The sequence below is a fragment of the Daphnia pulex genome, chromosome 4, assembly GCF_021134715.1.
Source record: "Daphnia pulex isolate KAP4 chromosome 4, ASM2113471v1".
NCBI classification, from domain to species: Eukaryota; Metazoa; Arthropoda; class Branchiopoda; order Diplostraca; family Daphniidae; genus Daphnia; species Daphnia pulex.
This window is the reverse complement of record NC_060020.1, coordinates 5,303,427-5,539,426: the sequence shown is the minus strand read 5'-3', so window position 1 is coordinate 5,539,426 and position 236,000 is coordinate 5,303,427. Positions and strand designations below refer to the sequence as shown.

General features: G+C 42.4%; 22 protein-coding genes and 5 long non-coding RNA genes across 99 annotated transcripts; 12 read left to right on the top strand and 15 right to left on the bottom strand.

Annotated features, from left to right (window-relative positions):
• Positions 1-525: 525 nt before the first annotated feature.
• Positions 526-6,585, bottom strand: LOC124192676 (eukaryotic translation initiation factor 4 gamma 2-like). The gene is made up of 7 exons (XM_046586115.1): positions 6,449-6,585; positions 4,732-4,835; positions 4,651-4,675; positions 4,353-4,464; positions 3,189-4,166; positions 1,439-3,103; positions 526-1,370 (listed from the first exon to the last, which is right to left on the bottom strand). Exons 5-7 carry the CDS (start codon positions 4,014-4,016, stop codon positions 1,305-1,307), a joined length of 2,559 nt encoding a protein of 852 aa, XP_046442071.1. The 5' UTR covers positions 4,017-4,166; positions 4,353-4,464; positions 4,651-4,675; positions 4,732-4,835; positions 6,449-6,585; the 3' UTR covers positions 526-1,304.
• Positions 6,586-9,009: 2,424 nt separating this feature from the next.
• Positions 9,010-13,359, top strand: LOC124192677 (proton channel OtopLc-like). 4 transcript variants are annotated; one of them, XM_046586119.1, is made up of 12 exons: positions 9,010-9,426; positions 10,077-10,340; positions 10,417-10,692; positions 10,763-10,877; positions 10,959-11,055; positions 11,148-11,345; positions 11,419-11,579; positions 11,653-11,860; positions 11,925-12,079; positions 12,155-12,574; positions 12,639-12,935; positions 13,003-13,359. In XM_046586119.1, exons 1-12 carry the CDS (start codon positions 9,410-9,412, stop codon positions 13,225-13,227), a joined length of 2,433 nt encoding a protein of 810 aa, XP_046442075.1. In that variant the 5' UTR covers positions 9,010-9,409; the 3' UTR covers positions 13,228-13,359. The 4 variants fall into 4 exon arrangements, with proteins under 4 accessions (XP_046442075.1, XP_046442074.1, XP_046442073.1 ...); XM_046586118.1 differs by having other exon boundaries at positions 9,099-9,426; positions 11,922-12,079; XM_046586117.1 differs by having other exon boundaries at positions 9,116-9,426; positions 10,748-10,877.
• A 1,328-nt stretch (positions 13,360-14,687) lies between these two features.
• LOC124192678 (proton channel OtopLc-like) lies at positions 14,688-19,614 on the top strand. Of its 2 annotated transcripts, none has more exons than XM_046586121.1 (13): positions 14,688-14,805; positions 15,569-15,672; positions 15,752-16,201; positions 16,286-16,396; positions 16,501-16,615; positions 16,719-16,815; positions 17,268-17,414; positions 17,476-17,636; positions 17,723-17,864; positions 17,936-18,471; positions 18,540-18,719; positions 18,794-18,898; positions 18,976-19,614. In XM_046586121.1, the coding sequence occupies exons 2-13, from the start codon at positions 15,653-15,655 to the stop codon at positions 19,183-19,185; spliced, it is 2,274 nt and encodes a 757-aa protein (XP_046442077.1). In that variant the 5' UTR covers positions 14,688-14,805; positions 15,569-15,652; the 3' UTR covers positions 19,186-19,614. The 2 variants fall into 2 exon arrangements, with proteins under 2 accessions (XP_046442077.1, XP_046442076.1); XM_046586120.1 differs by having other exon boundaries at positions 14,717-14,933.
• LOC124192675 (H(+)/Cl(-) exchange transporter 4-like) lies at positions 19,473-24,992 on the bottom strand. 2 transcript variants are annotated; one of them, XM_046586112.1, is made up of 17 exons: positions 24,761-24,983; positions 24,308-24,480; positions 23,944-24,081; positions 23,634-23,877; positions 23,410-23,567; positions 23,184-23,345; positions 22,972-23,119; positions 22,762-22,901; positions 22,512-22,694; positions 22,232-22,446; positions 21,933-22,160; positions 21,716-21,840; positions 21,526-21,645; positions 21,374-21,464; positions 21,144-21,307; positions 20,828-21,041; positions 19,473-20,468 (listed from the first exon to the last, which is right to left on the bottom strand). In XM_046586112.1, the coding sequence occupies exons 2-17, from the start codon at positions 24,446-24,448 to the stop codon at positions 20,378-20,380; spliced, it is 2,562 nt and encodes an 853-aa protein (XP_046442068.1). In that variant the 5' UTR covers positions 24,449-24,480; positions 24,761-24,983; the 3' UTR covers positions 19,473-20,377. The 2 variants fall into 2 exon arrangements, with proteins under 2 accessions (XP_046442068.1, XP_046442069.1); XM_046586113.1 differs by lacking the exon at positions 24,308-24,480 and having other exon boundaries at positions 24,761-24,992.
• Positions 24,993-25,085: 93 nt separating this feature from the next.
• On the bottom strand, positions 25,086-43,881 carry LOC124192673. 4 transcript variants are annotated; one of them, XM_046586111.1, is made up of 7 exons: positions 35,956-36,170; positions 32,728-33,081; positions 32,072-32,657; positions 30,243-31,977; positions 25,867-26,765; positions 25,607-25,800; positions 25,086-25,528 (listed from the first exon to the last, which is right to left on the bottom strand). In XM_046586111.1, the coding sequence occupies exons 4-7, from the start codon at positions 31,808-31,810 to the stop codon at positions 25,463-25,465; spliced, it is 2,727 nt and encodes a 908-aa protein (XP_046442067.1). In that variant the 5' UTR covers positions 31,811-31,977; positions 32,072-32,657; positions 32,728-33,081; positions 35,956-36,170; the 3' UTR covers positions 25,086-25,462. The 4 variants fall into 4 exon arrangements, with proteins under 4 accessions (XP_046442067.1, XP_046442065.1, XP_046442064.1 ...); XM_046586109.1 differs by lacking the exon at positions 35,956-36,170 and adding an exon at positions 43,789-43,881 and having other exon boundaries at positions 30,243-32,657; XM_046586108.1 differs by having other exon boundaries at positions 32,072-33,081; positions 35,956-36,055.
• A 52-nt stretch (positions 43,882-43,933) lies between these two features.
• LOC124192679 (beta-1,4-glucuronyltransferase 1-like) lies at positions 43,934-50,051 on the bottom strand. The gene is made up of 5 exons (XM_046586122.1): positions 49,579-50,051; positions 46,909-48,119; positions 46,489-46,614; positions 45,983-46,007; positions 43,934-45,348 (listed from the first exon to the last, which is right to left on the bottom strand). Exons 1-5 carry the CDS (start codon positions 49,585-49,587, stop codon positions 45,013-45,015), a joined length of 1,707 nt encoding a protein of 568 aa, XP_046442078.1. The 5' UTR covers positions 49,588-50,051; the 3' UTR covers positions 43,934-45,012.
• Positions 50,052-51,709: 1,658 nt separating this feature from the next.
• On the bottom strand, positions 51,710-95,241 carry LOC124192672 (uncharacterized transmembrane protein DDB_G0289901-like). Of its 3 annotated transcripts, none has more exons than XM_046586107.1 (6): positions 95,016-95,241; positions 71,518-71,992; positions 69,141-70,804; positions 61,745-61,973; positions 55,342-55,635; positions 51,710-53,612 (listed from the first exon to the last, which is right to left on the bottom strand). In XM_046586107.1, the coding sequence occupies exons 3-6, from the start codon at positions 70,572-70,574 to the stop codon at positions 53,398-53,400; spliced, it is 2,172 nt and encodes a 723-aa protein (XP_046442063.1). In that variant the 5' UTR covers positions 70,575-70,804; positions 71,518-71,992; positions 95,016-95,241; the 3' UTR covers positions 51,710-53,397. The 3 variants fall into 3 exon arrangements, with proteins under 3 accessions (XP_046442063.1, XP_046442061.1, XP_046442062.1); XM_046586105.1 differs by lacking the exon at positions 95,016-95,241 and adding an exon at positions 88,318-89,507; XM_046586106.1 differs by lacking the exon at positions 95,016-95,241 and adding an exon at positions 74,337-74,440.
• Positions 95,242-97,845: 2,604 nt separating this feature from the next.
• Positions 97,846-101,893, bottom strand: LOC124192670 (NF-X1-type zinc finger protein NFXL1-like). The gene is made up of 14 exons (XM_046586098.1): positions 101,188-101,893; positions 100,943-101,121; positions 100,617-100,879; positions 100,458-100,547; positions 100,236-100,376; positions 100,031-100,162; positions 99,755-99,966; positions 99,444-99,684; positions 99,216-99,371; positions 99,044-99,139; positions 98,938-98,972; positions 98,710-98,824; positions 98,329-98,520; positions 97,846-98,169 (listed from the first exon to the last, which is right to left on the bottom strand). The coding sequence occupies exons 1-14, from the start codon at positions 101,739-101,741 to the stop codon at positions 97,948-97,950; spliced, it is 2,628 nt and encodes an 875-aa protein (XP_046442054.1). The 5' UTR covers positions 101,742-101,893; the 3' UTR covers positions 97,846-97,947.
• Positions 100,511-104,727, top strand: LOC124192671 (acyl-CoA Delta-9 desaturase-like). Of its 5 annotated transcripts, none has more exons than XM_046586103.1 (7): positions 100,511-100,603; positions 103,044-103,333; positions 103,404-103,534; positions 103,619-103,824; positions 103,903-104,040; positions 104,102-104,149; positions 104,209-104,727. In XM_046586103.1, exons 2-7 carry the CDS (start codon positions 103,057-103,059, stop codon positions 104,552-104,554), a joined length of 1,146 nt encoding a protein of 381 aa, XP_046442059.1. In that variant the 5' UTR covers positions 100,511-100,603; positions 103,044-103,056; the 3' UTR covers positions 104,555-104,727. The 5 variants fall into 5 exon arrangements, with proteins under 5 accessions (XP_046442059.1, XP_046442055.1, XP_046442058.1 ...); XM_046586099.1 differs by lacking the exon at positions 100,511-100,603 and adding an exon at positions 102,268-102,445; XM_046586102.1 differs by lacking the exon at positions 100,511-100,603 and adding an exon at positions 102,312-102,542.
• Positions 104,728-111,004: 6,277 nt separating this feature from the next.
• LOC124192669 (doublesex- and mab-3-related transcription factor A2-like) lies at positions 111,005-117,102 on the bottom strand. The gene is made up of 4 exons (XM_046586097.1): positions 116,679-117,102; positions 116,055-116,533; positions 114,517-115,018; positions 111,005-113,196 (listed from the first exon to the last, which is right to left on the bottom strand). Exons 2-4 carry the CDS (start codon positions 116,511-116,513, stop codon positions 112,289-112,291), a joined length of 1,869 nt encoding a protein of 622 aa, XP_046442053.1. The 5' UTR covers positions 116,514-116,533; positions 116,679-117,102; the 3' UTR covers positions 111,005-112,288.
• Positions 117,103-123,799: 6,697 nt separating this feature from the next.
• Positions 123,800-126,194, top strand: LOC124192663 (fumarate hydratase, mitochondrial-like). Its single transcript, XM_046586096.1, has 9 exons — positions 123,800-124,120; positions 124,194-124,325; positions 124,402-124,512; positions 124,582-124,761; positions 124,824-124,979; positions 125,052-125,244; positions 125,310-125,513; positions 125,603-125,895; positions 125,975-126,194. The coding sequence occupies exons 1-9, from the start codon at positions 123,986-123,988 to the stop codon at positions 126,104-126,106; spliced, it is 1,536 nt and encodes a 511-aa protein (XP_046442052.1). The 5' UTR covers positions 123,800-123,985; the 3' UTR covers positions 126,107-126,194.
• Positions 126,195-126,320: 126 nt separating this feature from the next.
• On the top strand, positions 126,321-137,224 carry LOC124192660 (calpain-A-like). Of its 12 annotated transcripts, XM_046586085.1 has the most exons (19): positions 126,321-126,769; positions 126,905-127,049; positions 132,133-132,309; positions 132,400-132,469; positions 132,541-132,658; positions 132,726-132,860; positions 132,940-133,108; positions 133,179-133,360; positions 133,418-133,671; positions 133,752-133,802; positions 133,881-133,993; positions 134,057-134,274; positions 134,431-134,473; positions 134,747-134,791; positions 135,251-135,377; positions 135,692-135,703; positions 136,285-136,412; positions 136,489-136,684; positions 136,769-137,224. In XM_046586085.1, exons 1-19 carry the CDS (start codon positions 126,675-126,677, stop codon positions 136,852-136,854), a joined length of 2,364 nt encoding a protein of 787 aa, XP_046442041.1. In that variant the 5' UTR covers positions 126,321-126,674; the 3' UTR covers positions 136,855-137,224. The 12 variants fall into 12 exon arrangements, 10 of the variants coding, with proteins under 10 accessions (XP_046442041.1, XP_046442043.1, XP_046442042.1 ...); XM_046586087.1 differs by lacking the exon at positions 134,747-134,791; XM_046586086.1 differs by lacking the exon at positions 135,692-135,703.
• LOC124192667 lies at positions 127,232-128,308 on the bottom strand. The gene is made up of 2 exons (XR_006873803.1): positions 128,188-128,308; positions 127,232-127,951 (listed from the first exon to the last, which is right to left on the bottom strand). It is a non-coding gene; the product is annotated as an uncharacterized LOC124192667 (long non-coding RNA).
• Positions 137,225-137,720: 496 nt separating the features above from the next.
• LOC124192664 lies at positions 137,721-140,454 on the top strand. Of its 6 annotated transcripts, none has more exons than XR_006873797.1 (6): positions 137,721-138,706; positions 138,884-139,049; positions 139,121-139,272; positions 139,341-139,572; positions 139,647-139,880; positions 139,953-140,454. It is a non-coding gene; the product is annotated as an uncharacterized LOC124192664 (long non-coding RNA). The 6 variants fall into 6 exon arrangements; XR_006873796.1 differs by having other exon boundaries at positions 137,722-138,706; positions 139,341-139,714; positions 139,803-139,880; XR_006873799.1 differs by lacking the exon at positions 139,953-140,454 and having other exon boundaries at positions 137,724-138,706; positions 139,647-139,714; positions 139,803-139,844.
• A 42-nt stretch (positions 140,455-140,496) lies between these two features.
• LOC124192666 lies at positions 140,497-141,160 on the bottom strand. The gene is made up of 2 exons (XR_006873802.1): positions 140,927-141,160; positions 140,497-140,771 (listed from the first exon to the last, which is right to left on the bottom strand). It is a non-coding gene; the product is annotated as an uncharacterized LOC124192666 (long non-coding RNA).
• Positions 141,161-141,333: 173 nt separating this feature from the next.
• LOC124192665 lies at positions 141,334-143,561 on the top strand. Of its 2 annotated transcripts, none has more exons than XR_006873801.1 (5): positions 141,334-141,445; positions 142,384-142,486; positions 142,566-142,692; positions 142,917-143,094; positions 143,167-143,561. It is a non-coding gene; the product is annotated as an uncharacterized LOC124192665 (long non-coding RNA). The 2 variants fall into 2 exon arrangements; XR_006873800.1 differs by lacking the exon at positions 141,334-141,445 and adding an exon at positions 142,033-142,290.
• Positions 143,562-143,736: 175 nt separating this feature from the next.
• LOC124192658 lies at positions 143,737-149,594 on the bottom strand. 21 transcript variants are annotated; one of them, XR_006873772.1, is made up of 17 exons: positions 149,383-149,592; positions 148,623-149,117; positions 148,483-148,560; positions 147,992-148,118; positions 147,800-147,902; positions 147,550-147,738; positions 147,298-147,484; positions 146,954-147,105; positions 146,579-146,717; positions 146,314-146,508; positions 145,664-146,241; positions 145,362-145,441; positions 145,049-145,259; positions 144,822-144,964; positions 144,617-144,719; positions 144,174-144,455; positions 143,737-144,112 (listed from the first exon to the last, which is right to left on the bottom strand). It is a non-coding gene; the product is annotated as an uncharacterized LOC124192658 (long non-coding RNA). The 21 variants fall into 21 exon arrangements; XR_006873784.1 differs by lacking the exon at positions 147,992-148,118 and having other exon boundaries at positions 145,664-145,835; positions 145,935-145,987; positions 146,110-146,241; positions 148,483-149,117; positions 149,383-149,590; XR_006873780.1 differs by lacking the exon at positions 147,992-148,118 and having other exon boundaries at positions 145,664-145,987; positions 146,110-146,241; positions 148,483-149,117; positions 149,383-149,591.
• A 4,714-nt stretch (positions 149,595-154,308) lies between these two features.
• On the bottom strand, positions 154,309-156,200 carry LOC124192657 (homeobox protein unplugged-like). Its single transcript, XM_046586083.1, has 2 exons — positions 155,469-156,200; positions 154,309-155,405 (listed from the first exon to the last, which is right to left on the bottom strand). The coding sequence occupies exons 1-2, from the start codon at positions 155,983-155,985 to the stop codon at positions 154,525-154,527; spliced, it is 1,398 nt and encodes a 465-aa protein (XP_046442039.1). The 5' UTR covers positions 155,986-156,200; the 3' UTR covers positions 154,309-154,524.
• A 2,617-nt stretch (positions 156,201-158,817) lies between these two features.
• Positions 158,818-177,531, top strand: LOC124192655 (macro domain-containing protein CT2219-like). Of its 3 annotated transcripts, XM_046586081.1 has the most exons (6): positions 158,818-158,857; positions 159,778-159,780; positions 176,547-176,786; positions 176,854-176,973; positions 177,038-177,141; positions 177,211-177,531. In XM_046586081.1, the coding sequence occupies exons 1-6, from the start codon at positions 158,833-158,835 to the stop codon at positions 177,409-177,411; spliced, it is 693 nt and encodes a 230-aa protein (XP_046442037.1). In that variant the 5' UTR covers positions 158,818-158,832; the 3' UTR covers positions 177,412-177,531. The 3 variants fall into 3 exon arrangements, with proteins under 3 accessions (XP_046442037.1, XP_046442036.1, XP_046442035.1); XM_046586080.1 differs by lacking the exons at positions 158,818-158,857; positions 159,778-159,780 and adding an exon at positions 176,286-176,486; XM_046586079.1 differs by lacking the exons at positions 158,818-158,857; positions 159,778-159,780 and adding an exon at positions 176,344-176,489.
• LOC124192654 (TRAF-type zinc finger domain-containing protein 1-like) lies at positions 161,856-165,128 on the bottom strand. 2 transcript variants are annotated; one of them, XM_046586078.1, is made up of 11 exons: positions 164,906-165,127; positions 164,781-164,828; positions 164,527-164,719; positions 164,103-164,454; positions 163,829-164,041; positions 163,625-163,764; positions 163,325-163,561; positions 163,080-163,259; positions 162,718-163,018; positions 162,237-162,660; positions 161,856-162,170 (listed from the first exon to the last, which is right to left on the bottom strand). In XM_046586078.1, exons 2-11 carry the CDS (start codon positions 164,810-164,812, stop codon positions 162,116-162,118), a joined length of 2,127 nt encoding a protein of 708 aa, XP_046442034.1. In that variant the 5' UTR covers positions 164,813-164,828; positions 164,906-165,127; the 3' UTR covers positions 161,856-162,115. The 2 variants fall into 2 exon arrangements, with proteins under 2 accessions (XP_046442034.1, XP_046442033.1); XM_046586077.1 differs by having other exon boundaries at positions 162,237-163,018; positions 164,906-165,128.
• Positions 165,209-175,377, top strand: LOC124192652 (AMP deaminase 2-like). Of its 14 annotated transcripts, none has more exons than XR_006873769.1 (18): positions 165,209-165,421; positions 167,241-167,466; positions 168,454-168,613; positions 169,181-169,364; positions 170,358-170,580; positions 170,654-170,783; positions 170,857-171,054; positions 171,134-171,265; positions 171,336-171,499; positions 171,853-171,979; positions 172,094-172,257; positions 172,326-172,446; positions 172,521-172,694; positions 172,840-172,950; positions 173,014-174,248; positions 174,424-174,682; positions 174,805-175,158; positions 175,216-175,377. XR_006873769.1 is itself a non-coding variant. In XM_046586064.1 (17 exons), exons 1-17 carry the CDS (start codon positions 165,340-165,342, stop codon positions 173,194-173,196), a joined length of 2,496 nt encoding a protein of 831 aa, XP_046442020.1. In that variant the 5' UTR covers positions 165,245-165,339; the 3' UTR covers positions 173,197-173,304. The 14 variants fall into 14 exon arrangements, 12 of the variants coding, with proteins under 12 accessions (XP_046442025.1, XP_046442023.1, XP_046442028.1 ...); XR_006873770.1 differs by lacking the exon at positions 165,209-165,421 and adding an exon at positions 166,456-166,610; XM_046586064.1 differs by lacking the exons at positions 174,424-174,682; positions 174,805-175,158; positions 175,216-175,377 and adding exons at positions 168,869-168,904; positions 169,631-169,711 and having other exon boundaries at positions 165,245-165,421; positions 173,014-173,304.
• Positions 175,392-176,103, bottom strand: LOC124192656 (ATP synthase-coupling factor 6, mitochondrial-like). Its single transcript, XM_046586082.1, has 3 exons — positions 175,997-176,103; positions 175,714-175,871; positions 175,392-175,656 (listed from the first exon to the last, which is right to left on the bottom strand). Exons 2-3 carry the CDS (start codon positions 175,860-175,862, stop codon positions 175,491-175,493), a joined length of 315 nt encoding a protein of 104 aa, XP_046442038.1. The 5' UTR covers positions 175,863-175,871; positions 175,997-176,103; the 3' UTR covers positions 175,392-175,490.
• A 449-nt stretch (positions 177,532-177,980) lies between the features above and the next one.
• Positions 177,981-180,415, top strand: LOC124192651 (actin-related protein 2). Its single transcript, XM_046586063.1, has 8 exons — positions 177,981-178,173; positions 178,265-178,375; positions 178,864-178,943; positions 179,010-179,145; positions 179,233-179,442; positions 179,505-179,654; positions 179,735-180,013; positions 180,079-180,415. Exons 1-8 carry the CDS (start codon positions 178,126-178,128, stop codon positions 180,244-180,246), a joined length of 1,182 nt encoding a protein of 393 aa, XP_046442019.1. The 5' UTR covers positions 177,981-178,125; the 3' UTR covers positions 180,247-180,415.
• Positions 180,416-180,442: 27 nt separating this feature from the next.
• LOC124192650 (activating transcription factor 3-like) lies at positions 180,443-183,584 on the bottom strand. Of its 4 annotated transcripts, none has more exons than XM_046586060.1 (6): positions 183,398-183,584; positions 182,018-183,000; positions 181,690-181,927; positions 181,490-181,572; positions 181,362-181,423; positions 180,443-181,283 (listed from the first exon to the last, which is right to left on the bottom strand). In XM_046586060.1, the coding sequence occupies exons 2-6, from the start codon at positions 182,546-182,548 to the stop codon at positions 181,073-181,075; spliced, it is 1,125 nt and encodes a 374-aa protein (XP_046442016.1). In that variant the 5' UTR covers positions 182,549-183,000; positions 183,398-183,584; the 3' UTR covers positions 180,443-181,072. The 4 variants fall into 4 exon arrangements, with proteins under 4 accessions (XP_046442016.1, XP_046442017.1, XP_046442015.1 ...); XM_046586061.1 differs by having other exon boundaries at positions 181,690-181,918; XM_046586059.1 differs by having other exon boundaries at positions 181,362-181,572; positions 181,690-181,918.
• Positions 183,585-185,833: 2,249 nt separating this feature from the next.
• On the bottom strand, positions 185,834-192,000 carry LOC124192648 (hypoxia-inducible factor 1-alpha-like). 2 transcript variants are annotated; one of them, XM_046586057.1, is made up of 12 exons: positions 191,675-192,000; positions 190,653-190,840; positions 190,389-190,546; positions 190,093-190,272; positions 189,733-190,001; positions 189,554-189,660; positions 189,262-189,409; positions 188,973-189,187; positions 188,525-188,871; positions 188,207-188,445; positions 187,738-188,134; positions 185,834-187,356 (listed from the first exon to the last, which is right to left on the bottom strand). In XM_046586057.1, exons 1-12 carry the CDS (start codon positions 191,704-191,706, stop codon positions 187,096-187,098), a joined length of 2,541 nt encoding a protein of 846 aa, XP_046442013.1. In that variant the 5' UTR covers positions 191,707-192,000; the 3' UTR covers positions 185,834-187,095. The 2 variants fall into 2 exon arrangements, with proteins under 2 accessions (XP_046442013.1, XP_046442012.1); XM_046586056.1 differs by having other exon boundaries at positions 187,615-188,134; positions 191,675-191,990.
• A 2,032-nt stretch (positions 192,001-194,032) lies between these two features.
• Positions 194,033-198,877, top strand: LOC124192093 (centrosomal and chromosomal factor-like). 2 transcript variants are annotated; one of them, XM_046585252.1, is made up of 2 exons: positions 194,033-195,672; positions 198,005-198,877. In XM_046585252.1, the coding sequence occupies exons 1-2, from the start codon at positions 194,604-194,606 to the stop codon at positions 198,322-198,324; spliced, it is 1,389 nt and encodes a 462-aa protein (XP_046441208.1). In that variant the 5' UTR covers positions 194,033-194,603; the 3' UTR covers positions 198,325-198,877. The 2 variants fall into 2 exon arrangements, with proteins under 2 accessions (XP_046441208.1, XP_046441209.1); XM_046585253.1 differs by having other exon boundaries at positions 194,042-195,672; positions 198,008-198,877.
• A 13,308-nt stretch (positions 198,878-212,185) lies between these two features.
• LOC124192853 (centrosomal and chromosomal factor-like) lies at positions 212,186-219,330 on the top strand. Its single transcript, XM_046586350.1, has 2 exons — positions 212,186-213,924; positions 216,460-219,330. Exons 1-2 carry the CDS (start codon positions 212,748-212,750, stop codon positions 217,041-217,043), a joined length of 1,761 nt encoding a protein of 586 aa, XP_046442306.1. The 5' UTR covers positions 212,186-212,747; the 3' UTR covers positions 217,044-219,330.
• The last annotated feature ends 16,670 nt before the right edge of the window (positions 219,331-236,000 follow it).

Below are 236,000 nucleotides of genomic sequence, written 5' to 3'. Positions count from 1 at the left end.
CTGGTCGGGTTCGATAGGTAGCTGGAGCAGGCTCAACTCTCCCATGCCTCGGAGCGACGAAAGGACGGCATGCAAGTGAGCAGTATTGCTCACTAGTAGAAGGCAGGGATGACAGTAGGAAGTCGATTGGGAATGTACTCCCCTTATCTCCTATGCTTCCGGGCGACGAGAGGACTGCACGCCAGTGAGAAGTGCCGTGCGGTCGAAGGAGATAAAAGGGCCGAGAAAATTTTAAGGTTTCTAAACAGACTGGAAGATTGCGTTTGGAATTACCATCCTCCACAACCTCAAGCCAGGAAAGTAGCAGTCCACAAGCAAAGTTATGGACATTAAGTTGATTACTCTCTTTTATTCAAACTCATTTATTTCAGAATAATTCGTTCAAGTACTGTAATTTTCCCTAAATGTGTTTTTTTTTGGCAGACAAGCTCTGCAAATTAATGCAAGCAACAAATTATTTTTACTGGAATTTGATATTAAGTCCATTGAATTCCAAAATAATAATAAAAAAGAAACGTGCGCGCGTTAAATTTGAAATCATTTCATTTGTTTTCTGAAGTGCAAGTCGATCAGAGAAAAAATCAGCGAAGAGGGAGCAGTACAATCACACACTTCATGGAAATCATCTAATCCCCAGTTGCAACGAATTTAAAGGTGTGTTGAAATAGTATTTGTTTAAAAATCTTTCCCTTAAAAAGATGTTGACGAAAAAGCCTCAGAAAGGCATTTCCTTTAAAAATTAGTGGGGTCCATGAGGAAAGAGGAAACTCAAAGAATTTAGATATTTAGTGTTAGACCTTCAGCTGTTGACGTCGGCCAAAAAAAAAAACATCTCCTGGAGTGAGATGAAAGAAAATGTTTCTAGCTTTTTGCCTGTTCAAATTTGATTAGAACTAAAGTTAGGGACGAGCCCGTAAAGCATCAAAAAAGACTCTGAACATATTGCCAAAGAGCGCATTCGGCGCAAAAAACCAACAGAGATGGGAGGACAAGATAAGGAAAAGAAAAACAAAGCGCAACAAAAGAACACAGCACGAAACGAAAGATTTTGAGTCGACAGCAAAAGAAATTGTTATTTTTTTTCATTCTCTCCCTCTTCATTCCCGTTCAATCAACCCAAGGATATTTGCAACGGCAACGGAGCGTGGACCAAAAGTGAGGCCACCATCATATGGACTGAGGAAAAAAAAGTCACTTCTTCAAAGGCCGTTCTTTTAGTCTCTTGGTAGGAGGATGCGTAAAGCGCGCTGTGCTTTCTCCTGGTTTTGTGCCGTGTTTTAATAAATTCCTATAGCTGTCCTTCGTTAAGCATCGCCGTCTTCGTCCTCATCAGACTCGGCTTGTTCTAGCCACATTAGCCAGTTATTTACCTGTAGACAAATCCATTTTAATGTAAAATTTGAACTTAAAAATCTGCAATTGTTATTCAATTAATTACCTGAAAGAGAGCTTTGCCTTTGCCTGGGGTATCGTCGGTAAGATCTTCCTTCCACTTGAGGAAAGCATCTTCTTCGATTATTTCCAGGTCGTAAAGAAGGACAAACCAGCGAAGAAGCATGCCTTTGGGAAAGTTAAGTCCGTGACAGAAGGCCTGCAGGGCATGCAGGACAGTGACTTGGAGTGAGACATGGTCGTGAAGGAAAGCCTGCAACACGGGTCGATAACGTTCCACAAGCTCCTTTTCCTTTTCCTGTGTCACCTTGTCCGTAGCAGTTGCAATAGACCCGTTTTCTGTTGATCCGTTGGTAGTAGGTGCGTCATTCGGGGCCGATTCTTGAGCGATATACTTGAGAAGAACGGCAAACAGGGCTGAGATAAAGCCCGGCATAGTGTAGCAAGAAGGATCAACATTTTCTTTAATCCACTTGTAGAACTGAGCAGGAGTGGGGTCGGCTTGAATCTGTTTCCACAGATCAGATTGGATGCGCAACAGAGGAAACAGGAAGCTGAGACCACGATCATCTAAGATCTCACCAAGTCTATCCTTGTTACGATCGAGTTCTGGAAGCATGTTCATAAGTTGAACTTTGGACTCGTTGAACAACTTGATCAGGACAGACCTTTCGGTGGCCTGAATCTTGTGCAGTTGTTGCAGCGTCAAGAGGAAAAGAGGATATTGGTAACCGCCTTCCAGTGGTCGTGCCAAATCGGCAAGTGTAGAAAGTTCGTCCATAACGGCGCGTGCAGCCAATCCAGCCACAAAAGATTTGGCTCGAGGCACATCGTTCTCTATGTCGGGCAGTTGAGAGACCAACTCTTTATAGCCGTCGAAAAAATTAGACGGTGTAATGAGAGACTCTTTCTTCAGATGGACCATCAACTGACTAACCAGCTCCCGCTCAGAGTCCGATTTGTCCAGGACTTTGGCCATGAGACGAGCCAGAACAGGAGTCCAAAATCGATCGATCATTTTAATCTCCTTCAGAGCATTGACACTATCCTCCACTATTTGACGATTGAGGAGATCTTCCAGTACAGTTTCCGCTTGCTTGACAATGTCTTCTTTCGTGGGGCCTTGGTCTTTTCGTGGAGATCTCTGTTTATCGGTTGCGGTCGGGACTACAGATTTTACCCCAATGGGCATTATCTCTTGCAGATTTAGACCCATACCAGGAATCTTGGATGGATTAGATACAGCCGATGAATTCATAGGCAGGGCAGCGTCTAGAAGGGGTCCAAGCGGACCGGTAATGTGGTTGTTTCCGGCTGCAGCATTGCTTGTGACTGACTTGGGTAATAGTACAGTCGATGGCTTTGGTTTGTTAACCATCGAATTGGCCGGCGGACGGAGACTGACTTCTTCCGTGCTGCTTTGACTTCTTTGCTGCGTCATCATCATCTTTTTGAAGCGTGGTGGAAGGTCATTTTTGGCATTGTTGGCTTGGTTTATGTTCTGTTGGTGGTGATTTTGAGCCGAGAACTGCTTGTTGTTGCCACCGCCATGGTAGTTGCCGACGCCATTGCTTGGCGATCGGCTTGACGAATAACCACCACTTCCACTGCCACCGCTACCCGTACTTCCATAAGACGGGCGCCCACGGTACATGTTTGGGTTGTGTCCGTGACCATTGTGAGTCGAATCACTATCGTAACCATAACCATCCTAAAATGTAACAACCAGATTATAATTGATGTACACGCAATATATCGATCGCAACGACTAAAATAATAATGAAGATTATTCTAACCTGCATGGATGGAATGACTCCAGGTCCGGTACCAATACTAACGGCTCCCAAAGGAAGGGAACCAAAGACATCCTCAAGTCCGATGCCAATTGGTCCTTTGAGACCCGAACGTGAAACGGGGAAGAGTCCTGATGGTGGATTGATTCCCATACCGCCAGGACCGCCACCACGATGCATACCTTGCATCAAGTGGGAACCGGGTGGCGGAAGGTAGACACCACTGTCTCGGGCAGCTTCTTCCCGAATCTGTTGAATGGTTCGTGGCCCGTCGGTCGAGGCGATTTTGCGTGGCTGCCAATGATTTGTACGCAGGTCGATGGAGTCCTGCATCATGAAACGAATCCGCGAGGGCAGCTCTTGGTTGACGGCATATGCAGCCATCCGGTCAAAATATTGATCCATCAAGGATTTAGCCTTGTCGATGTCGAGAATCCTACCACAGGTTCTCATGATCTGGCATAGACATTCCAAATCTTCTGCCATCTCACGGATGCCCCCCCTGCGCTTCCTCTCCAAGAGCTGCTGGATACACATATGGAGGATGGCACCCTGCAGCATACCCAACTTGCCCAATTCACCAATAAACTTAATGTTGCCAAGCATCTTACGCTTGGCCGTCTGACGTTGCTCTTCCTCGTCGGCTGTGAGAGAGCCATCGCGACTTTCGAAGACCTCTTGAGCGGCCGAACGATTTTCAAACTCGACACGGCACTTGGCAAGCAACAGCTGCCGGAAGGTAGAGATACTGGGAGTACTGCCGTTGGCGTTAGTTGGCGGTTCAAAGTTGGGGGCTTCTTCAGATAAACGCCTGCACAGCTGTGCGTACATAGAACTGTACTTGGGTTCATCTAAAGCCTTCTCAAAGATGAGTAGAATCACTCCCTTCAAGATGGTCGGAGAGTCCAACCCTATGCACAGCAAATCATCGCTCAACTTCTCAAACTTTTCCGGAGTTAGTTTGTTTAGGATACCGCGAACCTAAAAAAGTGGAAACAGGATATTGAAAATGTTGTTCATTTTGAAAATTATTCTATAGTTAAGAATAATCAATCAAGCAAGATTAAGTATAATATTACAAGTTACGATCAAATAATAGTGATTATGTTTCCTATTCTACCAAAGAAACCTATAAAAAAGCATTATGATGAAACACCATTGTAATACCTTTCGAAAGACAATGTCATTCTTGTTTTCATTAGAAGGTGCATCTCGTTTGTAAGTACTGGGAGGAATCCATCTGCGATTGCCTGTGGACACTTGGGATCGTGGATCGTCCCTGAAGAAAGAGAGAATACCAAATTAGAACAAGACAGGAGTAAACTTTGGTGAGATACAAGAAAAGCAGGACACGGGGAAATAGTTTGACACCATTCCAATCTTCCATACATGGCCACGGAGGATAACAAGTTATGGACAACAACGGACTGAAAAGGGAATAGGATGAAATGTGTGATTCTGTTACCTTCCTCCTAGGCTACGAGAAGCACCTAAAATAAAAGATGAATTAGACCAAGAAATATGAATAAATTAGACAGATTAATACCTCCGTGTCCTCGCTGCCCGTCCGTTTTGCTTTGAATTGGGCCCGCCAAGGTGAAAAATTACGGAGACACGTCCCAACTGCGTTCTTTTCACGAGTAAGTGAAGCTGAAAGAAAGAAAATGAGAGCACAAATGAGTTCGATTGATGTAGCACTGTCGAATGTCACAATAAACTGCGTAACGGTTGTAAGAGAGAGACGATGTGTTTGACGCAGACAGAAGTTTCGCAACTAAACACACAGATTCGAGCTACGAGCCCTCTACTGTCGAACTTGGAACGTGTGACTAATGGGGAGTGGATCATGTAGGAGGAGAATTCTTAGTAGTGACCTCAATTTTTTCTTTTTGAGTTCGCAATCTGCAACACGCCCAAGGCCGAGTCTTTCTCCCTTTCTCAAGGGCCCCGTGAGTCCGTGGCCTTAAATATAATCCAACCTTACCTTAGTTACAATGACGTGGGCAGTAAATTCTGGAAAAGAAAATAAGTTTCCCTCTTGCAAAGTTAAAATAACGACCTACACGATTGTATTACGTCACTAGTGTGTACTCGCTTCTACGAGAAAAGGCAACGCAGGCGCAATGGAAAAGCCCTCGAAATAGAGGGTAGATTCCCGAACTCTTGTTCTGTGGGTGACGCAAGGGGTGGAAACAAGACGACGACACAAGTACAGTGCGGGCTAAAAGCACTAAATAGAAGGAACGAGGGGCGCACGCAATCAAAATCAATATTACGCACCGGATGAGGGTGCTAGCAGCAGTCTTGCTACAGCCCTCTTTTTCTCTTTCGTCGCCCCAACGTGTGTGCTATATGCTTGCTGCTGCTGCACAACTCGCATCCCAAGCCTAAATATTGATCGAGATCTCGGGGGGCTTGCACCTACGGCAACTATACTATAAGCTACGGCTCGTTCACCGCATACACACACACACAATCCCCGCCAACAACATAATTCTTCAGAGGCGACGGACGCCCATTTCCGAAATAAGTTCAATGGCACCTACACACCGACATCAAGGTCTCCACATTTCCCTGCGTACATACACTTGGACCGAGACACATTCCAAAAAGCCCTAGCTGCCCTCGGGGGCCCTAAGGGACGCACCAAAACGAGTCTCTCCCCGTAAAAAAAAAAAAAGATGGCTTCCCTAAAAGAATGTCTCGTTTTTATTCGAAAGCGGAAATGTACAATTCCCGAACGGAGAAGAACAGAACTTTTGAGCTCAAGATCAGGTTGCTTCGTAAATTTTCGTTCCTTTTCTACAAAAAATAATTAAATATGGACCGGATAGTAGGGTAAACGACCTTAAGCGTCTCAAGAGGGCGCTGTACGAAGGCTTGTGGGATGTTGCATTTATACGTATCATTTCGTAACAAACATAATGTCTCGCCAACCTTCAATTGCTTTTTAATGATGAAATAAAGCTTTGTTGTACAATATTACTCAATACACTCGAGTTCATCACATTCAATTTGCATTCCCCTTACGATTAGCACATTACTAATTGAATGCAAAGCAAATAGACACATGGAAGAGCTCCCCTTTGTTCTAGTGAATTCTCTGAGTAATTCATCACTTATTTCACGGTTCACATTCATGTCGGCCAGCGTCCAACAAGACCTTTCTTCGCTCAACCCAGGACAAAGGAAACATGGCGGAAAGACGTGTAAATGCCACAAATTCTAATAAAAAAGGACGAGTTGGAAAAATGTGTACTTACAACGCTCGAATCTTTCTGAGTGATGGGAGCCTATGCTTTTTTTCTATGGAGGCAAGGCTGTTGACTTCCGCCCTCCTGAAACAGTCTCGGCAACTGAGAGACTTACACTAGACGTACTATCGTCCTACCCTTCCCTCTGGTGTAGCAACACCTTATTGACGTTTTGGAAACGTTTTCATAGATGGCGTCAAGTGGTACTTTCCTAGCGGCACCTAGCGGTCAATTTATTAATCTTATGAACTGATCAAACGATTCACGGTCGTTGTGCTCAGCCGGGCATTGACGTGAAAAAGCAATTTTTGGCGTGAATCCAACAACAACAGTGAAAAATGTTGGAAAATATATAATGTTTTTACTTCAAAAGGAGGATTAGAAATACTAGCTTCCATTGCCGTCCGTGAAGGATTAAAAAATTACAAAAATAACGTGAAGGTCTTGTAAGAATTCAACCGGGAAAAAAAAAGAGGAATTTTTTTTTTATTATTATTTTATTATTATTTTTTTTTATCCATTACAAACTTGATAAATGAACAAAAGGATTAGGCTACATGAGCGGTGAATATACTTTTCAAGGTTTCTGTTGGCTACGCTATCTCGCCAGTGCGGCAGCGGCGGGACGAGTAGCATTAATAAGAGTCAAGTACACGTTGCAAAGGATGCGTGATTCACAGCAGGTCTTGGGATCTTAGAACAACCTTGAATAGAATAAAGCATTAAGTATCGATCGACAATGTCTTTCTAAATTGGGGGCCCAGTCGACGGCCTCATTTTAGAATCGAGGACTCGTAATAAATTGAATGCCTACCTGGATGAGGGTTTTTCTTTATCTATCATTTAAACGGACCCCATTCTTTTTCATCGGTAATCTCCCAGCAAGTTGAAATCAAACTCACTTTTTTCCGTAGCTTCTACGTAGAATGGCCGATCTTGAAATATAAGCAGCCGGATCGCCACCATTAAATTTATAAGAGACCATCATTCAAAGTGAAGTGAAAGCGATATTTTATAGAGTATCGCTTTCCAAGTAAAAGGAGAAAAACAAAACTCTTAATCTGGCATACGTGATTGAAACCTTGAGTCTAGACGGGGAGTATCGATCCACCTTACAGTAATCGATGTGTAAGCTACTGCATGTATTGCATATAATTTGCCAAATAGTTCCACATAGTCTGTAATGTAACGCAGAAATATTCTCTAGAGGAAAGTCACCGTTAGAGGCCGCAATTTGTGAGTCTTCTTTTTTTTTCTCTCGAACTTATTTCTGTTACTTTGCAAAACTTGTTATGTTGAAATATGTTGACAAGTGAAGACGGGCGGAGAAATTCGGAGAAACGAGACGGGGATTACGAGGCGACGAAACCGGCCAAGAACAAGATCAATAAACGTGATAAAAAAAGGAAGGAGCGGTCATACATGGAAAATTCTTCTATCAATCATCGAAAGGGAGCAACCTAGCATATGTTTATTGTTGTTATGTGATTGCTAAATCATGCCGAACTCGCAAAATTGAATCTAGGAATTGATCAAATAAAAAAATAAAATAAAAAAAATGAGCCCTAGATACAGATATTAATAAGTTACATTCCAAAATCCCGTTCGATATTACACATTTCAAGCGGACGAGAATGGAAAATGTTCACAAAATCACGCGCCCGAAGATCTGTCGAATTAGCTAAATTATTGACGTATCTAATTTAAACTGAAGTTGATGAAAGAATCGACGGCTTCTTTGAACTTGCCCTATGCACTCCAAAAATCTCGGGATTTTTGAAGACAGGAAATTGACTTCAAAAGATACTTTTGCCCAGTCCACAATAAGACCAAGTTCTCAGAGTTAATAGGGCTCTGGTATTCACGAGACCATGCATTCCCTCATCGCGATTACAAAAATCATCAAATATTCACAACTGCTGCAGGATCCCAGTCTTGTATTCCTGCATCTGGCACTCGCCCCCGCCACCAGTGACAAGGCAGCGCAACTGGAAATCAATCAATAAATATATCACCATTCACCCGGATGCGGGTGCCGCAGTTGGATCGATCTTCAACGTGAAAAGAGTCTTATCATTTTAAACATGGCGTAAAGCAGTACCATCAATGTTTGTTGGTTCAAAACCGACTGGCAGATGGATGCGCCTTTTTTTCACCATGCATGTACTCGTTGACATCGATGGATTGCAATTCAGTCATCACGTTCGGACTGCATCGACCTCCTTCAATCACTAGCCAATGCGAACGAGATTATTATGGGAGCATCGTAAAAGTAATACACGGTTCTAGTTAAATAAGCAAGTCACATGATGACAGCCACTTCTACTTGATTTTTTTAGGTCGGTCCATCATCCATTCCGATGAAGTGACGACCGTGAACCGAATTTACCCAAAGCCGCATGACTCTTGCATGGCGAATGGCGACTCATGAATAACAACACAACAAGCTTTCTTTTTCCCTTTAATGACTTACTTCTCTTCCCTTGTCACCTGATTGAATTCGTTCTCGTTCGCGACTCATCTGGAAATCCTCTCATTCTCGCATGTCATCAAGTACACCGATCCGTCCGAGATGTGCGGTCAGAGCACGCGGGCTGTGGAAAGCACATGATCCCTGAGCGTAATATCCCGAACTGATTTTTTCTCTCTTAATCACTCTCTGCCTCGCTCATTCTTCGCAATTTAGGAAGACAACCGAACTCGGTTCTGCGGGGGCTAGTTACTTGCGAGCTTAGTGTGGCGCGGTGATCTTGGCCGTTGGGGGATCTTCGTTTCTTTCCAGTCATGGATTTGTCCAGTTGTGATTGCTGAAAGATAACAAACAAAAATATTAGTGGGGTTTTTATATTCACTTCTACTTTGAAAAAGTTCCATTTTTCATTTCGTGGACAAAAGCGAGTGACATTCGTAATCAAACTTGGCTAAACAGTTTTAGTGACAAGCGGTTTATCTCATCAGACAAAAAAAAGGATGACTGCTCGAGTCCGGTATGATTATATAACCATTTGATTATTGACAATAAAAGTCGATAATGTAATTGTTATTTTAATGTTATTTTAATAACGGCGACATTACCGACTTCTCTATTAAATTCATCTTGTTATTTTTCTTTTCGTTGTTCGATGTTTCTGTCTGATCTGAATTTAACGGTAAAGTTTGAACGCCAAAAAAAGGCGGCTGTAAGTGGTCGCCCTTGAAATACATACAAACTATTCCGTTAAAAGAAAAAACATTACAGACATAAGGCAGAACGCAGAAGTAAAAAATTTCGCCATTGTTATTTGAAACGAAGGGACGCTATGCGGATATCGAACAATAGTCACAAGTTTTCACACAAAGGACAGTCAAATAAAAACTTGTAAAAACTTGTATACACAGTTAAATTCAAGGCTAAATGGTCGCAACTATAAAATAAGAGTCCTATCATATTTAAGATTCGTTTGGCTTTCTGACTTTCTGTATTATAGCGACCTACTTCGAAAATCTCTTACAACCTATCCCTGAACCTGAAGTGTTATTTAGAACTTGATTTTACGAAAGATTATTTTTTTCCTAGATTATTTTTTGTCTTATTTCATAAGAAATAATCAAGTGTACGATTTTAAAATATCTTTTCTTTTTTTCGATTTTTGTGAAGCTGGGAAGGAGTGGACGAAGTTGGTCATTCGAAGAACGGCGTAGCGGATGGAGCTACCGCTATCAGAAATACTAGGAAGAGATCTTCCATTGAGTTTATTTGCACAGCCGTCAGAAATTTGTCCCACCACACAACATCGCGACCGTCCAGTCCCAAGCCGATTGAGGTCAAGTCTCATACGAAGGAAATATGCCCAACATGCGATGGGAATACGAATGAATCAAAAGCAGAGAAAGTTCCGGCGACGACCGAGTCGCAGGAAAGGTATGATAATATAGAAATACGACACTTTTCTTTGGCGCAAGACGACACGGTTTAACAATATTGATTACGGCCAAAGTGGAACCTTGGTGGGAAGCGTCAGATCGACGGCTGCGGAAGAAGCGAAAAGCGAGCAGGAATCTCTCTTGAAACCCGTCAAAGAAAAACCTATCCTAGGCGGAGCAATAATCAAGCAGAATTTTCGAAGCGAAAATCAGATTACTTTGGCCAATACCCAGCCACTGCCCACAATCAATGACCGGATGTCTTTGCCGCCATTTAGCGGCCAAAACACTCCAACACATCAGCGGAACCACCCAGAGAAAGTCATCAAATTATGGAAACAACACGGCAAGTAAGTTGACCCGAGTCCAAATTTTGATTGAAAAGAGTAAATAAAAGAACCGCAGTCGTCACAATATCAGGCAGGCTACTGTCGACATGCTTAGCGCTCTATACGGAATCATGCTGGTAGTTATGGGCGTGGCCTTTCCTACTTCACAAGTCATTTCCATCAAGATCCCATCTCACTACTACGAGGTAAACAACCGCCGGATAAAATGATAGATCATCGCAGAGAGAATGATCCAGATTGCATGATTTTTCAATGTCGTCGGACAGGGATTCTACGCTTACCTCTACTTTGTGGCCATTGGATTCTTTGGCTACATTTACGTCCTCTTGAAAACCCAATTCAACTCGCTAACGTGGAAAAGACGTAAAGATGACCTACTTCCCGCTCGACCGGCAGCACCGACAAACGACTGGCTTTTCGTAAACCATATGTGCTTAATATTCTATCCCATTCAGGTTGGTATCAAATGACGCAGCGTCTCAAGGATAAAAAGATAGCCAAAACAACGGCTGATGGCGACGGTGCCTCTCAAGACAATGGATTGTCCCTGGAGGACATAATGACCAGTCGATTACGGATTACTCTTGGCAAAGAACTCGATCCTAGACACAGTCCCAACCACGGATCCTTCTACCTTCGCATGGGAGCCGTCGGTATATGACCATTTCAGACCCCACATGTACAAAATCATAAATGTTTCTAAAAGCATATACGATACCTCTTCAGTGTTTGGAGTTGGCTCAATGATTTATTCCGGGCTGGAATTCGCTCAATACTTTGAAATGTCATCCAATCCTTTGTGCGATGACATAATGATGGCAGTTCAGCCAGCGTCGCGTATGCTCTTCACATTTTTCCAAATGTATTTCGTTTTCCTAAATGCAAAGGTAGGATTTTATTAATGAATAATCATTTAACAAAAAAGAGCTTGAATTGATTACGACCTGTGGCATATTGCAGATTCAGATTGTCAAGAACAGCAACGTCATTGTGGCTCGTTTTGGAATGATGCACATCGTAGCCACGAACCTCTGCGTCTGGCTCAACGTTATCATCCAGGAAACAAAACACGAGATCCTCAATTTCGAGCAGCATGGAGGTGGCGACACAACCGAGCACGACCGGCATCAGGTGTCTGGACACGGTGAAGAGCTCGTCCAAATAGCAGGTTTTTGACAGATTGGATTTTAGGCAAAAGACCTGATATAATTGACTAGGACGTCCACTAGCAGATGCCGTCGACCCTGACGCTTCAGCCGTGATTGGACACTGGTTGAACAAGACAGTTTTGGACCACGTCCAGGATGAAGGTGAATATCATTCTCCATCATACCATCGGCTGGGCAAGAGGACGCTGTCGGACGAATGCCATCGCTCAGATTTGATGGTATAGACTTATTTGCTTTCGTATTTCCTACTTACACAGTTACTAAATCAATTACAATCATTTGAAAAAAAAAAGGGAACACTGACGCAGAATGCCAGTCCTTTCCTGTTTCCATGCGCCATCGAATATTCTCTGATATGCGCCGCTATAATGTACGAAATATGGAAACATACTGGAAAAAATCGCCACCAAAAGTTGGCCCGTTCGGTAAACGATTCACCGGCCGGCGTCCGTACGCCCAGAACGCCCCGCGGAAGCTTTTATCCGTATTCGCAACGTCGTTCCCCGCACCACTATTCCGTCGACTGTACCAACGCCAACAAAGGCCTCTTCTTTGGAATTTTTGTCTTGGTGCTAAGCATTTTGGCCATGATACTGTTTTTCGTCTTGATCCATCGCGAGGAATACAAAAGTACAGCCATCACTATCGTCCATTTGGCCGAACTGATTCTTTACATGTTGACGTTGATCGCCGTCTTAATTGGAATCATACAAGTAAGTGTAAATAATGACCAATAAAAACCAAACGCTTCTCATTTGTTTGATGAACTTCTCCCAGGTGAGCCAGTTGCAATTTGATGCTTCCCATCCGCTCGATCTCGACAACATCCTGCTTATCGTCGCTCTTACGGGCGTCATTTCCTACAACGTCTTTACCATAATCGGAACCCAGTTCAGCGACCATCCGGACAGGATGCTGGTGCTAATCAATGCCTTGACGGCCGTCGTGCAGGCTGTAGCTCAAACCGTGTTTGTCCTCGGTTCTTCCAAGCGACACCTCTACACTAGACGCCAGGAGCAGCGCAAACCTGGCCGTGAAGTCGTCACTTTCTTAATGGTCACCAACTTTGCGATGGTACTATGAGAACCGATGCATCACGATCAATTGTCTCATTCATTCAATATTTTCTCGCATTCAACAGTGGGCCATTATAACGTTGGAGAAGAGCCGATTCGACGCCCACCCCGTCCAATCGCAATTTTTTGGTCAGTGGCCATGGACTATCATCACTAACATCAGCTCTCCACTGGCCATTTTCTATCGCTACCATTCGACAGTTTGTCTCTGCGAGATATGGAAACGTTGCTACAAAATCACAGAGAGATCATCTAACCATACTCCGCTTCAGCAGCTCGCAAGCGTCTAGTGCCCAGTCTTTCTCGTCCATTTCCTCGCATTTCCCCCTTATAGAATAACAGACGACACGCAGAAGATGGGCCATATAATACTGTAAAAGATCCACCAACCATTATTTCTGAGCTCAATCCTATAAGCAACTTCCATTTAACAAAAATATCCGCATAGGTACGTATACGTCGGCAATCGCGATTTGACAAAAGAGCTTTGCCAACCATTTCGTTGAAATCAATTGCGCTAACGTGCAATCCGAATGTTATATAACATGTTATGTAGCTCAATATATCGATTGACAGCACACTACATAAAAAAAGAAAAATATTTTTGTTTTCCATCTTCAGTTGTAACCGGTCAGAACAGGTTATAGGTTAGTGTGTCATCACGGGAAAAACGCCAATGCTTCAAGATAGACGCATGAGCCACTGCATGGAAAGGTGCAATAGCTCGTGGTCGAAATTGTAAGAACAATTGCATTGATTAGCCAAAGTGACGTGACTAGAAAGCTAATTCAGCAACGAATTCTTAGCCTGATGTCGTACAGCTTTCCCTCTTGCGTATTTTTATTTCAAGGTAAAACAGCACCAATCCCAAATTACTGCATAGTCTGGATAAATAAATCCGCTTGAATTTTAAAAAGCTTTTTTTTTCCATATCGCCGTGAAATCTTAACGCGCTACAAAAACCAAATTTCCAAAAGCAGACTTTCAAATATTATTTCAGTCTGCTCGGCTGCAATTATTAAGTAAGTTCATTCAAATGCTAACAATAATAATTAAAAAATCTTGACAAAACCATGTCACCATTTGATCAAGTCTAGCGAAGTCTAGTCCTGCTGAAATCGTTAGCTTGACACAAACAACCGTACAAGCATCCCAAGTTATTCTCAAGGAAAACAGTCGACTAGGAAAAAAATAATGCAAGCCACATAGCACGGAATAATAAAGCTATTGCACTAGATACGAAGTGAAAGACATTGGGAAATGCTCTAGCTATCAGTTTACTCATTCTAAAAGAGTGTGATTTTAAAAAGAAAATGAGTAGGCACCCCGCATCCTATTCTCTTTGTTGTCAAACCAAATAACAACATTTGACTTATCGTGCATGCAAGATAAAACCGTCCATGTTTTGGATTTCGTCTCCATTTTTAGTAACACGACCCGAATTCTAGAAAAATGCACGTAAATATCGATTTCAAGACAGGAGCCCTTTCGTTTCAATCAATCTCATATACTGATGACAAATCCAAGAAACATTATTATTAATGAAATTCACATATGGCGAGAGTAAATCCGATAAATGAATGCCGGACAAGTCTGGAGTGGTACTGGAACAAGGAAGAATACCGGCTAAATGATGGATGACGTTGTGTAAAATGTTTTCAAAGATGTGGCATTCGTATTCCTGACCACGGAGCAAAGTTCGCTGACGGCATACAAGAACAGACCAACATCGATTCTTTCGGTGTCAAATATTCGAAGTAAAAAGCTACTCCCAGTCTTAAATTGAAGCTAGTGATCGTCCGTTCGTTGAAAGGTCTATAACTTCAAGTTTCAACCAGCCGTAACTAACAACTGAAAGGATTAGATCGGTAAAAGAGATTGATCAGCTAGACATAGCGAACAAATAAAAAAATTTCAAAAAATTCGTCAACTTTCAACTTCTTTCTTGATGGTGAATTGCACATGATGGTGATGGTTCGTACACAAATCGCATTTTGTAAGTGTGCAGTTTTTTCGTGATATTTTACCGCGCATTGAATCGCCTTTAAAATTACTGCGATAGCAAGGGTTGAGAAAAAAGAGAGTGGGAGCTAGATGACGATTGAAACTTCCCACATACAACGACCGTGACGTACAATTATAAAAGAGGCAGACACAATTACACAAAAAAATTTCATCCAGTTGAAGAGAAATTTTCTTATTGTTTAGTTGGTAACAGATTTACGTCCTACCGTGTGCGATGCTATAAAAGAGATACAACAAAGCAATGAACAATCAATTCAAGTCAAGTTATTAGTATTATAGCAATTTTTCTTTTGGTATCATGTTCCCAGTTTTCTAAATCATGTGTCAACTGTAGTCGAAATAGAGCTGCTCTCATCGATTGCTTTCTACCACGTATCATACCACCCGAAATGCAATTTGCGCTGGGTCGATACGCCAAGAGAGTGCTTGTGTGTTGTTGCCTAGCAATAGCTTGACTAGGTCGTTTCTGAGTTGATCCTACAACTGGCACGTGTGTCAACAAACATTTCCCCTCCAAAATAAGAGAACTTTTAGAGACTTCAACTAAACTGACTCTAGAAAATTTTGACTGAAAATACGACTCTTTATTTTATATGCTTCAACAAGAAACGAAACAAAACAACCCGGCGGAATTATCCACTCGGCCACCCATAAATAGTGAAAAACAGGCGAGCAACGGCTCTAATCAACATGTCGCAGCCTTGTGTATCGTAAGTAGCAATCCAGCCTCCATTTAGATACTGCCGAATACTGGCTGAATTTGTTTTTTAAAACTCCAAAATCCAAAAGTCCACCCTCGTGGCAAACACGGGATCGTTTCGTGGAAGAGGATGAAACAGTCAAAAGCGTTGCACAGTCAGAAAAAGAACCGCTCACCGCCAACGAAATCGTCAAAACTAGCGGCTACGAAACGTTGTGCCGGAAGGATTCCGGCATCGGAGGAGCAAACGTACTGAATCAGCAGACGATGCCGACTACGCCGACTGACGACTACTCTTCGCCCGATTGCGATTTGGGTTTCCGCAACGCCAACTGGATGCCAGGAGACATGACGCCGTCGTCCGCACCGAATTCTCCAAAAGTGACTCTGGTCTCGAAAAAAAATCTTCCGTCGTCCGGCTGGATGGCTCAAATCGACGCAAGCGACGAGATCAAGCAGAAAAGAGAAGAAGCCAACAAAACTCGCATTTCGTCTGCCTTTAAGACCACATTCCTTCGCATACCTAGTCAATACGAAAGGTAGGCCTACGGACTGTCTAACAGTTTCTTATAAAAATCCAAAGCCCAACACTTTTTTTTTTGAAATTCCCACGATGTGTAAAGGCGTTCCATGACGAGAGAAGGTACTCCATCTGCAATGTCCACATGCACAACCAAAATGAACGTGGCCGTCGTGCCAGACGTGTTGTCCAAACGGTGGAGGAAACGCGGCAAGTATGTACAATTATTTGTCGATTTGTGGTTACGAAACCGAGAGAAAAAAAAAATAACGCTCACTTATTCACATCCTCAACTTTTTCAAAAATTTGATCCCACAGCGACAGTTTTCTGGCCGTAATTAGTGCGCTCTATGCAAAGTTTTTGATTGTTATGGGGCTGGCTTTCCCGATGACGGAAGTCATTTCCAACCACGTGACTTCGTCTTCATACTTGGTAACAAAAAAGATGTTACAGTAAAAAATGAGTTCCCCATTTAATCCCCACCCACCCAAAATGCGACCGTTGGCGTTTGCCCTTTTTGTTTCGATTTCTATAGGGTTTCTACTTGTATCTCTACTTTGGTTGCATCGCTTATTTCCTCTACGTATTTATCACGATGCTCCGGAACAAAGCTGCCATTAATCGGAACATATGTAAGAATTGGTGAAGTATGTAAATGTATAGATGTCTTTTTTAAGTCAAATCTACGTTTGAAATTAAGATTAGATTAAGTCGAGGTTTCCGGTTTTAACTGGATACACCAAGTGTCTCTTACCTTACGTATAAGCTACTGGTGCTCTAGGCATCGAATAAACTACCAAGGTATCACGAAATGGCCATTTTACCTAACCGGAATGCGCTGCTTCCTACTTAACATGCCAACAACAGTTCTTTTTACCCAACATCTGACGAGAATGGGAAATTCAATGGACGTAAAAGGCGGAAATATCGCAGAAAGAGCTTACCCATTTTTTTGTTTTCAATGGTGACCGAATATTTCAAAAAATTCTACTCACGGCATTTTCGGGTTACATTAATTTAAAAAGTGTTCCAGATCCGGTTTCAAAACTACGCAATTTTTTGAAAGGCTCTTCTGATTAATTAGGTTGCGGGCCGAAGCAGTCTATGGTGGATTTCAAACAGACTGACGACTTTCTGGATGAGGTGGCTAGCCAATCACGAGCCTACAGCGACCCTGCCGGGAATAAGCCAACTCATCACGGTTCGTTCTACCTAAGAATTGGAGCCGTCTGTAAGGAAAGAAAGATCAATAATATCGACATATAAACTGTAATTGATGACATTATCTGCAGCATTTGGCGTGGGTTCAATGATCTATTCCGGTCTCGAATTCGCTCAGTACTTTGAGATCGATGCCGGCAGCTACTGTTACAACATTCTGATGGCCGTCACGCCAGCCACTCGGATGGTATTCACCTTCATACAAATGTACTTCATCTTTCTAAACGCAAAGGCACGTATATATACTACCTCAAAGCAATACCGGAATGGAATGGACAATGAACTGTGACGCATAACGGAATTAATTCATTTTGATAGATGGCATTTTGTAAACCCAAAGCCATTGCTTACTTTGGCTTGATGCACATGGTGGCTACGAATCTCTGTGTTTGGCTTAACGTCATCATCGAAGAGACCAAGCACGAAATCCTACAGTTCCACCACCACAATGTATCCGGTCGTAAGTCACATTCAAGATATTACAAATATGAAACAGTCAAACTCCCGACGATATATCATACGTCCGATTAGATGGTGGCGGTGGGCACGGACCAAGCGTTCCGCGAACTACGACTGCCACATCGATTGAGGAAGCGCACGCCGAAGCTTTGGTCGATCCCCAAGATATATTGCATAGCAACCAAGCGATTTTCAGTCGTTCTTTACTGGACGAATGCAAGAGGAGTGAAGTCATGGGACATCTTGTCCAAGACGCCAGCCCGCTACTTTTTCCCTGCGCCATCGAGTACTCGCTCATCTGTGCGGCTATTCTCTACGTCATGTGGAAGAACGTGGCGGCAGGTAGATATGATGACGATCGACGCTCGTCTAATTCACCGACTATCGCCCGTCGATCGCGCCATCACTATTCAGTCGATTGCGCCAAGGCTAATAAAGGTCTTTTCGCCGGAATCTTCGTCCTAGTTCTCACCATTATTAGTTTGATTCTTTTCTTCGCCCTCATCAATAACCCCGAATACCGAGCGATGGCAATTATGGAAGTGGGAGCGGCCCGTTTCGTCCTCTTCTGTATGGCGTTCTTGGCCACAATCATCGGGATCGTCCAGGTGCGTAGCTTTCTAGGTCTGTAGCTACGCGTACATCATCACTAATGAGATCATTAACACGGGAACAGGTCCGCGAATTGCGCTACGATTCGTCTCGCCATTTTGACCTCGACGATGTCCTCCTCATTTTCGGTCAAATCGGTCTGATGGCGTACAACATATTCACCGTTATCGCAGGCTATTATACAATTAACGAGGACGAGGATAGTGCTCTAGTGCTTCTCAGTGCTCTAGCCGCTCTTTTCCAGGTAAGCGATCGCTTAAACGAAGACAATTAACGGTTACCCCTATAAGATTACATATAACAATGACATTTGTCCAGGCTGTAACTCAAACCATTTTCATCCTGGATGCGTCCCGCCGTAACACTTACTCGGCAGATCAACAGACTCGTAAACCTGGTCGCGAAGTCGTGACATTCCTCTTGGTGAGCGAGCGCATTGCAATCGCGCAATCATTTGTACCCATTGACTGACCGACTTTGATGCCAACTTTTGAAAACAGGTGTGCAATTTCGCCATGTGGACCGTCAACACCTTAGAGAAATCGCGTGCAGATGTCAACCCCGTTCAACTCCAATTCTACGGTTTATGGCCGTGGATCATCATCATGAACGTGTGCATGCCATTGGCCATTTTCTATCGATTCCATTCAACCGTCGTCCTTTGCGAGATTTGGAAACGATGCTACAAAGCCAAGCCAGATTACATGTGAAACCGCTTTTAATTGGATTGGAGCTTGTCGAAGATTCAGCCTATCAAGTTCCAATGACGCACGATAACGAACCGTCAATAGTTTTGTGCACTTTTGTTTTAATTTAACAGCCTTGGATCTTTCTATTGACGTGGGTGACCTTTAGATTTTAAAAGAAATCTTTGGTCACGTTCACGTTCCATTTATTTAAAAAAATAAAAAAATAAACTACTATTTTTGTGCGTCATTCAAAAGTGGTTTAGGCATATTCTTCCTTGTATTCGTGTTTATATTTGTAATTCTCCGTATGCGTGTTGTTGTTTCTTTTTATTTGTTCGATCGCAAGTTCGTTCAAAAGGTCAAAGTGTAGGTTTACTTTTTGTTTTCTCTCCGTCTGTCTCTCTTCCGTTCCCACAAGATTTTGGCAATCAATACACACGTTAGTTCGTTTCGGGAGTTCAAGCAAAGAGCAAATAAGGGAATGTGTCCTATTTTCTTTCGTTCAGTCAAAATAGATAAATGAGAAGAAGGCGCATAGCCTTTGGGAGTGAGAGGAAGAAACAGGAGACGATCACGATATTGATTATATAAGAGGGAATTGAAGGGCCAATGGGGTCCCATGGACAAAGAAAGAAAGAAAGAAAGGGGAGGGGGAGGGCACGATCAATACACACAAGAGCGGAACAGAAGCATCGTAGTTACATCTCGTACGTGTACACACTGCACATGCAACGATGGTAAACCGAGAGGCGTTTTTACATTCACTTCCCTCCGTCAGTTCAGATCGAAAAACACATCCGACCTCAAAATTAAAGAAATTGGGTTGTTGGTTTTTTGTTAAAAGCGGTCGGTGGAACGGTAAAAAAAAAACTACCAGTCAATAAAAGAATTAAACCTATTTTCAATCGCATGTAAAGAATGCGACTGAAAAGAATACGTCAGTTAAACGATGAAAAGGTAGTATAGTTATAAAATGTCTAAGATTCGAGTCGGGAAAAAAAAAAACATTCAACAGTCGCGCGAAGTCAAGGAGAGAGTGCGAACACCACAACAACTTGCACCCTTCAAAACAAAACCTTCACTTTCTTAACAAGCGGGTGGATTTGACTCACCCACGATGGTGTTGCTACTAACGAACAATTTTACTAAACAGAGAAAAATGATCACCCCGAGACGAGTTTTCGATCGGCTTTGGCTTTTTTTTTTTTTTTTTTTAGTTTGCGTTGACTGCATCTGGATCTTCGCTATCCATTTGCTTCATGTGCCGTAGAACGTCCTTCTTGGTTATTATGCCGAGTAATCGCCTGAAGACGAAAATAAAAGAACAAAAGAAAACACGCGTGAGCGGATTATCCCCCTTTGCTGCATTAACCATATTTGGTAAACAAATTTGACATCCTAGGATGACCCACTTTCTTACTACACGCTTTAAGAGATCAAGAGTGGGTCAACCTTGGCCAAATAATCACTCAGTCAGCGTACGCCACATTTCATCTCGAAACCGGATACGCCCGCTACGACGGTCAACGAAAGGAACCAAAAATGGCACAATCTCAAATAGACATGTAAACTAGTTTCATGTCCTTCAATCTAATTTTAACCTTAATTTATAGCTTTGTGAATATCAAAGTTAAGTGCAATAGGTAAAATGATCGTGTCCTACCCGTTATGTGTGACGAGGACTTGACGTAAGCCGAGTTTCCGGAACATGTCGATGACGGTTTCCATCGGCGTGTGATCCGTCACTGTGATCGGTGCTAGATCCAAAATGCGTCTCAACTTCAATGGTGGTGATCCGTGCCAAGGTGAAGGGATATTAGGTGTGAATAAGACTAGTGAATCGTCCCTCAGTCCTTCCGTTAGTCGTTTAGCATTGGCTGTAAAAGAAAAGAAAAGAGACGATCAAAAATAAATATTTACAAAACCAACAAAAGAATAACAATTTGAGTCGGACGAGTAGCGTTACGAACATAACTTACCGACGGCAAGGGACAGATCACGCCGAAGAACAAAGCCGACAAGGAACTGTGACTCTCTCGACACAACGACTGGAAATCCGTTGTGATCCGTTTCTTTGAGCAACATTTCGACTCCTTCTAAGCTTGTTGTGTCTTGCGTCAATACAGTCAGAGGCTTACTAGCCCTGAAAAGAGAAGGATAGAGGAGCGTTAAACCAATTTGAATATGTTACATCTTTCATAATTCGTACTTGGGTTGCATGACGTCCGCCGCTAATGTGGTGTGACCGAATTCTTCCTTGTTGTCCAAAAACGGGTACCCATTTAGAACGATATGGGCATCTGTGTGCAATGATTTATGGATGAGAAATAAGATAATTGAATGCCAAATGAAGCCAATTACCATAAATGCCGTCTTTGCCAAAGGCATCTCCCACCCATTTGCTTGCCATTACGGCAGCCATGAGCGGCACAATGTATCGTACACCTCCCGTAAGCTCAAACATAATGACCACCAAAGCAACTGTCATAAAAAAAAAGTAATTTTGTTTTTATCGACGGAAATTGGATTGGAAAGAATGTTGATTTGTTACCTGTCATCCGCGTGATGCCCCCAAGGACAGCTGCCGCTCCCACCATGGCATACAGTCCGGGTGTAATGCAATCTTCGCCTCCAGCGGAGCATTCGCCGTGAAATATCCAACTATGGGGATTATGACTGTGAGAAAGTGAGAGAGAGGGGGAGACAGACAGCAATCAGAATTCGTCCGAACGTGTTGGACCAGAAAAAAACGGTTGTGGATTACGTACTAGGCCAGTTGTTCCATGCCGATCCCTACAATGCGTCCCATAATGGCTCCCATACAAAGAGAAGGGATGTACAGACCAGCTGGTACTTTGATGCCGATCGTGAAAACGGTGATCACACACTTGAAGATGAGGGCCAAGGCCAGCATCCAAAGTGCACGATAGACTCCAGGACCAGATTCTATAAATTCAACGGCTGAGCTGGAATCGGTGACGTTTCGGTGGTAATCGCTGGAGCAAATGTTAATTTTGAGAGTCAAATTCCGATAAATGCGTTGTAAATTATTGAAGTCTTTGCTCACCACAGGTCGTCGGTGTTGGCCACACCACATTGACTAAACAGTAAATAGATCAAGCGCGTCGAGCTCATTCGAGTGTAGGGATTTGGATATGCCAAGATTCCGTTGATAAGGGTGATGCCCAAAACTTCCATAACTGGATATTGACCAAGACGAGATCCTTTGCGGTAACGAGACCACCAAACATTCGCTCGAATAAACAGAGTACCAATCAGTCCCTGAAATCAAGCAATCAAGAGGTGATGGATCGGAAAAAATGGAAATAACCAACCAATAAGCTTACCCCTAGAATACCGAGCACTGTGAACGGAATTAGTTCATAGAAGATCCAAGGCTTGTTATATTCGACGTAAAAAAGTACCGAATGCTCGTTTCCGTACGGGTTGATAGTACGAACGATGAAAGCGGCAATCAAGGCGCAGAAAAAAGAACGCCACAGAGTTTTCATCGGGAAATAGTAACTGACCTATTTCCAACAACTCCCGAATCAGTTTCCATGACGAATTAAGATCTGACTACTAGGCTAGACTAACCTCTTCCAAACTGAAAAGAACTCCACCGATGGGTGCGCCGAATGCTACGGAGACTCCGGCAGCTGCTGCAGCTGACAAAATTTCACGTTTTTTTGCCTCATTCCGGCCATATTTTGGAAACAGATAAGAAAATATGTTGCCTGTTGATATTAAGAAGAGAGAAATTTGGATAAAATCAAATACAACAGGCATAACAAGTAGAAAACTTACCAAGACAAATAGCAATATGAACCATGGGTCCCTCCTTACCCAAGCTCAATCCGGCAGCTACGGCTAGCATAATACCTATTGATTTAATCAAAAGGGTCCATTTGCCAAGGAAGCCTCGAATGATAAAACCACTCAAAATAGTCTTGATCTGAAAGATATTCGTTTAAATCAGGATAAAAGAAAAATGTCTCAATAACCACAAGGCGAATTACCTCTGGAATACCCCCACCGGAAGCGTAAGGGGCAAACATTCTCACAAGGATAGCGGCAAGAGCACCGAACGAAACGGCCCACAAAACGTAAAATAGGTAGGAAAGGATATATCCGCCGGCCGAGTCGTCTGATGCTCCAAACAGCTGTGGCCAAGTCAACCACTAAAAGAAAGAAAAAGGGTATTTAAAAGTGAGTTACACCTTAATGTACGTGTGACGCTCTTACCTGAGAACAATTATCACTAAATGATGTTTGATTTGACGACCAACAACACTGCTCTCTGTCGAACCAAAACGCATCAGGACAAATTCCATATTTCAGATCAGTCATCCAGGTTGTTCCAATGTCGATGAACGAGGCTACGGCACCCACGGCTACACCAACTGTAAATTTCATCAAAATACAATATAATTCGGTTGAAAACTTTGTGAGTTGTAATACGTTCATACCAGAAAGAACACAAACCCAGCCAGACCAAGCATCATGAGCAGCTTTAACAGCCGATAGAATCGATTCATCTTTGTGTTTCTTGATGTAACGGTGGTGCATTCTATCACGAGCTAGATCGCGCTGCCAGTCAATAGTCTGAAAATCATCGTACTGACCAATTCCGGGTATATCTTCGGCTGTTATTTCCCCTAACCCGGCAGGTGATGCAATGCTACGAGATTCGTTATCAAACGAAGTACGCTCCTATAGGAAATGGAAGAAATACTAAAGTCCGTTTTGCAGATGTAAATTTAAAAAGAGAGCCTATACCTGAGTTGTTCCTGTTGTTGTGATGTCTAGCATGTCTTCATCGGAACTGATAGATGAGGTCATCATTGCAACTGAATGTGATGGACCGGGATAAGGAGAACTAATACTCGCCACTCGCTGCCCGCCTTCTCGGTTTTCCTGTGAAAAGAAGTAGAACAGCAAGTAATAAATTATTTGGGTAAAAGAACCACAATGTATCTGCAAAACAGATGTATGTGGAATAAACAGAGCTTGCATTTATTCACCGAGGAGGTTTCCTTAAACATAAGGGTTAACTCGCTTTAAAGTTAATGCCTCTTGTGACTTGTGAGTAATGGTTGTGACATTGTCTCTATCTACAACAAAAATATTTACAACAAAAAACCTTTTCAATGACTGATTGATAGCCAGGTGCAGCAGGAAAAGATCCAAATGTTGCAGCAGGTGTCTTAAAAGGTGCCCGTTCCATCATAGGGATTTGGTGCGAGTCAACCTCAGCAGCAGTTAGTCGAAATGAATGGGACATAAGCAATCTAATACCCCACCACCTACAATGGGCTATAAGCAGAGGAAAATCAGACATAAACTTTGATAAAATGTAAAGTAGTATTCCAGCATGGAACTTTTAAAACTCAGGTTATTGTGTTGCAACTTGTTAAACAAGGGCTTGGACTTAATCTTTCACCATACTTACAAGACAACACTGCTCTTTGCTATTTTATCACATAAATCTAGAAATACTTTCATGTAATCAGGGAACATATAAACGAATCATTGCGTAAACATGCAAGTGCTCTGAAACCTGTATAATTAGGGGGCGGTTCGTAACTGATCTTACCATAGCGTTAGGTGAATTCTGTGTTGTTGGACAGGCAAGACGAGTCTGGAGTTTGGCAGTTACGTTGATACCTTCTTCTTTGGATTATGCTGTTCACGGTTAATTTAACGAAGAATAATAAACAGGAGGCGAACGCCTTAATCAAGTATTCCAAACTCGGCTATCCACAACAACGTAAAACTAACCGAACTAACAATGAAGACTGAACTGACAGCCGTAACGCCGGTCGCTCCATCTGGGGCTCACACAGTAAAACAACTGACTAGTAACTTCCGTGTTACATTTTTTGAGTTCAGGACTTCAGGTATTTTAATTTTCATTTAAATTTAAGCATTTTTATAGACGTTTATTAATAAAAACTCACACAAACACACAAACATAGTAAACAATAATCAAATAGTCAACAATTTAAATAAACAACAGCAAACACGACTTCAATTGTTAATCTTGAAACAATAACAATTAGATTGTGAACGTGAAATGGAATCTAGAACAAGAAACTCAAGGAAATGGGGAGAACAGAATCAACAGATGCAAGTATGGTACGTAACTCAAAGGTTGAAAAAAAAAAGTGCAGTCCCTTCACCACTTCCGCATTACAGATATTACCATAAACTCAAAAACCCATGATAAAAATGTCACATTTTTTCTATCCTCCAAATAAATACGCATGATGATTCTTGATGACAAACACGGTGACCTTTACGCCGATCGATCTCGTAGATATTGCATCGCAAAATCAAATAATCTGACGTCTTTTACGGCATCCTGTAATTTTATTCAAAAGGAAAAGAACGAAAATTGAAGTGAAGTCATCGGCATTTTCGTAAATTTATGAAGTATTACCTCGTGACCAAATGATACTCTGTCGCGATGTCGATCGCCGGAGTCTTCATTTTCCTCATCCGATCGGAGGCGATTACCATCAGTCTTGGTCGGCCAAGTGTTTTCCGGTACCCAAACTGGTTCCGACAGCCACGGATGAACTAGGCTTCTATTTGGAACCATTTCAAGTCGATGCGTTTTTTTCTTTTGAATTTCTATTTAAAATACAAATAATGAGTCGTCATTTGTCTACCAAAATTCGATTTAATTTCAGCGCAAACCTTCGTAGGTGTCCTTGATTTTGGCAGGATTTTCCGACACTGGTTTCTCAACGAAATGATTCCTATTCAAATCGTGAAGGATGCTATCCTCTTGGTAATGCGCTGCCGGTTTCTTGGTGGATGGATTTGGATCCTCTTCGTTTTCTTCAATGTCCTCTTCTTCTCCTTCTTCCTCTTCTTCTTCCTCCTCTTCGCCGTCATATTCTTCGTCTTCCTCTTCGTCCAGCTGGTGATCCTTTTCTGTCGTTGTCGAGTACACGCCTCGCACAATATCACTAAGCTCGATGTCGTCCACGCCTGAGAACCGGCTCGGTTTGCCCCACGGTTTCACGCTGTCCGCCGGTCCGTTGCTGACCGAGACACCTGCTTCTCCGTTCCTGTCGACTTGCAGCGAAGTGCTAAGCAGAGCGGAAGTCGTTTGCTCCTCTTCTCCCAGTTCGATCGAATGCTTGTCCCAGACTCCGTTCGTATCACTTTGGACACTCTCGCGGACCCAGTCAGTGGTCGAGGATGTTTTCTTATTGGCCGTCGATGACGATGTCGTTGTCCGCAAGTCGCTCGATTCTGACGGATGAGGAACCTTTGGTTTGACTGAAGGAATCGCCCTCACCGAAGAGGAAGGTGGCCGCAATGTGCTGTCCAAGAGGGTCGTCGAAGGCGTGGGAGTGAAAGCGAAGAAATCAAGAGGCGGTCGAACTTTGACGGGCGGTTGACCGATGCTGGGCAAGTTCAGGGAGTCATCGTGCAACGGGGCCACAGTCCACTGAGGGCGTCCGGGATTAGAGCAACGAGGATAAAGAGAAGCGCATTGCTTGCCTATCCAACCGGCCCGAACGGCCATCAGAATGTGAGAAAGATTCGGAGTGGTGGATCTGTCCATCAACCATCCCATCGCGATACTGAAAAGCACCAAAAAAGAAAATAAATCAAAATAAATCAAAATAAATCAAAATAAATCAAAATGAATCAAATGAATAGTCGAGACTGATTGTAGCTTGCTTCCAGCCATGACCCAAAAGAGGCGGATCGGTAGGTGTGTGTTAATTGTCAGCGACGACTTCCAAGAAAAAGTTGTCGATGCGCCAATAACAGATGGTGAGATGGATGTCACTGAAGCCTCTAACTGTTGGGTCGTGAAAGACTGTTATCAGTTATACAGGTATTTCTGTTGGCGTGTTGCATCATTTATTTCTTCTTGCTCTTCCTATGCGGGTAGCATCAGGTAACCCACAACGCTCCCTGTAATTACACACCACACTCGTCTGCTTACTTTTGCCCAGAGTGAGGACATGAGCAAGACAAAACTAGCGCGCAACTCCATCCATTATGACTTGTCAGTTGTAGTGGTGATTTGCATATTTAACAGATATTACATAGCCGGAATATTAGACACGCGGTATATCTTGATTCAGCAGGTATCAAAAAACCTTCCTATCCACTTTTCTTTTTGGCTCTTGGCCGACTGGAAAAAATTTTCACTTCTGTTACCCCGTGTTAACCCCCGTTGGTTTTCTTTCACGGCATTCCTCCGCTCTACAAGGAAGCAAATTAACATTTTCTTACGTAAATAGTGATGTGCCTTACGGCAATGACGCCGTGTTTTTTTTCTTCCCTCCATCCCCCCTCCATCCATTGACTGCTGCTGTTTGGCCCATTTATCTGTGCCCGCACACGGTGATGCTGGCACATGAAAAGTGGAGCGACTCATCTTTCATACGTATAAAAATGCTCGTTGAAAAATGGTATCTACCCCATTTGGCTTTGATTTGACGACCGCTGATTTGACAGCCGAACAGTTCTCCGCGACCTCGTTACTCGGCCACTCGTTCCAGAAGAATTATGTACTTAATAAATAATATCAATCTTGCTGTGCAGTTGTTGTTTTTCTGTTTTTGCCTGGGCATCTTACACAATCACTTAAAGAGAAAGAGAGAGAGAAAATAAAATTAGAGACAAAGTTCCGTTAGAAAATTGATGGTGGCGGTCGTCAGTAGTGGTGGTGGTATAGCGGGGAGACTGGGGAATTACTCACAGGATAACATCGTGCGTGACGCCCTCCCGCCAAGAATCCTTCGATCCGTTCAAGCGTTGGCCGGTAAAGATTGCCAACACGTGTGGGATTAGTTAGACGTGATTAATCAAAAGGTCTCTCGCGGGATTACAACAGCGCCCCATAGCAGGCGAGCGTGAAATGAGCAAAAAAAAAAAAAAAAAGGAGGAGGAAAACGTGCAAACTTTGTCGAGTCGAGTCCGCCATTTAAGTGAAATGCGGTTAAATGTTTAGCTGATGAGTCGGGCGATGATCAAGCTGTTTATGCACCGTTAACGGTCATGGCGATGACCAACTTTGCGACTAGTTTACTTTTCCATAAAAAAAAAAAGAAGAAGAAGAAGGAGACCGGATGGCCGAGTCATCCTTCAATCTGTTCCGCACGACCGGAGCGTCAAGATGAAGAAGAACGTCGAGGCGTCATTCGTATGTACTGTTGTTTCGCCGGAATCCCAAAACGAATCACAAAACGGTTGCTTCACACGCGAAATCACACAGGTGCTACTTTTTAGAAATACCTGTTGCCGCTGTTGGCATGGGCGAATATTATAACAGCAGGCGGGGGGAAAAATATCGGCCAGGACGGGCAGAATAAATCGGTCAGGTATCGTCAAGGGCGAGAGGAAGATGGCCAGTCAAAAAATAAAAATATATAAAAACGACAAGAAAGAAAAAGGGAACGAGATCGAGTTAACGGTTGTTGGAAAACTCGACTAGAGCGAATCGGTCATGATGACATGCTCCAAAGTCGACATAAGTTGATGATAAGTAGCACCAAAGGAAAAGATGATTATTTTATTTTTTTTTCCTTTTTCCTCTGTCGTGATTCTATTCTCCCACTTTTTTCTACAATTTTATTTTTAGGCGAAGACGCTGCTGCTGACTTGTTCCTCGTTAGAATCGCTTGGATTTATCGCACCGGGGAGAAGTCGTGAATGAAAAGCGAACGGAAGGCGATGGCAATAATAACGTGTGTGTCGTCGTGTTTGTTCCCGCGCCTTTATTCGAGCAAACGGCTTTATAGATTACGACGAAAGTTTTCTTCTTCTTCTTTTTCTTTCGCTAACAGGCTGTTCTATTTTCATTTCAACGGGGGCCCGTTAGACACTATATTTCCAAGATGCGATTGGTGATAAAAAAAGACCAGATGAGAACTGCTCGTCGCCGCGTCATTGTGGAAGAAAACGAAAAGAAAAACAAACCTCAAACAGCGAAGGGGAGAGCTTCACATCAAAATTAATCACTTCCTGATAGTTGGAGAAATTACGGGAGCGTCCTTCCCGCCCGTTTCCCAATACGGGAAAGTTATAACCTAACTGGAAACTGTGGAAAACAACAGAGAGGGAAAATGATTACGCAAGTAGCGGACGTTGGTGGCATATACGCTACGGAAAGAAAAAGTGGCAAACGGAATCTAAGCAGATGGCTCGTGTGGTTTGCTGTGAAAAACACACACACACACACACGCAGAAATCCTTTCGTCTAAAAAAAAAAGTTCCGACAGACAGAACTAGAAGAAATAATAAAAAGAAAAAGGACAATTCCTGGCATTTTTGGGGAGGAAGCGATTGAGAAGCAGTGGCGAAGAGAGTTTCGGTCCGTTATGTTCACCCTGGTAGAAATTCCCTTGCACACCCCATCTATGCCAATCTCATTCCCGTGATGTCAACGTTCAGCCGTTAAAGACCATCTGTTGTTGTTTGGCTGCCGCGTCCACTTGTTTTTCTTTCTTATTTCACGCGAGGGATGTGGACAGCCAGTGAAAACAAGACGACGGGAACAATAGACGCGGACTATATGACTTCTACTTGTAAAAAAAAAGCTAGTGCTACTTGGTCGGTTATATGCCAACTTATACGTCTAGCGCTTTCTTTTCTTATTTTCGGCAGTCGTTGGTTGCCTTAGACTGCATCCGTTGTTTTCGTAACGATGTGATTTCATTCCCTTGTTCGTTCTTTTTTTCTATAACAACGAGAACGGCCAAATAAAAGCAAAAGAAGAGAAGAGAGAGAGAGCCCAAAAGAAGTTAAAGAACTAAAGTCATAAAAGAGAAGAAACGGTACAACCGCGCACAAGGGATGAAGCGCGTTTGCTCTCGTGAATTCTTCTTGCCAAGGCTTTGATGTTTTAACCTTGCCTAGTTTGTCGGCGGCGCAGACCCGAATCGGCCAAGTGAATATCGGGGGCATTTTATCTACACTATAAACACGATGATGAGACGGAGGTTTTTTTTGTTTTTAAAATAATAATTTTGTTTGTTCTTTTGTGGGGCGAGATTTCCACGGCTAGTATAAAAAGAAAAAAAAATGCGTGATTATTTATTTACCTGAAGAACGGGGCCATGGCTGCTGGAACGGAACCTCTGCCCTTCCAGTCTTGATTGAGCTGACACAAGAGCCGTTCCAGGCATTTAGGCTCAGATGATTGAGGCGAATTTTTGGCGTTGCTCCTTGACTTGTAAACGTCCAAAACGTCCATGGCCAATGGTGTGGTCTGCTGAATGAGGCGCATAAATCGAACGATTAGCCCGTCCTCTTCGATCGGGTGAACGTCCGAAGCCGAGTCTTCCAGGTCATAGGGCGAATCTGATTCCATCATGGCATTTCGGTTGTACATCTGCTGGCGGAATTCGGAAGGAATGTGTCTCGGTTCCGATTGTGATTTCATTTCCTCTGTGGTTGTTGTCGTCTTTGCAGTTGTTGTTGTTGTCGTCGTTGTTGTCGTCGTCGGCTGGGTGGTTGATTTGTCTTCCGGCTTCTCCGGCGATCCATTCTTGAGCCTGAGTCCGCTCCGGCTGCTAGTGGCCCGTCCGCTTTTGAATTGGCCGCTGCTGGCGCCTCTTGCACTAACGGTGCTGTGTGGGAAAAGCGCCAGGACAGGCAGAACGGGAACGTCTTCTTGGTGGGTTGGATGAGACACGTCCGGTCCACCAGAGGTGGGCCTTGCAGCAGCAACAACAGCAGCTTGCGCAGCCGCCAGGAGTCGGCCATCTGCTTCCGCACCAGTTGCAGCCGCAACGAGCCGTTTCATCTGCGGTCGGCGGAGCTGAGACATTGCCTCGTGATTCAATGTCCATTCCGGTTGCGGTTCGGCAGTCGACGTCGTTGGCGACGATTTTGACAGAGCGCGACTCGGCGGCTTCCATGTGGATATGGGCGCCATCGTTGACATTGTCGTCCCGATTCGCTTCTTGATTGAGGAAGACGGCGACCACGGGCGACGTCGACCAGTGGCGTTGCGCCGGAACGCGTTCGGGAACGGAATCATCGTGTGGCGCTTTGTCCGGCTGTTGAAAGGATTTGTGGTCGACTGGACCAAAAAGGACAGCCACTCTTGGATCATCTTCTTGGCCTCTCGTTGCAGATAATTTTCATAGTCATCCGACGATCGCTTGGATTCAAATTGCTCAATCGACGGCGGCTCTTTCTCGCCGTAGGCGACCGATTCCGGCCAATCGAAAATGGTGAAAAGACTCCGGATGGATGAGGAATCGGACGAGGATCGGGGTCGGACGCTGGTCTCTCGTTTCGAGGTGAATTCTTTGCCCAGCTCTTGGTTCCTCTCCAAAGAGCTGCGGTAGTAGGTGGTGGTGTGGACGTGGAGGACGAGCTCGTCGAGGATCGTCTGAATCTTTTTCATGACAAAGTGGTTCTCGTCCATGGTCGAGGAGCCGCGGCGGGTCGGCTTGAAGATTTGCGAGTAGATGGCGTAGCATAGGACGGTGCCGAGGTTGAGGAGACCCAGGACGAAGACGAGCGAGTCTTCGCGAGTTGTGCCCATGGAGCGGAAGCTGGACGTGGCTACTTCGGCCACATCTTCCAGCGAGACACTTTTGGTGACATCTCTGATGTGCCCCATCTGAATCGGGCTGAACAAACTGGCCAGCAATTCCATTTTGTGCAACCAGTTGAGTCGCTTCTTCAATTCAATCGACTCCCGACGTTAAGGCACTGCTGGGTTTTGTTCAGGTTCACAAGTCAAACGATTCACTCGCCGTCAATGAATGAATGGAACACGAACGAAGGCCAGCAAGGACTAAAAATGTCACAGAAAGAGAAACACTGCGGACAACAACAAAAAAACAGAGAAAACAATTGGAAAAACAAAGTTAGATTGGAGTGTGTTTTCTTTGGGCTGGAAGCAGTGTTGTTGTACCTTGGAGGAGTCGAACGGGCCGGCATCTGATGTGTAACTGACGTCCACCAGCAGGTTGTAGTGATATTTGAAAGCGGGGCCCCCGACGAAAAAAGAGAGAAACACAGCCGGGTACAACCAACCAAGCGAACCCGAGAGAAGGCCCGTCCCCCTAACCGCTATCCGTGGCTCTAACCTACACATAAAGCCGTAAGACGCACTCTGTGCCGCACCTCCCGCCTCTTGCCAAGAAGAGGAACGACGGTCTTCCTCAACAACATCAACAACAGCAGCAGCACCAACATGCTGCGTTTTTTATTCCTTTTCTTTCTTTTTTTCGACTGAAAAACCCCCGCAGCCAACTGGTGGTGCTTTGCAAACTCGTTTAAGGGACAACAGAACTAGGCAAAAACGTGAATAAGTCGAAAGCAAATTCAGTCAAAGTAGCACTTCCTATCTCGTCCGGCCGAATTTCCCGACACCTATACTCTTCTTTCTTTAATAAACCGGCGAAAGATGAAAAAAGATTAAAGGGCAGAAATTCATTGGTTAGAAATGAAAGAGTGACATTGGAGTTTGCAAGGTCCGCCAGCTATTCAGGAATGATCTTAATCAAAAAAGACAATTAGTAATTGTCCTTTTTATTATTTGACGCATGACGTTCATTCTGGTCATACTTGCAGGTTGACGTTGGGTATGTGTATCTATTTCCTTGGTTATTGGGTCCCGCATTGTTGGCGGCTGTGGAATCCCGTTGATCGTCCGGCATCTCTTTCTTAATTTTGTTGTCTTTTTTCCCCAGCATTTTCGAGAGCCATGCCAGATTTCATGAATCACGCTATCTAGGTAGAAATGAGGAGAGGAGATTCTCATGAGTATCTTCTTCTTCTTCTTCTTAATGCGCAGGGGATGAATATAAAAGGCGGCGCGGCTGTATAATTGGTAGCGTCCTCGAATCCACCGCTATACAGTTAGACGAATAGACACGATCACATCTCTTCGGATCCAACGGAGTGCGTGTGTTTTATACGCTGTGAAATCAGATGAATAAAAACAAAGATGCGGTAATTTGAGAGAGCGATAAGAAAAAAAAAATAAGGGAAGAAGAAGAAGACAAAATAACAAAAAGACTAACATTATACCAAGACAAATTCAGGGAAATGATATTAAAAGATTGTGGACCCGGCTGCTGCTGCTGGGCAAACCGTTTCTCGAGTTTTGGGTGACTGCGGCATTCGACATGACCAAAACGGCCTCCAGGGTTCCCAGTCGTTTGGGAGAAAGGGGAAAAAAATATTTTTGGGGGCGTCTGGTCTTTGAACTGCCGATTAAATAGAAATAAAAATAAACCTAAAAAAAGGAGAATGTCTTAAGCGATTCTTTTCATTTTTGAGTTGTTTCGTTTTTCTGCCTCATTGCCTGACGGGAATGACGGATTCATCAAATTTCAATCAGCACTCTACAGCGCGCCGTGTACAACAACGTAAACGCATTCGTGTAGCATTGTTGGAAACTGCCCAATTCAAATTGCCTGATGAAGGCTATAAGGGAATGAAAATCACGACACCCTGCATGCTGTTGCCTCGGGTCAATCTCGATTTAACGATGCTTTTGAACATGTATAAACTCGGTTAATAAGGAGCCCATCTCGCCAATTTCCTACTTTACCTTCTCTCTCTCTCTCTATCTCTCGCTTATTTATGCAGCCAGCGCATTCGTTATGGGAAACCAGCAAGCACGACAATGATGAGACTAGTAACATCTGCCAGCGCAGGTGAGTCTACGGTCCCAAAAAGGAGTACGGAGGGCGGGCACTGGGCCAGGGATTTCCATAAAAAAGGTGGATTACTGTTTTTCCTCTCTTCTGGCTAAAAAAGAAGAAGAAGAAGAACGAGCCAGATTGATGAGGACGAAAAAGACTAGTACGACGACCGGTGGGTACGCGATCTAAAAAAGACGTTCGTTCTCCCTCTCTCTCCATGCAAGGCGTGTTGTACTATAAGAAATCTAAAACCGAAAAGAAATAATAAGAAGAAACGATGCGCAGGGCGACAGATGGTCGGGACAGATGTCGACGACGTGCATATGTATGTACAGTATAGAGGGAGAGAGAGAGAGAGAGAGGAGATGAAACGCTTCACATGCTAAGGCGAAGATTACGTGGAGATTGTGAGCCACTCATACGTTGCGATGGGTGTGCTGTGATGCCGGTAGTGAAGGAGAAGAAACTGTGCTTGTGGATCAGCCCGTTAGGTCGTCGTTCCACAAGACGGGCCATGACTAAAGCCCAGCACGTTGTTCTCCCTCTCTCTCTCTCTTTCCGGCTCTTTTCTCATCTTATATTACAGATTATTATTGCGCTTACAGTATAGACTATAGGCTGTACAGCGTGTATGTATTTGTGTTCGGCAACTATTAATACGGAAAGTAGACTCTCATGCGGAAGGGTCCCTCTTTGACAATACTACCAGCAGCAGCAGCACGGTATATATTCCCTGTTTTGTTTTCTTTGGTTTATCTTCTTCTTTAACATGAACTGAATGGCCGGTTGTCCCGTCAAATGAACAGCCGGGCCTCGCCTGCTGTTACTTTGGAAAGTACTACTTAGATACAACTATAGCTAATAAGCAACATAAATATGCTATACTGGTATGGCGAAAGAGACAAAAATAAACGTAAAAGAAATAAAATAAAAGAAATAAAAAAACAGCCAGTTGTGAATAAAGCAGGAAACGACGACTTCTAAGAAAAGAATGGCTATCGAAATGACGCCACGTGTTTGACGGACATGTTCGGCCGCCGGCCTTGGCGGAGGTCGTATAAGATCGATGTTTCTCTCTCTACCACGAATGTAGAGACGGATTGTGTGTCTTTTTTTTTCTCTTGTGTGTTTCATTGGGCTCGAGTGACGAATTAGGTTGGAGAACCAGATAGACAAGCGGGGGTAATATAGATATGGACTGGGCTAAAACTAGTTATGGATTGAGATGCGCACCTGCTGTCTGACCACGTATGAAACAGATGACGCCGTACTGCCGTCAAAATATTTCCCAATATTTTCGTTCTCGTTTCTCTTCTTCTTCTTCTTTTTTTCGAATTCTAACTGGGATTTGCGGTATGCGCATGTGATTTTCGATCGAATTTCAGCCGTCGATATGTACAGTTCTCCTTCATTTTTTTTTTACGGACGGAAAAAGGACGGAACAGAAACGGATTCTCATCTGCGATTCAAGCGAATAAAAAAAAGCGACAAATGAAACGAAGAGAAAGCTGCGAAACTTAAAACCTCGAGCAGTTGTTTTTCTTGCGGTTGTTTGTCATATCCTCAAAAATAACATGCTCATCCCATAAGTTACGAGGAGGTGCCGGTATGTCGGCAGGCCCCTCTTCGTCATTACATTTTCTAGTTGCACTTTTAGGCTTTCAGTAATTAGAGTTACAACATTTTTTATACGATGAAAATCATTCCATTGTTGTTCCACCAAGAAAATTCTTAATATTAAATGCAAGCTAGAATCCTACGATTCAAAGTAAAACTGTTACTACACAGAACAGAAGATTAATACTGAAGATTGCAACAGTCCAAGACAACTTGCATAAAAAAGATGACAATTTTTCTGTTTACCATGATTTCTAACATCAACGTAATTGTTTTTCATGTGTGAATTTTTTGCAGAAACAATACTAGAATGATTTGCCCACAAACAAGAGATGTTTGTTTCACAATTAAGATCATTATTAATATTGTAGCTTTTATCTCTAAAAGCAAAGAGCAAATAGAAAATGTTGTGTGTTTACCATGGTTTTGCATGTCAACACAATTGCTTTCGTGCATAGATTGTAAACATGTAAATACTTTTGACTAAACTAGCAATTACATTTAATAATTTTAAACTGTATTTTACCTTTAGCTGAATTTGGAATGTCATCATTCCCCTTTTGCTTCTAAGTTCTAATCTTAAACTTCATCTCATTTTAACAAAACCGATGATAGCAGACGACACTTCTTTAAGAGTGTTGGAAATGGAACTCTTGTTGGCGGTGTCGACCGTTCAACTTCCAAGATTGAGATAAGAGATGACACCTTTGTTGTTGCTAGTTCGTCCTTATATTTCACACTGCCGTATAATACAGCATTTTGGTATTTCAATAGTTGGTTTAGGGTTGAGTAGGGTAGGGAACAATAGATTGAATGGGAAGAGAGGGTAAAATTGGGGCCCTCTGTTGAGGTCCCTACAAATTACACAGAATTAACAATAGCAATAATGTCGATCACTGTTGGGATGCAATAAATTCCCAACACACTCCCCAGTAGAGCCCGTTCAATTGGCTCGACATCCTGATCGACTTGATATCCGTTGGATTGGAGATCTGAAAATGCGGTTGAAGATGGATGGCCTGGATTAAGAGGAGCTGTTTCGTTGACTGGCTACGGATTCAGTTAATTGTCCATTCCATTTGATTCCGATTGAGAGTTGGCTGACTCTTTGGAAGTTTGCCACCAGGATCCCATACCGATTGGTGTGTGTTGGAATCTTCTTCAATGTCCTTTAACACAAGAATATTTTTTAGTAGATGTGAAACGATTTTGTTTGGTACCTGGGTTAACGAATAAGAGAACAGCAACTGGTTGATGAGATGTTCTTCTATACTTGGTAACCTTGAGATGCGTTTAGGAGCTGGTTTTACTGGCTCCAAGCGCTTCCGTTTCATTGAGTTTTGTTGATTGGCCAATTCCGGAAGAATTGCTGCTTGACTGCACGGCGATCTGAACTTCGGAATGATTTCTTGGTTGCTTTCTACGTTTGTTGAATTGACAAATGCAGCGGCTTCTTGAGGATTTTCTTTCGAAGCTTCCTGGATTTCTGGCGACGATGATAAATTTCCAGAAGAAGAGAAGTTGGTTTGTTTAAGTTGACTCGGAAAAGAGTTAAGTGTTTCCAGCGATGCAGCTGGCCTTCCCGAGGGGAAAAAAAGAAAGGTAGGAATATCCTTTTCTTTGGAGCCGGCTGGCGGAATCCTAATAATTGAATCTTTAGTTTTTAGACAATTGAATGTGTCAGGAACTTCTGCTTGATAAGTAGGAGTTTCTTGATGACTAAGAGAGTGAGGAGCTTCTGCCGGATTGGCTGGAGCTTTTTGAAGATTGAGAGTACCAGGAGCTTCTGCCGGAGTAGCTGGAGCTTCTAGAATAATGAGAGGACGAGGAGCTTCTGCCGGAGTAGCTGGAGCTTCTTGAATAATGAGTGTGCAAGCAGTTTTTTCGTTGCTAGAGGAGCTCAAGAGATTTTTGGACTCCACTGCATCTACACCATCTAAGTTTGCAAATTTGAGGTTAGTTGCTTTCAGCTCGTCTTCAAACCTTTTTTCGTCTTTGTTTCCACTGGATTTGACCGGAATATCTGAGATTGATAGCCCTTTTTTTGGTCGTTGTTGGAGACTGGCTGTTCCAGGCTCCTTTTCCATCGGGACTTCTTTTGACTGGGCTGATTTGACGTTTTGGTCGCTGTAGCAACTTTTCGCGTTCGATGATGGGATTTTTTCTGCTCCTTCCAGATTTGCTGAGTTTTCTAACTTTGAAACAAAGGAATTATTTTCTTTTATTTCGTTCCTTTCAAACCTTTTTTTGTCGGGATATCCGTCTGGCCCATCCGGAGAATCCGAGAGTGAGTCTCCTTTTTTCGGTGGGTGAGGGAGACTGGCCGTTCCAGTCTCTTTTTCTTCCGTCTGGATATTTTCTTTTGACTGGTATGAAGGGGTGTTTTGAAAACTACAGCTTGTTGTCGTAAGCGACGACACTTCTAGTGGAGTTGGGTTTGGCACTAATACTGCTGCAAATTGAGATGTTGAGAGGGTTTTGAGAATTGACTCTATTACTGGATTTGTTTGAGAAGCTGGCTCCTGAGAAGCTGTTGGTGATAAGTTGACATCTCCTGGAGCGACGGGCACTGAAAAGGCTGTTGAGATGGCTGCGATCACCTGACTGATTATGTCCCGATTGAGTTGTGCTTGGGTTGCTGCCTGGTTTGCTGCCTGGGTTGCTGCCTGATGTTGGAGAATTTGGAGCATTCTTTCTCTGTCCTTCTCCCATTCTTCGTCATCTGCTTCCTTTTCGAGTTTGTCTAACCATTCTCTTCGTTTTTTCTTTAAGATGTGAATTTTGGCGACAATAACATCGTCCATTGTTTGGTACATGGTGTCGATGTCTGCATTGATCTCTTCTTGGTCTTCGCCTTCTTTGTACATTTCAGCCTGGACCCTTTTTGAGAATATCTCATAAGTTTTGTAGAATCCATCTAGCTTTTTTTCTAATTTTTCGACTTCGATAAACGCTTCCAACGTCATTTCTGTTGATTTGTACGTTTCGACGAGGTTAATGATACGGGTGATATGCTTTTTAATTAAAGTTCTTGCGTAATTTGGAGCCATTGTGAGTTGGAGGTGGCTCCTAAGGAGCTGCTGAGAGTACGAAAAGAAGATAATTAGTTTAAATTAATGTTTTGATTAAGTTGATTAGCCTTTTTGTTTGTTGTTCTGCTCGGTCTTCGGAGATTCGTGGTGCCGAATTAAATTCTGCTGTCTTTTCCACTTTCTTTGAATTCCTTTATGTGAAGATATCTGCAAAAATTAACACTGGTTGGAGAAAACTCCGGTTCGAAGGACCATGTTGGAAATGGAACTCTTGTTGGCGGTGTCGACCGTTCAACTTCCAAGATTGAGATAAGAGATGACACCTTTGTTGTTGCTAGTTCGTCCTTATATTTCACACTGCCGTATAATACAGCATTTTGGTATTTCAATAGTTGGTTTAGGGTTGAGTAGGGTAGGGAACAATAGATTGAATGGGAAGAGAGGGTAAAATTGGGGCCCTCTGTTGAGGTCCCTACAAATTACACAGAATTAACAATAGCAATAATGTCGATCACTGTTGGGATGCAATAAATTCCCAACAAAGAGATCGATAGAAAACCACAAAAAATCGACCTCTGCCCTAAATTCAAACCGCTCAAAAACGATAAATGCGGTTTTCTCACCTGCGCTCGACATCCGCTGAACGGATCGGGATTACTTAAGGATCAAATAGTTCGTCTCAACAAGTAACACTAAGCCCTCCCCTACACAGCCAAGATAAAAATAAAAATCTGCACGAAACCCGTAGATAATTACTTATAAGACCAAAACCACCACAATAAGACCCTCCAGGAATACAAGCCTAATGAGCCATTGTGGAATGAACAACAACAAAAAAAAAAGAAAGAAACTCCCGGATGTCGATTGCTCTATGCAAATGGGCGGATGCATGCGGAAATGTTAGAATGTATACTATTGTTTTAAATCATAGACAAGCGTTTCGTTGCTGTTGATGGTGGTCTTAAAAGGAATCATTAAGACTAGAAAAATGCCTATTCTTTTCTCGAAAAAGACTCGGCTATATACCTTGTAATTGCAGCAAGCCATCCGGCAGTGTGGATATGTACAGCGGCAACATATTTGCCGCCGTCTTGAGCGTGGAAGCGTGATGGCCTAAAAATTCGTTGTGTCTATTGAAGTGTATCTCTATTAACTCATCACGATGGGGTGTCTCAGCATTCCCTTATGTGGTTGCTGCACCGAAAGGTGAGAAAAACGGTAACGAATTTTTCGAGAGACTCGGAGATTTTGTTCAGAACTCTAAGGTGGCGCCCAGTGTTGAGATTGCGCACGTCTTGGATGTTTGCTGGCGACTTGGCGAGCTGCATTCTCGGCCGTGTAATAATAGTAATAACAGGGGTCCGATAATGATGTTGACGCCATTCAGTCAGTCACCTTATATGCAAATAGCCTATGGACGTAATTAGGTGGCGGCAGCACACGCCATCAGTGCATTTTCTTATCCGAATGAATTGCTGCTGGTCGGGGTCAACCTGGGGGAATTTCAAATACAAAACAGAACTTTTAACATTTATCTTTTGTGATTTGTTTATGTTTAATGCAGAAATAGCCGCAGGGGAGTTATTTTTAAACTAAAAATTGGCTGTCGTCATTTTATTTTTAAAAAAATTCCATTTTCTGCTATGCGGGTAATCGCTTCTCGCGCAAGAAAAGTTGCGGCTTAATTCCTTTTGTCAATCCATTTCCTGCTGAAAAGAAGAAAAAAAATGTTGATGTTGGTTCAGCCGCCACTGGTGAATCCAATTATGTGAAACCATATAGTCACAAGACAAATTTCTCTGTCGAGACCAAAGTCAATTAGGTTTTTCTTTTTTTCGGGGGGGCCGTTGAACGTCGCTGTAAATGAACTGTCCACAAGAAAGAACGGAAAAAAGAGATTTGTTTGTTCCTTTTTGACCAGCAGACGGCGGAAGGACAACTGAGATTTATTGACGAGTCCCATGCGCTACCAACATTCTAGGCTGGCGACGTAAAAAAAAAAAGCGGAAGAAGAAGAAGCAACGTGTACACGTAATAATATACAAAAGTCCCGAAACGACTACCGCTTTAGTCTCAGCGCAATGCAACCGGCTGACGAGGGAAAAAATCACTCATCCACAAAAAACTCATTAGCACATGATGAGTAAAAAAATAGAAAAGAAAATGTCCGCTATTCCGAGTGTACATATATATATATATAACTCCCAGTTGGATCTAAGTGCCGTTTTCTTTTTTGCAATAATAAAAAAAAAAGAAGCGGAGAATGTACAGCAACAATGCGCTGAATCGCTGGAATTCAACTCCAATAGAAAATGAGCTCCGGGGTCGTAAAAAAAAAGAAACAAATAAGATGGGGGGGACTTTATTGTTTCCGGACGACAGGTTCCGATTACACGGCCGCTGGACGAGTTTTGGAGTAGATTGTTTAGATCCGTAATGGATGCACTCTCTCTCTCTCTACTTGCTATCCTTTTCACGCCTTTCCATTGTGAGCGTGGATAACGTCCATTAACGGATGAAAGAGACCAAGCGGCCCGGGAAAATTGTAATAGTAAAGCAACTCTCTCTAATACTATTTTTTTTGCGTAAATATTGTATAATAGCGCTTCCGCATCGAGCAGCGGTCAACGACAATTCTGTGGTCTTCTTCTTATAAATTCGAACAACTTTCTTAATAATAATACTCATCACCCAGCGCGGCGTTGGGCTTTTTCTGCACATCATCCAGCCTATACAACCGTTTTTCTATTTTCTTTTGGTTTTCTATCAAGCTAGTAAGTAAATACAGCACAGGAAACAAAAGAGCAAAGAGCTGATGTACTAGTGAGAGAGCAGCACGGCTGTTTTCTTTGTGAGGTACGCAGCCGAGTAATGTCTAAGCGTTGGAATATTATCGTCCGTTCAACTTATTCCGAGACCCGGGAAGTAGAAAGTGAATAATTGCATTCGGATGTGCAGGACTTGCTCGTGCTATTATGCACTCTCTCTCTCTCGCTACAAAACTTGCTGCACACGTTGACTGCCTCCACTTTGCGTAATTTTTGTTGACTCCCCACGCCATCACAGCTAGACATATATGTACCAAATTGTCTAGGGGCCACAAAGCAAGTCGACCCGACCGAGGCCTATATGCGTGCAGATTCAAATCTTTTCTCAGTCGCCAAAGGGCGGGGCTGTTTTGAAATGCAAAACAAGAGTATAGGGGTGTACAGAAAAAAGGGGGTGAAAGCAGTGTACAAAATTACGGCTGCGTGATTTGGAATTCTTTTTTTTTTTCTCACCCCCTACCCTTAAAATCGAATCGTGATGCTTTATGATGAAAGAAGAAGAACATAAGAGGAAATCGAAATAAAGAAAGCGCTGATGCAATAAGCCGGCAGTGAGCAATAGTTTTTTTTTGTCCGACTCGACACGCCTATTTTTCGTGAGTACCATTCCGCCCCTCTTTTCTTCCTTATGTATTTTAGATTCAATACAGCGATGATGACTCTCTTCTGCTTTGCTTTTTATTACCTTTTTCTTCTTTCTCCATCTCTCTCTCTCTCGCTATGCAACGGAATAATTGAATACACTTGCAACACTTTTAGTCTGATGCCGGCGCGGAGTGGCGCGCGTGCCGCTCTCAACCTGCAAAGTTTCTTCTTCTCCCTTTCTTCTTTTTCTTCCACTTTTGTTGTGTAGCGATACAATCGTCTACTGTACAACAGCAAGCCACTATGAAAGTGTACTAACTGGTTCATTGATTTTCGTCTTCGGCGCCAGCCAGCACCAGCACCTTTAACAATCCAACCTTTTTAATAACCCGTCGGCAGAGCGCTGATGTTTCCTTGATGATTTCAACAATTTCATCTATTCTCTTTACAAACAAAAAAAACAGGAAGAATTTAAAAATGAAAGAATGCTGTCTAGACAAGAGTTTAAAGGGAAAAAATATGGTCGCTTTATTTCTGATCCTAGACTGCAGAGAGCGCGTTCAAGTGCATAATATAGGATATAGTGTACGAGCTATATAGCCATGCCGCAGCTCAGCAGTTTAACTAACTCGCATCTCATCTTTTTTTCTTTCTTTCAGGACTTTCAACCGCGTGATGCATTCGACTCGGGTGTGCATTAGCATTTTGCGACGCGACGACGCAATGACTCAGATTAGGTTCCTTCTGCTACATCCAGCCGACTGACGTGTTAGGATGGCGGTCACATCACGCACTCAAGGAGGAGAGAGAGAGATCGGAGCGTAACCAATCGAGAAAATCGTTTGAAAATATAAAATAAAATAAAATAAAACAAAATAAAATAAAAAAGTATTGGCTAATAGCGGAGCGGAGTTAAAAACAGTCCCCTCTCTCGGTGTTATCTTTATGTGTAAATACTTCTTTTAAAAAACTATTACGACTCGTAACATTTTTTTGTTTTTGTTTTATCTGGGCATTTGCACGGCAAAATGAAAGAGAGTCTCCTGTGTAAGGGATCTAGAGCTCAGTCGAGCTGAAAATCTAATCAGCCAGTAATCACATCAAGTGCTCTCCCTTGATTACTTCTCCGCCGTCTTCTCGTTTCGTATAGATGGCTACATCTCTCCTTTCTCTCTTCGTTCTTGTGTCGGCAAACGTATACGTTTCGACAAACTGTTTCGATTGAACTCGGTTCAATGTTAATAGAGAGACGAGAAGTCATTTCCTTATTTATAACCCGCCCCCAAAGTTGTCGCTAGGGGAATGTTCACCAGCAGTTCCCCCCAAAACTCAAAATGAATCGCCTTTTTTCCCGGTTTCTTCTGTACCAGGAGGTGCCGGTGCAGCAGCAGGGTCCTCTTATTAGTCATAACATTTTCTATTTCCACTTTGCTTTTAGAGAGAAAATGTTATTGAATATGAAAAGCATTCAGCTATTTAAATTGTGCAACACAGGTCGACAAATTATTCCAGTTTTGTTCCTCTTTAAAGAAAATCAACATTAGAAATAAAAAATGATGCTACATTTGCAAATTTACACTGTTGAAATAAACAAATCAAGAAAACCTGTAAGAAAATATGAAAATATCACATTTTCTAAAATCAACATGTGATTGTTGTCCACGTAAACTGGAATGATGATGTAAACTGGAACAACACTGGAATGATTTGTTGACAAACAACTTGTGTAGGTTTCACAACTTAGATTATTAAATGATTTCAATTCAAAGATTTTTTAATTGTAGGCCTACTAACTTTTGTTGCTTTTGTGTCTATCAAGATGTTTTCACAATTCAACATGATGATGACTTAACAGAATTACTTTAAACATTCTAAACATACTTGTACAATAAGTGATTTAAAATTGAATTTTACCTTAAGCTGAATCGAATTCGAACCGTCAATCATTCCGTTTGGCTTCTTATCTTTCGTCTCACTTTTGAAATAAAAACAAACAACAGCAGACGCCACTTTTTCTTCTACTAGCTGTCAAAGAGAAAAATAAGTTGCGTAGAATACCCTGGGATATAGGACGATATTTACATCATTTGTATTCAATAGTATACATTTCTCGTCGTTTCTTTTAATCCTTTTTTTTTTCAAGTTTTCACGGTATACAATCTGAAAGTTTTTTCGGGAGTCATTCATCCAGTACAACAAGGAGAGAAAATCACATGCAAATTTTAGCCATGAGGGACCGAGGTTGCCAGGGAGCTTAGAAATAACGATTAGTAGTCTCCTGCAATTTATCTGTTTTTAACCATACTTATGAATTATAGAACAGTTCAACGGTCAGTTCTTATTTTTTTGGAAGAGGCCGACTAGAGCGCGAGTTATCTGTATAATATCGGGGCAGCAGCCTCGCTGCGTGTGTTATTAGTCTATAAAGTAAGAACAGCTGAAGGAAATGCAAATTTTTTTTCTTTTTTCAGAGAACCTTCATTTTGTTAGTTGAGAGGAGCAAGAGAGAGATAGAGGGGTTTCGTTTTTAGATGGTAGAGTCGACTCACTGACGCATCTTGCTCTTGAAGCAATAGAAAATAATTGGATGAGCTTCTTTCTTTCTTTCCTCTTTTTTTTTTATTGTTTAAGAGCATGCAGCAGCAGCTGGAGCCAAAGGGACATGACTTTTGACTAGATTTTTTTCTTCTTCTTCAGGAGGATCACAACTCGACGAAGGAAAGGCTCTCCCCGCCGGTGGAAAACTCGTTGAAACGGAGAGAGACGAGGTCGCTGGCTCATCTCAACCCCGAAAAAAAGTTCCTTTTGATCAGCGCAGAGAGACTCTGACTGTGTACAATAAGGGGGGAAACGATACGCCCACCAACGCTTTGCGTCTGATGTAATATAGTATAATACACGATAGGACGTGAATCCGGAAAAAAATGAGCTCGGCGCATGTCATTCCACCGAGCGAGGGTCACCGGTTTGAATGAGCGAGGGACGAGAAAGAGCAAGAAATTGGATGGATGATGGTCACGTTATTTGTCGAAATGAAAAGGAGAATCAAAGAAGTAGAGATAAGAAGATAAACGTATGAGATGGGCAGATATACTAAATATAAACGAGATGCTTTTGGGGCTGTTGGGAAATATCAGATCAGATCGAAGTTCTGGCTGCTGACTTGGCGGCAGCGAATAGCGGATGCTGCTGCTGCTGCTGCTGTTTGGCGGCGGCGTCGCCGTTGACTCGAGCGTTGCCACTGGAGGCGGCGGCCTGCTGGTTAGGTTTCGGATGCCAGCGAACGGGGCTCTTGTTGAGCAAGCCGTACTTGGCTTTCAGCTCGTGATGAATGACGTCGAACAGGCGCCGATTGCGATCCATCTGAGTCTTTCTCCAAGCCGGACGCCGCTGTTTCATCTGCATCCCCCAGTGAATGGTGAAGATGGGACTCAGGACGTGGAAACTCCAGCCGGACAACGCCATTTCGTAGACCTGCACATCCCAATAATAACAGCCGGGCAAAAGCACCGGGGCAAAAGCAAACAAGAGTGGTCTACTATAGTATTCAAACAGCGGCGCTATAGTAATATGTACACAAGGAGGAGGAGCAGCAGCAGTACACACACAACGGAAAATGTGTTGAAATTTGATTTTGATTTAGCGTGCGGCGGTGGCGGCGGGACTTTGGATGGCAACTTTGGGTTGACCAGCAGCATTATATATCTAGAGTGGGCGGGGGAGATGAGGGACGGAAATGAGTTCCGTTCTCTCTAGCTGCTGTCTGATGGCATCACTTCAGCCACGAAACGCGGTCGGGGCTAATGGACAGCACACGCGACTCCTATCATCGTACCCCATTAAATGCACGTAGACACGTCGAGGAGTTTGCAAGTTGCTGGACCCGCATCAGTGCGCATCTTTAACGAGGTGTGTGTGTACTGTGCACATATATATATAGTTGGACCCTCATCGCCAGCCATCATATTACTCCTCCCACAACCACTTTATGTACTTACTTGGGGTCGGACAATTGAAAAAATCGTCAAAACTACTGTAAACCGCAGAGTGTTTATATACTACCGCGTGATGAGATGACAGTACGTATCCGAGAGAAATGAAGCGTTACCTGAGTGTTTCTGGTGAAGCCGTACCTGGGTAAAAAAAAAAAAAATTAAATTATAAGTAACTGTATAATATAACTTCCAGGAAATGCATGTTCTTTAAATATAAGCAATGCACGTAATTTGGTTTAAAAGAGAAATCTGAGTGTGAAACAAAGGAGGAGCAAAGTTGATGTGTGTGTATGAATCGGTGAAATATACTGGATGTCGGAGCGGCGTCTTGACGGCCGTATTTCATACACACACAACGCTCTAGGTAAGTTAGATGCTGGTGCACTCGGCAGCAGGATCTCTTGGGTGGAGATTGCGGATCGTACATCATCAGACACTCTCAGCACCGAGCATTAGTATTCTATAGCTTTTAAAGCTTTTTGGGGTGGTGGTGGGGGAGGATATAATGTGATAAGTAACGTGAGCTGCCAAAGCCTTAACTTTTGTTTCGTTAACTGCTGCTGTATCAGTCTGGATCTCAAGCCGAGTCCAATTCATTTCATCTAATTGCGTCATTTACCCCAGGAATCGTTCGTCGTGAGGCGGCGCTTCGTCGCGGGCGATGTAGAACGGCTCGTAAAAGAACTCGTAGTTGGTCACGTTGTGGCTGATGACCACTTGGTCCGTTTCAGAAGTCTGGCGCCATCTGCCAATCCGAACAAAGTTACGGAGAAAACGGGCGAGAGAAAGGAAATAATAATAAACGGGGGTTCGTTACACACACACACACAGGACAACGGGAATATAAGAAACAGACGACGCCAAGAAAAAGAAAAGAAAAGAAGATGCCAGCACAATTTTTCCCAATCTGTCTGAGACTGGCTCTATTCACATTCAAATGGGCTGAATAGCAACAAAGCTTTAATAGGATTCTGGATAATTGGACTTTTGGGGCGAATTAAACACTCTACGTGGGGGTATATATGTATATAGTAACTACCTGGTCAAATTGCTGGCGAATTGATTGTAGCGGAAGGCTTTGTGATGAAACGGCTGGGCCCGCCCCTGGTTTTCCAGCGTTAGTAATTGCGTTTTGTTCTGCGGGAAATCAGCAGAATAGTCCAGTTCATAAGTGGGCACGACGAAAGCGCACTTAGTGCAATGCGCTACCACCGAGGGCCGGTCAAGGAATTCTGCCAGCGACTCGGCCATGTTGTAGGAAGGAATGACGTCAACGTCCAGCAAAAGGACGTAATGACTCGGGCAGCCTTTGCGGGCAACGTTGCGCATCAAATTCTGCGGATAAGGTCGCCCGGATTCCCATTTGGCGCTGAGAGACGGACGTTCTTTCAAGAGCCAGGTGAGGGCCTCGGAAGGGCCCGTACAATTGAACGGAGTCGACTGGTGGCCAGCTGAAGCGGAAGTGCCTTCGTCGCCATCATCCGTTTCCGTCTTGCTACTGTCGCCGCCCGAGGAGGAGGAGGAGGAGGAGGAAGCGGAAGAAGCAAAGGTAGCGGAAAAGGCGGCCGGAAGGGTCAGAGATTGGCCAGCGGCCGACACGACGTGGAAGGCGATGTTGGCCAGCAGGTCAGAGTGACACCGGCGCATGTGTGTCAAGACTTTGTAGAAAAGGCCGACCTCTTCGTCGTCCAAGTAAATGGCCAGAGAAATCGCCCCCCGCCAGTGGTCCGATGACTCGCCCAGCCAATGAAGCCGGTCAAGAGATGATTGCGTCGCCAAGCACACGTTGTGGCTAACGGCCGTGCTGTGGAACTGCTTGCCGGTAACGGCAAAGTCTCGAACGACGAAACTGCGGCTGTCGTCCCAACGGCCGAGTGGCATCAACAAATCAAAAGTGGAACTATCGACTATCGCTGCTTCCGTTTCGGCCGCTTTATCCTCTTCACGGCCGCTCCTGGCTGGGCTCCTGGCTCCGCCGGATGACCCCTGTTCGGTCCGGTGCTGTTCCGGCAATTGCAGGCCCTTCCAGAGTCCCCTGACTTGGACGTCCAGCTGCGGATGTCGCTGCTGTCCGGCGTACTGCCATGCGAAGAGGCTGGAAGAGGCGGGCGATCCTTCCGTGCTGGAGCTGGTCCGGTTGTGGTCGCTGGTCTTCTCGGCGCAATGGAGCAGTTTGACCAGCAAGTAGAAATTGATGCCGGTAAGGAAAACTACCGTCATGCAGTGAATTTTCCACATGGGACGCCTCATCTGTTGGAGGAGATATGGGGGGAGGTGGGAAAAACCAACGGGTATTATATAATGTAATGTAATGTCTGTAGTCCTTTTCTTCTTCTTTTCAATCTCAGCAGACAAAGGCAGATAAATGAGAGAAGATCCTGCAGCGCCAGGATGTGACACACACAAGTACGTACTCTCTCCACTTTCCCATAGTCTTCTTATACCAGCAACTGTAGTAGTGCCGCTGGGGCTGGGCCGGCGTTGTGCAAATAAATCATCACACCCCACTCACGATCAGAGCAAAAGCCTGGCCGATTCGCATTCCTCCAGGACACAATAAAAACACAACAGTAGCGGCCGGGACCAATTGCCAAGGCAACAAAAAAGGGGGAATATCCAGAAAGAAAGGAATGAGTGATAAAAAGAAGTCAAACAAAGAGAAGAAGAAGAAGCGATGGAATTGGCCCTCTCCATTTTTCCCCTTTTTTTTCATAGAGCTCTCTCTCTCAACTTGTAATGGTCCAATGGCGTGGAAGAGTGTGTGTGTGTGCATACTGAAACACAACAGAGCGAAACCAGAGCAGAAAAAAAACCAAAGCCCCGAAAAGAACTAGGGGGGAGATGAACGGTTTGAACAACAACCAACAGTTTAACCGCTCACCGCCGCCGTTCTTATTTCTATTTTAATCTGAAAACCTGTAAGCAGTTCTTAAGCTGGTTACTTCTCGTGTGTACCTATACTGCGTGCACATTTCGGGGAAAACGTTTTGAAACAATGATTATATAGGGCAGAGGAAAATGAGAGAAGAACGAGACTTGGTTTAATTGAATTCACGAAACACGACTCGCCCTGTGTAATGAAACACAACAGCTTGAAACACCACAGTTCACTGAGCGCAGGGAAATCTATAAGAAACTAACCGATCAATTGTGGCGATGAATCTTAATGAAAACTTTGATCTCATACAAGAAGAGTGGATGGGGTTTGTTGCGTATAGCGCCATCAAAGAGAATCCGAAATGGGGGGATGGAGTCAAACAAGCGCGAAAGAGAGTGATCTAATCTTATGTAATCCATCGGATCCGGCGCGCACGGCCTATCTACGGCAATGGCGTCAAACTGGCGGAATCACAGAGACAGGCAGCTGTTTGCTCCAGTCCAATAAAAAAAAAAAACTCTGCCAATATTGGTCCGGCTCCCCCAAAAAATACAGAAAAATATATCTAGACACACATTTTGGGCGAAATGGAAAAGTCTATCGTCGCTGCTCTAGAAATGTGTGCCGCGTATACACACATCAAACACGATTTCACTTCTTGCCTCTACATAGAGAGTGCTACTGTGAACGGTATTGTTTGACTTCCTCCTCTGTGTCTTTCTTCTGTCTAAATATCAGAACGAGAAAAAAGAAGCCAGACGAGTTGACAGCGAGAGAGAGTGTCAAGAGAGATACAGATAGAGTCTTATAGAGAGAGTGTAATACACTTACCGTTGACATCCGGGTAGAGAAGAGAAGAGACAGAAGAAGAGATCTTCCAGTTGGTTCTTCACAGTCAATCAAATCAATCGCGTTCTAAGCCAGCGCCTCCCATGCCATACACGCAAGGCAAACTGCCTGTTGGATCTTTTTTTTTTTCGTTTCCTTGCTTCTCCAATCAGTGATCCCCCCACTCCGTGAGTGAGATTACCTTAGAAACCCCCCACCCCACCCACCCCCACAAAAAAAAATGAAAAAAAAATTTTCTTTCAGGGTCCGATTGACCGTCAAAAGAAAATGTTTTTATAGTCGATGAATTAGCGACCACATCTAACCTAAAACATGTGCGCGTGTATATCGACGACGACGACCACTCCGTCTGTGTTGGCCGAGCCGAGTTCGGTTGGCGACTGTGTTGTAGGTAGCGAAACTAGTTGATGTAGTATACGCCCTCTTTTTTATTTTTCTCTCCCTCTCTCTTTCATTTCTTCCTTCTCCCTTTTGCCCCCCTATCTGTCTGCGTGGTGGTGTGTCTACTACTACTACTGCTCTTCTCTGCTGCTGCTGTGTGTGTGTATAGGAAAGTTAAAAGGGGGGAGGAGGACGAAGCCGCGCCACTCCGGAGAGAGAGAGAGCGCCGCCAACGAGATGAGAGAACCTCCTCCAAAGTATTGATTGTTGCGCCCCAGCAGCAGCAGATTCTCTCGGCGAGATCCAACTTTCACAGCCGGCCGGAATGGACGGATGACGACGACAACCCAAGAGCGCAGAACGGGAAGAATGGGGGAGAACCAAAGAATGTGGGCTGACACTATATGCTCCTTTTATATTCTTCTTCTTCTCCCATTTCTTTGCCTCTCTCTCTGTAGACATGGACGCAGATCATATCGTCACAAAAATGTTTTTCTTTTTTTAAAAAAAGGATCACAAAAGAAAGTTGTACGCTGTACGTAAATCTATATAGCCCCAAACCTTCACGGTTTGTGTGTGTATTTATTTTTATATACTCGCGGTTGAATTTTTCATATTTTTTTCTTTTTTATCCGGGTGGTGGGACTTTTTTTTATCCAATATGCAGAGTTGATACTAGGGAACTGTCGGATGAGCTTGCCGGACACACAGACTCTCCTGGAGGAGCTGGCTCGCCCACTCGAACGCCCCATTTCCACCACCCACCACCTGCGACTCTCTCCTGGATGCTGGAAACTGGCGCTCGGGTGGGTGTGTGTACAGCAGCTTACTGTCTATTTCCCTTTTCGGTAACGAACGGCGACGGGGGGAGAGAGAGAGAGAGGTGGAAAAGAGCCCAGCCAAAGATGTGATGTGTAGCAGCTCGACTATACTACATGTATAGCAACAAAAGCATCCGCCCAGGATATATGGCTATATATGTAATGGCAGTTGCTCCGCTGCTCCCGGCGTATCCATTCGCCCTACTCAACGACGACAAACATTACAAACATGTATAGAGAGAGAGAGAGTGCCTTACCGTGCGTGTCGTACAATCTCCTGGGTATTCAAAGAGTCTCTATGCACTCTACCTTGCTTTCTTCCCTCCTCTCTCTCTCTCTGTGTATATACATGTAGAGAGCAGAGCTGTGCTGCTGCCTGGCTTTGATCAATAAAACCAACGGATATATATATACTACACCGAATGCGAGCGGGTGTTTGGCGCCCTGTGTCCACTTAAAATGGACGGACCTTCTTCTTCTGCCCTACATATACACGTTAGGCTGGGGCGACTGCAATGTGTGTTGCCTTTGATGCAAGTTAGTGCATAGCTTATCTGGGCCTATCTGTATATATCCTGGCAGGCCGTACCGAGTATCAACGAGCTTGGCTATATGTGCGCAAGAGAAATGGACGAGGCTCGTGTGTTGGCTGTCAACTTGTGATTGGATGGAGATGCTCCCATGTATTGGCTGGAAAAAAAAAGAGGAAAGTATCCAGTAGCTATAACACTTTGCCTTATTGGAATTTGAAGTCTATCGATTTTCTATCTGTTGCCGGATTTGCTTTTGGCTTATTTTTTGTGTACGGCGACTATCCGGTGCATCGTCGAAGAATGGCCTGGAATTTGTTGTACAGATATAAATAGAGCGAGCCTAGCAAAAAATAAATGGGAAAAGATAATCCGTTATTCGACTTGTCGTTTTGTATAATTATTCTTCTTTTTTCAAATTGACGTCACATTATATGTATAAGTTATTCATAACAGTAAATCGTCCCGTGCATGAACAATTGCGCACGGCGTTGTAGGTATTTTTTTACACGACAACCAAAATCGGTAGTCACCATAAGAAAAAGTCGGCAGCAAATGAAACAAATGACTCAAGCTGGGCGGGATAGAGAAGAGATAGCGACCCAAACCAAAAAATAAAAGACGAGACATCATTCAATTCCGAAAATTGAATGATAACAAAAACGAATAACAAAAACAAAACAAAAAGAAATTGATTTCGATAATCAACCACTATGGGTCTTTGTGTTGTTGTGTGTCTGTGTGTTTGTCTTTTGAGTGCCGAGTAGAATAACATTGGAATAAATACACAACAGCGTTATAGAGCGAAAGGGGAGAGAGAGAGAGAGAGAAGAAGGAGGAGGGACAACAACAACAACAACAACGACCACTCTCGGGAGCTATATCGATTTGAATATCACGCTCGCAAACAGACCTCACGCAAGACAGACAAAAAAAAAATCTAAAATAAATTACACGCACAGCAGACATACACTCGCAAAGTTGCACGAAGAGGAAATTGATGAAATGATGAAGGTGGGGTAGGGGGGGAATTAATCAAATGAAAGAAATACGAAAGATGAAGGAAATGGAAAAGTCGTCGTTTTTTGACGTTCTGACGCTGATGAATGTTTTGCCCAGTGTTTCCAGTTTGTTTGTTTGTTGTTGTTGCTTGCACATTTGTGTGTGTGTATGTGTGTGGGTGTGAAAGACGCTAAACTTGATAGAAGAACTTTTTTTTTTTTTCATTTTGAAAAGATGCGCGCTAAAAATGTTTTTGTTTGAGGTTTCCATTTCAAAACGTCGACGCGCGTTTTTATTTTTCCTTCAGCGGTGATTTTTGTTTTTTGGCTGGAATGACACAAGTTGTGCGGCGATGGCAGAGAGAGAGAGAGAGAGAGACTTTAGCTCTTCAATCCATTTGAGATTTTCCATGATGAGTGTGGGGTACAACAACAAGTTGGCCGAACGAGACAGAAACGACAATCAAAGTTGAGTCGTCTTCCCCCAAATTAGGCGAAATTACTTTTCTCTCTTTCGGACGGTCGTCGTTGTCGAATTCGGTTCGTCGTTTTCCTTTCCGCCGCGCTGCTCGATAACATTCACGTTAAAAGAAAGAAGAAATTGGAGAGAAAGAAAAGGAGAGAGACAAATGACGGGGAAAATTGACAGATCGATCGGAGAGAAAGAGACAGAGAGAGAGAAAGAGAGAATTATGAACAGAAAAAAAGAGAGTAAAAAGGTATAGATTGACAGACAGATTGATTGTAAGAAAGTTTAGAGCGAGAGAGAACGGGTATGGGGGGGGAGAAAAAGGGGAATGAAATCGATGGAGCAAAATGTGACGGCCGTGACAAGGACAAGAAGATAAAAGACAGATGGATTCACGAGAGAAATTTTATTGTTTTTACTTGACTAGTTTTTTTTTATTTTAGTTTTTTTGGGGGGGATTTCGTTTTTTCGTGTTTTTATTTTAGTTTTTTTTTTGTGGAAGGGGGGATTTCATTTTATTTCTTTCCATTGGTGATTTATTTGGTCGTCGTCGTCGTTGAGGAGAGTGAGGAGGGGGGGAGGGAGGAGGACATCTAAGTCTAGTACACGTCCGCCACTCGGTAAATTGACCAGTAGCCGCAGAGACGGGCGCGTAGCGCAGGTGCGATGTAGGCCGCCTCTTGCAAATGGTCCATGAAGCTCGAACACTCGCACATGAGCGTGTAGAGTTTGTCGCCGGCAGAGACGGACTTGTGCAAAGTGATCCGCCGGAGTCCGACGCAACGCGGCACGCATTGGTACAAAATCCGGGCTCCTGTATTGTTTAAAATTAAAAAAAAACCGCCAAAATTCAAATTCATTAATTTTTTATTTTTTATTTTTAAATCAATTTGGAATTAGTGCTAAAGAAGTTTAAAAGAAACTTTTTCATCAACAAATGCGAGTTGACTGTCCGCCCCCCCTACGGTTGTTTTCAGGTTCGCCAAACACGCCATAGATGGCCAACGGTCCCGCGTTCACTCCCGAAAAAAAGAAAAATAACTTGGCTGACGTGCTGTCGGTTCTCTCCGTGAGAGGGAACTATTGCATGATAGGGTTGACGAGTTCCATCCTTTTTTAATCACTTTCGCCCTCACAACGTCCTCTCCGTCCTTGACTTGGTCCCGTCAGTCATCTTCTCCATACAACCCAACAGTTCCTCTCCAACAAATAACGAATTGAGAAATTCGGTCCCTTTTCATTTTTGTCAGGGTAGTCGTGTAGACTGTCTGCTGTTAACTTGTTACGCAACAGCACGAATCGAAACGAGATAGCGATAATTCCTGGGATTCCTTTCCCCTTTCCGGCCGACCCTATAATGTTATTTTTGCAAGGCTTGTACTCGTTATGACTGGGGGAATGTTAGACTGTTAGAGAATAAGCAGATGCCGTTCTCCGGTGCCTCATTTTGACGAAGCCGTAGTTTTCAATCAACATGGTCGACGACACCGATAGTTTCTCCTCGTCGTTGCGCATTGAATGTCGGCCAAAATAGGGGGCGCAAAGTATATAGGGAACAAAACAACAAAAATTGAGAAGAAATAAAATAAGACGCCTACGTCGGCGATGAAATAAATTGGATTCCAATTCAATGGCCCTCCATTTGGCTCCTTTCTGCAAAACTGAAACGAGCCGAGACAAACTATTTCCGAGAGTTGTGTGCTGTGTCTCTTTCGTCTACTTCTCCACGCTATATTAAACTATTGATCTCTCTTCTTTCTCCCCATTGTCTTAAGCTTCATCCTCACTTCAATCGCAGAAAAACCCCCTCCAGTCTATATAGGTAATGCCATCAAATCTTTTATGACGTTGGGTAGGCTGGAAGAGGGTTATAAAGTTAATAATAATAATAATAATACGGACAAAGTCTCTTTCTCTCTCCCGGCCGCACCGGAGTAACATTTTTTGGTCTCGGCCCTCGAGCGTTTCCCTTTTTTCCCAGCGTCCGCAATCACTGGCCGAGTGATGGCGGCCGTTACTGGCGATCTACGTAAGCCAACAAAGAAGAAAATCCCTGCCAAACAATGTCATCATCAAGTATAGAGTCAAAAGTCCTATATTTACAAGGATCCTGCGTGAGCCAACTTTAGTCGCCCATGCCAAGCCGCCCTCCACTAAAAACATAACGACGCAACGCGAGTTATGATTGGCAACGTTGCTATATAAGACTAGAGAGAGAGAGAGGAGACCTTCTTCCCTCCGATTGCTCTTCAGTACCGCTGCCGCGCGCGGTCGTCATTACCGTGACGTTGGCCATCGCCAGAACTTTCTCTCTTTTTTTCATTAAGCGCCAGAATCTCTTGGCCGTTTCCCGCCTCGTCATCGTCGCCCAGCGCCCCCAATGAGGGGGAGAAGGCCGCCAGCTCCATAAATCACCGACCCCGCCTTTCGTCATTTGTTTTCGTTGTACAGGCGAATAATGAACCCGCCATCCATCTCTCTGGCATTCACGCCACAAATAAAAAGGAGGAAAAGCAGAAGATGGTCAAATGAAAATTCCTGACCTGTCCAGTAGAGCCAGTTGCGCTCGAATTTCTCGCCGTCGTCGCCGTCAAACACCTTGTAGACGCAGACGATGTAGCCCGTCTTGTTGGAGAGTGGGCGTCGGCAGGCGGGCTGGAGCGGCGGCCGAGCGATGGTGGCCGCTTCCTCGTAAACGTCGACCAAGTGGTCGCTGAAGTAGCGCAAGTTTTGCGGCTCGAACCGCTCGAGTGAGGCCAATCTGGCCGTCTGCTGCCACTCTTCTCCATTGGTCTGCTGCCGGTTGGCCACTCCGTAATTGATGTACGGGTAGTCCACTGCGTTCAGGGAAATCAAAGTCAAAGAGAAAAAGAGAAGAAAAAATAAAATAAAACGATCAAACACTGTGACGGGACGAACAACAACAACAACAACAACAAAAAAAGGAAAAATGGTAATTTGTCTCGCCCGCAGTGTACGGATGATGACGCCGCGACCATGTCGTCTCATTCCCCTAAGAGCCCCGGATCGTGCATCATCATCATCATCACATACACACACACATACACACAGCAAGAAAGAGAGAGAGAGAGAGAGAGCACCATGGCACCAAAGCTCTCAACCGAAGATTTACTTTGACAGAGAACGACGTTATTGCCACTCGAGTTGGCCCCAGATGAGATTGTATTGTGTGTAAGGGGACGACGCAATCCGCCAGAGAAGAGAAAGAAGAAAAAGGGCGATACCATACACACACACACACACGCACACATCCGTGTGTGTGCCATATGCTATGAGGTTTTTGTGTCAGATTTCCAGTGCAGCTAGGATCGAGGACCATTTATTTCATCGAGTCCAGCACCAGACGGAACAGAAAAGCCTTCCAATATTGAGTTGGCCCTCTCCTTTCACAAAAGTTTCCAATTTTCGAAAAGGCCATTGTCAGGATATCGGTCGCGGCCGATATAGCCTCGCCAGCATAAATAACAGACAATGCAACGTGCAAGCAAGCCCCCGGGATGGAACTCCTACTAGTTCTGTATTATAACGTGTGATTGACCGAGGAGTTCGAGAGTCAATACGCCCAGCTGACTGCTTGCCATATTCTGCTCACATTCATTATATAACAGACATGAAGCTGCTGCTGTTGCTGCTGCTGGCGTGCAAGGAACGTTCGGCAACGTGAGCCCCCCATCCCTTGGGGGAGATTTAGAAGCGACTATAAACACACTATAAACAACTTTGGGTGTGTGTATACACACAACGACATCAGACGGTTGGTAAATAAAAAATAATGGCAGAAAAGAAAGAAGAAGAAAAAGAAGTCTGGCCGATGATGAACATGGACAGCAGTGTCAATATAACGGATCCAGGGCTGGGCTACGTTGGGCGAGGATATACCTGTCAGACGTGCCGAGGATAAGGGCCAGGTATCGATTGCCCGTTCCCTTTCGACGTTGCCACCAGTTGTCGTGGAGACGGTATCAAGAAAACATGACGGAAGAAACCAACAACACAGCCCCCCGTGTTTTCGATCCCTTAACTCACGGACCGAGACTTCAATTTGCAATGCACAAGGACGTCAATTTATCGACAGACCTATCTCTCCCGCGTTCTTTTTGGGGCGTTTTCTACTTCTTTATAACCGGCACCGGGAAACCTGATGGAGATATACTATAACAAATCGTTCGTTCAAAAAGATCTCTCTCTATCTCTTTCTGGACTAGGTTGTCTTTTGTCGATATTACGCCACATCCATCGAGCGGTGGAAATGCCACAAAGAGCGAAAACGTCAAGGCAAATCAATAATAGGACGTTCAAATTGACGCAGTGGAAATTTCATGCGACACGTCGGGCGTCAGATCAAAAAGTTTCACCCTGTTATCCACTTAAAAAAGAGTGTAGGGAGGAATAAAAAAAAAGAGGTCCCACATCAATACATAAAGACGTTTGCGCTCTCCGCCAGTCGATATATGTACAAAAAGGAAGAAGCTGCCGAATAAAACGGCGGAGAGAGAAAGAAGAAACATCAGACAAAAGTATAAATGCGCAGAGAAGAAGAAGAAAAAAGTGAGTATTAGTACGTATACTACTACTACTACTTTGTAACTACATATAAGAGAATGGGTCAAGAAATTGGCTACTACTGCTGGATGGATAAATGGAGTCTGCCTTTTTATAGTGCCGGCGCATCGTCTCAACATCACTCTATAGTATTACATGTCTGATTACCGTTTCCTAGCAGCGCGGCGGCTGCTGCTGCATTGGCGGGGCGTCTCGCCAGGGCGCCAGGGGTTTCGGTGCACCGGGCGAAAAATTGTCCCTGTCATCATATCCTGCGTCTGCATATAGCTGGATACATACTATCGTAGATGCGTAGTATATACTGTATGGGCTGTAGTGATTCGGAAGGAGGCAAATAGACTTATCCTTCCATCCCGACACACTGTGTGTCGTGTGCGTGTTCGATCCATTTGACGGGCTACAAAAAGAGGGGGCTCCTATATGTTGTTGTTGTACATGCTTGGGCACCTCCTACACACACACACACACACACAATCTTTATTCCTGGCTGGCGACACTGCAACGCCGTCGAGAGAAACAAACAGCCAAAATGACTTTTTATCACGAGCAGCAATCTTTTTTCATAACTTTTCAGTTGGTTGGCGAGTGCTGGCGCCCGGGTGATTTGCTTGACGGAGTCCGTCCAACCATCCGAGCGTGAAGGCAAAAACATAATCAACTCTACAGACGCGGGCATCCACTTCTCCCGCGCTTCTGAATGACGTCATCCGTTTCAAGAGAGAGAGAGAGAGAGAGACGCAGAATCAACGTCAAAGTGCGATGTAGTGGAGGACCCCTAGTTCTTTCTCATAACCTCCCAGCGCTTTTGACTTGGTAAAAATATAAAAATAGGAAAACGAAAAGAAAAGAAAAAAGTTGGGTAAAAATGATGGGGGACGTATATAAGAATAAGAAAACAACCGGGTAAAACATTTCACGAAAATAAATATCAAACCCGAAAGTCCCCAAAGATGAAAGGGCAAAAGAATAAAAGAAATCAAATAAGACGAGAGAGAGAGAGAGAGAGATAGAAAATGGTCTGAAAGCGCATCAATCTGTTGAATAAAACATTGCTCCTCGTATAATATGTATATGTAGGCTACAAGAGTATTTTGGTTGGGGAGGATGAACGCATCGGGGGGAGGGGGGAAAAAGAACTCCGGGACTGGAGCGTGACCGGAATGGGTAGATGACGACTAGTGAAAAGCAATCATAAATTCATGCAAGAACATAACATCGCGATATGTATAAGAACATTTAGTAGATCCCTCCGCTGCTGCTGGACGCGGCTCAAGAGCATCACAAGTGACCGTTTCTATTTTTTCCGTCTAGCTTTTTTTTTATTCTATATAGTTCTCTGCTAAGTCTATATCAGTATACAGTATAGGCCTATAAAGGCCAAACGACATCACAGCAGAGAGTATCTCTTAATAATGTCGACAAAAAGGAGAAGGGGGGGGGGCACGACTGGAAGTAGAGTGAGAGAGAGAGACAGAAATTGAAAGAAAAGAGACTACTGGCTATGATGCCACCCCCGGAATATAGTCAGAAGAAGTAATAACGTCGGCTCATATAATATATAAATATATGAGGGAATAGCCTTTATTTCTTTCTTTTTTTCTTTTAAGAGTAGTAATAGGCCGGCCGTTTGAGCGTCGTGCAAAAGGGAAATCATGAATAATGGCAGCTATTTTCTCAACCGTTTTTGTTTCAAAGTATAGGCCTAAACGCTTTTGACGATTATACTTGGGGGGTGTGTGTCTTCATTATCTAAACTTTTCTGCTTATATGGCGGGGGTATAATAAAAAGAAGCTAGAGGAAATGAAAGAGAAAACGACCGTCAAGTCTTTCATCTCCCGCGTGTATCTTCTTCAATTTTCCCCACCGTTTCCCACTTCATCCTGTGATGGTAATGAGGTCATTGTGCGAGTCAACGTGATGATCGTCGTCATCAAAGCAAGTAATGATCCCTCGGCTAAACACAAACACACACACACACACACGCACGCACAATACAAACGTAAGGGGGAGTATACCGGCGGCCGGGTCTACACATCGATCAATCAAATCGTACATAATCAAACAAAGGCGACTCGTTCATCTCCAACAGTGTACACATTCAATTCTTCTGCGTTTAAATTCACGTCACAGCTGGTAAATGTAGCCCCCTCCCCCCCCCCCTCCCTCGTCGGCGTTCAAATATACACGCGGTCAAAGGTTCGTACTATCCAGTAGACGTCAATATTGAGCGAAATTTCGACATTAGCATCGTTGCAGCCCGCAAGGGGTATCACAGCAACTAATAACGACCAGCGAGATATGACGATGCTGTCACGCATGAGAGCTCATGATCCCCTTTTCGACTGTTTCTCCCGCGGGAAAAGCTGTGGCGTTCAGTGGAGTGACGGGAGGGGGGGAGGCATTGTTGACGTCTACACCGTACGTTTACATGTGCTGCTGCAGTATGTGTATCTGCTACACGCTGCTGCTGCCGCAACAATGCCGTCTGCACTATTTGCAAAGTGAAGAACTAGGGGGGAGCAGCACAGTCAAAGGCGAAGTAAAAGAATGAGCGGCGCTCCTATATTGATCTAGCCCGCCACCTTCTTCTTTTTCTTCTTCTTTTCTCTTTATTTTTTGGGTGGGAGGTCCGTCCTACGTGGTAGACCTTCAGCTTCTGTACACATCTCTCTCTCCCTCACCGGTCGTCCAGCTTTTACTCCGCCCTGGCCGTTGAGAGATGTGCGTGCATGCATGGCTTGAGTGCCCAGCAGAGCCGGGCGTCGTCTAGTATACATGGCTAAGGCTATATGACCTAACTGCGGCACTAGATAGAGAGTGGCTTAGATAGACATACTACTCCCACTACCACCACCGCCACTCCTATGGGCTGCACACGCAACAGAGAGAGGAGCAGTGTAATATCGCACGTCGTAAAATGCATGCGTCACAGGAGCTGCACAGGACGACGACAAAGAAAACAAGCGGAGCCACCCAACCAAGAGAACAGCAAAGGACGACGAGAGTTGCAGAGTGACAGGATGACAAGCTTTTCGCTTAATCAATAACGGCCATCGACTCTCTCTAAGCAAGGAGCAAGGCTACGCTACACCCAAAACAAAATAGGAGAGAAAATCCAGGAGCGAGGAGCAAGACTTTCATCATTTCATTTCTTTTTTTTTTCGGTTGTTTTACCTACGCCCTGGCCGTGTGTTTATAGTTTGGATGTCTACAGTCTAATCCCCCAACCCTTGATCTGTCTGGTTATGCGCATAAACAGATTTTTTTGTCTCCTGAAGGCAGGTCAGGGATTGAAAGTTACTTGAAGTCAAGAGAACAACATGCGCATCCACTGTTGAAAAGTTTGAAGCTCCACCCGACGATCCTTCCTCGAGTTTTTAGAAGGGCTCGTTATTTCATTCCATCCGCAAGAGACTGACTCTCTCCATTAATTGAGATGGTAGACAGTTGCGATATTCTAATAAGGGACTTGGCTCTGGCCAAAAGTCTTTTTAGAGGCTGAATATACACACACAGACGACGATAAACAGGGGACTCCATCCACTTAAGCCAATCATAGATTCCGTCGAGAGGAGGCAACTAAATGCCGGGGCTGTCGTCATGCTGAGCTCTAATGAATTCCGGCAGCTGGTGGACGCACAGACGCAGAGGATTTTCAATGGAATGGACTAGGGGCTACGGGGTCTGATTGTTTATTGTGAGAAGGATATGATGGGTGTGTGTGTGTGTGTGAGAGTGCATTATTGACGTGCTGGCGACAATTGCGTGTCTTTATGCTGTATGTACGTATGTGTATACTGTAGAGAAAGACGCCCGGCTAACACTAAAACCCATTGAATAGGATGGGGGGAATCATTTCGGTTCAGAGGAGTGCCCTCCATTTGCTTTGAAGTGCTGGCTGGCTGGCCGACCGGCCGGCCCCGTCTTCTTGCGGTCAATAAGCTGCCGCAAACGTGGGAGGTTCAAGTTGAACGAAGAGAAACGGCCAGTCCGAGACAGACAGACTAATGGTAGCCGGACCATGACGACCGTCGACTATTATGCATAATACACGACGGCCGTTTTCAAAACTCGCCCGCCACAACGCCATAGATTCCCAGCCAAAATATTTTTGTGTTTCATAAAAGAAAAAAAGGGGGGAAAGCGAAAGAAATGTGGGACGACTTTAGACGATAATACAACATGCACGGATGGATGATGGACCGCCATCAAATTCATGGAAGAAATACTTCAGGGAGAAACATAGAGCCGAGCCGAGCCGCCCAACTGCAACCGGAAGAGACGGCCGTCCAGCAGCCAAAACGATAAGAGCGAAGGGAGGCAACCCGATATCTATTAAAAACGTGAATTGATGGACTCACCGTCCTGCTCGATGCTGACTAGGAGCATGCCGTGGGCACCGGGTCGATCTCGGAGCAAGTCGATGAGCAGCTGGGATGCCATGCTCCCTTGTAGGGAAGCCGGGCGGGCCAGCGGCGATTCGAAGATTGGCTGGATGGCCATGAAAGGCGTCATGAAATGCAGCAAAATAATGAGTTGCGGATCATCCACCTCGACGACGCTCATTGACGCCCGACCCGTTTGAGGCAGCTGATGTGTCGGGTTGCATTGGCAGGTTGCAGCAAGCAGCATTCCGTCCGCGCATCCGGCCAAAGAAGAAAAAAAGGGGCCAAACGACAGTCCGACAGCGAAGACCGAACCGCGTAGAAATTGGAAATGCGTATAAACAAGAGAAAAAAAGAAAAGCATGTGATTAGATAACCAGCACGTGATGTTCACGCCGTGTGAACTTCTCTCGCATGGCAATTCCGATACTAAACGTCATAATTAAATTCCAGCTCTCTGCTCATGAAGACAACATGACGTATTATTATTATTATTATTATCTTTTACTCATTAAAGAAGCAGGAGAACAAGAAAGAAGCCGAGCCAACAGGAATGAAAGAGATGAACCATATCTCAAATGATTTCTGTCGGGTAACGTTGCAAGGGGGCAAACAGTTTTGCGGGTTTCAACCGTGAAAAGTTAGGAGGTCTCGTAGGAGGAGCAGGGAGGAGCAGGGCGACTATAAAAGAATTAAACACCGTTGTTTCGAGGTTGGGAAATAGCTACACAGTCTTTCACGACCGAAAGTAAAGAAACTGGACTTTCTCTATCTTAGAACTCGCCATAGTCGTTTTTCTTCCGTTTTTCTTTACGGCCACAAAATGAAATTCTGTAAAAAATTTTTTTTTTCTGTTTAGAATTTTAAATATTAAAAGAGGGAAAATATCATTTGGGGCTTTATCGTTTCCTGCAATAATATGCTTTTTGTTATATCTAAAGGAAAACTTTATTCGTTTTATTTTTCCCTTTTACTTTCTCCCCTTATTATTCCTAAACGATATCAATTATCCTTTGGAAAATTGACCCGAAGCGATCCTTATTTTCTGCGCTCTTTTACCTTCCGGCCGTTTTCTTTTATGTTTCTGTAAAATATAGATGTGGGTGGAAAGTGGCGAGAGAAAAGCAAAAAAAGGAATAAGGTCTTCTTTCAGCAGGATCGATAATCCAACAAGATCTACGGCAGTCCACTTGTTTCTTCTCTTTTCTCCGCGACTGAAAGTGGTGGTGGAGGGTACTGCGACAACTTACGTATACAATTGCCCTAGTGTTGCGTCTACACAAAACCACTCAACACTAAAAATAAATCACTCAATTCGTCAGCATTGTTCAATAGGAAACGAGGTTACAGTCACACAAGACCGGGCGTGGCCTCTTCAATTTCGCGGCTAATTTTTTTTCGAGAGAGCTAATAATAAAGTTGTTGTTATTCATTCCACCGAAATCATTTGAGAAGATTTTTTTTTTTTTTTTTAAAGACTGGCAATGTGTGGTTCTATTTACATGTGAGCCCTTTTTTGTCTGTTCCCCAATTTTTTTTTTCTTCTTTTCGGGATTTTTTTTTGTTTTGTCCTTTCGTTTCTTGACGTTGAAATATTTATTTTCGTATTCAAGGGTTCTCTTCGTACCCCCTTTTCTCTAGATCTGTATCGCAGGGACTAGTTTTCTACTGTTGGCCGGAATCAAAACAAGGAGAACATGGAAAAGCCAAAAGCGTCTCTGTGTGTTCCAAAAGAGACAGGAGAGAGAGAGAGAGAGAGAATAGGACGGCGAGGAGACACGAGACAAGGGTTTATTTATACGCCGACCAAACGACAAGGCGTACACACAGTGGCACCGACCTATACATCTACTTACCCGGACGGCCGAGTAGTTGTAGTAGGTCACTATAGACTCTTTCCTAAAGGTATATACACAGCAGTAGGTACTACCACTACTACTAGACAGTCTCTTCTGTCTTGTTAGCCGTGAGGAATAAAGCCAAATGCACAATGTGTCTGAACAAACAAAGGCCAGACGGCCCAAATAAAAAAAATAGAGGATCGACAATGTCAGTAAGCCTGAATAGCGCCTCTTTTACATCTGTCTGGATGATTTCACTAAGAAAGAAAAAAATATAATAAAAACCCCGGCAGCGTTCAGCTGAAATCAATTGAATTTGGGAGCAAAGATTCCGGTTTGCCAAGAAATCAGTTGATGGTTGAGGAAGGCAATTGATACGGCAGCAGAGCTGAAACGACGGGAAGGAAAGACTTATTTTATTTTCCCTTCACCCTATTGGAAAATTGCCCTGACTACTAAGTCCTATCTATTCCATCGGGATGCCATTGTGTGTTGCAATCAAACCGACCCGTTCTTAATATGTCCTATACGCAGAAGGACTGCCAACAACCCCCCCAAAAAAATCCTGTCCAAATAGGAAAGGAGAGAGCGATATTATACAATATACCAAGTTCCGAAGAGAATTGACTTAATTCTCTTTCTAGCTGAGAGGAGAGAGAGAGAGAGGGGAAAAAAAAGTTAAAGGCCATCACGTGTCATCACTGGAACGTCTCGAACATATATATTACGGATGAATTCCATATTATATAGACTCGTTCGTCGTCTCTTTTCTCTGCTAGTCAGTCTCGGTCCTATTTATTCTTTTCATCGCGCCCCTCTTGGAAATTGAAAAAGGTTCCACTCCACTGCCAGGGATACACACAGGCACACAACGATGAAAGCAGTCCAGGAGAGAGAGAGACAGGAACAACTCCATGCCTGCCTTCCTTGCCCTGACCAGAGATATTCATTCGTTTTGGCCGGAATCCATATTATCCGAGCGGATCGCAATGCGATCTTCGCGATATCGCCGTGTGTCCCCGTCGCTTTATATAGCTAGATAACAAATATATATTCATTCTATATTTAATACCTACACGTACCAGGGCATTACTACACTGATGCCATGAGTCTCCTACGCTGCACACAGTGCTGTGACATTGCATTCTTTTGCCCATTTCTATTGGCCGAGGAATCGATCGAATCAAACGTCATCAATTGGCTCATCCAACGACAACAAATAACCAAAAGGTGGAAACAAAAGGAGAAAGAGAGAGAAAAAGGCCGGGCAAATTGGATTTACCCACGGGGAGGAGAAAACAAAAGATGCGACACAAGTTGCAACGTGATGTGAAACACGAAAAATGTGTGAGTGGTTGAAAGAAGAGCCGCAAATAAATAAGAAAAAAGACGAGAGAAATACGAAAGAAAGGTTGAATATTCCAAAAAGGGTGATGTCAAACGGGGAAAACGGAGACATCCGCAATACTTTGAAATCGCTCTGCATCCGGCCCTTTTCCTCCGGGCGGAATAAGCGTGAAAAGAAAATGGTGCGAAATAACAAAAGTACGTAGGAAAAAAAACACGAATTCTATCCGCAAAACACTCCATCTCTCTCGGTCTGATCTGGCGGTGGGACTGATACTTTTCTGTCGTTTTTATTTTTTCCCGGAGCTGATATTTTCTCACCGCGTAATCCCGCAACACGTTTCTCTCCACGGCCATTCCGCCGGATGACGGAGGAATAACTCAAGAGATTGTGGGTCTCTCCCTGTATATCTTATCTTGTTCGATCGTCTCTATATGCCAAAAGCCGAGAGAATAAGGAGGCGATAAGAAGAAGAAAGGCCGACATTGTCCCGAAAATCCAGACCGACCCTGTCTGTTGAATCTTTTTTTTTTTTTTGTCTAGCTGTCGTCCAATGACAAACACGCGGAATAAATCGAGTCAGACCGGCAAAGAGGAGTGTGCAGACAGAGTCAAATAATCGATGGTAATCAAGTAAACAGAGAAAGTAGCAGCACTAACATCTGAGTGGGCGAATCACTTTAAAGTTAACAGTTACACAGACATGGAAAAAAGGCATCACGTGCCGCTGTTTTCAAACTTGTGCGCAAGGGGGGTGTCAACCGGAAAATCAATATTGCGCACGTGTGGAATGGATCGGCGTCGTCGCGTGAGCCGATGGATCTTACTCTCGGCTACGAAGTTGCCGGACAACAAACAACAACAACAACAACAACGTAAAACGAGTTATAGAGGATTCAAACTGTCGGCAAATATTGCGGTGAGAAAACAAAAAGTTGCTTTTCCTATTCTTTTCTTGGCTGTTTCTTTTACTTGGCTACAACTCTATATACCCAACAGGGTCGGCCGAGCGTCAATAAAGCATCATTTCGGCTGGCCGCCCATTCCTATTCGACGAAAAGTTCTTAAAGATGAAGGGAAACCCACAAAACAAAACAAAAAAAAAAAACTCCCGACCCAAACGAACCGAAACGGCGAAATGTTCCTGGCGTGGAGAAATATCGTAATCATAATATTATAACGCGCTCGTGTGTATACTATATATAGCCGGACCTATTGTCCTGTTACAATGTATCCACATATAGTGTGGAACGGTTATATAAGGAAGACATCGGGGATGAAGTGAGAAAGTTTTGAGAAAACATGTCGAGAGCGGCGGGAAATGGTTCCACATTTGCCACAAAGCGTCGAGAGTTTTGAAGGCCGACGACGTGATCAATATCACGTCTGCTCCATCACATCCCCCCCGGAACGGATAGGATCATCGTGCATTTGACGACACAAAAGACTAATAGGAATTGCATACAACGGGAGAAAGTACCGCCAATGTTTCCAACACGGTAACAACAGCAGCAGCAGCCCCCCCCCCCCGTTCAAAAGGAGATGATAAAATGGAAAATGGATTTTCCAAGCTTTCAGGGCGGAGGAGGCGAAGGTTTTGTTTGTTTTTTTAAAAGAAGAAACAAAGACCGGAGTGAAGCCGCTCAAAGTGCATCAAAGGCTGCGGGCGGAAGAGAAACAACCGCCTCGCATTTATCCAAAAGCCTTGGCTATACATCTATTCTCTTCAATATCCTTAGACATACTCGTTCGACTACGAGTCCTTTGGCCCCGGCAATCCACCACCTAGACTCCGCCACACAAGGAAAAGTGCCGGAGCATGTAACAGTTGGGGCAGGCATATAGCGTCAATGTTTCTGACACACTGCGGTGCACAGCCGGCGATGACTGGGCAAGATCGCAACAGAGCTGGGCCGGAATAAAAAGAAAGAAAAAGAATAAAAAAAAAAGGGGCGGCGGACGCAGACCCTTGGTACCCCGACAACAATCACGAAAGCGAAAAATGATCACACTCGTCATCGAGACAGGATCGTTATTATTTGATCAGGAAGAATCATTCACGCACTGGTGGAGCTCAAGATGTAATATGTTTTTACTAATACTTGCATCGCACAGCGTGGCGGATATACATCTAATACTAACATTACTTTTTTCTTTTTCTGGTGTAACGTGTCACGCGGGATATAAAAGGAAACGTTCAACGTTCACCGGCAGTGAGGGAAATGCACGAATTTTCGACCAAAAAAAATAAAATCAAATAAAATAGAAAAAGGCTTTCACACGGCCGACTAGAATCGCGGCGTGAGTGTGTGTGAGGCTGGCGTGGTGTATAATTGACAATGCTCCCGTTCAATCTCTTTGACATTCCCCTGGGTGTTACCAGAGGGGCAAAAGAGTGGCATCATCAATCATTCTTGTGTGTGTGTGTGTAACATGGGTTTTGTCACAGCTGCTGTTATATACGCTGTGAGGTATATATACGGGGCTGGATGGATATCGTGTTCGGTATTCTCTAACGCCAGTCCACGAATAGGTTAGCAGTTCGTGTGAAGAGGCCCTATAAAAGCGAGTTGAGTTATTAGCTCCGGACGATTCCCGGCACGTCGGGATTTCTTCACGAAAGAGAAAATCTGCGAGAAGAATATGTGGGCGGTGTGAGGGGGAAAAAAAAGGAGCCTGGGAGAATTATTAAGAAGAAATATATAACCTAACGAAGTAGAAGGAAACAAAAAAGAAACGTTGTTTCTTTGTAGCCGTTCGTTATTATATTTGTCCAGTAAATTTTTCTGTTGTTTTTAGACGAAATAAAAATAATAAAAAAAGGGACTTTTAAAGGAGGAGCTGCTGTGGAGAATTTGTTCCAGGACGTGGGGTGCGCAGTAGACGACCCCTCGAGGCCGTAAAACAAACAGAAGAAAAAAAAACAACAACATAACAAAGCGAAGGAGGAGCGATGTAGACTCCTTGTTAAGACGCAAAGGCCGTAGATTGTAGTGGCGGGATATGGGAAGCAGTAGTACGCTTCTATAGCGTCGAGTGTACGGCGCGGCCATATAGATCCATCCCAAATATAGTGGGTAGAAGATGAAGAAAATATATAAGAAGCCAACAACAAATAAGATAGTTGCGTATACGATTTATACGTGGTACAAGAAAGGAGGGAAAAAGACCCGACCCCCCTATCATAGAGCGAAAGCTGCTGCTGGGAGGGATATCGCGCACAAGAAATCCACTCGGCTAATTTACTGATTCAGAGTGTTCCATCTAGCTCGGATCAGAAACAACCCAAGAAACAAGCGCTGCTGCTGCTGCGTAGACTTGTGGTGGTGGTGCAACGCTGTGTATAGGGCGGATGACGAGGGATCGTTATCCGGGCCAAGTCCCAGCGCGGCTTGAATCCGCTTGGCGTCTATAGTTGCTCCGACTTGATCCCTCCGCAAAACGGACTACAAAGTGGCCTTGCTTATGCAGAAGCTGCAAAGCTAGGGTTCACCATAACAAGTTCCTACAGACTGCTGTTAAGTTTCGTAACAAGGAGGGGAGGGGGATGACCGCGGCGCTAATATCTCGATGGAAAATTTCGCGAAAAAAGGAAAAAAAGCAAAAGATAAAAACTAGGCCAAGAATGAGGAAGGCAAGAATGAGGAACTGAAATACCACCGGGGAGAGTAGTAGTACGGGCGCACCTAAAGGAGGGGAAGGCATTGTGTGGTCTCCTTGTGAGTTGGCACATGAACACTGGCCGGCCAACTTTTTACATCGAGTAGAATTGACAAACAACAAAAGAGAACCATCACAGATAAAAAAGGGATGTATAACGAATCGATACGGATTGTCATGCAGATATGATAACTAGCCAGACTGTACACTACTGTCTGTGTGTGTGTGTGAGAGTTCCACCATTGGATTTCTTTCATTCCCGGGTTATTTCCTTTCTTTTTTTTCTTCTTTTTATAGACGGAACAAATGAAACTGGGGCGCCCAGCAATAAAAAATGGTATGCGTGTAACAACGGTAACTATGCGACGCCAGTCCGATAGCACTGCCGGACCGGTCTGGCACTGGCAAAACTGGAGAAGGCGCACAACACAACACGCACTCACGTCACGACACATAACGACGACGACGACCAGGACGGAGGTAGTACAAAAGAAAAGAGGATCGAATGGGAATCGAAACTTACCGTGACGCCGAGAGGTAGGAAACGATTGACCAAATGGACGGGGATGATGAAACAGTCGCGCGCAATCTCGTTCAAATTGAGATCCTTGGGATCGATGAGCTCGTCGAAGGTCGGCTCGTTGTTGGAGCAAATGCGGTTGCTGACATCGCGGCCGTCGACACCTCGCCGGCCCGACCCGCTGCCTCCTCGACTGTGCTGGCTAATGCTGCGGCTGTCCGGCAATGATAAACTGGTTTCGGCCGTCATTAGACCGGAATTGGGCCGCCGTCTGCGACCGTCTGCCGAGTCGTCACGAGAGGAAGGCCGCCCTCTGTCGGTGGCCAGGATTCGTTCGGGACTGGAGCGTTTGCTGGCCACGATGGAGGAGCGCGGAAAAGTCGATCGACTGCTGTTCTCGCTGTTCTCCTTATTGGATGAAACTCCGCCGCCGCCAATGACTGGTCCCGCACCACCAGCGCCTCCTGAACTTCGTAATCGTTTGTCTGACTCACGCGATCGCTCTCGCTCCATGGTTCCAGCACTGTTGCCACTGCCACTGACGTCGGGACTATGACGGCCGAAACTAACTTGCTTGCCCGTCCTACCGCTGACTTGCACAGTTCCTCTCGCCTGGTTGCCGCTTCCGCTCAATCCCGACACACTCAAACACACCTCGCCGGTGAACTGGTGCTCGCCGGCGTAGAGTCCACTGCGGACCGAGCGTGAGCCGCCAGTCACGCCACTCGTATCGACGGCACTGTCCACCATTCTCTGTCGATCGACGCGAGTGTAGCGGTAGTCGGGCCGACTATTGCTCCCGCCACCACCACCGCCACCGCCGCCGCCGCCACCGCTTCCGCCGCCGATGATGGGGTCCAGTCGGTCCAATCCGCCGTGGCTCCAGCGGTTGTTGGCCGAAGAGGCGGCCGCCGACGTGCCGGTGGATGCCAGGGCCGAATTTCGCGAAACGCCCGATCCTCCCCGGTCAGGATCGTCGAAACCTCCGCCTCCGTTGCCGTCGGCAGCGTGTCGAGGAAGGTCGAAGAGACCGAGCGGGTGAGTGCGTAAGTGATGCATCTCTGTGCCGGTGCTGGTGAGGCCACTGCCGCCAGACGCTCCCGCCGAACCACCGCCAGTGCTTGCTCCCGCACCTGTGGCTGAAGCACCACAAGCAGCTGTGCCGAGAGAAGACGCTAGTCCGCTGCCTGGACCCGGAGCTCGAACCAGAGATGACACGCCCCCTACCCCGCCGCTTCCCCCAGTCACTCCGGCGTTGAACCAGGAGCGCGAGTTGGCACCGCCCCCTGCGCTGAGACCTCTGACGCCGCCGTAACTGGGCCCTCCGCTGCTGGCACCGCCACCGTCTATGCCGGCCGTCCTTCTCGTGTTGCTCAGCAGCCCCGTCGTCCCTCCGTCCCTGTCGCCCCGCAAATTCTTAAAGTACATCAAATTCATGATGAGGCCGTTTAGTTGCTTCCGCAGCCGAGTCGCTTCAATTCGACACGCACTACACCAGGGAGCGATCGCATGTGCAGATGGTGACGCTCCTTGATCTCACGCGATCACAAACAAATCCAATCGCAAAATTTCACTAATGCAATCGCCCCACTTGAAACGCGGGCGATAGCGCAGGATTGGCTACGGTAGAACCGGGAAGAATGTGTATCCTGAGACCAGGGAGCCACCTAAAAAAAAAAAACGAAACAAACAGAAGAAGAAGAAGTAGAGATCAATCAATTAGTGCGAGCAACAAGTTTGAGACAAAAAAAGATCAAAGACAACCGCCCCGCTGAGAAACAAAAGGAAACGGCAGAGGGGAAGAAAAAAAAGGGACTCGGAGACATGGAAAAGGAGGCCAGGGTTATGTACATGGGTTGGGGACGACGACTGGATAAAAGGCAGCGTCACTGAGAACGAATGAATGACGACGAAAGAAGGTGCCAGATACCTGTCAACGAAAACCAACGAAAAAACAAACGAAACCCAAATGAAAAAATGACAAAAAAAGGGAAAAAGAAAGTAGAAGAATGACAAACGTGTCTATAGAGACAGCTGACGGGCTTCTCAATCAAAAGTGTGTGTGTGTATCTATACACACTTCCTGTGAATCCGCTTAAATTGTACAATCGAATGAAAACAACAAAAGCTAAATCAAATAAGCACATTTCTGTCGAATCGATAAATAGAAAAAAGAAGACCCTAAAGAACAACAGTCACACTCACAGCCAAAGGCCACTGCTATTTTCAGATATTATATAATTCCCGGGGTTCTATTCATTATTGGCTTTTCCAAGCGACTTTCATCAAAAGTCGAGCTTATTCCACTACAAATAAATATGTAGCAGAGACTAGAATATAAACGAATATATATATATATCTAACACAGACAGACACACACCTTTTGTGTAACTTGTAGTATTTGTGGTGTGCTGTGCGTGAGTGAAATGAGTGGCCTCTTTATCGGGCACCCACAGTTGCGTAAAACGGGTCCTCGGGATATGTTTGAAGCCAGCTTATATTGCTTCTCTGCTGCTGCTTTCTGGCTAAAGTGGACGTCGATTTTCACTCTCTTTTTCGTTCTCTTTTTTCGGATCGACCAAAGGGAGACGCGAGGATCATCCGGTGCCTCCGCTTCCGCCGTCTCCAGCAATACTGCTCCTGTGGGTCTGCTCGTGATGGCCGAACTGATCTGATTCAACTGTCCAAACAATCCCGTACTGTCCCATCGAGCTGGAAGGTCGGTTTATCTGGCGGTGCTGCAGCTTCCTTCTTTGCTGGACTCACTTTCAACGTCTCTCCAACAGCTCCTCCTCGCAACGCTCTACGACTAAGATTCAATTCTTCTTGATTGTCTGGGCGAGTTTCAGCGACACCTACAATACAATCAGCAAGAAACAAAAGCCTCGAATGAATAATGAGGGAACAATGGAAAGGGTAAATACACAATCAAACACAAAGAAAGAACAAGAAGAAAAAAAAACTGTTTGGTACATTACGTCTAGCTCTGCGTATGTACAAGTTCAATCGTTAGAGCTAATGTACGGCGAGTTCAATCGATTCGCGGGAGGGAGCCACTCGTATAATCAGGAATCACGCAACCAAGTCTTGACACGATTCCGGTAAATTCAGTCACGCACACACACACACACGCTGATAATACAAACCGCCTCCCTTCGTGGGGCCCCCCGGAATTCCTTTCGCTCTCCTCTACCCATTTCCTTGACTTCCTTCCCCTACAAACAGAACCGAAAAAAGAGAAACGGCAATCTATTTTTCTCCATTCATTCGACCGAGAAAGCAGCACGACCGGGGAGGCAACACCATCGATCGTTAACAGCAATCAAAGATTTACCCGTTTGATTGTTTGCTTGTCATTTCCCCCCTCTTTGTTTTAAATGAGAGAATCATTCAGAACTACAAGGCAAAGCGCATTAGATCGACAACCCCCAAAGGAAATATAGATATTATATTATTTTCATCTCTCCTGTCATTGATTTTCTAAGAATTGTCACGCAGAGTGGAGCAAACAGCCGGCAATCGGTAAATTTGGATATTCTGTTTAGGAGCTTTTGCGATGATCAAAGGCAAAATAGGAGCCAAGATGGGATCTAGGGACATTTCCAGTTCGACAAACGGGCCTGATTATTTGAATAGTCAAGTTAAAGGTCGTGTGTGTGTGTGTGTCTCTCTTCCGCCAACTTGTACCGAGAAGAAAAAAATTCAGTTGAAAGACACGAGCAACTGCGCAAATAAGAAACTTTTACTTCGTGTCGTTGAAACTCGAGATCCAGCCAATTCGTCCAACTTCCTCCACCTTCTTATTTTTTTCTTATTTGTCCATAAAGTAAGGCCGTGTGTCTAACGTGTAGGCTACAAAGAAGACGACTACGCCCAAATGTATCCAAGGCCTTCCGCCCAAAAGTGCTTTGGAAATCTTTCTGCTGGTCGTGGGCGATCAACTTGGCTCTTGGTTGATGGTCGCCGACTGTATCTCCACAAAACTTTCCTTCTTGGCGGCCGTTCTTTTACTTCCGTCTTCTTGGCAGACTGGCTATGAAAACAACTTGGCCTATTCACCACTTTTGAATAGTCCCACAAAAATCGAACAGACTTTATCGCCCTTTTCATTGAACATCATCAAGAAGAAACGAAACGGTCATCTTCCGGAGTTTCCAGAGTTTTCTGGCTGAAACGGTTTGTCATCCGTGAATTGACGGCGTGACAGCCTGCATCAATGCTCCCTGCTCCTATCTCAAGTTTTATTTTAGTTTGATCTCTTTTTTTTCTGAAGGGTCGGTTTGTTTGTTTGATTCTGGCGAATGTTCTTCTTACCCCTTATCTCAAGTTGTCAAAAGAACCACTAGATGTCCTCAGCGTACGTGGGATAGAATTCAATTCTTCCGGGATTTTGCTGGCCGCGTTCTGCGCATGATCAGACTCTGCTCTTCCATTTCCGAGAACCCGCAACTAGATTTATCGTGTGCCCGAAACAGTTCCGACTCATCATGCTATCTGTTGGCACGATTTGAAACAGGAAGCACAAAGGCGAAATAATCGTACGGTCAATTAAAAGTGGGGGGAAAGAAAATCCCGCTTGAGCACACCCAGCGGAGCACACGCTGTTTAAAATTGGATCGGCGAAAAGAGATATTTCAAATTCAATAAATCCCACCACCACCAGGCAATCTCAGAAAAGTGTAGCAAACGATAAGAAAAGATTATTGGATGGGTTATTGCCTTATTGGTTACAAAATGCACGTCGTTACTTTGAAAAAAAAAAAGATAAATTGAAGGGATTTTTCAATTTGTACGCGGCCTGCAATAAAATAGGCGGATCAGAGTCATAATTCACCCTCGACCGACAAGCAAAGCCGGTCGAGTATTTTACATACAAAGAAAAGATCTTTCGGTTTGATATTCTGTGGGCTAGAAACGACAAACGAAAGAAGAAGAAGAATGACGCATTGACGCAAATACCGCAATATACCGTCGAGAGCGGGCATTTCAAAGTGGCAATGAAAGAATATATACGACATCAGAGAATGCAGGGTAAAATTGTACGATGGCTATCCAATTAACTTTAACTGCACTCTATTACATCTTGCACTTATTTTCCTCTACTTAAATTTGACTATTCTTTCACAATTGTTTGCAATAAAATACAGTTACATAAGCTTAGTTTTTTAAATACAATATACTAGAATTGGGAGAACTTACTCAGAAATATCCAATGATCCATCACCACGTGGATAGAAAAAGCGCGAAAATGAAGGACAAGAATAAAAACAACCTGTTCCATCGAGGAATCGACGAACAATACTGACCATGAGGAAGGAAGAGGCCTCTGATTAACCGGGGCTGTGTTGCAATTTTAGCATTGATTAATTTTGTATGTCAAAGATGTACAAATATTTTTTAATAAAATGCTTAAATCTACTGACCATAATTTAAAATGTGATTAAATTATAAATACTTAATTCATCGTGATCTGATCATGAAAAATTATTTAATCATTGCTGTAAATTGCAACGCAGCTCTAGTTGAATCCCCATCCAATTGTTTAGTGTTTATCGTCGACGGAGCAGGTTGTTTCGCGCCCTTTTGTCCACGAGTCACGACCGTTTTGGATTCTGAATCATTGGATATTTTCTCATAACTTGAAGTTAGTAAGTTCTCCAATTCTAGTATACTGTATTTGAAGGTTTATCGTAGGTAAATATTACGTGCTTTTATCCAATTGAAGTTAAGCTAATATGAGAGCATGTGATGTTGCACGTTTACCAAATGCGGAAACGATTTCCATTTTCGTGACGGGCGTTATACGTAAAAAAACCAACAAAAGGAAGGGGTGGGTGGGAATTCATTGCATTTTCATACGAATTGTCTGTGAGGGACTTGACGATAAGTTATAGGAGCCTCAATTGTAAACCTCTTGGCGTCCGCCGGTCTTGTGAATCTTGTGTGAAGGCAGTGACGGCATCAAATTGAAGGCAGCCATCAAGTGCACACGCGTCTGCCGGTTCTCTCTCCGACGATAGCCTATACACTACTTGATCGCTGCATGCCCCTCTCTCTCTTTTGCTCCGCAAGGCTTGCAAAGCACGTAGCGGGAATGAACGAACCAAGGCGCTGGTAATGAAAGAATAGCCAAAGAAAAGGGGACCTATACCATCCGGATCCCGTAGAACTGCTCCAATTTATATTTTTCTTTGCTGATGGGGGAGAAAAAGAAAAAGGAAAAAAATCCATGTGTGCTGTCATGAACTCTTTTGATAGTATTCAATGACGTTGTCATTTCCATCAACTTTTCATAAGACGCCTTCGACTAAATACGTCGACTCTCTTTCGTCAGATACTTTGTGTCGTGATTTATGTATATGCGAGAAAAGTCTTTTCGTTCGAGGGTTCTGGTTGGAAAGGGGAAGAAAAAATCGTTGATGTGTACAATAGTCGCTCGGGACGTCCCGGCTAATGTTACTGGGTCCGTGTCAATGCTGCCTCGATCGATCGACTTCATCAATGCGTCAATCCCGTGTACGGTCTATATTCAGAGACGACTCTTCTCTGCTGAAACTCATCGACGAAAAAACATATAAGAAAACGGGGGTGTGTGTGTGTCTTATACAACCATCTATCGGAATCGGCCGCAAAGTAAAAACAGTCCACGTGACGTTGAATCAAACGGCGTCATCCTATAAAAGATTGGCCGGAGGCGTGACGAATGACGATGGAAGGCGTCGATAAGAGCCGGCAGGACGAAATAATAGAGCTTTTATATATGTATTATATAAGGACAAAAGATAAAAGGTTGCCGCCAAATGAGTCATGAGCTGTGCATTGAGCGATTATTGGATATGTTCCGGCGGCCAGTTTGAATCGTCCCGCGTCCGAACCAGATGGTTATTTACTGGAAATGGAAGATGGGGGTAAAGAAAAAAGTCGGATCTGAAAGTGAGTGTATGTGCTCGTGTCACTCTGTCAGATGAAAGAAGAAGAAGAAGAAAATAAAAAAATAAGAGAGAAACGGGCAGATGCCAAGACGCTGGGGCGAAGGAAGGGCTTTGTGCAACTGGCGAGCGACAATTCCGCTTTCGCACGGATGAACTCTCTCAGGGACTATATGGCACATGCCGACTGGACCCGGGACGGACCCCCCTTTTTGACCGGCTGGAAATTTTGGTGGACGCGCGTACCCCAACTCTAATGGAACCACTGGGATCCATTAATTGAATTTCCCGTGGGACTCGGACAAATGGATGGATGGATGGCAGGAAGGAACGTGAGAGAGATAGATGGCTCACTCACTTAGACTGATAAAATCCTTATAGGCCCACTCTCCTTGTAGACATACTCCTCACGAGCCGTTTTCACAACACTGAATGTAACACCATCAGGGCACCGAAGTACCGAACCTTCTCAGACCTATAACGCCAACAATCAGTTGCACAACAAAAGGCATACGCATATCCAGCAGCCCCCAGGTTGTAATAGCTCAGGAGCCGAATGTCAACGGCGGTAAAAAAGGAACACTGTTTGATCGAAATAGTGGCTCCTGTTCGATGACCTATATGGAGATTGGTCGGCCGACCGTTCGACGGTCGGAGAAACCCGGCAAGAGAAATAGTATAAATCTATCGTACATATGCATAGCACAACACGCTACCCTATTACAGCCGACCCCGAAAAGAAAAGAAAAGAATCTTGTGCTTACGTACACACAAACAAATATGAAAGATAGAGACTTGTATGTGCACAGCAGACGAGGGACTCCTCCCATTTGCGTGAGCTTCGAGTCTTATAGAAGCCGCACACGCCAAACGAGATGCACATCAGCATATACGCGGAAGTTGCAAGGCAGCGCACAGCACGTTCCTTATTTCTCCCCCTTCTTTTTTTTAAACTCTTGTGTATTAGCGACGACCCTCGGCAACGTATTGACGAAATGGAGATAAATGAACGTGGAAACTTTTCAAGTTTGCTGCCGGCCAGTGAGCGGAGAACACTGCAACTTGAGCGATACAAGGATCGCCCATTTGTCACTGTTTCCCTCGGCTGGTCTTCTCTTTGTTGGACAACAGCAGCAGCGCGTCCGGCGATTTGGGATGCTTATTGCTATTATTCTCCGGCTCCTATGTAATATGTTATACTCATTATTCCGCTGTGGTCTGTACGATACCGATTCCGATCTGTCCCTTTTCTTTGTTTTGCTACACATCACGTCGCCTGCGCAATAACGTCCCGATATAAGAGTAACATGCGAACAGGAGGCCTTTGTTCCGTCTGCTCTGCGCTCCTACATGACTCAAAAGGGGGGAGCCATTCGTAGCTCACTAATATCGATCGAATTGTTATTAGTCAGAGCATTAAAGAGAGTCAATATCCGGCTAGGATATTGAACGGGCCAGCGCAGTCTAGAGCGGGTAGGACAAAAAAGTTGACGTATATATAGGGGTTGGAGAGAGACCGTTTCTTTTGACCCGCAAAAGAACATTGTCCTAGTCGCAAGCGCTGACCGGCAGCCCAGCTGAACAACGGACGGGACGGAAGGGCCAATAGTGGGCCGCACAGTCCGTGTGTTGTATCGACCACGGAGACGGTCGGGACTATATACGTTGGGTGTGTACAAAGGCAGGTAGTTAAGTAGCCTAGCAAGTATAAGGGCGTGTAGGCATGAGGGATATACATAGAAGAAGAAGAGAGAGAAAAGAGAAAAGCTTATCTACTTGCATGTTCGCGTTGAAGGGGGGTAAAAGAACTTCTTTTATTTTTCCTTTTTTTCCCCGTTGCTCCTCGTCGTTCTCATTCCGTCAGAAGCTTTGCTCAAGGTAGCGTGTCTAGTCTCTTTACGCTGTACTTTCTCATCGCGACAAAAGCGAAAAGACGAGAAAGAAAGAGGATAGATTTTTGAAAGAATAAGAGAGAAAATGATCTTTCCCCTAAGCTTTTCAATCCGCGGTGCTCTTATACAATCAACCATGAAAGACGTTCTCTCGGTTTTGCCAGAGAGAGAGAGATAGTAGATAGACGAACTTGCTTTTCTCTTATTGTCAATTGTTTCCCGTCGGAAAGGCAAATGTTGGAATAGTAAAACAAAAAAAAAAGGATCTTGCACGTCTATAGATTTCCTCTATTTCAAACCCGAACGATCTGCGTTATGGATATAAAAGATTCCAACCGAAATTGACTGTTTTCCTTCCCGATTTGAAGCTTTTTTTTTGTTTTCCCTTTTTTAGACAAATACCGTGAGAAATCGATTTCGTTGTTATTGTTCGTCGTCCTCCTACACACTCTACCGGATATCTGCCGTATTTTCTCTCTTCATTTCCTCATTATTCCGCTTCTCGGTATTCGGAAAAGAAACAAGAAATACAAGACAGAGAGAAACGAAAAGAAAACGACAAGCTCACTTTTATCTAAAGTATTTCACTTTTTTTTTTTTCTTTTCTTACGGACTATTCTTTTTTTTAGATTTACGATTTCAACATTTGTAGGCGCCGTGTTCGTCTTTCACGAGTCTCTTTGATATTCCAGTGTTCACAGTTCACACGTCATCGCCGCCCGACCTTTCGCTATATAATACCAGGGCTCTCTCTCTCTCTGAGCTGCAGTACGAACGAAAAAATAGACGACGCGAGATACACATACACACACACATTTCAATATCAAAAGAAGTTCCCGTGGTACCTTATCCACTATATAAGGAACCACGCACTAGTTGGTTCCCGAAAAGATCTCTCTCAAATCGAATTGAAGGGAAAAAAAAGGGGAATAAATAAAACGCGGGGGTCCGTGCTGTGCGCTAGCTGCTCTCCAGTATAATACAGCCGATGCGAAGAAACTGAGCTCTCAAGTGACAATTGCTGCCGCTCGATGATTTGTTGACTCTTTCCGGGAAAGCTTTTATATATATATTTTCATTTTATTCGCTGCTTTTATTTTGTTTCCATCAGCCGAGCCGGTTGCTTCCCTTTATTTCTTCTCCGGTTGGTTGGCCGTCGATTCAGAGCTGAGCCCAGTGTCAGCAGCAGCAGCAGCATCAACTGTACACTTGCATCACAAGAACAAAGAGGCAGGCTTTCACGTCCGTCCGTCCCGTTGCATCATGCAGCCAGCAGCCAGCCAGCAGCTCTCGTGTCAATATACTGAAGACAAGCAGCCGACAATGTGATAAAGCGTCTTGCAATGTCAACAAATTGTAGCTAAAAGGCCAATTCTTTCGGCGATAAGAGTATAGAGAGGGAGGATTGTTAGACGGTAGTCGCTTTCCTATACACAGACAGAGCCCTGAATTCCGCATATCTCTGCCCGCTGCTGTGTATATGTGTGCTCTCATAGACGCAGCGTGTCTTTATCAAAGAGCCTGTGTCGAGCGCGCTGAACCTTTCGGGTGAGAGAGAGAGAGAGACATAGCACTTTCCTTCTAGTCCCTCGCGACAGCATTTGGAATCAAGACGAATGAACTGGTTCTTCTATAGCCAATGTCTATTCTGCGCTGCCCTCCTTTTGGTCCAGTAAACGCTTTTGGCAGATGTCTAATGCTCACCAGTCTTTGAGAGAAGAAACTCGACAAAACAAGAAAAGCAAAAGTTTATTGGGTTGGGCCCCCCTCCCTGCAAAAGTAGCCGGGGCTTCACCATCGATTCATCAAAAGTTTCACTCCGGAGCGCCATCTATCTCTCCACCCCCCCCTCCGTGTCTTTTCACCCGAACGACGTCTACGATGCCACCCACCTTCGTGCTGACTAAGACCCCCCCCCCCCTCCCGCTGCTGGTAAAAAGCCTAGTCATCTGGAAAAAAGTTTCAAACCAGTCATCAGCCATCTATTATGAAAAAGAGTAGTATAGCTCGAGTAGTAACTTTTCACCTCGTGACCTCATATCTTTTGCGCCTTCCTGTCTTTCGGCAAAGTCTGACCGGAAATCGCTCGGGTAATAATAATAATCAGTCACGACACACACACTGTGTGTATAGGAGCAGCCAAAAGTTTCGATGGGGGGAGCTCTCCTGCATCAAGGAGGTCGATGACAAAAGAAAACGGAAAAGCAATCGATTTCAGATGAGAAACTCCTTCGTCAGCGAGAGGTGCTAGAAAGAAGAAGAAGGGGGGAAAAAAGGAGGAGCCAAAGGCTGTCGACGAATCCCGATAATCGACCACAATCCCCTCAGCAGACTATATATATAATATGTTGTTGTTGGGTTGCCTTCAGCAGCTTCTAAGTTCAGGAGTAGTAGAATCCCCGACGCTTTCTAGACTAAATTTTGGGCCGTTTCCCGGCGGCCGGACGCTCACCTCCAGCTTGCCTCAAAGCCCCTGCAAAGCCTCCGAGTAATGGACATAATTACTCTGCCAGAGCTGTTCATACAGGCGGGTGAGGTTGGTCCCCCTCCGCCAAACTCGGCACGCTAGGCGATGGAAAAAGAAAATTTTTGTATGGACCCAGGAAAGGCCAGCCTGGCACATCCAGCGGCGCGTGGAGCGGATGAAGATGAAGGTCGAAGACCATGCAAGTGGATCAAGGATTAAAAGTCCGCAGCAGCGCTCTGTTGCTTTGCTACTGCTCACATTGTCTTCGGCCCACACACACAGAGTCCCGGTTGTTGTATTGTTGTTGTAATCGCTCGTGGGCCCACAACAAATTAGCCAACTTGCTACATTTGCCATTATTGACGCTGCGCAATTTGGTAGAGGAGATATATAGTTCATGCACAACATTCCAGGCAGCAGCAGCAGCAGCCAGCCAAGAACTGCTTGAATATCATACGGAAACTGGGTAGCTTATTATCTAACTTTGGTTATTCCAATAGTCAATTCCTGGGTCCAGTTTGCAGCTCAAATTCCATGGGAATAAACAAGAGTTTTGGATGGGGGGAGAAAAATGGCCGGAACTGAGGAGATGGTACACAACGCCCAGTACACATATACACACGGACAGAGGGGTGGGGGGGAGATCAATACGCAAGCAGGCCAAAAAGGAGCGCTTCCATACTCTATGTCTGCATATAGTACAGTATACATGTCTGCTGGAAGAGAATGCGAGTGCGAAAACGGGCGCGGAGGGGACGACGGACAGGCGCAACGGAGAGGAAAAAATGAAGACGGACGAACAAGACAGCCGACCGACTGCGAGAGCGGACTCGGGCCGGCTGGCCGCCACTAGGCGCATCAAGGGCCCGTCAGATTGCTGTGTGGCCAAGAGGCGGAAGAATATGGAGATAGAAGAAGAAACAGAATGAGAGTCATCAAATGAGTTTTTTTTTTTTTTTTCGTGTCTATTTTTTTGTTGTGTGTTTCCTCTTTTGTATGTTATCCTTTTGATTTTTTCTTCTTCGCCCCTTACCATAATAAACGCTCAGATGTAGAGGGCGTGACCGAGAAGCAACATCCTTTGTTATGTGTTGTTATTGTTGTTTCTTTTTGCTACTTCTTTTCTCTCTCGCTCTCTCTGTGGGGGCCTTTGATATGATTTTATGTACCTCGGCCAGCCGGGGCTTCTGTCCTGCCAGATAATCGATCATCTTTTCGTGCGCCAGTCGTTTTGGTCGCCGTCATTTGTCTTATCTAATATTTGTCCGCAATGTCGCTAATCAAAAAAATATCAATCGAAATCGGGAGTGGTGGTGGAAAAAGAAATGCGGAACACACGTTGTGAAGGAATGATGTAATAATGTCGAAATACAGTCGACATCAAGCGTAAAGGAGAAAGATCGGACGTGTAACTAGCGTAGCGCTCGGCAGTAACTATTGTATGGGCAACATCAAAAATTTAATGACGGGGAAGAGATGAAAGGCCTTGCATCGGAAACGGTTTTGGTCAGTCGGAATGATTGATGATGATGATCCAGCGTCAAAACATCAAAAGGAACACAAACCGTCGTCTTTGGCTCTCTCTCTCCTGTACTGGACTATATCAAAAGAGTTCCGCTGGGTGTCAGTTACCAAGTTCATCAGTTCATGAAGGGATGTCTCTTGTCGCCTGCGTCATTTCTCGACGCGAAAAAAGGTCCAATGAGACCAACAAGCGCCAACATTCAACTAGAGACCGTCTGTGTGACGTTTGTTGAGCGCATTTCTGACGGCAGCGGAAGTCACTTGGCGGGGGGCTACAAATTAGGCAACTTTCGCTATAGGAACCATCACAGGCGAATTATTCCGTTCGTTCCCCAAGATTCTTCATCAATCAACGTAATCGTCGTCGCATATAGTATAGGCAAGGCCGGGAACGTTTGCCTGGCTAAATCGATAGGATAAAGGATTCAAAGCGGAATGATTCGACATCCGGCTATATAGTTAGAAAATGAAAGAAAAAAAAATTTAATTAAAAAATTTAAAGAATTCCCCCAACATCATTGTGCTCTTATCTTTATTGCCAAGTGATTTCCTGCTGCTGCTGCGCTTCAATCATGCCATTCGACGTTTTTTTGATACATTCAACGCACGGCGGAAGAAGAGCCGATATACCAAAGTATATATATCTATGTACAAAGAGCCATCCAGCAGCACCACACGGCCCGCATATTATATGGAATCTTATTTTTAGTGGAGAGGGAGAGCCGATTGATTTGTCCGGATTTCCCGGGATTTCCGCTATACACAGATCCTTCCCAAAAGCAGATAATAATAATAACGACCTTTTCTTTCGGTTGCTTGGGCGGCCTTTTTTTTTCTCCCCTACAGGAATAATCGCTGCTGCTGCTGCTGCTGGTGTACAGCTGCTCTACTTTGGTGTCTAAAAGCATGCTGCTGGCCTGCTAGGCACTACACAAAAGCGCGAGCTTTATCTTCTGTGTGGATGAAGGGCATCTATTATAAAACAGCCGACTAGATCAATGTTTCACGCAGCCTAACTGCGCTCCTTTTTTTCCATAGAGAGATGCTGGCAAATGGAGAAAAGAGTGAGCGACAGACAGAATGCGAAATAACGTCGACGCGGGCGCGTCCAAACAAAAAGAGAAAAAAAGTCCAGAGGGAAAAAAATAAGAAGACAAGTTTTTTTTCCAGAGAACCTTTTCGGCCCGTACCAGCCGCGTAGACTCTAACCCCAGCGGTAGTGCATCCACTACACCTGCTATATAACCACTCTGGCGTATATGGCGTACACACACACACACATATATATAACGATCAATCCCTTCCCGAGCCATCCTCCTTACTTACTTACACAGCAGTGGCTCTCCAGCAGCTCTCGTAGCGTTGAAAGGATTTGGAAACGATCGAAGATCTGGTGAGGAGCTAGCTGCTATACGGCGGCTCGAGTAGTAGTATGTGAGCTGCCACTAAAGTGTCCGGTGTGTGTGCTGTGCGCGCAGACCGGTGGTACGTATAAAGTCCACTTTGTTTCGTCCTTACGGCCCCATAACGTTTCCCACGACTTGACTGGAGGCGGAAACAATAAGAAACCCTAGAAGACGGCCAAAGGATCGAAAAAAAAACGAAATCCTAAACCGGAAACAGAGTCGCTTGCTTGCACTGCACTGCAAACGAAACTATGAGGAGATGGTTTGTTCTAGAGTATAGTTTTTGATGAACACACATCTGCGGGGTGGAGCTTTTCTCTGTTTTATGATCTTATTGGTCAGACTCATCATCTCGGATGGCCGGCGGGAAGTCTAGTCCGGTCACGATCCGTCGTAATAACCGCGTTATTCTATCCATACCCTCGGACAACTGCGTCATTACTGAATGGATCGTCTCGGGTTGGCCAGGGACGGTTGAGAGCGACACAGAATCTGAAGACAACTCATAATAACTCGACGCCAAAGAAGAAGAATAATAAGTAGACTTGTCACGAGATATATATGTAGTAATAGCTTCGTGCGACTGGATATGTATGTTCCCCCCCCCCCCCCTCCGCGCCCACAGCCGTTCCATTTAGTTCTGATTAAGTTTGAATTCAATCCGAGTCAAACCAAACGATTTGCCCTTTCCTCCTTGTGCACTTAAGAGCGACGGATTGTTTACCTAAGGCTGAACATCAGCCAAGTTCTGGCAAATGGGAAACCCAGGGCCTGACGACGGAACCGCACTGGCTCCCGCCCGTCGTCGTCGTGCAAACACACACACAAACAACTGACGGAGCCACAGGCGGTTTTGACAACATGTTCCGGGATTTTATTTTTATTTTTTTTTATCTCCCCCCTATCTTTCTGTAACTCATTTCGTTTTTTCACGAGGAAATAACTAGCTTTTATAATAATAATCAAAAAAAAGGAAAGAGCCCTGGAAACGCCCACGTCCTCGTTGAGGAAATGCTGAATGACGGGCGTTGTCCCACCCAATAAAAAACCAACACAATCAATATCAGCGCAAAAATTACGATAACAACGCGAGCAGACACATCGAGAGAGAAAGAGTCCCGGAATAGAGTCTCTCTTTCTCTGTGCCATCGAGGATTTCGTGGAAACACTCCATCATCTCGTGTCGTTATGTTTTATCTTTCGCTTGTTTTGTTTTGTTTTTTTTCTCTACAAGCACATCCGCCAGGGCTGCTGGCCAGTGTCTCTGCGGTGCTGTTTTCTTTCTTTGTTTTTTGTCGTCGGGGAATCCCGCGTTTATTGCCTAAAGTAATGGCGCGGCAGATAATTCAGAATGAAAAAGAATGACAATGAAAAATATAAAAAGAGTCAGCCAGAGAAAAAGATTTTGTTTTGTTTTTATGAGCAGCAGATTTTTGAGTCTCTCTCTTCATCACGAGCTAGGGTCTATCTCTCTCTCTCCACCAGCAACACACAAAGAAGAGAGTCTGGCGGAAGAGAAAGTGATTGGAACGCGATAATGAAAGCAGCACAAGGAAAATGAATGAGAACAATTCCGGTCGTGGGAGCTATAGTTGGGAGAGAGTTTAGAAATAGACAAAATTGAGCGGTCCATCATCAGCATTATCACAAGAGTTGTGGCACAAAATATTTCTCAAGCAGAATAACGCTCTTTCATTTTATTTTATTATTTCGTTTTGTTTCGATTCCAAAAGAGGCAGCAGCAGCAGCCAATAGCCAGAGAGACTGAGAGGCGAATGATGGAACGGATTTTTCCGGCTAACCTTGTCGCGCCCGATCAGCCTCTGCCTCTGACACGTTCCAGCAGTCGCACTTGGTGCCGTCGTCTCTAGCTCTATCTCTTTTGTTATTGTCAAAGAGAGGAGGCAGTAAAGCAAGAGCAAGTGAGAGAAAGATTGGATAGATATATAAGAAGAAGGGATGAGCGGACGAAATAGAAAACCCTCCCAAAAAAAGAAAAAAAGTAAAAGTCTAAAGAAGAGGAAAAGATGGAGGAAATGGAGAGAGGGCGACAGCTGGAAACAACAACGCGGATGATTACAGCAGTCTCGCCAGCAGCTGCCCCTCCGGAATCGCAAATGAAAATGAAAAAGGAAAAAAAAAATAAAGTATAGGCAAGCGTGTGCGCTACACTCACTGGATGCTGCTGTATATCAATGTGTGCGCGCGTATAACAGTATCTCGTCCCTCCGCTGTTTTCCACTCCTCCGTCTTCAATTCATCTCTGCCGTCCTTGAATGATGTCGCCCAGCATCTCCCGCCCAGTCTCCCGTCCGTTTCTTGTGTGTGTCCGGTTCGTCTCCGACCTTTCAGAATAATCTCATTCGACTTTTTTGTTTTGTTTTTCCCACGCCAAACTCTGCAGAGATCCAACAACAACAACAGCTGCAACAACAACAGCAGTTGTTGTGTGTGTGGCACAACGGTGTGACGCCACCAGTCGAGAGAGAGAGAAAAAAGAGACTCCGGAAAAGGTCGAGCGAATTGTCGCCGTCTGATTAAATATTTCCGAGATACAAGAGACATGAGCTGCTGCCGACACCCACCCAGTCCTTCTTTTTGTCTAGCTGACTTTAACATCTCGACGACAAATTTTCCAGCCTTTGGTTGGACGACTTGTTCGCCGGTTGGAAATGGCATGGCAAGACAAGACACAACAGACTAACAAAAGAGACGAGGATAACGTTGTTGCTAGACCCCGGCAAGCCAAAACAAACGCAGACAATGAAGGCGCGGTTGGGTGTGTGTGTGTGTGGAGAGAAGAAGAAGAAGAAACTGATTCCCGATGTCGTTATCCCGCCGTCTCCCTGAGCGACCGTACAGGAGTCGTCGATGCGGAACGGCAGGCAATCATTGCAACAAGGAGCTGAGAGACAACACAACGAAAAAAGAAGAAACAAAAAAAAAGGGAGAGGAAACCCCAACTACCGGAAAATATCTAGGCCATGGTAGCACAATAGATATACCAGTGAGTGAAATCACGTCGTCGGCTGCTGCTGCTGTGTCTCAACTTGTTGGATAGCTGCTAATTCCATCTCCCCCCAACACACAAAAAAAGGAGAAAGAGAGAGATAGAAAACGATTGTTCACGGGCTAGCGCCTTTTATCACACATGGCAGGCGGACAGCCTGGACTAAACTTCCGCCATCATCCATCCGGAGCGGACAACGTTCCACATAAAAAAGGAAAAAGGATTTTTTTTTTCTCCCACTTTTATTATTATTATTTTTTTTTTTTCGTTCGTCGTTTCCCGATGTTTTTAATTCACTTTAAACCGACAATGGTGGGCCTGTAGATTGAAAAGTTGCCTCAAAAACTTTTCCTGGAATCTTCTTTTATTTTTATTACGTAAGTCTTTTTCGTCTTCTTCTCTCTCTCTTCTGCTGTTTTTTTATTTTTCTTATTCCTTTCGTTTCTATTTGTTCTTATCTGCATTTCTATATATAAACATGTACACACATACTACACATATATGTGTATAAAAGTTGGGTTCTAAAAGGCTGGTAGAGAGATATCCGGAGGAGCCGTAACAGATAGACGGCCAAGACAGACAGACAGAGAGACAGATTGAGAAAGAGAGAAGAGGGGGGTTATTTTTAATGGGATGGAACAGGCTTTTGCCATTTTTCAGAATAAAAAAAGAGGAAACGCCTGCGTCGGCAGCCGCGGAGAGAGACGAGACACGTCGCGGGTTGCAGGAATCAATATGTCAGTGGCGGTTGGCGGATAGGGATGCAGAGCCCGTCTCTTCACTTCCAGCTCTCTCTCTCTAGGTCGTCTCTAGCTCGTCCGACATCTATTCCTTTAGTGATCGGCACCAGCTCCATCCAACCATCCACCACCACAGAGCAAAGAGGTATCCTTATTCTCGACGACAACAAAAGTGACAAAAGTATCGCATCATCACGATATAACCTCTTCAACACCCACACTCTTCCGTGTGTCCTGCCGTTGCGTCGGCTGTGCTTGATACTGCAAAAGCACGTTCTTCTCCTTTTGGGAGATTCAACGACACTTGAATATAATATACTGACGTTATCGCAAGTCGCAGTATATATATATATATATGTAGGTCGTGGATCTGTTGCCCTTTCATGATTCAAGGCAAACTTTTCTGATTGGACGTCCGGCTCTCTCTTGGAACACCCACCCCCACCCAGAAAACTCTATCACGCTAGCTGGCTAGCTGCTGCTGCTTAATAATTCAGCCCGTGTATTTAGACGAAGCGAATAGTTACAGTAGCAACGAGACGACGACGTCAAATTAAACAGTCCAGCATAGTAGTAGTGAGATGAGAAGCGCCGATGATATACTATATTATACTATATAGAAAGATATATCTACTGGAGTAAGAGCAGTATAGTATACAACATTTCGAACTGGCGGTGAGTTTGGGGGGTGGAGGTTAGATCTGAGTAGACGCCGCTATACATGGACGGACTCGGTTGATGCACTGGCGGGTCCCCCGTGAACCATCGACACGTATCTGCTCGGTCTGGCAAAAGCCAAAGCTTGTCCGGAAGAAAAAAGAGAACTGATGTGTCTACAGCGATGCGCAGGCAGCGTGACGCTGGATAACTTGTTGTGGGGTATAATAATGTGATGCAGTGGGACCGCCAGGATTTGATTGGCCCAAAAAACTCGAACATATAACCTTGTTCACCCCTCCCAAAAAACTAAATCTATGGCTCAAAGTTTCTTATCTCTTGTGCGGCGGTTGTAGTCACGCTTTTTACCAACGGGATAGGGATGAAGCACATCCAATTTCAAGCTGTCTACTTTTGATATGATAGCAGCCGCACCTGAATTTTTATTTTATTTTTCAAACAGACGACAAACTATCCGGCGCCAGAATAAAGACACGGCAATTCGGTTGACAATTTCTCTTTTTTAACGGGAGTTGTTTGTGAAAAGAAACTTACGTTGATGGCGAAGTAGTAGGTGGCCGCCGTGTCGTTCTTTGATAATTTTAGAAATGCCACTGAAACGTTTAAAACAAAAAAATAAAGCGGCGGCGGCAGCAGCTGGAACTTGTTCGATCTTTTTTTCTCTTTTCCCAGCCGTTCGTCCTTTTGTTTTTCTCTTCTTCTTGCCTAGTGCGGTTTTGATTGCTATAAACAGTGTTGGACTGCCGCCGTGTCTATTACGCTCGTCTCCTCTGTTTGGCGTCTTCTTTCTGGATGGAACGCAATCGAAATGCGGGAGCCGGGCGTGAGCATCAAGAGAAACTGGCGTGACTGATGAAGGGCGATGGCAGCAGCGGTGCGAGTTCCCCCCGCCAACAGTTGAAAAGAAATTTCCCAAGTCGGGCCGACGTGTAAGAAGCAGAGAGAAGTTGGCTGCCAGTGTGTCAGTGACGTTCGCAGCTCAGACTGGCGTCTGAGCCGTTCCTGAAATTCCGCAGCGACGAGATGAAACATCCATCACAAACACGCAGAGAGGAGCAAAAGTCTCTCGGGCCAAAAGACTTTGAAGCGGGACCGCGGCGGACACTCTCGTCAACACATTTGCGGTGGTGGTGGGGATTCGATAATAACAACAACAACAACAACATGAGCCCGGAGAAAAAAAAACCGCGCTCACTTGGACTCTGCCACAACACGATGACGAACAAGACCAGTTAACACTCGTTTGCCTATTTTCCCATCTTCCATTTCTCTCTCTCGGCTCGTGCCAGTTCCTCGCTCCGCTCACGACCGCGCGTCCCTTTAAGTAATTGCCCGTCGTATTCACATGAGAGCGAACGAGAGAATGAGAGAGAAGAGAAGAAACAAAACAAGAGAGAGACGGGCAGAAGGGAAAATGACTGCACACGGCACACCACTCAGACACACTCAGACACACACACACAACAACACATCAACCACCAACACAATAATTCTCTCTAAATCAAATCAAATTTAAATGTCGTTGTGTTATTAGACTCTGCTTTCCTCCCTCTTCTCTTTCTCTATAGGCTCGCCGTTTTCCCTGGACACTGGACACGGCCATCAAACGACCAAGGAGAAGAAGAAGGAAACCCCCACCGACAAAAACAAAAACAAAAAATGTGACACGGTCCCGGGATAAAGACGATGAGCGAGCGTCACGGAAGACGGCCGCCGACTGAATAGGAGCCGGGACTGGCTCGAGCGCCGTTACTGATCGCACATGCACACACACAGACACACACACACTGAGAGAGTCCCTATACTCCTCCCACCTCGGCTTTTCTCCCTGGAGAAAGGGAGAGAGAAGCCGAGACACGCAGGATCGCGACTCAACGGACGGACCAGGGACTGTGGGACTCTCTCATTTATATGAAATAGCGTCGGCACGGCCTTCGACTATACACACACACACACACACACCAACACTATTACTATCCGCCGTACTACCGCCATAATCATCATCATCACCCCGGCGACGTCAAGGGCGGCAGGCGTCGGGTTTTTTAGGATCTAGGCAAAAGACCGACCGCTGATGTCCGCTCACGAGACCTTTTTTTTTTTATTATTTATCGCCATAACCGAGAAATGAACATCATCGTTAGATGCGAGTTGCCACATTTTTCTCAGCCCGGTAAAGAAAAACGGTCCGCCATTATATAATCCAATTTAGTCATGGGTCCAACTTCTGGCCTTGGGTGTTGGAAAAATTTCCTCCCGAAAAGTTTCTCCTTGGCCAAAAAAAGAAAATTGCCAATTGCGTTATATACTCTGAATATATCCGTTGGGAAGGAATTTAAGTAGAATCAGAAAAAAAAAGTTTCGGTCTAAACTTATTTCTTGATTCGGTTCTGGTGAAAGAAATGACAAACTTTAAGTGTGCGGTCACTTTGATGTGGTCACATACAAGTTATTTATTTATTTATTTTCCTTTCTTGTTTGCCTTTCTTGTTGAAAATGTGTGTGAACTCGTCCGGCTCTAACTCATGTGTTTGTATTTCTTATTCGAACCCCAACAGGCGCGCGCCCCCGCAACCACCGCCGCTCCCGCGAGTGGTTATGGAGTCGAGGAGCGCGTCGAGGAATATCAAACAGCGGACCCGCGGTACGGACAGATGCGCAGAGAGCTTTTTTTGGGTGGTGGGGAGAGAGTGGACGACCAAGCCGAGCGAATAAAAAAATAAAATAAAAATAAACAAGCAGGAAATTTATGGGACGACGTCGTCCGCTTTACCCGCTGAAACAGAGAACTACTACTACTACAACTTCACACGTGTACATAACTTCAACATGTATGAGATTAGGAGCGAGTGAAAGATTCTTCCATTTCTATGTATCGATTCCCAATAGAGCCAGGAATGGAAGAGTTAGGGGATGGAAAGGCAAGCGGCAAAAGAGAGCTGTTTGCAAATTCTTGCATGTTATTTTGGGATGGCTCTTATTATATCTACTTCACGACCGCGACATCTACAGCTGCGCGCGTAGATGTGTACACTAACCATGTCGGCCAAATGGACGAGCCCCTACACGCAACGAATGAGATGCCATGTGCAATCGAGTCGAACACATTTCATTTGGGGGCTGGCCAGCTAGATGGACGCAAATTAACAATATGGGAACACGGGAGGAAAGAAAAGGCGGGCGACCATCAAGCCCTAGTAGTGAAAAAATAAAAAAGATAACCAAGGTAAAATAGAATATTCTCTCTCTCTTATGTTTATTTTCCCGCAACTCTTGGGTGAGGTAGGAAACGGCCAGGACTTAAAATAGACTGCGCTGTGTGGCCGTCGAGGCTGAGAGAGCAACGACACACTCCAGTCGCATCGCACGACAAAAAAGCCCCAAACGAGTTGCGACTTTTGTCCGTTCGCTTATATTCAGTTCTTTCAGTTTCTATTCATCTCTCTTCGTTTCAGCTAGCGCCATTTCAATCGGTTAAGGCAACGACGACGTCTCTGGCCTCGTTTATCTCTCCTCCGCCGGCTGTGCGACTATACCACTGCACTCGCCGTGTATAGGAGGTTAATTCCCGCGCGTCCGGATGCTGCGAAGCGAGTGACAACAAAAAAAAAACGGAGGCCGGAATTCTTGGCAGCCGATTATTTTTTTCCCTTTTCCTGATTATTATTTTTTTGTGCAGCGCTACTGGTGTTTCGGCAGCTTAATCTCATCAGCAATTCCGCTCTAATTTTGTGTGTGTGGGGGTTGATTTGAGATGTATGATTTTCTTTTCAAAATGAATTCGGAGCTGTTTGGAGGTTTATAGGTTATATAAGTCATGAGATGAATGGACGAAAATTGGTGGAGGAGTTGTTTGTCATTTCAGACACGTGAAGATAAATAGAATAAATGTTTGGAAATAAGGGCGCGGTCGGGAATAGACGACGATCTCCGCTGCTATAACGTTGGGCGGAGATGAGAGAGAGAGAGAGAGAGGAGCTTGTGGAGGGATTGAATTCTAAGGCCAACGTCTTTGTTGATAATAGGACCGCGCCGTCTCGATGAAAACAAACACAAAAGAGAAAGAAGACGTTCAAACAAATACGTATAGAGACAACCGAGTCTATAGTATACAGATGATATATATGCGCTTTGATCCCTCTGAGATTATGACGGATGAAAGAAACGAATAGAAGAAAAAGGAAACCAACAAATGGCTAGGAAAAAAGACAAAAAACAATACGACAGTATAAAAAAGACGACGGAAGAAGAAGAAGAAGAAAAAGATGTGATGGATGTGGGGCCGGAACTGATGATGGCTAACCGGTTAGACGGAACAAACATCTGTCTCCAGTGGCCAGTATCAAAAAGGGCCGGGCGAGATATCACGAAACAAGTCGGCAGAGAGAAACTCCCTTCTGCCGAGTACCGAGTATACAAATAACGGGAAAGAAAAAGAAAAGAAAAAATATAACGGACTTGAAGAAACTAAAGTGGGCGAAACTTTTCCCCGGCCGGGCGGCCCATAAATACGAAACAATATAGACGTCCGTATAGATATATAACTGCACTCTAGGCTACTGTATAAATGATTTCCCTTTTTGTTGTCTTGTTGGTGACGCAACAGCCAGAAAAAAGGGGAATAGAATAATAAGGAAATAACGAGGCCGAGATATATGTATATACAATTTGTGCGCTGGATGCAACAACACACACACACACCGGGCGTCTCTGCACTGCTGTACACCACCCTGCGCTGCTACCACGGGCATCAATGTTGTAATGACGTGCCATTAGCATTGCCCATAGAGGAACACGGAGGGCAAGTTATACTCAATATAGAGTCTACACACACACGTCTACTCTATACCCGTTTGCTGAGAGGCGGATCCATAACGACGAGCTCCCGAATCGCGAAAAGGCCATAGGGGTTTCGTCTTGATGGAGGGCCAGCAACTGCAGGCAAACACACACATATATTTTCGTGAATGCATGCAGCGCATGCAGGCTGCATTTCCACAGCTCAGAGAGTGCTGCAGCATGTAGAAGGTGGTGGCGTTGATGGGAAGAAAAGATCGCACAAAAGAAAACGAACGGCAGCGCCAGTCCAGGATTACAAAAGCCCTCCGCTTAACAGCCTGTAAAGCAAATCCTCCTTTACCCGTTTTGTGCGGGTAAAGGAGTTGAGACTGCCACCATTTACCATATACGAGCCCAGGCAGCTGCTGCCGAGCTCTAATACTGCAACTATTATCGCTGGCTATACTGAGCTGCTGTCCCCGCCATCGTGAATGGCAATCGATTCCCTGTAAAACGAGATTTACGTGACTGGATGGATGGGAGAAAAAACAAAAATTAGACGGGACAAAAAAAAAGAAGCGTCGAAACAAGATGTTGTGCGCAGGATCAATTTTTTTACGCAAGACAGCACGTCGCTTCAGTGGGTTAAGTGTGGTTAGGTTCGCTATAATCGATTCGGTCGCTATAGAGTTGACGACGTATAACAACAGGCTCATCGGACACACACATCAGCGTTAGGTGGGGGCTGCTGCCGTTTAACTCGACAGTCAATATTGAGTCGGGCACTGCCAGGGCTGTGTCGAGTTTGATTTCGTCTAGACGTCAGACGCAAATGTTTGCTGAAAAATAACGGAGTCGCTATGGGGGTGGAGTGGAAATCAAGTTTCACCTTTCTTGTTCTTCCGAGAATGGGAAAACAGAGCAACTTCCGGCGAGCTCTATAAACTTGCCAACACCCTCCCCCTATTTTCTTTGGTTTTCCCTCTCGCCTTTCAAACTGGCAATCATTCGATTTTAAATATACATAAATGCATGAAAAAGGCCGCAAGCTGCATTGAAGTCGGTTGCAAGCCAACCCGGAGCGTCGCGCGGCTGCAGAGTCTGAAAAATTGAAGAAAATGGAAAGCTGGATAATAGATGAAAAGATGAATAAATCGATCGTCAAAAGCAAAAGGAATTGAAGAAGAAGAAGAAGCAGAATTGGCGAAAGACACAAGCCTATTCACTCATCGTCTAAAAGTAGACGAAAGACAGACTTTGAGAGTTGCGTGATTGAAGAACAAAAACTTCGTGTAGAGTTCAAAAGAGGAGATCGTCGAGAGGTTTAGACTGTTGCCGGCAAGACCATCGTGAAAGCACAGCACAGCAGCGGCGGATAGCAAATGGCGTTCGGGTTCAATCAATACGGCATATATAGTCAAGGCGTCGGCCGGTATTAGCGCCCAATAGAATCCTCATTTTCCTGACTAAGGGGGGCCTCTTGTCCGGGTCCGACAATACAATTCTGAATCGTCTAGCTTCATTTTCACTTGTTCTCGTGCACCAGTCAACGAACAGACGTACTCGGCTGCCGACTGGCTCCGTCGCTGTGCAGGACGAGGCGAACGCTCAATCACGCAATACAGAGAACACGCTGTGTTGTTGCCATGGCAACAATGTCACTACCAACGTTTCCCATAACCCTTGCTCTGTTGACGGATGATTCCGGCAGCACAGCCCCCCTTCCAAAAATAAAAACCCTGGAAAGATCTTTCAATTTTCTTAAACGTTTCACTTTTTCACTGTTATTGCTGCGCAGCCTCTTTTATTCCCACTGGAACCAAATGGAAATGAAAAAAGAGAAATGAATTGTTGAAAAGAAGGAGAAAAGGTCAGCTATCACTCATCTCTTTTCCTGTGGGAAGCGCCCCACGAGCGTCCGTCACATCGGCATTTGGATTACTCGGACAATGAGATTCTAGTAAATCGACGTCAATCAACAATGCTATTTCCTTTTATTGTCCGACCTGCTGTACTCGTTCTGTCTTTCCGATAGGACGGCCGGCCACCTGAGACAGTCACAATCCCATCCGTTTCCTTGCCTATTCACGTCTCGTGGTGAATCCGACACGAAACTGGACGAGGAGGTGCCGGTGTGGCGGCAGGTCCCTCTTGGTTAAAAAAAAAAATTTCTTGTTGCACTTTGCTTTAAGTGTTTTGTTCAAACATTTTCGAATGTTATGGTTTACCAACAGAAAAAGTTGTGAGGTACAAAACAAGCCTAATCTGATCTGCATTCTGCAGTAGTTCGACAAATGAGATTGTTAGTGAAACCTGACTGAGAAAAAACAAAAACGGAGAGAGAAAACAGTTGCAGTCAACACCTAGCTCACGAATAAACATACACACGTAACGATTTATAATCCACGCCACCAAAAATTGACAAGGAAGAATAGAGATCAATTTTGTCCTACCTTTCTGCCTGGGAAATATACAGCCAGACATCCACAGTTGCTCCATCCATCCGCTGAAGAGTTGAGTTACACCGAACGGGATAGGGTAAAAAGGGTGTCCTCGTGAATACACCCACATTCACATGGGCGTACACGAGAACATTTAAAGAGAAAGGGGAAAAAGAGAGATCCGTAACTCAATTGACAATGCATTCGATTGCATTCCAATGCAATGGGATGCTTTTCACTAAATAAAAATAGAAAATAGGTTACGAAAAAAAAAATTGACAGAAACAACAAGTCACAGGAAAAGTTGAAAATGAGACACTGGGATGTAAACCCAAATTGTTAATAAATGGGAGTAAATGAAAAGTTTACATGCAATACACTGCATTGATGCAGGTAATGCGGCATTAAGATATCTAGTAGGTCACAGGTCAGTAAAAGTAAAGGAAATCATTACCCAAGCGATGATCCTGAGATTGTTGCTGATGTCACATTAACACCTGCACAGGAAAAACTGTCACATCTTGTGGTTATGATGGCTGGCTCTGGCATCAAATCTGCACATAAAGGAAAAGGTTACATACTGCAAACAAACTGCCATGCATCGACAGGGGGCTTACATGACAAATGCTATAACTAACATTTCCCACATTTGGAACAGGTTTAACTCTTCTCTAAATCCCACAATCATTCTATTTGGGTAAACCTCTATTTGTACTATTCTTAGTTTTATTTACCTGGTGAACGGCATGGAGTATATGACGGTTATCAAAAACAAATAAATCTACAACAATCTTGAACTTTGTCTCTGACTTTTTCGAAATTTTCAACTAAATGAAAGCAGACGACACTTGTCCAATTTTCTTCTAATCAGCATGCTTATGATAATTAGATACAATATCGATAGAAATTAGAAATGATAAAAAATCAAACTCCCCCCTTAAAATTCAAACCGGTTAAAAAACGATAAGATAATAACTGAATAATTTGAGGGAATAAGTATCCCCCCCAAAAAATAAAATAAATCGATCTCGATCTTCACCCCGACACCCTCACCCCAAAAAATCAACCCCTTCCCTAAAACCAAACCGCAAAATACAATAAAAAGCGGTTTAATCACCAGCGCTCAACATCCGCTGAACGGATCGGGATTATTTTCATATCGAATTGATCGTCTCAATTAAAATAAAAATTTGCATGAAACCCGCAGGAAGACTGAAAACCCGCCCTAATAACAGCCCCCCCCCCTAGGAGGAAGCCAAGTGGGAATTAAACCTTTTTTATTTTCTTTCTTTTTGGGACCACCAGTCTCATACGAGTTTCTTATTTGACACAAGTTCCAGGAATAGGGCCATAGCATCCGACGAATGGTACGGTGCTATATATATATACTACGACACATAAGTACATCTCCTATCAAGGAAAAAACCAGCTACAGCAGTAGTTGTATATTTGATGCTATAAGAACGTTGGATAACAAATGGGGAAATGTAGTATACGGAGAGAAACACGTCAAGTTGAATATGTTCCGTGGCGGGGACAACTGCTTGTAACGAAATCACTAGGTCGTATTATATTATATGTTTCTCGTTGGTCTCTCTCTCTTTTTCTCTCCCGGCGGCACACGTCATTCGCCAGTCTGTCAAATAAAAAACGACTTGTCAAAGACGTGAGGGGGCGATAGAGCGAGCGCTACTATATAGCCCAGGACATAACTCTCTACTTGCGTTTGTACACGCACACAATAAGTTGAATCCCTTCTTCTCTGACCCAACCAAACTGGATTGGATTCCCCGAGTCTGCTCCTACACTCGCAAACGTAACGCTTTTTTCTTTCTTTCTTTCTCGCTAGCACTAGCCTTTTGTCGAATTGCCAGATCTCTTTTTCACCGTTTCCCTTATTGAAATAGCATCGAGCTCAACCACCACCACGGCAGAAAAACCTCCATGCGGCACGCACCCAGCGCCTCTTGGACGTGAAGGAGTCGAGCAGCTGGAATGTCTCTCTCTTTGCCTAGCGAAAGATGGAGGAGAAAAGCAGCAAAAGGAGGGCGACTTCTACGACGACAATTCCGGGACGACGTCAACATCGCCTCGTCAGGACGAAAGAAAAAAAAAAAAGAAATTAGGATGAGTTGTACAACAACAACAACAACAACAACGCCAACAAAAGGAATACCGAATTGACAAAAGGGACTGCGAGATGAACGTGCAAACAGCAACGAACCCTTTAGCCTCTTCGTGCCCCCCCATCGAGCGCGAACAAAACGTCGAATTTGAAAGGGCGAGAGCGCTAAGAGATATGCTGGGTGAAAAAGGAGAGTATAAAATGGAGTATACTATAGTCGGGCGAAAGGAGGAGGCCGGCATATAATAGAGACACAGAAAAGGGGTTGTTGCGAAGGAGCAAGATGGATATAGCATGCGAGGTATGGCAAAATATCGATTCGCAAAGATGCATCCGCAGCCGGGATTTGAAGCGAGCTGGAAAGCTAGCGGCGTGTACTACCAACGGGTTTGAAACGCTCAGAGATGCTGAATGGAGCGCCATTAAGCGAGTTAAAAGGGCGAACCTTTCGCTCCTTGCGCGCTCTCAAGTGCCGGTGGAATGCGAATCCCTCCTTCCTCGGTCTGCCATTTCCTACACTCGACGACTCCTACCACCACCTTCAATGATGAATGAGCCGAGCTCAAAAGTCGAGAGCAGCAGCAGCCCTGCAGTCCCTGGTATGTTCGTTGGGCGGCCTCATTACAAAAATTGCTACCGTCACTTGGCCAGACCGCCACCACCCTCTTTGGGTGTCTCGCCCAATATGATGAATCGCCTTATTGATCAACACAGCTGTAAAGATTGCAATGCCATTTATTTGCCTTCTCCATTCCTTTGTATAAGCCCCCACCCCCCTTCCAGCGATATTGATTGATATTAATGGCGAAACATCCCCCCTTAAACCCGGGACCACATGAAACCCATTACGATGGCCACCAGTAGTCCAGCAACAACCGCGACGTAGAGTTGAATGGGACGAGAGGGTGGAGCAGAGGTCTCATCGGGACGTCGGCGATCCTTGTTGCGCCGTTTGTCGAACTTTCTCTGGAATTGCTCCAACTCGATTCGATTCCGGCGCTCTTCTTCTTCGCGCTGGACCCGCTCCTTTTCCTCCTTCAGCTGCAATACAAATAAAAGTTTCAAATATAAAAGTCCTTTGGCAACTGGGCGCTCGCCTGGCCAAACCGCAAAAGCCATTGGCGTGATCAAAGCGCTTACGAAATCAAATCACGGCTCTAGACTCCTAGACGAGTCGAGCGCCGGATTACAAAACCGTACCTTGAGCTCCTGATCTTTCTTTCGACGGCAGATGTCGTCGCAAGAAACGGCCGCCTGCTTGGAAAGAAGGTTGCACGCCACGGCCTTTTTAATTCGCTTACAGGGGCAGCTCACATGAACGGTCGTGACGCAATCCAGTTGAGAGGCGCAGTCACCCGAGTGGCACGAAACCGGACAACGGTGTTTGCAAGGCTGCGAGCAAGGCATTCGAATCAGTTATTTTTACACCGTGTGGGGACAAATTCGAGCGAGAGACAGACTAATACAGAATGTATGACAAGGGGGGAAACTCAAGTGGGAGCCCCACAAGTTGGCGCTACAACATCGGATATTGATCCGCGTTAACGAGATCGTTTCAAAATATATGAGATAGAGCCTCACCAATAATTTAGGGCAACGGTCTTTGCAGCTGAGCAGTTGTTCTCGGCTGGGAAGGCTGCCGGGAGCGATAGAGTCGCTCAACTCATTACAGCGAATCAGTTGCGGGTTAAGTCCACTGAAAACACAAAACAATCGACCAAACATACAAACAGCGTTGCAATTCTCTCTAATAATAGAAATGCATTTCAACAATACTACTACTAGGACTACTGTATACTGCATACGTACCAGTGGCAGCTGTGCTTAATCAGTTTGGTGCAAGTCTAAATCAATAAATTAGATTAAGGTCAATAAGCCGACACGTACGAATGATCAATTGGGAAAAGGAAATTACCGGACAAGGGCCAGGGTGACACTTCCGTGCACACGGGTGGGTGCAGCCCTCGGGTCGATTTTTCGAACAAAGCTCCTCGCATAGTTGGCAATTCCTCTACAGAAACGTTTCCATGTTAAATCGATTTTTCCAGTCTAGCCAAAGGTACACAGAGGATTGGTCGGCTACTCACTGGATTCGTTGCTACCGCATGGCACGGTTTCATACAGGTATGGTTGGTACAATAGAGCTCACGCCCACAGGGCCGGCCACAAGACGAGGGTGCGGACAAATGGCACGGCCAATCGGCCGTTTCATGTTCTCCCAAGCAAGTTACTGGTACCGGGACCTTGAAATAGCCAGAAATCGATTACATTAGCATCGCCTCAACATCACAAAAAGGATTAAATCGCAATCCTACAGGGCAAGGAGGGCACGGTAGCTTTTTAATTTCCATTTTCGGTGCTTGTTTTGGCTCCCACGGACCAGCTCTCTGCTGTGTCGGAGCAGAAATTTGGACCAACACTGACGTATGACACGGAGCTTTACATATGTGTCCGCATCGTTCCGAAACCTTCAAACAAGGTTGTTTGCAAGGTGGGCAACCTCCGGAGTGGCAAATATGTTTAGTGCGACTCTCGTGGTGGCAATCAGGTGGCTTCCTATTACATGCCGTCCAAATCAATTAAGATCAATTAATTAGCTTAAACGAAATCAATAAAGAAGACTCACTTGCAAGGAAGCGAACACTTGGGAGGTTTCGTATGTTTCTCGCGCCCGCAAGGAACTGTGATCTTGGTTCGACCGCAAGAGCAAGTAATGTCAACTGTCAAATCGCAAGGGTAGCAAGGGCCTTGATGACATCTACTCACGCACTTGTGGTTTTTGCAACCAAGTGGCCTGTTGCAAATCTGATCGCACGGAGGGCAAGTACCGGTGCAGCACTAAAATTTCAGCAAAAATAACTTGTAATCTTTTGCTCTCATTTAAAATGTTTCGAAAGATTACTTTGCGGTTGCAAGGATGACGCCTGCAGTCTTTGATGTGCTTGCATTTAGTCTCGCATTGAAATTCTTTATAACACGGAAGTTCTTTCTTTTTCAAACCGCATCGGCAGGACTGAACTCGCATTTGCCAACACTGCGACAAAAAAACAATGACAACTTTTGTTAAAAACATTCAAATTTGTCGAAAAAAGAACGAAAACGCTTACGGTTCCACATTTTCCTTTATGACATCTCTCAGCGCATTCGTGAATGCCGCACTCGAGCAGTTTCCCGCAAGTATCACCGCATCCACCGACCTCTACTGTGCACGCCACTGTAACGGCCTTTTTTCCACATGGGCAAGTACGCTGCAATTAAGATTTATATACAAGATATACAGAGAGATTAAGCAAGCAAGCGTGCATCACTCATTCCTTAATACTACTTACCGGCAACGCTAGGGGGCAGGTTGCGCATTTCCCAGGGTGGCAGACTGTTTCACATTTGTGATGTCTGCAATCCAACATCTTTCCGCAGACCTGGATGTAACAGCAATACCGTGATCACGATTTAAAAAATGGATTTCAAACAATCGGTAAACGAATTACCTTGTCACACTGAAATTCAATAGAGTGGCAGGGTCTTTCTTCTTTCTTTGAGCCACAAAGGCACTTCTGAGAGCTCTTTTTCGGGCATGGTGGGCAAGCCCCAGAATGGCAAGTGACTTCGCACTTGTGCTCTTTGCACGTCAACAGTTTTGAACACTTTTTTCCACAAGACCATGTTTGAGAGCTACAACGGCGAGTTTCAACAGGGGATTTCGCGCAAAAGCACGTGACTGAGACCGTTTGGGGGCAAGGAGGACAAGGACCTGGAAACACGTATAGAAATCTTTGAAAATAGCGGCAATTACTAATACAAATTCAATAAATACCTGGGTGGCATAGAAGTAAACAAGTGTGCTTGCATTCTGGTTGCAGTAGTTTTTCACATTTAGCACCACAAGAATGTGGAACAAGCCAAGGATCAAACTGGGGATCCTGGGTTTTCAAACAGTAGCAATAATATCTAGTTGGAATTGTTGCTTGAGGATATTCTGCTCTGCATTTTGGACTGAAGAATAAAGGAATGAGAAACTTTACATCATATTTTTTCAACGTTTTTTGAATTGAAACTTACCAACACCAATTGAACTTTCTGGGATCTACATGCTGACCAGGAGCTAAATGGTCTGATGCCGCTTCAGTTTGAAAATAAATAGAATCTTTAGCCCATCTTTGAATGCATGTTAAGTGGAGACTACAGTAGCATTTAGTGCATGACCAGATAAAATCTGATTTTTTGACAGAATCAATACATATGAGGCACACAGATGTTCCACTTTTAAGGCTATCTTTCAAGACTTGCTCTATTTTCAGTAGCTCAGTGCCACTCTTTCCGTATAGATTGAAGACTGTTGAGATAATGTCAGTGTCATTATTGGTCTCTTCTTCTTCCGAGCTTGAATCTCCGAGCTCCTCGTTGAGCTTGGCTACATGCTTGTCAACATTGGCCTTAATCTCAGCACAAGCTTCTTCAAATTTCCTTGTGGAGCGTGAATTTTCTTTGGAAGGTGGCTTGCTAGTACTCTGTTGCCTACCGGCATTCGTATTTTTTGACTGGGCTTCAGCTCGATTTGCCCAAACATTTTGAGCAGGCGCTCCACGACCTCTTCCTTTTCCTTGTTGATCCATTAACTTCTTAATATCCAGTGACTATAACGCCTGATTTTTTCCTCTAAAAAAACTTAATTAATTAAATATTCCATGACAAAATAACTACAACACAACAACGAGAAAACAAAATCAAAATTTCTTCTGCAGATTAGACACGTCAGACCATCAGCTAAACGTTGCCAGTTCAGTTTTGATATCCCCGTGATTTTTAAAAAGCATTTTTAATTTACAATTTTCTATTTTTCTTTTTTAAGCGGCCGAAATTGCTAGAAACTAATGTAATATAATATCTACTCATTTTCTGTGAAATTGCATGATTAATGCAGCCTACGTCGACAATTTTGATTAAGAATGCGATAAAGGCAAACCTTTTTTTCGGAAAAATGGTCTTACCATTAAGTTTTCATCTTCGAGATTACAAATAGATAATAGAACACAAAAGGAATTTTTACGTGGAAACGTGCGTCAAGGGAAAATATAGCGACACCGATTGGAAATAAGGCCTTATTCGAATTCTCAACTTAACAATTGTACTGGTTTGCAGTTTTGCACAGTTTTTTGTGAAGTCATTGTTAAAATCCAGAGGTTCAGCAAACTTGCATTTTTGCGCTCAACTGTGGACCAACGTTTTCGCTTTGAAATATGAAACGCTCGAGCTCACTCGGTCCAATTCCCTTTGGATTCCCATCTCCCATTCTAGTACAGTTGCAGCCGTCGAAGGTGTAAGTTGAAAACTTGAAAAGAGACCTCCCATCAAGTTTAAACAGCGTTTGAAAGGAATCAACAATTTTATACAAAGCGTTAAATTCAGTTCACAAGGCAAGTTATTTCTTAAAGTGTATTTTCAAGTGTGCATTAATCCATATTCCATAGTCCGTTCAAGAAATGTGATCGCCTAATGCTTGCTGGCGTATTTCGTTTCCAATGTCGATGACGATTGCCTCCGCAATCCATTTTTTGTTTTTATTTACGAGTCATATTCATGTGCACGCTCAGTACGTCAAAGATGAAATAACTTTCGTCTCTACAACACGTACCGTAGTTTTTCTTTCTGGCGTTGGAAAACAAAGTTAAATAATCATTGCTTTTATATATCTTGACTATTGCCAAATTAAATAAGTTCGGTTGTCAGTCAAACGTTGAAATGTTACAGAACAATTTGCGGTGTGTTGTTTTTTAATTGAAAGCACGCGAAGTCGATCGGAATTTTGATTAAATTCAAATTTCTGTCTCAGTTCTCTCTATGCCCCTATTTTGTTAACCTTAATAACAAAAGAAATCTGTTTATTTGTTGCTGTAACTTACTATTTTGAAATTTAGGATTCTGTTCAGCATGGGGGCAATAAAGAACTTTCCAAATCCTCGAGTACCCGCTGAGCTCAGTAATGGTTCAATAGTTCTTGGCAGCCAGATGGAGAGCAATAACGACCAGGAATCAGCACTTGGCAAAATTGATACAATTGGTCGTTTGGCGGTCTCTGAAGCCGGAAAGCAACCGCCTGTTGTTATCGTTTGGAGAAACGTCTTGGTCTTCATTTATCTCCATCTCGCTGCTCTCTACGGACTCTATCTCTGTTTCACGGATGTCACGTGGGCCACTCTCGCTTGGTGTAAGAATTCAATAGATTTTTTTTCTTTTTGCCGTTTGGGTGATATATAATTTCCTTAATTCCATGTCAGCGTATGCATTGTTTATTTTCGGCGGTTTTGGGATAACGGGAGGAGCGCACCGACTGTGGGCTCATCGTTGTTATAAAGCAAAATGGCCTCTGCGTGTCATTGCCGCTGTTGGACAAACAATTGCACTTCAGGTAGGGGACGTAGCCTTTTATTATACCGGAAAATTACTTTATTGCTCAGAGGTTTTAACGTTTGTCTTCTTTTGCATCGAATAGAACGATATTTACGTTTGGAGCAGAGATCATCGAGTTCATCACAAGTTTAGCGAAACGGATGCTGACCCACACAACGCCCGCCGAGGTTTCTTCTTTGCTCACGTTGGCTGGTTGCTTTGCAGAAAACATCCAGAAGTGATGCGACGTGGAAAGACGGTGGATGTTAGCGACCTTTTACAAGATCCCATCGTAGTCTATCAGCGAAAGTGAGCGTGATTGATTTAACCTTGCCCGCTTGACGAGTCTAATATCAAATCATTGCGTAAAACTGTTTCTCCTCAAAGGTTCTACATTCCGCTGTTGATCATCTTTTGTTTCGCTATGCCAACACTTGTGCCTTGGTATTTTTGGGGCGAATCGCTGAGAACATCTTTCTTCGTCGCTTCCATTCTTCGTTACGTAATAACGCTCAACGCTACCTGGTGGGCCTCCTAATTTCAAAACCAATTTGTACACGGTGAATAATTATTATTTGATCACTAGGCTAGTCAACAGTGCTGCTCATATTTGGGGAACTCATCCATACGACAAGTTCGTTCATTTATTATTTAAATAATTGTACGCTAAATAACCTCAAAATCAATATTTAGAGGGATCAATCCTTCCGAAAACCGATTCGTGGCCTTTATAACTTCTGGTGAAGGATGGCACAACTACCATCATGTCTTCCCCTGGGATTATAAAGCATCGGAATTAGGAAACTACGGCACGAACACGACAAGAGCCATAATTGATTTCTGTGCTTGGCTGGGTCTGGCTTACGACCTGAAAAGCGTGCCAGAAAAAGTCGTTTACAACCGTGTTCGTCGAACAGGAGATGGTTCTCATCCGTTTGCCTTGCAAGACAATCAGTTTCGATTAGATGATGACATGCAAATGGAAGAGGAACAGTTTACCGAAATCACACCAGCAGCAGAAAAACAAAGATCTGCGTAAGGAAACATGAAAATGTGAAATTGCACGGGAAGATTAATTTTGTTAGTTTTTAATCCGCTGTAGATTTTTTATACCGATTAATATTTATGACTTCATTTTGGAAATCAGCTATAAGTATAACTGCTCTAGTGTCGCGCCTTTACCAAAAGATGAAAATATAGTAGTTGATGAAATTACTGCCATTTTTTACTCATTTATTTACCTGTGTGATGAACCGAGCTAACAATTTGATATGAAAATAGTCCCGATCTGTCCAGCGGATCTTGAGCGCTGGCGATCATACCTCTTTTATCGATTTTCGCGGTTTGGTTTTAGGGAAGGGGTTGATTTTCTTTTATTTTGGCGGGAATTGGGAGGCGGGGAGGGCAAAATTTTAATATCGAGTTCTTAATGAAAAATTTGTAGCGTCTGCTCTCGTTTTGTTTTTCATCAGTTTCGAAAAAGCAAAACGAAGTTTCAGATATTTTTGATTATAGAATACTGAACGGTCTGTAAACGTGTACGTGGCTGGAAGAGAAATAGCAGAACAAAATAAAATGTGGTCGTCGTGTGAACTTTGGTGTCGTGACTCCTCATGCTCTTCACTCCATGCTGTATCTCGTGTAAATAAAACTAAGAATACGAATGGAATGATTTTGGGAGCTTATACAGAAGAACTAAACCTGTTCCAAATTTGTGAAATGTTGGTGCCCGACTACAGTGACTAGCATTTATCATGTATGCTTGTTGTTGATGCATGGTGGAGTTTGTTTGCTCTATCTAACCAATACATTTGTGCAGAGCCAGTCAACGGTGCCACAACATGTGCAAGTTTTGATACTGACGTGTCATCACCAACAATATCAGCATCATCAATTGTGTAATGGTTTATGGTACTTATTATTACCGTGACCTGATGTCATATATTTTAAATTATATGTGTCTGAAACTTTCATTCAGAGTATTACATGTAAGCCTTAAGTAATCCTGTTTATTAACAAGAAGGAGTTACCTACTGTCTGCTTTCCAACTTTTCCTTACTTAGTCCCTGCTATTTTTTTTTCGTAACCCATTGTTTTTCTTTTTCTTTAGATAAACAACTCCTAGACTAATTGGGAAAACTCTGTCCTCGTGTACAGTACACCCATGTGAAGGTGAAGGTATATTCACGATGACCCTCTTTTCCTATCCTGGCTGGCGTCAACTTTACTGAGGATGGAGCACTTGTGGATGCCTGGCTGTGGATTTCCCAGGCTTAAAGGTAGGACAATCGTCTCTATTCTTTCTTTTTTTGACTATTTGGTGGTATTGGTTATAAAACGTTACGGAGTACGATTATTCCTGAGATAGACGCTTGACTGCAATTTGTCTCTTGCCGTTTCTGTTTCCTCAATCCCGCAATCAAGATTAATTAAATAACTCATTTGTAGAGCACATCAGGCTTGTTTTATACCTCACAGCTTTGTCTGCTGGCAAGCGATCAAATTGAAAAAATTGCTGAATTTTATTTTTTATTTAAACACTTCAAACAATGTGCAAAGTCTATAAAATTGTATACGTCAAAGAAGGACTTGCCGCCACACCGCCACACCGGCACATCCTCGTTTTGAATTCCCCAGAAACTTTTTGTCAGAATGTCAGTCATGGCTTTACTGCTAGATGGCGAATTTTTGTAACCCTACTTGCCGCAAGGTGTCGTTCAATACGCCTTAGAATTCAAAATTTGAAAAATTTAAAGTAAACCATAGCTCGATTCGTCGCAATGACACAATGACTGTAATTTCATCAATAACTATGTTTTCATCTCTTGGTAAAGGCGCCGAGACGCTCAGAATTTGAACCATCCTCGCCATCGTTTGAAAACACCAACCCTAAGAACCCTCAGTCACCGAAAGTTTTTTTTCCAGTTTGATGGTTGTGCCGAATCTGTGCATTCACAACAAATTAATAAAAAAAAAAAAATTTCTGGAAATTAGAACATTTCACTTCACTTTTTTTGTCAAGGCCATTCATAGAGAAAAATGATACGCCAAAATCTTGCCATTTGAAATACCCACAGTTCTAACTGTTTGCGCGTAACATTATCATCTGTATAAGTATACAATGTGCCCGTAGCGACGGATCCATTTCCGTTTTTCCTGTTCTCTCCGGAGTCGCCGGATCATCAGAGCTTAGACCCTCCAGATCGTTGCGTTTTGTTTCCATCGTGTTCCAACACTCTCGCATTTATCAAGAACATCTTTCATTTGATGCATTCATTTCATCAAGTTGAAAAAAGAAAAGAGAAAAGAGATTGATAATGCAGACAAGAGCAGCTAGAGAGACTACAGTGTGCCACTATATCTTGGGAAAAGGACGAACATCCGGAAGCCCTGCCTATCCTATCAAATTAGGCCTGTCTCGTAACTATATAGCCTATACACTACGGCCACCACGAATTACAGTGAATTAGTCAGTGTGCAAATGTGTGGGTGCCGTCGATCGTATCAAATGAAGTGCGTCGCCTTATTATATATATCCTGCTGCTGCCTCCAGCACCCTCCTTCTCTCTCTGTGTTGAATTCAAACAGCCCAACACAAAGACAAAAACTGGCGATTGTTTCTCCCGTCACTGTTTGAAACGCACATTGAAAGCCCCCGGACGAGCGGCGAGTGAGGGAAAATAACGGGCGAATGGATGGGGTGCTGGGCCCATTCGTATAGGTTCATCATATAAAAGAAGAACAGCAGAGTCGGGGGTGCGATGAGTGTGGTGGGGCTATACAGAATAAGGGGGACGACGATGCTCTATACAAAATTGAATAAAAAGGCATTTTAAAAAAAGATGTATTTATATAAATACACGCGGAAGAGGAATAGAAGAAGGGAGTGATTTGAAAATCCTCTATTGTCAAATGTGTATTCCTGGTTATATACCAAGAATAATAAGCCAGAGACGACCAACAACTAGACGTGTAAACATCTTTTTTTTATTATTATTATTATCTGATTGTATTTCAATTTTTATTTTCAAAAAAAAAAAAGAAGTGAATGTGCTGTGTTAGCCCATGACCCGACAGTCACACACACGCACGGACGTCGTCCGACTCTCTCTCTAACTGGGTGATGTGCCAAACACGAACAAATCAAAAAAAGAACCGTCCCTTTTTGCTGCTGCTGCTGCTGCGTCTATTGGTCTTTGAAATCGCACTGTCAACACCACGCAAGAGGTCCTTCTTTTTTATTACCATTATTATTTTTTCCCTATTTTGAAATTCGTAGAGAGAGAGGGGAGGAAAAAAAGCGATTCATTGTTGAATTTTAATCGTTTGATTTTGAGAGTTTACACTCCCGAGAGAGGGGGGTCAACCGCGAGCAGCAGCAGCCCGATTATATGGACAGAGGCGCGGCCTTTGCGACTGCTGCTGTTGTCGGTTTCTCCTCCTCCTCTTTCCCGTTTTCAAAAATCCCTTTTTCCTATAGAGCTGTACATGGTGCTATAATAATGTTCTTCTTTTATTATCCCCACACGATGATTCCATTTTGTTGTCGGTGGTGCTGTGGGCCGTATAATAATATATAGACGATGCCCAGCGCGAAAGTGTTGTGGACTGTGCTCGCGCAAGCAGCGATGGAAGGCAAATCGGTAAATCGAATCGACGTTTTTTCCCGCCTGCCCGGGCTTCGTCCGTGTGTTGTGTTAGCAGACATCTCGCCCAGTGTTATTTGTGCTGGTTCAATAATTCCTTGTGACGGCATATATACATCTATAACTGGCGGCAAGTGCACGGACAAATCTTTAGCTCTGTGTTTTATGGAAAACCCCCCAAAAATGATGATGGCAACAGCAGGACGAATATCAATATAAGATAATAAACTCTCTGATGTTCTCACTGTCTTTAATGTTAGCGTAGCAGCTGACCGCTCAAAAGGTAAAAAGAAAAGTCAAAGTTGACACAGCCGAGCGGTAAAATCGAATGGACTGATGGTAAATGTACAGACGAAAAGCTATTGCACGCGATGACTGGGCGAAAAAAAAGATCACGCACTCACCGATCATCACCGCGTCCATTCCATCGCCGAGCAGCAAATATAGGAAAATATTAGAAAAGAAAATTGAAAAAAAGAGTGTCAGAAACACAAGCGAAAGAGTTTTATTCTTGAACTGTTGGGACAACGGCGGCGGCGGCGGCAGTGTCGCTCAAAGGGAAAAAAAGAGCTATAGAATAACGCACCCCTCTTCTTAAGCGCATCTTTTTCTTCTTCGGTGTGTGTTGACCGAGTACTCAAACTCGGGACTCGTTGCCCCGACAGTCTATTGAAAAGAATTACTTACATATTCTTTTTTTTCTTCTCTCTTTTGGAGTGGCTCTGGCTGATGGGAGGGACTCATCGGTGTTGCTACCTTACTACACACATTGTCCTTTATTTCTTAAAAATAGATTTTGTCTTTTTCGAAAAGATTGTTTGACTTTTTGGCGCCCCCTTTTAGAGCATATGATTTCATTTCCGTCGCGTCAAGTCATTATTAGCTTATAGATACACATCCACACACACACATGTATAGTAATATTCTTATGCTCCGAGTTGAACTTTTTCAAGGACTGTGCACACAGTTTGTCCTTTTCTCGACCGTCATGAATGGACTTTTATGTCTTGACGAAATAGGAAAAAGTGCCACATCTTGTTTCAATGTGGCACGAGTGACGCACCGACATCCAACAGGTTTCCCGTGAAAGAAAGGGGCCTTGAAACTATGTGACTAGGGCGCCGAATGTGTCAGTAGAGAGTAGGTTGCTGTTGTGGGTGGGGACTTGCTGCTATTGTTTTCCCAGGCAACGGGCGTGGGTCTGGGGCTATATTTATGCAGCAGAGTCTATATATGATATTATGCGCTGCTGTTGATGCTGTGTCTGTGTACACATTATTAATATATTATACACAGCCGCGACGCATATTACATTGAGTCGGCCATATTATTTGCACGGCTGATGGCTATATTATTATTATCATTATCGAAGAGTTGAATGGTTTCTCTTTAGGTGACAATGACATCCCGCAGCCGTCGTCGCTTTCGGGATCGACGACGAAAACGAGTTGTGTTGGTATAGCGGCGCCCCTTCTCTCTCTCTGATTCTCTGCGGCGCTTGTACATGTGCGGCTGATGTGACGATGAAGAGAATGGTCGTGGCACATTGAAATGTTCCAAATTAATGAGAAGAGACAAAAGAGAATCTAATTAGGCGGCCTATTGACAGACGCGCAAAGCAACAATCACTCGGCGCCGCCGCGCTCCTAAAGCCCCAGCACCAAAAAACAACTCGACGCGGCCCATCATTTCGCTTCGAGAGCGCTCTCGTCAGATTGGTTATCCTATAACGTCCTTTCTTATTATATATGGCTCCAAATCGTCTACTAAGATCTCAAATTTATACCAACGAAAATATCGGAGCCGCGCTGTCTGCTGGCAACTCGATTTCTTCTCTCTAGTTTATAATATCCGATGAAATATAGGACCCGCGCCAGTTGATAAATAATACGGAGAAAGTGTCCCCAGTATAGTATACCTGAGAAAGAACTCCAGCAGCATCAACCAGCTCTATAGCAGCCAGCCTATATACGGTTTGGCTGTTTTGTCATTGCGACGTGCTGAGCTGTGCCGGTTAGGCGTCGGCGAGCTCGTTGAGCCTGACATTTCGATTAGGCGTTCCAATTTCAACTCGTTCAAGCGCTGTGCTCCTGTGCTGCATCACGCTATAGCTATAATACCCCATCCGCCGGTTGTCTATTCTTCTTTCGACACTTGCCAGCACGTTGCCTTCTTACATGTAGGGTGGAATAGTACATAGTAGTTGAGTTGTCGAATGGCTCAAACGGCGCCATTTAACTCTTATGTGTGCGTGAGAGTTCATGGACAAGATGAGATATTAGCAGCAAGGAGTTACTTGTGGCCCATCAGGATGTCGCAGAAGATGAACCAACATGTACAACACAAGAGACGAAGGCCACTCCACATCACCTGCACACGCCGCCAGCGCGGAGCTCTATACAACTGACGGCTTTTCAAGTGGATGGCCACCACTCTATAAACTACAATCATATCGTCAGAGAGCTCATCCAGCATCAGCAGCGCAGTTTCTCCCGTTTATAGACGATTTCCCCCCTTTCAATCCAATTCAACAATTGATGCTCAGACTCATAGCATATCGTCCCGGCTCGGCTGCTGCACCATTGTTGTGTGTCCGTTGGCAAAATACTCGAAAGCAAAACTGTTTGTAATATTTCGTTTTGTATATTATTCTTGGAAGGAGAGAACTGCAGAAAACGATGTGTACACAATCATATCAAAAATGGAGATAACAGATATGACATATTTTACACACAGTGTGTATCTAAGCGTGGGTGTTTTTTTTTCTTCAATTTGCTGGATGATTCTTCCAACTATATTAATATATCTGAGGCTGTATTAAATTTCTTTTTTTAATTTCTTCGAATTTCTTTTTTTTGGCCTGTGGAAAATTTCAAAAGTCAAACATTATTTTGCCCACCCACCGCGCCTTATTCGGCTGTGGTCTATTTGTGGGTGTTTTGTGAATAAAGTGGACGCGGGGAGATGTATATATACGTGTACAGACGTCGTCCTCCTCCGTCGGTCAATTAGCATTTGCAAAGGTTTTCACTTTGCATATACTTGCATTTACAAGTAGATGTGTCACGGGTGACAGATACAAAGAAAGAGGTTGGCAGAGAGGTTAGAGAGATTATATATCTACTCGGACTGGCGATGTGTTGGCTATACACACACACACACACACAGCAGAGAAAAGAAAAGGAAACTGGAATATATATAGACGAGGGGGGGTTTGATGGTCACACGCGATCGAGCCCAACCGGGGGCGGCTGCCTCTGACGTCTGTGTGACACACGCTCCCACAGTGTAATGATTTTTCTCTTTTACTTTTTTGTAAGTCTCGGACAGGCAGCAGCAACCCATTCATTTATATAGATAACACATTACACATTGAAGAGTATAATATAAGAGGAGGAGAGACACTCAGCACTAAATGAATAATATCAATGAGGAATTTTGGAAAATGACAACATTTGGACAGCTCTCGTCACAGATTGGTGAAATGGTTTGTTTGTGTTATGTAGGGCTATTTACGGTGTGGTGGAGTGTGAATATAACCGGGCGAAAACATCCAGAATTCAGGAGCGCTTGATATCCTTCTCGAGAAATCTATTTAAGACGACTAAATGCAATAACAGCAACGTTCAAGCCAAAATTTCTTTTTTGTTTTTCCCTTTTTTTGTTTTTTTACAACATTTAAAAAAATTAATAAAAACACGTGAAAAACCATCAATGTGCAGTAGTGGGACATAACAACCATGGCGGAATATTTTTCATAAGTACGTGGCAGCGCTCAAAAAAGAAAAAAACACCGATGACGAAAAAACACGCAAAATGATGCAAGAAAAACGATACACTGGGATTACAATGAAATGTCGATATAGTAGATAATACTGAGTCAATAACAACATCAGTTTAATAGTACACAGCCTAGCTGTAGGAATGATATATTATTAACTATGCGCATGTGCCGCACTTTTAGAGTGACGCAAGTGAACGAATTGTCCACTAACTGATCGTTTTACCTTTTATAACTTAACCTTTTATTACATAATCTTCCCCGAAACGCAAATTATGACATAATAATGTATAGATCGCAAATTAGTATTATTAGTATTATTTTTAAAACAGTTATCTAAATCATTTTAATCGGAATAAGGAGAGCGTTCACTCCGGTCGGATCTTGGCGAACTGCTCTGGTTCTCTGACATGATGACGCCCAGGTCGCTCTCCTGTTTCACGACTCCGCCCGCACTGCCGTTGGCGCTTCCGGGACTGGAATGATGGAGGACGACGTTGGGCGTCTGCTGGTGATAGGCCGCGTAAGCCGCCGGGCTGATGGGTTCCAGCGATCCGCCTTGCGACGATCCGCCGGCGGCCGCCAGGAGGTTCATCCCGGGGAAGACGGGGTAATCCGGGCGGAGGAAGCTTCCGGCCAAGAAACTGGACGCCGCTCCGTAGCCGAAAGCCGCTGGGAAGTATCCCGGCTGGAGTGGGAAGATGGGCGGGCGGGAAGACGATCCTCCGCCCAGGCTTCCGGCGTTGGGGAAAGCGTTACCGACGGCCGAGAGGCAATTCTTCCACTGGAGGGAGGCCTCCGCCGCCGCTTGCGGATGCGGATGATGTTGGTGGTGGTGGTGGTGGTGATTGTAGCGCGGGACGTGCTTCTCCCGGGTGCCGGAAGACGAGTGCTCCGAAGATTTGCGCTTGTGCTGGGTGCTGTTTCCGGACGCTGGATGAGCTCCTTCCAAATTTGCCTCGTTGGCGTTGACGGTGGCTCCGTTGTTGCCTTCCGGTTGCGGATTGTTGTTGTGGTAGACGAGCTGCTCGATGGCTCTGAGGACGTCTCCGTCACACCTGTCCAGCGTCGATTTGAGTGTGGCCCGTTTGGTCTGCGGGAAGAGTCTGGCCAAAGTATCCAGCGGCACTCTCTTGCTGGCGGCTTCCGGCTCACTTCCGCCGCCACTGGCCGCCTCCAATGCCGACCCGTTGTCGTCGACATCCGCCAGCTCGAACTTTGTCCTATCGGATGGCATCAGCAATTCCGGCTCGTCTGTTCATGAATAGACACAGAAGAAAAGACACAACCAACCGTTGATGTAATGAATTCCGGATAGATAGATAAGAGCATCAGCCCACTAATAAAAGCGGAGGCGACAGAGGAAAATAAATACATCCAAACAAATAAGAAATATTATAAGTGAAGAAATAAAAATAATACAAGCCGGAACGGAAGAGAATGATGATGCTTATATATACACATGTGTGAAGGATGGAACTATCCTACTTTTACATCCATCGCACTCTATATGCTGCGGATAGATATTGCGCGGCATTCCACGGATGCAATTGTTGTGAGCCAGCTGCTCTACGGAATACGCTACGCCCATAAAGCTCTTTTCTCTCCATTTCCCTTTTCTGTCTCCATCCGCGGATGATGATGAAGTCAGTCGCTTATAGGAAAGAAGATAAAAATACGCCAGGCCTACGTGCCATCGTCCATTGTTATCCTCCTCTTTCAATAAAAATTGCTAAGGATCCAGCTCATCCTGCCTGCCCGCTCCGAGCTGAGAAAGTCGTCCAGGGCAGGGCTCTCTCATTCATATATATCTCCCGGACTGTTGAAGGGGGGAAAAAAGAAATATCTAAATAAGAGGGCCGGAAGAAAATAAAAAAAAAAAGAAAGAAAGACAAATTCCTATGATATCATCGTGGCAATACACACAGCACACACATATGTGCTGTCTGTGTGTAGATATTCGGAAGCGCGTCGATGATAAGCGGAGAGGAGGTGTCGCGAGAGGGGCCATTTATTGCCGCCGACTTTTTATATACCGGAGCAGCCCGAATCAATCTCAATGAATAAATTGCTGCTACTCCTCTAACAATACGAAATGAAAAGTGAGCTATATAGTAGTAGTGCTGCTGCAGCAGCAGCAGCCGGGGGTATTATATACATATACTATATATAGGACACGGACGCGATAAGAGATGTAATAAAAAAAAGAAAAAGAAAAAAAAAGACTATGACGAGGACAATCTTCTATTTTCATTAACCCTTTTTTAATATCGCAGGCCAATGTCCCAGTTTTATTTTTCTTTGAAATTTTAACTGGGACTTTGAATTCCTCCCTTTCGCCTTTGGTGGGGAGGATTATATTCTGTACAATATCAATAATCCAGTATTTCTATGCCAATCAAAGTGTAAGCTTCAATTATTGATTATGGAAGGAAGATTTCGATTATCTATTTGCAGTCTACTGTTGTTAATCAAATCGAATCCGACCGGTTTTCTATAAGTATTATAACTAACTGGAATTTCAGATCATAGAATAAAAGTGCCCAATTAAAATATGAAAGGATATCTTTTTACCTGTCGGATGGCTGTTGTGGTCGGAATCTCCGACGTCGTCCGAATCGGAATCCATCAGCTGCGGACTCTTTGGCGACAGGCTGTTGTTGCTCATCTTGGAGGCCCGGTTGTTGGGCGGAGAGAGGGGCTCGGCCGTGCTGAGCAGTCCGTCGCCCTTGCGGTTCATGTACGGATGATAGTGATGCGACGATTCGTCGCGTTCGCTTCCGGTCGGGCAGATTGGCGGCAACGGTCCGGACGGATGCTGGCCGGCTTCACGGCCCGAATAGTTGAGTCTCTTATTGACGCTGTTGTCGTAGCCATTGTTGGCCGAAGAATCGCATCCGGATTCCGCCCTGCTGGCCGATTTCCTCCCGCCGCCGCTGCCGCTCCTGTCGCTCATCGAACGGGTCGGAGAATCTTGACCGGCCGGGCCTTGCGGTCCGGCCTGCTGGCCCATGTTATTCATCCCGCTGGATGGGACAGTGTAGAGCAGTCCCAGTTCTCGAGCCTCGTTCTCCTCCTACACGGATCAGAGAAAAAGGGGCCACAGATTAGAGACATCAGTATAAAATAACGAATGGCTTCGTGAATCGTCCAAGATCGAGATGAGACATAAATAATCAACTAATAACCAGACCAAACAGTAAACTGACATGACCTGTGGCAATATTTCATCTGTAATGCGTCATTTCACTGTAGAGTACGGACTGACTATCTACAGCCGTCATCGTTGGTTTCTACTTACAGCATTACACAAATAATATAACGAGCATATAAGATGAAACACCGGCCACTCTCCCGTCTTCCGCAGTTGCTTTTTTTTCAAAAAAGGATCGTATCTAGGCTGCTGTGTGTGTGTGTAAGTAGAGATAACCCTTTGAACTGGTCGCAATGACGCCGACCATTAAAGCATATGCCATCAAACAAGCCTATGATAGCATAGGCCTATATCGAACATAGACGCTAAAGGTCGGAGCTAAAATTAGAACCCTATCTGTCCCCCTCCAAAAACAGTATGGGTCCTTAATCTTATTTAATATAAGCCAAGAGCTCATTCTTTGATTGCGACTATACGGAGTATGTGATGCAAGGGGGTAAATTATTCTTGACGTTTCACTCGACGGAGGTTGCTGGCGTATAGATTTCACCCGTTTGAATGTAAAGCCATCGCGGTTCATTAAACGCGCGCAAACTCACAGCAGGACCGCCGTCTAGGCCTAGACTTGTACATTCACATGCATATTACGTCGACACAAACAACTCATCCGTTTATCCCTGATGACGTTGACCAATAACAGCGAGAGGCGCACGTTCGAATTATCACGGTGACGTGATTCTTACCATCAACAGCCGCTGGCAGAGATGATGGGGGGGGGTATATAATCAGGAGAGGGGGAAAGATCAATGAAAGAAACGATTACGTCTAACGGCCTAATGACATTATAAAGTCGAATTGATAACTATAAATGTTTGAATTTGTCTGATTTTCAATATGGAGACATTTGAAATAGTTTTATCCGGATTTTAATTTCATTTGAATGTCAATTGATTTATACCTGAGCCTGTTGTCTCCGGAGAGCCACCTGGGCGGCCATGACGCGCTGTCGTTCGGCTATGAGCGTGCATTTGGCGCAGGCACAATCCCGCCAGCGGCAGTAGCGCTTGTGTCCCTTCAGGGCCGAGACGACGCCGTGATTGCGGCAGCGGGCGCACTTGGGCGTCCGTTGGTAGCGCTCGGAAGCCCGGAGGAGCATAGCGGCGGCGGCAGCGGCCGCCGTCGGTGGAATTCCTCCGTGATGGTGGTGGTGATGTCCAGGATGGTGCTGCTGGCCGTGATGCTGCTGGTGGTGGTGGCCGTGATGCTGATGCGGCGAGCCCATGTGTCCGGCAAGTCCGGCGAAGAATCCGTGCGGACTCATCATGCCGTTGGACGCCGATCCGGGACCTCCGCTTCCGCCGCTTCCGTCGCCGCTGGGCACTTGATGCCCGCTATTCCGATGCGATGATAGGTCCATGGTGGATGTGCCTTTGCGACCTATAATGGCAAGTTCATTATTAATAAAGTCTGTACAAGTGACCGCCCAACAAACATTTGAAAATGCCACGATTCGCCAAATCATTTCCTTCCATATCTCCTCAACAACAAAACGCTAATGAATATGGTTAAGTAATAATCTTACCGGTGTTGCCGTTAATTTCCCCGTTGGATTTTCCTTCTGTTTCAAATGACGGGGGAGATGACGGACACTTGAGAGTCTGGACGACGCTATTAAATCACTGGAATTCAGAAAACGTCGGCGAGTCAACAAGTCGGTGAGAAAAAGCGGCAAATGTCACACTGTCATCGCCCACTTATCAAAAGGCCTACGCAGCTCTGTGTAGTATGTCTATCTGCTGGATGTGGAGCAGTGCTGATGGCAGTCAAACGGCTTCTTGCTCAATGCAACGACGATGACAAACTGTGTCGGCGAGGAATAAAGTTTTCAGATATTATGTGAACACGGAGATGTCGGTTGCACGTCTATTTACCCAGTTAGCTACGGCTAGCGGCATCATCGCTCTCTCTCCCCCCTCCTAACAGTTCACACATGTGTATTATGGACGAGGAGGAGTAAAATGCAAAGAGAGTGAGAGAAGCCTTTGACGGAAGGCCGGCCCCCAAACGGCTCCCATTGGCTCTAACGTCCCTGCGTCTCTCCAACGGGTCGTCCACACACACAGCGCCGATTGCGTATATTATATAGAACTCTGATGTGTGCTGTGTTTTACAACACAACACATATGCACGACATTTTTTTGTTAAAAGAGTAAAAGTACAAATTTCTATTATATGCGTTTGACGATAATCTGGGCGATGGGGGAAAGAAAAAAACCTGTCCCATTCAAAGCCGAGAAAATCTCAAAAGAAAATGTACACATCAAAGTGTTTGTGCATTGTCGATTGAAATCAATGGCTATTATACACACACACACACATGTGTGTGGTCTTTTTCCTTCGCATTATTGATGTTTTTCCTATCCACACTCTTGTGTTTTGTTTGCATGCGAAATATAATGGAAAGATTAATATATTCCGAGGTGTGAAATCCGATCTTTCCTCGCGCTAGACTACTACTACTACTACGGTACATTTAAAATAGAGTTGTATAAAAATAAAAACAGGCCTATTGTTGGTGTATACGACCGGAGACTCTTTTGTGTTAGATTAATGATGATTATTATTAAGGGCGGAATGAAAATATGAATCGCCCGCTTATTGTCTTCCTTCGTCTTTTGAATATGTATACATCAAATATACCAATTCAAAATGGCTTTTCCTGCGGTTTGAGGCTTTCGTTACGCAAGTTTCTCGTCGTGTTATAGGAAAACACCTTTGACTTGGTGTCTGAGAATTGTCCATCACGGACGCGCAAATGACTTAAATTTTCTTCGAATCTCGCGGCCAATAATTTTGGCCAATAATTTCTAACATGTCTGCTATACAATAATATAACGAAGAATGCGGAATATCTTTTAGCCATTGTCTCCAATAGAAATGACGATTTGTTATAGCAACAATATCGGCGAGATGCGCTTAATGCAATTTAATCTTTTAAATTAAAATAAGGGCTGTACATTGTTCAGATGTTAAAAAACACAAGAGCTTACAGTTACCCATCTGCAATGACGGGGGGGGGGGGATCAACCCCCTCTGAAATGAAAGATGAAAGAAAGGACGACAAATACAGAGGAAACTTTGTCAAGCGGTCGCGGTTGATGAGGGTCGATCATTGAGCAATGAACAATGAGGGGAAAAACAGATTTTCTAAAAAAAGAGAATTAGAAAAGAGAGAGAGAGATGTAGTACAGTGTATTATAGTAGTAAGACTATATAGACAACATTCTCGAGTGGTTATAGTGGTGACATTCTATCTGGTTTTCAGTCAGCGCGCGAATATAAAAAGCGAGTGCGCGCGGTTTAATCAAACGTGATCAACTATAGAGACTGAAGCCCCCGGCTGCTTTCCGCCGCGACCTTGTTGTCATCTGTACCACTAGACTCTCTATATATATGTAATACACAGACTCGATATGAGACACATATGTTATCCCGTATTGATATACTGTACATCGTAGGGGTTTCGGTGTGCTGGATGGACGTCGTCGGTGCGGACGCAACATGTATAATATAGAATGAAAAAAAGCTCGTCGCATACCAAACTATTCCCCTTATTATATGGATGTGTGTACCATCTACACCCCCAACTGCCGTCGCTGAGGCTTCCGAGATAAAAGCCCTCGAATTCACACACATTAGTAGATCCGAAAAAGAGGGTGTGTTCATCCAACAGTCTATATGCTGCTGGGCAGCCAGCATCGGGACACATGTTATATATTATTATTATTAGACGCGGAGAACAATACAACATAGCAGTGTATAGCCTGTACTTTTATCATTACGTCATATTCCGTATCCGCAGAAGAGACTTGACAACAGTTAGAAGATATGGGGAGAAAAAGAAAAAGAAAAAGAAAGATAGATATAAAAGGATAGAAATTATACGCTTTGGCATAGTGTGGTTTGTTTGGTCTGTTGAAACTTATTCTCATCACCATCGACCTCCCAGCATGTTCCGTTAATATGAGGGCCATATATTAGATGTGAATAATATGCTTCCTTTTTGCTCAGTACTACACACATACTATCCGTTTTTTTCGAGGGGTTTCTATAGGAGGATATGACATTACATTTGAGGGGGGGGGGCCAAGTGGGATAGTCTGAATCAAATGGAAATTGTCGGGTATTACTGGGAAAATAAACAGAGAGGAAGAATGGGAAGTGGGAGGAGTTTTGTTGCTTTTCTTTCTATTTGACTATATTTCTTCTTCCAGCGTCTCGCCTCGTTTCCAGATTTATTTTCCAGCATTTAGACGTCGATGGACGCACACACGTATAAACACTCTATATTCCATCAAAGAATTTTTTTAAACATTTTCCATTTAACTGTGTATAGAGCGTCGGTTTGTTGGCTCGTCACTTATTCCCACTCACAGTTATTATTTACACGTGCATCAAATTATCCCACCATACTCTTTTGATACGTCTTCTTCTTCTTGTATGTATAGACGTTCCTTTTTTATCCCCCCCCTTGACGTTTGATATATACCAGCAGCTTATACAATCACTGTGTGGTTTTCATCTCCTTTGTAGATTTTCGTTTCTCAATAGAGTCTGCCCTTTTCTACATTCATTGGTTAATTTGTCGGGGCTGTTTTTTTCTTTTTTCTTTTGGCTAGATGAGTGTTGTGCATTACACACACATTGGGTTTGTTCCACGTCGATTATTTCTATTTTGCTGTTTGCTATGAAATAATCGGCCACGGGGGGATCAACAATCACTCCCCCCGAGATAATACTATGTGTACAAACCGCGACAACAAAAACAAACTTGATGCCTAGAGAGAGAGAGATCGGCTATATATTATTATTTTCCTTTTTTTTTTCATTTTCCCGAGCTCTAGACATGGCACAATAGAAAATAGGGGAGAAAGAAAAGAAGGGCGGCCATTCATCGACATTAATGTGTAAAGCTACTATATAGCCCCTATATAACGTGTGTGTAATATCCATGCTACCCTTTTCAACAATCAAAATTTCCAAGACTCTGTCCGGCGGCCCACAGGAGAGTCCGACCGCGGTGCAGTTTAGTCGGTCAAGAGGAAGGATCTACAAAACACCCCATTACTACTTGTATGTCAAGATGTAGCGGGGTGTAACCCATATGTAGTTATAGGTACTTGACCATACGTTAGTGCGTATATGGGATATAATAGAGTGCTGGACCATTGGCCGGTTGGAGAGATAGCTTCGGCCTTTGCGCTAGAGGGAACAGCAACCCAGGGGAAGAATAGATGGGCGACGAGTCAAAGGTGTTACAAAAGAGGGATGCTTCACGGTCAAGAGGATCGTCACGAGTGATGGGAAAAGTGTGCTGCCTACATGGCCGTCTTTGATGGCATACGACGTGTCCGTTGACACATTATGTAACGATAGGCAAGATTATATAGACCTGCTGGTGCGGATCCAATCAAATCGAATCGCCGCCGCCGCAGTCCAGCAGCAGCAAAACCCGCTGGAATATTACAGAGACAAGAATATGACCTATCGGTGTATAGTCCTTTTTTGTGTTGGGCATCTCTCCTTCCTTTTCCACTGTGTATATATCTGTTAATAATAATGGGCTTTTGTTAGCCTGTCACATTGATAAATATATTGCACATTGGCGATGAATGAAACCAGGCCGTGTTGGGGACACATCAAAAGATGACGAACCCCAGCACAAAAATATGAGGAAATATATTATCAACGCGGATGGATTTCTCTCGCCGGACTGGGCAACGACAATCGGACACGTGCGCATTCTTTACACTACACACAGAGTCCTTCATATGTACGTTCAGTTATAAAATAGCTAATATAGAACCCCGGCATATTGGATGTATATGATGGGACCCAATATTACACACATAGTAATCATTTTTGGGTATTTTAATAATGTATACTGTCGTCTATAGTCTTTGCAAGGATTGCCAACGTTTCATTATATTTCCCAACGGCAACGGTTGCCTGTGTGTAAAAATGGAAAAAAAAGTTTTCAAGAATAGGTGGTAACTCGATACACGCAAGAACATTTTCCCCGAGCCCGTCATTCATCAATACCTTGTCTTTTCCGCCCCTCTTGCTGCACTTTTCTCTCGACAAATTCATTTTTCAATAACTCAATAAAATTTCAATTATGAAATTGTTATCAAAAGAAGAAGCTGGAACACACATCAACCGCGCGATCAACGGTTTTTCTCGAAACACAAATGTCAAAACTTGAAATACACTTCTTATTGCCTATAGCTCCTGAATCACCGGAAGAAGCGCTACGTGTAGGATACCGCTGAATGGGTTAGTCGGGACAACGTCTTTTATTCTCTCTAAACATAATGCCTATGTATATATAAATATAGTTGAACCTGATTCATTCAATGAAGCTGAGCATTTTGGTTCTTTTTGATTGCACAGTATAATTGTGCCTTCTTTTTTCTCTCTATTCCTCCGATGTGTGTCTTACGGAAGGAAACAAGCGGAAACATCCCACTGCTTTTTATTTTTTTGATTCCGCCTTTCTTCCAACGTCATCCCCTCCAGCATCCAGCGTGCGGACCGGCGCGCACACCTTGACAGCGACAGTCAGGATCTGCTGCTGCGGTATCAACTCATTAATCGTCGGTTTATGGCATAGATATATAAGTACACGTGATACACACACAGACGATTCTAGTAGAGAGAGAGGGGAATATATTCCGATATGTAAATCAGTTGCCGAAGTTGCAGTCGGGCGGAAGATTTAACAAGCACAACGCTTTGTAGTATATACTGCATCACTACTACACTGCGCTGCTGTGCCGCTCTTATTTACATGCACCTACGTATACATGTCGTGCATCTGTGTATGTAAACGCTGGATCCGTCTCCGCTTTTTCGACTCTTCGACTGCCGATTTTCACAGCCAGGAGAGCTCACGGCCCCCAACCGCTACCAATTATCAAAGTCGTCTCTTATATTTGCAGCTTATAGGGCTCCTGTTCTGGTTATTCTGTGGTTCGTCTCTTGTCGCTTTCTTGTGTACACCCCCCGTGAACTCCAGGTGCTTGCGGCCCGGCTTTTATCCTTGTCTATAGATACCTCAGAAGGTTGACGATGAGGGGCTGCAATAAAGTTTTGGGTCGGAAACAAAAGCCAATCACAGAGAGAGAACACAAAACGTAGACAAATCTGACATTTCTTTTAACTCTTTTGTACCAGGGCACAGGTGAGTGATTTGACGGAGACTTATATGCCAGCAGTTTGACAGAGAGCTGCTGCTGTCGTGCAGAGAAACAAAACTTTTTGAGAGGGAATAATCGAGTTGCCTTTGCTGCTGTATGTATACGCAACCATTGGCTCCTTTATCTCCTTTGACTCGAGTTGGATAACACATTTCACTCTCTGATTCATTTTTCTTTCTTTCTCTCATCGTGTCCTAGCTAGATAGCTGTCCGGACTGCTGCTGTTTAGAACGTGCTGGTATAGTACGCAGTGTGTGCGGTTTTATATACTCGGGTCCCAATTATATTTGGCTGCTGGGTTGTTGGAGTTTTGTGTAACGAGCAACTAAACTTTACGATCAAAACGTTCCAGCATCAGCGGCCATCAAACTGTGAAAATGTCTTTGCTCGTCGCTTTCCATTCGCTTGGCGAGCGGGGTCTCTGCCACCAATTATGTGCCGCCAGTGGTTGCTAGCGACCCGGTATACATATGCGCGTATATTACATAGCGCCAGTAGCGCTAAGAGCAAGACATGTCGCCCCCGTATTAAGTCTGACGAGCCGCAATGGCAAAAGACGAAAAACAACCGTCATCATTTGTCGTCTTTCTTCTTTTATTTTTTCATGTCTAACTATGCAAAGGCGTATGTGTTCTGCTCTGGTAGTATATATAATAGCCGGAAGTTTTAACCAGCAAGTCGCACATGATTTGACGACACGCCTTAACGCACCGAGGAATGAGGCTCGTGATTTTGATTAAATCATCGGTGTGATTCACCTGTGTTCGTTTGAGTGTGATACGCACCCAAATCGAGTTCGGCTTGCTTCAAACACTATCTCAACTCATCATTTGAGTTGAACTCAATTTGAGCGCTACATTTCTTTCGATGGCAATCGCTTTGATGAGATAACTAACACGACCTTTAGGTATACAGCAGGGTATACACGCAGCCCCCCGTTATACCCCCAGCCATTGCCAATTTCAATCTTCACGGTCTTAATTTAATTTTGTCCTTGAAGTATAACTTGTTTGGCGGAATCAGCAGACAATAAAAAATGAATTTTTTTGGATAACGAAAATCAAAAAGTTTGAAATCTTGAACGCTAAGTGGCTTGAAGATGATAGTCGGAGCTCTAAAATGACAGAAGAAGATGAAAGAATGATTACTTTCAAACACAATTTCAATAGCTTATAATTCGACCAGAGTGTTAGAATAATGGTGTAGCCAATAGCTATCCAGGTGTAGCCCTTCCTAAGTTCCTATTGCCTTTATTTCTCTGGAAGTGTTCCGGGCCCTTTATCCGACAGCGCCACGGCGGGTGTGTCGGAAAATATGAGATTTGCTCGTTTGAAGAAACAACGTGCCTTTTTTAAATTTAATTTTGTTAATTTTACACCCGATTCAGAAATTTTGTAATTGAAAAAAAATTTTAATGGGTACTCCCATAAGAGCCCATTAAAGTCCCGTACAGAGCTGCACGACCAGAGTTGCCATTTGCCCATTACAGACGATTCCACTTTTCGTCCTTTTTGTCCAACAAACCTACATACGGCTACACTTCGTTCGTGAAATTACACCGGGACCGGATATACATACTACTATATCCAAATCCAAGGCAGCCTTTTAACTGAAGGAGAACTGAAACATTATGGCTAACTCCATGCATAGAATTCCTAACTACATTTCAAGGTCGGCCTTGAATTCAAGGGGAATCAAATCCAGCATAGTCAAACAGTTCTTAAGCAGCCATCCTACTGTCTTGACAACAACAGCCCAGAGAACCGTATTGAACCTTTTCCTTATTTACATCATATCAAAATGTTCATTGTTATTCACTATGAAAATTGTCTTTCCAGATGGCTAGCGGATTTCGAATTGAAGCTGATACATTTGGAGAACTCCAAGTCCCAGATAATAAATACTATGGAGCTCAAACTGTTCGTTCCACAATGAATTTCCCAATTGGAGGAGAATCAGAAAAAATGCCAGTAAGCATTTTGTGCTAAAGACAATCTTCACATTTTAGTATGTTATGTGTAAATTGTATAATCTCTTACACAATAGTTACCGGTGATCAAAGCATTTGGAGTGCTAAAGAAAGCAGCAGCAGAAGTCAATCAAGATTATGGGCTAGATCCCAAGATTGCTGCATCAATTAGCCAAGCCTGCGATGAGGTAGTTGAGAGCTTATTATGTATTTCAATGCAAATTTTAAAATACCTTTGTTTTGAAAAAATTCTACAGGTTATTGATGGTTCCTTGTATGCAGATCATTTCCCTCTAGTAATTTGGCAAACTGGTTCAGGAACCCAATCAAATATGAACGTGAATGAGGTTATCAGCAATAGGGCAATTGAAATTATGGGTGGTGTCTTAGGAAGCAAAAAACCAGTGCATCCAAATGACCATGTTAACAAAAGCCAGGTATTAATTTATCATTGTTTAGTTTTCTTATTCCTAACCAAATCCTTTAAATTTCTGTTTAGAGTTCGAACGACACTTATCCCACGGCTATGCATATTGCAGTTGCTGTTGAAGTGACTAGTAACCTTTTGCCTAGCCTTCAACGATTGCATGATGCAATTGATGCAAAGGCTAAAGAGTTTCAAGATATCATCAAAATTGGACGAACGCATACTCAAGTGTGTATCTTTTTATTTGCTTTAACTTGTTGCAAGGCCATTAAAGTATAAAATTTTTGTGTTCCATTTCAGGACGCAACACCCTTAACTTTAGGACAAGAATTCAGTGGTTATGCCCAGCAAATCGCGTTTGGCATCGAACGCGTCAAAGCTTCACTTCCACATGTGTACATGCTTGCTGCTGGTGGAACAGCTGTTGGAACCGGTTTGAATACGCGCATTGGATTTGCCGAGAAAGTAGCAGCTCGAGTTTCTGAGCTAACAGGTATTCAACTGAAACTAAATGTTTCTTCACTTTAATATTTATGAAATCATATTGGAATTCAATAGGATTGCCTTTTGTGACGGCACCCAACAAATTCGAAGCCCTTGCTTCTCATGACGCTCTTGTTCAGATGTCTGGATCTTTGAACACGGTTGCCGTTAGCCTCATGAAGATTGCCAACGATATCAGGTTTTTGGCTTCGGGTCCTCGCTGTGGGCTGGGAGAATTATCCTTGCCCGAGAACGAACCCGGTTCCTCTATCATGCCAGGTGATTATATAAGACAGTAGAATCATTTGTATACGATCAAGTGGTGTAAGCACGGCTGAATTAATTTAATATCGTCTAAAATTATACAGGAAAGGTAAATCCAACCCAGTGCGAAGCTATTACCATGGTCGCAGCACAAGTGATGGGTAATCATGTTGCCGTAACCATTGGCGGCAGCAACGGACATTTTGAACTGAATGTGTTTAAGCCGTTGATCGTTTCCAACGTACTCCGGTCCATTCGGTTGCTGGCTGATAGCTCTAACGCCTTCACCAAGAATTGCGTTGTCGGAATTGAAGCCAACCGTGACCGCATCAACAAGTTATTGCACGAATCCCTAATGCTTGTTACAGCTCTGAATCCTCACATTGGATACGATAAGGTAATTTTTTTCTCCCTTATAAACTAATATCGTTTTGCATATTGATTATTTTGATTATTGATTTTCTATGTGTCGACAGGCTGCAAAGATTGCCAAAACGGCTCACAAAGAGGGATCGACATTAAAGGAGACTGCCCTTAAACTCGGATATTTAACCGAGGAACAGTTTAATCAATGGGTAAAACCAGAGGATATGCTTGGACCCAAGTAATTGTGTTTTTGCCCAGAGCCTCAGTCGGTTTGGTTTTTTAATAGTTGTATAAAAATCATAGAATGAATATACTAATTACCCATTGAAATTGCCATTATCACAACAAAGACGCTATTACCAAGACCTTTAAACTGATACAGTACAGCACAGCACAGTCGTGTCATTTTTACCGTTTCCGCAGAATATCTAAAAATAGAAACAAAACATCTGGAATCGTTCGGCAACTGTTGTGCCGTAAAAATTCTCGATTTCTGCCACAAACGTCGAATTAGGGGCTGGGTCGTTCCGTTTCTTGACTACCGCGCTTGCCTGAAAACTGTCGATTTACCAAGAAGTTGACTAAGCAATAACAAAGTGACTTGAGAGGAAGTGAAGGAAAGAAGGTGGGGGGTTGACGAGGGGCACGACGAAGCAACATGAAAAGGAGTTGGGGGGTGAAACACTCAAGTGCACAGTTGGAAAAAAATTCCCATTTCATCCACAGATACACTTCTGATCGGTTCTCGAATGGTTGTTGCACAGTATTCAATCTGCGGTAGATGTAATTTAACACTTTGACGCTTTCAGTATGGCAATGAACATACCGCTGTTTAAATTCTCCAATTCATACTCAAACGCAGCTGCACATCTTCTCAATCGTCCGAGTCACAACTTATTTCAGAGGTAAATCATTTTTAAATAGATTTTGTGTTTGAAGAAGTAGCACCAAACGATTTCTATTGCTTGTTTTTTTTAATAAGGCACTAATGTATTTTATTGAAAAAAAAAACATTATTTCGTTTATGTTTGTCTTTGAAGGTACCAGAAGAACAACAAACATCCCTTTTCTCTCGATGTCCGTTCAAAGAAGTACAAGAAGCCGCGTTGCGTTACGTTTGCTACACAATTATCCGAAAATGACGACTCAAATTTCCCGAACGATATATCGGAACCAGAAAACAAGGTATGTGCCATTTATATTGTGTTTAAATTCAGTTTTTTTTTGCTAGAAAATTCACGAGAAATAGGTTTAAGTAGAATTTAAACTGCATTCTCATTTTTAAAATGCGTATTCAGTTATTTATTCACACAGAGCGTTGAGTATCGTTTAGGATGATTTGTTGAAGAGTAGGTAGACGAATTTCGTAGTTCATAAAATTAATTTATTGCTTTTCCTTGATCATAAAGTGCTCAGCCGTGCTAAAGTTGAGATAAGTGTAACAACGTTTGATGTCGATCAATAGCTGAGTAGGAGGCCCCCAGGAAATTGTACAAGGGTTCAGATGCCAAAAAGTACGTCGACGGCAAAAAGTGTCCGAGTGATTTATGATGAGTGGCAGTCGCGTGCTTCGTCGTAATTTCGCCTCCTAAAGAATAAGAGGAACCAGTGACCCTGATTGGCATCGACCTACTCCCCTTTTTGGCACGGGAGTTTCCCTAGGCTCTTATCGCTGTTTCGATTAACATGAATGTTGAGTAAGAGGAAAGTTTGTCGGATGTAAGTCAACACATGTTGACTTGAAAAGATTTCATGGTGACTAAACAATGACTTCGTTATTTAGATGTTGTAATATTAAGCTTCCAGAAGATCGAAGACATACTTCCCCCGTTCAATTTTTCGTTCAACTTCAGCTGTCTCGACATTTTTCTCGTTCAGAGCGATACACTAGTGTATTAAGTTAAAGAAGTATGCTGATATCCAAGAAAGAAAGTAGTTCAAAAGTAGGCTACAACGAACTTCAAGTCTTCGGAAATTCCCCCCCCCCCCCTTCTTGTTTTTCCCGTACGTCAGCAGCCGGGAATTCTGTTGCCTCAAGGCAAACAACTTCTCCATCCCTGCCATTTTGTTTTACTCTTTTACACTCCCTGCGTAAAAGAAAGGGAAAAGGCGAGTCACATGCTGGCATCGCTGCGTGTACACTCGAGTTCTCGAAAAGAGCAACGCGATCTTTTCTCGTGTTGTCAGTTTAAAATTAATTCTTGTCTAAGTAACCCTGCGGTTATGTAGAAAAGAGTATGTAAAATGAGGTCGGGAGATTTCGAAAAGTCTAGCTAGACTAGAGAAAACACAACAACTGGCTACACAGTATTTAATAACTTACAGTGTCCTCAGTTGTAGGGTAAAGAGCAACCTCGCCTGGTGGCTGCAGTTTGGCTGCAGATCTGACTCACGTTATCATCCTTCCTCCAACGTCCGTTCAGTGCTGGGAATTGCCGATGTTGGCACACCAGGAATTCCTCGTGAAAAAAAAAACAACACCCATTGCTCGGCCAGTCTAGGAAAGTGTGTTGGACCAGACAGATCGAACTAGTCTGACTTGTCAGTTACGGATAGTCGGAAACTAATTGGACTTTCCCGTCACGAACCCATTTCAACATTTCATTCGTGCAGCTGTTTTAATTTTCTGGTTTGGCGTTGAGAAAATTTTGAGCTTTCAGTCATAATAGAGAAGACCACTGAGCAAGAATGGATTTCTTGCGTTCGGGTTTAAAAAGTTTCGGCCTAGGTGGCTTTAAAATGGATGACAGTACGGCGAATTTGGTCGCCAATTTTGCCAGCGGAGGGCTCGGCATGGCCCTCGACCAAATCTCCCGGACCGCTTTGCCTAGTCGTCGGAAGGATCCACCCCCACCAAGACCTCCCTGTCCCTTCAAAGTGGTGAGCTATTAATTCTTTCCTTTCATAATATCAGTCAACACCATTCAGGCTCATTTTCACTTTTGCCTTTGAACCTGTCAGAAGTATGTTTTAACTCTTAAAGTTATAAACTCTTGTGTATAAATTCGGCAATGCCGATGGCTACAGACGTCTTTCATTGTCAAATAATGATCTCACCCATGTTTTCGCTTTCAGTGGTAAAAATTCCGTGTAGCTTAAAGCGAAATACGCAGCTCAAGGCCCAATGTTTTTTCGAGGCTCGGCCACAAAAAAGCGAAAGCGGATGCGAAACAAGCGGCCATATGCTACATATGTTTCGTCCTGTTGTCTCCCTCGCCGCTAGAGTTTGAAAATAGAACGAGCTAAGTAAAAGATGGATTACTGTACATAGGAGTCGAGCCAAAGTTTCCTGGACCGTAGAGATAAAAAAGAAGAAATGCGTGTGATTATGTTCCAAAAAAACATCGTCGACTTTTTTTTTTCTTTCTTGAAACGTAATTAGTTGTAGGGTAGGATCGTGAGTCGACACGTCTCGATGTCATTTTTTTTTTGTTGACGCTAGCAAACTATTGCAAATAATCTGGCAAACATTGCTTCAACGGTATATATATAGCTCTGCCAAATCGCTGTGCGCCTGTTTGTTTTCTCTTGCTCAACAGCAGAACTTGTTTGGAAAACACGTTGTTGGATCGTAATTATTGGCTTGAATGTGTTGATCGTACTACATTTCAGCGTGTTTATCTTTCGTATTTTTTTTTTCTGTTCGGAATTGCTTACACAAACGTTGCGCGTTCAGTCCTTGAGTTAAAGTGCATCAAGACACGAAATTAATGCACTTTGAAAACTATGTAAACCTGTAATTATAATTTTCGCATTCCAGAACAAGAAATCCTTGAAATAAATTTAGTACATCAATGCAAAATGCAAATACTCGTTTCGCAAATATTTAAAAATCGACGGTTTAGTGAGTAAGTTGTAGCGCTGTACTACTGAACTGGTTATTTTGAGGGCGTTTCCCGTAGTCACCGTATTTTTCTGATTGACGCTCAGAATAAAAATGAGAAATACAGGTTGTAGGAATTTCCTGCTTTAGATGTTCGGGCGTTGCTTGAATTTTGGTTCCTTCTGTACGTTCGTGATGTGACGTTTCATGGTCTTCTTGTCATCGAATTTGTACTTGATTTAATCTTGAAGGACACAAGATTTATTCTATAACTTTATTTATATTTTTGAATAATTTTGGTTAGCGCTTCGTCCGTGCTATGATTGTGGTCGCACAATTTTAAGGGTCCTTCTCGTACTATCCTGCCAGCAATCGTGATAACAGAAAAATAACTATGAATTGTTGCCATTGGCATCAGCTCCAATTCAGGGCTACACGAATGTTGCACTCATCGTGACAGTATACGGAAATACGAACGGGGCGCAAATTTCCATTTTTGAAAATGATTGGCGGTATTTGAGTATTATACAAACAATCAGTTGAGGTCTAAATCAACGATGTTAGGTGGGCGACACAGCTGACGTGTTTAGTGGCTCGAGGCCAACACCAACCGCACCCTCGTTTGCTGTGATGCACAATGCGCAAATGGCCATGCCCTTCCAAGTCTGTATTTTAATGCCACCTTTGCCTTTTTATGTGCATTGCATAGTACCCAAATAGATCAGTCGATTCACGATGATGATTTTATTCTTATCGTGAACATCAGCTTAGCTGTGCCAAGATTTTTCACGTGACTTGCCATATTAAAAACGAGTGGGATTCATTAACTGATATGATGCTATCGTAAACCCCGGTTAGGTAACTGATAACCGGATATGAATGAGGCTATGTAGTATTCAATACAGTTGGGCTGAAAAATTGTCATGCCACGTCAATAGACGAAGACCATGAGAAATTTCGGAGTGGCCTTCTCTATCTACGGTTGCGGGTTTTTAGGGCTTGTCGGTTGGTCGGTCGGTCGGTATAGGTGAAATCGAAAGGTAGGACGAGGTGGGAAGACAAAGAGTCATTACCGCTGAAGAAAGTGGCAATTCGAAGGCCACATCCTTGATGGTCAACCAAGCATTTCAATTTCACCGGATATCGTGCCCTATATGATGTACTTTATACTAGTTACGTCGATACAGTACGTAGAAAGAACTTGTTTGGAGTCGTGATGACATTCGCTGTTGGCTCGTATAATACATTGGCCGAATACGCAAGTCTACGTCGTCGATAGTTTGTCGCAGAAAGTGTTGTCGACTAGGTGGAAGAGTTGTTTCCTATACGCATGCTTGCTGGTGTCCCGGCCCTATCGATTTTTACTTCAGCGGAGATACCGTGCCAGACGTCCGAGCTACAGCTCTGTATCGCCGGCCGCCGACTTTTGTTTTCTCCGGTTCGCGGATCTCAAAATTCCTGAACATTTCTCAAGTGTTGGTTTTGTCAGTGACACTTTGGATATCCCCACTGAGTTGTCGTCTAGGATATCGCAAACCAATCCTAGGGCGAAATCAAAATGCCTTACACCTATCAGAATTTCACTATCTACCATGTGAGTTGCAACATCTTTTTTGACACTAGCATAATGCATATCATTCCTTACTTGTCGACCCCCTCCCCCTATGTTTACCTACACGTTGGGTGTCGTAAGTCTTCGTTATCGACATTCAAGAACGCCACCTGTTGAGTTCAATTTTATTAGATAAGGGTTATTTCAATGCACATGTTTTGAAATCGACATGTTTATCTAGTTCTCGCCTATTTATCAATGGGCTACAGGCTTTTTACCGAGTATACTGTTTTATTATTGGGGGCATCCCGAAAACGAGTGGAAAATTATTGCCTGGCTCATAGTTGATTTATCTTGAGTGTTTCGAATTCCGATTTAAAATAAAAAACGGAATATGAAAAGTTTGTATCATAAAGATTCACGCGAACGCCGCAAAGGCCCTGGCATTTTAAAAGTAGGTGGTTTTGGTTTATTTTGTCTATTTCTATTGTGATTTAATAATTGGAAAAATCGAATCACTGAAAAAGAAATCTTTTCAGTGTTATTTTTCTGATTGGCGTTAATTGTATGTAATGTAGAGGAATTAAGAATAATTATATTTTAGAATGTATTTTTTCCGCTATTTTAAAACGATTGTAAGAACAACCGATAAATTAATTTAAAAAAGAAGCGCCACACCCAGTTTGTGTGGATCAATACAAAAACGATGACTTCGCCCTTTTGGCATTTTCCGCGTTTCGGCGAATCTGGAGATTACAGTGAAATGGCTGTTAATGACTAGTTATAATCAAGGATGGAATGAAGTAGCTTATTTAGTTAGCACTGTTTGTTTGTTTTCTTACCCTAAGAAGCAAAGACTGACCATACTAATTAAATATTTGTTTGTCAAACAGTTGGGCGAAAAAGGTACCGGAATCAAAGGTCGCACCACCGTGCAAGATTTTGTTCAAATACGAGACAGCTGCTTAGAAAATGGAACCCTATTTGAGGATCCTTCTTTCCCGGCGGAGGATTCTTCCATCTACTATAGCCGACGATCTGCTCGTAATTTTGAATGGTTGAGGCCCACGGTAATCTTATTTCCCTAAAAAACATTTGAATTCATAACGACAAATTAAATATAGAGAGAATACTAAAACGGAAATTCCACTTTGCTTTAGGAAATCGTCGGAGATCCTCAACTTTTCGTTGAGGGAGCTTCTCGATTTGATGTGCAACAAGGCGAATTGGGTATTGTTTCTTTAATTGTTTTACGCTTCTTGAACCGCTTTCACTTCTAATTTTATTCCTTTGCATATTAGGTGATTGCTGGCTACTTGCTGCTATGGCCAGTTTAACTCTCAACGAACGACTGTTTCATCAAGTTGTTCCTGAAGATCAAAGTTTTACCGACAATTATGCTGGAATTTTTCATTTTCGGTGTGGAATTCATTTTCTAATTGACAGTAGTAAAATGAATCATAAAATATTTCTATTTGCCATTTAGGATTTGGCAGTACGGAAGTTGGGTCGATGTGGTGGTAGACGATCGCTTGCCAACATGTGACGGAAAACTGGTCTTCTTGCAGTCACACACCAAAAATGAATTTTGGAGCGCTCTATTGGAAAAAGCATATGCCAAGTATTTAAATGACGCCAGCAGGATAAATTAAATCCTTATAAGAATTCGTATCCAAATTTAATTCACTATTATATAACAGGCTCCATGGTGGCTACGAAGCCCTCAAAGGTGGAACTACATGCGAGGCCATGGAAGATTTTACTGGAGGTGTGAGTGAAATGTACGAACTCAATCAATCTCCCCCGAATCTGTTCAAGATTCTACTGAAAGCTCACGAGCGCTCATCACTAATGAGTTGCGCAATCGAGGTTAAGCAATTTGATCATTTCATTCGCGTTTCACTTATTTAATGCAGCATTTCATCATGTAATTGTGCAGCCGGATCCCGATCAATTGGAAGCTGAAACTCCGATGGGGTTGATCAAAGGACACGCTTACAGTATTACAAGCGTCAAAATGATGGATATCCGCACCCCTCGAATGTCTGGACAGATTCCCATGATTCGTATTCGAAATCCTTGGGGAAACGAAGCCGAGTGGAAAGGCGCATGGAGCGATCAGTAAATGACTACTACACCGACATTTAAAGTTTTGACATAAACATTTGAAAATTCTAGATCCCCTGAGTGGCAGTTTATTCCAGCGGAAGAAAAAGAAGAGGTTGGTCTGACTTTCGATCGAGACGGAGAGTTTTGGATGTCTTTCCGCGATTTTTCAGCCCATTATTCTCGCCTGGAAATCGTGAATTTGAATGCTGACTCGCTGGAAGAGGAGGAATTGTCTGGTAACCAATCCAAACGTTGGTCTGCAAATGAATTCGCTGGAAACTGGGTAAAGGGAGCATCTGCTGGCGGCTGCAGGAACCATTTAGGTAAAAAATTGTCAATCAAAACATGAAAACTTTAATTCTAAATTAGATGTGATATTCATTGCTATTTTCAATTGTTACAGCAACTTTTCATCTGAATCCACAGTACCGCATTACTTTGGAGGATCCCGATGGTAATTATTAAATAAATAAATCACAATTCTCTATAAACGACGGATCCATAAAACACTTTTCTTTACATTTAAATATAGACGACGATAACGACGATAAATGCACGGTGATTGTGGCATTAATGCAGAAGAACCGCAGAGCTCAGCGGAAAATTGGTCTAGATTGCCTCACAATTGGATTCACCATTTATCTTGTAAGCTCGGAACGGTCTACGGATCTGCCACAGAAGTTTTATTTATAACTTTACTTTGGTTAGCTGAAAAATCCGGATACGGCGCCAAAACCCCTAGACAATAAATTTTTCAAGTATAACGCGTCTGTCGCCCGTTCACCATCTTTTATCAATCTCCGTGAAGTCAGCTGTCGATTCAAGCTTCCACCGGGTGTTTACGCCATCATACCGTCCACTTTCGAACCAAATGAAGAGGGAGAATTCATTTTGCGAGTCTTCTCCGAAAAGAAGAATAACATGGAGTAACTTTTTTGATCTTCTAACTAACTATTTAAAATTCAATCATTTTTATTGTCTTGAAACCGTAAGTGCCTTAACCTTTAACACCTTAATCCGGGTTTAATGAGTTTTAGACGTGTATTTTGCGCCTACAATGTTTTCATTCAATTCCGTAACAGGGAGAACGACGAAGAAGTGGATATCGGCGAAGCAGACGAACAAGTAAGTCGCTGTTTAATTCGACGATGTTAAAATAAAACTTTTGCTAAATACGTATTACTGATGGCATGGCCGATAGCATGACGAATTTGGTTTTGTTACTTAGTCTTTCCTGTCGCTTATTTATTTACTGAATTATGTTTTGTTTTTGTTTATAATTTTCTTTCATGCTGATTGTGCGTTCACGCGATTGCTTCTCCGTTCTTTTTTATTGCAATTTTTTTAAATTCTTATTTCCTTACTTTCTTTGACGTGGCACTTGATTCGCCCCACTAGGGTAAAACTGGCCGGAAGCACAACGATGGCAAATACTTTTATCACGTAAGTCTAGACTGTGACAGCTTCCTGAAAAAGACTTTACCTCGAAAATTATATTTCCTTTATGACGATCCTTTATGCGCAATCTACCCGCTTGCTATGTCAATTTGAATTTCCTTTCGAATTACGTAAAATTTGACAATAGTTGCCAATTTTCAGAAAGCGTTTAATTTTTATTTTTGTATGCTTTCTTTCCATTCAATTAAACTAAAAAAAATCGTCAGATTTTTATAATAGGAGTCTAAAACACATTTAATTTTCAATCGTTACATCAATTAATTGCGAAAATCTTTTAATTGCCTTCTGGAAGTTAGCCAGAATCCCCGTACCTGTAAACAGATTGGATTGTTATGTTTTGAAAAATTGTTCGAATTTGCGCACATTTAGCAATTTTTATGTACTATTCTGGCTTTATTTTTTAGATCCCATTTTGATTGGAAAATTTTATTTCTTTATTTGCAGGTAAAAAGTAATGATACTTTTGACGACTCCAGTGACGTCGTCCAGCTCTTCCGTCGTGTTGCCGGAGTTGACATGGAGATTGATTGGGTTGAACTGCAAAACGTTCTTAATACTTCCTTCCAGCGTGGTAAGTACTTCCGTTTTTTTAATCACCAACATTTGGATTGCTGTACAGGTTTCGTATATGCCCGTTCCGTGGAGATACTGTGGTGTTCTTTTGTAGTGGATTTAATACCGCAATTGGTTCCAAGTGTTTCATCCCTATTTGCGTCTAGCTTGGAGTCATTTTTTTGGATTGCAATCCGGTCATGTTGGATTTGTATCCGTAGTAGAATTTAGAATACCCCAAAGTCAACTAATTAACCACAACTAATATAAATCAATCGTTGCAACACATACTCTGGGAAAAATCTTGCCGGGAATTCGGATCCGGACGTGCAGAATCTTCAGAGGGTAAGACTGGATATTCGTGTACTTACCTGATCATCCGTTAGACGATTGAAGATACTTTTTCTCCCCTATTCTTTCGTACATTTTCCCAACGGACATTTTTACTTTTTAGAGCTTAAAGTCATCACACATTTTTATTGCACAAAAAACTCCTCTACGACATTTTCTTATAAAGATTGGACACCGTTTTAAATTTACGAATCACGTTTATTCATCACTCGTTACACAGAATATTTAGACTAAATTCAGTGTTATTCAGAGAAGTGAAACCCCCTTGGTGATGGTAACTTATTGGTAAGGTTATGGGGCGCAAAATGATTGACCATGAATATAAACCCAGCATTATCATTCTTTTCATTAATATCTTTGGTGAATGAAAATTTGTCCAATTAACTAATAGACCATGTCGGCATGGGAGATCATTGATGATCTTGTTTGCTAAATTATCTTTCTCTGGCCTTCTTGTTTTTTGCCTCTCACTAATTTCTGGACGCAAAAATTCATAACATCCGTAGACTGAACTTACAACATGCCCTAGAGTTCTTTGAATAAAATGTTTCTTCTATGTGCGGCATCAATTGCAGAGTTCGCGTTCGAGGGATTCAGCAAAGACGTCTGCCGCAGCATGATCGCCATGTTAGACTCGGACCATTCAGGAAAACTTGGCTTCGAAGAGTTCAAAAAATTGTGGTCTGACATTCAAACATGGAAGGTACGACTATTTAAATTTTGCTGTTATTTCAAGTGCAAAATGTATTTAAAAAGTTGTCATTTTATCAAACATTCAGAACACATTCAAACTGTACGATCGCGATCATAGCAACACACTTAGCACCTTGGAGTTGCGTTCCGCCCTTCATGCAGTTGGCTATCGCCTCAACTATCACGTACTAAACGCACTCGTTTTGCGTTATGGCAACCGACAAGGCACTCTGGCATTTGATGATTTTATTATGTGTGCCATCAAAATGAAATCAATGATTGGTACGGAAATTTTTCGTTTTTTTTTCCAATTATTTCCTTCATATGGAACCTAATATCTTCCCTAAATTGTTTCTATAATTACAGAGGCTTTCAAAGAGCGGGATCCTTACAACACCAAACGCGCAACCTTTACACTCGACGAATGGATTGACAAGACTCTATATTGTTAGATCTATTTCTATTTATATTTTTGTGGACATTTACCGAAAATTTTTCGGACTAATTAGCATCAAGCTATCCACGTTTGTTGAGCTTTAGAACACTTCCATTAGCTGGTTTTTCATCTCTTATTACATCCAATTTTTCGATCAACATATACAGTACATGCATTTAAAGATGCCGAAAGAGTAAATTTTGCTTCCCATTGAAGTTGATTTGCATGCTGCTTGTTCCTTTTTGCCTCGCCATTTTGATTCATTTTGTCGTTGCTTTTGAACATCAATAGGAAGACTCCTATCTAAAGAAAATGGTTTCAATCTACGCTGCCTCTTATGGGACTTTTTCTCATATTCTGAACAATATACATCCTATTAAATAATATTTAAAAAAACATTTATAAATCAGTGCACCGATTAATATTAAGTTATAGGATTTTTTCACGGATACCTTATTCCTCTGAATTTGAAAATACCAGTGGATTCATTGGTACTATTGCTATGGCCTAACTGGTTAAATGGTAAGTTTGAATTTAATTACACGGTCGATACCGTCATGTCGATACCGAAAAGAACGCAAGCTAGTCTCTGGCAGGCCAGTACATTCCCTTGTACATTCCGTAAGATGATATTTACTGGCGTGCCGGCACGTTAAACTAAAAGTATAACTGCTCTAGTGCCGCGCCTTTATCCAAAAATGAAAATATAGTTTTTGTTGAAACTACCGTAATTTGGTAGTTTTTTCATTGCGACGAATCGAGCATACGTTTCAATCCTGGAATTTTCAATATTTTGAATTGCAATGCGCATTGAACGCCACCTAGCAGCAGTTAGGGCTACAAAAAACGCCATCTAGCAACAACGCCATAGTCATTTACTGACAAAAGTGACAAAGCCGTGATTCCGTGAATTCCGTTTCTGGTGACTGGTGGCTGACTTTCTGGTGGCTGACTTTCGGACTTTCTCACAATAATTTACTACTTTATCATTTATCAAACTCAAACTCACAGTAATTTATTTGAGTTCTGCTGCCTTCTGCCTTGCAAAAAGTTGTTAGTCAATAGTCATATTACGCCATAGCACAGACCCAGATTGTGAGGCTGCCATCAGCAAAGTTATAATGTTATACAGAGTTTCAACCCATTGAATTTTTTTATTGTAGCAATTGTAAATACCAGTTGTAGGTATCGAATTCATATGGCAAATTAGTCAATTCATGCGAAAGTTGACTTTCGTTTCTCGATTGATCAACCTGTGTTGCCCACGTTTTTCCTGTTTTCCCTAACGTAATGGAAACAAAGCAGTCAAATCTCAAATAATAAGTAAATGTTTGAAACAGCCCACATGCCCAGATCAGATGGTGGAAGAAGTGCAGAAATGAGGCATGGATTGTTTCGCCTGTATTTCTTAGATTTTTCAATTTCCCTTGCTTAAAAAAATGAGTGCTTCTATAGATTGTGTGTTGTGTATTTTCATTAGGTAATATTCAGTATTCACCCCACCACTTGGCTCCAATGCAACAGCAATAATGAAGTCTAAGCTGTTCAAGTAGGCCTCAGTGTGACTGTCACCGTGACTGTTGAAGTTACCTCTGCGCATGAAGAGAAACACATGAAGAAACAGCAACACTTACCTACATCTACATGAACTTCCAGACACAATGTTTGCCTGATAAAAGAAGAATTCCAATCTCCAGTCTACATGGGGTTGGCATGGATTATTGTTCCAGATCAGGCAAAAAATATCATTGTTGAAGAAAACCAGTGAGAAGAATGTCGACATTGGTGGTGGACAGCAGTGCAGAACGAAAGTCAATCTAGTTTTTTCTAACATGTGTAAGCTTCAACCAGTTCACCAGCGAAAGAAGGTGAGATTGATAACCTTTGATCTTTTTATTCAACAACTTCTAGAGCTCTTACAATATTAACGGCCCCATATAAACAACAAGATTATTGAGTAAGACTTAGCAACTTGAGATTGTGCGTTTATGTAAAATTAACTTCTTTTTCAGTATTTGAATGAAATTTCTTAATCCTCTTTTCAGACTCTGGAACCTTCTGGAGTCATGGCCGACATAGACGCGAATGCTGGATATTCATTGCAAAACGCATCTTTGTCTAAAAAACTTACTTCCGGGAAGGAATTTGCTTTGGTAATGAAACACTTGCCATAGAGGAGAGTAATAATACTTCACACTTCTCGAGCCCCTAGTAAAGGTTGCTGCAGTTTTTTGTTTGTTTTTGTATAACCAAGTTGAAATTTAATAAGCCCCTTTCATCAGCTATAGGATCTGAGGGCTGAGGCAGTGACAGCCATGATATCGCTGACAAACAGTTGCTATACAAGGAACTCGACGAACAGTTGCTAGAGAGGAATTTCAAACGATCGTCAAAGTTGAGAAAGAAGATGATGACTCCATACAATCAAATCAAAGTAGGTCAAAATGAAAGCTTTGAAGTTGTGAAAGAGTGTGGCGATAATGGTATAATTGAATATGACAGTTACGTGTTAAATCTGAACCCAAAGTAGAGCCTCAAGATTCATCTGTTACCGGTACACCAACATCCAACGGAAGTTACTCCACATGTCCAAGACTAGCATTATTGTGGCATACGCAAAAGGTAACGTACGATTCATAGTTCAGTTGGAATCACTATCACGAGGAAAGCAGTCGAAAGCTCCTTTATCAAGTGACGTCGTATTGAAGTTGGACATGAAAGTGCGGCACAAGACGTATGTTAGCCTGTACACGAGAAATTTCTTTGCATGAATTTCTCTTAAATGAAGCATTATTGGCTCTTAACTAGTAATAATCTGAACGTGTGTAAGGCATTTCTACATTCAAGTCATTTCTAAAACGACGTCGGTAAGAAAGGTTAGAAAAAGCTAGCTGAACCTAAAGAAAAGAAGTACAATTCAAGTAAAGATATGAAGTATGTTTTATTTGTCCCACCTCCAACAAGGTCCCTTGTTTGAAAACCTGTTGGCTGCTACCTATGAATCTCCTTTTTTACTTACTTAAACGGGCCCTCTTGATTGAGGTATTGCTTTCTGTCGTTAAAATCTTGTTTGAATATTATTGTCATCCAAATAAATGTTCATTTTGCTTACAGGGCAACTCCTCCGCTACTGATCATTCACTGGGCCCAACTTCATCCATTGGTGAAAGCTGACGAGAGAATGCTGTAATTCAAGACTGATATGTTGTGTAGTTGTTAGATAAATTAAAGGTGCATATCTGGGCTCCCTTCTTTTATGTGGCCTCGTTTCCATAACTAATCACTAACCAACGCCCGCCGGTGGTCACTCACTCGCTGCGACAACCAGGAGGAAGGGAGTGGGATGGTCGAACGGGGACTTGCAAGGCGCATGATTCGATGAAACCTGTTGGAGGGTCATGAGTCAATAAAATGCGCCCTAGCCGGAAGCCTACTATGATTAATCGCTCTCTTAAAAACTGTTCCTCAACTCTTCGCTCTTTTCCGGTTTCTCTTAACCACGACCGTGTCATCTCCCTGGTCCAGTCAATCGAGGCAGAGTTTCCCCCTGCTTCGATTGGCTGCGTCTTGAACCGGACGGTCTATTTAATAAATAAATCGCCTTTATTAAAAACAACATTTCATTCTTAATTTTATTATTTAATAATATAAAATAATGTTTATGAAAAATTTTTATTAAACAAACCGACCGGTTCAAGACGCAGCCAATAAACTGTTATCAGTATACACTTGAAATCGTCTCTTGAACATTAGATAGACTTAAGCCCAGCAGATGAATAATTAAAATACTTATGAGACTGGAATGAAAAAAGTTCAGTGACATGAAAAGTGAACTTACACATGAAATCACAATACATGACAGCAGCAATTTAAAGTTTAACCACACCTTTCAAGATCTCCATTAACAGCCTGAACATCAATGGCCATGAGAACCTGCAGAGAAAAAGAAAGATTTATCACAAGGCAAAGTGCAGAATGACAGGAATAAAGTAAAAGTTAAAAATGTGGATGATATGTAAAGGTAGCAGTATACAATATTTCGTCAACAATCTGAAATCACTAATAGATGTAGAAGCATGTAGAAGTACCTTGGGAATGTTGTCTGTGATGTGTGATGCTGAGGTGGTGGCTTTTTGGTGAAGACGAGATAAAAATTTGAAGGGGAATTTGGAAGAGATTTGACACAACAGACAAATCAATGAACAACACATTGAATTGTGACACCAAGGACAGCAGCAACAGCTTTAAGCACACCTTTCAGCCTTTCACCATCTCTTCATTAGGCAGCATCTCCATTAACAGCTTGAACATCAATGGCCATCGGAACCAGCAGAGAAAAAGAAAAATTTATCACAAGTAAGGCAAAGTGCAGAATGATGAGAATGAAGTTAAAAGGTGATACGTAAAGTTAGCATAACAGTATACGATATTCGTCAACAATCTGGAATCACTAACAGATCAGAACAGATGTAGAAGCATGTAGAAGCACTGCTCATTGTAGAAGCATTATACCTTGGGAATTTCGTCTATGTGATGTGTCATGTGTGATGCTGAGGTGGTGGCTTTTTGGTGAAAACGAGAAATAAATTTGGAGGAGACAACATAACGTGAGTATTAAAGTTAATTGTCTTTGTTTGTTAGTTCTTTCGATTGAGTGTCAAGTTGTCAACGAGCTAAAGCGGACATTGTTTTCACTGTCAAATCAAACGTTTCTTTTTTCTGACGCTAGACGGCATAGCCTTTTATCATTTTCCGCTCAGTTTAGTAACGTTTATTTTCACATCTTTTAAGAATTTCTTGCTGCTAATACAAGAAAATTATATTTGGCAGCTGTCAGTTTCTGTTTCAGCAACAAAGCTCACTTGTTAGTTTTTAATAATCATGTGCTTTTTGGCTACTTCCGGTTTTCTCATTTCAGTCAGTAGTTCAGTAAATATTAATTCGACGCACAAAAGAACAACATATTCGTGGTCCTCGTCAAATTTGTGATAAAGTTCATGTTTTTTTTTGTACATACGCGTACTTCCGGTTTGGAGATTTTTCCTGAACTATAGTTCAGGAAAATTCTCGATTTTGACCAATTTCTGGATTTCGTTTAAATTACACTTAATCGACCCCAAATTTCATGTAGATCATGAATATTTGGTTTATTTTTATGACAGCTCAATGGTTAAGGCGCTATCGCTTACTTCCGGTCTACTTCCGGAAATGTTGCATAAAACTAGCAAGTGAGCTTTGTTCTCTGTACAGTTCTCAAGACTGAAATCTAGGTTTTAGCGAAAAAAAATGCACTTTTCAAATTGTGAGAGTATTTTAAGACCAGCCCTTCAAATACTGAGTTTTGAGTCGTGTCAAATAGATGGCGTGTTGATTGTGTCAGTTATGGGCTTATGGCGGTTTCTTGTCAAAAATTAAGCTGTCTTTTTTTCGTAAATTACCAATCAATTCATAGGTAAATTCGAGTGATTTATTCTGTAACTTGTCGGTGATGTGTTCTATTTTGTGTAAATGTTGTATAACCTAAATGTTTTTCATCAACTTACAGGAGAAAACGTGAAAGAGTCGTGTGGCCGTCGTGCCTACTGTCAACTATTTTGATTGTTCAAAATCATTGTATTCTACTAAAATATGCCATCGAAATGATACAGGTAACAACCAACACTAGCTTAATTACAGTAATGCTGAAAGTTTCAGCCTGAAACATTTATTTATCTAATTTTTCATTAGGATTCATCATAATTACCTGCTGTTTGTATTGGAGTAATTCGACTTGCTAGATCACCAGCCCCAGCATGGACCATTATCTCATTCCATCTTCTAGAGAACCTTGGATAACTGATTGCTGGTTTCATGTGTAAGTTCACTTTTCATGTCACTGAACTTTTTCGTTGAAATCTAATATGTATTTTAAGTATTGATCTGGCCTTTTGTCTTTCTAATGTTTAAGAGACGATTTCAAGTGTATTTTGATAACTGTTCAATTATACTTTAAGATCATAGACGTCAAGCACATTGATGATATAAACTAATAACTTGTAATTATAAACATTAAGATGACCCATTTTTTTTTATTTACAGGTTCTAAACTACAGGTTTCTAAATTGGCATGACACAGTCAGTCATGTTGGTATCATCATGTTCTTTCAAGAAAAAGGACAAGGACTATTCAGTCAACAAAGTTACTTGTTTGCTAACCTGTTGCTGCTACCCTTGAATCTCCATTTTTACTTCCTTTACATGGCCCTCTTGATTTGAGGTATTGCTTTCTGTCGCTACAATTTTGTTTGAATATTATTGTCATCCAAATAAATGTTCATTCTGCTTACAGGGTAATCCTTCGCTACTTGGCATGGACATGGACTTACTTGGCTTGGACTCGTGAAAATCAACAAGAGAATGCTGTAATTCAAGACTGATAAATTGTGTAGTTCTTAGATAAATTTCAAGTGCATATCTGGGCTCCCTTCTTTTCTGTGGCGGCCCCGTTCAATCGCTCTCGTAATTATGTTCCTCAACCCCCCTGCCTTGATTAGCTGTCTGCAAGTCCTTATAGATAGATCAATTCTGGTTGTTGGATTTCCTAATTCCGCATCCAGAATACAACTATATGGAACTCGCAAATAAAGAAAAGCTTTGAACCGGGCGGTCTGTTTAGTATATATTCGTTATTTCAACACTTTTTGACGAATTTTAAATAAATTAAATGTTATGTAATTAAGTTAAGTTTAATTGAATTAAAATTAAGTTTAATTGAATTAAAATTAAATAATTGAATTGTAAAATTTATTTTAATTTATTCAAATAAAATTTGTTTTTTTTTTGTTAAATATTTTATTCATGTTATTATTAAATTGGATATTTCATTTGTTTACAAAGATATTATATATAAGGAAGATATAAGGAAACAGGTTTTGTAGGAGAACTCGTTTGCTGAAATGGAAAAGCGAAGAGTTGTGAAACAATTGTTAAGGGAGCAATTAATTTTAGGACAAAACTTGCAGAATCAAAGTAGAGTGAAACGAATGTTAAGGGAGCAATTAATCATAGAGTAATTTCCCTCATAACCCTCCCAAGTTTTCCACAGATCATGCATCTTATGGCATTATCACAGCGGGTGATTAACCAGCTAGAGGGGAGGGGGGGGGGTCTGTTTACTTAAGAAAACGGGGAAAGGAAGGAGCACAGATATGCACTTATAATCATCTACATTATTTATCAGTCTTGAATTTCAGCATCTGCTCAGTTTCAGCTATGGAACAGCGGCGAGCGATTGTCTGAAACGAAAACGGAGATTCCATTAAAAATAAATAATAAAATGAGACTGTACGACATTACCTCAACGCCGGTACAGGTAGCAGACGATAACATGTCGACAAAATTGCAGCCGATAAAATATTCAAGACAGCTATCAGGCAACATGGACTATTTTCACCAACTTTTCAACACCGCAGGAACACAACAAGAATAGGAAAATAAGAAATTGAGGTTTAATGTTGAACTGCGAGTCTGCACAAGCTCCATTCAAGTGCATCTGTCAGCTGGAAACTGACTGGGAATCCACTGCACACCACACAGCAACACCATAAACAGCTCCAAAATCAAACTGGCCATGAAATCCTACAAGACAAAATAACAAATGTATCAATAACATTTTGAAATACGAAAAATATACCAATAATAAATTGAACGAAGCAAAACAGAAAAATGAAAGTAATATTTCACTTTAGCTCACATAAATTAAACTGTTCTACAACTTAGAAGTTATGGAAGTGATTTACTTGAAATTTAGAATAAACTAGATAAAACCCAATTAAGAAGATGGCCAACAATCACATGATGAAGACTTCAGTTTTTAATAATGACAGGAATGTCTGCTTTTTCCTAAGAAAATTTACATCTCATTAAAAGAACTTTCCACAAAAGCTGTATGACTAGCCACGAAATATCTTGACACTTGTCTAACTTCAAGAACATAATACTAACCCACTTGATTTATCTTGAAGTATTTACAGTTCCTGTGTTCATCACAATGTTGTCTTGCAATATAGTAGGGACCCTCTCGAAGACGCATCTTCATGAATGACACAGCAGCGACCACGTGGAGAAAGGCAAGATCTTCGACACATCTTCCGACACATTTTTACAAAATAAATTCAAGCAGATTAGAAAATGGACTTTTCGAAAATTCAAAACTCTCACGATTCACTTACTTGCTTTAGAGTTGTTCACTTTCGATTTGTTCACTTTCGATTCGTCGAATGGCGTCAGAATACCTCAATCGTTTTAAAATGTAAAGGCGAAAAACACCGTCTGCAACACATTCCCGTCCACTGTCTTAAAATCAAATGACGGAATTTCGTCACTACACTGTCACACTCACGAACAGACACTCCGCCACTTGGTAGACATAATTTTACACACCTGGTGAAAAGCGAAAGATTTCTCAACATAAACGAACGACTGAATGGTCCATATTGAAATGAACGAACGAAACCACCACCGAATTCTAACAGCTCACCATACCGTTAACCAGCTGGCTGCACCAAATCCGTGTACACATTGGACTGCCACGAAGAGGCTCAGACCTTGAAGAGGCTGTAATCCTAATTGGGAAAAAAAAACTCAATTACTTTCAGAAAATAAAGTCATGTGACAAAAAATGACAGCAGCATAGTTAAAACTAAGCAATCTCTAATACTTTTACATTACCCAGGAATCAACAATTGGCATACTTTTAAAACAATTTTAACTGAAAAGTCAATAAATAGAAAGCAACAAGCTAGACAGCAACTAAGTAAGCTAAAAAAGCTGATAAACTTGATTACTTTAAATTGGGAAGACCTTAAATGTTCTGTTCTGAAGTGTTTCTGCATGTGATGAAAGCTACAAATGGAACAGGTAGCAGGCAAGCCTGCATGAGGAACACCTTTCACCAGCTGGCTGCAACAAATCCATATGCACATTGAACTGCAATGAAGAAGCTCGGACTACACCAGGCTGTTAATAGAAAATAAAAACTAGAAGTTATGTAAGTGATTTACTTCATATTTAGAATAAACTAAAGAAAACCCAATCAAGAAGATAGCCAACAATTACATCATGAATACTTCATTTCAAGTTTTAATAATGGCGGGAATTCCTGCTCTTTCCTAAGAAAATTTACAACTGATTAAAAAGAACTTTCCACAAAAACCGTCTGATTAGGCACGAAACATCTAGGTCACTTGTCTAGGATCAAGAACATAATGCTAACCCCCTTGCTTTATCTTACAAGTATCTTTATCATTTCATATTTCCTGTGTTGATCACAATGTTGTCTTGCAATATAGTAGAGAGACCCTCTCGAAGACGCATCTTCATGACACACCGACACCACGTGGAGAAAGACAAGATCTTCGAAAAACTTTTACAAAATAGATTCAAGCAGATTAGAAAATGGACTTTTCGAGAAGTCAAAACTCTACGACTCACTTACTTGCTTTGGAGTTGTTCACTTTCAAAACAACTTGGTCGAACGGCGTCGGTAGGCCTATACCTCAATCGTTTGAAATGAGGCGAAAAACACCGTCAGCAACACATTCCCTTCCATTGTCTTAAAAGCAAATGGCGGAATTTCGTCACTCACTCACGAACAGACACTCCGCCACCTGGTAGACAGAATTTTACACACCTGGTGAAAAGCGACAGATTTTTTTCAGCATAAACGAACGACTGAATGGTCAATAGTTAAATGTACGAACGATATCAGCTAATCAGCACCAGGGTCTGCATGAACAGCTCGCCACACCGTTCACCAGCTAGCTGTACCAAGTCCGTCTGCACATTGGACTGCCATCAAGAGGCTCAGACCTTCAGAAAGATCAAGAGGCTGATGTAATCCTAGTTGGAGAAAAAACTCAATTATCAGAAAATAAAGTCATGTGACACAAACAAAATGAATGCAGCTTGGTTAAACAAGGCATTTTTTTTTTAAGAATTACTTTGAAATTACAAAAGAATTGACAATTAGCATCCTTTAGAACAGTTTTAACTGAGAAGTCAACAGATATAAAAAAAAAGCTATACATCAACTTAGTTTATGTAGCCTTACCAAAAAAACTGATCAACTTAATTACTTATAATTGTTCTGAAGTGTTTTTGCATGTGATGAGAGCAATAAACTGTACAGGTAGCAAGCAAACCAGCAAGAAGAAAACCTTTCACCAGCTGGCTGCAACAAATCCATGTGTACATTGGACTGAGGCTCAGACCTTAAGAGGCTGTAATGCTACTTGGAGAAAAAATCAATTACTATCAGAAAATAAAGTAATGTGTGACATGAACAAACTGACAGAAGCATGGTTTAACTAAGCATTCTCTAAGAATTCCTAGTCAACAATTGGCATAACGGTTTTAACTGAAAAGTCAACAGATACAAAGCAAAAAACCACACATCAACCAAGTAAATGAGTATCCTTACCGTATAACCAGATAAACTTCATTACTTTAAACTGTTCTGAAGTGTTGCTGCATGTGACGAAAGCTACAAGCTGTACAGGTAGCAAACAAACCTGCAAGTAAAGAAAACCACCTGCCAGCTGTCTGCAACAGCAACAACTTCGTGTACATGTGGGACTGAGAGGCTCAGACCTTAAAAGGCTGTATTCCTACTTTGAGAAAAAAAATCAATTACTATCAGAAAATAAAGTCATCTAATAAGTAAATGTGTAACCTAAGGGTTAAAAAGTTGAACAACATAATTACTTTTACTGTTCTGAAGTGTTGCTGGCTTGCTGCATGTGACGAGACGAACAGGCGGTACGTGCAGTAAAAGACAACATATTGGGGAAATGTACTAGCAGTTTCAGCGAGGCCACGTGATCAGATGGAATTGTCAGGCATAAATTGAAGGCTATGTTACCTGAAAATTCACACCAAAAAATTTACGTTGTATAACCTTAAAGATCACAAGCAGGAACTACCTTTTTTAATAGAAAAATGTGAGGAAAGAAGGTACCGTACCCCGCAACGGCTAACGTATACGAACTGTACATTCAATCTGTACATTCTCCAACAGCGTCTCGTCTAAAAATGCGGAATGCAAAAATGTGCTGTGAATGGCTGAATGCATGAATCATGAAGTAGAAGTACAGATGCATGAATGATCAACTTACTTAATACTTAATAGTTCAATCCCTAAACACACTGAAATATTTAGCCACCTAGTGACAGCTCTAAGCATCCACGGACAACTGGGGTCACACTGACAATGGGGGCTCTGGACGGAAAATTGTCAGCTACCTGCGTTTAGCAAGGTATGTTTAACAGTTTAAGACATGTTTTTTTGCGGTAGAAGGGATTTTTGAGATTTTTTTTCCATTAAAAAACAAAATAACATATGACCTATAAAGTTAGGGAAATACTAATAATGATAAAAAAAAAATATTACATCTACAAATATCCGTTTCACATTAAGGTTTAGTTCAAATTAAAATACCTAGTCTAGTCTGTGCTAAATAAACCACACATCTAAATTTCGAATTCAAACAAAATCAACACTCACAATAACACTGCGTCATTGCTTGTCAAAAAATCTTCAATAGACTGGGTTGTTATTAAGCAACATGAATGAAGTTAAGGAATTTTACCCGTTAGTTTTCTTTACCTTGCGTGGTGCCGTGGTTGACCTAGGTGGCGTCAAGGATTTGTCAACGACTTTCCTTCTTTTTTCCTCGCTGGTGGACTAGTGAGTAGAAATTGTGATTTGTTAGTTCACGTCGGCATTCACAGGATTCTCTTTATTACTGGGACAGTGGCATCAGGAGTGGCAGATGCAATTTGGATTAGTCTATGCCTTGCTCGACACGCGGTATTTTTTCTTCTGACAACTCGCTCGTCGGTTCAGCTGCTCGTTTTCGATGGGACGAGGCCTTTAATTGGCTGTCATCAAGTTCGTCCAGGAAGACAATCAGCTCCGCTTTTGGTATCTTCCACAAGTTTGGGGAAAACGGTTTCGTCTGGAACTTCCAATATTGCGTTCTGCCCTTTTTCTTCACTCGACGATGATTCTTTCTGTCGGCAACTCATGTATGAGCAATCATTCTTTTTCAACATCCGATTGCCGTTTGTTTTCTTCGGTGTTGAATGTGGTGTTGCAGTAGCTTGGCGATCTCGTGACTTTACTGTCCATTCTTCACTGGGCTTTTTCACGTGTAAAGAGATGAGTGATGAGGCCAGAGTAGCCTAAGTTCCGTTTATCTTGTCCACAGAACCTCACAAAATTCAATTCTTCAGTTAAATCTAAATTAGAAATAAAAGAATCATTAGACAATGCATGTTTATGTAACCCTAAAAATATTATACACTTAAGTGCCCTAAACCTAAACTGTGGGTCTGAGACTAAGAAGAAATGGCAGGACATCTATAATAAAATATTTACATAATCTACTTGCTATATGTTCATACCATATTTATACCTTATTCATAAATTTGGATAATAGTTATGGGAAAGATCCACCCTGTTTTAGCAGTGATGGTTACATATAATTTGATTTGACTCTATTACCTAGTTTGGGTGGTAGCAAATAGCAAAAGAATTTCACTGTTTTCTTGGATCTCAACACTCATTCCTGTATCCACTTTACCACCAATGACATTCTCTGTCTGTTGTGGTAGCCGACTACCCTTCTGACATCTACCAGCATGTCCAAGGATTTTACAATGGTCACGACTGAAGGTCCACAAACCTGTTTGAAAATAGTTAAAATTACAAAAGTATTACCAAATTAGCAGCTAGTAACTAGTAACACTTTCGTTGCCTAACTAATGGTGCAAACAAATCCATGCAATTCCTATGCAGACTATAATGCAAGCTGAACTGTACTAATCTGATTTGTACAGTAGTATGATTAGTCTAATCATCATTCCAAAATCGAAGTGGACAATTTTTGCATTTACAATTGACTTTGATTCAGTGTCCTGCCTGAAATGATATTATTCAGAGATATGATTCATTCAGAGTAAATGGAATTGGCAAGCAAATGACAGAAATTTTATCACATCTAAACAACATCCTGATGTGTAGATCACCATTAGTTTACTTTTTAACACTAACTGGTTACATTATGTATACTATTTAGGGTTTACAGGCTCTTGCCTGTAAAAATAAAGAAAAATCCGAATTTGTGGCTGCCTTTCATTCCCTTGATTTGAATGTTTTTTTGTAACCACGTGTAAAGTGATCAACGTAGGCTACAATCAAGAAATGACGACTAGACAACCGAAACACCAAAGAGAAAACTAAATGTGTAGAGTTTTTTTCGATGAAACACTCCAACTGATGAAAGTTTTTAGCACATTTCGAAATGAAATGCGTAGTCCTAACCGACTTTTCTAACTATTATAAGCCACGAAAATTCTGAGTTTCTGACGTAGGAAGCAAGAAGCATTAGCGTCAGCGAGCCAGCGAGCCAGCGAGCAGACTGAAAAGTGAAAACTGAGAACCGGCGTTGCCAATTAATGCAACTCAGCCGTCCAAATATTCAATTAAATATTTTGACAAAAATTACGAATAAATGATAAAGCACAGATAAAGTAAAACAATAGGATCTTTATTTGTGGTACGATTAATCGATTAAATTTGTATTCCTATTTTCCTTTCCTATGTCACTAATTATTAATATAACAATGTTGCGCGCCGCAATCTCTTTTGATTTTAACGTTTGATGTACCAACCACAACAAGGCAACAAACCATATTTTTTAAATAATTGGCAGGCAAAAAATCAAATCTTTTTGCAATCTTTCTTTGAAAGTTTTAAAATTTATTGTATAAGATGTTATTTCCGGAAAAATATTCTACATTTAACCCTGATCTCGTTTGCTTCTTTCCCCATATTTCCTCAAAGGCGAGACATACCAACGACACACAGCAGGCTATGGCAAAAAAAAGGGGAAAAAACGGTGAGAAAGAATCCCCACAGTGTTAGCGAGTTAATGTACCATCGAGGGAGATGTCGGTCACTTCGTCAATATACTTTTGGATGCAGTCTCAGAAACATCAGTAATGGATGTAATATATTCTGTTGGATACATATCAATATGTATGCGTAGCAGGGAGGCAGAAATCGACAATTCCCTCCGACATCACTGACACGCTATTGACCACGATTGTGTGTCTCCCTTATCCTGAGTGGGGCCGCCAACTTTTATGTGTGATAATATTCTCTCTTCCTCTCTATTCAACCCGTGCCATCGCATCCATTAGAAGAGGAAATAGATCATCAGCTCCGACTGCCATTATCGGCTACGTTTGAGAATCGAAGGGAAAAAACAAGGAAAAGAAGGAAAAAAGGGCTGAAGAGGGGGTAAATGATTCCATTCCGGCTAACGGAAGAGAATACGTGGTGGGTGTCCGGAACGATTCACCCGGATCTATAACCCACTTCCAATGAGCGGATCTCCACATCCTCATCTTCCATATCTCAGCATCATACTCGGCTTCTTGATTGAGAAAATTGTCGTCATCTTTGACATAGTATAAAGATCATACATTGCTGTATAGGTGCTGACTGCGGGAACAAACATTTCCACACAAGTAAGTAACGATAAAAATTCATTGCTTTGGCTGCATGAATGGGTTACGTCTATATAACTAGTCAATAAAAATCATTAAACTTGATTAGTGTACACTCTATATATACCAGTTTTAAGAATATTATCGTGTTGACGTCAAAAGTAAAAATAAGGATGTAGAACTCCTTGGTATACAAGAAAATGTTATTTGTTGTTATTGTATCGACTGAATAGATACCTAATTGATTCATCTTCTGACAGTGCCGACATGGACAAAAAAAGGCGTGGTAGAGACAACCAATCAGCCGGAGATGGGCGAGCAGCAGAGAATATCTGGCGCCTCTTTGTCTCGCTCGTGAGCGTTTCTTCTCGATTTCGCTCATTATTCAGTGCGAGGACTAAAAAGCTTAGGCAGAAAGAGCTGTTTTAATGTTGGCAAACGACCAGGTTTGATGGGAGAAATTGTGTTTATTATTAGAAGTCGACCATAACCCATTGATTGTCGGCCTCTGCAACGAAGGAGCAACAAAATGAACAAAAGTCCTTGCGCCAGTGGCCACCAACGGATGTTTTTTCTAGTACCCATAAACTTTGAGTGCCGCTGGAATAAATAGAAAAGCTCATTATTCATTAAACGCACTTCACAATTCGGACATTCCCGTGAAATGGAAAACAAATGGGCGGCTTTGATATGCGCTTTATAGCCTACAGTATATGCATTCCGTGGGCGGGCACACGGACAATGTCTATCATCACCAGCAATTTCGTGCCAGCACCCGTGATTGGCAGGAACTGACACTGAATTACAGCCTTACTGATGCGCTACAGTCGCCAGTCGCCAGACTATAGAGAGTGATATGTGTTCTCTACATCAAAATGGTATAGTGCTGGTCTTGCGTAAAGGAACTTGTTATCATGCACAGCAAAACGAATCATTTCATTTTCTTTCGAAATTATTTCTTCATTTGGTTTCCTTTGAAAAGTCGGCTTGTTTCATTTTCATTTAATACATACCCGTATGGAATATACTCGTTGATTGCAAACGGATCAAATGTTTTTTGTCTGGAAGATGCAATCGAAATAACGTGTGAGTAATTTTGACACCGACGACAAGACCCCATCAAACGTCAAACTCATCTGTCCTTGCGGTTGTTTCCATTTTAGAGAAAAAGTTTAAAAAAAAACGATCGTTATTTGTTATAGAGATTGGATCAGATAAGATGCAAATCAATCAATAATTTGCATTCATTTTCTCAACTGCGTGCTTACAATCAAAAGATCAAAAGCAACGATGCATACAGGAACGTATATAGGATACTATATAATATGGCTATACAGATAGAGGCATTTCCCAGCATGGCTATATCTCATAAAGTAACAATGTGTAATAGAATATAGCGGCACAAAAAAAGGGCAAATGTAGGAACACACACACATATACATAAGGGGGGAAAAGGGCGGCGGCCGAGAGATCCATGAGACCATGACCTGTGTTCGACACAGCATTATAGGACTGACATCGCGCGTTAAACTGTGCAGAAAACCGAATCATAAAAACTGGTTTGCTGGACATAACGCGTCTCACACTCATCCGCGACCCTTATACCATCACCGATTCGATTGCCAACGCGAGAAGGGATATCTTTGCGCACCAATAGCATATATACATGTGCTGCTGGAGAAAAAAATACAAGAAAAAGAATCTCATTTCTTTGTAGTCAAGTGCTCAGGTTCACGCGTCAATAGTTAAATACGTTACGGTTTGTAGGGGCGGAAGTGTTTACTGGATCGTCGCACTTCGACAGTAACCCATCACTTCTAATCATCGACTAAGCGCTAAACATGCAGCGATCAGTTCTCTAGAGATGCATTGCTCTGGATATACTTACACTAAATTGTTGTACTCTAGATAGGGTAAGACATTTCTGCTGTGAAAAAAGAAAAATCAACTTTACTTTTTATATCTATTCCTCATCAGAATTTGCCAAAATGATCTTTCTGTAAGTCTGATGGTTAACAATTTGGAAGAATAATGCAAATTCAATTTCTATAGTCCAGACTGACTTTGGACTTGATTGGATTTAAATATTGTCGTTATTAGTAGAGAGAGTGTAGACGGGAAATAAGAGAGCTATATAGAGAGAGAGAAAAAAGGGGGAGGCGTCGTCTCTCTCGGCGTGTTTTTGTTGTTGGGTTGTTTGCCTGTTTGGACCCTTTTCCCTCATATTCTTCCAGGCTGGCAGTTGAAATTGCGCTCGTGGTCGAGATGCTCAACGCTTTTTGACGCGCTAATAGGATTAGATACATAGTCATTCGCAGTTGTATAGCGCACGGTAATCACCGAAGCTGTCGGGTCCCATGTCAGGACCAGTTTTGATTGACAGCTTTCCATCCCTCTTTTTGCCTTTTCGGATCAGTTTTCTTCCAGCAACTTTTCCGGGTTTTCACAGGCTGTGTATATCTGACCGACGTGCACAAGCGTGGCCAAACCCTGCTCATCATCAACTGTCACTTCGGCCCGAGAGTTTCAAGAAAAAATTTCCATAATACAAAGTTCTCTGGCTCGCTTTCTCTCTCTGCTGTGTCTCGGAGAGTCTCATTCTCTCTTTAGTTTCTACCCGCCCCATTATGTTGTCCATCAGCGCGCTAGTGTATTATATTCACCCGAAAACCAGTTATGATGATTAGTTATCACAGCAGATTCGCGTCTCTCATCAAGTCCAGCTCCTCCCCTTGTTTTTATTCGTTTCCTTTTTGCCACAACAACATTGAACCGACCCCACAGCAGAAATCAAATAAATTGGACTTGGGTTTCAAATCAAAGACTTTCTATAAATTGCCGATTCCGACTTTTTCTCTCTTATAAGAGCTACCGGAAATTTCGCTGCGTTTGACACACTACTTTTCCAAATGAATCATTTATTGGAATTTTATTTAATTGTGCCTCGTTAACAAACCCAATTTATCATAGGTAACCAGTGACATAATTATTCAAAATCAGTGGGAGATCTAAAAAAATGGTAAAAGGGATGAAAAGGTTCTAAAAATGCAAGATTTAGATGAATTCATTGTGATTATAATTACGTGAGTGTTTTATATAGTGTACAGACATAACATATTAATAATAATCTAATTTAATAAGTTGAATTTGAAACTGCTTGATCGGCGGTGGCAGCCGAAGTTTCCACTTCCGACGGATGGGCCGGTCGGTGAGAAAGTGAACGAAAGAGAGTCGAGCCGGAAGAGCGGAATGGTGAGGACGACGACAGGTTCAACTCCGTCACAGGCGATGGATGCTGTCGGTGCGGTGCGGTAATATTAGAATTATTACTATTATTACCGGCAGCAGCTCCACCGGGATTTTTCTCCATCTGCTGGTGCTGGGAGCGAAGCGCAATTCGGTTGACATGCACCGGGATGGGCACCACTAGTTTTTGCTGGTTCTGGGACGACGAGTGATGATGATGAGTGCCAGTTGAATGATGTTGATGATGCGAAAGCGATTGCTGTGAGTGGTGCTGGTGTTGGTGGTGGTTGGAATGCTGGCCACCGCCGCTATTCATTCGAGACGGGCCACCTGTCACCAGAGCGGCTTTGACCCTTTTCCATTTGGCGCGTCGATTTTGAAACCAAATCTTGATCTGAACTTCCGACAAACGCAACTGATGGGCAATTTGTGAGCGCTCTGTCAAGCTCAGGTACTTTTTGGCCTGGAATTCGCGCTCCAGTTCAATTAACTGGTGCGTAGAGAAAGCTGTCCGGCGACGGCGGTTTTTACTGTTGCCGCCGGCGTGAGAAATCGTTGCGTCGATCGAGCTGTCGGACGAGGTGACAACCACTGTTGAGTTGGCCGTATTATTACCTAAAGAATCAACTGCTCCGTCGGCCAGCACCACCTCGCTGCTGCAACCCATTGAGTTGATGATGACGGGATAAATGCTGTGCTGGGTTTTGTCCTGGATCACGTCTTCTTCTAGGCTGCTACTGCCTTCCGACAGGATATCCAATTCACTTTCTGCATCATTGTTATTACCATTAAAATAAAATGTTTGGCGTGTTTTATGAAAGATAAAATTACCTGAGCGTTCGGGAGACGTGTTATTCATGCGATCGCAACTATTCGATCGTTGGTGATCGGAGAGAAGATCGGCCACGCTGTATCCAATGGTGGCGGATTTTTTCGATGATCTGCTGTCGCCTTCCAGAAAACTGGCATCCGGAGCTCCTGCTGCCAATGGCATTCGGTTCATGATTGCTGCCGGTGAAAACTGCTGTTGACATTGTTGAAACGTTCTGTTGGAGGCGGCGGCAGCAGCTACGGCCAAGTGCTGGTGGAGAGCGGCCGCGTGATAGGTCAGGAAATCGAAATTCTGCTGTTGGTTCCTCGGCGGTGGCAGGTGATGAAAGAAGTGCTGATAAACTAGCGGTGCAAATCGGCTAGCTGGCGAATCGGAAACGGACGAAGAGGAAGAAACTGAATCCATTAGGCCCATCTGGGTCACCGATCCCGCAGCGGCAGCAGCTAACATCACTGATGGATCCAGAGGATTCAACCACCTTAGATTGTTACCAGACGGAAATCTCGACGACTCCATAACTATCGTCAATTTACCTTTTTTTTTTCGATTGTGAATTAAAGGTAATAACCTCGATGTCAACTTCACCAACAGTATGAAATTTCGATAATATCAGCTTTGATGGGAAGCGGCCGGTGGAGCAAGTCCATCCGGCGGATGAGACAACTGATGACTGACTAAATGTCAGAGATTTGTCGTTCACTTCTCTGTCGGCAATTTCCAGTAGATACTCGTTCGGCTCTCTTTGTGCCGGGTGCTGGACCGTGTTGAGGAGCGATTATAGCCGCCAACAGATCTTCTCTTCACGCGCCACTCCTCCTTGTCTCCCCCCCCCCCCCCCCCTAGAAGAAGGAAAAGGCCAACGGAGAAAGAGGGTTGGATACTCACAGCCGACAATCCGCCCATTAAGTCACGTGACCCTCTTCCGATTGGATCCTTTTCAATGCCCCATTGCTGCTCATGATTTATGACGAAATAACCACCCTCTCCTTCCCCCCGTTACTCCTCTTTCTGCACGGCAGAATTATACCGATCAGTAGGCGTCGCCGCTATTATCACCCCCCAACAGCACCAACAAATAAAAGAGATTAATGCGGTTGATAGCTGTATCAATCTGCATTGACAATCAGTCGGCGCCGCCAATCTCAATGACAAAAAAATAATCCGTCAGATTTTATTTAGGAATCAAGGATAATACTGGAATTATTTTTAATGACACCTCCCAAGAAATGGACAAATACATTTGAGTTAAACAATTAGTGAAAACACAATTGGCTTGGTTGCTTCCGCACTTAAGGGACAGAACTCGGCGCCTTTAAGCCAACGTGTACGAACAACAATTCATTTGGTACAACACACGGGTATAAGAGGTGACATTTGGAAACGACGATGACAAGCAGCAGCGCCGTAATGTTCAAAGTCAAACTTATTTCAAATCAGCTGCAGAGCCAAAAGACTTGCCGCCCTCCGCTGCTGCCACCGTGGCTTTCTTATTGTATGTAACCTCGTCAGCCCTTTTCAATTGACGTACGCGAGAGGTGTCCCCCCTCGTTTTGCTGTTAATGCCATTAAATGCGCTCTATAGGGAGATAGGTGTGCGCACCAGTTGCTCGTTTGGCGCCTTCAAGCCATATAGATTTGTGGGTTGTATTTATAAATAAAAAAAGTTTCCATTTTTCTGCTTCTTAGATGTTTTATACCCACCTTCTTGGGGATGTGTGAAAGCCATCCCTGTAACTTCCCCTATATAGTTATACGTACGCCAAGGCTTTATTCGAGCTCCAGCTTGCAGTCCATACGGCGTATTCTTCAGTCATCAAATCCATTCCACGCCCACTTGAATGTAAGTTTTTTTTTTTTTCGGGTGGGGGTAACAACAGCTAGTTTTCTTTATGCTGCCAACCGTGTGATTTATTGTTTCCTTTTGGAATCAATGCTTATATGTATACGTTTAACAGGGGATTACATTTTATTGAAGCGCGCTTGTTCGAAACGTTTAGTTCTCAAAACATTTCTTTTGTCGTTGCGCGCGTTTTGTCCAAGAATAGGTACATCCGCAGACGATGTATGAGAGCATATTACGTGGACGATTTCCCCCTTCTCAATATTTCCTATATTGCCTAAGCCGAACTGATATACTTCCTGTTTGCTTTACACACACCTTCACGGTGAGTATATTGACAAATTGATTCCTTTTTTCTTTTTGGTTGTATATGTTAAAATTCTGTATTATGCACTTTGTGACACACAAAATACATTATGCGGCACATTATATTGCGCCACGGACTTGAGAAAGTACAGCCTAACACTTTAATAAGGTTATTCGACAGTCGATTTTGAGTTTAATCTATTAGGCTAACAGCCATTTGCAGTTCTATTGAATACCGTTACTATGTTGAATGTAATTCTATTACACATGTCGGTAGCTTGTAAGCATGCGTATGCTACCGAACATTAGAGGAGTGACAATTACTGAAAATTGAGAGGTATAATGTGATATCCAGATGCTTGTTGCACCGCGGATCCATCATCTAGCAAATGGAAAAGAAGTGACAGATTTCGGATCATTTGACTTTTATCCACCGTCGTCGGAACAAAGGCTGGTCTTTTATTTTTTCAAATTCTATCCATATACTGCGCTAACTGTTGTAACTATTCAAAGTGGGCTATATACGCGGCCGACAAGAGTGTGAGAGTGCAATGGCGTAACAAAGTTGACAGCTGATTCACGAATGACAAACGAGTTGTCGAGGCGCTGAGGTCGCGGTGCAAGTTCAATCCTAGCTGGGACGATTTTTGGAACGGCATCTGACATCTATTTCTGTTTTGGAAAAATGGAAGCCAATCCAGGCGCATTCTTTGTGACTGTTCTTTTTTGTTTAACAAGAAATGTCAATGTTGTTTTGAGGTTCGAACGAGAGCTGAAACGTGAAACTGAAATCGTGGCAAAAAACAAAACAAAAAAGGTTGGAAACTGTTTGAATAATAAAACCGTTTCAGTTACAAGGATCGGCATACCAACAACAGATGTCGTTTCTTGAAAATAAGCGTCTAAAAATAAAATATCAAATAAGATTACATCTGAAATTCCACAAATAAAATCATCGACTCAAAAATCCCATTGCAACATTGTCGATTATGTCCAACTTTGATTGCGTCACGCGAACAACCACCAATTGCTGGAATGTTGCAAGAGAATTACAAGTAAAAAGATAACCAACAGCAATCTATATGCTGGTTTGAACTAAATTGAAATAGAAAAAAAAAATAGAGAATCCGTTTTAGTTGGTGAGGACTTAAAAAGACTCAAATCAATGTATACCGTCGGTTGAGTTTATTTTGAGCGAATGGTGAGCGGGTGTGAGCATGAGGGGAAAGAATGAAGCCAAAGGTTGATTGCCATATTTCGTATGCCGTCTCAGGCTCTACCCCCGTGCACAGCCATTGTGTGCATATGGATGCCTCCGCTCAACTCTCACCTGAGACCTGACGTGACGGATGCTATGAGAAGGGGGGAAAACACACGAACAAAAAAAGAAAAATTTTCATCTTTTCAATTTTCTTTCTTATTTTTTGTTTCATTGAAAGTAGATCGTGTACAGTACACAGACACTCATGGACGTCATAGGAAAATCATGACGAGTACACTGATAACAATTTTTTAGTAGCAGTTTTCTTTTTTTAGTTAACTGGTGACGAACGAAACTAATCAATGACCAATGTAAGTGCTACATGTCAAACTGTATATGACACCGGTAATAAGGTCAAAGTATTCTCGTTGCCTTTGCTTGTTCAGGTGTGAATATTCTTATAAGAATCAGATAAGAACAGAAAGGTCGGATAAAAATGAAGTTCAAAATTCAAAGATAAAAATAAATGGAGATAAAAGTACAGCGTCGTCAACGAATCGGAATTTTTGCAAACACAAAAAAGGGGAACATTTTTGTTTTTCACAACCCAAGTTAAAGTTATGGCAAAAATATAAACTCAAATTCAAATATATAACAACTGACAATGCGTAATATTTAAAAAGATCTGACATTATTTCAATAGTCAGTGAAACGCATCTTTGCTGTGTGTTTAGCTTAGTTGTACACATCACGTACAAAATAATAGAAAATTGTAACGCAGGATTGAATTCACTTATTCTTTTTTTTTAAAAATGACGGGGGTTCCTTTTTTTTCCTTTTTCAGCTCGTTTCCTGCTTCACCATCAGTCGGCGTGTACTCGTATATATAAGCAAAGCTACGGTTTCTTCCTGGCCTCCTTCACTTACACCAGACGCTCACCTTTGTAATTTTCTGTTGGAGCTAGTCGTCTCTCTAGCCTCCCCCCTCTCTCGCACTGAGCGCGTCCAACACCCTGCTAATTGAAATGCGGAAACAATCACCCATAACTATGCGTCCTCACGTACGGTTCTCCTAGTATATATAGTCGAGTTGCATAGAGCAGAATATGAGGATTACCAGTTCGACCATAATACAGCAGACGTATGGTTGTATAGCCTTTATAGTGCCCACTCTTCAGTTCTGTGTAGCATATTGTTCAATTTGACTCATTTTAGTTTCAGTTTTATTACAGTATAGTGTGGATATAATCACTTTCGAATTCAATTTGCGTACACTGTTTTTCACTTTTGTCTTTGTTGTTTTGGGGATTTCATTTTGTTGCAATGAAGAGAGCTTGAGCCGCAAAGAGAGCTATCCGTGAACAGTATGCTGTGTGTGCGAAAATTCACTGTCATGGAGCTGCTCTCTTTATGGACAGGTTCGAGATCTACGGAATATAAACGCATACATGTGTATAATGTATATTGTATTAATGGGTGTAAGTCTAGCATAGTAATAAAGGAAGGGCTCTGTTATTCTTATTACTAAACTTCCGATTCCTCTATTGTCTCTAGGATCAACATAAACTAATTTTCATATAATCTTATATTTTTATCCAGCCTACATTTCTCTTATTGCGTCGCTATAAAGGCACCCGGAACACCCTATTGGCCTATCTACATAATGTACATTTTCTTTTTTTCTTTTTAAAAATATCCATGTTGGGACAAACTGATTCTTTATTGCAAATAATACACCAAAATACTGTATCGTTTCATTTTTCTCCAAAATCCTTATTTGACAATTAACTTCAGATTCGTGCATTAAAAAATAGGAAACACTGACGCGCTGAAAATTTTGAATCAATAAAAACAAGTAAAAAAAAATAGATAGAGGATTTAACGGGCGTGCGGCCGGCATTTCAGATTTGTTTTTGAAACAGCTTAAAATAAAAGTTTCGAAGGGGGAACATAAAATCATCTGCAAGGAATGAGCACCGGACTTGCATATTGAACACCTGACACCTCTTCGTATCCTGTATCCTTATTTCTTATCACGTAGGGTACATTATCTTTCCCAGGGGCCGTCTTTCCCCTTTTTCCCGCAATCACTAAGTGCACAAATCACACACGCACAGAAAAAATGCAAAAAGTACCTGATCCGAGGGAAAATCCTTATGTGCCTCTTTGACTTTTGGGATCGCTTACGCACGCTAGATCGGGATTCAGTATAAAGGCAACGCGAAAAGCTGACATGATCATCACTTGGCCGAGTCGTCCGATCTGATCCTTACTAGAATACTACATTGACTTGTCAATACTCAGGTCCAATTCATACACAATGCAGATAAATCGATTGATCGCAACCGTTGTTATAATTTCTCTAACAAGAAACCTTTTCGTCGCCTGTTCAAAGTATTGACCAATTTTAATTCAAATGCTTAGTTTACATATTTTTTAAATGCGTTCTGTAATACTTATTCATTATTTTTTATTTTTAATCAGACATCACCAATGCAAGCGGATAGATGTGCTCAAAGCCTTGAAAATACGGGGGAACTCGGCAGCAGTTTCTTGTACGGGAAAGCTTGTTCCTAACTACAACCCGAAAAGAATTCCCCAAATGATTTCTGAAATCGTTTGTCCCGCCGAGATGGGTGATCGTTGCACCCAGTTGGTGCTCCCCATGGACGTGTTCATCTCTGGGACGGAGGATCAATCCCTACAAAAAATTATTTATATTCCGAGCGGATGTATCGATAACAAACACATCAACAAACCAGCAAATAAGAAGACTCCAAAATCTGGTCGCTCATTATTGCGCAAAGACGTAAAAAAGCCAAAAAGTTCCAAAACAGCAGACACCGCATCTATTAAGATTACCAGACGTAGGCGCTACGTGATTTCTCAAACGGAATTAAACTAAACGGAAACGAGAAATTCGGTCGCCTTAAATGTGTTCACGTTAACTGTCATGTCCCAGCTTTGTCACTATTGGAACTCAGTCTTCTTTTTTTTCTTGGAGTACTATATATTTTATTTAATATTTATGTTATGTCGTTTGGAGCAAAACGTAGCCAATTTATTAGAGGGGAAATTAAGACAATACAACGGAAACTCAATTGTCGATTAGTTCTTCACCACCACCGAATTTCGCACAAAGGAGTTATTACCAAAAACTTTTTATCTTCTTGGTTATACCCCATGACGTTAATAAAAGGTTGGTTTTTTTTTTGCTTCTTGGATGCGGTACAAGTTGATTAGAAGGGAAGAAAATACCGGGCTATTTAATGTAATAAAACAGGGTTCAACACTTTAAGTCAATGCTGAGGACGCTTGGGTCGAGCTCCTAGTAAACCAGCGTTGATTCGATCCCTAATTTAAAAGCTTGTCATTAGTAACAATAACTTAACCAATTTGTCATTTCATAAACAATTGTACCGCGCTTCCTGCTGTTGTAACTCGGGGTTTACTTCGCTGACTCTTGCATTCGGTTGTCCTTTTACCGAAGCATTTCCTGAACGAAAGACAGATGTCGAATTCGTTCCATTCTGCATTTGTTTCCTTTCGTTGGCTGAATTATCTTCGCGTCCAAGTTTGTTCCCCGCATCGGGTTGGTAAGCATAATTTTTGAACGCGGCATTGGGCTTTTTGGATATGCGCATCTCGTTGCTATGACTTGACGATGGTTTCATGGCAACATTGCTTTTTTCGGGAGAATTCCGTTTTTGAACATCCGCAGACATATAATTGTTGTAAGCGCGTTTCGCCTTCACTGAATAGCTTCCAAGATGGCTGCTTTCTTGAAACAAGCTTTTCTTCATTTCTTTGTTGATTCCATTAGACTCCGCGTTAAAATGATTTCCTGTCGAATTATTGATTAGATTTGGATTGACACACTTTGGATCAATAAAGAAACCACCGTCGAATTCTTGCTGTTGTTTGCGACCTAAAACATGACCGACATCTAGATCATCGCTATCAATATTCCGTTTTTTAAGGACCTGGCTCCCATCTGGAAGTTGGACAACTCTGTACTGAGACTGTTGGATTTTGGGGGTATTCGGTAACCGATTTTCTGTAGCTAATAGTGCGTTTTCACGTAAGGCACGTTGGCTGCTGCTTTCTGGACGCGTGTTCTTAATTTCAGTTTTCTTTGACAAAGGTTTCGCTACTTGAGAACGAATTGTTGTCTGTTGCTGAGAAAAATTGCTGCATCTAGCCTGTTAATGTTGATGGTTAATAGGATCAATGTAAATTGAGTGCAAGAAAGTTGTACATTACCTCATGCATCTCTAAAATGCTGGAAGAAATGACGATGTTGCAGAAAGAACACGGTAGAAACGTAATCTCATTATCCGGCTGATTGTGCTGAATGTTTGGTTTCGTTTGAGCAACTGTTATTCCAGTTCCGCTGGTCAAAATTTCTTTCCGAGTCGACACGCTTGCAAATTTGCAAGAAATCTGTTTTCAGTTAGTGAACTTAAATTAATTCCATTTTCAACAAATAAGAAACGCACTTGAAGTACCTCGTGAAGCTCCAATGACGACAGGGGAAAAGGAATTCCGCAAATCTCGCAAGGAATATGAGTTTCTTCTTCAGCAGTCATGCTGTTTTCGATAGTAGGAGCTACATTCGCGTACTGTGACCAATAATCGTCTTCTACAGTAGAGCTAAGGGTTGCTGGAAGCTGTGTTTGCGATTCATTTTCGTGAGTATCTGGTACAGTATTGGTTGTTGAGACGTCCGAGAATTTGCAAGCGATCTGTTATTACGACGAAACGAAAATTCACACTATGCTAATGCGGTACAAATATCAAATCAGAACCTCATGAAGTTCCAAACATGAAATTGGGAAGAGAGAACCACAATTTCCACACGGAATACTGTCTTCCTCGTCAACTATGCCTTCCTTCACAGCCGGAGCTACGTACCGCGACCAATAATGCTCTTCTTCAAATTGAGGTTCTATAATGAAAATGAAGTTTAAAAATTTAACTATATTTTTTTGTTGTACTCAGCACTCATATACCTCTTTGGTTTAATGACTGTGAACAGACATGAGTACTCAGCTGTCCGAAAGCGAAATGTTTTTGGCAACGAGGACAAGCTTCTAAATTTGAACCGCATAGCATTTGATGCTTTTCTAAGGACTCAATAGTACATGGAGCTCCGCAAAATTCACAAGGAAGAAGTGAGTGCTTATCCTCGTCCTCCATGAGCTTCGAAGGAGGTTTCTCAAAATCTGGACACACCGAAAAAATATTAGTATTTAAATTATGCAAGAATCGCGTAATAAATTTTACTTTTTGTTTTGGAAATATGCTGAGTGGCGGGCAAGGGAGCAGAGGCTTGAAGAATATTTTGACATACCACATTGCGATATTTGGGAATGTTGACATTTTTGTCCTCCACATTTGATACTTTTTCCTTTGACACATCAAGAATATTACTTGGACCTTGAAAAGTACTTGAAGCAGTGGGGATCTTTTGCAATTCTTCATGAATCTTTAACATTCGAACAAGAACATGATTTTTGCAAATATCACACATCTCAGTTCGGCTGCCACAAGCAAGTTCATGGTCTGTTATATTACTAGCAATGCATTGTACTTCACAGAACTCACAAGAAATCAGTCTCTTAGGACAACAATTTGCCTGTAAATGTTTATAATAATAGTATTTATAATTTCTAAGCAAAAGAATATTTGCTGAAATCAGAAAACTAACCAAATGATCAATTTGATCCTTCATTTCTAATTTCTGATTGCAATCCTTGCAATTTATTTCTTTATGTACTTCATTTTCATGTTCTTCAAGCTGTGATTTAGGAAAAGGCTCCTGACATTTACTACATATCTGTATAAATCTTTCACAGTGAGTGGAATGAAGAGTAAAAGAGGTGGTTGGGACCGATCGTTTACTGCAAAAGGAAACAAAATTAAAGAATACAAATATAGGCTTCATAATATGAAAATCATTACCAATTTTTACAGAACGAAGTTTCATCACTCATCTTGAAAACTGCAAAACTAGTTTTACCAATCAAATTACAGGCACAAAGAAGAACTAGTGTAAGTAACACTTTTGTAAAACATTCAAAATATACCGTTTGATAAGTTGATCAATATTAGGCAAAACGAATCAACTTCGACCATATGTTTCGCCCAAATATTCTATGACAAATGGTATGAATCCAAGCGTCTCTGCCAACAATGCGGTGAGTCAACAATTTAATCTATTCCTAGTAGGTTACTGTTTGAATTCGGGTCGGCTGTCGGCAATTGGAGTCGACGCAATTACGTGTTTTGAGGGTAGAGAGAGAGTTTCAGAGTCTAGACTGAGAAGGAAGGGTTTGTTTGTTTACTATTGTTCGCCATCTGGCGGGATCGATCTCAACTGAGCTTAGTTTGATACCGACGTCCAAGATCTCGAAGAGCAGTGTCAGTTCGTGACTGAAAGCCTTGGCGTTTTGCTGTCCCTGATACACGTTATTCTACAAATTTGTTAAACAAACACGTACATTGTTTTAAAAGTCTAGAAATGGCTACTGGTCTCGATAACTTAAATGGCTCTCATTTGATTAATCACGATGATTTGCAAGGTCTATCGTCTCATTGCCAAGGTGAGTTTGTTTCCAACCTCTATTTAATCATATTTAACGTATGTTCTGTACGTGTTTGCTGTTTGGTTACATGATACTCAGTGCCCACGTGTATTTCTAATTGTCTTCTGTCATGTCTGAAGTGACGTCACTTATTCTATTTCTGAACGCTTCGCCCTGTGCATGTAAATAAGTTGCTTCAAAATAGGTGTTTAAAAACTAGATGAAAAGCCATAGAAACTCTAAACACAAAATAACACAGTGGCATTAATAAGAATATCAAATTAAATTTTACTGTGTCTGAGGGAATAAGGAAAAATTTGACATGCGTTGCACCGATGAATATCATCGTGTTGCTACAGGGCCCTTCACGGGCACATCCTTTGTAGCACAGTAATCGATAAGCTAGGAAAGGGAGTAGTGCGACCGCATTGGGAACGCTTTTCCCACTGGAAAAAGCTCGCTCCGAGTGCGCATTAGGTTTTCTTTATGCACCACGTCGAATAAAGAAAAAGAAAAGCTAAAAAATTGCATTTGTGTCGCGTAGAAGAAATCTTTGTGCTAATGCAAAAGATCCAGGTTAAAAGCCCCCGCTCCTTTCTCTCATTTCAGAATGCTGAAAATGCAAAGATTATTGACTTATTTTTTCCTATTTTAATAAACCTAGATTTCAACATCCGTTACTCTGTGACCGAAAATAGATAACGCGTCGAAAGCGAAGAGTCGTAGTGTTTTTGTTTTATCGTCTATATTGCTTAACCCGATTCTGCCCGTTGTAACATAATCTTGGCCATCGTCATGCTAAAGTATTGGTGTGTCGTAACTGACGGAAATTGATTTGTAACCAGAGAAATCTATAACTAATGTCGAAAAACTTTCACGTTCTAAGTTTTGCTTGAAGTTGGTTAACAACCTTGTCAGGGTGCAATATGCCCGGGTATCCACGGCCCCGTCACCTTGGCGCATACAATTTTATAAATAAACTGGCGCATTCCAGTAGCGAGCGCACACGCTCTTGGCGTTCACCCTATGCTTTCCGACATCATTTTGATGTTAAAATCCCAGTTGTAGTCTGACTACATTCGGTCACGGTTCTTTCGTTCCAGCATTGTTGTTTTGTTCCAAAAGTTTATCGAATCTGTTTGGGAAGAAAATATGAGTTATCGATCATTGCCGATTGCTATCCCCAAATGGCGCGACAGTCTATCAGGTGAAAAGAAATCTTGGGAATTAAATAGGATTTGTGCTATCAAGACAAATAGAATATGTAGGCTTTGTAGGGTGATCTAAATTAGTATACCACAAGATTTTTTCCTTATAGAAGGAAGAGGGTAAAAAATAAACAGGTTTACTTTCGCATTTTTATCATGGCTTTGTGTAAGACTCAAAGAGAAAGGGACGATGCAATGAAAATTTTAGCAATAATAAATAAATAATATTAGCCTCTGGCTATTAGTTTAAAGTCCAGTTCGATCCAGTTCCAAGATAACAATAGCAATAGGTTGTTTTTTCCGATCAAGAGATGGCATGGCTTTATTACGTAACAAATCGTTAAAAACAAATTTAAAAAAAAATACAAAAACTTGTTTGTAATTTTAAAAAATCAAATAATAAAAGATGTTTATTAAATAACACCATCAACTTTTAAAACAAATTCAGATAAAAAAAGATTAAATGTCGATGTTTAAATGTTTACTTATCGGGAATGGGGAATGAAAACCCTAGTTACGTTATACGTACCTTTTCTTACGTAACAATAAGACAAATCTTGAATAATAACTGAAGTTTCGTCCACACCACGATCTAATGTTTGACAACAACTTTTGAATTCTTTTTCTAGAAAGCGAAAGCCCAAATTTCAGCCAGAAGAGTGCGTGCTTCTCATACGGTGGCCGAAGTTTGTTGTCACCCGTCTCGGGGACGGAAGACGGGTTTCAAGACCTCTCATCGGCCAGCCGAACCAACCGTGCGACTCCTAACGAGATTTCTGCTCCCTACGAAGTCCCACAATTTCCAATAGAAGAAATTGAACGAAAATTAGCCATTCAAAGGCAACTGAGTCTTAGGTGAGACCTCTTATTTTATTAAATTGTTTTTGTCTTTTTTTTGTGACGTGTTCGATGAAGCTCGCAAGGTCTCTTCTTCCGTTTCATCGTGTCCTATTAAATTTTGCAATGGGCGCATTAGTGAGGCTTTGATTTGCTTTGACTGTGGAGAAATTCGCGGGTCACCCAAGTGTAACATTATTGATCTTCACTCGAATGATTAAAATGAGAGCAATGCTCGTGATTCCTTTTGGATCACGAAGGCATCCGGTACGAGCACGCACTATGTCAAGGAAAGGTTAAGATCTATAAACCCGCGAGATTTGTCGTTGGACCTAGTGCCAGAACCTGGAACCCGGAAGAAATCGTCTTCGATCTTTTCAAATGAATCTTGATCTTTCTACGTCTGTCGAGCACAGCAAGATCGATTTTGGTTTTCTTCTTCTTGCATGGTCAACGTTCCGAGATCGATCGACTTTCAGTGACAAGTTCGGTATTGGTAACAATGCCATCCATCGACTCGTAACTCCGCCTATGTGTGGAACCACGCCTAGTTCTTCCCGTCAGCTGATGTTCGCAAACTTACCTTTTTTGTTTGTTTTTTTTTTGGGGGGGGGGGGGCTCTAGTATATACGTTCGGTCGCATTCCCTTGTTTAATCCTATCGACTGTTTGCGCTTCTCGGTGGACGTCGGTCCCTATCCTATTGTGTTCCCAATCTCTCGTTCGAACTCCTCGACGTTTGATTACATTTCGGCCTATTTGTTATTGCCACATTAAGACTTTAACGGGCAATACATTCTTACTTCATTGACTTAAAGTAGAGGGATGTCAGAACGAAGGATTTCCTATCCTTTCGTGGAGACCAAAGTAGCCAGTAATCTTGGTGTCAGGTGATTTGCTCTCGGGTCGAACGTAAAACAATGGATTAGTTGCAATTACTCACAGTTATTCTTGATTTGCTACAAATATTTATGAGCTGTTTTTGTTTTTAATTTAATTCCATTAGATTCCCACCAGAATTAGTTCCGCATCTAACAACTTCTCACGAACCTGGAATCGAAATCGATTCGTCTCAGGCAGCCGCTACTGGTTTACCCACTGTTGAACAAGACTACACGCCACTCTTCCAACGAGTCTCCATTACAGGAGATGAGGACACAGGAGGAGTAAGCTGAGTTCTTTTTATTATTCATCGGCTAGTTTTTAGTTGCATGTCACAATTGGCAATGGATCGCCGAAAAAAAAAACTGTAGTATCAATCGATTCCGCTATTAAACCTTTCGAATCGGATACTGAAAGAATAGATACAGACGGATGTTGATACTATTAAAAAAAAGCGATAGAGCGAAGTTTTTATACATTTATTATTTGTGTTATCTATTGAAATTTAAAGTCGAGTTGTGTTTGTAATCTATCATCAGGAATTGTGGCGTTCGCTGCTTAGAGTCAACTTGGAGGTAAACTTGGCCTTACCTTCAATTCAGTGATGATTGGCCCCTTTTGTTGTGTAGGGTATTACTGTGCTAGTAGATGACATGTTTTGGTGTGGCGCACAGTTAGTCTAACCTAGCTCCGATTTCAGTTGTCCATTGCTAATAATGACACTGGCGGCTACTGATATTGGATTTTCGGATACTGGTTCCATTAGCTTTCATTGGTCTGAGTTTCGGTCCTTTTCAATTAATTTAATTCATGACTGGAGACTTATTAATTGGTAATTTTGTTGTTGAAAGGTTCCCTATGAAGATTTGTTGGACGCCTCTGAACTGCTGATTAAATCGCTGACACTCCGCAGAGATTATTGCCGCCCGGCTGCGCACTCCTTCCCTTCGACCACAGCCCGTTTCCTTCAAACCAACGAACGGAACGGCATTGCAGATGTGGAAACGGTCCACGAAGAAAAAAAGACCGTAGAAGGTAAATGTCGTTTCTATGTTGAAGTGAAACAAAAACATTGTAGATGGAAATTGACAAACAAGAAAATTCGAAAATTTCCTATACCAGCCGTATGCCTCCGAACGCATGATATAGCGAAGAAACGCTGGTAAAATCAGATATGGTTTCCCAGCTGAGGTAAATGAAAATGGCTGGTGTTTCCGAGATGCGATACAAACACTCGACGATATAATTGGTTTATTTTACATCAATTTATGTTGCCTGACCATTCGATTATTGTCCAAAAGGTGGAGGCCAGGCCGCAAATCACTTTGATATGGAAGTCCCAAGTTTGCAATACCAAATGGCTGAAAAGCCAGGTATCAAAGGTCCATGAGCAAATGTGTGATTATTCTGTGCTCGTCTTGTTCGTGTGTTTTCCCACCTTGTCCCTTACATGCTCTTATCATATTAAGACCTACTCCATCCTTCTCTACCAGCAGAGTCTGCAAATCTTTCTCTTTTTTCCCTTATACCGACAATTCGGTACCGAAGTGGAGTTTGGGCTAACATAGATCTATAATTAATACTTCTACCTTTCTGATTCGATTTCCACTCACAGCACACATAGAGATTTTACCTTTCATGTTTCAGTCGAAGAATTGAGCAAGAACGTATGACAACGACATACTACCCCAATGCCAAAGCTCGAAGGATCTCTGTGAATGTTGAGGGCTGTTCTGTGATAACGTGTTCTTGCCTCGTAGAACAAATGCCTAATTTATTGTCAAGAAAATATTTTATATATTTAAAGTTGAGTCCTAGTCTACATATAATAAATGTAGACAGGCTCAATCTATTATATAGTCTTTACTGGTTTAATGTTTGCCGTAGTTCATCTTCGTCACTGAAAGTTTGACAGTAAAAAAGGCAATGTATGTATTTTTGTTTTAGAAAAAAAAGCATCCTTGAAAGCGATCCTATGTCTTTTTCAAGTATATTTCAACTTGTTTAACTTTGGTTTTACCACGTTAGATCACCCAATTCACCCTCCGCCTCACGTCTTGTCATCGCACAACGACGGCGAAATTCCTGAATCGGCAAACTGCGTCATTAAGGCCTTGGATGGTGTATTTCAAGTTTACGAAAGTCAAGAGGCAGCCGATAATGGTGAAAGTCTGAATTTCTCCTACCCGGTGTTCAAGAAGTACATTGACGACGTTCACAAAATGTGCAACATGATATCAAATGGGCCATTGTAATTCAATTGATTATCTTAATAGTTTACTTTAAGGTTTTACAAATTTTTCTCTGATTTGTTCACTTTCAAGGAAATCATTCTGCTATCGCCGACTTACGTATCTCTCAGCCAAATACCAACTTCACGTTCTTTTAAACGAAATGCAAGAGTTAGCTCTCCAAAAGTGCGTCCCGCATCGAGATTTCTACAACATCCGAAAAGTAATAATTCGGTTTAATCATATAATCGATAAAGAAGGTCTAATCAAAGTTCATCTACTTTTTTTTTTCGAAGGTGGACACTCACATTCACGCAGCTTCGTGTATGAACCAAAAACATTTATTGCGCTTCATTAAGAAGAAGATGAGGGACAGCGGCAACGAAGTTGTTTGTCTGAACAAAAAAGGCCAGGAGTTGACATTGAATCAAGTGTTCGAAGAAATGAATCTCTCCGCTTATGATTTGACAGTCGACATGCTTGACGTTCACGCGGTACGTGCATATCCACACATACAGTTAAACGTGTACAGTTCTTTTTTTCTGTTTTTCAAGCATCTTTCTTTTGTTTTAGGATCGCAATACCTTCCATCGATTCGATAAGTTCAATGCGAAATATAATCCTATAGGAGAAAGTCGTTTACGCGAAGTATTTCTTAAAACCGATAACTACGTGGGAGGGAAATATTTTGCAGAAATTATTAAAGTACAATTAAGAACTAAAACAATAAAATAAGTTGCCGCTGATCCTACCGACTTTGTTGTTTGAAATCCAGGAGGTAGCCGCAGACTTGGAGGAGAGTAAATATCAAAATGCCGAGTTGCGACTATCTGTCTATGGAAAATCCAGGGATGAGTGGGAGAAATTGGCCAAGTGGGCTCACAACTTTCAAGTTTATTCGGACAATATCCGCTGGCTGGTTCAAATGCCGCGTTTATAGTAAGTAAATTCTACTTTAATAGCATTATTATATTAAATACATTTGAAGAACAGTTATCTCACGGTTTCTCACGAAGGCGGAATATTGTTTTGGTATCTCATTTCATCACTATTCGATGCATACTGTTAAATTTGATAGATTATGTTAGTTCTAGAGACCTGCGAAGACCACCTCTCTGGCGCAATAATACTATATACTCTAGTTCACCACGTAATTCATTTATTTATTTTTTTATTCTTAGTAGTATTATTAAGTCACGAACCTTTATACAAAATTTGAAATGTTTTAAGCTTTACTGTAAATGAAAGGGAGTTTACAAAAAGTATTTTACCTATACATTTCTACTTTGCAGTGATATTTATAGATCAAACAAGCTGATTAGCAACTTTCAACAACTGATCGACAATCTATTTCTTCCTTTATTCGAAGCAACCAACAATCCAGAAGCGCATCCCGAGTTACATTGTTTTCTTAAACAGGTAAACTGTTATTTTCTTTGCTCCCACCAGAGATGGCTCCCACTGCATAGGATCTTTTGCTATCGCATTTTTTTTAAATTATTTTAATTAACCTAATTGTTGTTAATTGAACAGTTGGTGGGTTTTGATTCTGTTGACGATGAAAGTAAACCTGAACATCCGGTGTTCGATAGAGAAGTTCCAACACCGGAAGAGTGGACGGAAGAAGAAAATCCTCCTTACGCTTATTACGTCTACTACGTTTACGCCAATATGTGTGTTTTAAACCAATTTCGAAAGTAAGCAATGAGTTTCATCCAAAATTAAACATGTCATTGTAATGCACCACGATAAAACAATTTATCAGGTCACGAGGAATGAACACTTTCGTCTTCAGACCTCATTGCGGCGAAGCAGGGCCAGTTCAACATTTGATTTGTGGTTTCCTTCTCGCTGAAAATATTTCTCATGGTTTGCTATTGAGAAAGGTGAATTCTTGTTAACTCTACTCGTTTGTACTGCATCATCGATTAATATGTGAATCTGCTTGGTGTGGTGACAGGTCCCAGTGTTGCAGTATTTATACTACTTGTGCCAGATCGGAATAGCAATGTCTCCATTGAGCAATAATTCTCTTTTTTTGAATTATCATCGCAATCCACTTCCCGAGTTTCTGGCCCGAGGAATGTGCATTTCTCTTTCGACAGATGATCCGCTTCAATTTCATTTCACCAAAGTATGGATGAACAGTTATGAATTTCTAACATAAATACTTCTCATAAATTAAGAATTCAGTTACTTATTCTTATTTCCCTGTAGCTATCTGTTAAAATTTTACATAGAGTTTCTTTATGTGTTTCTATATTTTGAAAAATCTTTAGGAACCTTTAATGGAAGAATACAGCATTGCAGCTCAAGTGTGGAAACTTAGCCCGTGCGACATGTGTGAATTGGCTCATAATTCCGTTCGAATGAGTGGCTACCCTCATAAAGTAAATTACCTTTCAAAATATTTTTTTTTATTTTGAAGGTAAAATAGCTGTGTTAAATAACAGGTGAAACAACATTGGCTAGGCCCCAACTATACACGCGAAGGTGTGGCCGGTAATGACATTTTCAGGACGAACGTCCCTGACATACGCGTTGCATACCGCTATGAAACACTGGTAGCGGAACTAAATAGCATTTTCAAAACTGTTTTACTCAACGATCATAAAGGATTTGTTAACGAAAAATGAGCGAAAAGTAGAGCCTATATACAGTTAAAACTGTAATAAGCAACGATTCTGTAAGTGCAGATACAAAGTAACCGAATTTGTCATGCTTATATTAAAAAAAAAAAAACATAAAAAAAAGTTTTTAAATTAGTAATGAGTGCATTTTTCTTTTTCTGAGAAGTAGGGGAGGGGACTTATCTCTATTTGAAACGAATTTTATTAGTTTTTTAACAATCATTCCTTGATTTGGTATTACTGGCTTTTAGAAGATAAAAGAACTAAATTTTAATGCCATTATTTAAAAACATAATAAATCGTTATTCATCAAATTCGTCTAATACACTATTAAAAAACAGCGCTTTTTTTTAATCTGCAAAATTTGAAATATATATATACTGTATATAGTTGGTAGTTTCTAAAATATTAGGACTAACATCACGAATTTTAATGTTAAAAACACACAAGGCACAACTTACTTTGAATTTGCAATGGACTCTAGCTCTAGCTTCAATAAGAGATATAGAAGTAGAAAATATTTTCTATATCTGTTATTCTTATCTGTTAAACGTTTTACTTTACACTGTAATGGCAAATGGCAATAAAGCGCCCGATATCGCTCAGATTCAAACAATTGTGCTTCAATGCGTTGCCAACAGGGGGGACCTTCGAGTAAGGAGTAGTTCAAGTTCGGGAAAAGAATATGTTAAAAACTCTTCATTTTTTCCCGAGGTGAATACTCAACATAGATTTATTGCTGCCTGTACTGTATTACTCTATATGTGCGCAAGCACAAGCTTAGAAATGCTTTAAGTATAATACTGCTTGAACGCTGCCAACTCATTGATAGGATTTGAAAATGTCCGTGCATATAATCATTCATTCATGGAGTTTCAAGTAACTGAAAAAAGAAGTGTAGACGGCCACTCGTCTGAATCTGTAAATCCAAGGAAACAAGTTTCTAAATGCCCCGCGGGAGTTGCTAACCTATTTTTGTTTCATTTCTGTGTGGACTTTCGTCCGAGATAAAACGCACATTTGTTTACTCTCAGAGAACTTGCGCTGGAAATATGTTGGTATGTATGTTGAACAAACTTGGGTGAGCTGCATTCTAATAAATCCAATGGTTTCTTATTAATTAATTGTGAACTACTGAATATTTTCAATTTGCAAATACTTCGAATCAGCATACTTTATGCCATGTTGTTATAACACAGACGAACTATCTAAATTTGTTACCTTGTTACACAGACAAGGGCGAGGAACCAGAATATTCTGCGTCGGTTGATATGTGCGCCCCAAGGTCGACGATACCAGCATAATCAACATGTGGTTACACCAACGAAAATCTACGAACTACGAACCTATGCAATATGGCCACAAAATGTTAAAGATTTTCTTAATTTGACTTCAGAAGAATTTCATCTGAGAACTTCTCAGTCCAAACTGATTGGATATTGGACAAGTGAGTTAGGCGGACTTAACGAAGTAGTACACATATGGGAATACGGTAAACAAAATTTTCAACAGCTGTTCCTACTTTCTAGTTCGGATCAGAGCTAATTAATGAGCTCAAGTAATTTTTGGGTGAGTGCATTAACTAGCAAGATAAATTTACCTTGCACTCTGCAGATAGTTTAGAGCATCGCGCACAAGTACGAGCAAGCTTAGCTGGAAACAGCGAATGGATACAACGCTATTTTGGCAAAATTTTGCCTTGGATGAGTGGCCAGCAAAATTCCGTAGTTTCAGTCATACCTGGAATCACACTGAGCAACTCGGTGGAAAAGGGCGTGTATCAACTGCAGACGTTTCCTATCACTCCAAATCAACTGGAAAAAAGTCCAACTTTAATTGAGCAAAATAGTGGCAATCTTCTCATCGGCGCATTCCAAACACTACACGGGAATTTAAATACTTCAGTTCTGCTTTGGAAACACCCCACACTCTCAGCAGCAACTAATTTAGTGTTTCAACAAATGAAAAGTAATTACGGTCTAAGTTTCAATTGATAGCCATTATTAATTCCAGTTTTTTTTACAGGCAAAGATTGGCAGCAGATTGCAAATGGATATTCCAAAATCTTAGTGCCTCATAAAGTATCACCCCTGCAATAGATAGTTTTAAATTAGAAACTTCCTTGGCATGTGTAAAAATTCAAATGTGACTGAATTTTCAAAAATACATTGACAAACTGGCGCTATACCAATGTAGTTGAATTGGTTTTCTAATTATTTATTTACACCTGAGTCTTCAATGAAGAATTGAAGATCCATAGCAATCTTAATGTCTTACCACTACTATATTTTTCTCAGTGTTTAAGAATTAATGGGATCAACTTTGGGTTCAGGGAAGTTGAAAGTGGGGAACTTGGTCATATCGGCTCCATCAGCTCCACCATAAACACGGCGAACTCTGTCCAGCTCAGTTGCAATATCTTTCTGGATAGCAGGAGATGGGTCGACCAATTTTCCTCCGGCAGCTCTAAAGAACACCAATAATTAACAGATGGTAACAGAAATGATAAAATCTAATACATACTTGCTCTTGACTTTGTACTCATTCAGTTTGTCCAAAAAGAGTTTCTGAATGGGATCAACTGCTTTATTAGCAACAACTGCAGATATTCCAAACTGCCTCTGCAGGACTGTTCCTTGACGAACAGCTAGCCGGGTTCGAGTCGCAAACATGTTGATGACCTGAGAGTATAGATCATTTAGCCTTCACAAATATTTGGAAACTACAAACAGATCTCACAACAAATTAATCGGTAATGCAATACAAAGTTTAACAAGAAAGGAGACGCACAGTAAAATATATTTACCTATGCAAGTTGCTCACAGATGCAATCCAAAATGTCTTCCGTCGTCTACACTCAGTCTACTTTTCTCATTCACGAAAATGGCAGGATAGCCGCTTACCAATAAATCCCTAAACACTCAAAGAAAACGGAAAGGAAATATTTTAAGGAACATACCAGATGCAACATGAAAATTTTCCAAATACTTTACATATTAAAACTTTGAATTATCAATGAATTACATAATCTATATATTAATGTAATTTAAAATAAATTATGACGATTTGCAATTGTTTACCTTTAGATTTAGGCAATCACCAGCAGCCGACTAGCCGATCAGTACTAACAGCTGACTAACACACACCTAAAAATCGCCTGAAAATCGCTTCGTACATAACAACGTAGTGTATGTATTTCATTCAAACGATTGGTAAATATTTAATACCGAAGGGATATTTCAATAAATCAATTTCCATTATGGCGAAAGAATTCAAAAATTGGCAGGAAGCCAAAGGTATAATTAGAATTTGAAGAAGGCTGTGGTTGCTTTATCATGTAATTACATTCTTTACAGAGTACTTTGAAAAAAGCACTGCAACTCGAAATCAACATTGTGTTTCAGTGAAAGAGATTCCAACTTGGGAAGAGACATCAAAAGAAATTCCCCATTCTACATCAGATGGAAACAATACTGATTTAAAACCCAATTTATCAATCAATTCTAAAGTTTCTCTTTGGAAAGGGGATATAACTCAACTAGAAGTTGGAGCGATTGTCAATGCAGCCAATAGCAGGTTGGCTGGTGGTGGTGGAGGTGAAATTTAATAAAGAATATTGAAAATTTCTAAATTGTTTATCAATGTTTTGTGTTACCTCAACAGTTGATGGAGCAATTCATAAAGCAGCTGGTCCTTATCTTCTTGAAGAATGTCAATCTATCAAAGGTGGTTGTCAAACAGGGGATGCTAAACTGACAGGAGGATACAAACTACCTGCAAAGTGTAAATTTTTCTCTAGAAAAAGTATGAATGATATCCTGTTTCTATACAGTATTTATGTTTCCAGATGTGATTCAGACTGTTGGACCTATGGACCAAGACTCTAACTTGCTGTCTGATTGTTATTCTAATAGTCTTAAACTTGCGAATAAAAATGAACTAAAAACAATAGTAAGTCATGATTTTACATTCTAGTACCTTTTAGGGATTCCATTTCTTCATCTTCAAAATTTTAATTAGGTATTTCCCTGCATTTCAACTGGGGTTTATGGTTACCCCAATAGAGATGCAGCTGCAGTAGCATTGTTAACAACAAGAAAATTTCTTGAAAGTGATGAATCAACATTGGAAAGAGTGATATTCTGTGTGTTTTTAGATAAAGATCTAAAAGTATATCAAGAATTGCTACCTAAATATTTTTCAGTAAAGGCTGTTTTGTGATCTGATTTGATAACATGAAAAATTTTGAAAATTTGGTAATGTACAACATGTGTACAGCATGAACAGGCTTGGAATAAAAGAATGGCAAAAAATCTTTGAAATATCCTTTTTAAATTTGAATGCATCATCAAGTTCTTGCTTTGCCAAGGAATTTACTCAATTTAGTTTCCTCAGCCTTCCTATGATTTTGGCCAGTTTGGTTTCATGTTCTTTAAAGAAGATGTTCTAGTGTTGCATGCTTCAATGGATAATATTCAGTGTTGGTAAGAGTATTTGACTTTAGTATGCATATACAATTCATTCGTTTAATTTATTTAATTCTTTTTTGTCTGTTATTGAACATTTTGAATTTCCCGGTTGATTAACGGCGTTGCCAAAATTCTTCAGATAAATCATTGCATCAAAATAATGTAGTTCACAAATTAATTTAAAATCTATACTTTACAATTTCAAAATTTTTTTTAAGAAACTTTATCTCAAATATTTTATAACGATTCGAGATAGTCATTTAAAACCAGAGTTAACTGATTAACCAGCTGGATTAACCAATGATGTTAAGCAATCGGTTGCCGTGGCAACTCCCAACCCCCATGAGCTGCTATCGTCTGGCTCCGACGGGAAGTAGTTTTGGTTTTAGGGCGCTGTCAAATTGTGTGTCGTATTGTTCACGAATTGAGATTATCAATATAAAATCAACTATTAACAAACTTTGAGATGGATAGTCAAGGAAGAAAAGTATTAGTTTGTGATAATGGAACAGGGGTGAGTTATTTTTTTCTTTTGAAATATTTATTAATGTTGTTTTGCCGGCCATGTAGCAAACTAGCAACTCACCTTTATCAATGTTGGATAGTTTGTCAAAGTTGGATATGCAGGATCAAACTTTCCAGCACATATCTTCCCATCTTTGGTTGGACGACCTATCATTCGCGCTGCCAACAAAATTGGTGACATCGAAGTGAAGGTATGATAAAATTCTTTTCTTTCAAGCAGTTTCGATCTTACTGTCCATTTCCATGGTTTCGACATCACACAAAACTTTCTAGGGTTATCAAATTAAGGTGACATTCCAAGGATAAGTACAGAGGGAATCTCACATGTTTTGCATTTAAAAAAATCTGTGTCATGTTCTTATAACACAGATATAGTTTAAAAACCTATAAAGTCATAACAGTGATAGTAAAAAACCAACTTGTGCCGTCCTATAACATGAATGTCTTTGTGGAGTTTTGATTTTGATTGTAAAAAAAGGTTTTGTTATTTTCTAATGAACTGAATCATGATTTTGGCTTAATTGCTTGCCTTTCAATCAGGGATTTGCTCACATATCTGTAAGTATTGAGCACTTTATGGTGTGATATTGTTTGTTGGAATTTTGCATTGATGTTTAGTTGCATGTAACTTAGTGTTCTTTTTAATTGAATCTAAATTAATGAAGACTTTTATCAACAGGATTTAATGGTCGGAGATGACGCGAGTAAACTTCGCTCAATGCTTGAAGTGAACTACCCTATGGAAAACGGAATCGTTAGGTATATATCGATACATTTATTAAATTTGAACTGGTGTTTATAAATCTGCTTGTTTGTGTTCCTTAGGAATTGGGAAGACATGTGTCATGTGTGGGATTACACTTTTGGCCCTGAGAAAATGAACATTGACCCTCACCAATGTAAGGTCTTGCTAACAGAGCCTCCGATGAACCCTTTGAAGAATCGCGAGAAAATGATTGAGGTAAATGTTTTTAATTGTCACCATGTTTCAATGGTGGTGGTGGAAATGGGTGTGTAAAAATTCGAATCTTTGTGCCGTTTGTTACAGGTCATGTTCGAAAAATATGGATTTGCCGGAACCTACGTGGCCATCCAAGCAGTTCTAACACTTTACGCACAGGGTCTGCTGACGGGAGTTGTTGTCGATTCTGGAGACGGTGTCACTCACATTTGTCCTGTGTACGAAGGGTTTGCAATGCCTCACTTAACCAGACGTCTTGACATTGCCGGAAGAGATATTACCCGATATCTCATCAAGGTAGAATCAATGATCCATCCCGCAATAGTTTGGCATGAATTCAGTAATATTCCTCTTTATAGCTCTTGCTGCTGAGAGGCTACGCATTCAATCATACGGCAGACTTTGAAACTGTTCGCCAGTTGAAAGAAAAACTTTGTTATATTGGCTATAACATTGAAACGGAACAAAAACTGGCTCTCGAAACAACCGTTTTAGTCGAATCATACACAGTAAGTTTCCCTTTATTCTACCTTCGAGTCGCTGTGGCCATGGCATATTTAAAAACCAAAAAATTCGATTTCTAAAAAAGCTTCCAGATGGGCGCGTCATCAAAGTGGGTGGTGAACGGTTCGAAGCCCCTGAAGCGCTTTTCCAGCCTCACTTGATCAACGTTGAAGGGTCAGGAATCGCCGAGCTAGTCTTCTCGACTATCCAAGCGGCCGACATCGATGTCCGCCCGTCGCTATACAAACACATCGTCCTTTCAGGCGGTTCAACCATGTATCCCGGACTTCCGTCTAGGCTCGAACGGGAAATCAAACAGCTGTACCTTGAACGAGTTCTTAAAGGCGACACGGAGAAACTTACGGTACAACGATGAAATTTTGTGTTCTAGACGTACATTTTACTTACTACTCTTTTCTTGGCACGCAGAAATTCAAAATTCGTATTGAAGATCCTCCTCGCCGTAAAGACATGGTTTTCATTGGTGGTGCCGTATTGGCCGATGTCATGAAAGACAAAGAATCTTTCTGGATGTCGAGGGAAGAGTACAATGAGCGTGGCATCCGCGTGCTGGACAAACTGGTCAACCGCTCCTAACGCGCAATTTTAAACGCTCGTTCCTCTTTTCCGATTCCCATCGAAGGTCATGTTATTACTAATCAGATGTCCATTTTTTTTTTTCATGTTGCTGGGTTCACATTCCCGCCCTCCCTAATTTTTGTTGACCCCCAAATTCTGGCTGAATAAACAAAAATAGCCTCTGTAATTATAGCAACTAATCAGGCGAGAGAAGAAAACTCAAGCAATTTTATTATTGCACATAGGGGGAAAGTATGGCCGTGGTAGCAGATAATTTCAGAGAGGAGGACATATTTAACATTCCCAAGGCAACAACAGGAGAAAGAAAAAAAAACGAAGGGAAATACCTTTTTAAAAGGTTACACTGGGCACGACCATGAAGCCATAGTTTAAAATGGTTAACAACGTCATTATTTAAAAAAAAAAAACAGCCGCAAGAAATGCACACAAGGATATGTGAATTCTCGGATAAGGCACAGGCGTAGTATAGGAGAATGAATGTAGTTTTTTTTTTCCGTTGACTTCTTGCATTTTCTTTAACACAAAGAAGATAAGAAGGCGGCCATGACTACGATTTGACATTTAAACAACAATTCTTTTCTTATTTTTTTCCGAAGCTCTACCTTTTAGTCTTTGCGCAGGGCGATGAGAAGGAGAACAAACAATTTGAAACGGATAAATACATGTACGTCATGAAATCATTTAGTTGGTCCCGATTTGTTGTCGTTTGACACCGAAAAAGGAGAAACATACAGAAAAGAGGCAGTAGATAATAGTATACAAAAAAGGATGGCACTTGGTAGTAAATTTATAGGTGGTTTGCGCCTGTCTTATATGATGTTATTTACCGGTAATTCTGCCCAGAGAGGTTATTATCTCCGCCGCCGTAAGAGCCCCGCTGCTGGATCAAATTTACTTGACTGTTGACGTACGACGGAGGGCCTTCGCCGCTGTTGTTGTTGTAATTACCGGCAGACGTTTCGGAAGTGACGTCATAAGTTGACGAATGGTGATGATGATGATTGCCGGCCATGGCGGCAGATTCAGAACTGGATCTGAGCATTCCAAATTAAATTTCGGTAGATTATTTCAACTGGTTTTCACAATCAAATCAGGAGGCATTCTTTGTGTACCTGTTACAGTCGTACATCGGTCCATAATTGGAAGAGGATAGGCCGCCCGACATGACGTAAGCCTGATCCGAAGGAACAACAACCTGATGATCGAACGAGACAACTGATTCACCACCTCGAGTTCCTACCTGTGAAGCGGTACCAGTGCCGGGATCGTGTTGTATGAAGTCGGAAGAACAACTGGTTGGAGTTGGACGGTGATTTCCGGCGGCTAAATTGAAATGAGCAACAACAAGACAGAAAAAAAAAAAAACAGTTGAAAAACCAAATAAGAACCACGTACGATAGACGACGGCAAAAGAAAAAGTTTAGACTGGGTCAAACTCACCTGTTTTTAAACAAGTGGGCGAGTGCATGGCCAGCACATCCATCAAACGGCGCTTTTCCGCCTCCAGCCTTTGGATTTCTGAACGAAAGTTAACGTTTTGATCCTCGAGCGCGTCCGATTCCTGCATCAAAATGCCAGTTCGCTCTTTTTTGCGGTTTCGACATTTGGTAGCGGCTACTTTGTTCCGCTCACGCCTTCTCCGACGACGTTCTTCATCTTCTGTTGTCAGCTGTCCCATCCGCACGAAACACGGAGATTAACGAGAAAGTTACCAGCTGCTGTTCGACGCGCAAAAAAGTAAACGAAAACTCGGAAAATTCAGAAATACCTCATCTTTGAGTGGCATGTGGCCGTGCTGATCCGACTCGAGCGACCCTCGGCCGGAAGCCAAACGCTTGCTCTGGATCGTCAGTTTGAGTCCCTCCTTGATCAAATACGTTCGAGTGTTTTGGATGGATGGCGGGCCACCGGCCGGCGGAGTAGACGGAGTGGCCGGCGAGGAACATAACGAAGAAAAGGAAGAAAAAGATGAAGAGGCGTGTTCGCCCGGTGATGAAGGGCCATCGCCCGGGGTCGAAGCTGGAAGTCCCGCTGAGACTCCTGCGCTTCCCAGTGGAGTCGAAGAGGACGACTGGAAGTAACTGAACGACGAAGAGCCGGAAGCGTTGCCGATGTTGGTAGCAGATCCGTACCGTCCTCCGCCCCCGTAAGATGCGACATTGTCAAACGGAGCTCCGGCCAGCAAATTGAGAATCTCCGGAGTGCGCGGAGTGGTGCAGGAGCCGGCAGCTGTTGCGGACGAGTCGTTTCCGCCACCTCCGCCGGAAGCATTGGATGCCAAATTGACGTTGAGATACATATATATATCGCGATGGGATTCACCTGCGTGAGAATTCCAGCCAACACATTGGCGTCGTTGTTATCCAGACACTAAACGTAACTCGAATCGTTTTCTTTTCCTTTGGCAGTTTTCGTTTGCGCTTTCCTGTTCAAACCGCTCGACCGTCTAAATGTTTGGTTCCACGCGGATCTGGAATGATCCAGCACTAATCTAAACACTTTTTTTCTCTAATGACTATTCTACGCGGTACGTACGGTGTCGTAAGGATCACATGTCACCGTCGACCACGGTCGAAATGAATTATAAATAAATAAGCGATGCCGGGTCGAACAAGAGAAACAGGCTGGTCTAAACACAACAACAAGTTGAGGTGATTACGCGTCTTATATTCATGTGTGTAGTGTGCGAGAGAAATCGCGGCGTCCGGATGTCAATGTGGCATTATTCGTCTCAACCTGGCGCTCCACCACCTGTCGATCGTTTCAAAATTCGATCAATTTTCCATTTTTTTAATAACTAACGACATATTTATTAAAAACGTTAGGGAAACATGTTATTACAATCGTGTCTATTATTATTCCGTCCGCTCTATTGACTTTTTGGGCGCTTTTGTTTCTTTTTTTTTTTTAACCTCCCCACAAAAAGGAAAACGAGCCGGCGACACATTTGCCAACGGAAATGGAGAACTATTGATAGTGCCAACATTTCCTAAACCATTAGTCCATTTCCTTTCTAATTTCTGTGCGTTTTTTTTTTTTCTTTCTTTTGTCTTGGGGGTTACTGGATACTTTCGCCTTTTACTTGGAATAATACGCAACAACATCTAGAAGAAAGAGAGAGAGTGATGTGGGATAAAATGGAACTTACCGTCTGACGGACATGTCACGGGGAGAAAACCTTGTGCTTGAGATAATCCACGGGGCGCGCGCGCAACACATACACAAACAACAAAAACGCACACGTTCTTCTCGCCACACGCACGACGAACGGACGCTCGCACTTTGGTGTTGTGTCTCTCCAGGGCGACGGTTGGCCGATCACTGAGCGAAGGACAGCGATCCCAGCGCCGGTTATATACTGGCGCTCGAAATAGTCACTGATGTCATCAGCCGAGCAGCCGATTGGTCGGCGCACGCCAACCAGGACGTCAGTTTTGGGCTTTTCCACTTTGCCTATTGGCTGCCCGCGGGACTTGTGAGCTCGCCCACCACCTCCCCGCCAACATACGTCCCGTACAGTTCCGAGCGTACACAGAGAACCCCATTTCCCCCCACCGCCCCATCAACACACACACACACACACATGCACAGCCATTCGTGTGAGAAGCCCGTGTCAAATGCCAAATGTTAGGGCTTTCTTTCCCATTTTTTTTTCACGTTTTCCCTTATTATTCCCGCCCGTGAATAATAATAACACTTGTCGTGAATCTGTTCAATTCAACATGTTTAGCACGGCCTTCATCGACAAGGCACTAAATACAGCACTACTACTGTAGTGCACCACATCTTCATATATAACTCACCCGAGAGAGTCGACGATAAAACAGTTGTTTCACTTCACATCAATATCTGCAGCGATATCTCGGTACGATAGGGTGTGTGTAAATCTCGGGAAATTCGGCTCGCTATCACTCGTTTGTAAACGGAGAAGCATCCAGCAGCCAAGTCCCAAGTCTCCGGTTCTCTCAAGTGCTGGAAATGGTCTTGTGTCGAGACTTTTCTCTCTTAGCAACTCTCTCATCCATCAACTCCATTTTTTTTTTTTTTTCATTTTCGTTTTTTTGTTTTATTTCATCGGGTGGATTATTTAGATCAAAAGATTCCAAAGAAGAAGAAGAAGAAGGGAAATGAGAAAAATCGGTGCCGGGATGTTAAAACGCGCTCCGAAAAAAATGGACATCTCTCGTTACACCACAATCCCGTTGTCAGTGATCGGGATTGTACACGTTCAAGGTCCAAGTCACGTCGTTTTTCCTACATATATAGTTATATACGAGTCTCAAATGCCTGTGTATAGCTTCTTCCCTCCTCCCAGAAAATAATTACATTTTATCGGATCAAAGATAAGTAGTCGCTCTTCTCTTTGGGTGTGTTTTGTTGATTGTTGAACATTGGGAAAGCTGGGACTTGACGAACTTGCGAGCGAAGAAAGAGGAACCTGTATTTTCAATACGAATCGCCCATTCATTAAATATCCAATTTGAATTTCCGAGCAAGATAACATACGAATCCAAGTGAAAAAAATATGGATAGGAAAGAAAGAAGAAAAAGAAATGAAAAAAAGGGGGGGTATTTAAAATTTAAGAAAAAACCCTAAACTGGCGAAGACATAAAAATGGGGTCAAAACCAGGCAGACGCCCACTCGAAATGTAAAGAGAGAAAGAAACACGCCCTGTAGAAAGAAGAAAACAATAGACACACACACAACAAACAAAACTAAAAAGTTGTAACCCCAGCTTTTTTTTTGGGTGTCCCGGATGAATTGAAAGAAAATAAATTATCAATCGTTACGACAGCACATCAAGAGAGATTTAACCAGCAGGAGAAAAATTAGGAATCGAAAAGGGGCGGCGTCAATCGCAGCAGCAACCTGTTGGATTTCCCATTTGGTGTGTCTCTCTCTCAACTTCCATAACGAAAATGCTTTGAATAGAGATGCGAGATCAAGGCGACAAATCATCGAACAAGCGCATATACAGGAACAAGTGGAAGAAAACTTGAATAGATTTCACGTCTGATGGGCGTCTTCCCGAACGAAAAAAAAAAATGTTTTGGTCTGGCCGTTTTTTCTTGTGAAAACGCAAGAAAAGAAAAAGATAAAGAAGCCAGAATCACGCCACAGGCTCTAAAAGGGAGGTTAGCAGGGTTTCCTTTCTCTACTCTTTTTAGAACCTCTCTCTCTCTCTCTACTCTCTAGGATGGTTATCTTACGTGAATGTGTGGGTGTTTATGATCCGCACTCGCATCGGACTCGAATCCGCGGATCTCTGAAACCAGAGAAGTGCCTCTTCTTTCCCTCGGTATTGTGCGCACGGATGGAGAGTGTCGTATTATACCAGCCACACACACGCACGCATATTTACATACACAGCAACCACCACCAACACACATGAATTGGCTATTTAATTGAGCAGATGGTGCAGAGAGACTCCCACATGCAGCGGCGGGACTCTGGCGAGTTGAGACTGGGCGACCTGTGCGCTTCCGAGGGCGGCGTCCAAAGGTCCGTTACACACGGAAAGACGACCCTACAGTTGGAAAAAAGCTGAAAGAAGACTCTTGAATTACGACCAAATAGCGAAATTATTCTTTTGCAGTCACCGAGTATATTTATTTATGCTTTTTACTAGTCTCTGCCTTTCGTTAACAACTTTTTCTTTTCTTCATCAAATCTACAAGGGCAACAGTTTTTTTTTGGAGGGTGACAAAGTCAACACTAAACGGGGAAACAGTCACTTCTCCTCTCTGATAGATATTTTTTTCTCTCTCCTACTTTACAAACATATATGTGGTCTTTTCTGAATATGGGTCGTGAGAAACGGAAAATGCAACAGAATCTAGAAGGAAAATGACGTGACAATAAGAGACGAGTGAAAATATTAATAAAGAAAACTCGGTTGATAAACTGGCAAAAAAAAATTATAATCGAAAAAAAAAAAGAAAATATACCATGAGCCCCATCTATAGGCTACGATTATAAGTATTTGAGGTACGGATCTAAAATAGTAATAATAATAATTAAAAAAAAAAAGCTAAACCTTAAAGAGTGGATGTGGCTGGAAAGTCGGTATTTATATATGTGTGGATAATAAGCATGTAATGTATTAAAGGCGTCTGCTATTTTTTTCTTTTTACCTGTCGCAAGTCATTGGGGGGATCGGTCTGTCGATTCTTGATTATATAACCCAGTAAAGAAAAAGAAATATTAAGGTTATGTTTGTCTGCGTAGGAGAGAAAAATTTAAACAAGAAACGAAGACATCTAAATGGTGTTAACATCAACCCAATTAGAGGGGAGACATCGAAAGACGGGCAGAGGGACGAACGGGGAAATAAGCATATAAGCATTGCAGTCATCCAACATATATATCAAGATGATCAAACAATGAACCAGGTTTGTTTTTCTTTTCTTCATTCTCTTAGATGTGGTGGTGTGTGAACCAAATCAAAAGTGCGCTATTTGAATTGAATTTCTGCTTGACAAATTTACCGATTAAAATTGATTTTTAAGAAAAAAAAAGACACCGGCAAGAACTTAATAAGCGAGCTACAAAAGAGGGAAAAAAAAGAGGATGAAAGGAATTATAAACCAAAAAAGAAAAAGATAACAGATTACACGCCATTTAGACCTACGGAGAATCTCCAGCTTGTATAATGCAAAGGCGGCTCTCCTTCGACTACCGTTTTGCTAGATGCGAACAGTCGTTCTTATGCCTGAAAATGATTTCCCCCAAGATTGAGCAGGTTGGTAGCGACCAAAAACGATTGAAAAAAAAAAAAAAACTCCCCATCGAAACGATCATTTGAATCGTGCTTTTAACGAGTGGAGAGATTTTGGTATGTAAATCACTCGGTTGCACCGTCCGTAGCAACGAATTCGGCGGACAAATTTAACGTGTCAAAGAAATCGCTAGAGTCAATGTCGAGCGAAACCGATGAACACGGCGACACATCCATATCAAAAGGGAAAGTGTTCAAACAGCTGAACGCTCTCGGATGACGGACTTTCGTGTCCGAGTCACTCCCCGTGTCACTTGACGAATCGAGTCCACCACCGTAATCGTGTTCCCGCTGCATCATCATTTGCTTCTTCAGCAATGGCTGGCCCTGTGCAACACAAAAAAATGGAACTTAAGTGAAAAACATTCAATCGTGCATAAAAAACAAATAACAAACAAAAAATTGTTAATCGCAAGACAACATTTCCCGTTTCAGCGTAAAGCGGTAGATAAGAAAACAGCTGCAAACAAATAAATAAAGCGAAATCTGTTTTTTTTAAGGGTTGGTTAAAGAAACGGGTTCCCCTACCTAGTGAAAACGAAAGCAAACGACAGACGAAGAGAGAGAAAGAGGTGAAAAAAATACCTTTTCCAATGAAAGCCGAGGAGAAGAAGGAAGAAGAGAAACAAAGCAAGAAGAGGTGACAGCTTTGCAGGAAAAGTGCCTCTTCTGCAGATCGTGACCGGTTTGTAAGTCATGACCACTGACCAGTAAGTTTTGGAGAACGCTGGACGTTTGATTGCTCAAGTGCTGCTGCGAATGGCCCGTAGGCCTCTCCGTTAACAAATCCATTAGGCTCGACGTGGCGCCCCTTGACGGTTTCAATGGGGTTACTCGGGTAGCCAGAGGTCCACTATTTGGCATCTTCAAAGTCGGGGCTTTCATTCGCTTTGGATTCGAATCGTCGGCAGGGCCCATACTAGAGCGCTTCTGAGCTTGATGATACACGGATGTAGGCGCCATATTTGTAGTGCCTTTCAATAAAAGTGGCAGAGAGTCAAATGTAGTTGGCGGAGGGCCAGCCATCTTTGGCAGACCACCACTTTGTTGTAATAGCTTGACGAGAACAGATTGATCGGTTTCGCCAAAATCCAAATCACATTTCCTGTACAGACACAAAAATAGGAACAGATAATGATTATGACACAATTGGAATCTGGCTATTGTCTCTGCTTACTGCATCGGTAAACACTCCAAATCCAAGCCACTAAACAACTCTGATGGATCAAACAAGGGCAAATCGTCGCTCCCACTCATGGAAATGTAAGGAGCTCTTCGATCCAGCTCTTCTTCATCTTCGATCGGAGATATCAAATTCTGCACTGAACATCCGCCCATAAATGTCTCATCCATAAACGACGGAATAGGCGAAGATTCTATCGGGAATTCTTCGTCGTAATCCCCCTTGACCGATGACTGTTGTAATAAAAACAACCTTGGATTAGCTAATCCTTTTAACAAGCTGAATTAAAAAAATAAAATAAAAAATACTTACGATTGATGGCATAGGAGACGACAAGTTGCTTGAACTATTCACCAGGGGAGTGCCCGATTGACCATCGAAGAAAATGAATGGATCTTCTTTTTTGATTGACACTGGAGGAGCGGAAAAGTCCGCTGGCTCAATTGCACCATTGTCATCGGCCTCGATTAATTCCTCGGGTTCAATCAGCAAAGGAATATCAAATCCCGTCAGCGGCAGACAATCGAAAAACTCGGGCGTCAGTTGCTCAACGTCGAAAAGGTCACTAGGAAAAGCGATTGACGGCATGTCTAATGGGATGCAACTGTCCCCAGCAACGGGGGCCAAATGTGTCAAATCCTCAGGCTCCTCTTTCAAAACTTTAGAATACAAACAAAAAACAAATGGTATCGTTAAAAAATAAATAAACCAAAACAACTGATGGGGCGGGGTTATCAAAAGGAACAAACAAAAAACATACTAGTGGTGCCTTTGAGTTTGTCGAAGATGAGGAAACCTTCGTCCATTTCAGCCGTTTTAGGTACAAATAGCTTTGATGTCATATTTTGCGGCAGCCATTCGTTGGGCATCTTTCGTGATGGCGCAGGAGCCGCAACCAATGGGCGTTGAACCAGACCAGTGGCTGATGCTTCAGCTTGACTGACGAAGAGGATTTGATCCCCATCCTCAATTTCACTATTGAACGGAAGTGTGGAATCAAACAAAACTGAAGCTGAGTACCAAATGACCTTTTGTCGCTCTTTTTATACCTCAAACAAGTATGCACGCACACCACTGCTTGCGGTCTGGAATCTCGATTACCGTAAACAAGAGTTGCTTGAGTCTGCACCCAAGCATAACCTCCATGTCTTGCCAAAAATCGATACGGCGGAGTTTGAATCTGTCCTTTCGTGAACACTATGACCCAATAAAAAAGAAAGAAAGACACAAATGACCCCGAGTTAGAACACAATGACCCCGTACAGTAAGATACAAATGTGCCAAGCAGCTACAAATTGTGCAATAAGGCAGTAATGAAGCCACACATGTTATTCCACTTACTCGTTTTGTAACTTTTGAGAATGGATTCATTATCCTGCGCATGATGTAATTGGTACGCTGAATGGCCTTCTAAATCCTCCGGCATGTAACCCAAAAATTCGTAGATCCTTGAACGAAACGAGAAAGAAATGTAAAAATCCCAACACTAACAAAATCAAGCAATAAATCTATAAATATACTTTTCATCGACGTAAGTGTACTTCATGTCCAAAGTATGTTTGGTGAGAAAAGTGTAGCTGTCCAATGGCATTTCGATGTTGGATGGGTGCGGGATTGGATCGCCGACCACCACCAAAAAATGGCTAGTAGGAGACTTGATGGCCTTTTCCACTTCCAAATCATCTTCAGTTGCTAGGTCATCATCTTCATTGAAAGCTCCTTCTTGAGAAAAGCTGTTTCGAACACTTGACGCCGTCGCCAGAACAATGCGCCCCGAACAGTTCATAACCTGGCAAAAGACCAAGACACGTGAATGAGAATCAAAAATGCAAACAATTTTTTTTTTTCTTTTAATCTTTTCTTCTGGAAGAGGCCCATACTTTGTAAGAGGCGGCTTTCAGGTTATTATTACTCCGTCCTTTAGCCGTTAATGTCGACTTGAGGCGGAGGAAAAAGGAGCGCGCTAATTCACCATCGGGACGGAGCGAAAGCACTTCGCGAAGTTCATCATGATCGCACGGATGGCAATAGTCGTAAATGCTTTGCCCAATCAGATCCACCTGTCGAGTTGCCAAAAAGAAAAGAGAATAAATTAAAAAGTTTCGCTACATTTCATCAAAGATAGAATCTAGAGGACGGTTATAGCAGTATACATTCTCTTTTTTGCCATTTTTACCTGTGGAAGACCCAGTTGCTGGGTTACGTTCTCAGTCAGGTAGATGATATCCCCTTCGGACGATAGAGCCAATAACATGCCCCCCAGTGCTTGGGGCCAACAAGCATCAGCCATCGAGCATTTGTCTTCATTCCACAGACTGCACAGTTCTTGGACACCTGTCGAATTAAGGACAGAATAAGATGGGAGCAATCAAAGATGCAATATTGAAAAGAGCGTGGCTCTTGTGAACTCGAAACCTTAAACAGACCGGAAAGAACTTACTGTTGCCAAGGAGAGACTGTGCTTTGAGAAAAGCAATAGTCAGCCTCATGATAGAAGCCTTGTCCAATTGAGAGCTGAGACTACTGGGTACGGGGAGTAGATTGGCCATATCGGTAAAGATCTCCGATTCTTTACTCCTACGACAGCGTGCAGCTTCACGGGATTTCTCCTTGCGCTTCTCAGAGTTCCTATTAGAAGAAGATCGATTCGACGTTGTAGTAAAAAAAGATTCGAAACTCATTTCTCCAGTCATGATCACGTTATTTCACAAGTCAACTAAACACAGCATAGGAAATCGGTCTTATCGACAGATTTTTCAGCACAAACAAGTAGATACGTTGTATAATGACGATCTAAACCCAACGAATGATAACGAAAAGAACTCGCTGGTTGTAGAGTCAAGACCGAGGTCGCGTACCCAAACGAAAAACAGTCGAAGGAGAGAGAAAAAACAAGAAAAAAAAAAGAATTCCCACCAACAGGATTGACGCTCGGAATAAATAAAAATGGATCATTGCCAATTCACGAGGAGTATATCAAATGTAGACGCCAGTCAAGAAAAGGTGGGGAGATCACGTGATCGTGAGTCGGCACAAACTTATTTTCACGAGTTGAGGAAAACAACATTTTTTAAAATAACAACCCAAATTTTTTTTTTCTTTTTAATTTTCTGATGGATTACAAGTGCCTCCAAGGTCATCAAGAAATGATGACCTCTAACCATTTGCATCTATACGCCACCCGTGCCAAACTGGTCAGTCAAGTATCTCATATCTGAGCCCCCACAATATAATCTCTCTTTCCATTGGGCAAACGGGTTGCCGTTCGTTCGGGATAAAAATCCCACGTCACAGACTGCGTTCTCATTTTTAACGTCGCATTTGACTATCTCTCGCCCGAAAAACGTTGGCAAAATTGTCAAGGCTCGAAAGATGAGTTTAATCAAATGAGGAAGTGCAAGATGTCACAGTCGAGTTTGAAATAGAGAATGTTGATATCAGAGGAAAATGGTATCTGCTTACCGCCTCTTTTCCTTTGGAGCGCGAGTCGCCATGTTGGAAACGAAGGGATTTTCGTTGATTTGTTTTCTTTTTCCAAAGCCCGAGCAGAACTCGGCCGATTGGGCGCCAAAATACTTTCTTAGATTTCCTTTTCTTACTCACTGAACAAACGACGTCTAACGAGAGACGTCAATACACTGTTAACACGAGATGACACTCGGATGGTGGCGAATTGAAAACTAATTAAGGGGGGTCTCGAACCAACAACGGCCCCCACAATCGAGAAAGTGGGGCCTTCTAACTCGGGAATGAGTCTGGGTCGTTCTGTCGTTCAGGCCACTCGCATATGGTTACTAGTTGGCTAGCGACGCCATCTAGTAGTCGAGATTGCGTTTACGTTAAAATTCTGTCGCTAGGTGGCGTTCAGATACATTTTTGCAGACAATCTCCCGTAGTCCTCTGACCGCAAATACATGTTTACCCAGACAAATTCAGTCACGCCACTCACGTTTTCGACAGCACACCACTTTCGGGTGGTCATCCACCCACTGCCAAAACGGGAGCTTCAATAAATGGCAATAAAAAATGCCGAAAAACAAGTTGAGACTCGGAATAGTGTAAGGCTCCAAGTAAGGGACTCACTTAAAAAGCCCAGAAACAAAACAAATAAAATAAAAACTAAAATGTAAAAAAATAAAGCAAACAAACAAAAGAATGAACAAAATGCAAATCAGGGAAACGAAAAAAAAAACGAAAAACAGGTTGCGTCGGGACCGACGGACATGTGAGCGACGAAATAGTTTTCCTTTACAAATATTTTCTCTGCCTCTCCGACAAACATTTTACGGGTGGGTTAGGAGACATTTTTTTTTTTTAAGAAATGCTCATGGGATTTCGGGAGCAGGGCCAGGAAAAATTTTGAACTCAACCCAAAATCAGACAAGACAAAATATGAAGCGTGGGGGGGGGGGGGGGAATAGATCCTGCTGAACAATGGGTCAACAATTTCGCCGGGGTAAAAAGAAAGAAAAAAACAAAAAAATAGACAATAGACAGTCAGACAGAACTTTTCAATAAGCGCCAGGATCAAACAGGATAAAATGGTTCTCAAAATAAAATCTCGAATGTTTTTCTTATAAGGTTTTCAAAATGTCCCAGAGGGATTTGCAACCGACCGGCACTTCGGCGAATATTATTTCACATGTTCTTGTGAAGGAAGAACCCAAAATCGTATAAAAGATATCTTATCTTACATTTGTATAAGAAATATTAGATCCAGACATTCAATCCTCTTTTGGTTTCCCTTTTTTTTTATCTACGGTGACCAGAAAGAAGAAATTAAAAAGGAAAGAAAACCGACGGCGTCATGGAGTGTTTTAGACGTCGTAAATCACTATTTTCAATATTCCTCGAAAACACATTTTTCAACTTTTTCAGATGTCGAGGGAATCTTAAGTGCTTTCCAACCAACAATCATTCGTAATCGTAACCACGAGAAATCATTACAATATTCGCTGAATTAAAAAAAAAAATGACATTTTCCATAATCATCCGGTAGGTGGTGGTGATGGTGAAGCGCCACGTGTTCACAATGTGTGCATCTACATCGAACGGCGGTTGAGTCTGGTAATTATAATTTTTTTTTCAATATTTTCACGGGGGTTTTTGGTATAGTGCCCCCTCCTCTTTGTCGTTCATATAAGACGCAAACAAGAGCTGACGCCATCGCCGAAACACGCACAGGTAAATGTACACGGAAATAGTGTGGGGTTGCAAACAAAAAGCGGCCCCTTTCAAGCAAGACGTGTCGTAATCTCATTTACGCACACACAACACTTCAATTGATTCCAAATCCGATTTCGAAAATGGAAGAGAGAAAAATAATAAATTCGTGTGAGAGAAATCAACGTGGACAGGGTACGATTAAAGCTCACAAATTGGAAATGAATTAAAGTCTAGACAGCTCATCAGTGATGGCCAGAGGGCGCTTTTTCGTCATCTTTGATTCCCTTTGAATTGAACCCAGTCCCCATTCGAGATATCCCCCAATCTAATAGACATTAGTTTGAATATTTTTGGGGGTGGGAGTGGGATGTGATAATCCCCTTTGACATAGGCCTTTGCACGATGAGCTGACTGCACGACACTAACATCCGACCGATGGATATTTTGTGTTTTCGGTTCGTCGGGCTCTAGAGCCGGGCGACAATCCAATTTCACGTGGACTCGTTCCACTCTCCCGTGACACTTGCGAAATTTTTTCTAAAAAAGGACAAATTTAATTTCTATCAGAATGAGAAAAAGGTCAAAGAGATAAAAAATAAGTTTGGAAATCCAAAAGAAATCAGACAAAACTTCCAGGTCTGTGACAACACAGCTCGAATGTTAAGACAGACACGTTTATTATTGGAGAAAAGTTTCGGGAGATATGTTTGCTTTGTCAATTCCAGATAGAAAAATTCCCCATTTTGTTGTTTGTTTCTCGTCGTCTCGTGAGAGAGAAAGAGAGAAAATGATTACAAGATGAATTAAGAATGTGTGTCCCGTGATTCCAGCCCATTCGGAATTCTAACTCTACCCCCTCCATTTTTGAAAAAAATAAAAAAAAATAACTTAAACATGTGAAGGTCATACTCTCTTGGAACACACATCAAAACTTGCACGCGGATCGAAAGAGAAAAGAACCAGTGTTGCCATTTTGAGCCGCTACGCGGCGCCACCATGGACTCGACTCCAAGCTGCTGGAAAAGGATCGAGAAACCGTGTCAGTAGATGACGAGCTTCCATGCCGTCACCATCTGGTTGGTCTCTGAAATAATAATTTTTCAAACACATAATATTTCATCTCTTATTTAGTTGTCGAGCCACATGACTCTAGTGTATTTTGGATAATTAACTTTTCTCTATTATTTTTTTTTGATTGTGTGTTTTGTGATTTTGATTTGAAAAAATGAGCGCGATTTGTTGTGCGGTGCCAAGTTTGAATTTGATGGCGACCGGCGGTGGAGTGGCTGGATCTTCCTCGTTGCCCGTCGTTTATCCTCACCATCATTTCAGCCGGCCATCAGCTCCTCTACATCACCCGAATTCATTTTCGTTTATGGAACTGAACAACAGCAGTAGCCATCAGTACCAACAACTTCCTTGTCATCAGCCAGTGGACCAGTTTACAGCAACGGTATACGGCAGTAGTCAACAACAACAACAACATCATCAGCAGTTTATAATGCCTCAACAACAGGCCGTCGCTAGTTGTAGCCAACGTGCTTCTAGACGGAAGAAGTTGGAAGATGCTTTGACGGAAGCGATTCCGGCCGCCTCTAGCGGTAAAGTGTCTCAGCGGATCGCTCAACTTCAGCAGAGTCTCTACGCCTCGTGTCATCCCGGAAGAATGATCCAGCAGCAGCAGCAATATCCATCGGTTTCTTCTTCGTCATCATCAAGGCCTTTGTCCCTGGATCCTTTAAAAGATTATTCTCAGCCATTGACGGTTGACTGCTCCATCGAATACGATTTACCCCGCGTGACTCGGCCTCCGCCCGGCGCCAAGCCTTTGCTTTTGATTGCACGTCGACCTCCTCCCCCACCGACTCTTCCGGCCGTAGTGAGCCAGTCACCACCAACGAGACAAAGGCAACAACAACAGCAGCAGCAGGAGCAATGGAATCCCGCAGTCAGAACAGCTCACCACCACCACCAGGTTTTGCTGCAGCAGCAGCAGCAACAACAATCGAGTCAACAACAATTTCAATTCCGGCCGGATTGCGGATACTTTGTGATGAACATTGCACCCGTCAGCTCATCCAGCTCGGAAGACAGCGGCCGTGGAACGGATTCTGAACAGCATCCGTCGGCATCTAGTCCCATCACCTCTTATCGTACGGCTGTTCATCCGGCCAACAACAATTGGACGTCCATCGCAGAGCCGCAATGGTCTCTGATCCGTCAGCAACAACAGTTGAAATTCAACCAACAACATGTGAAACCAACAGCTCTTCCTCAACATCCTCGTCCAGCAGGTAAATAAATAAACATCATTTTTTTTTTTTAATTTATTCCGAGTGGGAAAATGTTGTTCACAAATGGATGACACAATCGTCCGGATGAGAGGGGGGGGGGATGGATAAAGCATGTCTTGTGAAAGGAAAGAAAGGTTGTTGTATGCACGAATTCGATTTGATTATTATATATATCCGCAAGCGATGGGGTATAAGTCTAAGGTTTAATTTTAAATGCAAGAAGGGGAGGATGTTCGTGACGTTGCATACAGGATCGGCTTCATTATTATTCTCCGCGCCTCGTTACGAGACACGTCACGGCCATGTGACACACACCCCGCCGTTATATACTGCGCACCGTGACACGCATCTCTCTCTTTTAGGAAAAATTCTCCCCCACCCCACCCTCCCTCCACCCCGTTTATTCAATTATTCCACCCGCTGTGCTGTGCCCGTCAGTATTCATCAAAAGAAATGGACTGTGCGACAGACGTCGGTCCCATTTATTTACCATTTTATTAATAACCGTAGAGCAGCAGTAGCAGCAGCAAAGTCTGTGACGATTGCATCCGACTTTGTCCGGAATTGAAAAGAAAGAAAGAAAGAAAAAAGTTTCTCTCTATCGCATAATAGGATCGACGAACGGCATTTCGTCACGGAAATGTCGACCGGATTTTCATTTTAACTTAGAAAAAGAAAAAAGTTCATTTTAAGATTCATTAAAAAAATAAAAGAGAATTTCTTTTTAATGAACTCCTTTTCTTTCTTTCGTCTTCGAGAGAGATTCAACTTTCTGATTCGATTTGTGTGTGTGTCGTGTCTTAAATTGGAATTTTTGCCCAAATTCGGATGGGTCATCTGTAAATGGCTATCGTCATTCGAATGTCATCTGGGAAACAAGTTTCCCATTGTTCCACAAAAACTGATTGCTACAATCAATTTTTTTTTCTTCTCTCCCAAATTCATTAACGCAGTCGGTCCATATTCCACACAAAACAGGCATTTCCTGTCTTGTATTTATTTGAAAGAGGGAGAGGTCACTTGATGGTTTTTTATCTTTTATTTTTAAGGGCTCCAACTCTTATCCGACCATCTTGAGATAAGGGAAGCTCTTTCATTTTTTGAAAATTGAATACGAGGGAGGGTCGTCGTCTATTGGAGATTTCCTCCCTTTTTTTTCTGGTCGAGGATCGATTTCCTGCGTGTGGTCAAGTCTTCAACGAAAAAGAAAATTTGGGCTCTACTATCCCCCCTCCACACTCGTCACTTGATATGAAGGGGGGAGACACTGCGCTTCTGTGAAACACATTGAAGGTGATTAACATCTCCCAGCCAAAAAATGATTCCGTTTGACTGATTTCTCCTTTCCCTTCCAAAAATCCAACCTAGATTGAATGTCTGAATCTTCTTTGAAAGCAGGAACTAAGCCTGATTAAGTTTCACTCAAAAACAACGAAAAAGCTTTTCTTGTTTATTGTTTTCTGGAATAATTTTCTGTTCTAAACAACAAGTTGATGGACAGGAAGCCAGCAGTGCGCAACTTGGCTGAAATAATTGGGAAACTAGTCTTTTTGTTTCGCGTCATTGGTAGAGAAAAGTAATTTCTGCGCTCAAGACGTCGAGGTAGGCGTCGCTAATGATGAGATCGTGTTGTTGTTGTTGTTGTTGCATTCGCTTTCTCATTACCTTGGGACCGTGGAACGCCGGCGTGACGTAAAGGAAGTTGAAAACAAGTGAACTGACCTTGATTTCATTTCACGCGCCATCAGGTTCCCTTTTTCCCCTCGAAAGAAAAATAACTGAAAATTCGTGATCGTTTTCTGAGAAATCACCGGGAGGCTTTTTTCTTCTTCTTCTTCTTCTTTAACGTAGAATTATTAAGTTGATTGCGGTCCTGAGGCTTCTCTCCCGAAAGAAAAAGAGAAGGAAAAATACATTTATTTTTATGTACAAGAGGGGGGTAGTTAGAGTAACAACACAAGGAATTAAAATAACCGCAGAATTCGTCATCAACCAAAATTCTTTTTCTTTTGGGACACGGTGGCTTTCAACCATTTCCTGTTGTGGACCAGAGGGGGGATATATAACATCCCTCATCATCATCTTGACCGCCTTTTTTTTTTCTTTTGATTTTTTACTTGATTACGTTGGTTGGTGGGTACCGCAACCTTTTCCCGTCGAACGATAATTTCACAACAACCAACCGACGAGGACTCGTTTTCACTTGAAAAACGGGATGTGGGTCATGTGATGTAAAAGGGAATTTTTCGGGGGGGGGGGGGGATTAGTTATTACGAAAATAATGTATTACAAAAGAAAAGTTATAATTATCTTTTTATTTCTTTTGAATTAGCAGAAGCTGCCCGTGCCAGAGTTTCAATGACGACGGAACAGTCGTCGGGATGTCATTGTTGCCCGTCTCGATCGAATCAGTTTCCAGTCCAGCGATGGGCTCCTTACACTACTACGCAAACATCCATGATGGCCGCCAGACACGGTTGCCCGGCTCCGTCATCTGTTGTTTTCCAACAGCAACAGCAGCAAGAGAGTTGGACGCGATGGAATGATTCATCCGTTTCACTGGATCAACTTATCCTCCAACAAACACCCCACTACAACAACAACAACAACCACCCGTCGTCTTCGTCTTCACTGATGGCCTTTCATATTTGATGATCTCGAAAGTCTCATTTTTATCGTCCCTCTTCTATATAAATATCAATTGAAACACAACAAAAAAATAATAATAATTAATAAATATAGTCACACACAAAATGGGGGGAAAAAAAGTAACACACACACAGATTTTTGTCGTCTCTATTAAAACGGGTTTTCTTGTCTCTCCCCCCCACACAACCATTTTTGTTGTTTTGGAAGATCGGGGCTGCTGCTGCTGCTGCTGTTGTTTTTCTCTATTTCTTTCTAATTAGGGTTTATTTTTTTCTTATTATTGTTTGATTCACTTCCTTTTGTGTGTTTGTGTGGAGAAAGGTGCTGTGATACGTCGTTGGCCTTGTTTAATCCCCTCCCCCCATCTTTATTTCTTTGTCAATTATCTTTTCTCTCAAATTCACCTGTAAAATAAAAACAACCATTTCGCCCCCCTCCCCTCCCCCAGAAAAAAGAAGATTAAGAAGAAGGAAAAGTGGTAAAAATTTATAGTTTTGAACGTTTTTTCGCCTCAAAATGGGAATTGATTGTAATACAAACCTTGAATGGGATAAAACATTTCACGACATTTTTAATGCCATTTTCGATTGGAGAGATTGGATAAAATAATTGTTTTTTTTTTCACATTTGAAAAAGAAGAAAAAAAAAAGAGAGAATGGTGTACGAGTCGCAACACGGATGAAAAAAAGTGACGGTGATTGACATCTGCACGTTTTGTGTTTTCCCGTCGTGATTTGAAATCGCCTGGCGCCTTACGGACATTTGAGAAGACGCGATAAGAATCCGGCCAACGAAATTATTATTTTTCTTTTATGGATTTGTGTAATCAGTTGGTAAACAGAAAGAGATCATTAGCGTAAAGGGAGAAATGAAAATAGTGAGGGGGGGGACCTTGTAGATGACGTCAATCAAATAACAAACATTTCGGAATTAATAAATTGCATTTCTCTCTGGTTTTTATTTTTCAAGGATTTTTGTAATTTTTTGAACGTTTCTCACGCCTCTTACAACTCGGGAGAAGAAGAAGAAACAAAAGTTTCATGCCCGACTGCGCATTTCCCCCTTCAATTAACACGGGCGAGGTTGGTATATAGTGGGGGGGGGGGGGGAGAGAGAAAAAGTAAAACAATTGAATCGCTTCTTTCCTGCTGGAAAACAAAAATCATAAAAAGAGGAAAAAAGAAAAGAAGAAAAAAAAGTTCCTTTTCAGAAAAAAAATAAAGTTTTGCGTCGAAGCAAACAATGTGTACACGACATTTTGTTGTCGGGTCCGTTTTTATTTCTTTTATGGTTTTTCTTCACAAAAAAATAAAATAAAATAAAATGAAATTCTCGGGAAAATCATGATCAAATGGGAGTGGCTGACGTGTATAAAGCAAAAGTTCAAACAATGTTTTTTTTTTCCTTTTTACCGTGTCTTTCTATAGGCTTCCTTCCCCCCCCCACAGCAGGAGGACTTGGGGGCGTCTATCGTAAAATACGAAATTTATTTCTGTGGCGCCAATTGATTGCAACGGATAAAAATATGTTGGCCATATCGTCGCAAGGTGTTCCTCTATCGACGCCAGACATCCATCATCAAAAAGCGGCATTCGATTTCCCCGAATTCTGGACGGATGGAAACAGGTAAAATGAGACGATATTTGTGAGGGCATTTCTCGGAATGAAATCTCCTCCTTCGCTCCGCGCATCGCCGGGTCGGTTTGTATAGAACCCTAAAAAAAGAAAAATTACCTTTAGGCCTGCGCTTTCTTGATTGGTTTCCGAAATTGCAATTCACTCGAAAATTACCTCTTTTTCTCATGGGCCTTTTTCCATTTTCCATTTCAAAAAAATAAAATAACAAAATTTGGTGTACAGGTAAAAAGGAAAATGAAAGGACCGGTTTTTTTTTTGTCCGTCCGTCCCATTGTAAAAATATATAGGCCGGGGGGAGGGAACCCATCATCAATTTCAGTAAAAAAAAAAAAGTTTATTCTTTTTTTCTTTTGCCAATCTTTTTTTTTTTTTTAAGAAAAAAAAAATATTATAATTTATTTTATTTTTTGAAATTGCCGTGTCTGTGTTGCTCGAGGGGGAGGTATATCACGCGACTCGAGCACACGACCGGCTCCGCCTTCCTCGACGCACCGCGACGGATTGGAAGTTCCTTTCGGGAAAAAACAAAATGTTTTTAAAGTTTTTTTTTTTCCTACGACGATCCGCGTCGAATGATATGCGCTCGGCGTGTTCAATTTTTGTTGTGTTTTTTTCCCGATCCGAGAATCCCAGCATTTTTATTTTATTCCAAACGACAAACGAAAATATTTACGTTAGAAATATGTTGAGGGGTTAAACAATAGGAATAGTATAGAGAAGACAATCTCCTGAATTTGTCGATTCATTTCAAAATAAATTAAAAATCCCCCCTCTCTAAAAAGAAAAAAGTGGATATGGAATTTTTGATTGAAACATGCTGTGTGCATTTTTTTATGTCCCTTTATAATCAGTTTCCATCCATCCTCCCCCCCCCCCCCTTTCCTATCCGATATTTTTAAGAGGTGGGCACGGGAGGGGGGACTATATAATAGCTCAGGGTTCGTTATTTTTCCATAGAATAAGGCCCGGCCCCGGCAGGCGATATCTACGCAATTATATACGAAAAAGAATAAAAATAGGATTATTATTTCTATAGCGGACGATACGACGTGCACATAGAAACAAAAAAAAAAAGATTTTTCCGAAAATAAAAAACAAAAAACAAAAAAAACATTTCCACCTTTTATTTTAAATTTTTCCAATGAATGATGGAATTATTTGGGTTGGAAAAATAAAAGAAAATAAAAAAGGAACTCTTGCGCCACCGCCGCATTTTTAAAACATCTATCGGCGTGTGTCACTGACAAGATATAGAGCCCTTATAAGTCCGTCGTGCGATTGTCATCTCCATATAATCACGAACCTGTTCCCTCCCCTCTTACCTTATTTATTATTCTCTTCCATGTTCATTTAAATATCCTTTTTTTTTCTTCTTCTCTCATCGGGACGTGCAGCGCATTCTTGATTGCACGCAAAGGAAGGATAAAAGGCAACAATGTCCGGTCTTGTTGTTGTTGTAGAAAAAAATAAATAAATAAATGTACGTGTACACATTTTTTTTTTGTTTTGGAAAAGATCCACCAAATAGACATTCTCATTATCGTCCGTCCCGAGTCCCATTTAAAACGATTGTTATTTTTTTTCTTCTTTTTCTCTTCTCTTTTTCTTTGTATGTGATTTTCTTTTCCTAAATATGAGGAGACTATTTACGCGCTGCGTCAGGAGGGGGGAAAAATGCTGATGACTTTTCGTCGGCGCCAATTACAAACATACAAGAAAAATAAAATGAGACGGGAAAATGGGGCTCCGGCCAACTGCCAACAACCGAACGCATTAACTCAACAACTGTGGTGGTGGTACCTTTTTTTTTTCCTTTTTCTTTTTCTTTATTTTATTATGGAAAAGGAAAGTTTTTTTTCTTTTTTAAATAAATATTACCGGATTTTTTTTTTCACATGAAGGACGCAAATTAACATGTCGACCCCGAATTTTCGTTACGATTAGCTTGGACATGAAATTGTACAAAATTAAAAAAATTTGGATCCGATTCAAATGATTTTTTTTTTCGGTTCACATGTTTCAACTGGAAAAAATTGAAATCAAATTCCTTTTGGCCATTTATGGGTGTGGTGGAGACTCGGGTGTGTCTCGTTAAAATCATATCGAAACCATCTGCAGACAACCGTATTTAAATTTCGCCATCGGTCCAAATTTTTTGGAACTCAAATTATTCTTCTCCTGAAAATAAAATAAAAGGAAGACGGCGATGCCGTTCGGCACAATTTTCTCGAAAATTATTTATTTTTCTACTTCAACCCAAAACGAACAGTTTACCACGTCATTAAACCGTCGACACACACGCACTTTAAATGCGAGAGAGGAAAAAGAAGAGAACCCCATTAGTTCCCGTGTTCTTGCCCCTCGAGGAAAAAAACTAAAATAAAAAAACAATTTCTTCCTTTTTTTCAAAAAAAATATTTTGAACTAGAAAAGAAATTCTATTTTTTTATTTCTTCAATGAATCAAATGTTTTGTTGTTTTTCTCTCGAGTCATCTGTTACGAGTCAATAAGAGAAAGGTTATCCAAATAAATCGCGAAAAAACCGGTTCACGTAATTTTCATGTCTGGAAAATTCGCGATCCTTACATGGGTTATATAACAAATGCCAGTGGATTGTCCACCCGATAATCAAAAATGCGCTACTCGTATTTTTCACGCGAAAAAATCTTTAATTCATGTGTACCACAAAGGACAAAAAACCAAAACGAACGAACGAAGAAAACAAAAAGAAGCCGAACGGGGGGAATTTCCCATAGCCTTAATGAGGCCCTACTCTTTTTTTTTCTAGACGGCAAACGTGGAATAATTATTTCCACATTGTTGTCGAAAGAAAGGAAATCGATGTTGTTATTATGACACACACAACATTCAATGAATATTAGGTTCTTTTTTTTTCGCCCTCATCCCTATTTATTCGAGATTATTTTAAAACAACTGCCGCTGACGAACCCCCCGCGATCGACTTTTTAAATCAAAAGGCGCCCATTTTTCTCTGTTATTCCCCAAGAATTTTCATGAATAATCATTAAAGATGATGATGGTAGTAGTTATATGGATGAGGGGAGGAGGAGGGGGGGGGCTTATTGTAATAGGAAAAACTTGTTATTTTCTTTCCTCATCTTTTTTATTTTTGGGGGCGCACGAGCTGAAGGGCCCCCCGTCCGTCCACCATTTTTTGTTGTTTTCCAAATGAGAATAAAAAAATATAAAACAAAAAAAATTGGTAATGCAGTTGCGGCTGCTATATGCATACTCAGCACGCTGCTGTTATATACATATGCACCACCAGGCGAATATAAACCAGAAGAAAAAATATACACTACTATATGATGATGTACACACATATTAAGTAGGTAGAGAGAGCAAGTCATTAAAGGGGAGTCACCCGCAAGTTGTTGTTGTTGTTGTTGCAGCACAAAATGTAGTCTATATAGTATATAGTAGCGTGCGGTGGTGGTCGCTTATTATAATCAAAAGTTCAGCAGAGATCTCCCAACGGCGCGTGTGTATAATATTATATCGTTCCAGATCATCATCATCCGAGAGTCGACTTTGTCTAACTACTTTTGCGGGGTCTCTCTCTCTCTTTCTACCAAAAACGAGTCTAAATCATTTTTGATCTATTTCAAACTAGGCGAATTCGACCCGCTGGCGACAAGTTTTCATAGTCATCTACACAATCCGGTCAGAAATGTGTATAATGAGTGATCGTGTGGTGGTGGTGGTGGGGGGAAATAAGAGAGTGTATAACCCCTATAATTAGACTTGAAGATAAATATCATACGGAATGATACAATTTTTATGCGCCTTAATCACAGAGTGCGAAACATTTTTTTTTTTCTACCTTCAAATTTTTACGCTATATGCTAATTTAATTGCTTTCCACGTCTGAAGAAGTTGCCAAATTGCCCTAATTTTGAGTGGGTTTTTTTTCTTCTTTTTCATTTCAAGAAAAAATTTGTGATGGATATGTACGACTCGAAAAATCCATGACAGACGGAATCGAAATTTACATGTAAATCCCAAAATTTTTCTATGAATTTCCAGAGTGACAGATCCGCTTCCAGTGAAATCCGCAGTGAGTCATTTTCTGCGGCAGTTGCTGGTGGTGGTGGGCGGGGACCGAAATGTGTGTGTGTGTCACAAATCTCTCCGCAGGATTAAAAAAGGAAAAAATAAAAAATGTTTGTTATAATTCCACAAAAATGCCAGTTGTGCATATAAATAACATTTTCCCTTTTTTATTTCCAGTAGGGGGGGTTCTTCTATATCGCAACGAGAGAAAAATCAAAATATGCGCAGACAAAACAAAAAAGAAATGGTTTGAGTGACGCGCGTTGCCAGCCCCATTGTGCATGAGACTCTCTGCCATATCCTTTTTTTTATGAAAAATCTTCTTCTCTTCTCTTCTCTCTGGGCTCTGGCTGTGTGTGTCGGGCCCTTTTGTTATCTCCAGAACATTTGCCCGTGGATATCCATTCAATTCAGCCGCCGCCTCCGATTGTGTGTGAATGTCTTATCCCTTTTTATTTTTATTTATTTATTTTTTTTTTAAAGATGTAGTGGTTGGCTATTGTTTTCAAGATATTGCACATTTAAAACAAAAAAAAAAGGTCTTGGCTATGAAGGAGTGGGGGGTTGGCTATTGTTTTTAGATACCCTCTTATTCATTTCCATCCAACGATGAGTCATATATTGTGCTGCTCGAAATGTTTTATTTCGAGTCGATGTTATTATATATCGGCCGTGCCAGATATTCTCATTTCGTCATATCGTCGCCCCCACACACCCACCACCAAAAAGATGGAAGGAAAAATGTGTTGGGAATTAAATTCTATGGCGACTCAAGTGTATGTACGCAGGTGAGGTGCCAGGTGCGCGACACACACACGCCATTCGCATTGTGTGTTTAATCGTATGGATATTTATTTATACCAGCATTTTGTACACAGCAACATTTCTACCAGCAGACGATAACGGTGAATATAAAAAGAGAGAATATCTAATAACCCCAATTCGGGTCTTCTCAGAAAAAGATAAAACCGGAGAAAAATATGAAAAAAAACCCAAAAGTTGATTTTCGATTGAATAACGAGCGGAAATAGATCCCTTACTCGGTATCTACACTGTTTACCTCTACGTCTAAAGTATCAGCTGAACTTTAGATTCTCTTCTTTTTCTTCCATCAGAGGATCTACTACTCTAGATATCCCAGGGCTGGAGGCCAACTTTTTGCTCCGGTGCATACGGTTCAATAGACGGGGCTCATGTTTCTCTCTCTCTCTTGTACGTATATAAACTCTCAGCTTGACTAGTCAGTCGCTATAGAGAAGAGAGAGATGCATAATACAGTTTAGTGTGGAGGCAGCGCAGAACAAAGTTGGCAGTCGAGGACCCCCAACAACAACAACACATGTTGTTGTTGGGTGCATCTAGGACGCACTCTATACAGTCTCTCCCATCCAACATTTAATAAGAATAGGACGCCGGGGCTATAGTAGACATATTCAACTTGGCTACACTCGCAGGGGGGGAGCAGCAGCACACAGCACATAATAAAAGCATATTATATATGTATCAGAGGGCGGCACGGAGTACTATATATCAGCAGCCAGAAACAAGCTCTCTGTTCTCTCTCCACCAGCCAGTTTTTCATCAGGCAGCAGCTTATTTATTTCAGCGTCGTGTGTGTATAACTTCCATCCAGCCCGCCCGTCCGCCCGTCTACCATGGATGTGTTTCATATAGAGAGGAGGAGTGAAACCATAGCAACGCGATGTACAAGGAACTCACACAGCATGTTTACCAGGAGACTAGGAAACATTCAGTGACTCGAATCCCATTCGTGTGTGTGTGTGTGATGACGACTCTTCTTTGCCATGATGATGTGCACTTTGCCCGGTAGTATCAAGTGATCCCCCCACCCCCTCCCCTCAATGCTCTGCTGTTGTATTAGACACACAGTGCCGAACAACACACGGAAAACATAATCTATATGTATGATATCGTGCTCTCTCTTGTACACTGTTTTTGAAATAAATACCTGATACGCCAAGTACACAGCAGAGCGCCAAAGAGTCTCGGTTCATAATCTCTCCGCCCAGCACAGTGCGTTATCAACCGGGAGATGGATATTATATCGAATTGATCCTCCTCAGACTGCAGTCCAGCTAGACGTTATACATACGTTGTTACATAATATAGAAGCGCAGAGCAGAGAGATCATTTTCCATTTTCAAGTTGTTGTAACTGGGCGATATGGGATGCTATTCATCGCGTATCAAATGCTGCTGCTGGGCGCCCGGCTCAGTACAAACGGATCAATGGACTCTCGTCTGAGAGGGGGGTGAAGTCTAATAGAAGGGGCTTGTTGATTGTGTGTGTGCCATAGTCAATTAAGCGCATACAGCAGAGACTGAACGACCTCAAGGCGAATAGCTATTGAAAATGACTTTTTGGGCCAGCAGCAGTTCAGCAGCAGCTCGAGAGAGAGAAAAGAGCTCCGTCATTTTTCCATCTAGCCGATCGCCAGTGGCGCGGAGAGATATACACACGCCCGACAATGTTGTGTGGTGTAGTATGGAAGGACGTTTACAATCAGCCGTCGTTTCACGCGGCCGTGATTCAAAGCCAATAGCCAATTAAGACGGCAGCAGCCAGCCAGCCAGCCAGCAACAAGCCGATATGATTATGTATGTGTGACCATCAAGGCGAAATGGCGATCAAGGTCTCACCACCGCATCTTTTTGGAGACTTTCAGCCGATGGCGTATGCGACGCAACTTTATTTCCAACAGCCCGGCCGGGACTGATTGCATCTCTGTAAAAAAAATATGAAGAAATAAATATAAAACAAGGTTTCGCTTGAATGGCCGTTCATCAAGACCCGAAAAAAAGAAATGGTGGTGGTGGAATTGTATCAAATTTGGTCATGTCACCCATCAGAAAAAATGTCAAAGAAAAAAAAGATTGCGTTCAATCGACTTTGATATAGTTGTTGATATCTTTTACAGCGTTCAATATAATAGAAAAAGAAAAATACATTGAGGTCTTGATTTATATTTTTCTTCCCTTTAAATTTGGTTTCTTTTATAGTATAGTTTTTTTACGGTTGATAGGAAAACGGGGGTGCCATATATTTAGATATTATTCTCTTCTCTCCAAAGGATAGATAGACGATGTGTAGTATATACCATGGGGCTGTTATATATCCGATAGGCTTGGAGGAGAGTTCCTTTCTCTATTTTTTGGGTTCTTGTGTCTAACGCGAGCGCGGCGGCACGACCCCAGGAGCGGATCAAAAACATTTCGCCGCAAAAAGGAAAATGTGTGTTCCACCAGCAGAGAGAGAGAGAGAGGCTCTCTGGTTTACGACCTTGATTTATACCACAGCAGAACAGTCCAGCAGCGCTTGTATAGAAAGAAAAATGCCAAGCAGAAGAGAAGAAGGAGGAGGAGGGTTGGCCCTATAGATCCATCGACACCGCCAACGGTGGAGAACCCCTGCATGCGGATGATGTTCCAGCATGTGGTGTGCTGTTCCATCTGATGAAACAGTCAGCGAAAAATACGAAGAAGAAGAGGGGGAAGATAGAAACGAAACCATCTCCTCATCCTGCCCAGTCTGATTGCTTTTTAATTCCGTCGTCCTCCGCGCGCGAGACCATGTTATTCCCTCCTATGTACTACACTTTGGGGTAGTTTGAGTCGATGGAGTCTGTGCTCTATCTTATCTTATTCCAGTCCAGCAGCCGCCGTTGCACCGCAGTGAAACTGTATCAAAAAAATATTGGAAGTGAGAAGTTCAACTTTATTTTTTCCCAACATCAATTTCCCATTGTATGGAGAGACGTCGCTGACGGGCATTTTCCAGGGCTATAGTAACAAAACCCCGGAGCTGCTGCTGCTGCCATCATCGGGGTTGAAAACAATAAAAAAAAACGGTGCCCAGCACTTTAAAAAAAAATCTCGTTATCAGCTCTCACATCATCACCACGCCACACTCTTATTACATAAAAAAAGAAAAAAGAAAATTCTTATCACGGTGCCTCTATATAGAAGGGGGGCACACAGAGAGCCCCAGCAAAAGGGGCTTATTATATAATCCATCTCGACTCAATCGCCCTCATATATGTGAAACACGGGCCGGTGGTGGTGGTACTATATAGACAGCATGCACACACAACATATATTTCATGTATCGATGGTGCACACAGGGAAACCTTTGAACCAGTATAGATTCAACTTGATGTGTGCAGCTGTGTGTGTGTGTGTGCTGCGCTGCCTGGCCTGCAGCAAACTGAATTATAATAATAACAGGAGAGCCAGCTAAGAGAGAGAGAGATCAATCCTGCAGAGCTGGACTATATGTGTGCATACGTGTGCTGGGCTGAGAGAGCTGTGCATATCAATTAATCCGATCCCCTCAGGTCCGCAGCGCTCCAAATCCTCACAACAGTTGCATTCGCAGAGTAAATAATTAAATCTTTCCGTGTACCCGAATATAATTCCGATGTTTATTTGCTTTTCATCACATGTATTGTTATATGTGTGTTGGGGATGATGTAGCTATAAATCCTTTGGCAGAGAGGAATATGTTCTTCAGATATATAAAATGCGCTTGGACATAACAATTTTAATCCCTTCTCCAGAAATTTCATTGAACCAGTGAAAGGGGATGGAGGGGGGAGGAAAACAAATTTTTCCTGATGCGCGTGAGCGAATGTAACAAAAAAGAGGAAAAATGACGTCCGTTTCAAGCGATTTATTTGATCCCCGACGATGGCGTCATGTGCGCGGCGGCTCACGGGGGGAGTCGAGAGAGAAAGGAGGCAGGTCACCGAGGGCGCGGAACGAATAAATGTACGACCGTTTGTTAAATAATAAAAGAAAAAAAAGGGGGGAAATAAGAAAAAAAAAAGTTGTTTCTTTCTTTTCTTCGGCGTGAATTTTTTGTTTTTTTCAGTTACGCGCGTCCCCTTGACCGACCGCAGCCATTCCGTGAACAACCGAAAAAAGAAAATTACAGCACAACTTTTTTCTCTAGAGGAAAATATATACCCCCCAATGTTTTTCTCTCTCTCTTTTTTTGTTGTTCAAAAGAGAAAAAAGGAAAATCATCATCTTTTATTTTCTGTTTAGATATTATTATTTCCTTTGTGCGCTGTTCTGTACTACTCCGGTCGGGACCAACTGGGAGCTCTGGCTGCTGGCTGCTGTCAGGGGGGTATAAGTGCTATGGTTGGTGGGGGAGGACGAAGGTAGTGGACCGATAGTAGTTCCTCTTATATTCTTTCTTTTCTCGTCTCCCCCACGGCGTCAATTATTTCTTCCCTTTTTTCTCTCTCTTATGAAATAACATGTATAGGAGAGAGGAACAGGCTGAGAGAGAACAAAGTTGTTTAGCCTGTTGAATTGTGACGTAACGCAATCAATTGATTGCAATTCAACAGCGCGTCTACTATATCGACGTGCTGTAATAATAAGACAATCAAACAACGGTACATAGAGGAGAAAGTCTCTACCAATTGTTTGACCTCATTTATTCTCTCCAATGATTCATTATTTGCCAATCAGCCCGGCCCGTATACAATTGCCCAATTCTCCCAATTACCACAGCAGCAAACGTGAAAAATAAAATAAAAAAACCTTCGCCTGGACAAAACCTTCGACATCATCAATTGTGTCCGGGGTTTTTTTCTTCTTCTCTTTTTTCTTCTTTATTGTCGTCGTAAAGAATCAAAAACTTGAGCTCACCAAGAAAGTCTAGTGCGCCATTAAGAATGGTATTTATAATATATATATGTGTACACGTATACATAGGATAGGCTTTTAATATGAGGTGTCATTAATCACAGATGATTACGCCAATCCCTTTGCGACTGGCGATAGTGTGAGATTATCGCCATTCGAATAACGGGGGGAGGACAAATAAATGTATACGGCGAGACCGTCGTCATAACAGACACGACATCAACATCGCGAGAGGTTAAAAGACTCAACAGCGATTAACGAAAAAATTCCGGATAAATCCTCATGAATCACCATATCCCCCCCCCATTCCCTCTTATATTCTTATAATAAAAAGATATGCGCGTACTCTCGGTATATCCAAAATATATATTTTTTTGAAATGTTGTTTTGTTAATCCTGAATAGGTTTTCTCGTATACTATATCCCCCCACCCTTTTCCATATGTATTAACTTTTTTCTACTTCTTTTTAAAGGTCCACCCCATCCACCAACGCACCAACCCCCCCCTGGAGGGATGCCATTAAGTTGGCAACCAACAGGAAACTACTCCGGCTGGGTTTTTTCTTCTTCCTCGTTCTGTGCTGTTCCACCCCTGGCCCCCCCTCCATCTTCATTCTCAATCTCAAAAAAAGTTCCATAGAGGACTGTTATTATCCATCCCTCTCTCTCTACTTTTCTTCTTCTTCTTCTCCCGAAAACGAATACAATGGGGTGTGTTGTGTGTGTGTGTAATGTGTTTTTCTTCTTTCTTAACTGCTTTTATGTGAGGAAACGGCCCGCTTGGAGCGCTGCCCGCAGGTATATACGCTGCTACAGTCCCGACTGCGGGAGTTATAGACTTCTTCTTCTATTCTCCCGAGTGTTTTTATTTTAATAGTCAGATGGCGTGTTTCACACACTGCCACGATGATACAACACACACACACACATGTTTTTTCTTTTTCTTTTTCTCCTGTCCACCCATTGTTTCATTTTTTGGGAGAAACGGCAGCGATGACTACTACTACTTCTCCGGTTCATTCTTCTTCTTTCTAGCAATGAATTATTCTTTAAAAAATAAAAAGATGTATCTAATAAAAAACGCGGGGGGAAACGTATTTTTTTAAAAAAGAAAAAAAGGTTGTTTTCTGTTATTTCTTTTTACGGCTTCTAATTAAACTTGATGATGATGAGATCGGGCTACTATGTATAGACAGCGTATCATGTTCTTCGTGCTGCCGGAAGAATTACAAAAATGAACGAAGGAACGAAGGAAAAAGCACCCCCTTGTAAGGGGGTACGACCAAATCATCTCTGCATCTATAAGAGCACACGTCTAAAAATAAAAGCCAGTCACGCTGGTCCTATTCGAATCTAATCTCCAAAATAAAATTCCCCAATCGGTTTTTCCTTCTGTCATTGCGCGTTTTTTTTATTTATTGTTATTGAAGGGAATCGATAGACATGATGAAATACGCACGACGGCGACGAACGACAGGAGCGGCTTACCACCAACCAGCCCAAGTCCAGGCCCCAAAAAGAAAATAGCAGGCCAGCCAGCCCAGCCAGCGCCAGGTGCAATCAAAGGTCCGGTGGGGGATGGACGGAGGGGATTGCCACAAAATCCGGAGGGATGAATAAAACATTGAAGCGGGGGGGAAAGAAAAAACGAAATAAAAGATTTTTTCCTTTTCTAAATGTTGTTAAAAAATGAAAAAAAATATCCTCCGAAAAAAGATGAAAGGATAGAGAGAGAAAATGTGTCTAGTACTCAAAGAAGATGACGCAGGTAGATTTCTCGTTACTGACGTGTCAAAAGGATAAAAAAGAATCAAAAGGTATCTACTAAGATGACGTTGCAGCACCGCGCTGCACAACATTTCTTTACACAATAGGATGAACATTACAAAGTTCTTTTGATGAGCCTAGCCTTTTTCCCCTTTTTCTTTCCTGGTAATATTCACTCGGATGTTTAAGTTTTTCGGTGTTTCACAGATTTTTCCACCTAAATATATCGAAGAGTTTTCTCTTGGGGGGAAGACTGGCTGGCTCAATCAAACTCTCGATTCATCTCGGCAGCTTCCTGTTGTTGTTTAAAAGGGAAAAAGAAGAAACACAATTTTGAGTTCTCCCCCCGACGGCACAGCCCGCCATTTCGGAGCCATCATCCATCAAAAATCATCTCGTATATACTACTGCGCCTAGTGGCTGTGTGTGCAGTTGCACCAGCATTCACATCTAAGCCACTGAATCAAATCGGGTTTTCATTCGTAATCATCTAATCAAGGAAGACCTCAGCTAGACGACTCTTACGCCACTGTCTCTTTTTCTCTTTTTTTTTTTTTCATTTTGAATAGGAACTTGATGACGCGAGTTGTGTGTGGTTCAATGGGAAAAACACCAGCCAACAAAAAAGGAATGGCGGCGGCCATTTTGGATTGAGCGACTGCAGCGCCACCGCCGCCGCCCCTCCAACGTTGTCTCCGGTTTCCCATTGCGAGGGCTAGTCAGTTCCCCACCAGACGCCGTGAAGAGAAGTTCGGTCACACCCAACGCTTCTCTCCACTTGAAAACCAACAGAGAAAGAAAGAAAGAAAGAAACCATTTTCTTCTTCTTTGATCAATCAAACAACCACATTACCTTAGAAAAAGCCAACGTTTGGAATTTTGTCACTTTGTGTAGTTAATATAGTCGGCGGAATTCTACTACCACCAATTCGTCTAGTGATTTTGCAAAAAAGTGTGTTCATCTTTTTTTGTGTGCATTTTCATCTCTCACTTGGTCATTTCTCCCCGATTCAAATTTGTGTGACCAGCAGCTTCTTCGTTGTGTGTTGTTTTTTGAAAAAAAGAAAAATTAGAAAAAAGTGTGTGGCGTGGTTTCCACCCTTCTCTCAATCTCCCCCGCCATACCCTCATTTCTCCTTGGCTGTCGGTTGTCTGGCAGCCATTTGTAAGGCGGCTTTTTTCTCTCTCCTTTCCCAGAGAGTTGTATACCCTAGGCCATTGGAAGCCTAGCCTAGCCCAGCCCACGACTACACACACACACACACACAATGTCGGCTTTGTGTGCGTTTCCTCCATTAATTCCGGCTGGCGGAGGGGTAGGTGTTTACTCAGCCGGTTACATGTCGGCTGACGTCAGCAGTTCCAGCAGCAGCAGCAGCAGTCATGTTGGCCGTGGTGGAGTTGTTGGCTCATTCGCTGCGTATTCCAACGCCATGGCGACATCACAACAGTCGCGGGTCTCGGGTTCAGCATCTATTCCGGCTTACGGAAGCACTTTCGCTGCCTTTCATCCTCATCACCCGTCAGCAGTTGCTGCAACCACCGGAAACGGCGGTAAATCGGTCATGAAAATGACTCAACCTGAATCGGCCTGGTCGTCACGAACTTCTTCTTCGTCGGCGACCGCAACAACAACAGCAGAGCCTCCGGCTGCCAAACGTCGATGCACGGATAAAATCCGTTCGTCGTCGACAGCCTGGTCTGATCAGCACGCCCCCACGATCTGGCAGTCGGCGACGACGTCGTCCATTCCAGCCAGTGTTTGCCCGTCTGGTTGTACCATGTGTCACTTGCAGAGGCAGCAGCAACAACAGCAAGTGCAACAACAACAACATCCCTCCTCGCAATACCCTGGCGGCTTCCATCACCAGGCCTACGACTCTAGACGGCCCTTGCAGGAGAAACACCAAAATCGTGAAGAATCTGCCCTGGTGGCCTCGACGGCCGCCAACAACAACAACCCGTCGTCCAACACCATGGCGACCGGTCTGTCTCACCTGAAATCTTCAATGGGGATGAAATCGGTGGATCAATCATCTAATGGTGGTGTCTCGGTGCCTCATCGGATGCCAAACGTCAACCGGACCCTGTCGGTGGACCCGAAAAAGGATTATTCGGCGCCATTGCATGTGGATTGTAGCGTCGAGTACGACTTGCCGAGGATCGTCCGTCCACCACCCGGCGCCGAGCCGCTCCTGGTCTTTGCTCCGCCTCGTTCGTCTGCCGTGGCATCGCTGGCCACGCCTTCGGGCTATCATCCGTCGACGTGGACCACCACCGCGACCAACTCGCGGCCCCTTCCGCCCCAGTGGAATCAACAGCAGCAGCAGCAGGGGGCAGCCAGTCGTATCAAAAGTGACAAGCCATCCGCCGCATCCGTCAAGTCTCATCCGGCAGCCATCCAACAACAGCAGCAACAACAACAACAGAAACTCAACTCTACGAGTAAGTCATCAAACCAAAAATCCTCGCTCTTATTTCAGCTCGAAAAAAAGGGGATTGATTCGGACCCCATCCGCCCAGTCACAGAGACTCGGTTGCTCCCGTGTCGTGTATGCGAGTGGGTGGAATTGCGTCGAGTATCAGGTGATGGGCTCAATCTCATTTCCTCCCCCCACTCGTCGTCGTCGTCTCTCCCAGGGCCCTTTTTTTCCCCGTCTTACCCATCTCGTATCGATTAACACAAGAGCCTCGGAATCCATCCGCCATCAGCTCAGCTCTCTCTCTTCTGACAGGTCATTTAATACCCCCCTCCCTTTTTATATAGTATAACTCTTGTTAATGACGTTTTTTTTCGGACGCCATCTTTATCTGTTTGGGAGCGAGGATAGAGAGAGGGATTTTTCTCTCCAGGATATTATTGATATTCTATCAAGCGGATTAATAGCCTCGGGGATAGAGAGAGAGAAAAAAAGAAGGGGGGGGGGAGGAAAAGGTAATAATATCCAGGTAATAATCAAACATGGCGTAGTTTGAGAATGGAAAAAGCGAGGAATACACGGAATCTAGTTTTACAACCACATCATTCCCCTTCTCTTTCCATTCCGTTCGTTCTCTCAAGTGAACATGGCAAAACTATAACTTCTTTTTCTTCTTTTTCCTCCCACCCACCAGCAAACTCTCTCGAAATGGGTCTCTCTCGTTCTCTTCCTGTTGTAACGACTTTTGCCAACGATGCGAGTAATATTCCGGCAGCCGGAACGTCCCTTTTTTTCTTATTCTCGAACCGTAAAAGAAAATAAAAATAACGCCGAAAAAATAAATGTCGTTATTCTTTTTTTCTTATTTTCGCGAACATTTTATTGCGGAGTGGCACCCGGAGGAGAGTCTCTTGTGTAAGAAAATTCGATTGCGATAAAAGTTTTCTATTCCGGATCCGGTCAAAAGTTGCAACAGACTATTTATGACTGTAATACGTTTAGATTTTTCTTTCTTTCTGGGATGCGCATTCCGGTTGATCCAATATTCTTCCTTCAACTTTTTTTTTATTGTAAATACAAGAAAAGCCGAGTATCGCAAAATGATTCTTGGAATCATTCACATCTGTTGTGGAATGGTGATATGCTTGAATTCCGGCCGGCGGATGAATTCCGGAATTTTCTCATTTCCCTTTCTTTTCTTCTGGCCGATTGAAGCAACAACAAAAAAAGATTTGACATTTTTCTTCCTTTTTTTTATTCGACGTGAATGAATATCGCTGGTGCGGAAGAATCCTTGGAATTCTTGAAATTTCAATTTTTTTTAAATTTAGATTTTCCTTTTTTGTATTTTAAAGAAAGAAAGAAAAAAAGGAGTTGGTCCCGTTGAAAATGATTCGCTTGAAATTAATTGATTGCTTTTTTTCTGATTGCCAATCCACTTCTTTTTCTTTTCTTCTTCGCCTTATTCTTTTTGTGTGTGAGGAGGAGGTCGCTGGTGTCTTAGCTCATTCAATGGGAAAGGAACGTCAGAAAAATGTCGTTTCTTCCGGCTGGCTAACCTGAAATGAATTTATGCTGGATAGCTCTCGCAGCATTTATTATTCAATTCAATTCAAATTGCCTCGGCACTGCCTCACTTCACAATGTCTCATCAAAAAGAACCTTCTTTCTTTTCTTTCCCATTTCGGCGAAGACAATGGAGGGGAAAAAGAAGAAGAAGAAAATGATTGGCCCTGAGTCGAGTAGTTATCGCCTGACGGCCATTGTTTCAAATCCGCACGCCGGTGGCTGCCGCTGCTGCTACTAGCAACCGCTGGATGTGTCCTCCCTCCCACCTTGGAAGGGATAAAAAGAAAAGAAGGAAAAAACGAGTCCTGTGTTAATGCACAGGAACGGCTTTTGTTGTGTCTACTCTATTATTACATTGACATCGTGTCGTCATAATGGACATTCCCCAGCCCCCCTTAAAAAGGAGACAAATAAAATGAAATGTAGGAGAGAGAGAGAGAGAGAGAGACTTTGGACTTTACAACAAATCCATCCGGCCGGATTCTCTCTTTCTCTATTATTAAACATTTCAATGGCTTTGCCTCTTTTCTATGGAGGGACCCCACTTTTAAAGGGTCGCATGGAATAGCTTTTGTGGAGGTTTTTATCCATCCGTCTTGGATGGATGATGAAAAGATAGCCCCTCTCTCTCCTTTCTCCCATTCCAAGAGCTAGGGCTCCCCCCATCCGCTCGAGTGACGTCAACCAATGGCCGACATTTGACGATCCGCCCCCCTCCCGTCACAATTTTTTTTTTCTTTTTCCTTGTTCTGTTTCTCTTTTTTTTCCTCGTGAATGCGCCGACCGGACTGACAGGATGGTGGAATAGAATGGAATAGATAAATAGGGATAGGAATAGATAGGATATGTCGTGTATGTACATTCGTTTGATTCCTTTTTTTTCTTTCAACTTCGAATGAAATTCAAAAGAAATTTTTGCTGACGGTCCGCTCTTTTTTGTTTTTTTTTGTTTCCTTTTTTTTTCTCGTCTCTTGTGTGCGTGTGTGTGCAGTTTCAGGTGCCATCCGGAATAATTCTACCACCACGGGCGGCGGAGGAGTTCCGTGCGGATGCCCGTCTTGTTGTTTAACGGCTCGCCCCAGTCTTCCTCCTCCACCACCTCCCAATGTTTATGCGGGGCCAACGGGCGTGGGTGGCGGTGCGGGTTGGATGAACCAACATTGGAGTCCTCCGGCCGGCGCTACCGCCTCTTCCGCCGGATTCAATTACGCCCCACCACAGCAGCAGCAGCAACAACAACAACAACCCACTTACCAGATGGCCGCATTTCACAATATCGATCAGCAACCGCAACAACAACAACAGCCGCAGACTGTGATCAATAGGCGCCGGAAGCGTTCACCAGAGGCGATTCCATCGTCTGGCGGTGGTGGTGGTGGCTCGTCTGATAAGATGCAGCGGCTGTACTCGACGGCCCAATGGATGCCAAATCCGTCGTCGATTCAGGCCGCGGCCGAAGCGGCTTTCGTGGCGGCTGCAGCCGCCGCAGCGGCCGCCGCCAGCCACCGATACGTCACGTCCTCGCCGGCAGCCTGGATGCACGCATCCGCTCAGCCTCTCAAGTTTCACTGCTGAAAGAAAGAAAGAAAAACAAGAATCGCCATTCCCATCCCACTTTTTCTTTTTTCGTTCGCTAGGCGCGTCTCACCCACTTCCCGTTGCCAGACGTGGAAAAATTTCGTCCATCGTCGCAGTTTTTCTCTCTTTCACTCGGAAAAACAACAAAAACAAAAAAAAGATTGTTTTTTTTTCTTCATATATCAAAGGCTGATTACTGTGTTAGTTGGTTTCTCTTTCAATGTGATGCTTATCCCTCGTTTCTTTTTTTGGAAAAAACAAAAAAATTGCAATCCAAACACAAACCTCAATTCCGTTAAAACCCCGCCTCCTTCCTTTCAACCACACACGGACCTGTTTCTTTTTTTTATCGCTCGAATTCCCGCATCAATCGATGGCTTTTGAAATTTGTGTGTCCCGTCGTCAATTCCATCAGGAAACAAACTAAAAAGAAAAAATGTAGAATCCAGCGTCATCGAAATTAATAACCTCATTGAAACAAACAACAAAAGAGAAAGAGAGAAAAGTTCCATATTTCTATTTTCGAACTGTTGTTACGGAAACCATTGCAGATTGGTGGAAATAATTCTTTTTTCTTCTTTACAATTCCGTTTTGACGCTGGATTTTCATTCAAAAAAAAAATAGTGAAACGACAATTCTTTTCTTCCTTATTTTCTCGTTTCCCCGTGTGTGTGTGTGTGTGTGTGACGAAACAACCGAAAATCCCTTTCCGGCTTGTGCGTTTATTATACAATGCGCCAGCCTCATTTGTCAACAGAAATGCGTCGGCATAGGGAGAGGAACACACACACACACAACCGAAAACGTGAGGAACTTAAATTTTTCTTTTTCAAACTTTTATATCTCTGATGTGCCTCCTCTATACATAAACTACAATTTACCACATAGGTCTATATACATACATATATATATCTATACATATATTTTCGAATTTTTCAAAGGGAAACCAATTTTAGTCGTCGAGTTGTAAAGCAAACTAAAATTCGGGAAAAAGAAGAAGAAAAAAAAAGAATTTGACGCTCGAAGTAAAAATAATTTTTTTCTTCGTCACTGTTTTCATTTCCTTGTCGTCACCCCCTTCTCACCACACCCACACTTGTCTTTGATCCATAAATATTTATGAGTAAAACAACAAAAAGAAAAACAAAAAAATCATCTAGGAAACAAACAAAATGCGGCTGGCCAATTCGATTTTTTGAGAGAAGAGAAAACGCCATGTCCATATTTTTCTGTTTTCAGTGTTTTTTCTTTATTTTGTCGTGCGTGTTGAAGATTTAAAAAGAAAAAGAAAAAAAATCGGATCCTTTTGCTAGTCCTTTTGAATTTACACCATCCTCCCTCACCTTTTGCGAGAAGGGGGGAGGTCATTTTGCATCCGTGTTATTATTATTATTATTTTCTTCTTCCCACTTGTGATGTCAAGTTTCTTTCTTTCGCCTAATTCATTATTTTTATGGTTTCCCTTCATTTCCCCCGAGCTCCCATTTTTGTTGTTTTGTTCTCAGGGGTCGTGTTTGGTATATATATTTTCGGTCGTACTTTTTTTTTCAAATGAAAACAAATGCGATTAAATTAATTCATTTTTTTGGACGAAGACAGTCTTCCTGTTCGATCAGTTGAACCACGCCCTCCTTTGTAATTTCTTCCCCCCATTTTTTCTTTTTTAATTTAACGATGTAAAAACAAAAAAAATAGTGAATGGGTTCATCGAACGTGCGGGCAAAGTCACGTGACTAGTCGCATTTTTGACGGGGGGCTGTTGCTGTACACACGAAAAAAAAAATTATTCAAAAGAGAGATGGGAGGAATATTTGTTTTTAAAATTTTTGGAAGAAATGAAAATAAAAATTCCGCAAAATAAAACACACATCGGCGAGAAATGGTTTTTCTTTCTTTTCTCCTATTTTTTTTTTATTTTCATAAAAGATGATTGGTCACGGTTTGATGGAGGCAATTTTGGTGATCCGCCAACACTCTTTCCCTGCTCTTTTGTTTATTTTTTCTCATTTCCTTCGACTCTTATTGATTTCGATAGCGCTTACGCCACACCAGCCCCTTTTCTATCTTTTATTCCCCCCCCCATCTCCTGTCGTTGTAAAATCAATCAATTTTGTGCTTGTAACTGTGATATATAAAATGGTCGAGTTTTTTGCTGGATTTGCCCCTCCCCCCTCTCTCGTGTGTGTGTGTGTGTGTGTGTGTGTGTGTGAATATAAAACAACAAAAAACACTATTACATCTTTAATATGGATATCATACACGATTATTTTTCATGTCATAAAACAAGACGAAGCATTTTTCTTTTTTAACTTTTTTTATTTTAAATAATAATTCGGTACCCAAAAAATATCTTCCAAAAAAAAGGGGGACACACGTCGGACGGATGGCCATAAAAAAGTCTGAAGAACAGATGAGTCATTGTGTCTCTTTTTTTCATTCTCTCTCAAGACTATAATAATATAAGATGTACTGTTACTTGTTTCGCATTTCCTCTACGGCTGCGCATACAATGTGTGCGCCATCTCTCCCTGGGTCATTCAAAAATGTCTTTTTTTTCTTCGCTCTTGTCCAGGCTTTTATTTTGTTTGTGTCAGAGAAATGTGGACAGGAGAGAAATGGGCGAGGTCTGATAAGAGAGTGGACAGTGCGAGGGGGGGGGTCAAAAGTCTATCTCTCCACGCACACATACAGCAGAGAGAGAGAGAGAGATTGTGACAGTCATTAGCAATGCAGTGTCACTTAAAGGCTGACAACAGAAAACGGCGGGGCGAAGAAATTGTCTGCCGTGGATCAAAGGGAGGCCAGGCGCACACACTTCACACGGACACGGCATATAATACACACACGGACGTCTGAGAAAAGCGAAAATAACAGAATCTCTCTCTCTCTTCTCTGCTGAGCCGTCTGATGTCGAACCGCGCCCCGTTTCTTTTATTTTTTACCACCCAGGCGCCATTTGAAACGCGTTGCACATTTTCTCACCAAATAAAAAGAAAAAGAAAAGAAGAAGAATCTTATGATTTTGGGGGGGGGTCGTCAATACGGACACGGACTCGCTAATGAGATACAGACACACGGGCCGCTGCTGCAGCTGCTTCTCTCCCACAAGGTGGTAAATAATTAATCAAAGCCAGAGTCACACGCACGGGAAAAACATTTTTTTTTTTTTTTTTTTAGAAAAACTTGTTGAACTTCCGTTTTTTTTCTGTTTTTTTTTAGGTTTTCCAACTCGTCGTCATGTTTTTCTCATATTGTTTTTTTGGTAATTTTCTTGTTTTTGGCATTGCCTATTATAGTTTTATATTTTAAAAAACAAAAAGGAGCTCTGTCTGCCGTGCGTGTGCGGAATTCCAGATGGACTTTGCTGTCCTCTCGTGATCCTGGAACAACAAAAGGAAAAAGAAGAAAAACAAAACAAACCCAAAACAACACACGGAGAGAGAACGAGAGATAAAAGAGAATCAGGTTATTCATCAACTTGGAGAGAGAGAGAGAGGAGAAAAAAGAAAAGAAACAAGAGCCGGGGCTTCTCCAGTTCCAACTCCGGATTCTTATTTATACACATCCGCTCCTTTTTAGAAACAACACAAAGTGGCGATAGAGAGAAACATACAAGAAAAAGAAGAAGAAGAAGGAGTTTTTTTGTGTGTGAGTTTCTTCTGCGGAAAAAGAGTAAGACGACTTTTTAGATTCCCCCCCTTCACCTTTTTGTGTGTCTTTTTTTCTTTCTTCTTCTGGGGCTCAGCACACGCACAGTTCAGTTCACTGCTGTTCTGTGTGTGTGTCCGTGAAGCTCAATCGATCAATATCTCGGTGACAAACAACTCTCTTTTTTTTCTTCTTCTTTTCTTGCTGAGGTCCCAGCGCGAGCTCACTGGAACGATTCGTGATCTTATCATCCCGAAAACACACACACAGCAGAGAGTCGGGCGACCCTGGTCATTTTTCTGTGCGTATATGTACGTCAGTGAACCAGGAATAAAATAAAAAATCCAAAAGGAAAAAGAAAAGAATAAATGATAGCAATCGATCGTGGCCTGCAACAATCAAGTCTTAGAAATCAGTGGAAATGCAATAAAGGGAAGCCCGTCGTGTGATCAAGTCGACGGAAAAAAAATAAAAACTTTCTCCGACTGACCCCCTCCACTCGACATTATTATTGTGTGTGCTACCTTTTTTTTTCTTTTTTTCTTACCTGTGTATATACAGTTGTTATTTGTTGTATAACCTGGACGACAATATTTGTAGGGACTAGGGAATTTATTTTTTCCCAATAACTCACTCCAGGCGGCAGCTAATATGGAAAAGATTAAGACGTACATATAAGAAATCATTCAACTTTGTCTTGGAGATATTCAATATTCCATTTATTCCAATCTCACGAGTTTGCATATGTATTTGGGTTTTTGGCGACTAGTCAACCGTACTACCAGTCTATTTCGACTTCCAAAACTACTACTGCTGCTGCTGCTGCCACTATGTATGCATTACAATAGACATTTTGAGCTGGGGGCTCATTAAAAAAAATAAGTCCGAGCTGAATAAGGTAGAAAATGATCCGTCTCTTTCTCTCTGTATTATTTAGATATTTATCTGATTGGTTGTACCGTTGTGTGTCCTGACTCTCTTTTTCTTTTCTTTCACGTATACATATAGTGGCGGCGTCGGCGGCGGCTTAGATTGAATGAAACGAATTCAGTTATATAAGCGAACGTGGCTCCGAGCGCCGTTCATTCTTTTTCCAAAAAGAAACCCCCCCAAAAATGGCCTTGTTTTATTTTATATATTTCTCTTTCTCTCTCTCTCTCCGATTCAATTCGTTATCAGGACAACAATAGACGTGTGTTTCTCTCGTTCGGGAGGACCCCCAAAAGTAGAAGAAAACAAATAAAAAAGAACCTAACTATATATTTTATTTTTATTTAAAAAAAACAAGAAGAAAAACAGAAATAAAACTCAAACACACGAAAAAATTGTCGGACACATTGATGAATATTTTGTTACATTCTCTCCACCGTCTTTCTTTCATATTCACTCCGTGTGTTCCATAGCTGCCAGCGCTATAGCAGCTCCAACATAAACACATGAGATCCACTTGTACTTTTTTGAAAATACAAAATACAAAAAATCTTTTTTTTTCTTTTATATAGAAAAGAAAAAAAAACTTGTTATCCGGGTCCCCCCTCCCTCTTTTCTTATTTATCTCTCGTCTGCTGGGCTAGTGGGGGGGAGAGATCCGGATTCTCTGTGTAATATCGCTACATGGCAGATGCCCTTTTTCCCTTGGCAAGAGAGCGACGTCAAAAGAATTTCATTTCTTTTCTCTTGTCGACGACGACGACGATAATAGTCGATTCAACTCTACGAAAAAAGTCCACCCGGTTCGATTGGACAGAATATAACATATAATACAGTATAAGAAACAACGCACGAGGACAATCGCACCCGATGCAGGAGGAAGTGGAGCGAAGCTTTATTTTATTTTATTTTATTTTATATTTGTTGGGTGGTCGTTTTCTGTTTTTAAATGACGACAATCTACTTGCGACATACTACACGCGCTGGCCCGACTCGTTTTTCCGTGTTCCGACGAAAAACGACTTGCTGGTTCGTACGTGTGTCCGCTCCTTTTTTTTTCTTTCTCTAAACTTGATGGGAATGATTTATTTTTAACATACTCGCAGCACAGCTGACTGTACACACAAAGAGAGTCTATAGAGAGAGAGAGAGAATGTCGGGGGAATGAAAAAGCAGCCGAAGAAGAACTGAAGAAGAAGCCGAGAAATTGGATCAGGTTTCCCTCTTAGCTTCTTTTGTTTTTGTGCTTCCTGCGACTGGAGAAGAAGATCCAGTTTGTCGACGGATGGGAAACCGAACTTTTTTTTTCCAGACCGACGACGATTCTCTAGTGTCTCCTTGGTTGACCTTTTTTACCATTCGGTAGTTTTCTAATACTGGCTTGTGTAAGTACTACCTTATTTTTAGCATTTTATTCCAGGGAAAATGTTGGCTTTTTATTTATTATCTAATTGAATTTATTGATTCATCGGCGACGGCCAATATCAAATGAAAAAGGAGGGAAATTATTTCTTTCCTTCGTTTTTGGGCTGCCCGATGGCAAACCTGCGGCATACGGAGACCAGCAGGTGCGTGTGTGTTTATTTTCCTTCTTCCTAGCTCTTCTGTGTCATCCTTATAATAAGTTTTTCTTTCAAATATCAATGCACATACTTTACTGTGGTAGGGTTGGGGATCAGTGTAACTTGATGAAACGAACTATTAAATACTAAAATCATTCCGATCCAGCGGATGAGAAAACCGATCCGATTGTTTTCCAGCGGTTTGGATTGAGGGGGGAAGAGGGGGTCGATTTTTAATAATTTCTATCGATATCTTAAGAACGTGACTAATTAGAATTAGTGTCGTCTGCTTTCGAAAGCATGCGAAAAAGAGATCTGTGAAATTGATTAGTGATTAGTGAATAAAATTGATAACTATGATGAACCAAACAATAATTTTTTTGCAAACGTGGCTGCAGGAAAATAGCACAAGAAATGGCATTACAAAAATGTGGTCGTCGTGTGAACTCTGATGGTGGCTCTTGATGGAGTAGCTTTAACATGCAAACTCCATGCAGCAGGTAAATAAAACTATGAATGAAATGATTGTGGGAGTTTTAATAGAAGTGTTAAACCTGTTCCAAATTTGTGCATTTGTATCATGTAAACCCCTTGTTGATGAATTTCAGTTTTTGCACTATGTAACCTTTCCTTTGTGCAGATTTTAGGCCTGAGCCAGCCATCGTAACCACAAAATATGCCAGTTTTGCTTGTGCAGGTGTTAAACTGTCACCAGCAACAATTTCAGTCTCATCATCGCTTAAGAAAATAATTTTGTTACTTTTAATCTTGTGACCTGCTAAATATTTCAATGATGCATGACTTGCACAAAATGCAGTGTATTACATGCAAACCTTACATTCTCCCATTTATTAACAGTCAGGGTTTACCAGTCAACTTTCCTTACTTGTTGTTTCTGTATAATCTGTAAATATTTCTCGTAACCTATTTTTTATTTATTATTTAGATAAACAGCATCCCATTAGAATTTTCCCATTCCAATCATTGGATTGGGGAAGCTACCGGTGTCGGCTGAGTTCTTCTCCTTTCTTTAACCTCTAAAGGTGTCTTCGTGTACAGCCATATGTGTGTGTACTCACGAGGACCCTCTTTTTCCTATTCCGCTGGTGGATTCAACTATTCTTCTTGATAGAGCCCTTTTGGATGCCTGGCTGTATTTCCCAGGCAAAAAGGTAGGGCCAATCTATCTGTTCTTCCTTTCTGACTATTTAGTGGCGTTGATTAGAAATCGTGACACAGTATGGAGAGTACGATTATTCCTGAGCTAGGCTGTTGACTGGGACGTTTTTGTTTATTCAGTCAGGGTTCATTGAAAAGCTCATTTGTCGAACGACTGCAGATATATCAGGCTTGTTTTGTTTTGTACCTCACAACTTTTTCTGTGGGTAAACCGTTTCAAAAATATTTGAACTTTAAACACTTGAAGCAAAGTGCAACTAGAAAAATGTCCAAGAGGGACCTGCCGCAACATCGGCACCTGCTTGTTTATTTTAGAATTTTTTCCAGGGAAAAATGTTTGCTTTTTATTGATTGTTGATTGACTTTATTGATTCATTGGCGACGTGACGGCCAATATCAAATGAAAAGGGGTGGGAGATTATTTCTTTCCTTCATTTTTGGGCTGCCCGTTGGCAAACCTGCGGCATACGGAGACCAGCAGGTGCGTGTCTTTCTCTTTCCTTCTTCCTCCTGTGCCCCATCTTTAATAAGTTTTTCTTTTTGAAAGACTTTCACAACGTCATTAGAGGAATAAAAATTAAAAAAAAAGAGAGATACTTTTTTGTTCGACAATTACAGTACAGTCTCTCATCGCCTTGTATACATTTTTATACATTTTACTGATGATAATCATTGCCCATTTATTTTTATTTTTTTGGCTGGACTTTTCCCTTTTTTTTGTGTGTGTCTATTCGCTTTCTGATATTATTAGATATTTCCAGCTTTTTGTGGGGGTCCCATTTTTTCTTTATCTTGTCGTGCGGACGTGCCGGCCAAGCCGTTCGCAGTCCATGGCCTGGAAATGTGCTGTGTGCGCTGGCCTTTATATATTTTTCTTTGGCCAGCTTTTTGTCTGTTGGTGTTATTTCGGCTAGATACTATATACTGCTGGCCGCCGACTGGCCAGTTGATTGCTTCTTCTCGCTTGATTGGACGCCCCATTCTTTTTTCTTTCCTCCCCCCCCTCTCTGTCAAATGTTATGTAATAACTAACGTATTGTGTTATGCGCGCACTGTATGACTCGCGCGTTTCACACTGCCAAAAAAGTCTCCTCTTTCACGTCGGATGGTACGTACTACCTCTCGTCTTTTTTTCTTTTCTTTTCTTTCGTGGGTTCGACAGACCCGGCCACCCCCCGCCGTGTCCCGTTCGACCTCCCCCGGTCTCTCACGCGACTGTCCTTCTACGACGTGCATAATTCAACTAACAGACTTAATGAAGTGCATATGTAGAAAGTCAAGCGAATTATTCGCGTCCGTCGTCGCTGTCGTCGACTCGCGAGTCCGCCAAGAAAATAAGAACTTTTTCCACCCTCATTCCGAACCCTTAACCTTCTGCAATCATCCAGCGCTCCGTCCTCTCTCTCTCTCCTAATCATCTTTGTCTCTCTGTGTGTGCGTGTGTGAATAGAGTACAGAACATACAACAGACATTCACTGGCGAGAGAGAACGTCGCTGTGTGTGCAACGCGCAGTAGACACACAGCAGAGAGAAACTTGTAGTGATTCTTGACGTCCGTCGTTTCCTGCTTCAACAACGTCCGTCCCGTCTATTTCGACTGACGTCCTTTCTATTATGTTTTCTGCTGGTTGTTACACACACACACACAGACACAGACTTTTCAAAATATGAGAGAGAGACAAGTCTGGCGGGCTGGAGGGGGAAGAAGAAGAAGAAGATTGAACCAGTCAATCTGTCCACCCTCATTCAACAATCCGGTCTCTGCTGCTGTCGGTCCTTTCAGATTTAAAACTGTTCACATTCCATTGTGATTATTATTTTGTAGTTGCTTGCTTTGTTTGATCAAAAAGGAATTGAATGGATTTAAATGCAATACGCCATCTGATATTTGATGAGAATAACTTTTGAGGGGTTTGTCCGTTATTTAGTAATTCTTTATATTTTTTTTTAAGTTCAAAAATACCCGCAGGGTTCTTGCGTAAGAAGGTTTTTGGGATCGAAAGTTGTTTTTTGTGTGATCGTGATCGATTGGTTATGGCAGAGATTTTTTGTTCCTGGTTTGATCCATGGTGGGTGCAGCGGAATCTTATATCCGACAATGTTTAAACTCTCCGTGTCATTTTTTCCCTCCACTTCTTATATAAGAAGAAGAAGAAAAAAGCTGAACTCAATTTTGCTGAATGTGTAGAATTTCCTGAGAATTTCCAGCTGGGTAATTCCGGACCACAGCCTCTTCTCCTAAATATTTTATTTTTATTTTTTTTTCCATTTGGTTTATTTTTTTCTCTTTCTTCTGTGTGTCCTCTACTACGTCACATAACACGAAGAGAGAGAAGCACCGGGAGAGAGAGAGAGAGAAGTCTATACACATGGTGTGCAGCACAAAGAAGAGAAAAAAAAAAAAAAGAGAGCCAAGGCCTGGCCAACAGCTCGTGTGATCCGTGAAGCATATCAACATGGTTCAAATATCCGACACACACACTATGTGTAAAGCTCTACACTCCCCCCACCCTTCTCGCTCTTCTCTGTGTCTCTTTTGAGTTTTGTGTGTGTGTGTGCGAAGGGAAGCCCCTTGTATGTCCAAGTTTCTATACATCAGCCGTTTCTGTTGTATATACGCAGAGAACTTTTCACGAGTTAGATATTCTCCCCTCTAGCAGCAGCAGCTCTCGCCCTTTGTACACATAGGAACTCTGGCGCTTGTACGCAGACCCCGTCCTCGGTATCATATTGATATATTATGTATTACAGTTCCGAGAGAGACAGAGAGATAGAGAGAGAGGAAAGATGGAATGGTGGACGCATATTCAGACACCTTATTTTTCTCTCCTTTTTTTTTCCTACTTTCCGCTTGTGCAAACGATTGTGAACCGACCGGTTCTCTATTTTTGGGATGAGCGCGCCATCAGTCTGGGGGCTGCGCTGTCTGTTTGGTTACATTCGATTAAATTCCTATCTGATATAGAGCTCAACTCCCTCGTATATAGACGAGAGAGTTACGTGATAGTTGTTCGTCTATATACACAAAGTTTTTTCGGGTTAGACGAGATTATGTGTGTGTGTGTCTCTCGGGTGTTTGCGATCCCCCTCTCTTTTTTTTTCATTTTGTTTAAATTTCAATCTCCCGAGAAATAATTTATTAAAGAGACAAACGCAAACTGCACTAGCAGCGAGCGTCTCTCGTTGGGTTGTTTTTCCTTTGACTCCAAGGAGAAATTGGACGTGACGTTTATGCGCATCGAGACATGTTAAAATAAGGTTTTTTGGATGCGATCCAAGTAATAATAGAGACTCTTCAACAAGTCATCATCATTCCGCCTACGGTTCTCTCCCTTCTCTCTCTTCTCTTCTCTCTCTTTATAGCTTTTTTCTTCCTCCTTTCTGTTTTGTTTTGTTTTTTTCCCTTTTTTTCCGCTTGTATTTTAACATGTGACGCATAGGAGAGAGAGGAAAGAGAGATAGAGACGTTGATACCCAAAGAACTCAGACACACACACACAACAAAGTTCAAGAGTCGTCTACTGCCACCGAGGCAACGCGACAAGAACCTTTCAGCATTTTCCCAGCCAAATTCTCTCGTCTCTCTCTTTGGCCAGCCTCAAATCGCACACAAAGTCAAACACACATTTGCCAGTGTGCGCTTGTCGTTCATCTACCGAAAGGCCTAAAAACATCTCGACGCGAAAGACCTTGGTGAGGGCCAAACGAGAGTCGAAATCCCCCCATTAAAAATTCTTGTTGTATTCGTTAGTTGATGTAACAATGGAACATCAAAGGTAATAAATAAATGGCCGAGAAACCGCGAAAAAGAGCTAGACGGTAAAGATTATAAAGAGGAGAGCCTGTTTATGCATTCTCCATCTGAGAAATCATAATCTGCTGGAAAACTTGGAGAAGAACGTATAGAAGAAAGAGAGAAAACTGCTTTGTCCGCTGTAGTATGATTATTACGACAGCAGCAACAACTTCTTCTAGGCTCATCCGTCATCGTGTCTATGTGGCCTGTCGCTGCGTCCTTCCTACGCCCGTCTCCACTTAACTCTATAATTCCACGTAGAAGAGTATCTAGAGTTAATGGACGGAAATAACGTGTAGAAGAACAAACCAAAGTTGCTGCTCTCGGCCATATCGAGTTGATGCACAAGTTGGCAATCTGAAAAAAATAACCAAACTTTCTTTCTAACATTACTATTTGCCCTCTATACTTTTTCCCTGCTGGTCGTTCTTGTTTTTTTTTTTTGGCTTTTTCAATCCTGGTGCGGATTCGAAAGCCTTTCAAACAGGGGGGAAACAAAAAAAGCTGTCCGTGTCCAAAGTCAAATATTGAGAGTTTTCGCTGTGAGAGCATCGATGGTGGTGATGATGGTGCAGTGCGTGTCTTCAAAGACAAGACACATGGCCCACGGAGAGAAAACCCAGGAGAGAAAGAAAGGCCAAGCCCTGCGAAAGAAATACTAGATGTATAAATACACACAGACACACACCGACAGACCGTAAAAAAGAAGGAAGGAAGGAGGTATATAGGAGAAGAGAGAGAAGGGAGGTTGACAATGGCCAGACTCTTTGTTTGTCAGCTGCCAGCAGTTGTGTATAGAGCGTCTCAGTCAGAGAGTCTATAGGCAGAGAGCCATTACTAACGACCAGAGCAAATCTTGGGAAAGAAAGAAAGAACAAGCTGCTAGGGGTCTCTCTCTCTTTTTTGGCTGGAACTAGAGACGGACGGAGATGGGGGCCCTGCCCAGCATCGAAATGGGGAAAGAAAAGGAATCGGAAAAAGGAGAAGAAGAGAGAAAAAGTGGTTGTGGCTGCTGGGGGCCTATACGTATGTATATGCGTGAGGGGGCGAGAGAAATGAAAGAGACCAAGAGGTGGATGGATGGATGGATGGATGGATGGATCCCCATGTTGTTGGCACCAAGAGTTGACACTGGCGCACAGTCAGACAAAAAGCAGTAGGGAAGAGAGGGGGGTTTCGTTTGCTAGTGGCAGGCAACAAGGAAGAATAAAAAAAGAGGAAAATCTAACCGGACGGGACGGACAGAAACCCCGCAGCAGTCGGTCTCTCTCAGACTTTTGCCATTGAGGGGGAGAGCGAGAGAAAGATAAAGAAAGGAGAGAAGAGCTCAACTCAATCACACACTCACGCGACCGTGAAAAGCGAAAAAAAACACACACACACAAACTGTGAAGAGCAAACGTCCCCCCAGCCAACGTTCGCCGTCCTGCACATAACCAAATGCATTCAGTTTTTTTTCTTTTTTCAAGGGGGGAGGAGGATTGTCGGGTGTCGTTTGCATATGTCGCCATCAGCACATTTCTGCTCCTTTCCATCCCTCATTTCCTCCTTTGATGAGTTACGAGAGGCCAACCGAATATCAAAAAAGAAAAGCGCCTAACGTCTGAATGCAATCAAACGGAAATGAATTCAACATTTTCTTTTTCAGATGGTTCTATAAACTTTGATGGTATTTTTCTCTCGTCCGGGCGACAAACGATTTTTACAGATATATGAAAGGTTTTTTCTCTTTTTCGCTTTTTCGCTTCAGTTTGTTAGACACAATTGAGGGAGAGAGAATGGAATTGAATGTGGCATTTTCCACAGTCCATCTCCAATATCCCTGGGCCATGTATTATAAAAGGTATAGCAGCAGCGTTATGTGTGTATAGCTGCTAGCTAGCTATCATTATTATATGGATCTATTTTCAACCTTGTGTCTGCTATTTATAATATACGCGGTTCATCCATTCCATATCCAGCGGAGCCAGCCAGAATGAGTGGTGAGGGGGTAGAGAAGGGGAAAAATGGAACGATGCGCATCCATCTCTCTCTCTCGTCTCTCCGCTGAAGAGAAAAAATGCGAAGAAAAGGAAAGAAGATCCGTTGTTCGCATGGTAAAGAGAGGAAGACGAGAGAGTCTCTTGTGTGTGTGGTCGGTCATCATCATCATCATCCAGCCCAGCGGATGATGATGATTCTTCCGCATGTTGGTTCTCTGATATTTCCGGCGAATCGACCAGACCACCATCATCTCAATGTGTGGTAGACTCTAGCTCTCGAATTTTTATTTTTTTTTTCTTTCTTCTTCTTCGAGAGATGGTCGGACAAATAACTCCTGGCCGGATGAAAAGGAAACAACAAATCCCCTCCGCACCACAAAAAAAAATTGGAAAGAAGACTTGACTGGGCAGCATTATAACCCGCAGCGTTTTATTACTCTCCGGCCCCGGCCATCAAACTAAAAGAGAAAAAAAAAAGTTTTGTTTTTTTTTCCTTTTTAAAAGAGAAAAAATAAAAAAATTTATTTGGGTTTTTAGACGACAGAATATATATAAGAAGATGGCGGCAGGAAGGAGAGAGAGAGAGATGGATGGGGGGTTTCGCAGCAGCAGCAGCAGCAAAGTGTATATATATATATATACAGTAAAAGACATTCCTCCTTCTTCTTTCACTCGACAAGTCATTTTTATGAGTCCAATATGTTCCAATAAATGGGAGGGATATATTTGGAGCTCCTAAGGCGGACGACAAGGCGGAGGAGGAGGAAGGAAGGAGACCGTTGGAGCGTTGATGATTGGCTCTTTGTGTCGACGTTGGGGAAAATGTCGTCAACTCAACAGAAGAAGAGGAGCCTCTTTTTTCTTCTTCTTTTTACTTTTTGGGCACCGGGTTATTTCCCCCAAATTTCATTGGAAAACTGCATTGGATATCCACACTGGCGATATCCAATCTTCGACAATCCTCTTCTTCTTTCTCAATCCAGCTGATTTCCATTTGGAATGCGGACCGTGCTGACTCGCGTGTGTCCATCAAAGAGCTACAGGGCAACCCCCTCCTATTTCGTCTCCGTCTCTGGCTGGAATATAATTCCGTTGCTTTTCCCCCTAGAAGAAGAAGAAGAAATAGTTTCTACCCCCTGACGAAGAACTCTTGATGATGATCGAACTCCTTTAGGGGAGAGAAATATTATTATTATTATTATTATAGAGCCAGAGATGGGGGGAAAAAAGATTCTTATCCCTGCGCTCGCTCAGGTTCATCAAACATTCGTCGTCATTTGCATTATTATTCACAGAATCTTCCTCCTGCATCTGCAGACGCACACAAATAACACATCCGCGCGATGGCTGGTAAAAGAAAAAAAGAAAATCCCCTTCGTTTTTTTTCCTTTAAAACTTTTTTCCACTTGAGAAACTGTTCAAATTGCTAATCACTAGACACCCGGATCGTTAACAAGTTCTCTTTGGGAAAAAAAAAGAAAAAAGGGGGGAAGGAACGTCGAACATGCGGGGGATCCTTCAAAAGGAAAAAACGAAAAAAAAATTAAATCGAAAAATGTATTTTTTTTTCTTTCCTTCTCTGCGTGTGCTGCGCGGAAGAGCGACCCGCCCACTCGTCACACACACAACGAAGAGAAACATTCAGCCGCCGATTTCATCTTAAAAATAGTTGACTATCTAGCTATATGCATGAATATTTTAGGCTCGTAAAAGCCCCCAACTTTTTTCCGCTAGTGCCTTGGCTATTTTGTTTTTTTTTTTGTCTTTTTCAAATTTAGCGCTTAAATGTCAAAGAGTCTGAATCAATAAACTGGGAGAATTACCAGCAACTTTCCGTTCAATTTTAAATTTGAGGATGTCCAAATTTTCATCAATCCTTTTTCTTTCGGGGGGATAGATGTATTTATTATGGATGGACTGATGGAAAAATAGGTTTGGATACACACCCAGTGTATGTACACTGGCAAATAGGAGAATGCACACATACACACACCTATACTTGGAAGAGAAGAATATTAAACGTGTTGTGTGGATGAAGGGAGGAGTGTCGGCCACTCTTGTGCCAAAAAATGTTTGAAACACCTTCCAACTATTTGATTTTCCCTTTTTTTTCTTCTTTTCTCCTTTTCTCTATTTTGCGATCACGTTCCACCATTTTTCCACGGGGTGATATCCCTCCACCCATTTCGCCACCACCCCTCCTTTTGAATGATATACTGTGTGCGGATGGCGGGCGACGACGTCCCCCGGTATAGAATAAGAGAGACGGCGCGGCTCACGGATATTTCCTCCATTTATTATAAATGGGAATAATGGGGGCAACGCAGAGCAGCAGCAGCAGAGAGCAGAGCTCTCGCATCGTGAGCCTATAAAGAGAGGAGCTAAGGAAGAATGAAAGAAAAGCACATTAAAGAAGAAAGGAAGGCAGTTGTGCTGCTGCTGCTGCTGCTGCTGGTGACTGGAAGGAAATAAAAAAATAGAAAAAAAGAGAAAGAATGAAAGGATATATACAGCACGTACAGCAGACATACATCTAATATATACGAAGGGAGGGAATATAAAGGGGGGAGGATTGGGGTGGGGTTTTTGAGGGGGTGTCCATTAATTCTACTTTGGGAGAAAAGAAAGAAAAAAGGGAACCAGCCCGGCATCGAATGATAAGCAACACACACCAGTGAAACTGAACTTGGTGGTGGTGGTGTGTGCTGTCGGGCCATGGGATTGGAAGGGCCGGCTGATGGTTTTTTTTTTTTGGCCCGGCTGCTGCTGCTGCTGGGTGTAGGGGCGGAGTACACACACACACAGAGAGCACAGCACAGGTCAATAAATCGATATACCTTTTATTGTTCTATTGCATGTGTTATGTGTCTCGTTCGTCAGCCAACCAGCCAGCAGCCATCTCAAAAGCCCCATGGCCAGCTGGATTGCTGTTACTTTTTCCAGCTCTCGATTGCCACAGACTCGACTCGGCAATTAACGTACATACAAAACTTTTATGACATGCTGCTGGCCGCCATCGAATGTATATAAGGCCAACCAACCACCAGCGCCCGCACAGTTCCCTTTTGGCTTTTTTTTCTTTTTGTTTTGTCTTTTTTTTTACTTTTTTATTCGCCCAATCTTCTTTTTTTCTAGAGAGAGAGAAGCAATTTTCGGACGGACAAAAAAAACTTTCCATCCGTCCGTTAACAATTTATTTCTCCAGCAGATGAAATATAGAGAGACACGCAACTTGGCTCTTCCAGATGACCCCGACCAACAAATCCGATACGATTTCTTTCTTTTTTTATTATCATTCCCCCCCTACCAACCATCAACCCGAAATTGTGTCACACATTTCAAAAGAAAAAGAGAAAAGCAAACAAAAGAAGAAGAAGAATCTCAAGTGATTTTCCATCTTCTTTTGTGCTGTGTGGGCGGACGCGGGCGGACGTTCGAATTTGATTGACGGATGGATGTGGTGGTGGTGGTGGGGTTTTTTTTATTTTTCAATTCGTTATTGATGTGTGCAATAGGAGAAAAAAAAGGAGCACCGTAAAACTAGAGCGGTATATCTCTCCTACGTTATTTATCTATCGGTCGTCTGGTGTCTACATAGTGTCGCTTAGATACCCAGCAGCAGCAGTATAGAGGCTCTTTTATTATTATTTTGTCTGTGGGATCCTTTTTTCCGACTATGTTTATAGCGCAACATAAATATAAGCCCATCGATTTACATCAAATGGGAGATGCCGATCGATTGAATGACTGGATGGACGACACCAATCATTCCACCCTCCTCTCTCTCTCTCAACTGCACTCACTGCTATTGGCAACAACAACAACAACATCGTCGTCGTAGGACGACGCAATAACTGCCCAACAGCAGCAGCAGCACACAGAGTCTACAATGTACATTTCCTATTAGGTTTGTACAAGGCTGATGTACATAGACGAGTCAGCAGCAGCAGCAGCAGCAAACTCTACTCTGTAACTATGTAATCAATAAAACGCGACGGACCGGGCTATACCCCCGTTTTCCCCCCCAATTTCAAATGACATTTTGAGTGGACCAGAGAGTGACAACACAATAGTCCCTCCCCCCTGCCGACACACGCAAACTGGAAAAAACATTTTTTACCTTTTTTTCTCTTGAATGAATCTCAAAAATGAAAAAATGTTTTATTCATTTTTTTCATTTCATTCCGCCAGCGGTGACCATACGCCGCGTACCTATATAAAATTCTCAATGACAGTCAGCAATATCTTCGGTCTACATACAATAAGAGCGTTATATAGAGGTCCTATCGATTGCCTGTGTAATTAGACATTGATTGTTGTTATTGTTGTCTTCCCCCCATTTTTTCTTTCCCTGTAAAATATTCACTTGTTCTTCTTCTTCTTCTTTTCTTGAATTTATTTCGTGTTGTCTGGGCAGGAGATTGGATGCCGTGAGGGATTTCTGATCCAACGTGAAAACATAAAAGAAGTTGCTTGCCCCGCCTGACGAGGCAGAAACTGATTCCCCCCTCCCCCCTCCCCATTCTTTTCACACAAGTCGAGGAACGATGAAGAAGAAGAAGAAGAACAAAGTTGATTAGTAAGAAAAAGGAGAGAGAGGGTGGTAGGTGGAATTAGGGCGAGAAAAAAAAGGGGAAAGATGAGATGGTGAATGTGGTCGTCGTCGTCGATGTTGTCTATAGTGTCTGGTTGTATATAGTATGGTAAGTGGGGTATGTGCAAATGGGGCGTTGCCCCGGCTAAGAAGAAGAAGCCCCAGAAATTCAATATATCAAGAAAAAAGAAATAAAGAAATGGAAGAGATAGAAGAACACATTTGGCTGTGTACAACACAGACGGTATTAGACGACGGGGTTTCGGCAGACACAAAAAGATTCTCCTCTTCTTCTTCTTCTCTTAAGATCGTCACTCGTCTGTGTGTGTGTGTTGTTGGTCGCCCTGCTGCTGCTGCTGTCTGTACACTGTATAGACGTGTATAGTTTAGTGGCAGTGCACAGAGAGCTCTCTTGTACGTATCGAGAGCCATGCAGCTCGCCAAAGCGAAGGGATGAAAAACTAATATATCAAAAGGAGAAGCAGCTAGGGAAATGTCCCACTTTAGGGAGCAGCCAACTTGAAAATCCCTTTTTTCCATCCTATATTATACACCCCATTTTTTCCTTTGGGTTGGATATTTTCCCCCATCTCCTTTCGCCTGCTGTTGCCCTGCCCTTTTCTCCTACCTACCACTCTCAATCCTTTGGCACCAAAGTTACAATGCACATTTTCTTTTATCGCATGTACAAGTAACACCAACCACTATAGCCTCTTCTTCTCTCCATTTTCAAAAGGGATTTTCTTTTTTTTTTGCCTACCTACCTACCTACGAACTCCTCCCCATTTTCAAACCTTTTTCTTATATTTTTCAGCATCTCCTTAAAAGCTTTTTTCTCTCCTTCTTTTCTTTGGGGTTTCTTGTATATTTATTTATTCATCCTGACTGGAGAAAATTCTTAAATTCGGAGAAGGAGGATCTTTTTTATTAATTTTTTCCAGGGGAATAAGGAAAAAAAAAAGAATAAGCAAATTACACGTGTCGGGCCATTCATCTTGCGGCACTTTTTTATTCAGAAACGACAGTTTTTTTGTTTAATTTTATTTTTCGCTCATATTTTTCGCAGAAAAGTGGAGGGGATGAAATTGTGGGGCCGTTTGGACCATCTAAAGCGGCTCCGTCAGTCAAACATTTCAACGGTTCAATTCCTGTTGAATATTTCACGTCGTCTTTGTCTCTCGCATGTGTCTCTTCATATTCATTCGACTCTTAATTCTTCTTCTCCGGGGCTCTGCTGTCGTGTGTAACGCGCCGGGGGGAT

What these genes read in the sequence shown, in the direction of transcription:
- LOC124192676 (XM_046586115.1), bottom strand. Translation starts at nt 4,016, where the DNA reads ATGTACGCACAGCTGTGCAGGCGTTTATCTGAAGAAGCCCCCAACTTT. An exon ending in GAGTCATTCCATCCATGCAG is followed by an intron (nt 3,104 to 3,188) that starts GTTAGAATAATC and finishes GTTACATTTTAG; the next exon opens with GATGGTTATGGTTACGATAG. An exon ending in AAGGCAAAGCTCTCTTTCAG is followed by an intron (nt 1,371 to 1,438) that starts GTAATTAATTGA and finishes ATTTGTCTACAG; the next exon opens with GTAAATAACTGGCTAATGTG.
- LOC124192677 (XM_046586116.1), top strand. An exon ending in ACGACCGAGTCGCAGGAAAG is followed by an intron (nt 10,341 to 10,416) that starts GTATGATAATAT and finishes TTACGGCCAAAG; the next exon opens with TGGAACCTTGGTGGGAAGCG. An exon ending in TCTTAATTGGAATCATACAA is followed by an intron (nt 12,575 to 12,638) that starts GTAAGTGTAAAT and finishes AACTTCTCCCAG; the next exon opens with GTGAGCCAGTTGCAATTTGA.
- LOC124192678 (XM_046586121.1), top strand. Translation starts at nt 15,653, where the DNA reads ATGTCGCAGCCTTGTGTATC. An exon ending in ATGTCGCAGCCTTGTGTATC is followed by an intron (nt 15,673 to 15,751) that starts GTAAGTAGCAAT and finishes AAAATCCAAAAG; the next exon opens with TCCACCCTCGTGGCAAACAC. An exon ending in CCTAAGAATTGGAGCCGTCT is followed by an intron (nt 17,415 to 17,475) that starts GTAAGGAAAGAA and finishes CATTATCTGCAG; the next exon opens with CATTTGGCGTGGGTTCAATG.
- LOC124192675 (XM_046586112.1), bottom strand. Translation starts at nt 24,448, where the DNA reads ATGTCCCATTCATTTCGACTAACTGCTGCTGAGGTTGACTCGCACCAA. An exon ending in TTAGTGATAATTGTTCTCAG is followed by an intron (nt 23,346 to 23,409) that starts GTAAGAGCGTCA and finishes TCTTTCTTTTAG; the next exon opens with TGGTTGACTTGGCCACAGCT. An exon ending in GCCAACACCGACGACCTGTG is followed by an intron (nt 22,161 to 22,231) that starts GTGAGCAAAGAC and finishes CATTTGCTCCAG; the next exon opens with CGATTACCACCGAAACGTCA.
- LOC124192673 (XM_046586109.1), bottom strand. Translation starts at nt 31,810, where the DNA reads ATGGAATTGCTGGCCAGTTTGTTCAGCCCGATTCAGATGGGGCACATC. An exon ending in GCCATGGCCCCGTTCTTCAG is followed by an intron (nt 26,766 to 30,242) that starts GTAAATAAATAA and finishes GGTGCTTTTCAG; the next exon opens with TATCGCGATGGGATGGTTGA. An exon ending in GAGTATCATTTGGTCACGAG is followed by an intron (nt 25,529 to 25,606) that starts GTAATACTTCAT and finishes ATAAAATTACAG; the next exon opens with GATGCCGTAAAAGACGTCAG.
- LOC124192679 (XM_046586122.1), bottom strand. An exon ending in TTCGCCAGCAATTTGACCAG is followed by an intron (nt 46,615 to 46,908) that starts GTAGTTACTATA and finishes TCGGATTGGCAG; the next exon opens with ATGGCGCCAGACTTCTGAAA. An exon ending in CACGACGAACGATTCCTGGG is followed by an intron (nt 46,008 to 46,488) that starts GTAAATGACGCA and finishes TTTTTTACCCAG; the next exon opens with GTACGGCTTCACCAGAAACA.
- LOC124192672 (XM_046586107.1), bottom strand. Translation starts at nt 70,574, where the DNA reads ATGAATTTGATGTACTTTAAGAATTTGCGGGGCGACAGGGACGGAGGG. An exon ending in TCCTACCTCTCGGCGTCACG is followed by an intron (nt 61,974 to 69,140) that starts GTAAGTTTCGAT and finishes CCGACACATCAG; the next exon opens with CTGCCTCAAACGGGTCGGGC. An exon ending in CAACTGGCTCTACTGGACAG is followed by an intron (nt 53,613 to 55,341) that starts GTCAGGAATTTT and finishes TAAACAATACAG; the next exon opens with GAGCCCGGATTTTGTACCAA.
- LOC124192670 (XM_046586098.1), bottom strand. Translation starts at nt 101,741, where the DNA reads ATGGATCAACAAGGAAAAGGAAGAGGTCGTGGAGCGCCTGCTCAAAAT. An exon ending in AAGTGTTCGCTTCCTTGCAA is followed by an intron (nt 99,685 to 99,754) that starts GTGAGTCTTCTT and finishes GGCATGTAATAG; the next exon opens with GAAGCCACCTGATTGCCACC. An exon ending in TACCGTGCCCTCCTTGCCCT is followed by an intron (nt 99,372 to 99,443) that starts GTAGGATTGCGA and finishes GGCTATTTCAAG; the next exon opens with GTCCCGGTACCAGTAACTTG.
- LOC124192671 (XM_046586099.1), top strand. Translation starts at nt 102,366, where the DNA reads ATGAAACGCTCGAGCTCACTCGGTCCAATTCCCTTTGGATTCCCATCT. An exon ending in CAGTTGCAGCCGTCGAAGGT is followed by an intron (nt 102,446 to 103,043) that starts GTAAGTTGAAAA and finishes TTTGAAATTTAG; the next exon opens with GATTCTGTTCAGCATGGGGG. An exon ending in GGAACTCATCCATACGACAA is followed by an intron (nt 104,150 to 104,208) that starts GTTCGTTCATTT and finishes ATCAATATTTAG; the next exon opens with AGGGATCAATCCTTCCGAAA.
- LOC124192669 (XM_046586097.1), bottom strand. Translation starts at nt 116,513, where the DNA reads ATGGACCTATCATCGCATCGGAATAGCGGGCATCAAGTGCCCAGCGGC. An exon ending in TCCGGAGACAACAGGCTCAG is followed by an intron (nt 115,019 to 116,054) that starts GTATAAATCAAT and finishes TGATCCGTGTAG; the next exon opens with GAGGAGAACGAGGCTCGAGA. An exon ending in CCACAACAGCCATCCGACAG is followed by an intron (nt 113,197 to 114,516) that starts GTAAAAAGATAT and finishes ATTCATGAACAG; the next exon opens with ACGAGCCGGAATTGCTGATG.
- LOC124192663 (XM_046586096.1), top strand. Translation starts at nt 123,986, where the DNA reads ATGGCTAACTCCATGCATAGAATTCCTAACTACATTTCAAGGTCGGCC. An exon ending in GAGAATCAGAAAAAATGCCA is followed by an intron (nt 124,326 to 124,401) that starts GTAAGCATTTTG and finishes CTTACACAATAG; the next exon opens with TTACCGGTGATCAAAGCATT. An exon ending in CTCACATTGGATACGATAAG is followed by an intron (nt 125,896 to 125,974) that starts GTAATTTTTTTC and finishes ATGTGTCGACAG; the next exon opens with GCTGCAAAGATTGCCAAAAC.
- LOC124192660 (XM_046586085.1), top strand. Translation starts at nt 126,675, where the DNA reads ATGGCAATGAACATACCGCTGTTTAAATTCTCCAATTCATACTCAAAC. An exon ending in TTGGAAAAAGCATATGCCAA is followed by an intron (nt 132,861 to 132,939) that starts GTATTTAAATGA and finishes ATTATATAACAG; the next exon opens with GCTCCATGGTGGCTACGAAG. An exon ending in ATGGCAAATACTTTTATCAC is followed by an intron (nt 134,792 to 135,250) that starts GTAAGTCTAGAC and finishes CTTTATTTGCAG; the next exon opens with GTAAAAAGTAATGATACTTT.
- LOC124192657 (XM_046586083.1), bottom strand. Translation starts at nt 155,985, where the DNA reads ATGGAGTCGTCGAGATTTCCGTCTGGTAACAATCTAAGGTGGTTGAAT. An exon ending in CACGTCTCCCGAACGCTCAG is followed by an intron (nt 155,406 to 155,468) that starts GTAATTTTATCT and finishes ACAATGATGCAG; the next exon opens with AAAGTGAATTGGATATCCTG.
- LOC124192654 (XM_046586077.1), bottom strand. Translation starts at nt 164,812, where the DNA reads ATGAGTGATGAAACTTCGTTCTGTAAAAATTG. An exon ending in CATGTTTGGAACTTCATGAG is followed by an intron (nt 163,562 to 163,624) that starts GTTCTGATTTGA and finishes TCGTAATAACAG; the next exon opens with ATCGCTTGCAAATTCTCGGA. An exon ending in TTACAACAGCAGGAAGCGCG is followed by an intron (nt 162,171 to 162,236) that starts GTACAATTGTTT and finishes CTTTTAAATTAG; the next exon opens with GGATCGAATCAACGCTGGTT.
- LOC124192652 (XM_046586064.1), top strand. Translation starts at nt 165,340, where the DNA reads ATGGCTACTGGTCTCGATAACTTAAATGGCTCTCATTTGATTAATCAC. An exon ending in AGAAAAAAAGACCGTAGAAG is followed by an intron (nt 169,365 to 169,630) that starts GTAAATGTCGTT and finishes ATTGTCCAAAAG; the next exon opens with GTGGAGGCCAGGCCGCAAAT. An exon ending in ACATGCTTGACGTTCACGCG is followed by an intron (nt 171,055 to 171,133) that starts GTACGTGCATAT and finishes CTTTTGTTTTAG; the next exon opens with GATCGCAATACCTTCCATCG.
- LOC124192656 (XM_046586082.1), bottom strand. Translation starts at nt 175,862, where the DNA reads ATGTTTGCGACTCGAACCCGGCTAGCTGTTCGTCAAGGAACAGTCCTG. An exon ending in GAGTACAAAGTCAAGAGCAA is followed by an intron (nt 175,657 to 175,713) that starts GTATGTATTAGA and finishes GGTGTTCTTTAG; the next exon opens with AGCTGCCGGAGGAAAATTGG.
- LOC124192655 (XM_046586079.1), top strand. Translation starts at nt 176,381, where the DNA reads ATGTATTTCATTCAAACGATTGGTAAATATTTAATACCGAAGGGATAT. An exon ending in ATACAAACTACCTGCAAAGT is followed by an intron (nt 176,974 to 177,037) that starts GTAAATTTTTCT and finishes TTATGTTTCCAG; the next exon opens with ATGTGATTCAGACTGTTGGA. An exon ending in AAAATGAACTAAAAACAATA is followed by an intron (nt 177,142 to 177,210) that starts GTAAGTCATGAT and finishes AATTTTAATTAG; the next exon opens with GTATTTCCCTGCATTTCAAC.
- LOC124192651 (XM_046586063.1), top strand. Translation starts at nt 178,126, where the DNA reads ATGGATAGTCAAGGAAGAAAAGTATTAGTTTGTGATAATGGAACAGGG. An exon ending in TTTGTGATAATGGAACAGGG is followed by an intron (nt 178,174 to 178,264) that starts GTGAGTTATTTT and finishes AATGTTGGATAG; the next exon opens with TTTGTCAAAGTTGGATATGC. An exon ending in GCGACACGGAGAAACTTACG is followed by an intron (nt 180,014 to 180,078) that starts GTACAACGATGA and finishes CTTGGCACGCAG; the next exon opens with AAATTCAAAATTCGTATTGA.
- LOC124192650 (XM_046586058.1), bottom strand. Translation starts at nt 182,548, where the DNA reads ATGTATCTCAACGTCAATTTGGCATCCAATGCTTCCGGCGGAGGTGGC. An exon ending in GCCCACTTGTTTAAAAACAG is followed by an intron (nt 181,573 to 181,689) that starts GTGAGTTTGACC and finishes ATTTCAATTTAG; the next exon opens with CCGCCGGAAATCACCGTCCA. An exon ending in CCGATGTACGACTGTAACAG is followed by an intron (nt 181,284 to 181,361) that starts GTACACAAAGAA and finishes TGGAATGCTCAG; the next exon opens with ATCCAGTTCTGAATCTGCCG.
- LOC124192648 (XM_046586056.1), bottom strand. Translation starts at nt 191,706, where the DNA reads ATGGCGACTCGCGCTCCAAAGGAAAAGAGGCG. An exon ending in TCTCAAAAGTTACAAAACGA is followed by an intron (nt 189,410 to 189,553) that starts GTAAGTGGAATA and finishes ATTGGGTCATAG; the next exon opens with TGTTCACGAAAGGACAGATT. An exon ending in TGCGTGCATACTTGTTTGAG is followed by an intron (nt 189,188 to 189,261) that starts GTATAAAAAGAG and finishes TCCGTTCAATAG; the next exon opens with TGAAATTGAGGATGGGGATC.
- LOC124192093 (XM_046585252.1), top strand. Translation starts at nt 194,604, where the DNA reads ATGAGCGCGATTTGTTGTGCGGTGCCAAGTTTGAATTTGATGGCGACC. An exon ending in TCAACATCCTCGTCCAGCAG is followed by an intron (nt 195,673 to 198,004) that starts GTAAATAAATAA and finishes CTTTTGAATTAG; the next exon opens with CAGAAGCTGCCCGTGCCAGA.
- LOC124192853 (XM_046586350.1), top strand. Translation starts at nt 212,748, where the DNA reads ATGTCGGCTTTGTGTGCGTTTCCTCCATTAATTCCGGCTGGCGGAGGG. An exon ending in ACAGAAACTCAACTCTACGA is followed by an intron (nt 213,925 to 216,459) that starts GTAAGTCATCAA and finishes GTGTGTGTGCAG; the next exon opens with TTTCAGGTGCCATCCGGAAT.